The sequence below is a fragment of the Erinaceus europaeus genome, chromosome 3 (assembly GCF_950295315.1).
Source record: "Erinaceus europaeus chromosome 3, mEriEur2.1, whole genome shotgun sequence".
Lineage (NCBI taxonomy): Eukaryota > Metazoa > Chordata > Mammalia > Eulipotyphla > Erinaceidae > Erinaceus > Erinaceus europaeus.
This window is the reverse complement of record NC_080164.1, coordinates 33346236-33634593: the sequence shown is the minus strand read 5'-3', so window position 1 is coordinate 33634593 and position 288358 is coordinate 33346236. Positions and strand designations below refer to the sequence as shown.

Below are 288358 nucleotides of genomic sequence, written 5' to 3'. Positions count from 1 at the left end.
ATTATGGTTTATTTTTCTCTGTGACTATTGGGATTTTTTTTTTCATAAAGCTCTCCTGGAGAAACCGGTGGTCACATCAGACCATAACATGACCTTGAGGGGAGCTTCCCACCACCTTATTGCCCTTGAAGTAACTCTGGGGCAAATAAGGAAAACCTTCAAGCCTATCTTAGAGGACAAGATTGCTGGCTGCAATGCAATAGACATCTGGGTGGCCACAAAGTGGTTGGTGTCCAGACAGCATGTCACCAGGAGCAAGAGGCCCATTCAGCAAAGGAGAAATTTCTGCCCCAATGGATGTAGAAAGAGGAGAGAAAGTTTCCCAAGAGTTGTTCAAGTGGAGACAAGCATTTCAGGGAGGCTAACCCCTGTGAGGACAGGAAACTTGCAGTGAGATAGGGGGTGCAAACTTCCAGAGGAAACTATCACCTTCTCCTCCTCCTCCTCCTCCTCCTCCTCCTCTCCCTCTTCTGCCCCTTCCTCCTCCTCTTCCTCATTTTCCTCCATTTCCCCCTTTCCTCCTTCTCTCCCTTCTTTTTCTCTTTCTCTTGCTCCTTTTTTCCTCTTCCTCCCTTTCCTCCTCCTCCTTTTCATCCTCCTCCTCTCCCTCCTCCTTTTCCTCCTTTTCCTCCTCTTCCTCTTCTTCCTCTTCCCCTTCCTCTTCCACTTCCTCCTTTTCCTTTTCCTCTTCTTCCTCCTCCCCCTCCTCTTCCACTTCCTCCTTTTCCTCTTCTTCCTCTTCCTCCTCTACCTATTCCTCCTCCTATTCCTCCTCTTCCTCCTTTTCCTTTCCTCTTTCTTTTCTTCCTCCTCCTCCTATTCCTCCTCCTCCTTTTCCTTTTGCTTTCCTCTTTCTCTTCTTCCTCCTCCTCCTACCCCTCCTCCTCCTCCTTTTCCTTTCCTCTTCCTCTTCCTCCCTCTTCTTAACTTTATTGAGTGGGGGAAGTAATGGATGATTACAGTACAGTTATTAACACATGGTTACAATTCTCATTTCCCCATGATAGATACCTTTAAAACACTCCTATCCCCAACTTAAGTCCCTTTCCACCATCATACACCAGGACCCCAAAGTCTCCCTAGAAGCCTCCCTTCCCCTCCTTCCTCAGAATCCTTTGCTTTGGTACAATACACCATACCCAGTCCAAGTTTTACTTTGTACTTTCCATTTCTGTTCTTGTTTCTTAAATTCCACCTATGATCATCCAGTATTCATTCTTCTCCTTCAGGCTTATATCACTTAAATTCAAGTTCTATCTAAGATGAGGTGAAGATGTCTTCATCATTTTTAACAGCTGAATGGTATTTCATTGTGTGAATATGTCATAACCTTCTCAGCCATTTATCTGTCATTGGGCATCTGGGTTGCTTCCAAGTGTGGACTACTTTTTCTTTTCCTAGGTTCAACTATTACAAACTGTACTGCTATTAACATAGGTATACAAAAATCTCCTCTTATGGGTGTATTTGCTTCCTCTGGAAATATTCTCAAGATAATAATTACTGGATCATAAGGTAGGTTCAATTATAACATCCTGAGAAATCTCCAGACTGTTTGGATCTGTATGTTGTTAGACCCAAAGATCCCTCTAGAATTTGCAGCACTGGAGAAACTAGGACAACCCTTCAGATCTGGAAGTCAGTAGATGCAGGAGAAGGTGCTGTTGCTAGATTTCAGGGAACTCACAGGACCTTTAAGTGAAGGGAGGGTGCTGAGTGGACCAATGCTCTTGAAAGTAGGCAGGCAGAGTAACAGGAACCCTGGCACTGCCCAGGGCCCAGATTCATAAACCAGTCAGAGGGAAGAACCTAACTACCTGAGTAATTGGTGGAGAGGTACTGTGCTGGTTGCTGGATTCAAGGGCCAAGAAAACAAATTCTGTCCTTGAGGATCACACAGTCATGTAAGCAGACAAATGAGTCACATATGTAGCCAGCAGTTGTTGATAGAGCCTCAGCCTCTTCCACCCTCCCTGGATACCTCCTACAGATGGCAGTGTTTTCAGAAAAAGACTAAGAGGAAGTGCCCCTGGAGATAGATCCCTGAAACACCTTCCCATCCTAGGTCTACAGATCACTTTCTAGGTCAAGGTCATGTTGGCCTGAAGCATGAAGTGGCAAACACCAAGGTCAACTGGACTACAGGGAGAACTCGAAACAGCACAGACTGGTCTTAAAATGCTGGAGCTGGGACACAGGCCCTGGTGTGACTAATTCAAAATCTCTCTGACATCATCAGAGGAGCAGTGACCTGATCATCCTCAAGTGAAATCAGGCAGCCCCTGGCTCCAGGCAACCAAACCTGAACACTGTGAATGATCTTCTGTGTGATGTTGGGGTTCTTATCCCCATATTCACTGTGGCCCTGAACCCTGCAAGATTTCAGGCCCAGTTCTGTGATACTAAGCAAGCCCTTCATTTATCTGTCTCAGTTGCTTCCATTGATCTACTGAGAGGATTTGTGACAGCTTGTTACCAAGTTGTCATCTAGGTCGACAGGTCGAGCCCTCTGTGACTCTGGTTGATCTTTTTTTTTGGGGGGGTGGGGGGAAACAGCAGTGAAGTTTCCTTCAATCCAGGCTTGAACCCAGATTATACATATGGCAAAGCAACCCACCAAACAAGTGAGCTATTTCACTGGCCACCTAGCTAATTATTTCAACACGTTCTCCTCTCCTGGTTTAGATGAAGACCATCAAAAATGCATGACAAGGGTGCATCTTCTTTGCCTTGGTTCCATTACTATCAAGAAATGGGACCCAGGACCCCTGCTATTTCTGACACCAAATTAATTCACTTATTATCAAAATTCACTCATTTGTGAGCACACAAAGTCCCAGATATCAGAGAACCAATGCTCTCCTGCTCTGGTCTTTAAGTCTTTCCCTGCTGAGCAGAATGTGGCCAGAGAGATGTGGAAAGAAGACATCACTGTGTAAGAAGTGCAGAGAGTCAGTCACAGCAGGCAGCAAAGAGCTGGGACCAGGGAAGAGCAACTCAGAGTCTCCACTTAGAGCTTAGCAAAGGGTTCACTCCCAGAGTTCCCCAGGAAGTACCCTAAGACCCTCACTGGTATCCTTGACTTGCCTGGCAGCTTCTAAGCAGGGGCCAGGAAGCTCAGAAAAGACTTGAGAAAGCAGAGGATCCAGAAAAAGTGGGTGGAAAGCTACACTACCCCAGGAACTGAGCCCAGGCAAGCCTTCTTGACATATGGGCCTTCCAGCCAGGAGCCATATAACACTGAACCGACCATTGTCAAATGACCGACCACTCAACACCAGACCAATAGCTGCCCTTCACATGGAAGCTGAGTGACACCCTGTGAAGAGGAAGCCAGCTTATTTCAAGAACCAGATTCTCCTCCTCCTCTTCCAGGAAACTAAAGCCATTTCCTAGAAAGGTTGAGGAAGTCCAGCAAGATGTTTCCTACTTCCTTTGAGACTAACAGAGAGGCATGGCTCCAGTGATAGTTTCCATAGTGACCACTGGGCCTCCTTCTGAGGAATGGGCTGTGTCATCTAAATTAGAAACCAGAGAACTTGGGGCCAGAGTTGTCTGAGGGCCCAGGGAGCAAGGGGCTTCCTTTTAGAAATGGTGTCCCTGCTTCTCCTTCTACCTTATTCCCTTCCCAGCACTGAGACACAGTAAGAACACCTGAGGTGTGGACACTAGGCCACCTGGGGCCTAAAGAGAGAGAAGCAGACCTGCCCTATACTGCAGGAGACTTGAAGAGAGTCCTCTACTAAAGGCTGGCTCTGGACAGAGAAAGGAGAGCCACACATTCATGTACTCATTCTGCCATACTTCTTCTTCTTCTAGCGTTTGCCCTTTTTCCACAGCCAGTCAACAGCGTCAGGTTGAAAGCTGTCAGGAGCTGCTTGTTGCTGGCTTTGAAAGTGACTGGGATCCATGTGGATTCAGTCGGCAAGGAAGGATCGTCAGTTTCCCCAATGAATGGGTACTCACGGGATGCACCACGAGAAGGTCAATCCAATGCATCCCATTCTGCCATACTTATAAAAACTCTCCCAGAAGGGCTAAAGATAGCATAATGGCTATGCATGTACAAACTGTTGTATTCACTGACAAATATAAAACACTAATATCCCCCCAATAAAGGAAAAAAGACATTTCTGTTAAATGCATGAAACTAAAGTTAAAAAAAAAAAAAAAAAGGGTTATTTGGAGAGTCCTGAGATTCCCGAACAGACATGATGGGCCTAGACCTCAAATAAATCCCTCTTGCCTTGTTACTAGTCATCTCTATCAGGAACTACAAAATACCCCTTTGGCCCCCCATAGAACCTTGCCCTCAACTTGGATCAACAATGGTAGAGGGGATGTACAACATACACTATGCTACACCTGAAGAAGATGGGTCCTGATATTGGGGCAGCTTGGAATGTTCCTACTCATGACCACAAAGCTCAGATCTACAGGGATGCAGAGGTCACATAGGCTCCTAAGCTGGATATGGGCCCCAGATCAAATCAAATAGATGGTGTTTATAGTCAACAATATTTATACCCCTTTCCCATATTAGGGAACTACTCTCTTCCCTGATCCAGCTTTCTGTTCCTTTTCCAGCCATGACATCATCTCCCCAGACAATAACTTGGGTCCCCTTGCATATCAGAGTTCAGCCTCAGGGAAAAAAAAAAAAACTATTATAGCCATAGGCCCTTTGGAATACAACTAAATTTGCCTAGTAACTATCTACAAAATAGAGGACCCCCCAACTCTTCATCTGCACTATTACAGCCTTTAAGTTCATGACTGATCAACAATTTGTTTGGCTTTGTATGTTAACTCTATTTTCAGCCACAAGCTTCCAGATGCTAGCAGGATGCCAACCAGACTTCCCTGGACAGACAACCCCACCAATGTGTCCTGGAGCTCGGCTTCCCCAGAGCCCCATCCTACTAAGGAAAGAAAGAGGCAGGCTGGGAGTATGGACTGACTTGCCAACACCCATGTTAAGAGGGGAAGCAATTACAGAAACCAGACTTTCCACCTTCTGCATCGCACAATGACCTTGAGTCCATACACCCAGAGGGTTAAAGAATAAGAAAGCTATCAGGGGAGGGGACGGGATACAGAGTTCTGGTGGTGGGAATTGTGTGGAGTTGTACCCCTCTTATCCTGTGGTTTTGTCAATGTTTCCTTTTTATAAATAAATTAAAAAAAAAAAAAAAAAAAAAAGAGGGAGTTGGGCGATAGCACAGCAGGTTAAGCACACAGGGTATAAAGCATAAAGGCCGATGCAAGGATCCCGGTTCAAGCCCCCAGCTCCCCCCCCCACATGCAGGGGGTTGTTTCACAAGCAGTGAAGCAGGTCTGCAGGTGTCTATCTATCTCTCCTCCTCTCTGTTTTCCCCTCCTCTCTGAATTTCCCTCTGTCCTATCAGCAACAGTAACAACTACAACAAGCAAAACAACAAGGGCAACAAAATGGGAAAAAAATGGCCTCCAGGAGCAGTGGATTCCGTGTGTAGGCACAGAGCCCCATTGATAACCCTGGAGGCAAAAAAAAGATAGTATAATGGTGATGCAAAAGATGTTGATGCCTGAGGCTCTGAGATCCCAGGTTTGCAATCCCTAGTACCACCACAACACCACAAGCCAGAGCTGTTCGAACAGTGCTCTTGTCTTTCTCTCTGAATCTTTCTCATTAAAGTAAACAAACTCCCCACCCCAGAGGTTCCAGGATTGGGAGAAACATAGGGCTCTGTAGAGGAAGCAGGAGATTCCTGTAGTCTTAGGGTTTAAGAAGACAGTAGATAGTTATTTCAATAATCACATTGTTTGGCAATTGGATTAACTTTGAAAAATCCCTTTGTTAGGATTTGCTGTATCATACACACCATCACCATATTTTATGTCCTTTGACATTATTTGCATATAGCTATGCCACCAGTTGCTTTTGTTCTCCATGGAATAAGCTTTTAAGAGAGTCAACATAGCAAAGACTCAGCCTATGTACTAAAAAGACTCAGTCTGTGCTTTAAAAAGTTTGAGACATTCAATCAGTTTTTCCCCTCTATATCACTTAAATAGTGATTTGTATGGTGGGCCTAGAACTCAAACAAATCCCTCTCTCCATTGTTACCGGTCATTTCTATCATGAACAACGGAATAGACCCCTTTGTGGGCCCCCATAGGACCTTGCCCTCAACTTGGATCAACAATGGTAGAAAATGTTCCATCCTCTGAAGGGAGGCCAGACAACATACTCTATGCTGCACCTGAGGAAGATGGGTCGATATTGGGGCAGCATGGAAAGTTCCTACTCATGACCACAGAATGTGAGCTCAGATCTAGAGAGATGCAGAGGTCATACAGGCTCCTAAGCTGACTATGGGCCCCAGAATACATCAGATCAGTGGGGTTTACAGCAACAATATCTATACCCCTTTCCATATTAGGGAGCTACTCTCTTCCCTAATGCACATTTCTGGTCCTTTTCCCAGCCATGATATCATCTCCCCAGACAATAACTTGGATCCACCTTCATATTTGATTTCAGGTTCAGTCAAAAACAAAAAAAAAAAAAACAACTAGTATAGTTAGTTTTCAGGCCCTTTGAAATATAACTAAACTATGCCTACTAGCTATCTACAAAATGGAGGACCCCCCCAACACTTCATCTGCACTATTCTAGCCTTTAGGTCCATGATTGTTCAACAGTTTGTTTGGCTTTGTATGTTAACTCTCTTTTCAGCCACCAGGTTCCAGATGCTAGCAGGATGGAACCAGACTTCCCTGGAGAGACAACCCCACCAATGTGCCTTGGAGCTCCGCTTCCCCAGAACCCTTCCCCACTAGGGAAAGAGGGAGACAGGCTGGGAGTATGGATCAACCTGTCAACGCCCATGTTTAGAGGGGAAGCAATTACATAAGCCAGACCTTCCACCTTCTGCATCCCACAATGATCTTGGGTCCATACTCCCAGAGGGTTAAAGAATAGGAAAGCTGGGAGTCGGGCAGTAGCAGCGGATTAAGCACAGGTGGCACAAAGCTCAAGGACCTGTGTAAGGATCCCCCATTCGAGCCCCCGGCTCCCCACCTGCAAGAGGAGTTGCTTCATAGGCAGTGAAGCAGGTCTGCAGGTGTCTATCTTTCTCTCCCCCTCTCTGTCTACCCCTCCTCTCTCCATTTCTCTCTGTCCTATCCAACAACGATGACATCAATAACAACAATAATAACTTCAATAAAACAAGGGCAACAAAAGGGAATAAATAAATATAAAGAAAATTATTTTTTTTAAAAAAAGAATAGGAAAGCTATCAGGGGAGGGGATGGAATACAGAGGTCTGGTGGTGGGAATTGTGCGAAGTTGTCTCTTATCCTATGTTTTAGTCAATGTTTCCTTTTTATAAATAAAAAATTTAAAAAATAAATAAATAAAGTAAACAAACTCTTTTTCAGTGTACAACCATAAAGCTGAGAGCAGTTTCTGGCCTCAGAACACCCAACAGAGAGGATTCCAGGACTGGATGTAACACTGGAGCAAGGACAGATGAGACTTCTACCTGCCCCCTGTGTGAGAGGCAGAAATGCCATAGGGAAAGGGAGAGAGTGAGACTGTGCATTTGCCCAAGAAACCCCTCATGGGTCCCTGAGAAGCCCCCGTATCCCAGCCTCCAATACTGACACTCCTCTCTAGAGCTTGGATTGAGGAAGATGGGGGTCAGGCCCCCAGACTACAGTCTTGTGCTGAATTCCCCTTCCAAACATAACAAGCTAAGAGGAACACAGAATCAGAGGCTACCAGCAACAGCACTTCGAATGGAAAATCCATACGTCTGGGACCAGGTAGTGGCGCACCTGGTTAAGCACATGTTACAATGCACAAGGACTCAGGTTCGAGCCCCTGGTCCCCACCTGCAGGGGGAAAGCTTTGCAAGTGGTGAAGCAGTATTGCAGGTGTCTCTCTCTCTCCCTCCTTATCACCCTCTTCCTTCTTGATTTCTGGCTGTCTCTATCCAATAAATATATAAAGATAGTTTTTTTTTTATTAAAAAAGAAGAAGATTCCTATGTCCTTTTCTCAGTCTGCTGCCTCCTGCCTCCTGGCTCCTGGCTCCTGGCTCCTTGCAAGTGACCCTGGACTCATGACTCACAGCTGCTCCTAGAAGAAGACCACACCCCTCTGGAGATCAGTGTGAGGCCCCAGCCATCAACCACAGCCCTGGCAAGGCCCCGCCCACAGTTCCAAAACCCAGCTTCCATAGTTTTCCACGCATTGGTTCTTCCTACCCACATTCTCCCTGGCCCTTCCAGCTTATTACCTCCAGTCTTATATCTTCCTGTTCCTGCCTCCCTGCCTGTGAAAATCACCCCTTTTTCTGGGAGCCAGGTGGTGGTGCACCTGGTTGAGTGCACACATTACAGTGTGTAAGGAGCCAGGTTCAAGTCCTTGGCCCCATCTGCAGGGAGAAAGCTTCACAAGTAGTGAAGCAGTGCTGCAAGTCTCTCTGTCTATCTTTCTAATCTCCCTCTCCCCTATCTTCCCCTTCCTATTCAATTTCCCTCTATCTCTATCCAAAATAAACAAATATATAATACTTCAAATTCTTTTTCTTTCTATTTCATTGCTTAAAATATTTTTCTTTGTTTTTTTTAAATATTTTACTTATTTACTTTAGGTAGAGACACAGAGGAACTGAGAAGGAAAGAGAGATGCCCACAGAGCTGCTTCACCAGCTTTGAAGCTTCTTCCCTTCCACTACTTCCCCACCCCCTCCCTATAGTGGGACTTGAGGTCTTGAACCTGAGTCTTTAGCAACTGTAACATGTGCACCTACCAGGTTCACCACCATATGACCCCCCTAAAATATTTTCTGATGAAACTCTGTTTCATTTCTGAGCCCAAACACAAATCTTTCTCTCCCTTTTTTCTCCCTTTTCTCCTTCTTTCTCTCCCATCCCAAAACTGCCACCTAGTCCCTCACAATTTGTGCATACATCTAAGCATCCAATCCAGCTGATGAAACTTTGGTCCTCCCAAAGGTCTTCCCTCTGTGGAGTTCTAGGGAACATTTGAGAACTAACAGAGAGTGATCCGGGAGGTGGTGCATTGGATAAAGCACTAGACTCTCAACCATGAAGTCCCAAATTCAATCCCCGGCAGCACATGTACCAAAGCAAAGTCTGGTTCTTTCTCTCTCCTCCTATGTCTCTCATGAATAAATAGATTCTTTTTAAAAAATAAAAATAAATAAAAATCTAAGAGAGAGTCTCGGGGGTTGGGCAGTAGTGCAGCAGGTTAAGCTCAGGTGGTGCAAAGTGCAAAGGTTGGCATAAGGATCCTGGTTGGAACCCCAGCTCCCCACCTGCAGGAGGATCACTTCACAAGTGGTGAAGCAGGTCTGCAGGTGTCTTTCTTTCTCTCCCCCTGTCTCCCCTCCTCTCTCGATTTTTCTCTGTCCTATCCAACAGCAACGTCAGTGGCAACAATAGCAATAAGGACAACAACAAGGGCAACAAAATAGGGGGGGAAATGCCTCCGGGAGCAGTGGGTTCTTAGTGCAGGCACCAAGCTCCAGCAATAACCCTAGAGGCAAAAGGAAAAAAAAATACTAAGAGAAAGGGACTTACACTTGCAGAGCAAAATTATGCTTAATGTCACCTTCCCCTGCAGACTCCGCTGAGCTACGACCCCATCCCTGGAGCAGCCTTTGGAGATGAATGGTCCCCCTCTCTTTACAGTGTCACTGGGTCCTGGAAGTGCCAGGTTTCTTCCCACACTACAATCCTGCAGAGCCACTCAACTCACCTTTTATGCACCTACTATGTGCTATGTGTATCAGCTAGACACCAAAGAAAGCAGTGAGATCGTGCACAGCAGAGTAGGGTGAGTGACGCTGGGTGTCAGGAAGACCCAGGTTCAGGATGACTCTATCATTTCTGTGGTTGTGATCCTGGGGAAGTTGCCCAGCTCCCTCGTCTCAGTATCTTTAGCTATGAATTGGGGGCAGTGACAGCTATTTTATGGACCTGTTATATGGTGGAATTAATATTGGGCACACAGTAGGGTGTCTATAGACATTAGCTATTCTGGTACACCCAGTTCAGCAGGAGAGTGAGATCATCAGCTGTGAAACCAATGGACCTGACTCCACTGGATACTGGTGGTGTAGAAAAGGCCGTATTTCCTCCCCTTTCTCATCTGTAAAATGAGGTTGATGTGCTTTGGGGCTATACTTTGTTTTGGGAGGGACTGAAAAAACGTTGAGAAAAAAAGATGGCAGTGGTGGCTGCACAACTTTGTGAATGCAATTTCTGTCACTCACATTCAAAGAGCAAATTGCATGAGGCAGACTTCCTCACAATCATTTAAAGGATTAATGTAAAATACGAAGAATCAATGAATTATACAGTTCTCATAGATGAATCACATTATATATGAGTTATGTCTCAATAAATCTGCTTCATAAAAATGTTCTTAATGGAGAGAATAAGCATAAGTCTTGAACAGAGTTGCCAGAGAGGATTATTTGAGTCTACATAGTGCTTGGAAGAGTGTTCAGTAAGTGCTCAGCCCAGGTGGGCTAGCATATTAGCTCGACCTCATCCACCGCTTCATTTAATCTTTACAAGAAGCCTACAAGGTTAAAAAGTGCTTTTCCTCATTTTATGGGTAAGAAAATTAATGATCAGGAAAGCCACGTCATTTTTTTTTTCATGGCAGTTGCAAAGCCAAGGTTCAAACTGCAATACAAAGTTTTTATCAGCCAGCCAAGTCCATGACTATAGTACTAGGGATGACGCAGAGAAGCCAGACTGTCACTGTTAGACCTGAGTTTTCAGGGGGTGACAGTGGCAACTGGTTAGACAGTGGCTAGATCATGGTACCCTGATGTTCAATTAAGCATTATTCTACATGTTTCTATAAACAATGTTTTATTACATTGAGACTAACATTCAAATCATCGGACTTAGAGTAAAGCAGCTGGCCCTCCAGCCAATTGGGCGAAAACAAAGAAAGACTGGCCTCCCTCAAAAAAGAAGGAATTCTGCCAGTGGATGCTTTCAGATTCAAACTGAAATATCATTTCTTCCTGAGCCTCCAGCCTTCTGGCCAACTCTGCAAATTTTGGCTGGGAAAATCTTTTGCTCCAATTCCTTTTTGAAATATTTCTCTCTAATAGTCTGAGGGTATGGATCAACCTGCCAACAGCCATGTCAAGTGGAGAAACAATTATGGAAGCAAGAACTCCCACCTTTTCTGTTCCCCATAAAGAATTTTTGTCCATACTGCCAGAGGGTGAGAAATGATAAGGAGGGGCCAGGCTGTGGTGCACCTGGCTGAACATACACATTACAGTGTGCAAAGACCCAGGTTCAAGTCCCTGGTCCCCACCTGCAGGGGGAAATACTTCATAAGTTGCGAAATACTTCATCTGTTTCCTTCTTTTTTTTCAACCCAGTGTGCTCCCACTCAGCCCCCCTGAGCATTTTTCTTAGAGAGACAGAAAAAAAAAAGAGTGAAAGTGACCTTAGTACTGAATCTTTCTCTTCTTTTCTTTTCTCTTCTTTTCTTTTAAGAGAAATTGAGAGTGGAGGGGGAAATAGAGAGGGAAAGAGACAGATACCCATAGCTCTGCTTCACCTTGCAAGTGAGGACCAGGGGCTTGAACCTGGGCCCTTGAGTACTGTAATGTGTGCATTTAACCAGGTACACCATCACCTACACCCTCTGAAGCTTTCTATTTATTTGTTTGTTTTAAATTTAAAAAATAAATATATATTTTATTTCTTATGTCTTTCCTACATTTGATAGGACAGAGAAATTGAGAGGGAAGGGGGAAATAAAGAGGGAGAGGGCAGAGGGGAGATAGCATAATTGTTATGCAAATAGACTTTCATGCCTGAGGCTCCAAAGTCCCAGGTTCAATCCCCTGCACCACCAGAGCTGAACAGTGCTCTGGTAAAAAAGAAAAAAAGAGAGAGAGGGAGAGAGAAAGACAGCTGCAGCACTGCTTCACCACTTGTGAAGCTTACACCCTGTATGTGGGCACCAGGAGCTCAAACTTGGGTCTTTGCACATGGTAACATGTGTGCTCAACCAAGCATGCCACCTGGCCCCAAACCTACCTACTTGCCATATATATATATATATACCAGAGAACTGTTTAGCTCTGGTTTATGATGCAGGGGATTGAACCTGGGACCTTAGAGCCCAGGCATGAGAGTCTTTTTGCATAACCATTATGCTGTCTACCCTTCTTTATCTATCTGTCTCTTCTTTATCTCCCCCTTCTCTGCATTTCTGGCTGTCTCTACCTAATTAATTAATTAATCAAAAAATGATAGTAAAAGATAACTAGAGGGCTCTGAACCTCAATTCCATCAGGACCCTGAGAAAGAAGGGGAAAATAAAAGGATACTCATACACAGTAAGAGGTGTAGGTATGACTTAGAAAGAAAGAGAAGGCAGGACCATAGAAAAAATGGGCAAAATATATAAATAGATAGATAGATAGATAGATAGATAGATAGATAGATACAGAAGTAATAGTAAACCCATATCTGTGATCTTGGGAGAACTACTGCAGTTTCCAATAGGAGGAATAGGGATGTGGGACTCTGGTGGTGGAAAGGTATGGAATTATACCTCTGTAGTCTTATAATGGTGCAAATCAATGTTAAATCACTAATAAAAAAATTGTCTCTTGAGTTGGGAAGATAGCATAAATAATGCTTATGCAAACAGACTCTCATACCTGAGGCTCCAAGGTCCCCCACACCACCATAAGCCAGAACCAAGAAGTTCTCTGGTTAATATATATATATATATATATATATATATATATATATATATATATATAATTTTATATATATATATAAAATAAAGATTTCTCTTTCCGTCACTTTCATAGATAATATATAATACCTGTTATGGGAGATTTAGCTACTCTACTAAATTCTAGCTACTATAGCTGTGACCCCCGATATGTTTGGGATAGAAGGACTCTTCCTTATTGCCTCCTTGTAGGGCCTTAAGCCAGCACCCCCCCCCCACTCTGCTCCATCCTCCATTGCTGATACTATGGTCTATTTACATAATCATTGTTTTGCCTGAGACCCGCCCAATCCCACTGGTTAAAACCTTCGCAATAGTTTCTATGGAAGCTTTCTACCTTCCTCTCTTTCCTTTTCTCCACCCCCTTTCCTAGCCATTTCCTTTTCTGACTTTCCACTTCTGGTTCAAAATATATAAAAGGGTTGTCTCTGATCAATAAAGACACACTGCATTCCCACTCCACCACGAGTTCCTGGTCTCTCTCCCACATCGCTGAGTAAGCAGCAGCCCAGGTTGGCTCCAGTCGAGTTCTCTCCAACCCAGAGTGCACGTGCCCAGGAAGAAACACCCTCACACCCTCACGCCCGGCACCTCCTGAGCTCCTACCAAGGCCAAACACCCAGATATGTGTCCCCCCCACACACACACACACACACCTCAACAACCAAAGTTTCAAAGGTTAGCACTTAACCTTTAGAAGGAGAAACACAACTGGGTTTAGGGATCTGTGAAAGTATGGGTTTTCTGGGGCCTTTTTCAATCTTATTTTAGGATCCTTTTGTACTATCCTTAGTCAAACCACTCAGAAATGTGTGAACTTTCCACAGTTGAGTTAAGTGGCCAAGTGACAAGGCCATGTGAGAAGTCACCCTAGTGGGCAAGAGAAGCTCTCCCCATAAGAGATTAAACTCTCAGCTACTGAGGAGCTTAGACCCTCCAGAGATGGTATCCAGTCTAATACATATAGGGTCATCTTCTCCTAGACACTGTCCCTTCTGTCACAACAGAAGCATATCTTTTGACTGTTTGGTGGGGGTGGAGAGAGCTGGACAGGGTTGGTCACTACTGCTGGTGGCCACAGAAGCTGCAGTGAGTCCTTCCTCCAGCTGGGCTTTCCTGCCTCCTCTTATTTATTTTATGTATTTATTTTAGACAGAGACGGGGGGAGAAAGAGAGCTATGACAGCACCTGCGAGAGATCATAGCACCTGAGCTTCCTTCAATGTGTCAGGGGCCAGGGCTTGAACCTGTGTCACATACATGGCAAAGCAGTTCACTAGCCAAGTGAGCTACTTCCTCCTGCCTGCTCTTAAAGTTGAACTCACATGAGATGCTAGGGTAGACCAGGGCTGCCACAGAGGTGACAGGGCAAAACTCAGTCCTAGCTCCAGAAGATAAAGCAATAGGAGCAAAGGCAGAGTGGCTTCTACTGCTGGTGAAGTCATTCACCTCTCAGAGATGACAGAGAGGAGGTGAGTGCTACTGAGACTCCAGCCAGAGGGATCAACAAAACCAGAGGGGGAAGGGGTATGTGAACATGCTCAACTCCATCCAGACAGAAGATGGGTGTGGAAGTGCCCAACAAGGGTTAGTTAGTTAGCACCCCTACAGAATCAGCCAGGGAGGGTCCTGCATCAGGAGCCAGAGCAGCTGTTATATATACATATATATGGAGAGAGAGAGAGAGAGAGAAATTAAGAAGACAGGGGAGATAGAGAAATAGCTGCAGCACTGTCTGACTGCTCATGAAGCTTCCCCCTGTGGGTGGGGGCTGGGGTCTTGAACCTAGGTCTTATGCACTGTAAAGTATGTGCTCAACCTGGTGTGCCACTGCCTGACCTCTTTCTGTAATTTAATAAATGTTGGGCGGGGGGAACCAGAACACCCCTCTGGCACATTCGGTGCCAGGAATCAGAGTCAGATGCTGCCCCATGCCAGTCCAGTACTCTACCACCAAGCCACCTCCCCAGCAGCTGGAACACCTCATTTCTAGCCACAACAAGGTATGAATGAACCCAAGATCACACACTTGTGAGTCTCAAACCATCTCCATATCTGGGATTGGTTTGCTGCCCATCCCAAAGACTGGAGTGTAATGGGTCAAAAAAAAAAAAAAAAAAACCAAAAAAATTCCAAGTCTATGTTTGCTTTAAAATGAGGAAAAGTGAGAGTCAAGAGCCAGCTGTGATGCATTATGTGAACAGTGTAGCTCTAAAGGAGAAGGATGAGGTCAGTGGCCTCTCTGCCTCCATAGCCACCCAGCCATTTACAGCACTGTCACCTCCCTGGTCACTGTGAAGAGCTGTGGGCTGAGAAGGCCACAACAGAAGGGGCCCCAGTCCAGCTGGAAAGTTACATCCATCCTCTGAGGCTGTGGGATTTGTTCTGAGCTGTACCTGAGGAGGAGCCCAGGGCCCAAATGTGGGGTGTGCTGAGTGAGTGCAGAGAGAGAGGAAGTGAGCACTTCAACTTCTGTTTCCCCCTCCCCAGCAGGGCTTCCTTGGGGAGTGGATCCCTCCTCCACCCTGTGGAGGATGGGAACCTTGATTTCCCCTAGTTACATATCTGTAACATGAAAATGATACAGGGTATCATTATTACATCACTAATTTTAAAAAGGAGGAGGAGGAGAAGACGACAAAGGAGAAGGATAAACAGAAGAAGAAGGAGAAGGAAAAGGAGAAGGAGAGGAAGAGGAAGAAGAAGAAGGAGGAGGAGGAGGAGGAAGAAGGAAAAAGAAGAAGGAAAAAGAAGAAGGAAAGAAAGAAAGAAAGAAAGAAAGAAAGAAAGAAAGAAAGAAAGAAAGGAAGAAATGGAGAGAGAGAAAGAAAGAAAGGATGGAGGTCAGGAGGAAGGAAGGAAGGAAGGAAGAAAACAGGAGGAAGGGCAGTGATGCAAAATCCCTATGGGCCCTGTGATGCATTTTGGACTCAGAAGCCACATCCATTTCTCCCCTCTGGCGACAGTCTTTGGTAAGCCAGGACTGTTGGCTCTTTAATCTATTGATTCACGCTGCTCTGAGGGATGATGTTGAAATCCACACTAGTTGCAGCCTCCTACTGTCATTATGACACATACCACATCCCATTTCCTACAGATGCTCACATAAAACTGTCAGGCCAGCTGGATGCAGTAGGAGACTCACCTAGAAGTGCTGACAGAGACTCACTTAGCAGCACTCACAACAGAGAGGGCAGGAGGGGAGGTCTAAGGAGCCATTCCCTTCAGGAGAGGTGGTGGGCACTCTGAGCAGACATGGTCTAATGGACTATTTGAGCACTGACAGCATCTTGAATCATCGGCAAGCCAGGAAGTCACAGTAAATATCAGTCAAAGAATTAAAGCGTATAAATGGCACCCAGGAGAAAAGATGTCTGCTTTTGTGCTCTTTAAATGGTCCTGCAAGAGCTTTCTTCTCTCTCCTGCCCTTTCTCTCCCACTTCCCTCCTCTTCCCTCTCTCTTTCCATCTCCTCCCTCCCCTCTTTGCCTCCAGTCAAAGGTCTTATGATATATAACAATCTATCCCAGCTCCTGAAATAACTTCACACCACTTTCTGGCTTTCTGCAAGGATTTGCAGGGAGTTGCTTTGTACACTTTCTTGAAAGCTGAAAGGTTGTAATTCTGCACTGTTAAAATCTAGCACTTAATAAAACAGCAACGGCCTCTTGCTTGCAATGAATCTTGCCATTCTGGAGGGTCTACCCTATAAATGGAAGCTGGCTCTTATAAATATTTGTTTAATTGTACTATCTAAAATAAATTGTTGGCTCTTGTTTTTTGTTGTTGTTTTTTGTTTTGTTTGTTTTTGGTGTTTGTTTCTTTTTTGCCTCCAGGGTTATTGCTGGAGCTCGATGCCTGCACTACAAATCCACTACTCCTGGAGGCTTTTTCCCATTTTGTTGTCCTTGTTGTTTATTGTTATTGTTGTTATTGCTTTCATTGTTGTTGGATAGGACAGAGAGAAATCAAGAGAAGATGGGAAGACAGAAAGGAGGAGAGAAAGATAGACACCTACAGACCTGCTTCACTGCCTATGAAGTGACCCCCCATCCCCCTGGGAGGGGGAGCTGGGAGCTCAATCCAGGATCCTTATACCAGTTCTTGTGCTTCATGGTATGTGCACTTAACCCACTGCACTACCACCCAATCCCCTGGGGGGGGGGGTGTTTGTTTTTTATGGAAGTGAACAGTTTGTGAAGCAGTCTCCACATATGCCAGTGAGTCACTGGACCAGAATCCTGAGCTAAGTAAAAGTTGATTGAAGTGAATTGAGTTACCGGACTTGATTTTCACAGTGGCCTATGAAGAAGGTGTTAGATTTTGGGTGAAGGGTGGGGCTGCCATTTTAAGATGCAAATACCCAATCTGAACAAGGGTTGTACAATCTTAAGGTATTGCTCTGCCCAGTAACTAGTCCCTCATACTCTGCTCTTTGGAGATAACTACTGCCTATGGTAACCTGTGTGTCTATCCAGAAATCTCCCACTTTCACAAGCACATACAATGTCTCCATGCAGAAAGAAAAAAGTGGTGTGTATCATTAGCATGAATGTCTAAATTTAATACTACTTCTCACCTTGATTTCCATGCAAAGGTTACCTTAGTCATTCCAGCGGCAATAAACTATTCCAGTTGGTAGAGATCTCCTGATTTCTGTGTTTCTAGCTTTTTGTTTTGTTTTGCGTTGTGTTTATTTGTTTGTTTGTTTGTTTTCTTGGATAGAGACAGAAAGAGAAGCAGAGAGAGAGTCTCCTTTGAGACCACAGCACCAAAGCTTCCTTTAATGCACTGAGAGTCAGGCTAGAACCTGCATTTTGCACATGGCAAAGCAGCACGCTATCAAAGTCACAAACCTTGTCATAAGTGAATAGGCCTGTTCACATATTTTGACACAGCTTGGATCACATAGCTCAAACTGCCAGCACATACAGAAAGGATAATTCCTACTGTTATAATGGGGAGGGGTCTCAAACTACAAGCAAGTTCATCTTGCTGCACAGGGCAATATTTCCCAGATTTATATGCTACTGCTCAGTGAGTGAGCAGCTCATGCCTGGAATAGTCAAGGATGCAGTCAGAGACATTATAGAAATGGCCACACTTGTCAGGAGAAAGGGTACTTGGTTCCTTCCACTTTCAAAATTCTGTGTTGAAATTCACCTGGTCATTTATGAAAAAAAAAAGAAACACATATAGAGCTTCCTATGTGCCTGGCACTGTGGTAGGAATGACCCTAGAAGCTGAATCTTCAGTACTCCTTGCCTCCCAGGAGCATCTAGTCTGGGAGGCAAATTCTATGAGTCCAGGGCCATCAGGTCCAGTTGTGCAGGTTGTGCAATGCACAAATTTCCCAACTGCACGGCAGACCCCAAGTCAAACAGAGAGCCAACTGGCAGATAAACAGACACAGAAAACACTAGATAGCAGGAAGCATGGGAGGAGGTGGATAGGCAGCTGAATGTCAGAGAGACAGATCCTAGAAAGGAAGGATCTGAGGCCTGACACTGGTGAACCTGGCTGAGTGCACACATTTACCATGTGCAAGTATCCAGGTTCAAACCCCTGATCCCTGCCTGTATGGAGAAAGTTTCATGAAGAATGAAGTAGTGCTGCAAGTGTCTCTCTTTCTCTCTCCCTCTCTTTCACTCCTTCCCTTCTCAATTTCTTTATGTCCTATCAAATAAAAAGAAGGAAAAAAGGGTGAGGGGGGTTGGTCACCAGGAGCAATGGATATGTTGTGCAGGCACTGAGCCCCAGGGATAACTCTGGTGACAGAGAAAGAAAGAGAGAGAGAAAGGAAGGAAGGATGGATGGATGTGGGAGATGGGGAAGGAAGAGGAAGGGAAGGACAGAGGTGGAAGGGAAGGGAGAGGAGGGACAGAGAGGGGAAGGAGGGGAGGGGAGAATGGAAGAGAAGAAAAGGGAAGGGAAGGGAAGGGAAGGGAAGGGAAGGGAAGGGAAGGGAAGGGAAGGAAATAAAGGAAAGGGAAGGAGAGGAGAGGAGAGGAAAGGAGAGGAGAGGAGAGGAGAGGAGAGGAGAGGAGAGGAGAGGAGAGGAAAGGAAAGGAAAGGAAAGGAAAGGAAAGGAAAGGAAAGGAAAGGAAAGGAAAGGAAAGGAAAGGAAAGGAAAGGAAATAAAGGAAAGGGAAGGAGAGGAGAGGAGAGGAGAGGAGAGGAGAGGAGAGGAGAGGAGAGGAGAGGAGAGGAGAGGAGAGGAGAGGAGAGGAGAGGAAAGGAAAGGAAAGGAAAGGAAAGGAAAGGAAAGGAAAGGAAAGGAAAGGAAAGGAAAGGAAAGGAAAGGAAAGGTAATAGATCATGTCTTCTCACTGCCAAGTCTGAGTGGACTCCCACTTTATCAGAGCTCTGTAAGATGAGAGTAGGGGGAGGGGTGCCACAGAGAACAGGGGTGTGATTAGAAATAAAATCAAAAGACCTGGACTGTCAGCATGGAGGCACCCAGTTGGCCTCCCTCTTCCCTCTATCTTCTCTGTCTGCACAATGACAGCCATTCTCTACTCACCTCACCACAAGTATACATACTCTAAAGGCTCCTCAGCTGACAGCCAGAACAAGTAAAAGTAATAATGCTGTGAGCATCTCTCCAAAGAAATGTAAGTGACATTGAGGGCTGGGAGGTGGTGCACCCAGTTGAGCACACACAAAGGCCCAGGTTCTGAGCCCTGCTCCCCACCTGCAGGGGGGACTCTTCACAAGCAGTGAATCAGGTGTGTGGGTATTTCTCTTTCTCTAGCCCTCTTTAGCTCCCCCTCCTCTCTTATTTTTTCTCTGACTTATCAAAACAAAATAGAAAGAGAGAAAAAAAAAAGAAAAAAATGGCCAACAGAAGTGTGAATTCATAGTGTTGACACTGAACCTCAGCAATAATCCTGGCGGCAAATAAATAATAAAAAGAAATGTGATATCATCTCTCTGAGGGTCCTAGAAGTCTTCTGGAGAGACATTCGAAATCACTTTGGAGTTTGTGGTCCATTCAGGCTGGGCCCACATGAGGGTTTATCCTGAGAGGTGGCAGAAAGCACAGGCTGAGGCCTAGGCAGTGGTGCACCCAGGTTACCATGTTACCATGCAAAAGGACGCAGGTTCAAGCCCCTAGTCCCCACCTGCAGGGGAGAAGCTTCATGAGTGGTAAAGGTCCACATGTGTCTCTCTTCCTCTCCCTGTCTTTCCCCTTCCCTCCTTTCTCCATTTCTCTCTGCCTTGTCAAGTAAAAAATAAGAGGGATTGAGGAGATAACTTAATGATCATGTAAAAAGACTTTTATGCCCAAGGCTCTAAAATTCCAAGTTCAATCCCCAGCACCACCCAGAGTCAGAGCTGAGCAGTACTCTGGTAAAAAGGGGTCAAGCACATCTGGTAGAGTACACACATTACAGCACAGGTCCTCACCCAGGTTCAGGCTTCCTGAGCAGCGAAGCATCACAAGTGGTAAAGCAGTGCTAAAGGTCTCACTCTCCCTCTCTCCCTTTCCATCGCAATCTCTATTTTAATCCAAAATAAATAAAATATTCAAGTAAAAATAAAAGGAAAAAAATGGCTGCCAGGGAGTCTAGCGGTAGCGCAGTGGGTTAAGCGCATGTAGCGCAAAGTGCAAGGACTAGCTTAAGGATACTGATCTGAACCCCCGGCTCCCCACCTGCAGGGGAGTCACTTCACAGGTGGTGAAGCAGGTCTGCAGGTGTCTATCATTCTCTCCCCCTCTCTGTATCCCCCTCCTCTCTCCATTTCTCTCTGTCCTATCCAACAACGGTGACATCAATAACAACAGTAATAATAACTACAACAATGAAACAACAAGGGCAACAAAAGGGAATAAATGAATAAATATTTTTTAAATAATGGCTGCCAAGAGCAGTGAATTTGTAATATAGGCATTGAGTCCCAGCAATAGCCCTTCTGGTAAGAATAAGGACAATGGGCAGGAGAAAGAGAAGGAGAAAAGGAAAAGGAGAAGGAAGAAAGGAAGAGGAAGAGGAAAAGGAAGAGGAAGAAGGGGAGGGGAGGGGAGGAGTGAAGCAGAGTTGCAGGTATCTATCTATCTCTGCACTTACATAAACACGTTTTTTAAAAGCAAGTAAATATATCTGAATAAATACATCATGAAATTTAATCTTATGTCATTCTTCTTGGAATTAAGCCGAATATTATTACAAGAATCCGACTAAAATTGCCCTCATTCCCATCCCTTAACAAAAATTAATGTTTCAAGGAGTAGGGCGGTAGGGCAGCGGGTTAAGCGCACGTGGCGCGAAGCACAAGGACCAGCGTAAGGATCCTGGTTCGAGCCCCCGGCTCCCCACCTGCAGGGTAGTTGCTTCACAGGCGGTGAAGCAGGTCTGCAGGTGTCTGTCTTTCTCTCCTCCTCTCTGTCTTCTCCTCCTCTCTCCATTTCTCTCTGTCCTATCTAACAACAACAATAATAACTACAACAATAAAAAACAACAAGGGCAACAAAAGGGAAAATAAATATTTTTTTTAATTAAAAAATTAATGTTTCTATTCATTTCAATAGTACATATAATAAAGTTGGAATGATACAGAGATTAGCATAGCCCCTGAGCAAGGAGATGCAAATCTATGAGGCATTCCACATTTTTAATCAATGCTTCCTTTTATTCAAAATATTCTTGTCCAGAGCTGGTACAATAATTCAATTGCATAGTGTGCTATCTTGCCGTGTGTGCGACCTAGATTGGACCCCCAGCTCCCACCACATTGAAAGAAGCTCTGAAACAGAGACCCCAAACCTTCATCTGCAATACTCTTGCCTTTAGGTTCATGATTAGTCAACGATTTTTTCTGCTTTCTATCTTAACTCTTTTTCAGCCACCATATTCCAGATGCTACCATGATGCCAACCTGACTTCCTTGGGCAGATGACCCCACTAATGTATCCTGGAGCCCAGTCTCCCCAGAGCCCTGCCCCACTAGGGAAAGAGAGAGAAAGGCTGGAAGTATGGATCAACCTGCCAATGCCCATGTTCAGTAGGGAAGCAATTACAGAAGTCAGACCTTCCACCTTTTGCATCCCACAATGACCCTGGGTCCATGCTTCAGAGGGATAAAGAATAGGAAAGCTTTCAAGGGATGGAATGGGATGAGGAACTCTGGTGGTGGGACTTGTGTGGAATTGTACCCCCCTTATCCTATGGTCTTGTCAATATTTCCATTTTATAGATAATTTTTTTTTTAAAATTTATTAACATTCCACTTAGTTGAAAACAGTTTGGGATTATTTTTTTATTTATTTTGGGTAAAGACAGAGAGACATTGAAATGGAAAGAGGATGGAGAGAGATTAAAGGTGAGAGAGAGGGAGGAGAGATAAAGAGAGAGAGAGAATATGACCTGTAGCACTGTTTCACTGCTCTTGAAGCTTCCCTTCTGCAATGGGGACTAGAGGCTTGAACCCTGGTCCTTGAATACTTTAAGGCATGTGCTCAACAAGGTATGCCACTGCCCAATGCCTAGTTTTTATATTTTTTTAATTTAAGCTTTAATGTTAAAATAGCTATAAAACATTGGCAATTTATCCACAAAACCAGTATAGGTATTTCAGAGTGTTAAAAGCAGGTGATTTGACCTTGACAAGTCAAATTTTAAAAATTCAGTTAAAATTTAGTTTCCAAGAGAAGGAAATGTAGAGAGAAAGGGATAGAGGGAAGAAAATTGAAAATAGGAAGCTATTATGAAATTAACAAAATTTAAAAATATTTTTTAAACTAAAATAAAATTAACAACATTTGTGCCATATGACATCTCATTTCTACCCAATAGAAAATAATAAATTAAGTACACAACTAGTAGTGGGATTTTTCTCTTTTGAAGACATGCACTTTTCTTAAAAAGACATGAGGAAAACAAGATGAAAATGAGCAGGAAACACAAAGGATGAGAGCTTTCAAGTCCTCCACCAGCTGTTAGAAGATAACCAAAGGTCTGAAATCAGGGCTCCACCCAGAGCCTGGAGAAAGAGTCCTGGCTATGCCCACCAGATCCAGAAGCTGACCGCCAGTCTGTCTTCTAAGACACTTCTTTTTTTTTTTTTTTAATTTTTTATTTAAGAAAGGATTAGTGAACAAAAGCATAAGGTAGGAGGGGTACAACTCCACACAATTCCCACCACCCAATCCCCATAACCCACTCCCTCCAATAATATTGCATCCACCGATCACAACCTAACCAAAGCAACGATTGCCATCTCAACATGCTTCACCTCAGACTGTATCCAGAGACTTCACGTGTGGAATGACAACCCTTCAGCTTCATTACTCGGGTGAGACCTTTCCTTTAATAGTACACTCTTAAAGACACTTCTACTGGGGAGTCGGGCGGTAGCGCAGCGGGTAAGCTCACGTGGCACAGAGCACAAAGACCGGCTTAAGGATCCCGATTCCGGTTGGAGCCCCAACTCCCCACCTGTAGGGGAGTCGCTTCACAGGCAGTGAAGCAGGTCTGCATGTGTCTCTCTTTCTCTCCCTTGCTCTGTCTTCCCCTCCTCTCTCCATTTCTCTCTGTCCTATCTAACAACGACAGCATCAATAACAACAATAATAACTACAACAATAATAATTAAAAAACAAGGGCAACAAACGGGAAAATAAATAAATATAAATAAAAAAATACTTCTATTGCATTCTCCCAACATGACACACTTCATCTGCTCGGTGTTGTGTCATTTTTTTTTAATTTTTTTAATATTTATTTATTCATTTTCCCTTTTTGTTGCCTTTGTTGTTTTCATTGTTGTAGTTATTATTGTTGTTATTATTGACCACTGCGCTACCACCCGACTCCCAGTGTTGTGTCATTTGAGACAAATTCACATCAGAATCTCCCCCTTGTGGATGTCTCTTTCCTCTTCCACAGCAAGCTATCGAGCACAGATAAGGACGGTGAGTGGTACCCCAAACTGAAGACAGCAAAATTAAAGCTAAAATCAGCTAGGGGGGGCAGGGGGTAGTGCACCCTGTGAAGTGCCCACGTTAACAAGCCCCCACCTACAGGGGGAAGCTTCTGGAGTAATAGAACAGAGGTGTCAATGTCTCTTCTTTACTCTCTCTCCCCATCTCTACCTTCCTCTTTCTCTGACTCTAGCTCTTGATCAAAAATTAAATAAACAAATACAAGCATACATTGGAGGCTCACATGCACTATATATGCATATGAAAGTATACCTGAAATCTGATAATTTTGTAAAACAATGTCAAAACACAAAAAAGTACAATTATTCATAAGAAAAAAAACTGAGAAACAGAAAGGAAGAAAATGGGCAATTGTAATGGAAGAGTCATGTAAGCATCAAAGCCCAGCAATTAAACCCAAGTAGAGAGAAGGAGGAGGAGGAAGGAGGAAGTAGAAGAAAGCTAAACTCAAATGAGACAAAGGCTACACGGAAAATCCAGCTCAAAGCAAAGTGGCCTGGTGAACACAGGCCAGTCAAGGCCAAGCACCGTTATTGGATTAATGAAGGGAAAGAGGACCAATTTGATCCTGCAGTCAAGGACATTGAAACATAACTAGCAGTGATCCCCGGGCAGTCCAGGAGCATAGAGACACTCTGATTCAGGAGGCAGAAGGGCCAGGTCAGATTCCAGGTCACCTTGCTTGAGCTGTGTGACCTTAGTCCTGTCCACCAGCCTCTCAAAAATCTCGGTCTATTCCCTGAGCTACTCCTTCCTCCTTTTTATCCAATAGGGGCCTGGGGCATATTAATAATCAGGAAGCTAAGGGCAAGAGTGTAGCAGATGAAATTTAAGGTCTTCATGTTGGAAGAAGCTAGGGAATCTATTTTAGGTATATTCCAAGGGGCCCATGACTTTACTAATTTTTGCCTGAGCTCAACAGCTAACATTAAAAAAAAAAAAAAAAAAGAATATTATCTGAGAAGATGGTGTCAGAGGTGAGAATAGGATTAGAAAGTTGGTTTTCAAACCCCAGCTCCCCACCTGCAGGGGAGTCACTTCACAGGTGGTGAAGCAGGTCTGCAGGTGTCTATCTTTCTCTCCTCCTCTCTGTCTTCCCCTCCTCTCTCCATTTCTCTCTGTCCTATCCAACAACGATGACAACAACAATAATAACTACAACAATAAAACAACAAGGGCAACAAAAGGGAATAAATAAATAAAATAAATTTTTTTTAAAAAAAATTTTTTTTATATTAAAAAGAAAAAAAGAAAGTTGGTTTAGGGCAGAGAAGGGTTGCCAAATAAGGGAAAATTAGAGAGATACCATTAACTGTAAACCCCATCCATCTTCCTTAAACCCATGTGTATTATATTTAGCATGGAAGACTGTATAACCTCTGCATGCTTGTCAATCTGAGCTTGCATTCCATGGTCACAGCTAGGCTGTAGGAACATTCTAGGCTGCACTTATTTCAGGACCAGTCTTCCTCAAGTGGCAGAATATGTTGACCCAGCCTCCTTTCGAAGAGTGGGGCAATTTCTACTACTGTTGTTCTACATTGCGGCCAATGTCCCATAGATGCCCACATGAAAGTTTATGATGTTGCTCCTGATGGAAATGACCAGTGATGGTGGAGACAGGGGTCTGTTAGAGGTCTAGGCCCATCATATCTAAGTAAGAATCCCAGGTTTCCCTCACTAGAGCCTCAAATGATGGGATGGTCTGGTAATGACCAAAAGGGCCATCATTAAAGTGTGCCAGTCTCTTGCCTTTATCCAGCTTTTGTACTCCTTACTTTATCTAACAAGGTTAGAATTAGAATGATTGAGGGACATGAAATAAGAAGTAGCTGAAAAGAGTATCTAGGTCTAAGTAGATTATTTGACTAAGTACTTTAAGGTGTCTTTTTGTGTCTTTCTACTTGCTTGCTATTGAGTCACTGTAGTCTATTATACCCTTTTACTTTAAACTATATATTTCCTCCCAAACTTATGGATAAATGTGCACATGTGCCCTATCCTATGGGCCCTGGTCTATATCTAGGTTCTGTAACTTTGTTAGGAAGTACGCTACCCAAAATGGAACTAAGGAGACCTATGAGCTAGGAAAGGTCTCAGCAGAGTGTCAGAGCTGGAGGGTTGATATCCCAGGCCTAGTGTCTCTGGACACATAGAGGTGGCATTGCATTTATTTGACTGAGATCAGCAGATGCAATATCAAATGAGAGGGAGTGAGAGAAGCATGCAGCAAAATAAGCAAAGCCCCAGAAGTTTCAGGACTGGGAGAAATACGGGTTTTACAGAGAATGAGGAAGGTTCCTTGCTGTCTTAGAGTTTAAGAAGGCAATAGGTTATTATTATTATTATTATTATCAAGTTATTAGCAAACTTTGAAAATTCCATAGTTAGGATTTACTGTACCATATAAGACCTTACCATGATTTATGTTATTTAGTGCTACTTACAAATGACTATCTTTTTATATACTTTTATTATCTTTATTTATTGGATGGAGACAGCCAGAAATTGAGAGAGAAAAGGGAGATAGAGAGGAAGAGAGACAGAGAGACGCCTGCAGCCCTGCTTCACTACTCGCAAAGCTTTCCCCCTGCAGGTGTGGACTAGGGGCTTGAACCTGGGTCCTTGCTCATTGTAACATGGCCACTCAACCAGGTGCACCACCACCAGCCCCCCCAAATAACTCTATCTTATATACTGACAAGACTAGTTGCTTCTTGTCTCCTTAGTCTAGAATTATAAGTGATTTAATATTTAAAAAAATTATTTTTACTGTCAACTGTAAACCATTAATCCCTCAATAAAAATTTTTTAAAGTTACTATTAGAAATGCATTAACAGGAAGTCAGGCGTTAGCGCAGCGGGTTAAGCGCACATAGCGCAAAGCGCAAGGACTGGCATAAGGATACCCATCGAGCCCCCAGCTCCCCACCTGCAGGGGAGTCTCTTCATAAGCGGTGAAGCAGGTCTGCAGATGTCTATCTTTCTCTTCCCCTCTCTGTCTTCCTCTCCTCGCTCCATTTCTCTCTGTCCTATCCAACAACAACATCAATAACAACAATAATAACTATAACAAAACAAGGGCAACAAAAGGGAATAAATAAATAAATAATATATTTTTAAAAGAAATGCATTAACAATTTAAACTCAATGTTAAAATTCAATCAGTTTACTAGTTTGAAACCTGAAGTACTTAGATTGAAGGAATATATACTCAGAACTGAAGTCTATGCATTAAAAAGCTCAAGACGGGAGTCGGGTGGTAGTGCGGTGTTAAGCACATGTGGCACAAAGTGCAAGGACCCGCGTAAGGATCCTAGTTTGAGCTCCTGACTCCCCACCTACAGGGGAGTCACTTCACAAGCAGTGAGGCAGTGAAGCAGGTCTGCAGGCGCCTTTCTCTCACCCTCTCTGTCTTCCCCTCCTCTCGCCATTTCTCTCTGTCCTATCCAACAATGACAACATCAACAACAACAACAATAATAACTACAACAATAAAGCAACAAGAGCAACAAAAGGGAAAATAAATAAATAAATAAATAAAGCTCAAGACATTCAATCTACTTTTCCCTCTCTCATATTAATTAAATAGTGATTTTTAAGACTATGAGTTAATCGAAGTATATATTAACACCATTCCTGCCATCTGATGTCTGGGTCCCTACCCCCACAGCCCTACAGTGGAGATGAAATCTACCTTCCCCTTCTCCCCCCCAGAGTTTTTTACTTTGTTGTAATACAACAAACTCAGTAAAATTCTGCTTTGTGTTCCCCTTTCTCTTCTTTCTCAACTTCTGTTTATGAGTGGGATCATCCCATACTCCCCTGTCTCTTTCTGGCTTATCTCAACATAATTCTTTCTAGCTCCACCCAAGATGAGTCAAAGAAGGTAGATTCATTATTCTTAATAACTGAGTAGAATTCCGTTGTGTATATATACCACAACTCTCTCAGCCACTCATGGTCCTTGCTTTCTTACACAGCTTCCCCAATAAACTGCGCTCCTGCCAGTTCTCCAGATCTCCCCAGACCTGGACCTTTTCAAGGCCAAGTTTCTTTTTTTTTTTTAATCTTTATTTATTGGACAGAGATAGCCAGAAATGAAGAGGGGAGGGAGAGATAGAGAGGGATATAGACAGACACCTGCAGCACTGCTTCACCACTCGCAAAACTTACCCCCCTGCAGGAGGGGACCAGGGATTCGAACCCGGGTCCTTGCACATTGTAATACATGCACTCAACCAGGTGTGCCACCACCCGGCCCCTGACAGCCTTTTCTTAGACTTGAGTTTTCTCCCCCGTGGGTGTGCACCATTCCTGGAAGTACTGCAATACCAGGTCGATGCATGGAGTGGACGGAACAAGCCCCTATTCTGACTCCCTGCTCCAAAAATCCATTTAATATAGTTTCCTCAGATAGAGGACGTATCAGATATTAAACTGATAATAACAGACACTACACTTGATCTTAGCCAAAAAGCCAAGAAGCGATCAAGGACAAGTTTCCCTCACTCAGCATTAGAGTGCCACAGTGATCATAGAAGACTGGTTTCCAACTTCTGAGGTATAGAGAACAAGCACCCACATGGGCTAAAGTTGCCTTAAGGCTTAACTTGAAATGGTTGACAAGAGCATTCACCAGTAATTTTGAAGACAACAGTTCATTCTCCTCAACCTTCTGGGGCATTGAGTCCTCTAGAGTCAAGGGCACCTCTGCTAAGCTGACCCTGGCACATCCTGTGCCAGTTATCTATCTTCCCCAAGACAATGAAAACCCAGGTCACTTAAGGTCTTTGCAGAGAAAACTAATGAGCTGACACAAAGCTTCACACTTTCCCACAGAAACACATTCTTAGCAGTAATGACCATCAGACACTGCCTGGGGAGGGGAGGAGAGTGCAACCTGACAATGATAAAAATATCTAATGAGAAGGCTCTTTGGCACTGGATAAATGATGCTTAAAGAAAATGGAACAGCCTCTGTTTTTTATTTATTTTGAAATTATTTCATACCGCTCCACGCACATTATACATCTCACAATTCAGAGACCACAAACAACAATCCTTCTGAGTTCATGCACCCTTCTATTGTCTGTTTACTTAAAGGAGACTCCAGAAAATTCACCTTCTGGGAAACAGAATGGAATGGATAGGAAATAAAAAGATTGTATAAAGAACAAAGAACCAGTCTTCACTTTAAATTCAAAAACTAAAAGAAGTGGCCCTGTCAGTATCTGAAAGACAAAGATGCTCAAATACCACTAATGGACACAAAGCACAGTGAGAGCTAGTATATTACCATAGATGCTAATCATTGGATTAGCATAGAAAGCAAACCCCCAACTATCTTGAATTTAATAATAATTATTACTATTCCAAGCTCTTTCTAAGACAATAAGAAACCCCTTACATTCTCTTTAAGATCCTCATTTCTCCTAGTTCTGGAAACTCTAGACTATGCCCATACTTTTTAATATTCCTCTCTGATTCCTTAACGCCATACCACCTATGTTGACATTAACCAAATCACTAGTAGTGCTGTTACCCCACATTATGCTGCTACTAAACTCTTACAGTAGAATATACCCAGAAATACAGAGCCTGAGATGTCAACCTCGCAACTCTTCAAACCAGGTGAGACCTTTCCCAGCACATGGGACTACCTACATCCACCTTAGATGGCACATCATCTCACAAAGTTACACTTACTAGATATGGGGTAGTGTTTAGGGTACTGGGTACAGGTATACATGTATCCATAAGCAAGGGGAAACTATATAACTCAAGTAACAGTATTCAATAGTCCTTGATGATATTATACTTAGACCTAATAACCCTGGAATCCTAGTTGAGGAGCCTAAAGAAGGGATCATAAATTCCCTAATCGACTAGACTTAGACCAAATTAGCTTAGCAATCTAACAGAAATGCCCAAAGAAGACAGATCCCAAAAAACTCATTCTGGTTGGGTTCAACAAATAACACTCAATGTTTAAACAACTGGGTGAAAGCCTAAGGTCATCCTAAGGTTAAGATAAAGAGAGGATGGAGTCGGGTGGTAGCACAGCGGGTTAAGCGCAGGTGGCGCTAAGCACAAGGACCAGTGTAAGGATCCCGGTTCATGCCCCCGGCTCCCCACCTGCAGGGGAATCGCTTCACAAGCGGTGAAACAGGACTGCGGGTGTCTATCTTTCTCTCCCCTTCTTTGTCTTCCCCTCCTCTCTCCATTTCTCTCTGTCCTATCCAACAACAACGAGATCAACAACAACTACAACAATAAAACAACAAGGGCAACAAAAGGGAATAAATTTAAAAAAAAAAAAAGATAAAGAGATGACTATAAAGCTGGATAAGGGAAAGAGACTGGCTCACTTAACAATGGCTCTTTTGGTCAATATCACACTACTACCTCATCATCTGGGGCCCTAGTTAGGGCATCCTTAGATTCTCACACAAATATGATGGGCCTAGACCTTTAATGGATCCCTCTCTGCACCACCACTATTCACTTCTATAAGGAACATCACTAAAACCCCTCTTGTGGGCCCTCTGAGGACCTTGTCCTCACCATAGAGCAGGTATGATAGAGACTACCCCAGTCTCTGAAGGGAGGATGGGTTATCTTGCCCTGCCAGTCAAGGAAGATTGGTCCTGAAATGAGTGCAGCCAGCACTGTTCCCAGCTGTAACCATGAGCTGTGAGCTCAAGCCAGTAGTGACTCAGAGGTTACATAGGCTCTGGTGCTAAATATAAATATATATGGACCCTTGGGATGGAAGTAAATAATTAATTCTATTCACAGAATATTTTCAAAAATGGCAGCTACTCTCTGCCCTGATCCAACTTCCTAGCCCTTTTCTCTACTCTGACATTATTTCCTCAGACAATGTTTTTATCCAACTTCATGCTAGCTATCAAATTCAGGCAGGGACTACCATAGACATGGGCCCCAAAAAACATGTGTAGGATGGACTTCCTAGCTTTCTTCCACACTGGAATCCCTGATCTCATCTGCTCTGTTCTTACTTTTTGGTTCCTGTTCATTAACCGTTTGTCTCACTTTATGTCCTGCCACCTTCCAGGCACCAAATTGCAGATGCTACCATTATTCCATCCTGATTTCTCTGGGCAAACAACCTTGCCAATGTGTCCTTGAACCTCGCTTTTCCAGAGCTCCAACCCACTAGGGAAAGAAAAATATATACAGGGGGTATGGATCAACCTGGGAATGCCCAAGTCCAATGCAGAAGCAATTACAGAAGCCAGAACTCCTACTTTCTGCACTCCAAAAACAACTCTGATCCATACTCTAAGTAGGGGAGAAATGATAGGAGGAAAAAGAAAAAAGGACTCTGAACTCCAGCTCCATCAGGACCCAGAGAGAGGACAAAAAGGGGAGAGATATTTGGATGAAGTAATATGGTTATGTGTGACTTGGAGGGGAAGAGAGGGCTGGACCTGGAAGAAAAAGGAGGCAATTATGTACAAATGTAGACAAAGGGCTAACCCATGTCTGCAACCTTGGGAGAACCATGGTGGACTGCAATGGAGGTATCAGGAACTCAGAACTCTGGTGGTGGTAACAGTGTGAAACTGTACCCCAGTTGGCATGTAATTCTGTAAATTAATACTGAATCACTAATTATAAAAAAACATTAAAAGAAGTAATAAGATAGAAAGCAATTTTACCATTTGCCCCCCCCAACTCCAAATCTGCTCATCTTTATTGAAAGATTTGAAAACATTTGTATCAGTAGCAGAGAGCTTGCCTAGGGACTAGATTTTCTTACACATTATACCACTGAAAGGAGTGAAAATTGCTACAGTCCTTTCCAGAAGTGGCAAAACAATTTGTATGTTCTCAAAATGTTCCAGTCATTTGACCCAGAAATTTACCTGCTAGAAATCTTCCTAAAGAAATCTTTCAATTCATCTACAATATTCTGGCCTTTAGGTTCATGATTAGTCAACAATTTCTTTGGCTTTATTTGTTTAACTCTTTTTTCAGCCACCAGGTTCCAGATGCTAACATGATGCCAACCAGACTTCCTGGGCAGACGAGCCCACCAATGTGTCCTGGAGACTCGCTTCACCAAAGCCCTGTACCTCTAGGGAAAGAGAGAGACAGGCTGGGAGTATGGATCGACCTACCAATGCCTACATTCAGTGGGGAAGCAATAACAGAAGCCAAACCTTCTACCTTCTGTGCCCCATAATGACCCTTGGTCCATACTCCCAGAGGGATAAAGAATAAGAAAGCTATCAGGGGAAGGGATGGGATATGGAGTTCTGGTGGTGGGAATTGTGTGGAGTTGTACCCCTCTTAGCCTATGGTTTTTGTCAGTGTTTCCTTTTTATAAATAAAAATTAAAATTAAAAAAAGAAACCATTCAAAAGAATAAAGGTACTATGTGCACACATCTGCTCAGGGTGGTGTTATTTATAAATTAAATGGTTAATAAAACTTATGTATTCAACATCTGGACATCACAAGTAAATCAAGTCATGTCAAATTAGCATACTATACAGTGGTTAGACTTATAACTGTGACCACAAAGAAAGGACTCTTGATAGTGTTGCATACATGATAATGAAAGAAAACATGAATTTTGGACAAGGTCAAGAGGAAAGTTCCCCAAAATAAAAGCAGTTGTTGAATTCACTTGTCTCCCTGTCTATCTGACTGCATATTTTGCTGCAGAAAATTCTCATGGAACCACTATATACTTGCTTTATTAAGATGCCACAAAAAGCTCGTGCTTTTAAAGTCATCGATAGGAATTCATACTAATTACTACATATCCTTTGCTGAACTACTTCTACTTTCATGGGAACAACCTAAACAATCAATAATAGGTGATTAATTACACAGAAATAAGCAAAGAAATATTGTGACACAAGTCAAAATTATTCTGCAGAATAATAATAATGCAGAGTAATGTTTTCACATGGGAAATGAACAGAAAATAAAATTGACAAAAAATAAAAACAAAAAATAAAATTGACCTGAAGTCGTTTCCCTTTTGGAAAAGTACATTATTTTTCATTTTAATTTTTAAATGATAAAAATCATTTGAAAATGAAATAAGTGGGCGTTCAAGCAGTGGTAAACACAGTTGAGTAAGCACATGACTCCACAAAGACCTGGGTTAAAGCCCCCAGTCCCCACCTGCAGGAAGAAAACTTCACAAACAGTAAAAGCAGTGTTGTAGGAATCTCTCTATGTCTCCCTTTCCCTCTCAATTTCTCTGTCCTATCAAAATTAAAATAACTAGACAAAATAATTTTAAATGTTTTTTAAAAATAAAATAAGTGGGGAGTCGGGCTGTAGCGCAGCGGGTTAAGCGCAGGTGGCGCAAAGCACAAGGACCGGCATAAGGATCCCGGTTCGAACCCCGGCTCCCCACCTGCAGGGGAGTCGCTTCACAGGCGGTGAAGCGGGTCTGCAGGTGTCTATCTTTCTCTCCTCCTCTCTGTCTTCCCCTCCTCTCTCCGTTTCTCTCTGTCCTATCCAACAACGACGACAACAACAATAATAACTACAACAATAAAACAACAAGGGCAACAAAAGGGAATAAATAAATAAAATATTAAAAAATAAAATAAAATAAGTGTTCCTATAGATAAACTTGGTAATTTAAAAATTGAAATAACTAAAAGGAGCCTAAATGATAAAGCCCTTAGAAGAAAACATAGCAGTAAGCCTTCTAGCCTTGGATTAGGCAGTGATTTCTCACATAGCAAAACAAAAGAAGAGAAAACTAAAGAAAAAAAAAAGATAAATCAGACTTTATAGAAATTAAAAACTTTTGTGACAGAAGTTGTCATCAAGAAAATAAAAAGGGACTCACAGAGTGGGAAAAAAATATCCACAAGACATAATTTATCTTATAAGGGTCAAGGACACAGGAAATGTGAAGAGCTCTAACAACTTAACAACAAAAAATTAAGGTAATTCAATTCAAAAGTAGCAAAGAAGAGGGATTTTTCCAAAGAAGATAAACAAACTGTCAATAAACACATTAGAAGATACTCAGCCTCCTGAGTCATTAGGGAGATGCAAAACCAAACCACAATGAACTACCATGTGCAAGGACCTGGGTTCAAGCTTCTGGTCCCCACCTTCAAGGGGAAATTTTATGAATGGTGAAGCAGTGCTGCAAGTGTCTATATTCTCCATCCACCCCTCTCAATTTCCTTCTCTCTATATAAAAATAAAATAAAATAATTTCCCCCACATCTATGGGCATCTAAGTTTTGATAAGGGGACTCAAACTATTAAGTGGAGACAGGAGAGTCATTTCAACAAATGATGTGGGGAAATCTGGGTTGAAACATACAGAAGAATGAAACTGAACCACTACATTTCACCAGACACAAAAGTAAACTCCAAATAGATCAAGGACTTGGATGTTAGACCAGAAACTATCAGATACTTAGAGGAAATATTGGCAGCTCTTTTCCATCCAAATTTGATAGGTATCTTCAATGATACAAATCCAATTGCAAGAAAGACTAAATAAAGCAAAAATAAGCCAATGGGACTACATCAAATTGAAAAGCAAAAGATACCACCACCCAAAGACACTCCTTACAGGATGGGAGATCTTTATATGCCATACATCAGACAAGAGTCTAATATGCAAAATACATAAAAAGTTCACCAAACTCAACAACAAAAAAAAAGCAAATGACACCATCCAAAAATGGGGAGAGGATATGAACAAAATACTTACCATACAAGAGATCTAGAAGGCCATCAGACATGAAAAAATGCTCCAAGTCATTGATTGTCAGAGAAATGCAAATAAAGACAACAATGAGATACCATTTCACTCCTGTAAGACTGTCATACATCAGAAAAGTTAGTAACAACTAACTTTTACTAAAAGTAACAACTAACTAATGCTGGAGAGGTTGTGAGGACAAAGAAATCCTCCTCCACTGCTGGTGTGAATGTCAATTGATCAAACTCCTATGGAGAGCAGTCTGGAGAACTCTCAGAAGGTTAGATAGAAATGGGCCTATCCTATGACCCTGCAATTCATCTTTTGGGGATGTATCCTAAGGAACAAAACAAACCATCCAAAAAGATTTGTGTATATCTATGGTTTGTAGCAGCATAGTTTGTGATAACTAAAACCAAAAGGCAACCCAGGCGCCCAACATCAGACTTATTTTTTTTAAGATTTTATTTATTTATGAGAAAAATAGGAAGAAAGAGAAAGAACCAGACATCACTCTGGCACATGTGCTGCCAGGGATCAAACTTGGAACCTCATGCTTGAGAGTCCAAAGCTTTACCACTGTGCCACTTCCAGGACCACTATTTTTTTTTTTTAAATTGAAGGCACTTAGGTCAGTTCCTTCCAGTCTACATTAGGAAGATAGAGTATAGAGGAGAGGAAGGAAGCCCCTCAACAGGGATCGCAGGCAACTCCTTCTCCTGGAGGAACTGGAGTGCTCACATCTATCACAGGAAAGGACTGGAATCTGAGTCTCCAGAGATTCCATCTGCCCTAATCTAATCTCTTCCACCCAGCCCTGCCAGCTGGTAGTGAATGTCTATACTAGGACTTACTTGGACACACCAAACACTTGGACTTCTAAGTCATCTTAAGTGCACAGAAATGCAGACTTGGCAGGAGACACACATACCATGACAAGTCAATGAGGAGATGCCTGCCCCAATAAACAATGGTGAAAACAGCTTTGTTGATTTTACAAGAGAATCTTTTTCTTGATTTTTCACAAAGTCAAAACGCCAGCCAAGAATCATTGTAGGTTCTGGTGCAGTTTCCTGTAATTAGGTGGGGAATAGGAGGGGTGAGGAATTGTTACTCCTGTTTTTCAGAAAAAAAAGAAAGAAAGAAACTTAGTCTGCAGTAGAATTACTGGCCTATGTGAGATCATCAGTAATAGTGTTGGCCTCCAGCATGACAGATCCATTCCCACTAGGCATTTTGGGCAGTTTCCTTAGTCTCCCCCACACGCTGGAATGGAAAAAAATTGTCTCAAGTGCAATTAAAAAAAAAAAAAAAAAAGCCTAGATGGGGCCCCAGTAAGGGAGTCCATAATTCCCAAACAGACATGATGGGCCTAGATCTCGAATAAATCCCTCTGTCCATTGTTACCAGTCATCTCTATCAGGCACAACACAATAGACACCTTTGTGGGCCCCCATAGGACCTTTCCCTCAACGTAGATCAACAACAGCAGAGAATGTTCCATCCTCTGAAGGACAACATACTCTATCTACCACCTGAGGAAGATGGGTCCTGAAATTGGGCATCTTGGAACATTCCTACTCATGACCACAGAATCTGAGCTCAGATCTACAGGGATGCAGAGATCACATAAGCTCCTAAGCTGAATATGAGACCCAGATCAGATCAAATCGATGGGGTTTACAGTCAACAATATTTATATACCTTTCCCATATTTGGGAGCTACTCTCTTTCTTCCCTGATCCAGCTTTCTGGTCCTTTTTCCAGCCATAACATCATCTCCCCAGACAATAACTTGGATCCACCTGCATATCAGATGTCAGGCTCAGAAAAAAAAAAAAAAAAAAAAAACTAGTATAGCCATGGGCCCTTTGGAATATAACTAAAATAGGTCTACTAACTATCTACAAAACAGAGACCCCCAACTCTTCATCTGGACTATTCCAGCCTTTAGGCTCATGATTAGTCAACAATTTCTTTGGCTTTATTTGTTTAACTCTTTTTCAGCCACCAGGTTCCAGATGCTAACATGATGCCAACCAGACTTCCTGGGCAGACGAGCCCACCAAAGTGTCCTGGAGACTCGCTTCACCAAAGCCCTGTCCCACTAGGGAAAGAGAGAGACAGGCTGGGAGTATGGATCGACCTGCCAATGCCCAAGTTCAGCAGGGAAGCAATTACAGAAGCCAAACCTTCTACCTTCTATACCCCATAACAACCCTTGGTCCATACTCCCAGAGGGATAAAGAATAGGAAAGCTATCAGGGGAAGGGATGGGATATGGAGTTCTGGTGGTGGGAATTGTTTGGAATTGTACCCCTCTTATCCTATGCTTTTTGCCAGTGTTTCCTTTTTATGAATAAAAAAAATTTTTTTTTAAGCCTGAAGAGGCCAGGGGTATAGCTCAGCTCAGTAGTAAAGCACACACCCTCACATGTGAGGCCCAGGATTCAGTTCCCACCACCAATAAACAAACAGATAACTGAACGAAGAGGTCTAGAGCTGATGGAAGGAACATTCTGCTGATGTTGTTGTTGTTGTTCTTGATTTCCCTTAGAAGATGCTGAGCATTTTGGAGCCTAACCAGGCTGGACTGAGTCTACATTTTTGCAGAACCATGATCTGATTCCACCTTAAGGTCTTTTTCAACTTGATATAAATCACTGGGTATACTACAATTGACAAAGCAGCCTCTCCACATTAGCCCATATCCATCCATCCATCCATCCATCCATCTGCCCATCCATCCAATTACTCATTCATTTGTTCAACCACCTCTTACTGAAGACTTTTCTATACTAGACATTGGGGAAGAGAAGTTAACAAAATGTGGCTTTGGCATCAGAGAGAGCTCACTGGGCCAATAAAAGACACCACTGTAACGCATGTACAATGAGCCAGTCATTGTACAGACAGCACCTCACCAAATCCCTTCAAGATCTCCTTGAGTTCAGTGTTATAGTCTTTACTGTAATCCAGAAACACTGAAAAGAGGGATCAAATGATGGTGCACCTGGGAGAGTGCACATGTTCCAGGTTCAAGCCCCCCACCCCCACCTGCAGGGGGGAAGCTTCAGGAGTGGTGAACTAGGACGTCAGGTGTCTCTATCTCTCTCTCCCTCTCTATCTCCCCTGTCCTTCTCAGTTTCTATCTCTATCCAATAGATAAATAAAGTCTTATAAAAGAAAGAAAGAAACATTGAAAGGTTGGCTTGCTTGTCTAAAGTCACTCAGTTTCTAGAGGAAGAATGAAAACCAGACATGTGTGTCTAAAGTCAGTGTTCTCTTGATTCACCAGATGCCAACCACCTTTTCTCCTTTACCATCAAAACATTATACCCCCAGGTCCAGCCCTAGCCCCTCCCCAATAAATAATCTTCAGGAGCATTCTTGGCCTCCAGCCTTGTGCTAGTGCTACCAGTTGTTAGGGGGTACCAAAATCTCAGAGTCTGAGGGCACTCCATCTGTCATGTTGATGAGATTGATGGCCCATTAATGCCCCTCAACTACCCCTAATCATCCCATTCAGCAGGTGCTCAAAGCTGAACATTGCAAGGCTCTGTGTGTTTCAGAGTTTCTATTTACCTGCCCTTTGCCTGAGGGAAAGATCCACCTTGTGAGAAAGATCAAGATGTAAATCCCCCTGATTGCCTCTCCTTGCAACAAAACCACACACATAATTCCCCACCGATATGACAACTGTGGTATGCAATCAAGGAGAGAAAAGTGCCTGCCAAGAAGGGTAGTGTTTCTCCCCGACTAAGGCCCATCCCAGAGGTCATAAACACTTTACATGTTCTAACTAGGATTTAGGAGAATTCCAGGCAAGCCAGCAGTTGAACTCTTTGGCCTATGATTTGGTCAACTCCACATAAGCCAGTATTTTACACATTGTGGTCAATTTGCTGCTACTCACAACAGGAGAAAGCTATTGGTCCTTGGAAATTTTTGACAATGTGCCAAACGTAGCGTGAAATAACTTGACCAGATTGAGTAACTGTCAGTCTCAGTTTTGTAAGGCATGTTTCCTTCAAGGGGATTATGCAAAAAGAAAAAAATGGTCTTAATAATGTGTGAAAGAGAAGACACCTCAGTAAAGTCAAGTTTTTGCTCTAACTCAAAATTCTGCACAATCCCTCCTCCAGATGGATTCACGGCTCAGAGAGACTGAAACCTGCTCAGTTTCCATGTCAGGTGTGGACAGACTCTAGGGCTTCATGTCAGCTCTGTGGGACTAGATGCAGGATTTATACAGGGACTTGGTGAATGCAAAGGCTTTGAAAGGAGTCTGGTCCATGGGATGCAAAGACACAGATCAGCAGGAAGGGGCTTCACCAGAGTGCCCTTCTTACAGCCTGTTGTGAGCTTAGACATATGAATCACAGGAGCCTCTGTTTCTCCAGCACAGTCCTCTTATAAAGTCAGAAAGTAATAGCACTAACTTCACAAGGTAATGGCGGGGGTTGGGGGGCACTAAAGGAGAGACTGCATGTAATATGTGATGTGATTTGCTTTTATTTCTATTTTATTTTAACCACAGCACTACTAAACTCTTACGGTGCTGTTGAGGATTAAACCTAGACCTTTGGTGCCTCAAGCATAAGAATCTTTTTGCATCACCATTATGCTATGTCCTCAGTCCTCTTATAAAGTGTACATCCAGATGATAGTGCTGAGCCAAGAGTAGCTAAACATAGTATTCTAGTCAGAGGATGTCACCCCTCCATTCAGATTCATCCAATCTCACCCAAATCAACAGAAGTTCACACAAAAGAACATAATCCCATGTATTAGACAAAGACTCTAGGCACAAGAAACCTTATTTATCTCTCACAGCAGTTCTTCTAGATAACCATGTTGTGTTTTCATGAATAAGAAAATGAGGAATCTAGGGGCTGGATGGTGACTCACCTGGTAGAGTGCACATGTTACCATACTTGAGGACCTGAATTCAAGCCCTAAGTCCTCATCAGAATGAAGGAAACTGAAGCAGTGCTATAGGCTTCCCTCTGTCTCTCTCTTTCTCCCTCACCTCTGTCTCCCAAACTCAATCAAAAAGAAAAAAAAATGGGTCTTGGGAATGTTTGAGTCATATAGACACTAAGTTCTAGTGATAAACTTGTGGGGGGGTAGGGAAAAGAAAGGGAAAATGAGAACTAGGGACAGTTCAATCATGTGCACAAACTCAGGCAGTTGGTTTTGAAGACAAGCCTTAGGAAGTAAAAAAGCAAACCCTTCAAGGCAAAAGAAGAATGTTTTCCTGTTCAGAAACCCCTATTCCAGCACCTGCTTTTCTCCCTCTTCCATCCTGACTGAAGGATACCAGCCTGATCCTGTCCAACCACAGCCCTGGAGGATACCAAGGCCTTCACACCAGAGCTCAGTAAAGGATGGCTTGAAGCAGTGATTTCAAGTTCATGAAGCACTGCCCATTTCCACTGACTCTGAGGATCCAGGCTGTCATAGATGGGTGCCATGTTAGCTGAAGCTAGCATGTGTTGGGTCTGCCCCCTTACCCACAGTTAGAAGGAGTTTGCTGTCCTGGTTGATGCATTTACATTCCCTACTTGTTCTATTTGGCTTTGATCTTTAGAGGGATATGTATATAGAATGACTTTGAAAAAGAACGTGTGTCCTTGGTCCCTTTAAAAGGTATCTGAAGTATGCTTTCCTTTGGTGTGTTATTAAGGGCTTCCAGCTCTGGGTGGCATACCGAAAAAGGGAACAGATCAGAGAGTGTTGCATTGAGAATCATGCTTCCAAATGAGACCACGCTGCTAATACTGCTGTAGTTTCAGAGCTGAAGAGAATCATTTGGCTTGACAGGAGGGGTTATAAAGTTTGTTAGCAAATATTGACAAACTTCAGACTTCACCAGGGATTGGTGGCCTTGAACACCAAAAGCCTTTGTGTCACTTGTATCACACAAGTAGTATATCATCCTCAAAATTGCTTTTATAGATGATCAAAGAGCTTCAAAGTTGTAAAGACCCCAGGTCATCTAGCATGACACACTGTGCTGGTGATAAGGAAACTGGAGTGCAGGAAGGTGAGGACACGTCCAAGGTCGTGGAGGCTCTGGGTGCAGCGCTGAGAGGAGCTGGTGCCTGTAAGGACTAAACTGAAGAGTTTTCCCCATCTTCAGATGTTAAATCCTTAACTCTCAGCACTGGGAAACAGTTTAACTGGCAAAATACATGTTACCAATGCTCAAAAACCCAGATTTGCACGCCAATCACCACAGGTGAGCACAATGCACAGGTGAAGATTCGTAAGCAGTGGGGCAGTGCTGTGGTGTCTCTCCTCTTTTTATTTCTGTGTGAGATTGAAAAAATGAAGAAGGGAAAGATAGAGAGAGAGACTACCAAGGGCAGTGAAATTGCTCAGGTGCAAAGCCCTGGCAGTAAAGTAGTCTTAGGAAAGACATAACCATCATCAATATATATGTTCCCAAAATTCGTGAACCCAAATATGTAAAAATAAAAGTACTTACTGACTTTAAGGGAGGCATCAACAGCAGCACAGTATTAGTTGAAGATCTCAACTTAACTTCTACTACCTCTGAATATGAATGTATTTGTAAACTTTTTTTTTCTTTTTTTAGATAGAGACAAAGAGAAATTGAGATGGAAGAGGAGGTAGAGAGGAAGAGAGAGAGACACCTGTAGCACTGCTTTACCAGTTGTGAAGCTTTATCCCTGAGGATGGGAATCAGGGCTTAAACCTGGGTCCTTACACACTGTAATGTGTGTCCTTTACTGAACGTGCTGCCATCCAGTCCCTGTGCATGGAGTTTTATTAAGCAACAATTAACTTAAAATGAAGTCATGGGGGGGCAGGTGGTAGAGCATGGGTTAAGCGCACATGGCATGAAGCACAAGGACAGGCTTAAGGATCCTAGTTCGAGCCCCCCAGCTCCCCACCTGCAGGGGGATCGATTCACAAGCAGTGAAGCAGGTCTGCAAATGTCTATCTTTCTCTCCACTCCCCATCTTCCCCTCCTCTCTTGATTTCTCTCTGTCCTATCCAACAACAATGACAGCAATAACAACAACAATAATAATAACAATAACAACAAAGGCAACAAAAAGGAAAAAAATGGCCTCCAGGAGCAGTGGATTCATAGTGCAGGCACTAAGCTGCAGCAATAAACCTGGAGGAGGCAAAAAATAAATGAAGTTATTGGGTGAGTCCTGATCTATTATGACTGAGGGCAGAGGCACCAAATCACTGCAGCCCAGCACTGTGAGGCAGTGTGGCCATCTCTTGAGAGAACCCAGGCCAAGAAGGGAATGGAGGTTGAGAAACTTCCGATTCTAGAGAAGTGACCACTAAATAGAGAGAGATGGAAGACTGATCATAGTTAAGAAATAGCCCAGAAGAAGGGAAGAGTGAGAAAGATATAGCTAAGAGGTAGTACTTGGTGGGAAAGGGTGAATGAATATAAAGGAGTGAAGAGCATCAGGGCAATCAAGAAGGAAGCCAACAGGCCTTGAACTCCCCCAGGCAACTTCTTTTAGGACTTTGGATGCTCAAGACAGCAGCTCACATGGGGCGTGGGGGGCTGGAGCGGTGTCCTCTCAGAGTTTAACAGTGTGCTAGTGTCAGAGAAGCCAGTCAGCTCCATACTTCAGGGACAGCTGTCTGACACCACATGAGCTGGATTTGCCTAAATGATAACCCCAGGGCTCCTTCCCTCTCTATCCAGCCCTTGTGCAAGGACCTGGCTGGGCACCCAGGAAGATAGCAGGTGTTTACGACAGTCTCAGCCCTTGAGGCGCTAGCAATCCCTGAAACTAGATAAGGCAGTTCAGAAATAACTCATTTCAGGCAGACAGTAATAAGTGCCCAGGACAGGAGCAGATAATCCACTGAGGGCATTCAGAAGGGAGATGACTTCCAGCTGGAAACGATAAAAAAAAAAAAATTTAAAAAAAAGCATGTGAAGCAGGACCCTTGGCCTCCATACTTCATATTTGCATGTCAATATCACTTCCAATTTCTGGAATGAGTGGTGTCTGCCCTGGATCTCACCTGAGCTTCTGTCTCAATTTAATTAGCTGCTACTAATTCCACAATGGCAAGCTTTTTTTTTTTCATTCAATACCTTTTGTTCCTTCTGATAAATAATATCTCAAGACTAATACAGTAATGAGAGCAGACTTGGTCTCCATAGCCACCTTCTGGGATTTGAGGAAATGAGGTGTTCAAACAGGACCCCAGGAATGAACCAAAATTTGCAGCTCATGCAGTTGGCCAGGCTAGTCAAGACCATAGTATCTTCTTTGAAAAATATAAGTCTGGTTCCCTATCTTGACCAATCTAGGAAGATATAACAGACAGCCAGAATGAGCTGCTTAAACAACAAACATGTGTTGCTTCTAGTTCTGTGAGTTTGAGTAGAACAGGACACTAGCATGGCTGGGTTCTGCTGCCAGCCCTCTCCCTGGCTTATAAATAAATGGCCACCATCTCACTGTGTCCTCACACGGTGGAGAGAGAATTCATCTCTCCTGTCACTTTTTATAAAACCACTAATCCCTTGAGAGGTATGTGTGTATATGGGGGGGGGGGGGAGGGATCAGAACTCCCAGGATTTAATTAAGAATTGGATCTTCATCACATGAAGTGAGAAAGCAGGGAGAAGACACATATATTCAATTGGTAGCATTCCTTCATACATTCTTTCCTACTGCATAATGACAAATCCAAAATCCAAAAGGTAAACTTAATTTTCCTGATCTTCTGAATAATTAGTAAATGCAGACCACAAAAGACACTAATAGTTTTTTAAAGAGAAAGGGTTGGTCATCTTGAGGACTACCCAAAGTAAACTGAAAATAGCTTATTTTTATTAACAGGTACCTACCCATACAAACTGAAATAAGGCACAAAAGTTGTTTCTTTAAAAAAAAAAAAAAGTGCATCTCTAACTTTGATATCTTTCTCACACCACCCTTTGGAGTCACAAGTGAGGGAAGCAAGACACGTAATATTTAATTTTGACCTAAGGATGCAAAAATCAATGTTAAGAAAGGGAACTATTCCAGAAAAGATGTCATCATCCTCTAGTAGTTCTAGTTGGCCTTGGGGATAGACAAGAAGAAAAAAAAAAAATCTCATACTAGGAGTTGCCTTTTTAGGGGCCAAGTGGTGGCATCTGGTTAAGCCCACACATTATAGTGCATAAGGACCCAGATTCAAGCCCCAGTCCCCATCTGCAGGGGGAAACATTCATGAATGATGAAGCAGTGCCACAGGTGTCTCTCTGTCTCTTTCTCTCACTATCTCCCCCTCTCCTCTCAATTTCTCTCTGTCTATATCCAATAATAAATAAATATTTTTTTAAAGAAGTTGACATTTTTCTGTGTGTGTCTTAGCTTCCCTGGGACAATGACCACCTCTAAGGTCAAATTCTTTAGTCTCCCATTCAAACCTGAGAGCCAGGGTTGGAGAAGGGAAGGGAGGAGATCACAAACTTTCAGACTGCTCCCTTCTGTGGTGACCTTTCCACCTGAGAGCCTGGAGGAGGAATTTCACAAATGGTATGAGACAAGTTCTAGAGGCTTAGACACAAAGAACTTCCTAGAACTGAAGTGCCACCATGTCCAGGAGATTTTGGAGATTCCTCCAGGAAACACAATCCCCAAATAAGCCCATTCTTTCTGCAGGCAGAGTCTTCCTCAGTCAGTCAAGACCCAGCTTACATTCTCTGGGTGCTGGCATTCCCATATCAGCCACAGGCTCTGAACTTCAATCTTAGAGATCTGCTGCTTTCAGACCTAAGAGCATGCTGTTCATGAACCTGTTCATCACAAACCTGCAGGACCAGTTGGCCACTCTCAGCTCCCTCCAGCTTCAGGAGCAGTTTGTATTTGAGATTCATGTTTGGAAGCAGACGTCTTTCATCAGCTAAGGGAAAGAAGCATTTTCCAAGGTCCAATGGGGATAGGACACCTCTACTAGCCACTTGGCAGACATATGGCCTGCTATCCCACCAGCTGGGAAGTGATTACGGGAGCAGCACCACAGATTTTTTTTTTTTGTCAAAATGGAGGTGTGATTTTCTCAGGTTCTACAAGAATACACACACTCATATTTTTACCAACCTGAGCTGTTTCCCAGAAGTCAACTTGCTGCAGGGCCTGAGAGGCCACTTCAAATAAATTTGGGAGTCACAGAGGTGTGCCCAGTGCACTCTCTAGAAGCTTCCAGCATACCTGACCTTCCAGGAAGTTACACTGCTTCTGGCACCAAGGACAAATAAGTGATAAAGACAGGTGAGTTGCAGGAATAAAGCAGACCTAGACACAAAAATCTCAAGCTCATCTAGTAAGACAGAATTCCCCATACCACCTACCCAAGCCCCTCACCTGTGATAGAAGGGACTGAGTAAAAGCCACCTCGCTGTACACAGAACTATTTAACAGAGCTTTGCTACCACCTAGATCCAGAGTGTCTTTATTTATTTTCACTTCTTATGGGTTTAGTTCTAAGGTCAAATGGAAATGAATTTTAAGACTTGCAAGAGTTCACTTTGCCATACAGGCAACCCAGGTTCAAGTCCGGTCCCCACCTCATTTGGAAGAAGCTCTGGTACTATCTGTCTCTCTCTTGTATAGCTAATGAAAAAAGTCATCCCAGAGTAGTGAAAAGCCAGTAATAACAAAAAAAAAAAAAAAAAAAAAAGGCTTGCCAGAGATAGTAGGTTAAAGATGGTGGATGGAACACATTTTTTGACTCTCACTGACACACTAAGTCCCATGCAAACAAAAGCTTAATTCCTTCTACAGTCCAATTCTGCACTTTCCAATATGTAGCCATGAGCCACATGTGCTAAAATTACATTTTCATTCATATATTTTATTCAGAATGTTTTCTTAAATCACTAAATAGAGGGTGGGGGGAGATAACATAATAGTTATGCCAACAGACTCTCTTGGATGAGGCTCCAAAGTCCTAGGTTCAGTCCCCTACACCACCATAAACCAGAGCTGAGCAGTGCTCTGGCTAAAAAAAAAAAAAGAAAAAAAAAGATATTACTGAATAGATTAAACTTACAATTAATGAATTCTAAAAGTCATATTCTAGGTCTCATTGTCTATATCTGAAGTGCTCTTTAACTACAGGTGGCTAGTGGCTGTCATTTTGAACAGTATTAGATAAAGATCACTGCCTGGGACCAGATGGTGGTGTACCTAATTGAATACACAAGTTATCATGCTCAAAGAAGACTTAGGTTCAGTCCCCCAGCCCCCACCTTCAGGAAGGTGGGAGAAGCTTCATAAGCAGTAAAGCACGATTCCACTTCCGGAGGCGGAGCTACGAGCTGCAGATCGCTTTCTCTCCTCTCCTATCCTCTCCCGGATCAACTAGGAATACCAAAGGAGACCACCCGGACCGAAACAAGACAGGACTAGAATGACCACAGGAACCCAGTAAATCACCCGTGAGTACAAACACGCGTGGCTGGTGACAGAGAGGAGAGAGGGGCCTAAGGAGAGATTAAGTGACTGCTCACAGTTCAACAGTTTGTCAGTGGAGACACCACCTCCAGTCTGCTCCACCAACAAGGGGACAGCTGAAGGGAGGAAAGGACTCCCCAGAGACTCACCAAGTGCAACTCTGAGTCTCCATTGCTACTACCCTCAGAATCTGGAGCAGCAACAGGGAGGGACACCAGGGCACAGAGATCTAACTGGGAAACTCAGGAGAAGACCTATACCTCTGTGGCATAGCTGAGGGGCTGTGAAAATCTCTTTGCATAACCACTGGATTATCTCTGCCACACCCTGCTTTATTTCTTGGTCAGGAGTCAGTGATTAAACAAAGAAACCTATTGATAGTTTAAAAGCCCTCAGGCTCCCATAGCCTACAGGGGGAAAAAAAAAGGCTTTTACACCACTGAACTCCAACTCAGGGATTGAAAAAACTGTTAACTTATATAAAATGGTTAAAACAACAAGAAAAAATATTGGAGACTCGAACCAGGACAAGAGTCCAGCTAAAAGTCCTCCAGAGGGTGAAGCACAAAACAACGAGTTCAACATCCAAACATTAGCCAAGGAAATAATAACAGGAGTGAGTAAAGAATTTGAAAAAATTGTAATCAGAAATGCAGGAACAACAAATGAGAATATGGAAGAAAATTCTAATAATCTCATGGTTATTAGAGAGCTGAAAGCTGAAATCGCTGAGCTAAGAAGGCAACTAGCTGAACAAGCTAAAACAGTATCAGAGCAGGGCAACAAAACAGATGAACTCCAGAAAGCAGTAGAGGGCAGAGAGAATAGAATCAATGAGGCTGAAGACAGAATTAGCAAGATTGAGGATGAATTAGAGACAACTAAAAAAGAAGTAAGAGATCTCAAAAAGAGATTAAGAGATGCTGAAAACAACAACAGAGTCCTATGGGATGACTTCAAAAGAAACAATATACGCATTATTGGCTTACCAGAGGAAGAAAGAGAAGGGGAGGAAGAAAGCATTCTCCAGGCCATAATAGCTGAAAATTTCTCTAGTCTAGACAACACCAAAGACATAAAGATTCAAGAAGCCCAGAGGGTCCCAAACAGAATTAACCCAGACCTAAAGACACCAAGACATGTCATACTTAGATTGGAAAGGAATAAGGATAAAGAAAGGATCCTCAAGGCTGCAAGAGAAAAACAAAGAGTCACCTACAAAGGAAAACCCATAAGATTAGCAGCAGACTTCTCCATACAAACACTACAGGCCAGAAGAGAATGGCAAGATATCTATCGAGTGCTCAATGAGAAAGGCTTTCAGCCAAGAATACTATATCCTGCTAGATTGTCATTCAGACTAGATGGAAGCATCAAAACCTTCTCAGACAAGCAACAGTTGAAGGAAGCAACCATCACCAAGCCTGCCTTGAAAGAAGTTCTGAAAGGTTTCCTATAAACAACCAGACCACCACAAATAGAACATATATCAAAACACTCTAAAACTCTACAAGAATGGCGTTCAAATATCTTCAATCTTTGATATCAATAAATGTGAATGGCCTGAATTCACCTATTAAAAGACACAGAGTAGGAAGATGGATCAGAAAACACAACCCAACAATATGTTGTCTACAGGAAACTCACCTAACGTAACAAGACAAACACAGACTTAAAGTGAAAGGATGGAGAACTATCATTCAAGCCAATGGCCCACAAAAAAGGGCAGGAACAGCTATTCTCATATCTGACATGATAGACTTTAAAATACATAAGATTAAAAAAGATAGGAATGGACACTACTTAATACTCAGAGGATCAGTCAATCAAGAGGACTTAACAATTATTAATATCTATGCACCCAATGAGAAGCCATCTAAATACATCAAACTTCTACTGAAAGAGCTACAGCAATATATTAACAGTAACACAATCATAGTAGGGGACTTCAACACCCCACTATCTCAACTTGACAGATCATCCAGGAAGAAAATCAGTAAAGACATAAGGGAGCTAAATGAAGAGATAGATAACCTAGAACTATTGGACATTTTCAGAGTCATTCAGAGCAAGTTGTGGTATATATACACAATGGAATACTACTCAGCTGTAAAAAATGGTGACTTCACCGTTTTCAGCCGATCTTGGATGGACCTTGAAAAAATCATGTTGAGTGAAATAAGTCAGAAACAGAAGGATGAATATGGGATGATCTCACTCTCAGGCCGAAGTTGAAAAACAAGATTAGAAAAGAAAACACAAGTTGAACCTGAAATGGAATTGGAGTATTACACCAAAGCAAAAGACTCTGGGGTGGGTGGGTGGGTGGGGTGAATACAGGTCCACGAAAAATGATGAATGAAATAGTGGGGGTTGTATTGTTAAATGGGAATCTGGGGAATGTTATGCATGTAAAAAAAAAAAGAAGAAGAAGTAGAAACGCAAAGCAGAAATTGACTGAGTTTGGAGTATGGCACCAAAGTAAGAAAGCAGAGGTACAATAGAGTTTGCAGTGAGTACCTCCCTAATACTTCCTCTCCACTTTTCCAAGCTTTGGGTCCATGATTGCTCAACAATTTGTTTGGCTTTGTATGTTAACTCTCTTTTCAGTCACCAGGTTCCAGGTATCATCAGGATGCCGGCCAGACTTCCCTGGATTGAAGACCCCACCAATATGTCCTGGAGCTCAGCTTCCCCAGAGACCCATCCTACTAGGGAAAGAGAGAGGCAGACTGGGAGTATGGACTGACCAGTCAACGCCCATGTTCAGCGAGGAAGCAATTACAGAAGCCAGACCTTCTACCTTCTGCAACCCTCAATGACCCTGGGTCCATGCTCCCAGAGGGATAGAGAATGGGAAAGCTATTGGGGGTGGGATATGGAGATTGGGCGGTGGGAATTGTGTGGAGTTGTACCCCTCCTACCCTATGGTTTTGTTAATTAATCCTTTCTTAAATAAATAAATAAATAAATATTTAAAAAAAAAAAAAGCAGTAAAGCAGTGCTGCAGGTGCCTCTCTCTACCTATCTCCCCTTCCTTCTCAATCTCTCTGTTTATATCCAATAAACAAATAAAATATTTTAAATACATGAAAAATAAAGATCATTGCTATCATCATAGAAAATTCTACAGGATGGTTCTAGCGTAGACCTACAAGGAGCAAGAGTCCTGGGGAGAGGCCAGAGGGAAGACAATGGAAGGCGGCCAGCAGAGGATGTGTGATGATTGGCCAAATTATGGGATAAAGCTGAATCCTAAACCAGAATTAGGAAATGCCGAGAAGCCAGCTAATCCTCAAGACTGCCAGTCCTGATGAGGCATATCAAAGGAAGCCCAAGTAACCTCTCTTGGAAAAAAAAAAGAAAATTCTAAACCAAGAGTCAGAGAGACGGCACAGCAGCCGCATATGGAACTTGCATGCATGAGGTCCCAGATTTCACCCACAGCACAGCACCACCGATAACCAGAACTGAACAGTCCTTGGACTAAAACTAAAGCTGGAACCAAGATAATAATCTCCCTTGAAAGGAATTTTTTTTTTTTTGCAGTGCTGGAGATAGGACCCAGAATCTCAAACATGCATCTTGCCACTCAGTCTTCCCTGGCTCAATTCTTTTCTGTTTTTAGAGTGACAGAGACAGACAGGAAGAGAACAAAGCACCACCCATCATCCATAGGTTCTCCCTGTTCTGGGGTCAAGCCCAGAGCCTCATGTTTATGAAGCAGGTATTCTATCCCTAAGCCACCTCTTGGCCTCTTGAAAGGATTTAAAATATTGTTTTAATATTGTTTTCAATGTATTTATTCAATTTGATAGAAGAGAGAGAAATTGAGAAGAAGAGGGTGATGGAGAGGCAGAAAGACAGGCACCACTTATAAAGCTAGCCCTCTGCAGATGGAAACCAAGGGCTTGAACCCAGGTCCTCATGCACAGTAACATGTGCACTCAACTGGGTACACCACTGGCCAGCCCCAAATTTTTTTATTTTTTTTATTTATCTTTATGCTCTGTAATGCACTGCTTGAAACGTAAAACACAGTTTAAATGCTGAATGTAAATGTAACAATTTGAAAGGGATTTTTAAATATTTTAAATACCTTATTTCTTTCTGTATTGGATAGAAAAAGAGAGAAATTGAGAAAGAACGGGAGAGAGAGATAGAAAGACACCTGCAGCCCTGCTTCACCACTTGCAAAGCTTGCCTCCTGCAGCTGGGGACCAGGGGCTTGAAACCAGGTCCTTGTGCCTTGTAACATGTGCGCTCACTCAAGTACACCACCACTCAGCCCCTGAAAGGATTTCTAATGTCATTTCTCCTCTGCCTTGAGAAGAAGTAGACCTTCTTGATGACGCAGAAGGACAAAGGATGGGTTTGCAGGACTGGCTTCACAAAGCTCCCCACGCTAGAACACTTAAAGCAACGGAAATGTATTTTTCTCACAGTTTTAGAGACTGGAAACTTGAAAGCAAGGTGTCAGCAAGATGGGTTCACTATGAGAACACTAAGGGAAGAATTGCCCCATGTCCCTTTCCCACCATGGTGGCAGCCAGCAATCCGTGTGACCCTTGATCTGAAGATTCATCACTGCCTCTATCTTCACATGTATTTTTCTATGTCTCTGTCTTCACATGACTTCTCCTTATAAGGACACCAGTCAGTTAGATAGAATAAGGGACTTGCCCTACATCAGCATGAACTCTTCTTCACTGATAACAAGGACCCTATTTCCAAATAAAGTCACAATCTGACATACTAGGGCAGGGGGGATGGTTAGGATATTCACATATCTTTTGAGGGGGAGGGGGAAGATATGATTCAACCCCTAAGAGTCAGGTTCAAATTTGGAGTTATCTGTCTTCTCTGAGTTCTGTCCTAGATCAAAATCTGTTTTATCAGCACAAGAAAGGCTCAGGCTCTGGTCCTTCCCTTCTCTCCCTGCCCTCCTCAACACTCTCCCCATCCCTAATCCTTCCATACCTGTGGGGCTTGCCACCACCACTCCCACCCACTCACCTCAAAGCTCCATACACCTCTGTTTCTAGGCCATCCTTCAGCTAGGTATGTACATGCATACACAGTTCACTCAAGGAGACAGACACTAGGGAGAAGCCCACTTAGGTCCTAGAAGCAGGGCTGGGCCATTTGAACAGGGAATTTTAAGTATTTCTAGAAGGAGGAAATGAAGTATAAGCTTGAGTGGACATTTTCCACAAGTCCTTGGAAGGAGGTACAACTAGAAGGAATTAGGGACACTCTAATGCTCATGTCCCAGGTCTAAATGAGTCCTCCCAAGGAAAAAACAAAAAGCAAAGTTATCTGCATGGAATCCACATGGGGCTGAGGATTTGGTGACCTGAATACTTTTGGAAGTGAAAGTAAAACTGGAGCTACGCCTAGAATTATTCGAAAAAGAATTTAAGGATTGGCTAGGTTCTCAAATCATCTTTCACAACAAGCAGAAGACTGAAGGATTGTTCTCCAGAGAAGAGAAGGTTTCTAGCTGCAGGGGTTGGGGGAGGGAGTGATATCTGATATTGGTGGTATCTATCTAGCTTTAATTATTTTTAGGTAGAGATAAAGGCAGAGAGAGAAAAAGAGGTCACAGCACAAAAGCTTCCTTCAATGCAATAGGGGCCAAATTCTTACTAGGGTTGTACACATGGCAAAGCAGCACGTTATCCAAGTGACTATTTTGTCTGCCCTAGTATTGATGATTTCTTTACAGTGAGGACCATAATCAGCAAACTCAAGCCCACATTCAAGATTTCTAATCAATTCCTCATGTTCTTAAATATGAACTAGCATTCATATGAACTAGCAGTAAGGGTCTCAGACATCTGAAAAAAGCTTCCGACATGAGAAACAGAAAAAGGACCTGAAGGAAACAGAGATAGTACAAAAAGATGAAAGCATCAAAATCAAGGAACTAGTATTGACATCCTCAGCTACAGAAGATAGATATGACACCCATAAAAAGATACACTTTAAAAAAAAAAAAAAAGGAAAGGAGCATTTTGAAAACCAAGAAGTCATTGAAAACTGAAAATGCAATATCAGAAATAGAAAATTCATTAGAAAGCTTGGAAGATAAATTTAAAAAACAGAGCAAGAACTGAGAGTTCAAAAAGATCCATATATGAACAGAGAAAGGGAAACCAAGGAAAACAGAAAAGGAAATCAAGGTAATTTTCTGAGAACTGAAAAACAGGAGTTCCTAGCCTAAAAATTTACTGAATTATAAAGCATGAAAACAGTCTCACCACCCTTTAATCATTATGATATTTAAGAATTTTGAAGACAAAAGGGAGATCTTACACACTGTCAGAAAGATCAAACCAAGTTTTGTAGAAAGAATTAGGAATCCATGTGGTCCAGGAGGTGGTGAAGTGGATAAAGCATTGAATTCTCAAGCATGAGGTCCTGAGTTCGATCTCCAGCTGCACATGTACCAGAGTGATGTCTGGTTCTTTCTCTCTCTCTCTATTCCTATCCCTCTCATTGATAAATAAATTATATATGTATATAAAAGAAAGAAAGAATTAGGAATCCAAATTATTTTGATTCTCAAGAACAATGCTAGACTACAGTGCAGCAAGGCCTTCAAAAATCTGGGAGGAAATGATATCCAAAGCATAATTCTGTACAACCCAAACCAAGAGCTAAATGTGAGGGTGTCAGTCCTTCAAAGAGTCAAAATATTTACATGCCTCAGGAAGTTTATGAAAGATTGGCTCACCCCAAACAAGAGTAAAAAGATGTATGATTCCAACCCAACACAAGATCAAGGAGTAAACTCCAGACTTCCATTCCAGCTACATATATAGAGAGTCTGGAAGTTGGCAAATGCACCAAATGCACTGAGAATAAAGACTCAACAAACTAAAAAGTGATTACTTTTTCTGAAACTCATCAGACAACTTATATGTAGGGCAAAGTTCCAACCCTAAATCTGGAGAGACAAGTATATCCAGAGTCATAGCCAAAGTTTTACCTGGAACAAAAGCTGCTGGAGTCAAAAGCCAGTAGACACTTAAATGCTGATTTTGATGAATTGCTGGAGACTGAGTATTGACTGGCCTGAAAGAGAGAAACTCCTAGGCAGCAGGCTTGAAAGACTCTCACACTCTTGGGGATTTTGTCCTCAGTAGCTACACAAATTTCTCATAAAAAAATACCCAAGAATGAGCCCCTCCTGAGTCTGGGAAATGGGAGAAAGTTTAAATACATGAAATAGACACAGAAAATTCTCCATAACAGAAGTCAAATCTCTAAGAGACTTATCTTATCTTTGTTAGGGACTTATCCCAGCTGAGGAAGGCCACTTTTCCCACTATGGGTCTCTCTGTCCCTTACTTCAGTTTCTAGGAAACTGAAGGAGCATAGTCAACAGAGAGCATTGCTTGAAAAAAAAAAAGGATGGGAACACAATAGCTGGGGAAGTAGAAGGCAGGAGACAAAGGCTATACCACTAGAGAATCCTTTGTGAAGGACACAGCCTCAAAAGACGGGTCCAAGGGGCCAGGCAGTAGGGCACTCAGTTGAGCACACACATTGCCATGGTCAAGGACCTGAGTTCAAGCCCCCCAGTCTGCACCTGTAAGGAGGAAACTTCAGGAGAAGTGAAGCAGTCCTATAGATTAGTCTCTCTCTCTCTCTTTCTTTCTGCTGCTCTCTCTCTCTCTATCTCTATCTCCCCTTTCTGTCCCTATCAAAATTAAATAAATAAATAATATTTTAATATTTTACAAAATATTAGAAGACTGAGATTTAATCTCAAGATTATAGAACACTCTCATTTCCCAACATTGTACGATAAACCAGCAAAGGTCAGTTTAAAAACAGGATTACATATACCACAACTTGCTCAGCCACTCATCTGTTGTTGGACACCTGGGTTGCTTCCAGGTTTTCACTATTACAAATTGTGCTGCCAAGAACATATGTGTACACAGATCTTTTTTGGATGGATGTGTTGGGTTCCTTAGGATATATCCCCAGGAGGGGAATTGCAGGGTCATAGGGTAGGTCCATTTCTAGCCTTCTGAGAGTTCTCCAGACTGCTCTCCACAGAGGTTGGACCAATTGACATTCCCACCAGCAGTGCAGGAGGGTTCCTTTGACCCCACACCCTCTCCAGCATTTGCTGCTGTCACCTTTTCTGATGTGTGACATTCTCACAGGAGTGAAGTGATATCTCATTGTTGTCTTGATTTGCATTTCTCTGACAATCAGAGACTTGGAGCATTTTTTCATGTGTTTCTCGGCCTTTTGGATCTCTTCTGTGGTGAATATTCTGTCCAAGTCCTCCCCCCATTTTTGGATGGGGTTATTTGTTGTCTTGTTGTTGAGTCTGGCAAGCTATTTATATATGTTGGTTATTAAACTCTTATCTGATGTATGGCATGTAAAGATCTTCTCCCATTCTGTGAGGGGTCTCTTGATTTGGGTAGTGGTTTCTTTTGCTGTATGTACCAAAGTAAGAAAGCAGAAGTACACTAGAGTTTGCACTGAGTACCTCCCTAATACTTCCTCTCCACTTTTCCAAGCTTTGGGTCCATGATTGCTCAACAATTTGTTTGGCTTTGTATGTTAACTCTCTTTTCAGTCACCAGGTTCCAGGTGTCATCAGGATGCTGGCCAGACTTCCCTGGATTGAAGACCCCACCAATATGTCCTGGAGCTCAGCTTCCCCAGAGACCCACCCTACTAGGGAAAGAGAGAGGCAGACTGGGAGTATGGACTGACCAGTCAACGCCCATGTTCAGCGGGGAAGCAATTACAGAAGCCAGACCTTCTACCTTCTGCAACCCACAATGACCCTGGGTCCATGCTCCCAGAGGGATAGAGAATGGGAAAGCTATCGGGGGAGGGGGTGGGATATGGAGATTGGGCGGTGGGAATTGTGTGGAGTTGTACCCCTCCTACCCTATGGTTTTGTTAATTAATCCTTTCTTAAATAAATAAATAATTTAAAAAAAAAACAGGATTACAACTGGAAAATGTAGCTCATATCTGAAGAAGAGCACAGGGGAACTAATGTGAAGAGATGGTGAGGGAGAGAGAAAGATCATCTGAGGAACTTGAAGGCCTTGGAGCCTACAGTTACAGCAAATATTAAACACAGCCCAACTCCTAACCATATTATGACAAATCTTCACACTGAAGGTCTATTTATCCAAGTTCCTTGTACCTAATACAACATGTCTGATTTTCAACAAAAAATATATATAATATAAAACCATGCCAAAAGGCAAGCAAACCCACATTCTAAAAAAACAAAGCTATCACCAGAACAAGACTCAGATATGATGCAAATGTTGAAATTACCAGACGAGTTTTAGATAACTGTGGTTAACATGTTATGAACTCTAATAGAAAAATTAGACAGAAAAACAAAAGAATTCCCCCAACACAAAATAAATAAATAAATCAAAAGAAGTGCTAGAAATTTAAAACACTGAACTAAAGAATATCTCTGGGAGTCAGTCAGTGGTGCACCCAGTTAAGCACACATATCACTATGTGCAAGGATCCAGGTTCAAGCCTGTGCTCCCGACCTGCAAGATGGACGTTTCATGAGCAGTAAAGCAGGTCTTGCTACCTACCTCTCTATCTTCCCTTCCCCTCTCCATTTTTATTTGTCCTGTCAAATAAAAATAAAACGGAAAAGTAAAAATAAAAAAGGAAAAAAATGGCCACCTGGAGCAGCGGATATGTAGTGCAGGCACAGAGCGCCAGCAATTAAAAAAAGAATACTGCTGATGTATTCCTCAGCAGTCTAGACATAGTCAAGAAAACAATCAATGGAACTTAAATATAGGTTAAAAGAAATTTCCCAAACTGAAATGCAAAGGGAAAAAAATGAGAAAAAAGAACAGGTGTTCAAGAGTGAGAAACAAGTTCAAAAGGTGTAATAGATACACAATTAGAACGTGAGAAGGAATATGTCAAAATCTGTACTGTAATCAATTCACCTCCAATAAAAGAGAGAAGAAAGGAAGGAGGAAGAGAAGGAGGAGAAAGGAAGATCAGAAGGAGAAGAAAGAGAATAGAACAGAAAAATAGGAGGCAGATAGTGGTGTATCTGGTAGTGTACACATATTACAGTGCACAAGGACCCAGATTCAAACCCCGGGTTCCCACCTGCAAGGGGAAGCTTCACAAGTAGTGAAGCAGTACAGCAGCTTTCTCGCCCTCTTTAGATCCCACTTTTCTCTCAATTTCTCTCTGTCTGTATACAAAATATATAAATAAAATAAAATATTTTTTTAAACAAAGAACCAAAAAAAATGTTTGAAGCTAGTGGCCTGAGAGGCAGTGCAGTGGAAGAAAGCATTAGACTTTCAAACAGGAAGTCCTGAATTCAGTCCTTGGCACCGCAAAACTAGGGTGATGTTCTGGTTCTTTCCTCCTGTCTCTCATTAATAAATAAATTTTCCTAATATTTGAAGCTGTAATGGCCATAATTTTCCAAAATTATGACAGACATTAAACCACAGGTCCAGATTAATTCCAGTTGGAATTTACAAAATATTCTATCTAGAAACTATATTCTTCTCAAACAGAACGCTAACCTGCATTAGCAGTAAGAGCAGAGGTTACTTTGAGGGATCAAGAGGGGATAGCAGGGGTGGGGCGGTAGCTGGTGGGTTCAGCACAGGTGGCGAAGCTCAAGGACCAGCTTAAGAATCTGGGTTCCAGCCCCCAGCTCCCCACCTGCAGGGGAGTCGCCTCACAGGTGGTGAAGCAGGTCTGCAGGTGTCTATCTTTCTCTCCCCCTCTATGTCTTCCCTTCCTCTCTTCATTTCTCTCTGTCCTATCCAACAACAGCGACATCAATAATAACAACAATAATAACTACAACAACAAAGGCAAAAAAAAAGGGGGTAAAAGCAAAAAAAAAGAGGGGGTATCAACTTGAAGAGGACCAAGAGATGCTTCTGGAGAATGAGTACAGTTTATTTTTGACACAAGCACATGTACTTTTTTTCAATATATTTTTTTAATTTTCATTATCTCTATTTACTAGATAGAGATAGACAGAAATTGAGAGGAGGGAGGAGGTAGAGAGGGAGAGAGACAGATAGACACCTACAACACAGCTTTAGCACTTGTGAAGCTTTTCCCCTGCAGGTGGGAACTGGGGGCTTGAACCAGTGTCGTTGAACACTGTAACATGTGCACTCAACCAGTTGTGCCACCACCTGGCCCCTCATTATGTACTCTTTTTTTGTAAAAATTTTATGCTTCAAGTAAGTTAACTTTTTCAAAGTCATCAAAGCAAAAGGATCCCAGGAATAGTGGGGTTCCCTGGAGGACAGATAGCCAGAGAGCTGCCAGATCAACGTAGAGCTTCTCAGATGACTCCAATTTATTTTGGGAAATGTGAGATGGGCATGAAAGCAAAGATCCACAAGAAAACCCCCAATACCCCTTCATGTTCTTTTAAAATGGAGCCTGATGGCCCAGGAGAGGGCACAGTGGACGAAGTGCTAGTCTTAGGCATGAGATCCCCAGTACTGCATCACCAGAATGATGTCTGGTTGGTTCTCTTTCTACTTTTCTCACTTTCCCACTAATAAACAGATAGTTAGTAAAAAGAAAATGGATCATGAAAAAGAACGTTTTAACCAGACTTCATGCACAGACAATTTCACCATCCCAAGCCACTTGTTTCATTTAGATAAACAAGAGAGGGAGGCAGAGACACCCACCGTAGGACCAGAACTTCCCTCGTCCCGTGGCACTTTCCCATGTGGTGCTGGAGCTTGAATGTGAGCTCTGTGCCTCACCAGATGAGCTATCCTCCAACTCATTTTTTTTCTTTAATATGCTTACATGAAGATCCACTATATACTGACATGTGGTACAATATTATCTGTTTTATGAGAGAAAACAATGTCCCTATTCAAACTTTTTGAAACCCCTGAGACTGGTGTTGATTCCAATTGTAATTTCAGTACAGAACTAAGAGAATTCATAGCCCAGTGGTTTTTCTCTTTTTCCCCTGGGGGATAATATAAAATGACTTATTTTCCATTTCTATGATTGTGTTTACTTTTTTATGTTTCATTTTATTTTCAAGAGAGAGAGAGAGAGAAACTGCACAGCTATGGTTTATGGTAGTGCCACGAATTGAACCTGGGATCTCAGAGCCTCCAGCGTGAAAGTCTTTTGCATAACCATTATGTTGTCTCCCCACCCCCCATTCCATGACTTTTTATTCTAATAGTTAAGGATCAAGAGAGTAGAGCTAAATTAATAATCTCTGTGCAAAGGTCCTTCTTGCTCCTTCTTGGCCCCAACATCTACTCATTCATTCATTTTTCTATTGGAAGGTGTGCTTATGAATGAAAATGAGTGAAGAAATAATTTCATCAGACCTACTGCAGCATTAAAATGCTGAGCACTTTCACCTTCTTTCTTCACTTTCTACCACCAGCTGATAAGGCCAAAGAATCAAAAAAAAAAAAAAAAAAAAAAAAAGCCTAGTCCAAATCTCAGACAGAAAGGAAGTGGACAAAGAAGCTCAACAACTAGATAAATCAACCATGAAGAATCAGGAAGGGCCCCCCACCCCCCATCTTGATATAGTTTTCATAATTAACCTACAAACCTAAATTCTGTAGAAAAGAGCACAGTACAGAATCCCAAAGCAGTCTTCCAATTCCCACTTCTGAGCTTCTCATTCCAGGCCTGCCATAATACTACCTTCTGAAAATTAATCCTCAATCTTCAACCTGTGACCTTCAGTGTGATTCCAGGTCTCTAGGGACCCTAGTTGCTTTTCTAGTCTGGTTTTCTCATTATGCAGATAAGAAAACCCAGACACCAAGAGACAGCAGTCTGCCCAAGGCCACACAAGGTCAAAGGTGCAGCTGGGATCAGACTAGATGTCCCCCACACACACACATGCATAATAGTACTACCTTTACCTGTGTTGACAAGGGGTAACCCAAGTCCCAAAGACATCTGTGTCCCTGTAGTAGCCTATAGGCTTCAGTGTCCCTGGCCACAGATGGATCTGTGTCCTGGTGCTTCAGCCAGAGTTCCTCATCCACCTCTGCTTTTGACTTCACCTGCAGAGGAAATAGAAGCATGTAGAGACATGCCTGCCACCTTCAGCATCAGTCCTTGACCCTGTGCCAGGTTTATCCTTTTAACTTGGCTCTTGACTTTCCCTTCCAACTTCTCCTGGTTCAGGTCACAGGAATAAGATGTTCCTCCCTTGCCACTAGCTTCTTAGTTTTTATTTTTAAGGTGTCAGGTTCTTATGGATACATGATTCCACTACTCCTAGGTTGACTTTTTTTTTTTTCAGTTAGATAGCAAGAGACAAGAAATATACCACAATGCTCTACCCTTAATGAAGCTTCCACCTGGTACTGTCCATGATGCCCCTTGTGGTACCTTGTGTATGATGAGGTAAGCTGACTCCTGGCACTTACTACAGCTTCTTAGAATTGGCTTTCAATCCCACTGGTGTCTCAGAGGACACATGTACTACTCTGGGGTTTCTGCCCTTGTGTGTGGGTCTTACTGTTAGAGCTGCCTGCCTTGCCTTCCCACTTTCTCACCTCCCACCTGGCCTCCACTCACCTCCCACTCACTGCCTTCCTCAATTCCAAGAGATTCTTCTCAGTTATTTGCCCCTTGAAAGCATCAGCTGAAAAAGAAACTAATACCCAAACAGAGAGACTCCTCACAGAATGGGAGAAGATCTTTGCATGCCATATATCCGACAAGAGACTAATAACCAGAATATGTAAAGAGCTTGCCAAACTCAACAACAAGAAAATAAATAACACCATCCAAAAATGGGGGTAGGACACGGACAGAATATTCACCACAGAAGAGATAGATCCAAAAGGCTGCAAAACACATGAAAAAATGTTCCAAATCTTTGATTGTCAGAGAAATGTAAATCAAGACAACAGTGAGATACCACTTCACTCCTATGAGAATGTCGTACATCAGAAAAGGTAAAAGCAGCAAACGCTGGAGAGGCTGTGAGGTCAAAGGAACCCTCCTGCACTGCTAGTGGGAATGTAAATTGGTCCAACTCCTGTGGAGAGCAGTCTGGAGAACTCTCAAAAGGCTAGAAATGGACATACCCTATGATCCTGCAATTCATCTCCTGGGGATAGATCCTAAGGAACCCAACATACCCATCCAAAAAGATTTGTGTATACCTATGTTCATAGCAGCACAATTTGTAATAGCCAAAACCTGGAAGCAACCCAGGTGTCCAACAACAGATGAGTGGCTGAGAAAGTTGTGGTATATATACACAATGGAATACTACTCAGGTATAAAAAAATGGTGATTTCACCTTCTTAAACCCATCTTTGATGGAGCTTGGAGAAATCATGTTAAGTAAAATAAGTCAGAAACAGAAGGATGAATATGGGATGTACTCACTTCCAGGCAGAAGTTGAAAAATGAGATCAGAGGAGAAAACACAAGTAGAACCTGAACTGGAATTGGCATATTGCACCAAAGTAAAAGACTCTGGGGTGGGGGGTGGGGGAGTACAAGTCCTGGAAAAGGATGACAGAAGACCTAGTGGAGGTTGTATTGTTATGTGGAAAACTGAGAAATGTCTTGCATGTACAAACTATTGTATTTAATGTCAACTGTAAAACATTCATCCCCCAATAAATAAATTTTTTAAAAAGGAAGAAAGAAAGAAAGAAAGGTAGGAAGGAAGAAAGAAAGAAAGAAAGTATCAGCTGAATTCAGTCCTGCACGCTACGCACTCCATGGAGCACCATCGCCACTGTCCAGGAATAGCCTGTTCCTGGGTTTCCTCTATAAGGGGTCACTCTCCCTTGGTTCCCCTAGTAAGTCTGTTCTCTAGGCCTGGCTCCATCTATTAGCTAGGCCCTGGCCATCTACTATCCATGTGCTTCTTCTTTGTGTCCTTTCTTCTGGTTCAGTTACCCTGGAGTCCAATCTCCAATCAGAGGCCACTGCTGAACTCTCAGCACACTGTCCACCTTCTCTTCACTGTCTGTACTTCTCTTCTCTGGCGCAGCTTGTCCCTTGTCCATTTTCCTGGTCATGCACTGCTCCTGCCTGTCCACTCATCTCCAGGAAGCTGAACTGCCTTCAGCTCCCTCATCTGGTCTCAGGGTTTCCCTCAGGCAGGAACTTTCTTCCTCTTCCATTTCCCTCCTTCCACCAACCCCCAACCTTTAAATGACCAAGTCTTAACTCTCAGGACTCAACTTAGCTGTCACTTCTTCATAGGACCTCCTCTGCCTCACCAGGTCAAGCTCTGGGGATGCATTCCACCACTCCACCTCACATTTTCCTGTCCCCACCCCATTAGTGCTAATGTCAAGGGGTACTTAACTACACAGTCATGCAAGCCATTGTCTGTTTGGTTTGCTACTTAAGTCTCAGAATCAGGCAGGTGCCCAGCTCAGAAATGTCCTGATAGAATGTCCTGTGCGCCTGGCACATCCAGTTATGTGCACATGCTGTGATGTTAAAGGATCCAGGTTCAAGCCCACAGTTCCCTCCTACAGGGGAAAAGTTTCACATGCACTGAAGTAGTGCTGCAGTTGTCTTTCTGTCTCTCCTTCCCCTTTCCTCTCAATTTCTATCTGTCTCTATCCAATAGATATTAAATAAATCAATAAGTATTTTTTAAGATGGTTAGTTGAAACATTTATCTGCCTGAAATGCATCCCTCTCTAGACCACAGCATCTGAGCTTCCAAAGCCTGACACCAGTGAGACTTAGTAAATGTTGTTTCTGTTGCTCCTACAGCAAACCAGGGTGCACTAGTCCTGATAGGATCAGGGGAAGGAGAAGCATCTGGCCCAGGTGACAGGGTTTCAGGCTGGTCACACTGGGTGAGTCCACATGGGTCCATATTAGCTATTTCCTACCCTACTTAACCCCAATCTGCCTACTGGACTGGACTTTGGCACTCAGCCTACAACAGGATCTCAACCCACATAGCTCTTTGGGTCCAGTGGTGAATCTTACTGTAGCAGTTCAGGTTCATATACCAGTTTCTCTTCAGATACTGTAGTTAACCAGGTCCTTCAGTTAACCACATGCTACCAACTTTCCCAATCACAACTCACAGCCACTAGGAACCATGGATAGAACTAGAGGCCATAGGGAGTGAGAGGGTAGGGGACTCAGAAGATGAGGAGTAGATGCTGGCTGGATGTGTGGGTAAGTGCACGGGTAAATGAGTGAAGGACAGAGATGACAAAATAGATCACTTGAGGGGTCATGTGATGGCACATCTGGACTGGGCACACATATTACAATGCACAAGGACACAGGTTTGAGGCCCCGACCCCCATCTGCAAGAGGAAAGCTTTGCAAGTGGTGAGGCAGTGCTGCAGGTGTCTCTCTCCCTTCCCTCTGAGTTTCTGATAGTCTATATCTAACAAATAAATTTTTAAAAATTTGTTTTAAAAAATGGCCCACTTTCTGAGAAAGCTGTGGTATATATACACAATGGAATACTATGCAGCTATCAAGAATAATGAACCCACCTTCTCTGACCCATCTTGGACAGAGCTAGAAGGAAGTATGTTAAGTGAACTAAGTCAGAAAGATAAAGATGAGTATGGGATGATCCCACTCATCAACAGAAGTTGACTAAGAAGATCTGAAAGGGAAACTAAAAGCAGGACCTGACCAAATTGTAAGTAGGGCACCAAAGTAAAAACCCTGTGGTGAGGGGTAGACATGCAGCTTCCTGGGCCAGTGGGGGGAGGGAGTGGGTGGGAGGGGTGGGTCACAGTCTTTTGGTGGTGGGAATGGTGTTTATGTACACTCCTAGCAAAATGTAGACATATAAATCACTAGTTAATTAATTTGAGAGGGGTAAAATTAATTGTATGTCTCAAAGTTTTTCAAAACACAAACTGAATCTTTTTAATATATAGGCTGTGTATTTGATATGCGGACTCTCTCAAAAGCCTAGACCAAGTAGATCAGAAGCATCCAATAGCACAGCTATATACAAGATACTGAGTACTGTACAGCAAACCATAACAAAAGGACTTTTCAAAGTTAACCCAATTACCAAATAATGTGATGATAACATTAACTATCCATTGTCTTTTTGAACCCTAAGACAGCAGGAACCTCACATCTCCACTATAGAGCCCCTACTTCCCCCAGTCCTGGAACCCTTGGATAGGGCCCACTTTCCCGTATGCCTCTCCCAATCCATATCAAATAATATTGCATCCACCGATCACAACCTAACCAACGCAACGATTGCCACCTCAACATGCTTCACTTCAGACTATGTCCAGAGACTTCACATGTGGAATGACAACCCTTCAGCTTCATTACTCGGGTGAGACCTTTCCTTTCATAGTATACTCTAATTTCATCTCAGGTGGTTCACTTTCTAACAAAGTCCCAAAACCTAGATATACACCAGTTTCTGTGAGAGAGAGCATATCTTCACACGTATCTATAAACTACTGCAAAATATATACCTGAAAGCAGAAGTACACTAGAGTTTGCAGTGAGTACCTCCTTAACACTTCCTCTCCACTATTCCAAGCTTTGGGTCCATGATTGCTCAACAATTTGTTTGGCTTTGTATGTTAACTCTCTTTTCAGTCACCAGGTTCCAGATGCCATCAGGATGCTGGCCAGGCTTCCCTGGATTGAAGACCCCACCAATATGTCCTGGAGCTCAGCTTCCCCAGAGACCCACCCTACTAGGGAAAGAGAGAGGCAGACTGGGAGTATGGACTGACCAGTCAACGCCCATGTTCAGCGGGGAAGCAATTACAGAAGCCAGACCTTCTACCTTCTGCAACCCACAATGACTCTGGGTCCATGCTCCCAGAGGGATAGAGAATGGGAAAGCTATCAGGGGAGGGGGTGGGATATGGAGATTGGGTGGTGGGAATTGTATGGAGTTGTACCCCTCTTACCCTATGGTTTTGTTAATTAATCCTTTCTTAAATAAAAAATAAATAAATAAATAAAACACTTCTATCAAGAAAAAAAATGGCCCACTTTGATAGTGTAATGCTTTGCCAAGTGCACCCCAGGCTCAAGCCTGGCCCCCACCACACTGAAGAAAGTTGTCTTCTATCTAGAATATATATGTATATAAATATATATATATATTATAGATGTCTTTCAATCTCTCTGACTCTGTTTCTATCTTAAATAAATAAATAAATAAATAAATAAATAAAGGATGAGGGGATGAAGGACAAGTGGATAGGTCACAAATGAATAGTTTCAGGACAGAAAATAGTTCCATTGGGTTGTCAGAAAAGTCACGATGCATTTTTGCATAGAAAAAAATATGCCCTAACTTTTACAACAGCCCAATATATGTTCCCCAAAGCATTCTAAAGAGGAATATCTCCTTGTTCCCTAAGACATAAGTTTCAGCATCCTGCCCCACAAATACAGCCCCTAAAGTTTCCAGCCCTCAGTCCCAAATTCACACCAGAATAGTTCCTCCCACCTCCCCACCCCCCTGGCTGTGGATATTCAGATGTTAATATCCACTCTCTGTATCTGGACAATCATTTTCAAATGGTTTTTGTTGTTGTTGTTGTTTTGTTTTGTTTTGTTTTTTAGCAACAGAATTATTGCTTCAAAGGGAAACTCCTGAAGAGCTCATGTAGACAAAATAGCAAGTAAAGCTAGCTTGGCTGAAGTGTAGGGAAGGAATGTTACTGGAGTGCCCCACAAAACACCACTGACAAGCCACCCAACAGCCCCAACAATCCATAGACCCTCAAAGAGCATGGAGAGAGCCAAGGCCCTCTCCACCTCACAGTCTTAAGCAAAGTTACACACTCGGTTGTGAGGAGGCAGCTAAAGACTGGAGTTGATGAGCTTTATGTGTGTGAGAATGTGTGCATTGTGTACACACGTGGGAGACTGCCTGTGTATGTCACAGTGTGTGAGCATGTGCATGTGTGAGAGAGGAGTGACAAACTTCCCCATTAATATATACATTTAACTCTACCACTAAACATATAGGCCACAATCACTACCATTTCAACACATAGCCATAAAACAAAAAGATAAAGAGGAAATCCCTACATTGCAGAGATTTTTCTGGGTAGGGTGTGGCGTGATAAAGTGCTATCTGCACCAAGACAAACTTGCAGTGAACTGGGTAGGGTGGACAAACAGAAAAAGGACCTATAAAACCTTCTTCAAGGCTGAGGGCCTGGCTCTGAGTTGAGGATGGGTCTCCATGACTGAAGGACACAAAGTCTCATGGGAACTGGGACCCCAGATTAGGGGGAGGAGTGTGCTCCTCAGTGGGATACCCCATGAACCTCACTGGAGGAGCTGGCCCCTGGTTTATTCAGTGTCTAGAAGAGGGACAAACCCAGGACCCTCAGAGATGGTCTCTGGGCGTGCTATCCACCATAAAACCAGACTTTCAGCTATTAAATCTTGTATGGCTTCTCACTTCTCCTCTCAGCACCCTTACTACACAGACCAATAAAAAACAGGTGGGGGGTACGTGTCTTTACAACTTCTTAACTGATAGTCCCTAAAAAGTGTTATGCCTTCAGGAAGTATTCTTTTTATTGTTGTTGTTTGCTTATTTGGGAGTGGAAAGAGAAGTAAGAGAAGTACCTTTTCAGAAATTTTTAGTTAATTGCAGTGGGGGGAGAGATAGCATAATGGTTATGCAAAAAGACTTTCCTGTCTGAGGCTCCAAAGTCCCAGGTTCAATCCCCTGGATTACCATCACTCAGGGCTGAGTAGTACTCTGGTTAAAGAAAAAAAAAATTTAAAGTAAGTTGATCACAGTACAAAATATTCTCATTAATATCTCCTTTACCATATTTCTATCTCTTTTGTCATTTTGTTGGGGTTAGGGATAATAGTTAACAGTTGAGTTGTTAGCACATGGGTGCAATTTTTTATCTCTCCGTGATAGTTATCTGCAAAACATTCTCTGCCAATGTAGGTCCATTTTCACCATCATGCACCAGAACCCTAATGTCCCTGCCCCTAATTTCCTCCCTCCCCTCCTTCCCCAGAGTCCTTTGCTTTGGTGTAATGCACCAAACTTGTTCTGTTTTACTTTGTGTTATCCCTTTCTTTCCTTTTTTCTTAAATTCCAGGAAGTTTTCTTTGTATTATTTATTTATTTATTTATTTATTTACTTATTTTAATGAGAGAGAGAGAGAGGGAGAGACCTAAGCACTGCTCAACTCAGGCTTATGGTGGTGCTAAGGATTGAACTTGGAACCTTAAAGCCTTAGGCATAAATGTATGCTGCATAACCCAGACTCCAGGGAAGTATTCTAAAGCCACCTTTTCCACTGACAGAAAGATTAGCCTGACAGAGACAATCACACAGGTGGCTTCCATCACAGGGCCAGTAGGCCCCAGTAACTGGGCCACAATGTGAGGGTAACCCAAAGCAGATTGCAAGAAGAGTGACAGGCGATTAGGTCTTTCCTACACACACACACACACACACACACACACACCACTTTTTTTTTTTGGCCACTGAGACTCCATGCCTACACAACTTTGCCATTTCTGGCTGCCTTTTTTTGTTATCAAGGGTGAGAGGTAGAGATGGAGAGACATAGGGAAGGAGAGATACCTGTAGCACTGTTCTTTATAGTTCATGAAGCTTCCACACACAAGTGGAGCCCAGAGGCTTGAACTCAAGTCCTCCTACATGGTGATATGAGTGCTGTACCTGAGGAGCCAACATCCGCCCCACACACACTTTTTGATGTCGGCCTTCAATGACTCATTCAGGGACTTATATTTCTCCTACATGACATGTTCCCTAAGTCCAGATCCCAGAGCCCTTCCTCTCTAACCCTCAATCCTCAGTTCCTCAGAGAAACTGGTGTTTACAACTAAGCAGCCACATGAAACACTTTTCCTTTTGTTTTCTCGGGGAGGGAGGGGGAAGGAGAAGAAAGGCCTTAGATTGAAGAGCCTGGGTGTACTGCCAGTGTGAGCTCCAAACAGGGACCTATCAGGCCTCTGCTTCTTCCAGGCCAGCTAGGGAGGGTCCCTGCTGCTTCTCCCCAGGGCTTCTCAGCCCTCTCCCTGGCCCAGGAGAAGGGCCCAATCTGGGGACACCACAAAAAAAAAAAAAAAAAAAAACAGGTGAATCAGAGTGTTTTCAAGGCTGACAGAAAAGTAATGAAGATTTGACATTCTCTTAGATATCTACCAATGCCTAGATACCTACCAATGGCAGGCTTTATATCAGATGCCTAGAGTACTCCATCCATATGCCAGATGAGGAAAGAGAAAATTGAGATTCAGAGAGGGTAAGATACTCTCCCACAGTCACACAATTAAAAAGCACCAGAGCTGGGATTGAAACACTAGAGAGAGAATCGGAGGTGCAGCTGGCATGGGGAGGTAGGGCCAGTACTCCAGGACCCTGGTGTCCTGCTGAGTAGGTGAGGACTTTGACTCCAGGAGGCTGCCTCTGAGCAGCAGAGATGCACAATTTTCTGCTCTGTGAAGAAGCTTGACCTTCCTCTAAGCATGTCCAAGGTCACAGAGCAGGGCAGGCCCAAGGTCATGAGGCACAAAGTCTGTGGCTTCCCCCCTCTCCACACCACCCCCACCCAGGTCACAGTGGCCCTTCACTCTGATAACCCCCCTCCCCCATATTCAAAGAAGTATAGAAACTGCCTCTTGCATTTCTGCCTTCCTTTTCAGACAGTAGACTAAGTCAGCCCGTTTGTGTGCTGCTGCTGCTCAGCCACATCCAGGGGTTTTTCTCCCTCAGTAGCAGGAGTCCCAGCCCTCAGCCTCAACTCAGAAGCTTACCTCCTGTTTGGTTCCTGCCATCTTGAGTCCTCTGGGCAATTGTGAGTCAGTCACTTGGTCCATACAAGAGCTCTTGTTTCAAGGAGCAAAAGGAGCCAGAATGACTCAAGCACTTGCTGGCCTCTGAGAGGCATCCAAGGCACAAGGAAGATGTGGGCAAGAGGCCAGCCACATATCCTTTGAAAGGTTGGCCATTCAGACAACATGAGTTGACCTGCTATCTAAGGCAAGGGGTGACATAAGGGGCACAAGGGCCATGCCCTGCTTTTATAATTCCTGGGGCAGCCTGGGAGGTGGTATAGTGGTTGAGCTCTAGACCTGCAAGCATAAGGTCCTTGTACCACATATGCAGAGTATTGTTCTCTCTCTTCTCTCTTCCCTCTCTCTATCTCATAAAATTAATTCAAAATAAATCTTGGACCAAGGAGATAGCTAAACAACCTTGATGCCTGAGAATGCAAAGCCCCAGGTTCAATCCCCAAAACCACCATAAGCCAGAGATGTGCAGTGCTTTGGTTAATAAATAAATAAACCAGGGGTAGATAGCATAATGGCTATGCTGTTGCTCCAGTGGCGCAATCGGTTAGTGCATTGTACTTACACTGCATAATGACTATGCAAAGAGACTATAATGCCTAAGGCCCCGAGGTCCCTGGTTCAGTCCCTTGCACCACCATAAGCCAGAGCTGAGCAGTGCTCTGGTTAAATAATAATAATATAATAATAATAATAATAAATATCTCTAGCAATATCCCTCACCTGAGAGAGTGCTTGCTTTTTCACTCAAGTAGCCCAGGTTAAACTCCCTGGCAGAAGCTTCAGTGCTGTTCTCTCTCTCTTTTTCCCCAAAGCCTCAATAATCACAAATAAATAAATGAGTAAATAAAATACAATTCCTGGGGGGGGGTGCTTTTCATCTGATTTAATAGAAAGGCATTTTCCCAAAGGAAAAAACTTAAATTTCTGAAGAGAAGTATCTTGGTTTTGCTCTCTGTGTCTTTCAAATATGCCCAGTTAATGAGCACATACCTTGAGAGGTTAGGAAGTGTTGCCTGCCACCTCTAGAATTTTTTTAGGTGTGTGAACCTTTAGAAATCAGCATGGTTCTAATTTCTGCTTCACAAGTCAGTGCTGCAAAATTTCAAAGAAAAAAAGGTGTCAATTTCAAATCCCTTTCTCCCTCCCGCAATGCCAGCAGTGGGAGGCTGAGTGACCCATCCCCCACACACACACACACACACACAAACTCCCCGCTCTCTAGGTTTAAATTGGGAGGTGCCAGACTGGCACTGACAGCCTGGTCCCCCAGGCCAGTATTAAAGCCAATGGCAGTGGTTAGGCAGGGGGCCGTAAGGTCATGAAGCCTGTTCTGCCCCTTGAGCACTCTGCAGAGAGGAAGACTTTGCCCTGGCACAGCTCAGATTCAGTTTCACCCTGCTGCCCACCAGCTGTGTGACTCTCAGCACAATTTTCTGTGCCTCAGCGTCCCCATCTCTGGACTGGGGATCATGACAGAAGCCACCAAATGAAGTCCTTGTGAAGATGAAGTGTGGGGAAATGACACACCATGCATGTCACTGGACTTAGTGAATCCTCCCTAAGCTCTGGTTCATCAAAAAAGTATGCATGGTACTCAATGAAGTCTTGTCAATGGCTCAAAGTAGTTAGCAAGAAATTGAATGGAGGAAATAATCCCACCAATCATAAAATCTGGCCTTATTTGTACCATTCATTTTAAAGAAACTACAAAGAAAATTATCATGGTTATGAAACGTCACTAATAGCATAGTATCTACTCCCCACCTTTTGTTTTTGTATTTGATGAGCCAGGGCCTCATGTATGCAGGTCATTATTTCATTCTGATAGAGAGACAGAGGAAGAGAAAGAATGGAAGGGAGAGACATCACAACACTAGACACTCCCATGCAGTGCTGGGACTTGAGCCTGGACCATACACACCACAAGGCAAGTGCCCTACCCAGTGAACTATTCCTCTGGCCCATCTTATCCTTCTACTTAAGCTTTGTTTTAGCTGCTCAGTTGATTGTGTGCAGGATTTGCATACCTCATGGTATGGTTTGATGTTCAGCACCCCATGTCCTGAAGAAGTATTTCGACTTTTCTCTCTCTCTCATTTTCTCTCTCTCTCTCTCTCTCTTTCTGTCTCTCTCCCTCTCTGTCTGTCTCTCTTCCTCTCTCTCTGTATATTTCCCTCTCTCTCTCTCTCTCTCACACACACACACACACACACACACACACACAATGCTCTGTCATATATGTAACAAATAAAACTTATTTAAATGGCCTTGCAAAGAGTCATAGACTCAGTTTTAAGGATTCCAAGAATGAAATCTTCACTTATAAAATAACAGCATACATATCATGGATATGCTTTAAAGAGGATACTCAAATGGGTTTCAGAGAGTTCTCAACTAAAAAGCTTCAAAAGTCTATTTTCCAAAAATATTGACTTTCCAAAGGTCCTACTCTGACTGTGCCTAACTATGACCACTTTCATCTAAATAACACAGTAACCATCATTCTAGACCCAGCAGATGCTGGGGACCTCCGTAGAAGCTTAGAGTAAGGTCCCCAGGAAAACAGAACACAGACTTTTGGATTTTTTTTATCTTGGACTCAAGATGTGCAAAGCTTTCTCTCAAAGTGGCCTTTGCCCTTTGTGGCCTCTGCTCATCCCCCAGGGCCACCACTTCAGGGTCCTAGTCACACCCTACAACTGTCTCCCTATGTCCCAGCCTTCCATAAATATTAACTCACTTTACTTGTTTCCAACCCCACACACATGCCCTTCACAAAATAATAGGCTCTTTCTAAACCCAGTTAATCCTTGAAGATAAGCTGGGTCAGGATAAGAAGTTAACTCAGTTATCTCCCAAACCAGGGTCAGGCCTTTCTCACAAAACACTAAGTCTGCACAGGCTGAGGGACTGGGGCTCACAGAGGAGCCCCATCTTGGGACCCAACTGCAGCAGAGAGAAAAGAGAATATGGGACACATATAAGAGTTACTCACTGACCTGGGTTCCCCGAGGAACTGGAAACTTCCTAAGCACCCAGAAAAAAAAAAAAAAGACAGAACCAAACATTTGGTCACATGAGCCTGCCTCATCAGATCTGTGACCCTTGGCTTAGAGGCCTCCATCACCTTCCCAAGTTCCCATCATAAACCTCACCCCCACCCCACATAGGCCACCCAAGTGCCCTAAGTACAGCTTCCCTAGCCAGAGGCTCCCACTCTCAGTGGGCTCACTTCCCAAAGGCTCTTCCAGGTGCCCAGTGGCCACACCCCTGGCACTGCCTGGTATACAAATGCTCTCTGCGCCCCCAACTCCGGTTGAGCTCTCTGGTCAGGGACAAAGACTCCTTCCTCTTTCCTTGGCCACATGCTCTTTTCCCGGAGGCTCAGATCCATTGAGCCAAGCTAAATGGAGCCACTTCCAGAATCCAGAGAACAGACAGCTGCTTGTTCCAAACCAAAAGGTCACAGGTTAAATAAGATACATCAGAGGAAGCATGACGGCATGGGCAGTGCAGAGCTGGAACACACCATGAAACTACTAGAGTCTGCCAGCTCAGATTCTTCCTCCCCATGGCCCAGTTCCTACTACCTAGACACATGCACACAGACCACTAGCTGTTCTTGAGACATATCACAAAAAGAAGCATCAACTGGAGAGCACTTAGTTCTTTAAATTATTTATTTATTGTAGAGACAGAAATTGATAGGGAAGAGGGATATACAGAGGGAGAGAGAGATAGAAAGACACCTTCAGCGCTGCTTCAAGGCTGATGAAGCTTCATCCCTGCAGCCAGGCCAGATGCCTGAACCAGCTCCTTGTTCATGGTAACATGTACACTCACCCAGACATACCACTGCCCAGCCACTGAGAATTCACTTTTTTATTGGAATATTAATTAATTAATGTATTTATTTTCCCTTTTGTTGCCCTTGTTTTTATTGTGGTTGTAGTTATGGTTGTTGTTATTGATGTCATCATTGTTAGGACAGAGAGAAATGGAGAGAGGAGTGGAAGACAGAGAAAGGGGAGAGAAAGAGAGACCCCACCTGCAGACCTGCTTCACCTCCTGCGAAGTGACTCCCCTGCAGGTGGAGAGCCCAGGGCTCAAACCGGGATCCTTAAGCCAGTCCTTGAGCCTTGCGCCACCAGCACTTAACCCGCTGTGCTACCGTCCAACTCCTGAATTCACTTTTCTAATTCTGACAAGCTAGCACAAACTTGGTAGCTTCAAATAAATAAGTTATCTTATACTAATGGAAGTCAGAAGTCCATAATATGTCACTGGGCTAAAATCAAAGTGCTCCTGATTCTAGGACTGTATTCTTTTTTGAGTACCTGATTTCATTTGTTTTAACCATTACTAGAGACTACTCTTATTTCTTGGTTGTGGGGTCCCTTCCTCCTTCAAAGTCAGTAATAGCTGGTAGAGTCTTTCTCAAGAGCATTATTTGAAAGATGACCTTTATGATGGCTTTGGAACTCTTTGGAAAATTCCAGAACACTCTCCCTACCTCAATAGCTTTGATTTATTCCTATCTGTAAAGGTACTTCATCAAATAAAGTGCCATAGTTATAAGTTCTAGGGCATATGATGTGAATAACTTGGGGGGAAGGATATTATTCTACCTCCCCCCACCCCCTCAACACATACACTCACACACACACACACACACACACACACATACACACACAGACAAAGAAAAGTGCTTCTCTCAGGACATTCTGTGACTAAACAAGTACATGTGGCTCCAGGCAAGGGCTTGGGAGAAGCTACATAGATTCTGGGACCTCAGTCATGTGTCATCTTTGCAATTAATAAGCAACACCAACTATGGGTTCATGGAGGTCAGAAAAGATGACAAGTGGACAGGGGATATGTCTGCTTTTGTAGGAAATGTTGTCCAGAAGGAAACATTTCTTCTGCTTTGTAAGTCACAAAAAGGAAACTCAAAGGAAGGGCTGGATTAGGACTACGGCCACAGTCCTAGGGAAACAAAGACCCAGAAGCTCCTAGCGGGGAATCCTCAGGCAGTGAGAACACCCTGGGCCCTGTAATGAGGAACTTTGAAGCAGAAAGGATATTCAAAATATTAAATTCTAAGCCAGGGGGTGAGGCCATGGTTCACCTGGTTGAGTGAACATATTACCATACACAAGGACCAAGGCTCCAGCCCCAGCTCCCCACCTGCAGAAGGAAAACTTCATGATCAGTGAAGCAGATGTTTGAGTGTCTGTCTTTCTCTCTCTGTCTCTATCTTCCTGCCCAACCCTCTAAATTTCTCTTTGTCCTATCAAATACAATAGAAAAATAGCAGAACAAAATGACCACCAGGAATATTGGATTCATAGTGCTGGCACCAAGCCCCACTGATAACCCTAGTAGAAGAAAGAAGGAGAGAAAGGAAGGAAGGAAGGAAGGAAGGAAGGAAGGAAGGAAGGAAGGAAGGAAGGAAGGAAAGAATGGAGGGAGGGAGGGAGAGAGGGAGAGAGGGAGGGAGGGAAGGAGGGAGGGAGGGAGGGAGGGAGGGAGGGAGGGAGGGAGGAAGAAGAAAGGAGGAAGGACAAGCTTTGAGGAGCATAGGAAGGCCTCTAATAGAAAGTGTCTTGGTCAGATTCATAGAAGAAGAACAAATTTTTTATAAACCTTAGAGAGAAGGGGACTGAGCACTTGGGGCAAGAAGAAAAAAAATGCCCAGTCAGGAAAATCATAGTCCTGGCTGGCAGCTGTTCCCTTCATGGGAGACTTGGAAAAGGAATGAACTGGGAAACAGTGTCTGGTGGCCAAGAGCAAAGGCAATTTGCAGAGTTTGGGTGGAGGATGTTAGTGTTCAACCAGCAGCAGTGACCCTCTGTTCCACCACCCTGCACATTTGAATACAAAGGAATTCTTTATCATTACAAATCCCCAGAAATCAAGAGTCATGTAATCCTAGCACAGCATAGCAGCCTAAAATGTCATCTGGTTTACCACAATTGCCAAAGAAATGCACTGTCAACCCCATTACAGAAGCCACAAGGCAGCCAGGGTTACTGGGCAAGTGATGGTAGGGTGGGACTTGAAGGCTTGCACCTGCTGCTCCCCCATAACCATCTGAAGGTCACAGGGCTGTCTGCTTCCTGTGTCCTGTGGGTGCCTACAACTTCCCCCACCAGCTGCTTTAGGGACAAATAAGCCCTGCATTCTAATTCCCAGTTCTGTCACCCTTTGCGGTACCTTCTGCCAACTACTTGAGCTCTCTAAGCCTCAGTTTCTCCATTAGAAAAAAGGGATGAAGAACCCTGACATCATGAGGGAGTCCAAGAAGTACCCTTGTGCCACCCCGCCTCCCATTAAATGCTAGCTTCCTTTTCCCTCATTTTTCTCCTCCTCCTTCCCAAATTCAAGTCAAGCCAAATTGATTTTCCTAATCAGCCTCACTAATTTCCTGTCCTGGCAGCTACCAAAACTCAAATGCCTTGCTGTTCCGGGCCTGTGGTCTGAGCTTCCTGTGGTCTTCCCATGTGGCCCACATACCAACGGAGCGGGTGAGGCCTGGGTCAGCCCCAGGACCCTGGTCCATTGTAGTGGTGCAAAGGGTTTAATCATTAACTCTTTCTCCAATGCCGGCCGACTCCCACACACATTCATGAGATACTAACCCTTCATCTCATTCAACATAACTTGGCCGCCCACATTACAAGAGTACCAACATACTTGGGTTCTGAGTCACTCGCCAACAAGATATTTAATGCCTTTCCCGGGCTATTTATCATCAAAAATCACGTATGCTTGATGTGTCAACAAACTCGTGTGCCAGCCAATCCCTAGGATTCTTCAGGCTGCACTTCATCTCTCAGCTGTCTTTCTGTTCCTCTTTCTCCAGCCCTTGCCTGTCTTTGTCAGTCAGTTCTTCCCAGACACCTTACCCTTTCCTTTACCTTCCCAGTCTTCAACCACCACACTAACCATCTCCGCATGACTTTGCCTTCCTCCTCACTTCTTTTCTGTTAAGCACCTCCATGTCTTAAGGAAATTCAAGATTTTTTTCTTTCCAGGAACACTGCTGGTATAACAGGGAAAGGCCACTTCATTCATGAGAAGCCATTATTTTAAACATTCTCATGTTTTTATCTACCTTCAGAGCAACCTATCCTATGGGACTGTATGTTTTTGAGACTTCCTGGCATCTGACTCCATCTGTGAACTAGGTCACGGTCACTCCCTGGGGCCAGTATGCAATGACCTCTCCTCTTGCCCCTACATCAATGAGCTCACACCCCTTTCCTCAGAGGCCAAATTGGTCCCACTCCTAATCTCTTTCACTAGTATAATGGAATAAACTAGCTTCTCAGCTGGATACAGGCAGAATCTCACCCCTTTCTGGCATCCTAACACACAATCTCTAAAGTGCACAATGAGTTGAGGTCTTGGTGTATTCATTTCTTGTGGCTACCATGACAAATTACTATAACCCAAGTGACTTAAAGCAATAGAAATGGGTTTTTCTCATAGCTCTAAAGGCTCAAAGTTCAGAATCAAATGATGAGCAGGGCCATAATTCCTCTGAAGACTTTAGAGCATGATCCTTCCTTATTCCTCCTAAACTGCTGGTGATATTCAGCTATTTTTGGTACATGTTTTACTCCACTCTCTTCCATTCACCTGGAGACCTTCTTCTCTACAGGTCAACTTCAAGTCTCCTTCTTTGTGCAAAGACCCCAGTCATTGGATTAGGTTTGCCCATATCTCCTGATACTAATTTTATCCTCTCTACAAAAACCCTCTGTCCAAGTAAAGTCACACTCACAGGATTTGGACTTAAACTCAGTTTTCTGGAGAATACGGTTCTACCCACTGCACTAGTTATGAAAACAAGTCTAGGTTTTCAAGTCTTCAGTACATGTGCATGCCGCCACCCCCCCCCCCATACACACACAAGGAGTTTGGGAAGGTGTGGTGAAATAAAGCAAGCAGAACCCAGCCATTTCCTGGCACAGATTTCTCAACTTTCTTTCTGTCAAGTTCCACAAGACATTCTTGCAAGTATTACTTCAAATCTACCAGATAGCCTGACTCGCTCTCTCTCTCTCTCTCTCTCTCCACCCTTTTTCTCCTGAAAATATATTAGAGAGAATAACAGTATCATATACAAGACCAGGAATATACTAATATACTTTTAAGGAATTATTTGGCAAAACTGGCCATTTTGGAATGAACAACAAGCTTCTAGAATCTACACAATTGCTCTCACAAATGGTCTCACACAATTGAGAAGCATCAGCTAAAGCACAAAGTCCCCTCAGCATTCCATCTAGCCTAAGGCAGCAGAGGGGGATCCTTGACAACTTAGGTCTGGGGTTGACTTTGTAGCCTGAACCTCAGCTCACTAGCTGTATAGCCATAGATGGGTTCTGCACCTCACTTTCTTAACCATGAAATACTAGAATCCACCTCCTGATGGATTGAGGATGGAATAGTGGGGGGGTGAAAGTGCAGGTGCTTGTGGTACAGAATCCACCAGCTAGGCACTCAGCACTCAGTACCAATTAGCTCTGATGCTTATTGTGCTAGGCTTCCTCTAGGCAGAAGAGACTCCAGCTGGCATCCGATGTCAGTCCAGACCATTCATGTCAGAGCTTGGAGGCCCTATTTGTTGAATGTCCTAAGCCACTTCAGCTCCCCATCTTTTCTTAGAACCTGGAGGGAGACAGGAGACTCCTAGAGGATGCATAGTTCTGAAGACCCTGATGAGGGCACAGAGAAAATAACCACTACTTTCTGCTTCCCTCCTCTCTCAGACCTCTCCCCAACTCAGAGTTGCTGAGAACTTCTTCAGCAGGACTTAACCTGGAAGTCCCAGGTTGTTGCCCCTAGGAACAACCATATTTCCAACTTATGATAATTCAAACTCATTTTATTGGGGTCTAGTGATGGCCCACCCAGTAGAACACACACATCACCATGCACAAGGACCAGGGTTCAAGTTCCTTGGTCCCCATCTGAAGGGGAAATACTTCATAAGGACAGAGCAATGCTACAGGTGTTTCTTTTTCTCTCTCACTATTACCCCTGCCTTCAACTTCTCTGTCTCTTCCAAAAAAAAAAAAAAAAAGCAACCTTATTTTGTTCTGAATGAATGAACCCTAGAGCCTCAGAGAATTCAGAGACTCCTGGGTGCTTGAGACATCTGTGCTCAGGAATGTGGGCTGTGTCCCATCTTCTAATCACGGAATCCACCACTTCACTAGCAGACTCTTCATCCTCCCTCTGCAAGAGTCTCTCCCTGCACAAAAGTCAGCTTCAAATCATCCCCAGTGGTCCACTGCCCAGAAGCTCTGTCTTTAAAGCATGAGAGACAACACTGTTCCAAACCCCCCCCCACTTCACTGTGCTTCCCTCCCTTGCATTCCTAAAATGCTCTCCCCTCCAGCTCTGTAGTCTATAAGTGGCCAGCCTCCATTACTTCTGTTTACATTGCATAAAATTGGAGACTTTCAGAAGAATTGATAAGAATGAAATACTGGGAAGAAAGAGAAGCTAACACCCTAATTAGATGTTAATGCCTGGCCAGTGAGAAATGGTATGGACTCACGACACAGATTTCCCCAGAAATGCTACTGCATGATTATTTACAGTTTTTTGTTCATTAACATTCATTCAGCATCATTCATGTTATAATTTTTCATGCTTGTTCCTAGTTCACTTTAATAGCAGGGTGTAATTTTCCCCTGAATGGGCAAGGCTGGGTCTATTTGGTTTGATTTGGGAGACAGGCTTTTCCGGCTCTTCCGAAAAAAAATGTTTCTCTTCCCGCATGGATGGGAAGTGAAGAGACAAAATAAAAGATTTCCTAATATGAGTGACTATAGAGCAGTTTGAAGAGAGATATTGTTTTGAGTAACACCTGATTAGAACACTTCAGAGAAAGTGAAAACTGAAAATACCAGCTGAAAGCCCTTGTCAGTGACAAGGATGACAATGCTGGAGTCCCCCAGACACACAGGAAGGGCCTGACCCTCAGAAGATCTAGGTGCCCCTTCAGTGGGATATGAGAACAGGGAGGGGGACCTGAAAGCCCTGTCTCCTTAGCAGTCATGGGACACTTCCTAGAGGCCAAGACAGGTTCTGGAAACATCCCCTTCTACTGTGACTTGCTGAATGATCAGTGCTAAATTAGAGCATCTGACTTTGAGGGCACTAGTCATAGATTTAGAAACAGAATTAAGGCTGCACAGTGGCATACCCAGATGAGCACAAGGTTAAAAGCCTCAGTTCCTACTCACAGGGGGAAAGTTTTATGAGTGGTGACAACAGATCTCTCTCTCTCTTTCTATCTCTTTTTTATTTTATTTTTACTAGTGATTTAACATTGATTTTCAAAATTGTAAGGTAATAGGGATGTAATTCCATACAATTCCCACCCCCCCCCCCATTGGAAACTGCAATAGCTCTCCCAAGATCAATACAGGTAGGTTCTATAGCTATCTATCCATACCAATGTATATGTTTTTCCCCATTTTTTCAGTAGTTCTATTGTCACTTCCTTTCTAGTTCACCCCTATAACTATTACTACTTTCAAGTGTCTTTACTTTTTTTTTTTTTTGTCATCTCTCTCAGATAAGCAAAACCATACCTGGCTTCCTCTGGTATTTTCCAGATTTGCTTCCCTTGCATTGATGCTATGAAAACAAGATTCTGGGGAGTCAGGTGGTAGCACAGCGGGTTAAGCATATGTGGCACCAAGTGCAAGGACTGGCATAAGGATCCCAGTTCAAGCCCCCAGCTCCCCACCTGCAGGGAAGTTGCTTCACAGGCAGTGAAGCAGGTCTCAGGTATCTATCTTTCTCTCTACCTCTCTGTCTTCCCCTTCTCTCTCCATTTCTCTCTGTCCTATCCAACAACAATGACATCAATGACAAGAACAATAATAACTATAACAACAATAAAAGCAACAAGGTCAACAAAAGGGAAAATAAATAAATACTTTAAAAAACCAAGATTCCTGGTGAACTTCACTTTGCATCCTGGTAGAATGGAGGTGCAGAACCCTCTGGTTATCTTCCTCTGTTGTTTACCCCTCTTTATTTTATTTATTAATTTAATGACTGACAAGACCATAGGATAAGAGGGGTACAGCTCCACACAATTCTCACCACCAGAGTTCCATATCCCATCACCTTCATTGAAAACTTCCCTATTCTTTATCTCTCTGGGAATATGAACCAAAGATCTTTATGGGGTTCAGAAGGTGGAAGTTCTGGATTCTGTAATAGCTTCTCCATGAGGTAGAGCTGTAACCCTAACCCTAACCCTAAACCTACTTGTGGGGAGGTGGGGTTCCAGGACATATTGATGAGGTCATCTGTCCAGGGAAGTCAAGTAGGCATCATGGTAATATTTGCAGCTAGGTGACTGAAAAGCATTATGAAATAAAGCAGAACAAATTGCTTATTAATCAGGTACCTAAAGGTAAGAACAGAGCAGATGAGATTTGAGGTCTCTTTTTGGAAAAGGCTTCCTAGTCTACTTTAGGAATATTCCAAGGGGCCCATAACTTTACTAATTTTTGTCTGAGCCTGACAGCTAACATGCAGGTGAGTTAAAGGTATTTAGACAAAATTCTTTTAGGGGTGCAGATGGTAGACCGTCTGGCTTCCGTAATTACTTCTCTGCTGGACATGAACATTGGCAGGTCTACCCCTACCCCCCCCCCCCCGCCTGTTTCTATCTTTCCCTTGTGGGGTAGGACTCTGGAGTCTCTCCATCTCCCTCTCCTTTTCCCTCCTCTTAATTTCTCTCTGTCCTATCAAATTAAAAATAATAAATAATAAAAAGAGGGAACAGAATCAAAGAATTAGTAAGATTTCATCCTGAGTTCCATCAGAAAAAAAGCATCCTTTTGTTAGACCAGGAACTATCAAATACTTAGAGAAAAATATTGGCAGAACTTTTTTCCATATAAATTTTAAAGACATCTTCAATTAAATAAATCCAATTACAAAAAAGACTAAAACAAAAATAAACCAGCGGGACTACATCAAATTAAAAAGCTTCTGCACAGCAAAAGAAACCACTACTCAACAAAGAGACCCCCTCAAAGGATAGTAGAAGATCTTTATATGCCATACATCAGACAAGAGGCTAATAACCAAAATATATAAAGATTTTACCATACTCAACAACAAGAAAACAAATGACCCCATCCAAAAATGGGGAGAGGATATGAACAGAATATTCACCATACAAGAGATCTGAAAGTCTGACAAACATAAAAAAAATTCCAAGTCACTGATTGTCAGAGAAATTCAAATAAAGAAAACAATGAGATACCATTTCACTTTTGTGAGAATGTCATACATCATAAAAGATAGCAAATGCTGGAGAGGCTGTGGGGTCAAAGGAACCCTCCTGCACTCTTGATGGGAATGTCAATTGATCCAGCTCCTGTGAAGAGCAGTCTGGAGAACTCTCAAAAGGCTAGAAATGGACATACCCTATCACCCAGCAAGTCCTCTCCGGGGATATATCCTAAGGAACCCAACACACCCATCCAAAAATATTTATGTATACCTATGCTCATAGCAGCACAATTTGTAATAACCAAAACCTGGAAGCAACCCAGGTTGCTTGTTCAACAATAGATGAATGGTTGAGCAAGTTGTGATATATATATAATGGAATACTACTCAGCTATTAAAAATTATGATTTCTTTGTTTTCAGCCCATCTTGAATGAAGCTTGAAGGAATCATGTTAAGTGAGATAAGTCAGAAACAGAAGGATGAATATGGGATGATCTCACTCACAGGCAGAAGTTGAAAAAACAAGATCAGAAAGGAAAACACTAAGCAGAACTTGGACTGAAGTTGGTGTATTGCACCAAAGTAAAAGACTCTGAGGTGGATGGGAAGGAGGGTTCAGGTCCTGGAACGTGATGGCAGAACATCTAGTGTGGGTTGTATTGTTATGTGGAAAACTGGGAAATGCTATATATGTACAAACTGTCAACTGTAAAACATTAATCCCCCAATAAAGAAATTTTTTAAAAAGAAGATGTTGGGTGGTAGCACAGTGGGTTAAGCACACATGGCATGAAGTGCATGAAGGACCAGCGTAAGGATTCCAAGCCCCCAGCCCCCTACCTGCAGGGGGTTTGCTTCACAGTAAGTGAAGCAGGTCTGCAAGTGTCTGTCATTCTCTCCCCCTCTCTGTCTTCCCCTCCTCTCTTGATTTCTCTCTGTCCTATCTAACAACAACAAAAGCCGTGGCAACAATAACAACAACACAAGAGCAACAAAAAGTGGGAAGGATGGCCTCCAGGAGCAGTGGATTCGTAGTGCCTGTGCCGAGCCTCAGCAATAACCCTGGAGGCAAAAAAGAAAAAAAAAAGGAAGGAAGGAAGGAAGAAAAGAAAGAAAAATTTTTTTAAAAAAAGCATTCTTAGCTCTCAGTTTCTCCACTAATTCAGGAGAATTCTAGAGATCACCTCCATTCCCTACAATCTCTCTGACCCATGCCATACCCCCAAAATAAACCAAGAAGTTAGCTCGTTAATATAGATTTCTGAGGACTGGAACAATCACCTAGGTAATTTTGCCCCCACCCTCCACCGCCTACCTTCCCCTCTAGTGTCTTTGCTGAAGACACAGACCGCCCCGCCTATCCTGGTGAGATGAGATACCAGATACGAGGAACCACCTGAAGAGGCACCCTCAGAAGGAGGAGATCCCAGGAAGCAACAATTTGGCAGCATGAAAGGCCTCAAGGCTGCCTTTAAAACCTCCCCTAGAAACCTCACACTCCTTTCTGATCACTCCCTGTGCTGTCTTTTGCCCAAATACAATGACACCCCCCACCCCACCCCACCCCAACCCCACCATTAGCTTTCACTGGGGCTTTGAGCCCACACAAAACCCCGCCCTCCCCTCTCTGCCCACAGGAGAGGCCCCTACACTTAGGGGCCTTTGGTCCTCTATTTCTTTTTTATCTTTATTTATTTATTGGATAGAGACAGTCAGAAATTGGGAGGGAAGGGGGTGAGAGGAAGGGAGAGAGACAGAGAGAAACTTGCCCTGCTTCACCACTCTCAAAGCTTTCCCCTTGCAGGTGGGGACTGGGGCTCAAACTCAGGTCCTTGAGCACTGTAACATGTTCACTCAACCAGGTGTGCCACCACCCAGCCCCGGTCCTCTATTTTTAAAGTGTTTATAATAAAGCCTTTTCTTCACTCTACATTTACCCAGTAGGTAAAATTCATCTCTTGGGCTATTTTCCAAACACATACATACACACACACACACACACACACACACACACACACACACACACACACACACACACACACACACGCTCACTCCTGAGAATAAATTTGTTTTTGAGCAATATAGGTGTTTAGATATTTGGGGGAGATAAGTAAATCGGGTAAGTGAAAGGGGTCAGAGGGACTGGATAATGGTGCACCCAGTGCACACATTATCATGCACAGGGACCTGGCTTCAAGCCCCTGATCTCTACCTGCAGGGGGGAAGCCTCACTAGTAGTAAAAGCATGTAGCAGGCATCTCTCTCTCTCTCTCTCTCTCTCTCACTCTCTTTCTCTCCCTCCCTCAGTGTGTGTGTGTCCTCTACCCCTCTCGATTTCTTTCTGTCCTATAAAATTTTAAAAAGGGGGGGGGGGGTATCCAGGAATAGTGGACTTGTGCAGGCATTGAGTCCCAATAATAACGCTGGTGGAAAATAAATAAATATTACTATGCTTTTTTTCTCATACTAATTGGTGATTTATATAACTAAAAATTAATACGAGTATCCATAAACACCATTCCCATCCCAAAAGACTGTGTCCCACCTATCCTCCCCACCCCCTGCCCCATGATGCCGAACATCCACCCTCTTCTTTTTTTTCAAACTATTTTTATTACTTATTTATAAAAAGGAAACACTGACAAAACCAAACGATAAGAGAGGTACAACTCCACACAGTTCCCACCACCAGAACTCTGTATCCCATCACCTCTCCTGATAGCTTTCCTATTCTTTATCCCTCTGGAAGTACGGACCCAAGGTCACTGTGGGATGCAGAAGGTGGAAGGTCTGGCTTCTGTAATTGCTTCCACGCTGAACATGGGTATTTACAGGTTGATCCATACTCACAGCCTGCTTCTCTTCCCCTAGTGGGGCAGGGTTCTGAGGAGCTCCAGGACACACTGGTAAGGTCGTCTGTCTAGGGAAGTCTGGTTGGCATCCTGCTAGCATCTGGAACCTGGTGGCTGAAAAGAGAGTTAACATATAAAGCCAAACAAGTTGTTGGCTAATCATGAACGTAAAGGCTGGAGTAGTAGTGCAGATGAAGAGTTGGGGGGGTATCCATTCTGTAGATAGCTAGTAGGCATATTTTAGTTATATTCCAAAGGAATGTGGCTATACCTGTGGCTATACTAGTGGCTATCTTCTTAATGATAAAGTAGAGGGTGAGTAGGAACAAGGTTAAGATGAAAGCATTGCTGGTGTTCCCTTCTCTCTCTGACCCCATTCCACCTACAGCCTATTTTCAATAAATCAATACTAAGAAGTTAAGTAAGTCAGATGTAAATTGGTTTTGGCACTAAGAAGCAATGATTTAGCAGCCCCATGGATCCAGTACCCGATAGCATTCGATATTGCCCTTATCCCACTGATGATGACGACACACTGCAGACTGAACCTTGAGTCCCAGAAGGAAGACATTTCCAGAAGAACACAGGAAACGGACTGGAATTGCCTTCTCTCCCTCCAGACTAGGTGAGCACAGGGAAGGGGAGGGGATATCAATATTCAGTAATTGTTTGGGGCCAGGCAATAGTGCAGGGGGTTAATCGCACATGGTAGGAAGTGCAAGGATCTGGGTTCGAGCCCCAGGCTCCCCACCTGCAGGGGGTCACTCCACAAGTGGTGAAGCAGGTCTGCAGGTGTCTGTTTCTCTCCCCGGCTCTGTCTTCCCCTTCTCTCTCGATTTCTCTCTGTCCTATCCAATAACAACAACAGCAATAACAACAATAATAACAACAAGGGTAACAAAAATGAGGAAAAAATGGCCTCCAGGAACAATGGATTCATATTGCAGGTGCTGAGCCCCAGTGATAGATAACCCTCAAGGCAAAATAATTTTTTAAAAAATTTAATTATTGAGTGCTCTTCTCCTTCCCCTCTGTGATCTTTTCCCTTGGTGCCAGATCCTGAACTCTGACCTCACACATTACAGTCAGACTTTCCCCGTCATCAAACTGACCCCTCCCTCCACACCAATCTCTGCCCTCTATGCACAGGCTCTAGACTTGTGTGGGCTGTGCAGGCCAGGAAGCAAGTCCCTGTTGAAAAGCATCAGGTTTCAGGGCCCAAAGCCCTGCTACACACAACAGATTGGGCACTGGACCCTAGACCATCTTATCTAGCTTCCTGTGTGGGCATGCACACCAAGGGAAAGTACCAATGAGCCCAAATGACTATCAATACGTTTTCAGGCTGTGTCACCATGAAAATACAGTTTCAAGGAAGTTGCTTTGAAATCAGCTGTCCCCAGTTTTTACTCTCTTCTCTTCCCAACTCCTCACATTCTGAAAGCCCCCAGCTTTCCCTGCTAGCTCACAGGTCAATGGCACTGTGGCATCCTCAGGAAATGAGGGACAATCGGAGTGGTCACTTATGGATCCATGTGTTGGGGAATCAGTGGTTTTCAGTGCTCTGGGAGTGCTTCCCCTTGTACCCCCACCAAGTCACTGAGCAAACACACTGCCCTGTGACCCATCTGTGCCAAAGCCCACCTGTTTGATCAGGACCAAACTACAGGGTCTAGAAATTTTATGTGTGACATAGATCAGTCACTGCCTGTGAAAGCACTTCAACTCCCTGGTTAGAATATTATCTCACGGGGCCAGGTGGTGGTGCATGTGGTTGAATGCACACATTACAATATGTAAGGACCTAGGTTCAAAGCCCTGGTCCCCATCTGCTGGGGGGGAAGCTTTATAAGTGATGAAATAGTGCTGTCGGTCTCTCTCTCTTTCTCCCTCCCTCCCTCCTCTTTCCCTCTTGATTCCCCTGTCTCTATCTAAGGTAAATCAAATAGATAAATAAATAATTTAAAAAGAAGACTATCTCACTTCTCTCATTGGGCTCCTATTAAAGTAAATAAACTATCTAAAAAAAGTGTCTGCAACACCTCCCAGAGGACCTGGAGAACTCTCAGCATGTCCTGTAGAGCTGCACTCCCTTTACCTTGCTTTTTGTACTTAATCATAGTCAAAAGGTTAAGAGGTGATAGGCTAATTGGTTACTGAAATGTGGCATTCACTTACAAAATTATAAAATGTAAATTGAACATACATTATGTACAGCTTTCTTTTAAAAATATTTATTTATTAACCTGAAAGAGGGAGAGAGAATCAGAGCATCAGCAGTCTTGCACATACAGTACTGGGGATCAAACTTGGGATCTCATGCACTTAGGTCCAAGACTCTAGTGACTTTTTCATATGATTAAGTACAAAAAGCAAGGTAAAGGGAGCATAATTTAAAGAATAAAGACTTCACTCAAAAATCTAGTTAGAGAATCAGCCCCGTACCTCTCACTAGGCCTGAACTACACAAAGGAGTTAGGCTATTTCTAGTACGGTCTGTATCATACCAAGGAAGGTGATCTACCTAGTTCAGTGGTTTTCAACCAGGGTGGTCCCACTTTGGGGTACATGGGCACCTAGTAGGTCAGAAGCAAAGAAGGCTGCTAAACTTCCTACAAGACAGAGGGCAAAGTCCTCCAACAAAGAATTCCCTGCTCTAATTGAAGAAGTCAAGCACTCTGTTCTGTGATTCTGAGAGTCACAGAGGCTGGGGTACATAAAGCAGGGGGCTGCTGCAACTTCTGTTCCCACTTCTCTAAAAAATAAAAAATAATGGCACTAGGTTGTGACAACTCCAGTTGAGCATACATATGATCATGCACAAGGACCCAAGTTCAAGCCCACAGTCCTCACCTGCATGGGAAAGATTTAGAAGCGGTGAAACAGTGTTACAGGTATCTCTCTCTCCCTCTCTCCCTTCCCATTCATCTCAACTTCTCTCTGTCCCAGCAAATTAAAATAAATAAATAAATAAATAAATAAATAAATAAATAAAAGGGGCCAGGTGGTGGTGAACCTGGTTGAGTGCACATGTTACAATGTTCAAGAACCCAGGTTCAAGCCCCTGGTACCCACCTGCAGGGGGAAAGCTTTGCAAGTGGTGAAGCAGGGATGCAGGTGTCTTTCTTTCTCCCTCTCTATCTCCCCTTACCCTCTCGATTTCTGGCTGTCTCTATCCAATAAATAAAGATAATAAAAAATAAATAAATTTTAAAGAAAATCTAAAAATAAAATTAAATTTTAAAAAAAGGCTTAGAGGTTGTGTTTATGAAAACTCTGGCATGGCCGTTTCTACCCCCCTTTCCACTCTTAGTCACAAAATCTTTTTCTCCTCTCAGTTTTAAATTAGGACTATTTGGTGGTGTGATCATGTATGTTTAAAACCAAACAGAAATTTCCTGTTCTCCAGCACAAAATAAAATTCAAGTTTATAAAAGGGCCTGTGAAATCTCATAATCAAGCCCATTAGCCAGGCAAAATGCTCCACTCTGATTCTGTGGTGTTTAGCTTTCTTTTCTTAGCACTACTTCATTAGCACGCTTTTAATGGATGTTCTCCCAGCCTGCTTCTTGAAATTGCTGAAAAAGAAAACACACGGCTTGAAAGTAGAAGATACAAGAGAAATATTCCTCCCCCATTTAAGTGTGGAGGCTCCAAGAGCACGGAGAATATTGGGGGCGGGGCTGGGGGTGCACAGGCACACCTCATGTGGCCCCAGATAATGTCTTACTGGAGCTCTGGAATCTTCTATTGGTTTTCTGCTCCCTGGCCTCCTTGCCCAGGGCCTCGCTAATTTCCAGCCCTTTGCTGCTTCAGAAGACCAGATTTTCTTGATTAATAACAAAAGGTTTTGTTGGGATCAGAGCTGTTTCCCACCATCTCTATGCAAACCCCAGCAACACGAACTGTGTACATTAGCATTTCAAGGCACTTCCTATTAGGAATGGCAAGAAAAGCCCCTCTTGGTGGGTAAAATCCATTTTGTCCTCTCTTGTGACATCTGTTCTAACTTTTAAAGCCAGAAAGGAAACCAGATAATGCCACAGTCCTTTGATTTACAGCACTTGTCCTTTGGACACTGCCCTCTCTCAAAGAGAGAAAAAGCTTAGTGGACAGAAGGGAGATTCCATAAATTCCCTTCGCACGGGAGAACTCCAGAGGGATTCTGAATGTGTCATTCAAGTGTTTTAATTGCCATTTGCATGATTTCTTCGCTACAGTTTCAACTTCTTTCTACACCACTCCAAGTCGAGCATCTTAACATTTCAATTTCAAAAGAAAAAAAGCAAGAAATATACATTTCAAGGCAGCATATGCTATTGTGTTTCAGCTCTAATTTGCCCCCAAGCTAAATTTGCTTAAGTAAAGTGAGAAAAATCTTGAAGCAAATTTGGTTCAAGCAACTGAAATGTCTGGAGGACACCAATCCACAGCCCCCAACCGCACCCCCAACCCCAAGCGCGGCAAAAAAAGGAAAAGAGCCGGTCTAGCAGATCCCTGCCTCCCATTGCCATCTGCCCGCAGTGCTGGGGTCCCTAACACTGGTCAGCCCTGAAACAAAGCTGAAGGCAGATTCCAGCCGGTTTCCCATTCACTATTCATTCAGGGGGTCCATCCTCTCCATATGCATTCAGCCCACTGCTGTGTTCAATCAGGGCCTTCTCTGGGGATTGACATGGTAATGAAGTCATGGGCTGCTCGATGAAAAGACCGCCCTAGGTATGCCCCGCTCTGACAAATCCACCCTTTTCACCCCATTGAAGCCCGAAAATTATCTCATAACATTACAACATCTGTGCACAGGGCTCCTGCCTTTGGGAGCTGGGCATGTTTATCATGCAGCCATGCCTCCCACGCTGGCATGTCTTGGACAGGCGACTGTAGCCGCAATGCTCCCTTGCCCCTCCCTTCCCAGGCTCGGCTCCTTCTCACAGGCTGGGTGCTCTGTGCCTGAGAAGCACAGAGGCCTTAGGTTGAGTACCAGGAATTTCTGTTTGATCATATTCAGGTGTGAAAGGTGGCCCACAGAGTTAAAACTATTTCACGTGAACTTGTTTTCAGAGAAACTTATAATTAGTCCAATAAGAAAAACCAGATGGAAAGAGAGAGAGAGAGTTGGTGAGCTGGGGCTGGGAGGGAAGAGAAGTTAGCTAATGAATTTTGCTCAGATTTTAGCAAATGATATTTTCTCAACTAATAAGTGTATTTGAACTTTATTTAAACTGGCCCAGGTCAATAAAATCTAAGGGAAGCAGTAAGGTTGGGGGCGGGGGGGGGGGAGTTTATGGAGAGGCTACACCATCTGCAACTTCTATGTGTTCTGGCCTGACACAATGATTTCATTTAATTTGATTTGACATTTAAGAGCCCTTTTTGGAAGGAGAAATGAATATTTCTATATTCTATTTGCAGTAACCTCACCTGACTCTGCACAGAGCCAAGAAGAATAAATGTCACATTCATTGCAAACAGTTGTGGGCCATCCCCGGGGGAAGTAGGAGAAAGGGACAGTGGGGGCTCATGGGTGCCTGCAGTGAACACTCCCAGGGCCCGGCTCAGGGCCCTTTTGGGCTCTGAGCACTCCAGCTTGTTTTGGTTTGTTTCCTCACATTCAAATGCAAGTGATGGTTTGGATAAAATGTTCTTGACCAAGTATGAGATAGACTTTTTGGACGCACAGAGCAGTTCGTTCAGACAGGCAGCAGGAAGCCGTGCCTTCATCAACAATAGCACACATGCAGACCCACATGACCCCAGCTCTTTGAGAGGACCCCATTCCCCCTTTTGACATCTTTCCAAAGCTTTGCTATCAGGATGGAATTATTCTGACAGGCTGGCTGTGGCAATGCATCCCAGGCAGATACTTTTCCTTGAATGATCTTTGGAAAAACAAAACAAAAAAACTATGGGCCTGCCAACCTCCAGAATCTGCAGATTCAGGAGACAAGAAAGGTACATGTCCACATGGACTATGGTGCTTACACCATGCATCTGCAGTCTTCACTCAGGTTATGGAGGCCAACAGCCATATTCTGAGGATATATACCCCAGAAATGACTCCTACGTGGGTCTCCTCTCATCCCCTCATTACCACCAGGGCTCAGGACCTGGGCAAGGCTCACCTGGAATACTGCAGGAGCTTTCTAACTAGATCCCCTGATCCCAGTACCCCAACTCAGCCTCCCTCAGGAGCTCAGGCAATCTTCTAAAGCAACGGTGTGCAGACTCACTGAGCAGCCCACAGGCTACACTTTGCCTATGAGGTCCCTCAAGGGTTTGATGTCACCGGCATGGGGAGGGAGCAGCCCTTGCCAAGAACCAGAGTTCTGGAGCATAAATCTGGTCCCTGTACATCCCATCAGTGACCTTTCACTGATCACAACCTCCATAAGCAGAATCCACCTGCCTCTCTGGGTTCATCTCCCCATTTCCCCAAACCCCAAGGTTAGAACCATATCCCTGCCCTGGACTCTGACCACTTGTTAAAGATGAATGTATTTACGTGTGTATGTGATAAAGAACGAGGTATAGAGACACCAGAGCACCACTCAGCTCTGATATCTGCCCTTTCAAGAGTTCCTGTCTCTGTCCCATTTGACTGGACTCTTCTGCATGGGCTTGCAGGTCTGTTAGAGTTTTGTTCTTCATTTGTTTTTCCTCCAAACATTCAAGTCTTAGAGACAAGAGACTCCTGGTAACTCAGAGTGGGACCTTATTTAGAGACGGAGATTTTACAAATGATTCAAGTTAAGGTGAGGTCATAGGGGAGCTGGGAAGGGGGTTCCCTCATCCAGTGTGACTGATGCCCTTATAAAAGGGGGAAATTTGGACACAGACACACACTCACACACAGAGAGACACACACTCACTTGTGCAGGTTGCCATGAGTGTATGAGGCCATCTATAAACCAAAGAGAAGTTCTCCCTCAAGACACCTGGGAGGAACCAGCCTTGTAACACCATGGACTTAGACTTCAGAATGGTAAATGCCAGGCTCCAGCCAATAGAGAGAAAAAAAGAAAAAGAAGAAGGAAAGAAAGAGAAAAGAAAAAAGACTGGCAAATTAATAAAGGGGTCTGCCCATGGAAATCTTGGGCTCCAACTCTTAAACCAAACCACTTCCCACAGTCTAAGTAGACGTGTCCTCCCAGGGAAACCTCACCATGGAGAACCAAGGCCTGAGGGCCAGAGTTTAGTGGGATGTGGGGAAGAAACTCAAGTTTGAGGACTCAAGTGTCCACAGGCCACTGATAAGACCCTTCAGATCCAGAGATTGATAAAGAGGCAACTGGACCAGAAACCCCTTCCTTCTCCATGCCCTGGGTTCCAACAGTATCAGGAATGACCCCTTATACCCATCCTCCCACCAAGAGCTCCCAGTCTCCTCAGAGCAGGCAGCAGAAGTGACACCAGAAGATTGACCCTTGTCCTAGGCCTCAGAGAGCCTTCCCAAAATGACAGGAAGCTGTGGCTATAGGATTTTTCCCCCAACAATCTCTCCCTGGGTTTATTACCTAATCAAGACTTAACTGCACCCTCAGGCAAACAGCTCTTTCAAACAGTTCAGTGCTGGTCATGGACAGGCATGTCTGTTCAGGCAGTCAGTCAGCAAATTGGGGGCTGAGCTACCCCTTCAGCATGTGACCCGGGCAGTGAGCCTCAGGGGACCAACCTCACAGCCTTCAACACAGCACTTTCCTTGAAGACCTGCCTTTGTAGTCCAGGTGCCTCTAGCACCTGCTGGGGCCTCCACAGGCAAAAAGAGCTGAGAGACTTCTCACCAGGCTCCACCTCAGCCCAGACTCCACCCACAAAGCAGGCTGAGCACAGGCCACACCAGGCAGGCCAAGTCCTCCTCTGAGGTCATGAAGGCTGTTGGGTTTTAGCCAACATGTGAGTAACTTGGAGTAGAACCCCTTACCTCTAGGCCACCCTGCCTTCTGCCTTCCTTCTCTGGCCCCACCCATCCACCCCCAACATGCTTCAGCTCCACCTAGCAGGAGCGAGAAAAACAAAATGCCCAGAATTGCATGATGTTTCCAGACTTGATGTGAGTCCCAGGATCCCACAGGCATGTCTCCTCTGGACTCACTCCAGAGCAAACACCTCACTTCAGCATGAAATTCACCGGGCCTTGGTGACAGGGTCAAACTCTCTCTCTCTCTCTCTCTCTCTCTCTCTCTCTCTCTCTCTCTCTCTCACTGTCTCTCTCCCCTTACCTCAGTACCTCAGACACCTATGCCCATTCCAGCCCCTTCCTTTACCCCTGTCCCTGGGAAATCTCATCTCACAACTCACGTTTCTACAGCAGAAACCTCACCCATACCTCAGTCTCTTTCACTAGTGGAAATAACAGGGGAGCATCCTACCACAGACAGCCCCAGACATGCAAATGCTCCTGCTTACTCAGAGCCCAATCAATAGTCCAAAGGTTTCAATTGTAGCTCACAGTCTTTGAAAGGCACACATTTAAAAAGCAGACACAACCAGCCTCAGCCCTGTGTGGACCTGGGCTTCAGCCACTGCTTCTGAGTTTCTTAGGACACAGGTGACTCCCACAGAGTCAACAGTCCTCCTCAGCTTTCTCAGGCCCTTTCTCTCATGTACCCTGCTTCTGTGTCTCCCTCCCTCTTTCCTTTCTCTCCTCTCCCTCTCTTTCTCTCTCTCCCTCTGTGTGTGTGTGTGTGTGTGTGTGTGTGTGTGTGCAGGTGTGAGCATCATCTCTGTCCTGATCATCTGTCACAGCCAGTCCATTCTTCTTCCCAAAAGTCAAGGCAGTTTTATCCCCCTAAGTAGAAGTCATTTGTAAATGGTGGCACCTAACTATTGCAGTAATGGGTTTGTTTAGGATCCCCCACCCACTACCCTGTGTTATGTCACCGCTCATCTGATTGCAAAGGAAAATGATATTCCCTCCACCTCAGCTATTCCCTTTGCCCTTCCAAATCATTCACTTTGTTCCCTTCCCAGAAAAACCCTCAGATTCCTTCCTTTAGTTTGTTTCTTCCTTTCTCTCTCTCTTTCCTTCTTCCTTCCTTCCTTTCTTCCTCCCTTCTTTCCTTCCTTTCTTTCTTTCTTGTTTTCCTTCCTAACTTTCTTTCCTTCTTTATTGGGTGGAATTAATGGATTACAGTAAAATTGTTGACACAGTCTCTCATCTCCCTATAATAGGTGTCTGCAAAATACTCTCACTTCAAACTTAGATCTCTTTGCACTATCATGCACCAAGACCCCAAAGTCCACCCCCCCAGCCCCCTCCCTCCCTAGAGTCCTTTGCTTTGGTGCAATACATCAAATACAATCCAAGTTTCACTTTGTGTTTTCTTAAATTTCTTGTTTCTTAAATTCCACCTGTAAGGCCATCATCCAGTATTTATCTTTCTATTTTTGGTTTATCTCACTTAACATGATTCCTTCAAGGTTCATCCAAGACAAGGCAAAGGAGATGACTTTGCCATTTTTAACAGATTATTATCATTCCAATATATATGCCACAGCTTTCTTAGCCACTCCTCTGTCATTGGGTATCTGGATTCATTCCAAGTCTTGGCTGTTACAAATAGTGCTGCTATGGATATAGGTATGCATAGGTCTCTTCCAATGAGCGAATTTGTTCCCTTTGTTTATATCCATAAAAGAAGAATTCCCGGGGCCAGGTGGTGGCGCACCTGATTAAGTGCACACATTACAGTGCATAAGAATCCAGATTCAAGCCCCTGGTCCCCAACTGCATGGGGAAAGCTTCATAAGTGTGAAGCAGTGTTGCAGGTGTCTCTCTGTCTCTCTCCCTCTCTAGCTTCCCCTCCCTTCTTAATTTCTCACTGTCTCAATAAATAAATAAATACATTTTTAAAAAAAGAGAAGAAGAATTCCCCTTTCTAGTGAAATAGTCCTCCCACCCTCTGGGTCAAAGGCTTTGTCACCTTCTCTCACAAAAAGGCCCCTCCCCTCCTGAATCTGAGCTGACTTGTGAATTTTTTGACCAACATATGAGGGCATGACACTGCTTCATGACCTCCTGCAACTTCTGTCTGTTCCCTCTTGGAAGGCATGTCAAATAAGAAACCCTGTGTAGACTCCAGGGTGAAGTGCTCCATCAAGCAGAGAGGCCACATTTGAGAGTCAAGTGCCCAGGTCCACAGCCAGAGCAGTGCCTCACATGTGGTCTCCATCCAACTGCCCCCCCACTCCAGACCCACAGAACCATACCCAATAACTTGGTTGCTATGTTAGATCATTCTATTGGGATACTTTCATACATAGTCCTAGGAAACTAAACCATCTTTACCCAAGGCTGACTCATTTCTTGGATTCTTGTCTGCTAATGTTTGTGTAGGATTTTTTTCATTTGCTTGCTTTTTTGTTTTTGTTTTCCCTATTTTATGACCTGAAATCACCACACTCTCTGCTTCTCCAGAAATCCAACTTACAACAGTCTGTGTATTCTAGTTTTATTGCAAAATCTACTTATCTTCCTTAAATATCTCTGAGCTGTAAAAACTAAAAATATTATCAAGTCATTTTGACTGGAGTTACCAGTAGCCTTTCCTCAGCATTGAACTCTTTACTGAAAGAACATAGTACGTGCCAGATCCCTCTTCAGATCTACTCTGTGGAAATGTCATATATTCATCACTTTCCTTCATTCCAGCAGGGACACACACACACACAAAAAAAAAAAAAAAACCAACAATAACAACAAACAACAACAACTTTTCTGGGAGATTCTGTGTGCTGGAATGCCTCCTCATTCCCCTAGGTTCACTCTGAAGACTTCCTTGCCTTTCTCGATGATCCAAGAATGGCTGTAGTTTGAGAGTACAACTCATTATCTCTTATTCAGTCAACCCCTATAGCTGGTCAGCAAACAGCTGGTGTATGGATTCTGGGAAATGGGTACTCCCTCAACAAAACCTCCCCTAGTCTTTGTCCCCACCCCCTCCATCCAGCCACAAGACTTCCTGTTATGACATTCCACATGGCCAGCTACTTTTTCAAATTCATGGACTATTAACACTTGGCAAAACCATGTTAGCTCTCAATAGTTCCACTGTAATCGTTCAGTGGGTGTCCTCCAACCACATGCTAAAATATAAATACATGTGTAGCATAAATAAATGCAAAGCAGAAAAAGAGAAAGAAAGCAAATGGAGAAGGGAAAAAGGAAGGAAGGGAAAAAGGAAAAGTCCAAAACCTTGAATAATAGCACTCCATCTGGTGAAAAAGAAAGATGCAGATGTGGAGGGAATTGCCATAGAAAGATGTCATGGGTAGAGTACAGGTGAGAGCAGGTGCTATGAAGTACAGGTAGAAGTGCTTCTCCAAGACTAGTCACTAAAAGGGCTGAAAAGTGAATATCCCTTTAGTGAATGGGGCAGGCCTTTAAAGAATGAAAGGTTTTGCCATACAGAGAAAGGTGAAGGAACATCCAGGCAGAGAGGCCAAAGGAGACCTGAATGAGTCTAATTTTTTTTTCCTCCATCAATTATTATGTACAAAGGCAATACCCATAGCTAACAGGGGGTGGGGTGTGGGGACTTGGCAATCAGGGTTAGGACCACAGGAAAGGTTTGAGAGTGGCTAAGGATTTTAGTGTAGAACTGAAGGTAATGTCAAAAGTAAATTTTAAAAAGTAACAGTGATCAATATAAATCTTATTTACCTTGTAATATTTATGAATTCGAATTTAATGCATGCCCAGAAAGACATCAAAATGGCTATACAAAAGACTTCCACACTTGAGGCTCCAAAGTCCCAGTTTCAATCCCCACCACCACTACAAGCAGTTCTCTGGTCTCTCTCTATAAATCTTTCTCTATGCACCTCTTTCTCCCATTAAGATAAAATGACATATTAAAAAAAAAAAAATTCTAATTTTTTTAAAATCAATGTAAAAATCCACAATAGACAAAATATTAATTTTTTAAGTAAAAACAGACTCAATACTGCTGGATTCTTTTGTTTCTGGCTCATATTTAACTGTTAAAATGTAAAATTTTAGGAGTTCACAGTTGTGGGTATTTGTTTACTTATTTTTACCAATAACTCCCTTTACTTCTGGGGAAAAGGACACACAAATATAATTTGACACATAAGTTTATTCATTCCAGTCTTGGTCGCCAGCAAACGTTTCTCTCTATAAACTCCCTCCACCTTTTAGAAAAGAAAAACATCCTAAACTAAATAGTTCAGTTCGGAAGCTGAATGTTGTCCCTCCCATTCAACACCTTTTTCCTCTATTACCCAAGGAACAAATCAAATGTACTTGCCAAAGACTTAAGGAGGGTCTGGGACTTGGCGGAAGTGTGTGCATCCTGCTGGAAGCTGCAGAACTGTGCAGGAAGTTGCAATTAACAACTGAAAAGGGCTGACCTGAGTAAACCCTGACTTATCAAAAGAAGGTGTAAAGGGGTGAGTCTAGTAATTAGCTGAGTTCTAAGTTTTAAAGGAACAGAGAGGAGACTATGCCAACTTTGTTGGCACCCTGGGATTCCCGTTAAAAGTACAGATAAAAGATCAACATTGACTAGGCATGGCTGACACCAGGGCCCATCCTGTGATGGCAGCCTTGAGCCCCCAGAGCCCCTCTGTCTAGAATAGAGTGCTCCCCACTGAGAGCATAGCTTCTTCCTGTGAAGTTCTCCTTTCGGTCCTCCCCACATTAACCTGTCACAAGCCACGGTCAAACCCTTTCTCTACTTTCATTACAGAAGATTCTTCTTAAATCAACTTTTCAAGTTAGTTACCACTGTTCATGACATGTCTTTCTCTTGGGTTCTAGCCAATAAGTTAATATATTTTCAGAGTTTAAGAAAGATTTTCAAGTGCCTCTTATAGGTGCCAATTTCAATGAATTGAAAACTGTCCATAGCCCATTAAATGTCCTCAATGTCTATTTCAGTAAATAGGAACCAAGTCAGTTGAGCTGGCCTAGCAGGACAAAATAGAAAAGAATTAGAACACGTGGGGTGCAGTGGGGGGACACACTGCACCCAAATATTCCACAGTGAGAACGACACTCTCCTGAGTACTATTGACTCCAAAAAATAGCCATAGTGGCTGACCATATTCCTGAGCTTTCAGAACCACCCAATAACCTATGTGAGCTAGGAGTCTGGGCTCTCCACTCAAAGTCTACCAAAGTTTACTGATTTCTTTTGAAATCATTTTATGGGAGTGGAGGATAATGGCTTATAGTACAGTTTTTGACATGTGGATACAGTTTCTCATCTCCCTGTGATAAGGGTCTGCAAAACACTCTAAGCACCCCCCACTTAGGTCTCTTCCCACAGTCATGTATCCCAGCACCCTCTCTACTCCCTGCCATCTCGTCCTCTCCCAGAATCTTTTGCTTCGGTGTAATACACCACCACACTCAGTCCAAGTTTCATCTGGTTTTTTCTCTTTCTTTCCTTTTTTCTTTAATTCCACCTGTAAATGAGATCATCTCATATTTGTCCTGTTCATGTTGGCTTATCTCATATAACATGATTCCTTCAAACTGCATCCCAAGATGAGGCAAAGGAGTAGACTTCATCATTTTTAACAGCTGAGTAGCATCCCATTGTGTGTGTGTGTGTGTGTGTGTGTGTGTGTGTGTGTATGTATCACATCTTTTTTCATTTCCTTGAACAGAGACTCATAATTTTCAGTGTACAAGCCTTTTATCTCGTTTGTTAAGTTTATTCCTCGATTCTTGATTGTTTCTGTTGAGACAGTAAATGGGATCAATTTTTGGATTTCTTCCTGTAGTTTGCACACCCGGTTTCTGAAGTATGGTAAAAAGTCTGCTCCACTAAGAGTCAAAAAAGCTTCTGTATTTCTGAGGTTCTCCTTAAGTCTCAGAGTCCTCCTTGAAACAAGGCCTGGGTGTGATGGGATGCTGTGACATGCCTTTCCCTATTCCTTGAGATCATCAAGTCAGTCCTGGTGTCACACTTCCTTCCTTGGATTGATGCTGGGAAGTGTTGTGCAGAAGAGATTTCATAATCCTTGATACCTACTGAAGATTCGTTAATCACATTGAACCTTCCCTCCAAGAAAGGGCAGTTGCAGCTAGCTTCATGGTAGGGGTACATTCTGCAAAATACATCACTAGGTGATATCACTGGATCAACTTCACTCTGGATGAACACAAGCCTAGATGGTAGAACCTACTATACATCTAAGCTTTGTAGTCTAGTGTATTGGGGCCAGCATCATCTATGTGGCCCAAGGGTGAGTGAATGACTAACAAACTCTACTTCTTAAATTATCTTCAGAAGGACCAACTCATCTAAAGGAGAAAAGTAAGTGTTCAGAGTAATTGTTGCTCTCCTAACTAGAAAAAGATCCAGTAGAATGATCCAGAGTTGCTTTTTAAGAGAAAAGAGAAGTTTAACGCTAAGATTTTCATTGTGGTACAAATGTCATTGGCATTTCTCTCCTGAGGCAAACCTCCTACTTCCTGATTGGTTTAGGACTAGCTCTGACCATGTTCAGTTTTCATTAGGTGATAAATTAGAATGTGATAGGCATGCTCCCTGGGACTAAACTTCCTTTTTTATGTTTTTTTAAATTTCTTTATTGGGGAATTAAAGTTCTACAGTCAACAGTAAATACAATAGTTTGTACATGCATAACATTTCTCAGTTTTCCATATAACAATACATGCCCCACTAGGTCCTCTGTCATCCTTTTTGGACCTGTATTCCACCCCCCCCACCAACCCACCCCAGAGTCTTTTACTTCGGTGCAATATGCCAATTCCAGTTCAGGTTCTACTTGTGTTTTCTCTTCTGATCTTGTTTTTCAAATTCTGCCTGAGAGTTAGATCATCCCATATTCATCTTTCTGTTTCTGACTTATTTCACTTAATAAGAATCTTTCAAAGTCCATCCAAGATTGGCTGAAATTTTTTATACCTGAGTAGTATTCCATTGTGTATATATACCACAACTTGTTCAGCTACTCATCTATTGTTGGACACCTGGGTTGCTTCCAGGTTTTGGCTATCACAAATTGTGCTGCTAAGAATATATGTGTACACAGATCTTTTTGGATGGGTGTGTTAGGTTCTTTAGGATATATCCCCAGGAGAGGAATTGCAGGACCATAAGGTAGGCTCATTTCTAGCCTTCTGAGAGTTCTCCAGACTGTTCTCCACAGAGGTTGGACCAAACTACATTCCTACCTACATTCCTGCAGGAGGGTTCCTTTGACCTCACAACCTCTCCAGCATTTGCTGCTGTTACCTTTTCTGATGTATGACATTCTCACAGGAGTGAAGTGGTATCTCATTGTCTTTATTTGCATTTCTCTGACAGTCAGAGACTTGGAGCATTATTCTGTCCATGTCCTCTCCCTATTTTTCGGTGGGGCTACTTGTTTTCTTGTTGTTGAGTTTGGCAAGTTCTTTACATATTCTGGTTATTAGCATTTTTTCATGTGTTTCTCGATCCTTTGGATCTCTTCTGTGGAGAATATTCTGTCCATGTCCTATCCTTATTTTTGGGTGGGGTTATTTGTTTTCTTGTTGAGTTTGGCAAGCTCTTTATATATTCTAGTTATTAGCCTCTTGTCCAATGTATAGGATGCAAAGATCTTCTCCCATTCTTACATATACTGGTTATTAGCCTCTTGTCTGATGTATAGAATGTAAAGATCTTCTCTCATTCTATGAGGGGTCTCTTGGTTTGGGTAGTGGTTTCTTTTGCTGTGAAGAAGCTTTTTAATTTTATGTAGTCCAAAGGATTATGTCTTCTTTGTAATTGGATTCATTTCATTGAAGATGTCTTTAAAATTTATGTGGAAAAGAGTTCTGCCAATATTTTCTTCTACGTATCTGATAGCTTCTGGTCTAACATCCAAGTCCTTGATACACTTGGATTTTACTTTTGTATTTGTTGAAATATAGTGGTTCAATTTCATTCTTCTGCATGTTGCCACCCATTTTTTTTTCATCCACTTGTTGAAGAGACTCTGCTTTCCCCCATTTAATAGTCTGGGCACCTTTGTCAAAGATCAGATGTCCATACATGTGGGGGCTTACTTCTAGGCTCTCAATTCTATTCCACAGGTCAGTTTGTCTCTTCATGTTCCAGTACCAAGCAGTTTTGATGACAATGGCCCTATAATACAATTTGAGATCTGGGAGTGTGATGCTTCCAGTTCTGTTCTTTCTTCTCAAGATTCTTTTAGAAATTCTAGGTCTTTTCCCACCAATGTGTCCCGAGTTCTGCTTCCCCAGAGACACACCCTACTAGGGAAAGAGAGAGGCAGACTGGGAGTAAGGACCGACCAGTCAATGCCCATGTTCAGCGGGGAAGCAATTACAGAAGCCAGACCTTCTACCTTCTGCAACCCACAATGACCCTGAGTTCATGCTCCCAGAGGGATAGAGAATGGGAAAGCTATCCGGTGAGGGGGTGTGATATGGAGATTTGGTGGTGGGAATTGTGTGGAGTTGTACCCCTCCTACCCTATGGTTTTGTTAATTAATCCTTTCTTAAATAAAAAATAAATAATAATAATAATAAATAAATACAATTAAAATTCAAAAAAAAAAAAAGAAATTCTAGGTCTTTTATGGTTCCAGATAAGCATTTGTAGCATTTTTTCTAGTCTCCTAAAAACTGTGGTTGGGATCTTGATGGGGATAACATTAAATTTGTAGATAGCTCTGGGTAGTATATTCATTTTGATGGTGTTAATTCTTCCAATCCATGAACATGGAATATCTTTCCACTTCTATGTGTCTTTTTCAATTTCCTTGAGTAGTGACACATAATTTTCAGTATACAAGTCTTTCACTTCTTTGGTTAGGTTTATTGCAAGATATTTTATTGTTTTTGCTGCTATAGTAAAGGGAATTGATTTCTGGATTTCAATTTCTTCTAACTTAGTGTTTGCATAGAGGAATGTCACTGACTTTTGAATGTTAATTTTGTAGCCTGACACCTTACTGTATTGCCTGATGATTTCTAAGAGCTTCTTGCTGGATTCCTTAGGATTTTCTGTGTATACTATCATGTCATCTGCAAATAGGGAGAGTTTGACTTCTTCTCTTCCAATCTGTATGCCTATAATTCCTTGCTCCTGCCTGATTGCTATGGCCAGAACTTCCAACACTATGTTGAATAGTAATGGTGATAGTGGGCATCCCTGTCTAGTACCTGATCTGAGTGGAAATGCTTCCAGTTTTTCACCATTGAGTATGATGTTGGCTGTAGGTTTGCTATATATAGACTCCACTATCTTGAGGAATTTTCCATCTATTCCTATTTTTTGTAGTGTTTTGACCGTAAAGGGATGTTGTATTTTGTCAAGTTTTGTCAAAACTTGTCAGTTTTGTTCACACTTTCGAACAACCAACATTTACTTTCATTGATCTTTTGTATGGTTTTCTTATTTTCTATGTTATTTATTAACTTTAGTTACTTCTGTCCTTCTGGTTTCTTTAGGGTTCCTTTGTTCTTCTTCCTATAGGTCTTTAAGATGTGCAATCAGGCTGTTTCTCTGCATCTATTGATAGGACCATGTGGTTTTTGTTCTTGCTTTTGTTGATGTGGTGAATCACGTTGATTGATGTACGTATATTAAACCAAACTTGCATGCCTGGATAAACCCCACTTGGTCATGATGAACAATCTTTTTAATATACTGCTATATCCAGTTGCCTAGAATTTTGTTCAATATTTTAGCATCTATGTTCATCAGAGATATTGGTCTGTAGTTTTCTTTTTTGGTTGTGTCCCTGTCTGCTTTAGGTATCAAAGTGATGTTGGCTTCATAGAAGCTAGAAGGGAGTATTCCAGTGTATTCAATCTTATAGAAGATTTTTAAAAGTAGAGGTATTCGGAGTTGGGTGGTAGCGCAGTGAGTTAAGAGCACATGGTGCAAAGCCCAAGGACCAGTGAAAGGATCCCAGTTCGAGCCCCTGGCTTCCCACCTGCAGGGGAATCGCTTCACAAGTGGTTGAAGCAGGTCTGCAGGTGTCTATCTTCCTCTTTCCCTCTCTATCTTCCCCTCCTCTCTCCATTTCTCTCTGTCCTATCCAACAATGACAACATTGATAACAACTATAACAATAAAACAACAAGGGTAACAAAAGGGAATAAATAAATAAATAAATACATAAATAAATAAATGTAGAGATATTAGTTCTTCTTTGAATGTTTTTAGAATTCATTTATAAAACCATCTGCTTTTATTTTGGGGACTTTTATTTTTGGGAAGGTTTTTGATAACTATTTCAATTTCACTAGCTGTGATGGGCCTGTTCATGTTACCTAGTTCTTCTTTACTTAATTTTGGAAGTTCCTAGGTGTCTAGGAAATCGTCCACTTCTTCCAGGTTCTCAGCTTGGTGGCATTTAGTTGTTCATACAAGTCTCACATGAGATGCTGAATTTCTACAGTGTCTGTTGTTATAATTCCTCTTTCATTTATGATTTGATTTATTTGGGTCTTCTCCCTTTTTTGTTTTGTGAGTCTGGCTAAAGACTTGTCAGTTTTCTTCACTCTTTCGAACAACCAACATTTACTTTCGTTGATCTTTTGTATGGTTTTCTTATTTTTGATGTTATTTATTAACTATAGTTATTTTTGTCCTGGTTTATTTAGGGTTCCTTTGTTCTTCTTCTTGTAGGTCTTTAAGATGTGCAATCAGGCTGTTTATTTGTGTTTTTTCTTGTTTCCTAATGTGTGTTTGTATGGCTATGAATTTCCCTCTCAGTACTTCCTTAGCTGTGTCCCAAATATTTTGATAGCTTGTGTCTTCATTTTCATTGAACTCTTGTAACATTTTGATTTCTTCCTTTATTTCTTCTTTAACCCAGTAGTTGTAGTGTACTGTTGAGCTTCCACATTTTGGGACTATTAATAATCTTTTGTTTATTTTTAAGTGTTAGTTTAATTCCACTGTGGTCTGAGAAGATGTTTGGGATGATTTCAATGCTCTTGAATTTGCTGATGCTGTCTTTGTGGCCTAACATAATGGTCTATCCATGAGAATGACTCATGTGGACTTGAATAAAAGGTGTATTCCAGTTTCTTGGGATGAATGACTCTGAAAAATGTCCAATAGTTCTAGTTTCTCTATCTCCTCATTTAGCTTCCTCATGTCTTTGTTGATTTTCAACCTGGATGATCTGTCAAGTTGAGAGAGTGGAGTGTTGAAGTCCCCTACTATGACTGTGTTGCTGTTAATATATTGCTGTAGCTCTTTCAGTAGATGTTTGATGTATTTAGATGTCTTATAGATTTCTAGAGTGTTCTGATATATGGCCTTTTTATGGTGGTCTGACTCTAGAAATCTACAAGAGTGGGGTTAAAATATCTTCAATATTTGTTATCAATAAATGTCAATGGCCTGAATTCACCTATTAAAAGGCACAGAGTATGAAGATGGATCAGAAAACACAACCCAATAATATGCTGTCTACAGGAAACCCACCGGACTCAACAAGACAAACACAGATTCAAAGTGAAAGGATGGAAAACTATCGTACATGCCAATGGCCCACAAAAAGGGGCAGGAACAGCTAGTCTCATATCTGACACATTAGGCTTTAAAATAAATAAGATTTAGAAAGATAGAGATGGACACTACTTACTGCCTAATGGATCAGTCAATCAAGATGACTTAACAATTATTAACACCTCTGCACCCAATGAGAAGACATCATCTAAATACATCAAATATCTACTGATTTTCTGCCTGGATGATCTGTCAAGTTGAGAGAGTGGGGTGTTGAAGTCCCCTACTACGACTGTGTTGCTGTTAATATATTGCTGTAGCTCTTTCAGTATTTAGATGGCTTCTCAATGGGTGCGGGATGTTAATTATTAAGTCCTGTTGTTTGACTGATCCTCTGAGCATTAAGTAGTGTCCATCCCTATTTTAAAGTCTATTGTGTCCGATATGAGACTAGCTGTTCCTGCCCTTTTTGGGGGGCCATTGGCTTATATGATTGTTTTCCATCCTTTCACTTTGAGTCTGTGTTTGTCTTGTTGAGTCAGGTGGGTTTCCTGTAGACAGCATACTGTTGGGTTGTGTTTTCTGATCCATCTTCCTACTCTGTGCCTTTTAATAGGTGAATTCAGGCCATTGACATTTATTGATATCAAAGATTGAAGATATTTTAATGCCATTCTTGTAGAGGTTTAGAGTGTTCTGATATATGGCCTGTTTATAGGAGACCTTTCAGAACTTCTTTCAGGGAAGGCTTGGTGATAGTTGATTTCTTCAACTGTTCTTTGTCTGAGAAGACTTTTATGCCTCTATCTAGTCTGAATGACAGTCTAGCAGGATACAGTAGTCTTAGTTGAAAGCCTTTCTCATTGAGCATTTAATAGATGTCTTGCCATTCTCTTCTGGCCTGTAGTGTTTGTGTGGAGAACTCTGCTGCTAATCTTATGGGTTTTCTTCTGCAGGTGACTCTTTGTTTTTCTCTTGCAGCCTTCAGGATCCTTTCTTTATCCTTATTCCTTTCCATTCTAAATATGATGTGTCTTGGTGTCTTTAAGTCTGGGTTAATTCTGTTTGGGACCCTCTAGGCTTCTTGAACCTTTATGTCTTTTATGTCATCTAGAATAGAGAAATTCTCAGCTATTATGTCCAAGAATGCTTTCTTCCCCTCCCTCTCTTTCTTCCTCTGGTAAACCAAGAATGCGTATATTATTTCTTTTGAAGTTATCCCATAGGTCTATGTTGTTGTTTTCAGTACCTCTTAATCTCTTTTTGAGATCTCTTACTTCTTTTTTAGTTGTCTCTGCTTCATGCTCCTTCTTGCTAATTCTGTCTGAAGCCTCATTTATTCTGTTCACTCTCCCCTTTACTGTTTTCTGGAGTTCATCTCTTTTGTTACCCTGTTCTGATATTTTTTTAGCTTGTTCAGCTAGTTGTGCTCTTAGCTCAGCTATTGTAGCTTTCAGCTATCTAATAACCGTGAGATAATTAGTGTTTTCTTCCAGAGTCTTATTGGTTTCTTTTGCATTTCTGATGACAATTCTTTCAAACTCTTTATGCACTCCTGTGATTATTTCCTTAACTAGTGTTTGGATATTGACCTCATTATTTTGTGTTTCAACCTTTGGGGGGCTTTTAGCTGGACTATTGTCCTGGTTCATTTCTTCAATATTTCTTCTTGTTGGTTTAACCACTCTACATAGTATGTTATGAGGTCCCTCTCTCAGTACTTTTCAAATTACTTATCAATCTTGCCTGGATTGACTTGTGTCTAAGTAAGGTAACTAAAGGGTTCACAGCTGTGGAAATTGACGGTTGTTTCAATATTATTTTAATCCCAGAGTTGGAGTTCAGTGGCTTAAAAGCCTCTTTTCTTTTTTTTTTTTTCTTCTTCCCTGTAGGCTATGGGAGCCTGAAGTCTTTTAAATTATAAGTAGGCTTCTTAGCTTAATCCCTGACTCCTGACCAAGAGATACAGCAGGGTGAGGCAGAGATAATCCAGTGGTTATGTAAAGAGACTCTCATAGCCACAGTGCTAGGCCACCGAGGTATAGATCTTCTCCTGAGTTTCCTTGTTAGTTCTCTGTCCCCTCGTGTCAGCACAGGGCCTCCCTGCCACTGCTCCAGATTCTGAGGCAAGTAGCAATGGAGACTCACGGTTGCCTTTGGTGAGTTTCAGGGGAGTCCTCTCCTCCCTTTAGCCATCTTTTTGTTGGTGAAAGAGACTGGAGGTGGTGTCTCAACTGGAAAACTGTCGGACTTTTACCAGCCACTTAATCTCTCCTTAGGCTCCTCTCTGTCCATGAGCCATAGGTGTTTGCACTCACCGGTGATTTGGTGGGTTCCTGAAGTCGTTCCAGTCCTGTCTTATTGTGGTCCCAGGTGTTCTTCTTTGGTATTCCTAGTTGACCTGGGAGAGGAGAGGAGAGAAACACAGCTGCTGCTGCTCTGTAGCCCCACCTGTGGAAGTCAAAAAGGGAGTAAACTTCTAAAGGAGTGAAAACAGGAGATATGAGGTATTCCTCTCTTTTGAAATGACAGCAAGAAAACTCCAACATTAAAGAGAATTTGAGTTGATCACTTAGCCAGGGTGAACATTCTGTCCCCAATTTCCTTTTGACTCAAATTCCTTTACATCACTGTACTGAGTCTCTAGAAGATGATGGGAGATGACAAGGGGTAAAGGGAAGGATCTCTCCCTCCCAGATGTTGAATGGGAACAAAAAGATCAAGAAAATGTATCTGACATCATCCAAGGCATCACTGCAATGTGTTCCATGGACAGAGTCCTCAAGGGGAAACACAAAGGAGCCTGAGGGTTGAGAAAGTTCCAAGGAGAAGGACCAGCAGAAGCAAATCCTCATCCATGTCAAGAAGTCTGGGGAGCAGCAGCAAGTGTGAAAGGAGAAGGTGTTGACAGCTCAGACTGAACAAAGCAGCCTTCAGTGCATCAGTGCATCCCCACATGAGGGCCAAGGGGTTCAAGGGGCACTAATCCTGATCATCTCTCCAAGACTCCAAATCTTGTCCCATTGTGAGGGAAGGGCTTCAACATAAGAACTTTGCAAGGGGTAGGGGTGTCAAAATTTATACATAACCCAGAGCAGGAGGGAACAGGAAAAGAAGGAAGAAAGATACAAGAAAGAAAGAAAGAAAGAAAGAAAGAGAGAGAGAAAAAAGAAAGAAAGAAAGAGAGGGAGGGAGGGAGCCATGTGGTAGCATAGCGGGTTGAGAGCACATGCTCAAAGCATGTAAGGACCCACGTAAGGATCCCGGTTCAAGTCCCCAGCCCCCCACCTGCAGGGGAGTTGTTTCACTGGTGGTGAAGCAGGTCTGCAGGTGTCTATCTTACTCTCACCCTCTCTGTCTTCCCCTCCTTTCTCCATTTCTCTCTGTCCTATCCAACAACAACGATAATAACTACAATAAGAAGACAACAAGGGCAACAAAATGGAATAAATATTTTGAAAGAAAGAAAGTAGGAAAGGTAGGAGAAAAAAAAGAAAAGCAGAGCTGGCACTTACATTTCCAAGGAGCTTTACTGCTGACAGGGAGGTGGCTCAGCAGGTGAGCACATTCCTTGCATTTACAAGACCCCAGGTGTAACTCCCTGCACTACACACACACACACACACACACACAGGGGGTGGGGGGAGAAATAAGAGAAGCAATCCTTTTAAATTGAAAAACAGTAACAAAGGACTTTAGTGAGGAAACCCAACACTACTACTTAAGAAAACTTATGGCACCTTTGAGATAGCCTGTGCTCTCTCCCCTCTCCCCCACAAGGGTGATATTTCTAGTAAGCAGCAAGTCAACTTGAAGTGCATTTGTCCTCAAAACTAAATGTGATGTCAGTTTATGAGTTAAACTACAACACAAGTCTTTTGTCACACTTTATAAAAAGTCTTTTGTCACACTTTATCAAGCCCTGGTTTTCACTTTTAATGTTCTGGACGTATTATACTTCCAGGTGGGCATCCCATGCCTCAACCTTTCCTTTTTGGAGTCTGTTGTTCAGTTAAAGACTTTTCAACACATCTGTGCAGATAGACTGATTAACTCTCCATTTCAGAAGGTTCCAGAAACTCCCTCTCCCTTACCCAGTGTACGCCCCCCTCCCAAATAAAAAACTTCTCTATTTGCAAATCTCTAGTTCTTACTCCTACTTCCAAATCCTTCAAACCACACACAGACTGGGCACTAAAACAAAACGAAACCTTTTTAGTCCTCAAGTTCCACTTCATGATGCCCCCGACACACACACACACACACCAAAAAAAAAAGAAAAAGAAAAAGAAAGAAAGAGAAAGAAAGAAAGAAAGAAAGAAAGAAAGAAAGAAAGAAAGAAAGAAAGAGAACAACTTTCTAAAGCAGAACAAACCACTTCAGCCTGGTGAACAAAACAAACTACAAACTCTAAAAGGCGAGGAATCCAGTGTATGTTCTTTATCACGTGGACACCAAATACCAAGAAACCATCCTGGGACCAGGAGGGGGAAGCCAGCCCAAACCAGCTGCTTCAAAGAGGCTGTTCTTTAACTGAGGGCTTAACACAATGACCCTGGGAAGGAGGGACAGAGTCAGTGAGCTGTGCCCACTGCACCCTGGAAGGGAGAAGGTCAGGCTGTCCCTCACTAAGGACTCAGCGTTAGAATCCCATCTATAGAGGCTGCCAAGTGTCAACGTCTGTGCTGTCCTTTGGAAAGAGCTGTACTTTCAACCCATTGAGAGAGAGAGAGAGAGGGAGAGGGAGACGGAGACGGGGAGGGGAGGAGGAGAGGGAGAGAGGGAGAGAGGGAGAGGGAGAGGGAGAGGGAGAGGGAGAGGGAGAGGGAGAGGGAGAGGGAGAGGGAGAGGGAGAGGGAGAGGGAAACCAGAGGATCACTAAGCTTAAAAACTGAGAATATAGGGGCCAGGTGGTGGCACACCTGGTTGAGTGCACATGTTACAGTGCTCAGGGACCCAGGTTCGACCCCCCAGGCCCCACCTGCAGGGAGAAAGCTTTGCAAGTGGTGAAGCAGTGCTGCAGGTATCTCTCTGTCTTTCTCCCTCTCTATCACTCCCCTCCCTCTTGATTTCTGGATGTCTCTGTCCAATAAATAAAGATAATGCAAAAAAAAATTTTTTTAAAGAAAACTGAGAATAAAGTGAAACAACCCACCCCAAAATATCTATATAATGTAGAGAGAGAGCTGTCTCTCTCTTGGCTGGCTGTTTTATTTCTCCAACCCAGAGGAGACACCCCAATCCACATGGAAGCCTGCATATTATGGCTTCTTCCTTCTCACTGGCCACCTCTGAGCAACCACATCACCTCTACTTTAGCCTTTGGAAGAAACAGCTTTGTTCAGCCTGCTCTCTACAAACTCTGAGCTCATCCCTCTTATTTGGATATGAGCAAACTTGGGCCATCTTTTTTTTTTTTTTCTGGCATGTTTAATTTACAATGGCTTTGCTCAACAGTGTGAATGTTTACCATATGTCAGTTATGTGGCAGAATCTCCTGGCTCCCCTCAAAAGTCAGGTTGCTGAGTCATGCTGAATCACTCAGCCAGAGAAATCCTGGAGGAGGTCATCTGAACAGCTGGGGCAGATCCGTGCCATGCCTGCCTTACCCGGGGTGGGTGGTGGAAGGTGCAAGGCAGAGATGAAGAAGCAGGCCAAGATTCCACAAATGACTGATACATCAGCTCTAGCAGGACTGCAAGGTCAGGATAACATTGTGTGTCCTAGAATTTTACCTCCAGAGAAGAATATGCATCGAACAGCTCCAAAGATGCAGGTACATAAAATGGTGCCAAGTAAAATATGGAATTGAGCTTGGCCACTATCAAAACAAAAAGAATGCTTGACTTTTCTTATTTGCACTTTTTATTTTTTATATTTATTTATTTATTTTCCCTTTTGTTGCCCTTGTTTTTTTTTATTGCTGTAATTATTGTTGTTGTTGTAATTGATGTTGTCGTCGTTAAATAGGACAGAGAGAAATGGAGAGAGAAGGGGAAGACAGAGGGAGGAGAGAAAGATAGACACTTGCAGACCTGCTTCACTGCCTATGAAGCGACTCCCCTGAAGGTGGAGAGCCGGGGGCTCGAACCAGGATCCTTACACTGGTCCTTGTGCTTGGCACCACGTGCGCTTAACCCACTGTGCTACCGCCCGACTCCCCCTTATTTGCATTTTATTCTCTTTGGTACTGCATGATTTAGACTCAAAATTTTTAAAAAGTATCTATCTTTCAACTTATTTATTATTTGATAGTAGAGAGAGAACTTGAGACAGGAAGGGGAGATAGAGAAGGATAGAGAAAGAGAGACACCAGGCAGGGGTAGATAGCACAATGGTTATAGAAAGAGACTCTTATACCCGAGGCTCTGATGTCCCAGGTTGAATCCCTCGCACTACCATAAGCCAGAGCTGATCAGTGATCTGAGAGAGAGAGAGAGAGAGAGAGAGAGGAAGTGACCTGCAGCATTGCTTTGAGCCCCTATTCCCCATCGGTGTAGAGTTGGGGTGGGGGGGAGAGGAAGAGGGAGCAGAGCTTCACTAGCAGGTCTGCAGGTATATTTCTGTCTCTCTTCTTCTATATCTTCTCCTCCCCTCTGAATTTCTTTTTTTTTTTAATTTATAAAATGGAAATATTGGCAAGACTATAGGCTAAGAGGGGTACATTTCCACACAATGCCCACCCCCAGAGCTCCATATCCAATCCCTTCCCTTGATAGCTTCCCTAGTCTTTATCCCTCTGGGAACACGGACCTAGGATCATCGTGGGGTACAGAAGGTGGGAGGTCTGGCTTCTGTAATTGCTTCTCTGCTGAGCATGGGCGTTGACAGGTCAATCCATAGTCTCAGTCTGTCTCTCGCTTTCCCTAGTAGGGCAGGGATCTGAGAGGCAGGGTTCCAAGACACATGATACGGTCTTCTGTCCAAGGAAGTCAGATTGACACTATGGTATCATCTGGAACCTGGTGGCTTTTTGAAAAAGAGTTAATGTGGAATTTTACCCCTCCTACCCTATGGTTTTGTTAATTAATACTTTCTTAAATAAAAAATAATAATAATAATAACAAAAAATAGAAAAACAAATTGAAAAAAAAGAAAAAGAGTTAAAATATAATGCAGAGCAAATTGTTGATTAATCATGAACCTAAAGGCAAGAATATTGCAGGTGAAGATTTGGGGTCTCCATTTTGGAAAAATGGTCTAGTAGGTCTATTTTCGATATATTCCAGAGGGTCCATGGCTTTACTAGTTTTTGCCTTCACTTGACATCTAATATGCAGGTGGACCCAAGTTATTGTCTGGGGAGATGGTGTCATAGTTGGAAAAAGAACTAGAAAGTTGGATCAAGGAAGAGAGTAGCTCCCAAATATGGGGAAAGTATATAAATATTGTTAACTGTAAACCCCACCTGTTTGATCTGGGGCCCATATTCAGCACAAGAGCCTATGTAACCTTTGCATCCCTGTAGGTCTGAGCTCCCATTCTGTGGTCACTAGCCACATTCCAAGCTGCACTAATCTCGGGACCCATCTTCCTCCGGTAGTAGGTAGAGTATGTTGTCCAACCTCCCTTCAGAGAATGGAACATTCCATACCATTATTGATCCACAGTGAAGTCAAGGTCTTATGGGGGCCCACAAAGGAGTCCATTGCATTGTTCCTGGTGGAGACAGCCAGTGACAGTGGTCTAGCAAATAAAAAGGAAAAGAAAAAAGAAAGGAAAACTGGCTGCCAAGAATAGTGGATTCCTTGTGCAGGCACTGAGCCCCAGCAATAACCCTGGTGACAAGAGAGAGACAGAGAGACAAAGGAAGAAAGAGAAAGATACTACAGCAACAAAGCTGCCACTGCCACCCCCACCCCACTGCAATAGGCACCAGGCTCAAACCTAAGTCACATGCATGATAAAGCAGGCATTTCACCACTTGCCAACCCTGGAAGTATTTCCCATACCATCATTGTCCAGGAGTCTGGGGGGGGGGGGGGATCTTTGGCTCTACTCCTCACCCCATCTCAAGATGGCTAAGGGATAGGTAGTGTCAAGGGTCTATGAATCCAGATGTTCCAAAAACTTCCAAATCATTCTAGTTGGGTTTATCCTAGCAGCAGCTTTTTCAAGAGCAAAGGAGTAACCCAAAAGGTGGCACAGCAGATAGAACGTTTGATTTGTGGGTGTGTGAGGTCCCAAGTATGAGCTCCCCAGGCACCATATATACCAGGCTTATGCTTGAGTTTTCTCTCATTAATAAATAAAAAGACTTCTTACAAAAGAAGAAAACAGAAGTCCCATCCCTACCTGGATGAATCTCAGCTCTTAGGTTCATATGGAAATAGTGCCTGTGGATTCTCCTCTTTCTTTCTTTCTTTCTTTCTTTCTTTCTTTCTTTCTTTCTTTCTTTCTTTCTTTCTTTTTTTATTTTTAAAATTGCCACCAGGGTTATCACAGAGCCACCCTCTCATTTTATTTTATTTGATATGACGGAAGTTTCAAGGACAGAGGGAGATAGAAAGGAAGAGAGATACTACTACTTCACTACTCATGAAGCTGCCCCCTGTGCTTGAGGCTGGGTCCTTGTACATGTTAACATGCACTCAGCCAGATGTAGCACAATGAGGCCCCTACCTGTGGATCTGTGTAACTCTGTTCTACTTAAGACTAATTGTCCCTGTCGCCCTGTTGTGCCCCCCTCCTCCAGGTTCCTGACTTGACTGAAAGAAGCAAAGAAAACAGGAACCCCCTCTACACCCATTATCCCTGACTTGGCTCTCTGATCCCAACACTTAGTGACTCAGTGAACTCAGACTCATTGCCAAACCCAAGCCACAACTTTCTCCCTCACCCTAGATGGAGTCCCTGAAGCTTCAGTTGCCTCCCCTGGGTTGCCATTAGCATTAAGTGCATACCCTCCCTAGGGCTTCAAACAGACCTCATCTCCTTAGTTTCCCTTGCCAAAACCCAAACAATCTGAGTGAGGAGATTGTTTTGTGTTTTTTTTTTCCCCTTACTTTATTTTATTTATCTTGGGTATAAACAGAGAGAAATCGAGAAAGGAATGGGGAGGGAGAGAGAAAGACACCTGCAGTCCTGTTTCCTACTTGTGAAGCTTCCCCCTGCAGGTGGGGACTCGGGACTGGGGTCCTTATGCATTGTAACTTATGTGTTCTACCAGGTGCACCACCATCTGACCCCAGGAGATTTCTTTTACAAGTTTCCACTCAAACAGCTGCTTCTCAGTACAGCTCACCAGGACCACCCTACTCCAAACCACTCCTCCATCCTAGCTCCCAGCATGCTCATTCCCCACCCTACCTTACTGCCACAGCCATTACTAATATTCGCATGTGCAATTTACTCCCTAATGTTGGTTTCTTTGTCTATACCAGCTAGAATACAACATCACAGTGGTTAGCAATTCTTGTCACAGATGATCCTTAAAGAATATATGGCAGGTAGTAGGTATTCAGCAGATGCACTTATTAGGTGGGTGGATGGATGGATGGATGGATGGATGGATGGATGGATGGATGGATGGATGGACATCGCTCTCCGAGCTCTATTTTATCTGTGTTCACACTGGCTGCAATTTCTGAACTTGTAAAGCCTGCCTTCTTTTCCAGCCTAGGACAAGATCAGACTGTTCTTAAGTTTGTGACTTCGCTCTCAAAGCCAACTTCATTGTTTTACTACTAACATGTTTTCAGCAGGTCTGTTTGTGTGTTCATTAATTCCTGTAAACATTAATAAGAGGACTGTGAAAACAGCTTCCGACATGTTTCCTCTTGCTTCCCTTCAGGTCTAATTAGATGAGCACACAGTAGACCACATATGCTAATGGAACAAACCCTTCTACTTGGCTGTCCAATGACTATTTTTCCCTGTGATAATTTTTATATTCCCCCTCCTACTCTGAATCCACTCTACTTTCTGCTTGATTCAAGGGTCCTAAGCTCAAATAAAGATATCTAAGGCCTCTCCCTCCCTGTGGCATGGCTACTGACCATATCCAACCCCACCCCAAGGCTGCCTAGGTGCCCACTCTCATCTTTATAAGGACCTTGTAAACTGGAAGGAAATATTCAAAAGTGGTTGTTTCCTCTTTTTTTACATCCTTCTCACAACAACTTGTCTATATATAAATACTGAGTGTTGCCAACTTGAGGGTGGCCTCTAGATTCAATTAGTCCTAACCAAGTCCACTGCCCCACCTCTCAAATCCCCATAACCCAGAGAAAACACTCCTTCTATAGATTTTTCTGTCCCCACAGTAGTGGAGGGATTGGAATGCTGAAGATAACCATCAAGAAAACAGGCACCAGGCTCAAAATTATTATGATTTTTCTCCTGATGCTCAGACTCAACTGAATTTCCCAACCTCCCTACAATTGGCTGTGGCTCCATCTCCTTAGTTCTCAGCCAGGGTGGGTTTGCCCTCCCACGTGTGTGTGTGTGTGTGCACGCACACACACCTATCTGAAGGTATCTTTCTTTGACTGTCATGATTGAGGCAGACTGAGTTAGAATCCAGTCAACAAAAGCCAGGATAGTCTATTACCCCTCAAAAAGAAAAGAGGAAAAAAAAAAAGTCACATGTGTGAAAGCATCAGAAATGCCAAGGTCAAAATACCTTGCTCTAGTGAATAACTGTGATGTGAACCAGCTCCAAGTCTGACCTGTGAAAGCCACCCTAAGGTTCTCCATGGGGCCCTCTAAGCTCTACTCCCCATCTTCACGCCTCACGGAGGTGAAACCAGATCCTTGGAAGCACACGTGTATGTTGCAGAGCACTGAAAACAGAAGTGCCTGCATCCCTGAGTCACCTTTAGGAGAGCTGCCTGCCTGTCACTGGTACTTATTTTGTACCTCGAATGAGAAGCAAACTTCTAGCACATAGACATGATTCTATAATTCAGAATATGCTTATTTCAGTCACTGTCTCAGCTAACTGAACCACAGATCTTTTTTATTTTTTTCCTTTTAGATAGAACAGAGAGAAATTGAGAGAGGAGGGGGAGATAGAGAAAAGGAGAGAAAGACACCTGCAGGCCTGTTCATGAAATGCCCCCCCTGCAGGTGGGGAATAGGGGCTCAAAACCAGGTCCTTGCGCTTGGTAATATGTGCACTTAGCCCAGTTCGCCACTGCCTGGCCCCCTCCACAGATACTTTTTCACCCATCCATTCCCCAACTGCTCCTACCTGGGAATTTTCCAAGTAATTCGTTTTCTACTTCACATAAAAGAACAATTTCCAGGGGTACTTCTAGGGGTGCTTCCCGGAAACAGCCATACAAGGAGCGAGGGTGTAAGGAGAGGCAGAAGGGGCTTGTGGGGCTGTTGGCGTCCACCAGGAAATTCTGAAATGCTTACTTTTTAATAGTTTTTTTATTTTTATTAGTGATCTGAAAAATTATAAGATAATAAGGGTGTAATGTCTAATTTTTAAATAAGTCTACATGTGTAATTTTTAAAATTAGTCCTCAAAAACTAAGTAACTCCTCAACTATTTACTTCTTGCCTCTCTAGTCCTAAAGGAAGGCCTCTGAATTAGAATTTTTTATCCTCTGAAGTCTGAAAACTTAGTTAGAAATGTCTTCACATCACGTTACTTGCCCAACTTTCTTAGCTAACCAAGCTTAGGAAAAGTAAATGCAAGTTCCAACTTATTTACTTTTTAAGTATATTCTATTTTATTTTTTTACCAGAGCACTCCTTAGCTCTGGCTTATGATGGTACAGGGAATTAAACCTGAGACTTTGGAGCTTCAGGCATAAAACCATTATGCTATCTTTTCATGCTTATTTATTTATTTTTAATGAGAGAGATAGAGAGAGTAAGGAGAGGGAGAGAGAGAGAGAGAGAGAGACATTGCTCAGATCTGGTTTATGGTAGTGCTAAGAATTGAAACTCGGACCTCAGAGCCTCAGATATGAAATAGTTTTGCATAATTATTATGCTACCTCTCCAGCCCCTAAGTTACAATTTCTTTTTTTTTTTAATATTTATTCCCTTTTGTTGCCCTTGTTATTTTATTGTTGTAGTTCTATTATTGTTGTCATTGTTGGATAGGACAGTGAGAAAGGAAGAGAAGAGGGGAAGACAGAGAGGGGGAGAGAAAGATAGGCACCTGCAGACCTGCTTCACCACTTGTGAAGCGACTCCCCTGCAGGTAGGGAGCCAGAGGCTCGAAGCCGGATCCTTAGGCGGGTTCTTGCACTTTGCACCACCTGCGCTTAACCAGCTGTGCTACCACCCAACACCCAGTTACAAGTTCTTTACAAATTTAATAGTTCTGTCACAAATAGTGGTAGCTACTGTCACAAGATCATTTACTAAGGAGGCTGTTAGATTCAACAGATAAAATACAGTGATTTCTAATTTTAAAAAGTTATTTATTTTTATCTGAAATTTAAATAGGTGTCCTGTATTTTTTCTGGCAATCCTATTTACTGGCCTCTTATCATCCTTTAGGTATTGCAAGTGAACATTCAAAATAACATTCAGGGGGAGAAGCTACTAGCAGTCACATTTTCCTTTTTTTAAAAAAAGGTTTTATTTATTTATTTGAAAAGACAGAAAGAAAGCAAGAGGAAAAGAGATAGAAATGGAGAGAGAAAAAGAGACACTGCAACACCGCTTCACTGCTGATGAAGCTTTCTCCCTTGAGGTGGGGACTAGGGGCTTGAACCTGGGTCCTTGCACATTGTAACATGCACCCAGCCATATACGTATCCATCATCTGGACCCAGCAGTCACATTTTCTTTTTTTTTTAATTTATTATTTATTTATTTATTCCCTTTTGTTGCCCTTGTTGTTTTATTGTTGTAGTTATTATTGTTGTCGTCATTGTTGGATAGGACAGAGAGAAATGGAGAGAGGGGAAGACACAGAGGAGGAGAGAAAGATAGACAACTGCAGACCTGCTTCACCGCCTGTGAAGCAACTCCCTTGCAGGTGGGGAGCCGGGGTTCGAACCGGGATTCTTATGCCAGTCCTTGTGCTTTGTGCCACCTGCTCGTAACCCGCTGCGCTACAGCCCGACTCCCACAGCAGTCACATTTTCAAACAGAATCAAAATGGGACTGTGTTGGTATGCTTCTAATTCTGCTTTTAAAAACCCCTTCTGTTTCATTTGGTTTAATCCCCCCTACATTCTATTTACATAACACTGTATTCTATTTACATAACCTCTGTTAACAAGCACCACCCTCCCTCCAGGGCATTGGTGGTTCAGTGGTAGAATTCTTGCCTGCTCCGCCCCCTCTCCTTGTCATACCCTGATTTTCACCAGTCACTTTTCTCTCCACCCTCTCTGCGGTCGCATCCTGTTCCCACCCTACTGGGCTAGTATATTTATAAGGACAAGATTGTTTGTAGTTTTTAGTTTAGCTTAGCTTGGTAGAGATTGCGCTGCGTCCTGCATGAATAAAGAGATACTGCGTACAACCCAGCCATGAGTCCCGGGTCGTCTGTTACCCACCCGTGAAGCCAGCCAGGCGAAAACAACAGGACTGAAAGGTAGTCCTGAAATTAGTGCAGCCTAGAATGTTCTCAGCCGTGAGCAAAGAATGTGAGCTCAGACCTCCAGAGATGCAGAGGTTGCACAGGCTCCTGTGCTGAATATGGGCCTCAGATGAAGTCTGTGGGGTTTATAGTTAACAATATTTATATACTTTTTCCATATTTGGGAGCTATTCTCTTCCCTGACCCAGCTTTTTAGTTCTTTTTTCCAATTATGACACCATCTCCCCAGACAATAACTTAGGCCACCTACAATATTAGATGTCAAGCTAAGACAAAAACTTGTAAGGTCATGGGCCCCTTGGAATATATCTAAAATAGACCTACTAGCTTCTTCCAAAATGGAGACTCCAAATCTTCACCAGCAATATCCTTTCCTTTAGGTTCATGATTAGTCAACAATTTGTTCTTCCTTATATCTTAACTCTTTTTTCAGACACCAGGTTCCAGATACTATCATGATGCCAACCTGACTTCCTTGGGCAGATGACCCCACCAATGTGTCCTTGGGCCCCACCTCTCCAGATCCCTACCCACTAAGGAAAGAGAAAGGCAGGCTGGGAGTATGGCTCGACCTGTCAATGCCCATGTTCAGCATGGAAGCAATTACAGAAGCCAGACCTTCCACCTTCTGCACCCCATAGTGATCCTGGGCCCATACTCCCAGAGGGTTAAAGAATAGGAAAGCTTTCAAAGGAGGGGGTTGGATATGGAGTTCTAGTGGTAGGAATTACATGGAATTGTACCCCTCTTATCCTATTGGTCTTGTCCATACTTCCATTTTATAAATAAATAAATAAATAATAAAAAGGAAAAAGATATATATTATTTCATAGTTTTTAAAATCCCAAATGACCCAGATTCATGCTGAGCCCCCACTGTGTTGAACAAAGCTCTGGTGCTGTGGTCTCTCTCATTCTCACTCTCGCTTTTGCTCTCATGCTCTCTCTCTCTGTCTCTATCTTAATTTTTTTTCACTTGTTATTTATTTATTTATTTATTTATTTTGCTGCCAGGGTTATTGCTGGGGCTCGGTGCCTGCACCACGAACCCACTGCTCCTGGAGGCTATTTTTTCCTTTTTGTTGCCCTTGTTTTTTATTGTTGTTGTTGTTGTTATTGATGTCAGCATTGTTGGATAGGACAGAGAGAAATGGAGAGGGGGGGGAAGACAGAGAATGGGAGAGAAAGATAGACACCCACAGACCTGCTTCAGCACTCATGAAGCGACCCCCACGGGTGGGGAGCTGGGGGACATTTTTTAAATTCAAATATCTGGCCTATATTCCTCAAAAATGTCAATGTCATGAAATATAAAGACTCGGAACAATGAGGAAAATCAGCACCAAAATCTTCCATAAAATATTGACTGAGTGCACATTAAAATAGTATATCATATTAAAGTAAAGTTGACTCTAGAAAGGCAGAGATGTCAGGAATTCTCTTGCTTATTCATATTTGATGATCTAAGAAAGAGATTCATTCTGATTCCTTAGAAGCACATGACAAACTTCAACCTCTATTTTTGATCTCCCATTCCCCCACCCCCAGAGTCCACACCATCTGCCAGCACTTCAGCACTGGGGTCCAAGGCTGCTTTCTTTCTTCCTTTCTCTCCTTCCCCCCCTTCCTCCCTCCCTCCCTCCTCACTTTCCTCCCTCCTTTCCCTACTGTCTTTCTAAAACAGCAGTGGACAGGCAGAAAGAGAGAGTGAAAGCTTATAGCACCAAGATTTCCTTCGTGATAGGAGCTGGGCTCGAACCTATATAATGCACATGGCAAAGCAGTACACTACCCAAGTGAGCTATTTCACCTGCCCAACTGGCCATTTCTAGTCTCAGGCTCTACCCATATGTATACACAACTCCGAAGACATGTTCAGCCATGTACCACCACACAAACCAATCGTCAGAACATGCTATGTCCACTAGGAATATGAAGGTTTGCTTGAAGAGATCACAGCAAGAATCTTTTATATTTCAAACTGTCCCATTTGGGGGGCTGAGCAGTGGTATACATGTTACTGTACACAAGGATCTGGGTTCAAGCCCCTGGTCCTACCTGCAGGGAGGGAAGTTTCATGAGTAATAAAGCAGGTCTGCTGGTGTCTCTTATACCGTCTCTCTCTCTCTTTCTCCCTCTTTTTCTCCCACTCCTCAATATCTCTCATCTATCAAATAAAAGGAAAGAAAAAGTAAAAAAAAAAAAAAATGGCCATAGAGCAGTGGATTTATCCTGCAGACACTAAGCTCCAGCAATAACACTGGTATAATGAAAGGGGGAACCGTAACCTGTGCACTTAACCAGGTGTGCCATCACCCAGCCCCAAGGGAAAAAAACTGTAAAAAAAAAAAAAAAAAAGTGTCATTTCAAGCTATTCTAAATTATTCAAGGAAAACTATTCTTGTTTGTTCGTTTATCTACTTTGGATAGAGTTAAAGAGAAATGAGAGGGAAAGGAGAGAGAGATGTTGAGTGGGAAGGGGGTCATAGAAAAGGGGAGAAAGAGACCTGCAGCATTAAGGGCTCATGAAGCACTCGCCCTGCAGGTGGGAACTGGGTCCTTGCACACTATAATGTGTGCGCTCAACCAGGTGCGCTACCACTTAGCCCCTTAGAAATCTAGTTCTTTTTTTATTCTTTTTTTATTATCTTTATTTATTGGATATAGACAGCCAGAAATCAAGAGAGAAGGGGGCTATAGAGAGGGAGAGAGACAGACAGACACCTGCAGCCCTGCTTCACCACTTGCAAAGCTTTCCCCCTGCAGGTCTCTCAAACCCAGGTCCTTGCGCACTGAAATGGGTACACTTAACCAGGTGCGCCACCACCCAGCCCCATCTATTCCTTTTTAAAGGCAAACATTTCTTTTTCATTTTTTGTTGTTTTTTTTTTTTTTTGTTCAGTGGGTCTGATGTGCTGTCAAGTCTTAATCTTAGGGCTTGGGGTGGGGAGACTGGAAGCGGTGACACACAGATTACCATGTGTGAGCACCAGAGTTCCAGCCACTGTTCCTCTTCCTCCACCTGCCAGGGGGGCAGCTTCATGAGCAGTGAAGCTTGTCTGCGGGTGACTGTCTTTATCTCTACTTCTCTATCTCCCCCATTCCCTCTCACTTTCTGTCAGATAAAATTTAAAAAAAAAAAACAAAAAAAAAAGGAAAAACGGCCACCAGGAGTGGTGGATTTGTTGTACAGGCACCTAATCTCAGCGATAGCCCTGGTAGCAGGAAGGAAAGAAGGAAGGAAGGAAAGAAGGAAGGAAGGAAGGAAGGAAGGAAGGAAGGAAGGAAGGGAGGAAGGGAGGAAGGAAGGAGGAAGGGAGTATGAAAGGAGGGAAAGAGAAAAGAAGGAGAAAGAAAGTCTTAGATTATTTGTGGGTGTGGATTCCAGATGCCCTGCCTTCCAGAAGTACTAACATAAGCTGCCTCCTTGGGTGGGTGACAGGAAGCCAAGCAGCCCTGCCTTATTGATTGAGTGAGATCAGACCAATGGAGAGAGCATGGCTGGCCTATGCTGGATGGAGTGAGGAGGCTCTCCAAAATGGTGACCATGAGTGGGGCCCAGAGTTTGGCTGATAATTCTAACCCAGCAATTCCCAGGCCTGGCGTCCTTGGCCAGTGCTGTTGTGGAAACCTGTTTGGGGTGTTAGATTAAGAGACTCTGAGGTCTCATTTAGCTCTTCTATGAAAGCAGCTCACTGCTCACATCAACTCAGGCTCGGAAGGGGAGAGATGCTTCCTTGTCATTTCTTGTGTGGCTTCACTGACACTGGGGTGGAGGCCTTGCAAGGCTGCTGTTGTCACATGTGTATTGTTCCTTCTCTCCTCAGCACAGCACAGCACAGCACACCTTCCACTGATTTGTCATCCTTCTCTACCACAAAATACTAGGTCTTCAACCCTTTCAATCCTTCCTCACCTCCCCCCTTTAGAATCCTTGAATCTGATGCAATGAGCATAACTACTTAAAGTTTCACCCTGTGTTTTCCTTATCTTTGGGGTTTTGTTTGTTTTGTTTTGTTTTGTTTGTTTGTTTGTTTATTTGTAATTTTTCCATCAGGGTCATTGCTGGAGTACCATGCAGTATGGCAACACTATTCCCAGTAGCAATTTCTTTTTTTCTTTATCTTTCTTTCTGATAGAGGATGAGAGATCAACAGATAAAGTGATAGAGAGAGAGATAGAGAGAAGGAAAAATGCCTACAGCACTGTTCTGCAGCTCATGAAGCTTCCCCCCAGCAGGTGGGAACCAAGGACTTGAACCACAGTCCTCATGCATGGGAGCTTGTTTGACCTGCCAGCTGTACCAACACCTGACCTCCTTCTTTTCTTCCTAAGTCCCACTTACGAGTGAGGTCATCCAGTATTCAGGAATGCAGGTTATTAATGCCACTTACGAGTGAGATCATCCAGTATTCAGGAATGCAGGTTATTAATGCCAAGTATGCTTTTCCCCTTTACCAACCCTAGCAAAACTGTCCAAAATAGCAGAGTTGACCACAGAATGATGGCTTGAATCATATTCCCAGTGAGACAAAGCTACCCCCTCCCCCTCCACACACACACACACACACACACACACACACACACACTCTACATCACCTATCCCTCCAAAGCCTGAGGGTCAGGAGAAAGTGTCATCTGTGAAATCCACAATCTGCCACATGGTGCTTACAGTTCCCAATAAGCAGGGTGAGCAGAATAATCTGACTTTCTGAAAATATGGAAAGCAATGGCACCAGCTTTCTCATTTCTCTTCACCGGACACAGAGGCACAATGACCTGCTTTGAGTCACCTGTCATGGGTTAGTCCCAACAGAACAAACAATACTGACAATCTCAGCTAGGAGAATGAATCCAGCTTGGTAAAAAGAACTCTGACCAGCCCTTCCAACCAAGAGTGAGGACAACTTGAGTGTAGAACCCCAGGTTCTACAAACATCATACTACCAGACTTACCACCACTTCTACACCTTCAGGTTGGGCCTGAACAACACTGAAATAATATTTCTTTTTTTAAAAAAAATATTTTATTTATTTATTTTAATGAAAGACAGACACACAGAGAAGTAGAGAGGAAGGAGGCCCCAGAGCACACTGATCAACTCGGGCTTACAGTGGTGCTGGGGACTGAACTCTGGACCTCAGAGCCTCAAGCATGTAAATCTTTTGCAGAACCATTATGCTATCTTCTCAAAACAAAGAACACTTCTTAAAACCCAGGACTCAGGGCTGAGGAGATTATGCCCAGGGCTTGTACAGGAGAGCTCCCGAGTTCAATTCCCATCATCACATATGCCAGAGCCATATAGTACTCCTGCCTATCCTCTCCCTTATTTGTTTGTTTGTTTGTTTATTACAAGAGCACTGCTCAGCTGTAGCTTACAGAGGTGCAGAGGACTGAACCTGGGACTTCAGAGCCTCAGGCATAAGAGTCTCTTTGCATAACCATTATGCTATCCACCCCCACCCTTGTACCTCTACCCCCTCCTTCTCATGAAAACAAATCAATTTTCAAATAATAAAATAATATTTTAAAGTTATAGACTAATGAAAATAAGCTATGTGTGAAAGTGCTTGGGAGTCGGGTGGTAGCGCAGCAGGTTAAGCGCAGGTGGTGCAAAGCACAAGGACCAGCAGAAAGATCCTGGTTCCAGCCCCCCCCCCCCCCCCGGGCTCCCCACCTACAGAGGAGTCACTTCACAGGCAGTGAAGCAGGTCTGCAGGTGTCTTTCCCCCTCTCTGTCTTCCCCTCCTCTCTCCATTTCTCTCTGTCCTATCCAACAACAACGGCATCTCTCTGTCTTCCCCTCCTCTCTCCATTTCTCTCTGTCCTATCCAACAACAACGACATCAATAACAACAACAATAATAACTACAACAATAAAAAATAACAAGGGCAACAAAAGGGAATAAATAAATTAATTAATTTTAAAAAAGAAAGAAAGTGCTTTGCAAAGTCAAGATGGGAATATGAATCACTTTCTTTAAATAGATTCAACAGCTCTTTGCTCCTTTATTTATTGTAGAGTGAATGTATTGGGACTTCCAGTTTCAGACAAGATTGAGCAGATGGAGCTCTCCCTTTGTCCAGTAATAAACAGAACTAAAAATCCATGGACTTTAGATGTAAGACTTACATCAGAAGGTCCTGAAAGAGAGAGAGAGAGATGTAGACAGGCTAGCTTCCTGGAGTGACATGGTGATTTTTCCTTGGTGCCTCACCTTGTGGAGAAGCCAGAACCTCAGAACACCAATGCCTGTGGACACAATGAAAATATGAAAAGTCTGCTCTCTCAAGTGAAACGAAAAGACAAAAGGCAATCTGGTGAGACAGAAAAAAGGGTCTGGAAAGGGGCCAGTTGGTGGCATACCTGGTTGAATACAAATGTTACAAGGTCCTGGGGTTCAAGACCCCAGTCCCCACCTGCAGACGGAAAGTTCTATGAGTGGTGAAGCAGTGCCTCAGGTGTCTGTTTCTCACTTTCTCTACCTCCCCCTTCCTTCTAATTTATGGCTGTCTCTATCCAATAAATAAATAAAGATAATAAAAACATTTGAAAGGAAATGTCAGGAAGAACCATACACTCTATACAAACACCACAGAGAAACCTGGGTTTCAATCTCACCCCCATCAGCAAAGGCCAACCAGAGTCCAGACCTACACTCTCCCCGTACTGACATGAAGTGCCTAGTCCCAGCCTCCCTCAACCATGGGATAGTATCAGGGGAGACAGAGTGGGGAGCATTTCACTCTTGTTAGCAATGAGCTCTCTCAAGGGCTTCAATAGAAACCACTTGGGAGCCTGCACTTCCACTGCAACCCAGAGGTAGCTAGGCACTGCCCCTCCTCCCCACTGGTGTTCTTCAAGAAGACTGAGTAAGCAGTTTGAGTAGCTTTTCTCTTCCAGAGGGAAGAGGCCTCCACCCCCCACCCCACCCCAACCCCACCCCGTGTCAGTGAAGCCACAGGAGGAATGACAAGGAAGCATCTCTCCCCTTTCAAGCCTAGGTTGGTGTGAGTAGTAAGCTGTTTTCATAGGAGAGCTAAATGAGACCCCAGAGTCTCTTAATCTAACACCCAAAACATCCAGGTTTCCACAACAGCTGATCACTCACTATCCCAAAATCCAGTAAAAGTTCAATTTGAATGAGAAAAGAAAATTAACAGTTGCCAATGTCAAACAAACCCAGGTTCAAAACCCCAGTCCCTACCTGCAGGAGGAAAAGCTTCACAAGAGGTAAAGCAGTGCTGCAACGGTCTCTCCAATACGTAAATAAAGTTTTGTTTTGTTTTTTATTTTTTGTTATCTTTATTTATTTATTGGATAGAGACAGCCAGAAATCGAAGGAGGGGATAGAGAGGAAGAAAGACTGAGAGACACTTGCAGAAGTGCTTCACCACTTGTGAAGCTTTCCCCCTGCAGGTGGGGACCATGGACTCAAACCTGGGTTCTTGCATATTGTAATATGTGTGCTCAACCAGGTGTGCCACCACCTGACCCCAAAGGTTGTTTTTTGTTGTTGTTTATTTGTTTATTTTTAAGTCCACAGGATAGTCTTGGAAAAGAAATGGTAAAAGAGAGAAATATTGACTTATAGGGAAAAGAAGAAGGCTGTGGTCTGGGAGGTGGCGCAGTGGATAAAGCATTGGGTTCTCAACCATGAGGTCCTGAGTTCAGTCCCTGGCAGCACACGTACCAGAGTGATTTCTGGTTCTTTCTCTCCTCCTATCTTTCTCATGAATAAATAATTTCATTTTTAAAAAAAGAAAAAGAAAAAGGAACAAAAGACAAACATAGTAAAGATGTGGGTTGCTGGGAAATTGTGCAGATGCAGTCACATCTGCCATGTTGTCCCCTCAGGCTACTGCTAGTTCTGCGAGAGTTGGGACATTCTCGGAGTGCCTGTTCAGCCATCTTATGCCCTCAGGACATTGTCTATATCCCCGTGATATCTGGAGTGCTTTGGTCACTCCTCCCCCCTCCCATTCTCACGAGAATTATCATCCTATCCTGGAGTGCTATGGTTACTCCTCCCCCTTCCCATTCTCATGAAAGCTACTCCTAAACCCTTCTTTTTCCGCACCTCGTCTCTCTTGCCAGCACTTCACTCTGGTGTTCAGACACAGGAAAGGTTACAGCATGAGGCGGCCATTTTCGCTACCTCCACGTAGCCCAACCTGCTTCTCTAGAACCCAACTCTGAGGTGCCAACGCAAATAAAGATTTGTGTTCCCGCTTCGCTCCAGACCTCCTCTCTCTCATCTCCGCGGCCAGCGCTCAACAACATCTGGCTCAACAACAGTGGGTGAATGTAACAGACTTTCCCTTGACCCTTTGAGTTTTTGAAAAACAAAAGTACAGATCCTCACAGGGTTCAAGAAAGCTCATTCTTCCCATAACACAAGACGCCTACTGCAAGTTAATTTTTTTTTAACTGTTGGAAGCATCTTTTTTAATTTCTCTTTTGAGAGATTGTACATGCATAACATTTCCACATAACAATACAGCCCCCACTTGCCATCATGTTCCAGGACCTGAACCCTCCCCCCCACACCCCAGAGTCTCTTACTTTGGTGCAATACACCAACTCCAGTCCAAGAAGATCTGCTTAGTCTTTTCCCTTCTGATCTTGTTTTTCAACTTCTGCCTGAGAGTGATATCATCCCATAGTCATCCTTCTGTTTCTAACTTATCTCACTTAACATGATTCCTTCAAGCTCCATCCAAGATGGAGTAAAGAAGGTGAAATCACCATTTTTAATAGCTGAGTAGTATTCCATTGTGTATACAGACCACCACTGGCTCAGCCACTGATCTGTTCTTGGACACCTGAGTTGCTTCCAGGTTTTGGCTATTACAAATTGTGCTGCTATGAACATAGGTAAACACAAATCTTTTTGGATGGGTGTGTTGGGTTCCTTAGGATGTATCTCCAGGAGAGAAATGGCAGGGTCATAGGGTAGGTCCACTTCTATCTAGCCTTTTGAGAGATCTCCAGACTGCTCTCCACAGGGTTGGACCCATTGACATTGCCACCAGCAGTGCAGAAGGGTTCCTTTGTCCCCTGCAGGTTAATTTAAAAGGCTGTTATTACTTGAAGCTTCTTAAAGTATGGTCCCTAAACCATATGTACCCGCATCTCCTCAAGATGCTTGTGCAGAGGGCTGTTTCTTGGACTTCTAACCACAACTGCTGAGTCAGAATTTCTTAAGAGATAGCCTCTTCACTTCTCATGTAAAGGTGACTCTTACACGCACAGCAGTATCTGCCAGTTGCTAATTCAGGGTGTCAAGACTAAGAGTAAATCAGGTGAACATGCTTGTAAAAGATTATTCTTACCCGATGTGAATGTCAGGTGTTAATCACACTGACTCCAAGAAATGCAGGCATGGTTAAAATAAAGTGGAAGATCCAATTTCACTTGGCCTTTCCTCCAGGGTTCCACTATTGGGCAGCAAGGCACTGAAACAAATGAGGTTGTGGGCATCAGTGGGTCACAGGGCACTGGAAAGATCTCAGCTGCCCTCCCATCACCACAACAGAAATGACCACAGGTGTCCAAGGGTCACAGTAGGCTTCAGATGGCCCCTGCCCACTACTAACCTCAATGTGGATGCAGCCTTAGGTCCTGCTCTCAGCCTTGAATCTGTGACAGGGGTGCATGATAGTGGTGGTGGTGGTGGTTTTGTGTGGTGGAGGGGGGCCGTGTGGAGGCTTTCAAAACCTTCAATGCTTTCCCTCCAACAAGATCTGCAAATGGTCATTCTTCTGTGTGAGTGTAGAGAGCAGAATCTGTGAGTGAAGTGCTCAAATCCTCCAAGATGGAAATGGGGTTGGGGGCAGTGTCAAACTATTTTTTTAAAAAGGGGGGCTGGGCAGTGGCTGCTTGGTTAAGAGCATGTTACCATGTGCAAGGACCTGGGTTCGAACCCCCACTTCCCACCAGCTGGGAGGAAGCTTCACGAATGATGAAGCAAGTACTGCAGGCATCCCTCCCCTCTCTTCTCCTCCTTCTCCCTTTCCTTCTTTTTCCTCTTCTCCTCCTTCTCCTCCTCCTTCTTCTTCTCTCACTCTTTGTTTTTTATTGCCACCAGGGTTATTGTTGGGTTTCAGTGCCAGAACTTCGAATGCTAATGCACTGTCCTCAGGGCCGGAGCTCGAACTGGAGTCCTTGAGCACTGTGATTTGTGCACTTAACCAGGTGCGCCACCTTCCCCAACCCAACCTCCCGGGGCCTATCTCCTCCTCTCTCAACTTCTCTGTCCTATAAAAAATTTACAATAAATAAGTAAATCTTAAAAAAAAAAAAAAAAAAAAAAGCAAGAAAAGCCAGAGAGAAAGCTGTGATTTTATGATTCCCCGTCTTGGCTCCGCTGAGCCGGGGGGCTGCAGCGCCAGCTTCCCGAACAGGGTCGCGGTGGGGCAGTGCCACGAGCGCCCCGAGCGCAGAGCGCTCACCCGCCGCCCCGAGCGCACGTGATGCGGTCCCGCGCCGCTTCCTCCCCACTGAAGTCATGGACTTGGCGCGCTGCGTGGCGGCCGGCGCGCAAACGTGGTTTCGTGTGTGTGTGTGTGTGTGTGTGTGTGTGTGTGTGTGTGTGTGTGTGTGTGTGTGTGTGTGTGTGTGTGTGTGTGTGTGTGTGTGTGTGTGTGTGTGTGTGTGTGTGTGTGTGTGTGTGTGTGTGTGTGTGTGTGTGTATGTTTTGGTGGGGGGTGGGGGGTAGTGCACAATGTAGGTTCTTGTTAAGGACTCGCTGGACCTTGGGTTTTGCTTTTGGTGCCGCGTTCTGATATTAAGATGCAGCTTGACTCCGGGCAAGCCCGCCCTGGTGGTCTGCTGGAGAGGGTTTTGTGGCGGATTCCCACAGGCGCCGGTGGGCAGAGCCGGAGACCCGGGCGCTGCGCTGCAGCGCCGGGGCTGGGGGTCTCGCGGAGGGTGGCGACCCGGGGTCCCAAGGTCACCCGAGGTCCCCGACCGGCTGGACCCCGGCGACGCGAGCCTGGGGCGGTGCAGACTCAGCGACGCCAGCCCCGCGCCCGCCAGCTAGCGGGCGGCGCGGGGTTGTTTTCCAAGACCTTAAAATCACGCTCTTAATTTTCTTTTTTTAATTTTCTTTTCTATTCTTTTTTCTTTCCTTTTCTATTCTCTTTTCCTTTCCTTCTACCTTCCTTTTTTCTTTCTTTCTCTTTTTCTTTTTTTTGGTGACCGGAACCAAACTTACAGGAAAATCCTTTGTGAACGCCAAAGGCGGCCACCGATCCGGGTTCTTCACCGCATCTGTAACTAAATATTTGCTGTGTTGGAAGTTAAATCACTCCCCACCCCCCCACCCCTTCCATCAAACTTCCCAAACTTTGCTTTCTTTGAGCGGAGCTGAAAGGTGATCTCCCTACCGGGAGATCAGACAGTTGAAAGCAATTGGATTTAGCACGGCGTTTACCCCGGTTCACAGTGATCTCCTGGCTGGCAGAATTTCCAGTGAATCCTAGAAGGAATTATGGGCTAGATTGTGGCACAGGAGATGGGGGGGGGGCGGCAATGACTGCTAAGCCACAGCAGTAGCTGCGGCGCTAGGTTAAGACAATTTATTAGCTATGAGCGACAAGAAGTAGAAGAGGTTAGGCAGGTCTTCAAAAAAAAAAAAAAAAAAAAAAACCCAAGGGAGAAAAAATAAACAACCTCCTTGTTTGCTTTTTGCGGCTTTGTTCATTTTCTCTCCCCCCCCCCCCCGCCTTTGCCCCTCATCTAAGGCCATTCTAAACCCAAATTCGGTTATCTGGTTTCAGAGTAAGGGCTCCCTCTTGCCAAGGTATTAAATAGACAAGGAAAGAAAGGAAGAAAGGAAGAAAGAAAGAAAGAAAGAAAGAAAACTTGAACCCTTATGTAATCCAGATGCTGTTTCCTCGAAAACCACACCAGCTAGGCTGAAGCAGATAACAGGATGGGAAACAGTCGCACCGCCTCCCAACAGCCCCCCCCCACCCCCCCAGGGCCAACAGAGGACATCCATGCTCAGGAACTCCTCTCCAGGACAGGCGATAAATAATTGCAGCTAACACTCTAAACTGCAGATGGGCACCCTCCAGGGACCCGGATGCCATAAACTGTCCGGGAATGTTGGCATCTGGTTCTTAACATGGAACTTTCCCTAGAGATAAAGCCAGGAAAGCAGGCGGCATAGCGTCCGCGGGCTGCCTTGGAAGTTTCTGGCCTCTTGATGTTCTCATTTGAAAACGCAGCTTTAGGAGTCTCAGTCCGTCTGGCTTTGTAGTGGTAATGAGAACCCAGACATGGCTCTGCGGGCGGGTGCGCAAGGCTCAGAGAAGCCTGGCCTGGCCCTACAGCCCCTAGCCTTGCAGGGGTGGGAGATTCTGGGAAAACCTGATGGTCCAATTTCCAAGGGTTCTTAGGAGAAAAGAGGAGAGTGGTGTGGGTGGGTGGGTGAGTTGCGCGGGAGGGGTGAGGGGGGTGAGGAAGGGATGTCCTTCAGAGATATTTCTAGGAGTCTGGCATCAAAGCCATCCCCATGAGGCTCTCCGGGATCCAAAGAAATAAATCTCGCTATCCGCTAAGACAGTGACCTTCTCCCCCACCCGTTCTTGCTTCTCGCCAACCCCACCCAGAAGGCCTCAGTTGCAAAAACAAAATAAAGCAAAACCTTTTGCTTTGGCAACCTCTAAGCCATATTGTGCCTCTTTCTGCAAAAGGGAGATGTCTTTCTTTTCCCTCTCCCGGCTTTATTATTTTTTTCTCCCCCCTCCCTTTTCTTCTTGGTCCTCTCCCCCCCCCCCCCCCCGCATACCCCCCATCACTCGAAACTTAAGACGTGCTGCGGCTGCAGGTGCGCGCGGGCCGGGCGGCCGGGCCCGGCCAGCCTGGGACTGCCCGGCCTCGCAGGCATTGATCAGCTGGGCGCGCGCGCTGAGTGACGGCGCGGTTGCCATGGCAGCCGCCTGAGCGGCGCCGGGAGGACAAGGCTGCAGGGCGGCGTGAATGGGCGGCGTCACGCGCCTGGCGCCAGAGAGTCTGCTCCGGGGCTCCGGCTCCGGCCCCGCCGTGGCCTGGCCCGCGCGCCGCCGCCGCCGCCGCCGCTGCCAATTCATCACCTGTCAGGGATCACTCGGGGGGTCACGGGAGGAATGGACACAGCTGTGAGAACAAAACCGGGGGGAAGAAAAGCGAGCGTTCCCAATTGCTCCAGATGTGCAAGGGAGGACCTTGAGCGCACCCCCGCCCCCCAACACACACACACACACACACACACACACACACACACACACACACACACACACGTTGAATCACGCGGGCAAGGGAGGACCTTGAGCGCACCCCCGCCCCCCCAACACACACACACACACACACACACACACGTTGAATCACGCGGGGACTGCAAAGGCTGCCCAGGCCGGCCTAGCGCGCCCTGCCTGGAGCTGCTTCTGATTACAGCTGGCGGGCAGGGGGTGTGGGGGGGGGTGCGGGGGTTTGGAGGCAATGGGAGTCGCTGGCCTGGCCTGGGATAGACACCCAGCGAGCTAGAGAGTCCTGGAACCAGGGTCTGGGAACTTCCAAGCCAGACGTGTTGCTTTAAATGAGGAGGGGGTAGGCTTCTCTGTGGGTAAGGCAAGCCATTCTCCGCTCCCCAACACACACCGGAAACCCTTCACACCTTCTACCACCCACGGGTGTACAAATCCTAGGCCTTTTCTGCAGCTGGGACCATGTGAACTTTAGCAGCCTCAAATGCAAAACCAATGAAGACATTTGGCAGCTTTTTTTTTTTTTTTTTGGTAAGCTTTGGAACCCATCCCCAGAAAAAATGTTCCAACTCCATCCCTTTCTTCCCCCCATCCCCAGGAAAACGTGATTTTAGAGATAATTTCATACAGGACTTGAAAGAGGCATACTAATAAGTCAGGCCTCCTTTTTAATCATTAATTTATACAGCCTCATAATCCCCTTAAAATGATCTTTAAATGAATGTACAAACTCGGTAGCGAGCCAACTCCAATTCAACATAATCAGACAAACTGGACTCTTGACATGGCATCTAAAGAAAGAAGCACTAGAAAACTTTCACCATATTTATCATTTTTACTACATCAGGGTACAAGAATGATCATGGGAGAAGGCACTGCCTTAATCAGCTTTGCAAGTGTGTAAAGTAATACTGCACAACGCTCATTATGAACCAGCGCAGAGCCTGGCTGTGGGATAATGAGGCTGGCACGGATGTTAACATACGGTGTCCTTGGAAAAAGCTAGGAATGCGTCAGTATCACAGAGCAGTAATGTCCAAGAATCACAAGTAATAATTTGAGAATCCCAAAGATGTTTGTTTACATTGGCTATTATTGTAAAATAGTCAAAGTATAACATCATGAACCAAAATAGTGTCAAAACAAAATCTGTTCCACTGTGGCACGTATGTGACAGAAACACATGCACACAAAGTACATCAAAAGGCTCGAACTGTGCAGGGACTAGGGTATTAAATCATTTCCAGATTTAATATCAGAGGAGAGGTTGCTAATTGAAAATTGTCAGGAACAAAGTTGCAGGCGGCATTGCAGGGCTTGAAGGCCCTGGGCAGATTTCTCTACTGGGCAGGAAAACCATCCGCCTCCATCCTCCTAACTGAAGTGACTGCATTTCCTGAAAGTGACACCCACCTCCTGCAACCACCTCTGCTTCCCTATGAGGAGCCCCGAGGCAGGCACCTGGCAGTAACCAGACAGAGATCAGGCTGGCCCACCAGCTGAGAAGTTAATCATTTATTGAAGGAAAAAATATATTTACTGGCTCTCCATTATTGAACTTTGCTTTTTCCCCCTTCAGTTCAGCATGCCCCTTCCTTTCTTAAAAGAAAAGGAGATGAAGATCAAGACAAAAAGTGAGCAAGATACTTGCAAAGATCACGCTTCTAGTTGACTTGTGTTCTACAGAAATATGGTTAGCACAGCACAAAACTAATTTTACTGTGGCCTTTAGTTAAAACCAGAGCATGCAAATTAACTTAAAAGTATTTAAGTAAATCATTACCAACTTTTAACAATTTTGACTGCAGAAATGAGTTCCTAAAGATTTAAGGGGGAGACAAAATGGGGCTGGGGGGCTCATTCATGACAGATTAAAAATAGCGTGAAGATGTTGATCAATGGTTAGGGCCACCTACCTGTCACAAAGATTTATAAATGCTTTAAGTGCTGGAATGTGACACCGGGAATCGCGATTTGTGCATAATTAATGATATTACTTTGCCACCTACACCGGAAGGACACACACCCGCAAGCTTCTCAAGGGCAATGCATGGAAATACAATTTCAAATGCAAATTCTCCTAATGGTTTCTGATTAATAGATCCTTTTAATAGCCCTGCTATTACATATAGTTCTAGAAAGGGAACCGTGAAGTTGTTCTGTTTCTCCGTGCTCCTTAGCAATCAGCGACCAGGTAGGACTTGGTTTCCAAGTATTCGTTTTATAGAGTGCACAGTAAAGTCTCCTGCATCTCTCGGGTTACAAGCTCCCACACTAAACCTGCTGTAGAATGCACGCGGTGGTGTGGTGTGGTGTGGTGTGGTGTGGTGTGGTGTGGTGTGGTGTGGTGTGGTGTGGTGTGGTGTGGTGTGGTGTGGTGTGGTGTGGTGTGGTGTGGTGTGGAGTGGAGTGGAGTGGAGTGGTGTGGTGTGGTGTGGTGTATGTATAGCCTTTCCTTATTTTAGGAGACCAAACTCACTCTACAAATATCAATTTTCAAAGCCAGTTGAGGCGTTTTCACTCCCCTCTTTCTTGATGACTGAGGGTCCGAATGTTGAACGCTGGCTTTACCCCTGCCGCGCAGAATCTGCCCTCCCTGCCTTTGCGATGACAGTTGCTGTGTCCCAAAGTGTGCAAGGCTCCTGCAGGACACACCCTAGGGCGAGGGACCTGTCCGGCCAGAGGAATTAGACAGTGATAAGCATATTTTGATTCCAGGAATCTCTCCTTCCCCACCCAGATCCCTGAACGTCTTCTCTCTTCTATCCTGCTCACCCATTCCTGCTCTACCTCCCCGCAGTTCCCCTGCACCCATCTCCCGGGTCCCGCCCCCGCCCGCCCGACACTTACTGTACTCTATTTACCTCCCCAGCTGGGCTCGCGCCCGTCCCGCCCACTCCGCGAAGATTGGCTGCGAACGCGGAAGGACTGAGCGCTAGCCCCGCGCCAGCACTGGCCAATAGGGGCGCCCTTTCGGCCTGATGGACGTGCCACCTTTCACCAATGGGAAGGCAAGAAAGCTGGATCTTGGGGCCCCGGCGAGTGTGGATAAAAGCCGCCCGGCCAGGTTCCCGGCTTCATTCTGAGCTTACCCGGTAGCAGAGTGCTGTAAGCTTCGCAGGCGGCGGCCTGAGCTCTAAGGCAGCCTGCTCCCTCCCGGTCTTCCTCCTCCTCCTTCTCCGCGGTCAGCATGAAAGCCTTCAGTCCAGTGAGGTCCGTGAGGAAAAACAGCCTTTCGGACCACAGCCTGGGGATCTCCCGGAGCAAGACCCCTGTGGACGACCCGATGAGCCTATTGTACAATATGAACGACTGCTACTCCAAGCTCAAGGAGCTGGTGCCCAGCATCCCTCAGAACAAGAAGGTGAGCAAGATGGAAATCCTGCAGCACGTCATCGACTACATCTTGGACCTGCAGATCGCCCTGGACTCGCACCCCACTATTGTCAGCCTGCACCACCAGCGACCCGGGCAGAGCCAGGCGTCCAGGACGCCGCTGACCACCCTAAACACGGACATCAGCATCCTGTCTTTACAGGTAAGCCCAGCTCCCCTCGGGGCCCCTCGAGCTGCCGCGCACTCCAGCGATCACCGGGGCTGCCACAAGCACATCCATTGTGGAGCCGGCTGTAGTGGGTGACAAAACAGATGAGCTAATTAACTTTATTTCCTTACAAATCTGCTGAAGAATGAGCCGTGCGTGAAATTGCAGTTAAGTTCTGACACGTCAATGCATATGTCTTTGAGACTTAATTGTAGCACGGAACTTGCTGTTGTAGGGACTACCAGAAAAAAAAAATTTTTTTTTTAATAAAGAGGCTTTTTCTCCTTAAGATAGTCTAACATCGTGCCTTTCTTTTATCCTTGTTCTCTCGCAGGCTTCCGAATTCCCTTCTGAGTTAATGTCAAATGACAGCAAAGCACTCTGTGGCTGAATAAATGGTGAGTGTTTGCTCATTCCTCATGAAGTGCGTGCGTGTCCGTGTGTGTGTTTTCATCTGTGTGGTGTACTTGGGTCTCGCTTTTTTTGGGGGGGGATTAGTAAATGAATGTGTACTTTGTTGAAATACACATAATATACATTGCCTACCTGTAGTAGACATGAAGGGACTTCTTGCTCTAGTTATCCAACATCACAGGGCATTTTCCTTAAAAACAAACAGAAAAAGTCAATAACTTACTACAAAGCTGGCCTTGGAAAATGTATTGACTCCCCTGCACAAGTAAGGCCCAGCGACTTTCTGACTATTGCTCTGGTACTATGAGGTACTAACCTCTGTGTAATTAATCTTATCGCTCCAAATTCCTTAAGGATCCTCCTTCCTTAAAACTAGCCCTGTAGGGTTGGGCTCCCCAAGCATTGCTACCCTATGCCTCAGATCCTGTGATGTGGGATTCTAACTTCCCTATCTGTTAACTAAAGGGCTGTTTTCAATCAAATAATTGTTACAAGAAGCAGACTGGCGCCTCTGAGTACTGCCGCTGGAGATACAACTAAGAGATTGCACTGAGAAGTTTTTTCCCTGGAGTCTCTGCCGTTTTAATGTTTAATTTGTGTGTGTGTGTGTGTGTGTGTGTGTGTGTGTGTGTGTTGTATCTGGACACCCAGGGTTTGCCCAATCTTTTGGAGTGTTTGGTTAAAATATTCAAGCCACGGCTGCCTCAGGGTGCCATCAAGCTCTCCTGTGCCCTTAGGTTACATTCTCCTAAACATGCCTCTCTCAATCTTTTGCAGGTGTTCATGACTTTTTTTCCCCCTCTTTGCACAACAACAAATCCACAGGATCTTTTGAATCGCTGAACTTATTTTTCAACCATTTCATAAGGAGGACAACAACCAGTTGAATGGACCTTTTTTCAAAAGATGGAAGGAAAACTCAGAATGACCATCTTCCCTAGAGTTTGTCCTCTGACCTGGACTCTGATATTAGTTATTTATGGAAAAAAGAAAAAAAGACTTTTAAATGCCCTTTCTGCAGTTGGAAGGTTTTCTTTATATACTATTCCCACCATGGGGAGCGAAAACATTAAAATCACAAGGAACTGCCCAATTTAAGCAGACTTTGCCTTTTTTTCAAAGGTGGAGCGTGAATACCAGAAGGATCCAGTATTCAGTTGCTTAAATGAAGTCTTTTGGTCAGAAATTGCCTTTTTGACTCAAGTCTACTGAATGCTGTGTATATATTTATATATAAATATATATATATATATATATTGAGTGAGACCTTGTGAACTCTTTAATTAGAGTTTTCTTGTATAGTGGCAGGGATGTAGGTCTCTGCATACAAAGTGTAATGATGTACTTATTCATGCTAAACTTTTTATAAAAGTTTAGTTGTAAACTTAACCCTTTTATACAAAAATAAATCAAGTGTGTTTATTGAATGGTGATTGCCTGCTTTATTTCAGAGGACCAGTGCTTTTGATTTTTATTATGCCCTGTTATCACTGAACCCAAATAAATTACTAGTTCAAAATTTATGTAGACTGTATATGATTATAATAAAAACATGTCTGAAGTCAACATACAGATTCTGAATGATTTTTTAGGTCTCTGATATTTTTTTCCTCCTGCCCTACCATACCCTTCTCCTTTATTTAACCCTTTACCCCCCCCCCACCTATATGCAGAGAATCTCCATTGTCAGATGTGTAGTCAGTTGTACCACTTAGGGCCAAACTGGTCCTGCTTTTTAGGAGTGTTGCAGGGGATGTAAAGGCTTATAAACAGGTACTTTGGGGGGGGGCTGAATTTTAAACTAGAGTAGCTACCATCTGTCTCTTAGATGTTTCATCTTTTGGTATAAAAGTGGAGGCTGCATAAGGATCCAGGTTCGAGCCCCCAGCTCCCCACCTGCAGGGGAGTTGCTTCACAGGCAGTGAAGTAGGTCTGCAGGTGTCTATCTTTCTCTCCCTGTCTGTCTCTGTCTTCCCCTTCTCTCCCCATTTCTCTTTGTCCTATCCAGTGACAACATCAATAATAACTACAACAATAAAAAACAATAAGGGCAACAAAAGGGGAAAAAAATGGAGTCTGGAAGGACTAAAGTGTTGGGCATTTCTCTGGAATCAGTGAAACTTGATTGTAAGAAAAGACTCCTTAGAGTATAGGACACGACTGAAGGTTTAGGGAGATAGGTCAAAAGACCCCTTGTGTTGCTTGCTATCTGTCCCCAGTGACTTATCTGGCGGCAATGAAGCTGTAACTGAGGCAGAGTTCTCCCAGCCTGTTAGACTTGTACTTCCTTCACCTGTAGCTAACCTACTAGCGCACACAGGGCTGGGCCCACTTTCCTAGACCTGTGGCAATTGAAGTGACCTTCACCCATGACTGCACCCCTGGACTGGCCAGCAAAGGAGAAGGGAGGGGAGGGGAAAAAAAAAACCCTTTCAAGTCACAATAGAATTACCAGTGTGCTATTTCCACTGCAGTGACATTTGGGCACTGCTATAAAGAAGGCAGCTAATATAAAGTCTGTGTCAAGTATGTATAATACATTCTCACCCTGAAAGACACTTTCCTAGTTGTAAGGGTGGAGTTGGGAGATGGCTCTAGAAGGCTGCTCCTAGGCGGGTGGGAACCAGAGCAGGAAGAGGGGAGGATAGGTGGGTGGGGTAGGTGTCTCACCTGAGGCCACTTTCTCAGGCCTGGCCCCAGCAGGTGTTTGGGTGGCGTCTTGGAGTCTGGCCCTGCAGCGGCTTCCGCGGGCCCGAAGATTCCACAGGCGCCCAATGCGGGCCAGGGGGGTGGAGGGAGAGGCGACCCAAGGCTCCCGCAGCACCCCACCCCCCACAGCCCCGGGCGGTCTCCGCCCAGGACCCTCCCTACTCCCAGGTCAGGGTCAGAGCAGCAGCCCAGGCCTGCAGGAACCGCATCCTCCCTCCCCCTGCTAGTCCTCCACGCCCTGGACGCCACCCACATCCAGAACATCCCATCCCCCAACACCACCAGCACCTCGCCCCTGTAGACAGACATGTGCTTCTCTGTGGGTGCAGTACCCAGGGGGACCTGGTGATAGTCATCGGATTCCAGCTGCTGTATAGACTGGGAGGGGTTGGGGATAGGAGGGAAGTAAGGGGCTACGGGGAGGAGTGTACTCCAACTCCAGCCGCCCTTAAGACCTATCACGTGGCATCTTGGTACCCTGTCTTTACATTCGGTTTGGGACCAGGTCCCGCGAAACGAGTGGTAGCAGCACGGGAACAGGTGGCTGCCCCCTCTGGGCACACGGAGCGGGAAGGCAGAGGCCATGTCCCAGGGCCGCCAATCTCAGTGGCATGCCTCCCGCCGCCCCTCCAATGGACTTGGAGATTTTGACCCCCGACCGAGGGTCCACTCCGAGCGCCTCTTGGCTTTCCACATGAAGCCCTGTGGGTGAGGCAGGGTCCTTTCGAGCACCTGCACGGTCACTGAAAGCTGGGGACCGTTTGCAAGGAGACTTGCAGACTCCTCGAGGAAAAGCCGCTCCATCTGCAGCCAACTTTTCTCAGCAGAACCCTGCCGGCCCTTCTCTGGTCAGGCTGGTGGAGGCCGAGCGCCACCTGCTGGCGCGCTGGAGGACGACGGCTCCGGAGCTGGAGTCCTGGTGGACCAGAGAGCTTGAGCGCTTAGAACCCAAAGGGATAGTCAGAAGGCAAAATAGGAGAAAAGACGACAGAGATATCAGTTTTAAAATAATAAAATTAATAATTAATAATAATTATTGGGGACAGGGCTGTGGCACACTCAGTGAAGGCAAGTATCACCATGGTTCAAACCCCCACTCCTCACGTGCAGGGGGGACGCTTCACCAGCGGTGAAGCAGGTCTGCAGGTGTCTTTCTCTCTTCTCTATTTCCCCTTCCCTCTCAATTTCTCTCTGTCCTGTCAAATAAAATAGAAAGAAAAAATGGCCTTCGGAAGCACTGAGCCCCAGCAGTAAGCCTGGTGACAATAAAATAAAATAAAATAAAATAAAATAAAATAAAATAAAATAAAATAAAATAAAATAAAGTGTTGAATGACTGATATGCAGCTCGGTGGTAGAGTAAATGCTTTACCTGTGTGAAACCCTGGGCTTCATCCCTTGCACCAAAAAAGGAAGTAAGATCATGAAAAATGATCTCTCCACCACATGCACAGTTGTTCCCATCTAATAATCTGATTCATCTTTATACCTTCATAATTTGGGCTCCACTTTTGGAAACTAGTATTTAACTCTACCTTTACATTAGATGTTGTTTTGGATTTTAATGAAGTATCAGGCATGATCCCTGACCTCACAGATACTGCAATTGGATTGTGGAGACAAATATTGCAGAGTCAAATGTCAGAAGGGTTTCCTTTCTCTTTCCTTAATTTTGTTTAATTTTTTTCCCAAAGTGCATTATAATATTAACTGATGTTATATTAATGGAACAAGGGTGAGAGTGGTTATTATCATTATGACTAAGAAGAGAACAGGTCAACCCACTATGCATATTCTACCTCTGGGCTTTTGTTTTAATATACACTCTTTATCAAGTTTTGGCAAAAGTCCTTCAATAGTTATAGGCTTTGCTTTTAAGATTTTTTTTTTTTTTTGCCTCCAGGGTTATTGCTGGGGCTCTGTGCCTGCATTACGAATCCACTGCTCCTGAAGCCATTTTTTCCCCTTTTGTGGCCCTTATTGTTTAGCGTTGTTATTATTATTGCTGTCGTTGTTGGATAGGACAGAGAAAAATCGAGAAAGAAAGGGAAAACAGAGAGGTAGAGAGAAAAATAGACACCTGCAGACCTACTTCACCACTTCTGAAGCGACCCTCCTGCAGGTGGGGAGCCGAGGACTCCATCTGGGATCACTACAACGGTCCTTGAGCTTTGTGCCATGTGCGCTTAACCCGTTGCGCTACCGCCAGCCTTTTGTTTTTAAGAATTTTAAATCATAATGGGGGGTATGTTGGTAAAATGTTTTCACTCATTTATTGACTTTTTTCCTTTTTTTCTCTAATTTTTTTTTTGCCTCCAGGGTTATTGCTGGGGCTCGGTGCCTGCATCATCAATCCACTGCTCCTGGTGACCTTTTTTTCCCCCTTTTGTTGCCCTTGTTGTTGTAGCCTTGTTGTGGTTATTATTGTTGTTGTTGATGTCATTTGTTGTTGGATAGGACAGAGAGAAATGGAGAGAGGAGGGGAAGACAGAAAGGGGGAGAGAAAGAGAGACACCTGAAGACCTGCTTCACCGCCTGTGAAGTGACTACCCTGCAGGTGGGGAGGGGGGGAGGCTCGAACCGGGAACCTTACCCATCCTTGCGCATTGCATCACGTGCGTTTAACTCGCTACGCTACCACCCGACCCCCTTTTTCTCTAATTTTTAAGAATTAGATAGGATAGAGAGAAACTGAGAGAACATGGGGTGATAGAGAGGAGGAGAGACAGAGACACCTGCTTCACGGCTCATGAAGCAGACTCACCAGGTCTTTGTCCTTGGTGATATGTGTGTTTAATCAGGTACACCTCTGCCCAGCCTCTTTAACATTATTTTTCCCTAGCAGGTTATTTTTGAGATTTAATTAATTATAAATTATACTGAAGTGTCATTCATACACACACACATACACACGTACATATACAGAAGTCGAGAGATAAGGAGGAGCTAGGGAGTGAGAGAGAAAGAGAGACACCTGCAGCCCTGCTTCACCACTCATGAAGCTACCCCCGTAGGTGGGGAACAGGCACTTGAACCCAGCTCCTTGAGCACTGTAACATGTAGTTCAACCAGGTTTACTACCACCTGGCCCTAACACTGAGTTTTCTTTTAAAAATTAAATTATCATTGTTGTTGTTTTAACCAGAGCTCTGCTCAGCTCCATCAGGGTTTGATCCTGGGACTTTGCAACCTTGGCATGAAGGTGTTTTGCATAATCACAATACTGTCTCCCCAACCCTACACTAATTCTCCTGATGCCTTGCATGTCTACAATAAATTTTACTAAAACAAAAAAAGATATATTTGTTTACTTGCTTGTAGAAGAGGCAGAAAGAGAACCAGAGCGTTGCTCTGGCGCATGTGGTGCTGGAGATAAAAACTGGGACCTCATGGTTTCAAGTCCAGTGCCTTATTCACTGTGCTACTTCTCAGCCACTGCATTAAATCCTACTGAACACGGTGTTTTCATATATACTGGTGGGATTCTGTCAGTCAACATTTTAATTGGAATGTCTGAGTTTTAAGTGGAGCTGTGGTTTCTTTTCTTGTGCTGTTTTTATCTGGTTTGGGAACCAAAACCATACGAACTAAATACTAAGTGTGTGGGGTCAGCTTACATTTCTTCATGGTTCTTAATACCAAGAATGAATCCTCAGTAGTAAACAGATGCATGTCCTCTCATTTTACTTACTTATTTTTATTAGTGACTTAATAGTGAGTACAAGATTATAAGATAATAAGGATACGATTCCATATCGATCCCACCATCAAAGTTCTGATTCCTCCCACTGCAATGGTAACCACAAGATCATAGTTATGGATTCACTATATATATTCAAGTTCATGCAGTTCAATTCTTTATATTTCTATATATTCTTTGTATTTTTCAATTCTCCACTTAGGAGTGAAATCATCCCATAATTGTTTTTCCTTTTTTCCTCTTCCATCTCAGATGAGTGAAACAGTACTTGAATTTCTCAAGTGTTCTCCGGAATCTCTTTCCTCTCAGTAATGGTGCAAAACCAAAGTTTCTTGTCATTAAAGTTCTGGATTCCAGTGGAACTGGGGTTCAGAGCCCTCTGGTCAACCCCCTCTGGGAGTATGGACTAAAAGTCTTTTGGGAGTGCAGAAGAGTTCTGGTTTCTGTTATTGCTTATCTGCTGGACATAAATGTTAGCAGGACGATCCATATCCCCAGCCTGTCTCTATCTTTCCTTTGTAGGGTAGGACTCTGGAGAGTTAATAAGGCCTGGGACATGTTGGCAAGGTTATCTGTATAAGGAAGTCAAGATGGGATTGTAGTAGCATCTGAAATTTGGTAGCATAAAGACAGTAAGATATAAAGCATGTCATCTCCATTTTACAGAAATGAGATGCAGAAATGTTAAGTGAATAACTAAGAGCACACAGCAGTGAATGGACATCCTAACCGTGATGTTTTTCTGAGGTGGAGAGGTTTCTGGGTAAGTGCAAATATCTATAGAGTCTAATAGGAAGTAGCATTCTTTTTAAAAAAATATTTTATTTATTTATTTGGGATAGAGACAGAAAAAAATGAGAAAGGAATATCATAGAGAGAGGGAGAAAGAGATGCCTGTAACATGGCTTTACCACTTGTGAAGTCCCATTCTACCTTCCCACCCCCATACCTGCAAGTGGAGACTGGGGACTTGAACCTGGATCCTTGAGCACTGTAACATGTACTACCCACTACTGGTGCACTACTTCCCAGCCCCCTGGAAGTGGCATTCATCAATGGATTGACAGATATTGAGGCCAGATTGCCCTCACATCCAGGAATTAGCATCTTTTAAAAAATATTTATTTATTTATTCCCTTTTGTTGCCCTTGTTTTTATTGTTGTAGTTATTGTTGTTGCCATTGTTGGATAGGACAGAGAGAAACAGAGAGAAGAGAGGAAGACAGAGAGGAGGAGAGAAAGATAGACACCTACAGACCTGCTTCACCACGTGTGAAGGGACTCTCCTGAAGGTGGGGAGCCAGGGGCTTGAACCGGGATCCTTACGCAGGTCCTTGCGCTTAACCCACTGCACCACCGCCCTGACTCCAAGGAATTAGCATCTTAACAACAGAAAATTGCTTCCTTTTTTTTTTTTTTTGTAGCCCAAGGATAGATTGTTAATGAGGCTCTGCATAGCACAGTTACACAGTTCCAAGACCATCCAAATCCCTGTTAGCCTTCCTCATCCACTCAAATTTCTGTTCCCTTTGGTACTGCAGAGAGACTCCAAGTGTCTTTCTGGAGAATGTTTCTGCAAAGCCTGTGATCATAAAGATAATTTCTGACAGAGGCAATAAATTTGTTGAAAAGTGTGTATGGTTACACACACACACACACACACACACACACACACACACACACCATGTATGAGATTGTAAGAATGCCCAGGAACGTTGCAGAAAAACTTGGGGTGAGAACTCAAGAGCAGTCATTATTATCATGTGCGCCTCTGGTGTGAGCCCTGGTGAGGGTGCCAGTATCAGCAATCCAAGACCTTTGGCCCAGCAGGCAGTGGAGACCAGGGCTCTGCAAGCATGTTAAATAGGGCATTAGAAATGAGACCACCGGGCAGGTGGGCAATGGAGCACCTGGCTAAGTGCATACATACATGCACAAGGACCCAGGTTTGAGCCCCTCTCCCCACCTGCAAGGGGGCAAGCTTCACAAGCGGTGAAGCAGATCTGAAGGTCCCTGTCTCTCTCCCTCTCTGTCTCCTTTCCCTTCTCAATTTCTCTCTGCCCTATCAAATAAAGAAAAATGAAAATAAATTAATTAAATAAATAAATGGAGAACATGTCCACCTGGAGTGATGGATTCATCATGCAGGCACCTAGTCCCAGCGATAACTCTGGTGGGAATAAAGAAAAAAAAAAAAAAAAAGCAATGAGACTACTATGCAGGACCCTGCAAGACGGTAGTCTAGTGACAGCTAAAAAAAAATAACAACAACAAAAAGAAAAACTACTCATCTGCAACCTTCATACAGAAGCTTGACTATCAATGTGAGCTTAGAATGGGAGAGAAACTTCTCTTGTGGACTAGCAAGACAGCTTTGTCAAGCTCAAAAACCAGATCCAACTAACCCCAACCCCCACCCCCAAACACCTTATGGAAGTGCTCAAGTACTAAAGAACTATGGCCCTGTGGGATGTTTCAGTGCTCTAGTATCTCTCTCTCTCTCTCTCTCTCTCTCCCTCCCTCCCTCTCTCTCTGTTTTTCTATATATCTGAAAAAACTTGGTCACGGCAGTAAAGCCCCAATGACAACAAAAAGGAAAAAAATAAGAAACTCCTCCTTCGAAAATGCAGTCACAGATTTGTCCTCCCGAAGAACAAAGGTTAACTGTTTTTATATACTAGCCACTTAGTATAAAGAAGCCCTAGTACTGATACATTAATACCTAAGTGGATGGATGCCTGACTGGTGAAACCTCCTGGGGTTTCTGGCTGTGGCAAGTACAAAAACCCTCGAGTAAGATAAGTCTTGGGTGTAGGGCTTCCAGAATTCTCGACTTAATGGCTTCCTGAAAGTAAGTTTGCAATAAAAAATAAAATTAAGCCACTGAAAAACAATTTACTGTGTGAAAAAAAAAGAAAAGATAGAGCAAAGAAACAGTTTAGAAGCAAAAGAACTATAAAAGGCTATAAAGTAAGAATCCTAAAATGATTAGAGAAATTAAAGAACTAATTGGAAATGCAAGAAAACCATAAGACACAGTTATTGCAATGGAAAACTCAATGAAAAGCCTGAAACTCAGATTAAAAACTGCCAGCACATTTCTATACACTAACAGTGGACAACCTGAAGAGGAAATTATGAAAATAATTCCATTTACAATTGCATCAGAAATAATAAAACATCTGGAAATTAACCAAGGAGATGAAAGTCTTGTACAATGAAAACTACAAAACATTGCTGAAAGAAATTTAAAAAGACATGCGTAAGTAGAAAGATACCCATGCTGTGGTCTAGGAGTGGCACAGTGGATAAAGCATTGGAGTCTCCAGTATGAGGTCCTGAGTTCAATATGAGGTCCTGAGTTCCCTCCTTCCATCTTTCTCACATAAATAAATAAAATATCAAAAGAAAAAGAAGTGAGGAAGGTGTGCATTGAATAACTTTTGAAGAAAAAAAAGAAAGATACCCATGCTCATGAGTTTCGTACTGCTGAAATAGTTTATCCATCTAAGGTGATCAGCAAATTTAATGCAATTCCTATCAAAATTCCTATGATTTTTTTTTCAGAAACAGAAAAAAATCAATCCTTAAATTTATTTCTGTGAAATGTTAAGGGATTCTGAATGGCTAACCAATCTTGAAGAAAAGCCAAGATTTGTCTTGATGTCAAAACTTACTACAAAGCTACACTAAGTAAAATGGTGTAGCAGTGGTATAAACATGGACATGCTGGCTGACGGAGTATACGAGAGAACCCAGAAATAAATTTTCACGTGTGTTCAAATGATTTTCAACAAGAATGCTAGAACTACTTAATAATAAAAGAACAGTATTTTCAACAAATGGTGCTGAGAAAAATTGTATATCCACATGCAATGAAGTTGGAGCAGGGCCAGGTGGTGGTGCACCAGGTTAAGTGCACACATTACAGTGCACAAGGATGTAGGTTCAAGTCCCTGGTCCCCACCTTCAAGGGGAAAGCTTCACAAGTGGTGAAGTAGGTCTGTAGGTGTCTCTCTGTCTCTCTCTCCCATTCTATCACCCTCTCCCCTCTCAATTTTTCTCTATCCCTATACAATAAGAAATAAATAATATTAAAAATGTAATTGGACTCTTACCTATTACCACATATAAAAATTAATTCATCAACAGTTTGTTCTGCTTTATATCTTAACTATTTTTCAGCCACCAGGTTCCAAATGCTATCATGATGCCAATCTGACTTGTCTGGGCAGATGATCCCACCAATGTGTTCTGGAGCCCCACTCCCCAGATCCTTGCCCCTCAAGGAAAAGAGAGACAGGCTGGGAGTATGGATTGATCTGTCAATGTCCATGTTCAGCGAAGAAGCAATTACAGAAGCCAGACCTTCCACCTTCTGCATCCCACAATGACCTTGGGTCCATACTCCCAGAAGGTTAAAGAATAGGAAAGCTATCAGGGGAGGGGATGGGATACAGAGTTTTAAAAGGTGGTGGAAATTGTGTGGAATTGTACCCCTCTTATCCTATGGTCTTGTCAATATTTATATTTTATAAATAAAAATTTAAAAATTAATTCAAAATGCATCAGATACCTAAATGTAAGAGCTAAAATTGCAGAACTCATAGAAGAAAATATAAGGCATAATCTTTTTTTTTATTATTTAAGAAAGGATAAATTAACAAAACCATAGGGTAGGAGGGGTACAACTCCACACAATTCCCACCACCCAATCTCCATATCCCACCCCTTCCCCTGATAGCTTTCCCATTCTCTATCCCTCTGGGAGCATGGACCCAGGGTCATTGTGGGTTGCAGAAGGTGGAAGGTCTGGCTTCTGTAATTGTTTCCCTGCTGAACATAGGCGTTGACTGGTCGGTTCATACTCCCAGTTTGCCTCTCTCTTTCCCTAGTAGGGTGGGTCTCTGGGGAAGCGGAGCTCCAGGACATATTGGTGGGGTCTTCAGTCCAGGGAAGCCTGGCCGGCATCCTGATGACATCTGGAACTTGGTGACTGAAAAGAGAGTTAACATACAAAGCCAAACAAATTGTTGAGCAATCATGGACCCAAAGGTTGGAATAGTGGAGAGGAAGTGTTAGGGGGGTACTCACTGCAAACTCTAGTGTACTTCTGCTTTCAGGTATATATTTTGCACTAGTTTATGGATACGTGTGAACATATGCTCTCTCTCACAGAAACTGGTGTATATCTAGGTTTTGGGACTTTGTTAGAAAGTGAATCACCTGGGATGGAATTAGAGTATACTATGAAAGGAAAGGTCTCACCCAAGTAATGAAGCTGAAGGGTTGTCATTCCACACGTGAAGTCTCTGGACACAGTCTGAAGTGAAGCATGTTGAGGTGGCAATCATTGTGTTGATTAGGTTGCGATCGGCAGATGCAATATTATTTGATATGGATTGGGAGAGTCATACGGGAAAGTGGGCCCTATCCAAGGGTTCCAGGACTGGGGGAAGTAGAGGCTCTATAGTGGAGATGTGAGGTTCCTGCTGTCTTAGGGTTCAAAAAGACAATTGATAGTTAATGTTATCATCACATTATTTGGTAATTGGGTTAACTTTGAAAAGTCCTTTTGTTAGGGTTTGCTGTACAGTACCCAGTATCTTGTATATAGCTGTGCTATTGGTTGCTTCTGAAGGCATAATCTTTAAGACAACCAACTTAATGATGATTTACAAAAAAAAAAAAAATCCACCAATATTACAGGTAGCACAAATTAAAATAGAAAAACTGGGCTTCATCAAAATTTGACAGTTTGTAGGTGGAATAGTGAAGAGGCAACCTAAGGAATAGGAAAGAGTACCCACAAATGATTTGTCTGACAAGGGACAAGTACCCCCGAATATAATGGCATACTCCTAAACCTCAACAACAACAAAGAAGTCTTCAAAAAATGGACAAAACACTTAAATAGATATTTCTCTAGAGAATGACCAACGAAACATGATGATCACCATCCCTAATCAATAGGAAAATCCAAATCACGACCACAACTAAATAGCACTTTAACTGCTGGCCAGTAGAGGGCAGGAGGGGGCAAGTGTCAGATGGGGCAGCAGGACTAGGGTTGTGGGTCTTTTGTGGGTTCTTGCTGATACCAGAAATCTCACCTCAACACCTCACCCTGGATTTCATCAGTACCCAAATCCACTTTACAGTTTTCCAAAAAGCCAAGAAGCTCCATGCTCCTCCCCACCCTCCTCCCTTGGCACAGAAGACTAGACCACAGTTAAGTAGCACTGACTCTCACAGAACATAGATCCCATGCCCAGGGGACCCTCCTCCATTTCAAAGACCCTCACCCTGCACCAGTAAATGTAAGCCATTCTCCAAGTTACTATATTAATAGTTCTAGTCTCTTCTTTGTGTCCTCTACCCCTGGGCCTGTATACGCTCTAGATAACATGCACTTATTAACAGTTTCTGAGAGAAGGGAGTTCAAGAGTGTCTTAGTTGAGTTGTTCTGACTCAGCACCCTCTCACCTCCAGGATCAACTCTGCTGGAATGTGGGCGTTTCATTCATATGGCAGCTGATTGCCTTTGTTCCTCTCCAGCTATTGGCCAAAAGTCTTAGGCTCCTTTACACGTGAAGCTCTCACAATATGACTTCCCCAGAGGAAGGCAAAGAATGACAAAGGCAATCACTGCCATCTTTTAAAACCAAATCTCAGAAATGACCTACCACCACCACCATCAGTCACACAGATCAATCCTAGGACAATGGAAGGAGTCACAAAGGCATGAGATGTGAGCACCAAGAGGCAGAACCACTGAGGTCGACTTAGATGCTGGGTATGCAAGGTTGTTTGATAAGAACTTTGGGTAGTGGGATAGAAGGAACCAGGGATGCCCCAGGTATTCTGTCTGATTCCTTCTCTGCTGGTGAAATTCAAGAGACTCCATAATCAATCAGGAACAGGAGTTGTTATCCAGTGGTCCAACAGGTAGTGCAGTGGCTAAAGCATTAGACTCTCAAGCTTGAGGTTCTGAGTTCTATCCATCATAGTACACGTACCAGAGTAATGTCTGTTTGTTTTTTTTTTCCTCTCTCTCTCTCCTCCTATCTTTCTCATTAGTAAAAGAAGAAGAAGAAGAAGAAGAAGAAGAAGAAGAAGAAGAAGAAGAAGAAGAAGAAGAAGAAGAAGAAGAAGAAGGAGAAGGAGAAGGAGAAGGAGAAGGAGAAGGAGAAGGAGAAGGAGAAGGAGAAGAAGAAGAAGAAGTTGCAGTCCATAGGCCGTCCAAGTCAAAAAATGCCTCTTTAGAAATGGCTAACTTTCAACCACGGACACCATTTTAGAAGGTCTAGAGAAACATTTGGTGGAAATGGCAGGGATAAATTTGGTCATGTAACTCCTCCGAGCATCTCTTGTTTTGTCACTAAAACTCTCAATCTCAGAATGATGCTGCCATTTCCTCCAGCTGCTGAGAGGTCTAGAGGCCAGTGGTATCTTTCTTTTTTAGTTAAAGATGATGTATCTCAACCACAGTGAACTTGGGGCTCTTGCCCCCCACCCCCACCCCTCGAGAGCCTATTCAGCAACCACACATCATAGAAAGTGAATCATCGACATTTTACTTTCCCCCAATATTATCCCTAGCTGATTAAAATGCCTAATGGCAGAAATGTGTACTAGAATAAATAATAGTTCCACTTCTACAATGGCAGGTATATCTGAGTGAAAGATAGAAATAGGGGAGGGGGAGAGATATCAGATGAATGTAAAGGCATACTAATAAGCAGTTTGAACTTGAAATGATTGTCCTAGTAATATATGGAAAGGCAAGATGAAACGAGCTTCCAGATATAACAGCAAAGGAGAAAGTGTTTCTTCCCTGTTCTATTCCTCTCCATCCCCAGTCAAAGCTGTAGTGTGTATTCAGCACATATAAACTTTCTCATTACTAGCAACATAGTATTCACAATTGTTTTCTTCAAGTCTCGCCTGTTGAAAGTGACACCCTTCAAGTCCAAGTGACTTAAGGGTCAAAGTCTTAAAAATGTTGAGAATGGCCCAGGGGTCATCTCCACACATTTATAAAAGATGGCAGCTTTTTTTTCTTTTTGTAGGATCTAAAGACAAGAGTCTCAAATCCTAAGTCTTATGTTGATATGCAATCTGAAAATAGCATATATTGAAGATTTTTATACACTTCAACATTTTCTATGTGAGGCCTTTATATTCTTAGTTACAGGCAAGAGCCCAAGTTTTCTGAGATGCCATAGCCAAATCATCAAATAGAAGGGGGGGGAGAAGAAAAAAAAAACACCTCTCATTGGAAGCCATATGCAAGAGAGAGATGGTGACAGTGTCTGCAGAGAAAGCCATTTCTATTTTCTACACCATTTTTTCACTATAGTAAGGGTGTAAATTTTAACTGACATTTTCCAACTAAGTGAAATCAGGAGGGTGGGGAGGGGGAGTGGAGGCGACTGCATATCAGAAGCTCCTGCTTGCTTTGATAGTGTGGTGGAGAAGGTCAACTTGATTCCAACTACTTTATTTCTTTTACAGTATTTTTAATTTATTTACTCTGGATCAAAATAGAGCATGTTGGAGAGGGGAGGGGATGATAGAGATGGAGTGAGAAAGATAGACACCTGCAGACCTGCTTCCCTGCTCATGATGCATCCCAATTGGGATGCTACAGTTGGGGTACTGGGGTCTTGAACCGGATCCTTGTAGACTATAATGTGTGCGCTCAGATATTTTCAATCAAGTCAGTTTTCTACCACCACTTCCCCCACAACACACACACACACACACACACACACACACACACACACTGACCTCCCAGGAGCAGCAGAAACTAAACCTTTGTGGAAAAGGAAGGAGGCTGCAGAATTTTACACTAGGTAGTGACACTTCCTGCAGTACTCCAAGGGCTCCTACTAACCAGCCTCAGTCTCAGAAGCAAATCGAAGGACACTTTTGGCCCCACTGTGATTTCTATAACTTGTGCCCACCACCACCTCCTCACCCACAGGAAGATGAATACTTTTCCCAGATTCCACTGGGGCACATCCAGCATGTAGCAAAACCATTTTTCTACCCATTTCTTGCTGAGATGACATCAGCTCCCTAGCAGTGTCTTCCATAGCCTTACAGGGATCTGTGGCAGTCTGTACTAAGAAAGGGAGGGTGGGTGGGGCACTACAAAAATATTTCTGGTCCCATATGCTCTTCTAGAACCTTGTCACTCTGGCAGCAAGAGACGGGGCATCTGTTGCCCTTGAGCCGGGACTAGATTTTTATAAATGCAATGGAAGCAACACTGAAAATCAAAGCTAGGTCATAAAAGGTTGTACAGCTTCTACCTGGTGTTTCTCCCTTTCTCTCTCTCCCATATCCCCAAGACAGTTGCTCTTTACATGTAGCTGCCATGTTATGAAGAAACTCAAATTGCATACAAAGATAATGTGTTGTGCTGTTTCCAACTGAGATTGCCATTGCAGCTGACAGCCTATTCACACATGTGAGTGAGGATGACTTGGAAATGCCCTCAGGTCCTACCAGCATCTGACTACAACCACATACAAGGCCCTGAGCAGGAACACCTGGTGGAATCCAGTCAACCCTAGAGCTGTAAGAAAAATATTTACACTGGGCCTGGAGGAGGGGATCAGAGATAGCGTGATAGTTACGCAATAGCTATGAAAAAAAAAAAAAAAAACAACTTGTCATGAAAAGGCTCCAAGTTTCCAGATTCAATCTAAGTATCACTTTAAGTCAGAACTGAGCAGAGTTCTGGTAAAAAAAAAAAAAAAAAAAAAAAAAAGAACAGAAGGAAGGAAGGAGGGAAGGAGGGAAGGAGGGAGAGAGAAAATGTGGGTGGGGGGAGAAGGGAAGGAAATTACTATAGCCAGGAAGGTGGCTCAACAGTGTGTGTAGGGTTTCGGATTCAATGCCTGGCACCTCTCCTCTCTCTCTCTCTCTCTCTCTCTCTCTCATTAACCGGACGTAATGGTAGTGCATCCATTTGCTGTCGCTATCATGTAAAGGAGTTTTACCCCTGCAGGGTGTAAAGCAGGTCTGCAGGTGTCTTTCTCTCTCCCTATCGCCCTCTACCCTCTCAATTTCTCTCCATCCCATCAAAGAAAAAGAAAAGGAAAAAATGACCACCAGGGGTGGTGGATTCAGCATGTACTCTAATCACTGAGCCCCAACAATAACCCTGGTGAAAAACAAAAAAATTGTAGACACACACACAGACACACACTCACGTGCAATCACACACACACATACACACATGATTACAATTGTAATTCTTATGCAGACATACCTGAATACATAGTTTGAAAAGACACCATACAGTTTAAGAATACTATCTTTGGGCCAGCTATCTAGCTCACCTGGACAATGTGCTGCTTTGTCATGCACACTACCCATCTTTGAGCCTGGCCCCACTGTACTGAAGGTAGCTTTGTTGCTATGGTGTCTTTTCTTTCTACCTGTCAGTCATGTGCCTTCTACCAAAAAAAAAAAAGTTCTGATTGAAAAAGTTCGTAGACTTCAGACTGGTGGATCTTACTGGTGGATCTGGGAAGAACCTCTCTGAATTCCAAGAACTGGGCTTGCTTGCTTCTGAAACAGTTCCATTTCTCTAGGGTAGAATCCCTCAGTTTTCTGCCTGAGGCAGGTAAGCCTGGCTGTGTATTTCCTGAATACCAGGAGACTATGGGACTCTCATATCCTCAGTCTTGTAGAATTTGTTGCTCAGTTTCTTTGCTTTAGAGCCTGCAATTTTTTTTTTTTCCACCAGAGTTATCAATGGGGCTCAGTGCTGGCACTACAAACCCACTGTTCCCAGTGGCCATTTTTTCCTTTTGTCTATATTATTTGACGGGACAGAGAGAAATTAAGAGGGTGGGCCGGGGAGATAGAGGGATAGAGAAAGACACCTACAGAGCTGCTTCACTGTTTACGAAGCATCCCTGCAGCAGGTGAGGAGCAGGGGCTTGAACCTAGGTCATTGCTTAGGTCCTTATACTTAACCAGATGTGACACTGCCTGGCACTCCCTGAGGTTCATTCTCCACACTACCTAGTTAGTAGTCTCTTTAGACCAGTTTCTCCAAAGAGTGTTTCTTCTCCTCCTTGCAGTGGGAGCAGGAAGAGATCAGAGGACAGCAGTCACCTTGCATGTGATATATCTGTCCCCACAGCCTTCCTTCATCATTCTGATGTGGTCCTTTGCCTCTAGGCTGAGTTCCAAGGCCCCTGAGGACCACACCCATAAGCACTTTCTGTTTAGGGACCCCGGGGCAAACATATGGCACCTTTCTCTGTTGAGTTACTACACCTCCCTCTACTCTTCAGGCTACCATACTAGGTGAGTCCTCTCACTTGCTGTTTTTTGTCCTTACACAAGAAAGGATGTAAAGGAGAGAGAGGTATATGGTCATTACCCATCACTAACTAGTAGCAGAGTAACTTGTTAGCAGAAAGTACATGTACTTACTTGACTAAATGTTATGTCCTACACTCTAAAGACAATCCTTGGGTGACTCTCCTTATTAGGAAATCTTTGACGCTTACTTTTAAACCACTTAAACTCCTTTTTGAAAATGTGCTTATTTGTTTGATTGAAATTTTGTAGTCATTTGGAGGAAAGGTCTTAAGTAAGCAAGACCCTTTATAGGATGCTCTAAGGAATGCTGTCCTACATACCACTCCAGAGAAAATGAACTTGGGGTAGGAAATTTGGGGAAAGATTTCATACCATTTACTCTTCCTGGAGTTTTGAAACATGCATTGAAAGTTCTATTAAATTGTGTACCAAAGAGATCCATTTGATTGGATTTTCTAAGTTCATTGGACCACAAATTGTTTTATAATTTAACAGCTGCTAACATCCTCAACTAACCAGCCTCTGCAGAACACGGGGAATGAACATAGGCCAGTGTGGTAAATCTGATAGCAAGTTTTGGGTAGAAACTATTTTTAAATAGTTTTTTATTTACTAATTTATTTTGACAGAAATTGAAAGGGAAGGAGAATAGAGAGGGACACACACAACACACACACACACACACACACACACACACACACACACCTGCAGCACTACTCCACTACTCGTGAAGCTTATCCCTTGCAGGTAGAGATGGTAGTACATGTGCTATATGGGTACCACCACCACCGCCTGGCTCCAGATAGAAGCAATTTCTAAGAAAGTTTCCATTCAACTGAGCCCTGGATGTGGTGAGACCAGAATCCAGCAGACCCTCATCAACTCTCCGTTTTGTGAAGCACCTTTTGTACCTTCAGAATGTGTGCACCACACAATGGGCATTTGCTTCTTGGGTTTGAACTGTTCCTCAGATGACCAAGGAACAAAAGCAACATGTACTTTGTGATTTTGACATGTGCAAAATTTGGGGGAATGTCATAATTTGCTAGTACAAACTTTGTTTCTATATCACAGAGAAAACACCATCTCGTGTCCCTGGTATCTATAATTTTATATATTCTGTTATTATGTTGATAAAACTAAAAGGGATTTCAAAATACACTGGACATTTTAAAAGTCAGGTGCTTTGATCAGGGGGTAGTGGAAGCTATACAATATGAAAAGTTCACCAAAGAGTATACCCAAATGCCTTGTACCAACCATAGGGATTTCCTCAAACTCAAACATAGTTCTCCCAAAGGTCATGGATATGGGATATATATTCAATATATATATATATATATATTCTTTTTCCACTCAGAGTACAGCTCTGTTCTGGTTTATGGTGGTGCAGGGGATTGAACCTGGGACCTCAGAGCCTCAAGCATGAATCTATTTGCATAACCATTATGCTATCTCTTTTTTTTTTCACATTTGTTAAACCTTACTGCCCAGAGGTACAGAGAATTCTAGAGTTGATTAAAGAGGAAAGAGAGAGAAAACACACCACCTTCCATTGTCACCATTTTCCTCAAATTCACACTATTTATGTCCACTTTACTTCGAAAGATCAGAGGAAATGCTAAGCTTTTGTCTTTCGGATTCACAATGCAGATTTTAAAGTCGTACCTCATCTGAAAAGTCTTCCTCAGAATACATGTTTCACTTTCAAAAGTTAATGCTCCTACGACTTTTTGTCACTGTGCTAGAATCACAGAACTTTTTTGTGATCATTTAAGTGACTGTTTACTTGAGTAGTCGTTGTAATTTTCAATGGCATACTCTCACTTCTAGGTCAAATTCCAGTTTGTTTGTTTTTTACCAAAGAAACTTATACCCCCCCCACCCCATCAGAATTTACCAGACTAATAGAGAAGTAAAATTTCAAAGAATATTTTAGGAATGAAAAGTTGTTAATTTTTTATTGCCACAAAAAGGATATACTAAAACACAAATACGCAGATACATACTCACATGCAATATACCAGACTGCCATCTCCTACATTGTATTAAAAATAATTAAAGACCTAGCTGTGGGAATTAAAATTAAAGGACAATTTTAGAATAAAAAAGTACTTTTCTCCCCATGGAAAGAAGTAGATAATATACAATAACAAAGCAATCTATATACAGACATTGTCTTTTTTTCACTTCATTATATAATAAATGAATGTTTACTTTAAAAATATTTGTTTTTCTTTGCTGGGGTTTCATTGTTCCAGATTTTTTTCAGAGAAAGAGAAAGACAGGGAAGAGAAAATATCACAGTATTGAAGTTTCCTCAGCTGTGGTAGGAGGCAGTCTCACCCAGTACATGTGCACAGCAAAACAGGCTCCCTATTCAAACATGAATATATTAAATGGAATTTTAACTGCACATACTCTTAGTATTCTGGTCACTTCCTTTTAATTCAATGCATAGTATTTCGTCCCCTCTCCCTCGTCCTCTTTCCTTATTATTTACTTTTTTTTTTTTTTTTTTTTTTTTAAACCAGAGCACTGCTAAACTTTGGCTGATATTGGTTGGGAGGGGGACTGAACCTGAGGCATCTAGTGCCTCAGGCATGCAAGTCTTTTGCACAACCATTAAGCTATCTCCCCACCGTATAATCTTCTATTATAGGACTAAGATTAATTTAGAAAACTTCTCTGCACTATAGATAAGATGCAACATGCTGAAAAATAATACAGTATTTCAATTTACAAATTAAACATGTGAACCTTTAGTATTTTTTTTGTGGTTTTTCTTTTTTAATTTTTATTTATAAAATGGAAATGCTGACAAGATGAATCTTTAGTTTTTAAGGTCTTTTTAGAGAACTTAATGTTGATGTTGCTAAGATCAAGACTCCTCTATTTCCATATCATCTAATAATCCTTAATCACTTAGCATTCATTAAATGTATCTAAAAATGTGAACTTTGTTTTGCAGCTTATTGCAGTTCTTCCAATAATAAATTCTATATTCTGTTAACTTGCGATATGCCAAGTTTGGTCCTTGAATTTCATGGTTTCAGCCACTGCCAATATGGGGTGGGGGGGGGGGAGTAGATAGCATAATGGTTATGCAAAGAGAATAAATTCACATGCCTGAGGCTCTAAAGTCCCAGGTTCAATTCATTCTCTGCACTACCATAAACCAGAGCTGAGCAGTGCTCTGGTTATTTAAAAAAAGTTTTTTAAAAGCACAAATGAACTTTTGTGATGTTTGTAAGCTTTAAGGGCTACCTTAGACAGTTGCATTTCAGTAAAAGATACTATTCCAAGAAGGTTCAGCATGAAAAGAAGGAAAGAACATGAGCTAGGGTAAGAAAAAGTAAAGACCAGCTGAAAAACTGTCTATTGAGGAAAGTCCAGATGAATGGGTAACTTTAGCTTAGAAATCAGCTTACATGGGAGTAAACTGAAGTCATAATTTATAGTGTCCTGAACGTCCAAGGCAGGTCACTAGAATTGGATATTTCAAGTGATGGGAGTTACTGACACTGTTGAATAGGAAGTGACAAATTCTGCATTTGGGGGGGGCTCTCTCAGCATTTATGTGCAGACTACACTAACGAGGGCAAGAGGAGAAAGTCAAGTGACGGTGGTGGCTGAATTTAAAGTGGAGGGAAACAAAAGATGCATTCTGGAGAGATGCTGCACAGAGGACTAACGGTCAGTGACTGATGGGTTGAGGGAATGAGAGTATGTTAGCAAAGATGACTTGATTTTGTTATTTTTCATATTTTAATTTTTATCATATTTATTGGATACAGTCAGAAATCGAGAGGGAAGGGAAAGATAGAGAGATACCATGGGCCCTGCAAAGTGGGAACTGGGGGTTCACAAAGCCCTGAAGGTGGGGACTGGGGGCTTGAAGCCAGGTGCTTGTGTATTATAATGTGCACTCAACCAGGTGCACTACTTTCCAGCACCTATAACTTGATTTCTGAGTTAAGTAACAGATAACTGTGGTACCACTGACAAGGATGAAAACAGTAGGGAGAGTTGGGTTGAGGGGAAGTTTTGAGTTATTTTTTACACATGCTGCACACGAGCTAATTAATGGTCAATATCTGAGTGGAACTGTCCAGCTAGTATCAGAGGAAAGTGAGATAAGATGGCTCTGGAATACTAGGACTTGCTGAGCAGACACATACTTGCCCTGTCATCATGCCCATCACAATGTAAATGCTTTGGACCACAACTGTTTTCTCCTTGTGTTGTTTCAAATTAAAAGGTGCTGGTTTTAGTGGTTTTGAATGGGGCAAAGGGATGCATTGGATCGACCTTCTCGCGGTGCATCCCGTGAGTACCCATTTATTGGGGAAACTGACGATCCTTCCTAGCCGACTGAATCCACATGGATCCCAGTCACTTTCAAAGCCAGCAACAAGCAGACATCAGGCTCAACCTGACGCTGTTGACTGGCTACAGAAGAAGAGCAAGCGCTAGAAGAAGAAGAATGGGGCAATCTCACCAGTTATCATTCAACTCCCTATTCCTAGCGCGCGTGCGCACACACACACATACACACACACACACACACACACAATTTTTTTTTTTTTCACAACAGTATTGCTCAGCTCTGGTTTTTGGTCATTCTAGGGATTAAATCTGGGACCTTTGGTGCCTCAGGCATGAAAGTCTTTTGCATAATCTTTATGCTATCTCACTTGCCTCTTGGATGGTACTTGAAGGAATCATGCTAAGTGAGATAAGCCAGAAAGAGAAAGATGAATGTGGGATGATCTCACTTGCAGGTGGTACTTAAGAAGCTAGGAGGAGGACATATTCACTCCTATGTTCATAGCTGCATTATTCAAAATAACCAAAGAGTGGAAACAGCCTAAATGCCTATCAACAGATGACTGGCTAAAGAAGTTATGGGATATATATTCCACAGAATGTTACTCAGCAATCGAAAGAAATGCTATTGTGTCCTTTGGGATAAAATGGATGTAACTGGAGGTGATTATGCTGAATAAAATATAAAGAAATGAAAGACAACTACCATATGGTTTCACTCATATGCAATCTAGAGATCTACTTTACATGAACTTAACAAAATCCAAACAAAACACCAGTAAGCAAGCTGTAAGACTTGTGAGAGCTCTGGTGGTTATCTTTGGGAAGTAGGAGGGTGGGAATACAGAACTTTGGTGGTGGGTGTGGTACTTACTATACATTGTAATCTTACAACTTGTAACAAACTATTAATAACAAATTAAAAAATTATATATAAAAAAGCAAGGAGGGCTGAGGAGACAGTGTAATAATTATGCAAAAGACTTTCATGCCTAAAGCTCTGAGGTCCCAAGTTCAACCCCCAGGATCACCATATACCAGAGCTGATCAGTGCTCTGGTCTCTCTCTCTCTCTCTCTTCTATATATATATATATAGAGAGCACTGATACATATGTATATATGTTTGCATTACATATACAATTTTCTCTGCATATTTTATTAAAAATAAATAAAATATTGGGGGCTAGGCAATAGTGCGCTGGGTTAAGCGCACATAGTGCAAAGTGCACTGGCTCAAGGATCTCAGTTCAAGCCCCCAGCTCCCCACCTATAGGAGGTCACTTCACAAGCGGTGAAGCAGGTCTGTAGGTGTCTATCTTCTCTCCCCCTTTCTGTCTTCCCCTCCTTTCTCAATTTCTCTGTTCTATCCAACAACAATAATAGCACAGCAACAACAATAAAACAATGGGGAAAAGATGGTCACCAGGAGCAGTGGATTTGTAGGGCAGGCACCGAGCCCCAGCAATAACCCTGGAGACAATAAATAAAATAATAGAAAAAAAGAAGGAAATAAAAAGGACCCATAGAGTGAAACTTGAACGGGGTGCCATGTACTAGAGCAAAACAAAGGACTCTGAACTAAGGGGAAATCAGTGGGGGTGGGTGGTGGTGGTGGTGTAAAGTCATAGGTAGCCACTACATGATGGTGAAGAAGGATGTGGGTTAGAGGTGACGGTGGTCTGTAAACACTCATCACAGGGAAATAAGAAACATTCATGTATTTGAGACTGTCCCATAAATCATTATTTCCCCAATACAATGATTTGGAAAGTAAAAAAAAAAAAAAAAAAAGCTAGGATTTGATCTAAAAGTTATCTAGAAGGTCTTTCTCATTCTATTGTTCTAAGGAATGGTTCAATGCAAAATAGGATGAGTACATAACAGCATAAAGAAAACACCAAAGGAGTGAAAAGAACTCAAGGGAGAGGAATAACAATTACAAAAGAAAACGACCTCTTTTAAAATTAAGAGTTTAATTTGCATCAAATATAACAGTAAGTAGCTTATAAATTCTCAGAAATACAGTTAAAAACTACAAATGCAAAGATGGTATAAAATGTCAATGTTTAACTATGTAGAATTAGTCATTAACATGCCCTTTACTATACATTTTTTGGCTTCTATCCTTAATACTTCATAAAGAGAACATTTCATTGAAAGTCATTCAAATTAAACAACTACCAGAAACAAAGAAAACTAATAGAGGTAAACACATTGCTCTTCTCCAATCAACTGGGTAGCAGTGCTACCGAATGGCAGGCCGTGTCTTCTTTATGCTATGTTTACGGTGATGAGACCAATTGTGTGAGAAGTTAACCGAATTGTCAGGCAGATTGGTCTCTGGGCAGGGTACTAAGATCTAGAGCCCTATTGCCTTCAAAGAAAATGAGGTAAGTTTAAAATACATTAAAATTAGAAAAGAGTAGCGGGTATTCTAATCTTAATTCAAACAGCTTTTGAATCTAAAGATAAGAGTGTATAGTTCTTTATCCTTTTTTAAGTTAAATATTTATCCAAATTCTAACAATTCACTTTGATATTTTATTTCATGTCTTGCTACATTTCAGCAAAATAAAGGATTCCTAATACATAATCACTAGTGCAAGTAGCACAAAACATACATAAACCCAGAAAAATCAAGGACCTAAGTATATTCTTTGGGAATAGATGATTGCTGATTATATCCCACAAGCAGGCTCACAATATTTTATGCATTTTAAAATAGCAACACTGTCATTATTGTACACTATGATGCAATGTATATTTTTGCCTATTGTGACTGCCTTTCACTTCAGTCAAATAGCTAGGTTTTCTTATTTTTAATGAATCATCCTATTAGTACTCTCTTTAGAGTGAGGTTTTCATTATTATGTATTATTACTTATTACAGAACTCATTCTGGCTTATGGTGGTGCCCATACTGAGCCTGTGAACTCAGAGCCTCAGACCTTTGAAAGTCTGGTTCATAAACCGCTATGCCACCTCCCCAGCCCAAATTTTTATTCTTTTAAATTCTTTGTGCCTCACTGTGATTGGAAATTCAGCATTCACTCTACAGGCACTATTCAAAACATTTTTCTGCTTCTACTTCTAAGAAGCCTTGGTAATGAAATCTTTCATCCACCACACAGGCCTGGGCACATGATAATGTTAATGAACTTTATTAGCTATTGCAGTTTAAAAGGATTAAAATCTTTTAATGGTTTTTAATGTTTTACAGTCAACAGTAAGTACAATTGTTGGAACATATATAAAATCTCTTAGTTTTCTGAAAAACACTCTAACCCCTCCCCCACCACCACCTAGGTCCTCCCCCATCATCACACACCAGGACCTGAAAACCCTTCCCCCCGCCCCCAAGTCCTTTACCTTGGTACAATATACCAAAAGTTGAACATTTTTTGACCATGTAGGTGACAGTGATGAATTTCTAGCAATCCTTTCTTACCTAATCATTTCTTGATGTGATGAGAACATATATTCTCTAATGGGCAAGATCTGTTCTTCAACAGCTAGTTTGAAATGACTTTGAAAATTAATTTTTACATACCTTCATTTAAACTGGATCCTCTGAAGGTCTATCTATCTCAAGGGCAGCATTTTCTTCCTAGGCATGAAAGGGTTTAAAATTATGTAAGATTTTAAATTCTCCCTCTAGTCAAATGGCCTCAACCAAGGATTCTCAACCTTTCTGATGTGATGAGCTGTTATAAGAGTGTAGGGTCTAACTCACGTTACATGTACATTTTTCTATTTTTCATTTACATAATTATAGTCTATAACTAGGATTCTGAGGTAGGAAAGGGGACACCATAACCTAGAGGTAAAACATAAAATCATTTGAGATAGCCAGCTAACCTCCATCTACTGCAAGTCTCCCCAACTGTTTCTTCCTTTTGGCTAAGTGGTAATCAAACACTGGAAGGGCAGGTATGGGATGAAGGAGGCTTGGTGTTCAGACTCAACTGTTTGCCTAAAAAGTTAATTTCATTAAATGTTTCATTTTATCAGCTTATTCACTCAATGCCACTCATCCGTAGAGGGGAATGGTGCCTTTTAGTTCTCTTTACAGGTGCTTATGTTGATTTATTCATGACTGGGCCAGGAACTCCAGATTTCTTTCTTTTCCTTTTTTTTTTTTTTTTTTTTAACTGTAGGGTACTTCTAAATAGGCTGAGAATTCCTGGTATGACCAAAAAAATTACATGGTCTTAAAATTTTTAAATTTAGTATGTTAGCTAGGAGGATTTAATTTTATTCCCAAGTATTTTCTAATGGTTAGTATTTGTAAGAATAAAAACAAAATTACAACTACTATAGTACTGTAACATGCAAATGATCTAAAGCATACTCAACTTAAGTACTTTAAGCAAATCAAGTTTCTATGATTATTATCTAGGAAATTTAAATTATTCTGATTACTATATGCATCAAAATAAGTAAATATAATGCAAAACAAATTTTCCTTTAATATTGAGAAACTATAGACTCAGTTATAACTGTGTTTTTTCCCCAGAATTTGAAAGTGAATACTTTTAACTTCCAGCAATGTGGAAGTTGTATCAGTTGAGAGATACTAACAATTTCTTCTCATTTCTAATCTACAGAAAGGTTTTACTTGCCATTCCATGTCTAAGGTGAGTGGCTCTGGCTTAATATTATGCTACATGAATAAAACTATCAGTGGCCTTACATGAAGATATAATAATTTATAAAATATGCTAAGACTGTTAATGATAAGAATCTAAAGGACTAGCAATTTAGAGTATCGATTTTTCTTTTCTATCATTTTTTAGCTAGCTTAGTTTTGCTAAATGTGAAAATCAGACTGAGCTAAGTATTATATATATAGATACATGTACATATACACAGATTCAAAAGAATGATGGTATGACTCAATAATCCATATGGTTTATCAACTTTTGTAACAGTATGAAAAAAATATACTTTTCTAGAATGTTCATGTAATAGTCACATTAATATCCTCCCAGGATCTGAATAACTACTTCTCATAGCTATAGAAATACATGCTGAGTTGTGTTAGTGGGCACCGACTCAGGCACTATGACCTGCGTGTCAAATCTCTCAATTGACTTGGGGGAATCTCCAGTTCTGTAACAGCTAGATGAACCTGAAAGTCTCCAACAAACTTTAGACATTTAATAAAACACAAAGTATTTTTAATCTTTAATCAAAATATGAGTCACCACTTTAGTGAATAAAAATTCATGAGTCAGAGTAACATGCCATTTGTTTATTGTTTTCTAAATCTATTGGTACACTTAATACACTAGAGTTAACTTCACAGATAGTATAAATAACATATTACAATGATATTAAGCTGTCTCTACTCACCTGAAAAGAAACAAAACATTGCCTCTGAAATAATGACTAATCGTACAATATTACAAACTAATAAACACTCTATCAAAATGTTAGCATCTTAATTTATGTCAATATCATCCTTTCTTTTTTAAAAACTAGTTGAAACATTTGCTTAAGTCATGCAAAATGAATACATGATGAAAATGTTAGAGTACATTCAAAGAGCAAGGCAATGAAACCCAAAGGAACAACTATTAAGTGCAATGGCTAGTCAAGTAAATAATTATTTGGCAGATTAATGAAAATTCATTAGTGATAAGCATCACAAATAGAACACTAAATTCAGGTAACTGCACAGCTACAATCTCAATCTACAACCTTATCTGTTGGCTGAAGCTATGCTGCCAACATTAAGTCTACAGAATCAAGCTATGTTAAGACCACAACACAATTTTCAGTGTATCATGATTGAGTACAGGAGTACATCTAGTTGACTATAATAAATGAGAAGTGAAGCCAATTTTTTCTTTTTACTCTTTTTAAATTCTGTTTTACAACTTTTCTTGAAGTATTTCCTTTCTGAAGATCCTCCCCCAGAATCAACACATTGATTTTGGAACAAAGTTAAAATAAACTCTGCCCTGCAAGAGAGGGCAATGCTTTAGCTTCCCCTAATTAAATACTTCCTTGTCAGCTGTCAATTGTCACTGACCTTTTTAGATGCAGTTATTTCCCCATTCATTTCCCAACGATTTCTTAGTGTCTAGTATTACTGATGGCACCCTGATTCACCAAAGAACTCATTTTCCCCCTTCTTATAGCCAAGCTCGTTAAGAAAAATAGAGCACAGTGGGCCGGGCGGTGGCACACCTGGTTAAGCACACATATTACAGTGCACATGCAGCAGGGTTCAAGCCCCAGTTCCCACCTGCAGGGGGAAGCTTCACAAGTGGTGAAGTAGTGCTACAGGTGTCTCTCTGTATCTCTCCCTCTCTATCTCCCTTCCCCCTCTCAATTTCTCTCTGTCTCTAGTCAATAATAGATGAATAAATGTTAAATTCTTTTTAAAAGAAAGAAACATTGAGCACATAAGAATTATAGAGTAGACCAGGGCAGGTCTTTGTAATTCTTAATTTGTGTGCCCAGCCTATGTGTGCAGGTGGATGGTGCCTGAAGCCAGGTCTGGGATTTGGAAAGAAGAGCATCCAGGTCATAGGGAGGTCATCAGCCCTCACAGATCATGATGACCAGTTACTGGAGCTCACTTTGGACATTGTTAACTTAGATCTTGTTGATTTTAAAGCTCTCTTTATTATATATTTTCTACTTAAAAATTAGTAACTCTTTAATAAGCAATTTGCTGATTAAATAGATGACCATTTCTCAATTTAAAGAACATTTACCCTTTAACCTCTGAGTTTCTCTGTAACCCATAATTCTTATTTTTAACTCTAAAAAAGAAAATATGCTTCCAGTTTCTCTAACATTATGGAACCCTTCAACTACCTGATAAGCTCTACAAAAATGTCACTAGCCTTTCATTTTCTTTGGCAAATTAAACCCTCTGTGTCTAATGAAATATCTCTGACCTATCTTTATCCTCAAGTCTAATTACAAAAAATTTTGTCAGATGGTTTTGCCAATGAAAGTGATCTTAAGAATAGTAAATCTCAGGCAGGGAGATAGCACAATGGTTATGCAAAGTGACTCTCATGCTTAAGGCTTTTAAGTCCCAGGTTCAGTCCCCTGCACCACCAAATGCCAGAGCTGAGCAGTGCTCTGGTATAAAGAAAAAAAATATGAATTTCTGTTTCTAATTACAAAGACCGGCAACTAACTGAACCATCCTTCCTTATGGTTTCCTGTGTTAATACCATTTGTCTCTTTCATCAAAGGCTTTTCATTTTCATTCATTAGTGACTTATGGAAGATGACCTGTATGATCTGATTCACTATAAAGCTCAGGTCAATTGTGTCACAGTGGTACAGGAACATTACTCTACTTTTGCTTGCTTTTCTTACAGAATGCTTTCTCTTTCTTCTCCAAAACCTGTACTATCAGAAGGGGCTACTGCATGAAGCTCTGGAGAATCTTTTGAGAGTCTCGTGTAACTTGGACGTTGGCTTCGCTTATGTGCCATACTTTTAAGATTCTCATTCTGAATAGCAGTTGGGTTAGAACTGGTACTGGGTCTCAAAATGACTTGGGAAGTCTCCCTCACTCCCTCCATTTCATCAAAATTCTGATTGGCTCTATTGGTTGGAGCACTGTTGTTGTTTAGGGTCATAGTACTGGGTGTTCGATTCAGATTATAGGTTTTTTGGCATGTCGGCCAGTTTTCTTCAGGGCTGCTAGCTATCAAGCTACATTCAGATGGGCTTTTCTTATCTTCTGAACAAATGGACATCCGAGCTATGATTGGGTCTTGTAGGCCACTCAAGCTATGTGGTATTATTCCACGTTTTCCACTGTGGCTGTCATCTTCGAGTTCTATGAGATTTGTCTTTTCAAGCTGGGAATCATCAGCTGCTTCATTGTGAAGAGAGTGATTAGGGGAACTTTCATTAGATCTCACTCCTGAATCAGATGAGTCCTTTTTGTCAAGGAGAGCATCTGATAAGTACTCCTTTGCCTTAATGAAGGTTCTGATGGGCTCAGCACTGTGTTCTGGAGACTTGGACACTTTCTCCACTTTGCCTTCAGCTTTTTTATCTTTATCATCTTTGAGTAGGGGAGTATTATCTGATTCTTCTGTTCCAGATTCATCTTCATCACTTGGAAGTTTTTGATATCGCAGTCCACTCCCCTTAAGTTTCAGGTCTGTCTGGAATAGACTGGACCTTTCTAAGGACTTCTTGCCAGGGAGAAGCTTACTCCCAGACTGATCAGATTTTTCATCTTCTTCAGTGATAGGATCCAGGGGTGAGGCCTCGTTAGTGGAAACTCCTGATGATGAATAATCTATAACATCTCCCCTCTTCATTAGAAATGATTTTCTTCCATCATCTTGTTTTGGTTCACCATCTTTCCCTTTCTCTGGTTCTAGATTAGAATGAATGGAGCCCCCTGATGAACTCTGACCCATATAATATGTGCTATGTGGGGAAGATCTACCACTGATTGTTGCAGAACCTGTACCCCCTTCTAACTGAGACATTTGAGCAATATATTCTCTATATGCATCCCTGTACTCAGCCTGCACCTTATCAGTAAGCTTTGAAATTTCAATACTGGAATCTTGGGAATTGAGACTCGAAAGACTTGGAGTTCTGCGAGTTTGTGACTGTAAAAACAGAAAGGGAAAAAAAAGTTAAGAATTTAAATAAATAAATCACAACATGCAACAGCTTAAGAAATACAAATGTATATACTAAGAATGTTCAAGTTCTCAAAATACAAAATTCTTTTCAGAAAATTCTTCAACACACAGTTTAGCAAAAGCTGTGAACCTTGTATAGTTTTTACTGTTATTAGAAGATATTAAGGCAAAAGTCACCATCATAGATAAAATATTTAAGAGCAGAATAGTTAACATAGTACTTCTTAGAAAAGGAAAGCAGATGAACATTAAGATATATTCAGTAACAAATGTTCCAAGTCTTCAATGTATGTTACAAAAGGCTCTCAACTTCTTAGAATTTCTTTTTTTCTTTTTTGGTAGAGCTGGGGTCTCATGCATGCATGATTTGACCACTCCAAGCCAACTTTTAATTCTCATAAAGAGACAAAGAGAGGAGAGACACCACAGCACTGAAGCGTCCTCTGGTACCTTAGAACTTCCCTGTGTTGTTGAGGGTTTAAAATCATCACCTACATGGCAATGCAGGCACCCTGCTCAAGGACCTATTGTTCTGGTCCAACAAAGAGTTTCTATCCAATTTCAATTTGTAGTAATATACTAAAAAAAACTATTGAGGTAACAGTATATACTGTACTAGAAAAAGATACACAGGAATCAAATGAATAAGGCAGAGTCCTTGAACAATGTTACACTGAGCTAATACATGACCATTTATGTTTGCCTGAATAAAAATTTAAAAAAGTAGAAAGATAAAGTGTGAGATAATCTGAATAATTATTGATTATAAAGTACATTTAATTTTATGGAATTCACTAGAAAATGTTACTTAAAATGATCATAGTTCCCTGTATCAATATAATAATAAAGATGAATTTGAACAACATAAACTATAATATTTCATGAAACAAAGACATTTTTATCAACTATCTTAAGCTCTCAAAGCAAACAACTCTTCAGAAACCAACTCAGGAGCTAACCCTTTCAATTATTTCTAAAACTAACTACTTTGTCACAAGCAATAACAAAACTATTGTTTCTCCTCTAGTGGACATGTATGTAAACTGTTGAGGTCTTCATAAGTTAGTTGGTCACTGAGGAAGATCTAAGTGAAGCTCTGACAAACTTGCTTATCAGACTTTCTCCACAAGAAATGTCCATTCACCACTTTCCCTGTCTATTAAACACACACACACACACACACACACACACACACACACACACACACACACACACACACACACTGTAATCCTATCAGGCTGAGAAATGACTAACTCAGTTAGGCTCATCAACAAGTTCTTTACTCAACTACTGAACTATTTCCCCTGCCAGAGGATTGCTTATTTTAGGGAAAATTAGATTACCAAGCTCCAGTAGTGATACTGGTGTATTTGTTTTTTCATGTTCTAGGGCCTTGGGTGTGTGTAATTTCACCATCTCCAAACTGAATATTTAGTTGTTTTTGTTTTTTTTTTTTAACTTTTCAGCTAGAAAGACACAGAGGAAGAGACAGAAAGGGGAGAGAGACACAGCTCTACCACCCATGGAACTTTCCTTGGCGCTGTGTTGCTCTCATGTAGTGTTGGGGCTCAAAACTGGGACTTGTGAATGGTGAAGCTTTAAAAAAATATTGGGCGGTAGTGCAGGTGATGCAAAGTGCAAGGACTGGTGTAAGGATCCTGGTTCGAGCCCCCGGCTCCCCACTTGCAGGGGAGTTGCTTCACAAGTGGTGAAGCAGGTCTGCAGGTGTCTTTCTCTCTCCCTCTCTGTCTTCCCATCCTCTCTCCATTTCTCTCTGTCCTATCCAACAACATCATTAATAATAAGAACAGTAATAACTACAAAAACAATAAAACAAGAGCAGCAAAAGGGAATAAATAAATATTTTTTTAAAAATACTTTACACTAAGTTTGTCTATTTTTATTTATAACAGGAAATACTGGAAGATAAAATTTATACAAACAAAAACTCTTTGAGGTTTTCAGTAACTTTTAAGAAAGTACAGGAATTTCAAGATTTGTTAAAGTATTATGAGACTGCTTCAGTAAGAAGAAAGCTGAGATCAAGGAAGGGGACTGGATATGGAGCTCTGAGGGTGGGCATTACGTGGAAATGTACCCCTCTTATCCTATAGTCTTGTCAATATTTCCATTTTATAAATAAAAATTAAAAAAGAATAAAACTGAGTTTCCAGGCCCTAGATTCCAAGTGTATGGAAAAGCAGAGGATGAGGATTTTAAGAAATGTTAAAAGGAATCGCTGTTAAACGGGCAAAGAAATAGATTAGTGTTAATGAAACAAACACAAAAGGATCAAGTATGGAATCATCCCACTATAAAATAAGAGAATGTTTTTTATCTTAGTCAATGCCCAATAATAAAATGGTACCCCAACTTAAGTAAGGTGGATAATATGTAGAGAATGATAATAAAAGAACACTTTTTTTACTGTCAACACCAATAGAACTATCAGTCTCATTTTATATATATATTTGGTGTTTCTTTGCATCTACCTACTATTTTTTCTTCCCTCACTTAACTTCTCCCTCATCTGTAAACTGCTTTGTATTTTCCCTAGTTTAGTTTTCTACCTATTTTCCTTTTACTCCTTTATTTTTCATCCTCACCTGTTGTCCTCCTAAATTTATCCAAAGACATGCTCACCCATAGCCAATATCAAATCATGAAAACAAATATCCATAAACAGTATGTCAATATACTGAAAACCCACATAACGGTTCTTAGAAAGCTTATGTAAAGCTAGATTCCCAAAAAGATATGATGGACCTAGACCTCAAATAGATCCCTCTCTCCGTTGTTACCGGTCATCTCTATCAGGAACAACAAAATAGACACCTTTGTGGGCCCCCATAGGACCTTGACCTTAATGTGGATCAATAATGGTAGAGAATGTTCCATCCTCTGAAGGCAGGCTGGACAACATACTCTATCTACCACCTGAGGAAGATGGGTCCTGAAATTGGGCATCTTGGAACATTCCTACTCATGACCACAGAATGTGAGCTCAGATCTAAAGGGATGCAGAGATCACATAGGCTCCTAAGCTGAATATGAGACCCAGATCAGATCAAATCGATGGGGTTTACAGTCAACAATATTTATACACTTTTCCCATATTTGGGAGCTACTTTCTTCCCTGATCCAGCCTTCTGGTTCTTTTCCTAGCCATGACATCATCTCCCCAGATAATAACTTGGATCCACCTGCATATTAGATGTCAGGCTCAGGAAAAAAAAAAAAAAACTAGTGTAGTCATGGTCTCTTTGGAATATAACTAAAATAGGCCTACTAACTATCTACAAAATAGAAACTCCCCAACTCTTCATATGAACTATTCCAGCCTTTAGGTTCATGATTAGTCAACAATTTGTTTGGCTCTATATGTTAACTCTTTTTTCAGCCACCAGGTTCCAGATGCTAACATGATGCCAACCGGACGTCCCTGGACAGACAACCCCACCAATGTGTCCTGGAACCCAGCTTCCCCAGAGCCCTGCCCCACTAGGGAAAGAGAGAGACAGGCTGGGAGTATGGATCAACCTGTCAATGCCCATATTCAGCAGGGAAGCAATTACAGAAGCCACACCTCCATCTTCTGCATTCCACAATGACCTTGGGTCCATACTCCCAGAGGGATAAAGAATAGGAAAGCTATCAGGGATATGAAGTTCTGGTGGTGGAAATTGTGTGGAGCTGTACCCTCTTATCCTATGTTTTTTATCAGTGTTTCTTTTTTTTTCTTTTACCAGAGCACTGCTCAGCTCTGGCTTATGGTGGTGTGGGGAATTGAACCTGGGACCTGACAGAGCCTCAGGCATGAGAGTCTGTTTGCATAACCATTATGCTATCTACCCCCGCCCCAGTGTTTCCTTTTTTTACATAATTTTTTTTTTAATTATTTAGTCAATGATTAGTAGTTTCAGTAAGAAAACAGCAAGTGAAAGACTGAACTATGCTAACCCCCTAACTAAAGTAGTCCAGGATCTATTTGCCCTATGCCATTACTCTTTTTTTGATTGCTTTATGAAATAATTTAATTTGTATTTAATTTTACTGACTGTCCTTTTCAGAAGTATATAGTTCCCTGAGAATAGGGAGTCCTCCATTCCAGTCTATTGAGCTCACTTAGGTACAAATGAACTATTTTCTGCATGACAATGTCATTGCTCCAATACAACATCTATGAATTCAAAATTGCTCTTATCCTTAATATGAAAGATGACATTGAATAAATACCTGCCAACTTAGATTGCTATGACGTGGGGCGCCTTCATCTAGGCCAAGGGTGTTCAGTTCTTCAAAGCTGAAATTTAGTGTGTAGGGAGTCTGATTGGAAAGCTCGGTGTGAGGCAATTCATTATGTGAAGAGTGACGAACAGATTCCCCATGGGGAGCCGAGCCACTGTTGTTTTCATTAATCAAACGTGGGTCTTCAGGGACCACTTGGTTTTCTGCATTTCTCATCTCTAATACCTGAACAGCAGATTAAAATATCATTAACACTCACACTGACAAAATCATTCAGGAGCCTCAACACTATTTAAAAAGTAAAGCATTAGAAAGTTATCCTAATATCAGTGAGCAAACATATTATTGGTGTTTCAGTTAATACTAAAAGTGAATGCCAACAATGGTCATATATATTTGACTCTAATTCGATCATTATATTACTACTTGAGTTAAAAATCTAATTTTAGAACAAAACAGAATGCAACAGAAGCGTCTGAAAAAGCTAGCTGGACAATGGTAAAACCAAGTTTTAAGTAGGGATTATTACAATAACAGAAAAAAGACCTCTGGACATAGGTGGGGGTTCAATTTTCAGCACAGCATAGATAAACGGGTATTTATAGCAAAGGGGCAGGTGGAAGTCAGTGAACAGAAAGTTGCTAAGAAGAAGCACTGAGAGCAAGGGAAGACTGACTGACCCAATTTGATACAATTCTCATTGGAGGTAGGAGTAGTGATCAGAGATTGGGGATTAGAGGGAAGGATGAAGAATCTGATCAGATACAAAGGATTTTTCTAAACTGATTTAAGTCTTACTACAACTGAGCAATTAGAGTGACAAAAACACTAAGGTGAAGATCTGAAGAGTTAGAAGAGCTTGGTAGTGGCAAAGCATGGGACATAGGCAGGTGGCCTCTTTGCCATTTTCCAACTAAAATACTCTAAACAGAAAAGGTTGCCAAGCACAGCTACATAGAGTATGCACAATAGACTCTACAATAAGTGAGAGCAGATAAGTGTAGAATGCCATTTTTACATGCTTCCTTAATATATAAAAGTCTTAGTTTAGACTAATGTTGATTGGTACTAAATTTTATAGTGTTGTAAACAATTCTACAAAGTATCTTACTGTGCTTCTAAAAAGGTGCCAGTCTCCAAAGTTCATATTCATCTCTTTCTTCAGTTCATCAATGTTACACTGAGCTAACACACGACCATTTATGTTTGCCTGAATAAAAATTTAAAAAAGTAGAAAGATAAAGTATGAGATAATCTGAATAATTATTGATTATAAAGTACATTTAATTTTATGGAATTCACTAGAAAATGTTACTTAAAATGATCATAGTTCCCTGTATCAATATAATAATAAAGATGAATTTGAACAACATAAACTATAATATTTCATGAAACAAAGACATTTTTATCAACTATCTTAAGCTCTCAAAGCAAACAACTCTTCAGAAACCAACTCAGGAGCTAACCCTTTCAATTATTTCTAAAACTAACTACTTTGTCACAAGCAATAACAAAACTATTGTTTCTCCTCTAGTGGACATGTATGTAAACTGTTGAGGTCTTCATAAGTTAGTTGGTCACTGAGGAAGATCTAAGTGAAGCTCTGACAAACTTGCTTATCAGACTTTCTCCACAAGAAATGTCCATTCACTACTTTCCCTGTCTATTAAACACACACACACACACACACACACACACACACACACACACACACACACACACACACACACTGTAATCCTATCTGGCTGAGAAATGACTAACTCAGTTAGCCTCACCATTCGCAAGTCCCAGTTTTGAGCCCCAACACTACATGAGAGCAACACAGCGCCAAGGAAAGTTCCATGGGTGGTAGAGCTGTGTCTCTCTCCCCTTTCTGTCTCTTCCTCTGTGTTTTTCTAGCTGAAAAGTTAAAAAAAAAAAAAAAAAACTAAACTAAATATTCAGTTTGGAGATGGTGGAATTACACACACCCAAGGCCCTAGAACATGAAAAAACAAATACACGAGTATCACTACTGGAGCTTGGTAATCTAATTTTCCCTAAAAATAAGCAATCCTCTGGCAGGGGAAATAGTTCAGTAGTTGAGTAAAGAACTTGTTGATGAGCCTAAAGCCTTAGGTTCAGTATCACATATACAGTGCTCTGGTTTCTCTCTTTTTCTTTCATTCACTTTTCTCCCCATAAAAATAAATGGCTAGAAGCTGAGTGAATTCATCAACTGGTAGAACACTAGACTTGCATGCTTGAGGTTCCCAGTTAGATACCTGGCAATACAGATAACTTGAGTGATGCTCTGGCTTCTTCTCTCTCTCCCTCTCTCCTTCCTTTCTTCCTTCCCTTCCTCCTTCTCTCATATGTAATCAATAAATCTTTAGACAAACAAAATTAATCAAAAGACTGGAATTTTCTTTACTGGTAAATAGGTATAAATAGGTAGCTTACTGATTTTATACAAAACAAAACCTGACTTTATTATTAACTTTTGTAACACGGGAATAGAGTTTATCTAAATGTGAAATCCCTTAGAGTTTTGTATTTCTTATCGAGGCATTTTAAAGCTTTTATTAGGTTATTTTTCAAATAATGTTATAATATAGCTACTTTATTTTCTTTTACCCATGTAAAAACCAAGAGGTATTAGAGCAATTTTAGGATAAAAAATAGTGAGAAAAGACAAAGTGAAACTTGGACTGGGTGTGGTGTACTACCACAAAGCAAAGGGCTCTTGGAAAGGTGGGAGAGACAGGGGGGCAAGAGGCCCGTGGGGTCCTGGTACATGATGGTTGAAAAGAACCAATGGTTGGGGGTGAGAGTGTTCTGCAGGCATCAATCACAGAGAGATCAGAAATTGTACACATACGTCAACAACCATACTGTAAACTATTAACTTCCCAATAAAATTACTTAAAAAAAAAGACTTAGAGCCTGTCTCATCTGATGAAACTTCCTAAATTTGAGTTTGCAAATCTCACACATGAGGAAGTTTTATTATTTTTTTTCCCCCTAGATCTTATTCTTACAGCTATTGTATCTTCCATGAAGTTGGATAATGGTGCTTGGAACTAGGAGGAATGCTTTGCAATCTCATACACAAAACTCAAGTCTCATTTAGGCTATCTCTACTACTATGCTTTTTTTTTTTTGATCAGAGAACTTTAATAACACGGAACTGTAATAATATGCCTCTAATGTTTATATACTTTAAAGAATAACATCTTAGGTTAGAATAAGGTTTTGGAAGGAGTTAGGAGCCAATATAGGTACCATTTTCTTAATCTACACTTGGCTACATTATATTTTTGTTGTTATTTATAATTTAATAATCATCAAACCACACTTGCTTCATTTGCCCTAAAATACCATTTTTCATGTTTTATAAGACTTAGAGCTTGTGTTTTCTCGTTTCCACAGAGAGCCCATCTGTGAGTAGCTAAGAGTGAAGTGCTGACTATTCAGAGAGCCCTTTCTGCCATATTCTCAGCCCTGCCTCGAACCAGCAGGTAAGTGTGTACATCACCTTTCTGATTGTTGCACAATACTGAGGCAGCATATTCTGGTCCAGTCCTTCTATCTGCTTCATTTTCTCACATACTGCATCCACACTCATTGAAATCAATGATGCTGATACTGGGCCTCCTCCCTAGATAAGTCATGGAGAAACTATTATATGGACAGCCTTAGATGTCAATAGATACAATCAAGTGATACAGCAACATTCATGAAGTTACACTATAAAATACTCTGATTAACCTGGAAGTTTTCAAACTCAGTAAAAGTAAAGAGTGCGTATGATGTGAGGAAATGCCAAGGAGGAACAGACTTAGCTACAACCATACCTTAGGGATCAGCTGTTATAGCAAATACAGCCTGATAAAAGTCACTTTTCTGAGAGCATTTAACAACTTTAATCAACATTTAATCAAATGAGTTTAGGCCAGTTTCTGAAATGTGTACAGTTCAACCTCAGGAGAAAAGAATGCAGGCCTAATGACAGGAAGGAAAAGAGATTGAAAAAAACGTAGCTTGTGAGGTGGCTCAGTGGTAGGTATGGCTCCATGTGTGGATTCTCAGGTTTGATCCCATTTATCAGAGTGGTGTTCTGGCCCTCTCCTCACCCCCGACTCACCCCTCTCTCAAAAATATCACATATTTTCTAAAAATGAAGAGAAACAATGGGAATATTACTGATGCCTATAACATAAAATTAGGAAAGGCAAATCCATGACATAATTTTAGAAGTCCTTATGCTAAACAGCTGGAATACTTCTACAGTCTACCTAAATAGTCAACAACTGAAGCTTTTCACTTCTTGATTACACTTTATTTCTAAGGAATTTAGAATTACCCCTTAAGAATATATACGGTAATCATGTAACTATAAAAACAATAGTATTACTTCCCAACATATGCAAAAGTAAATAAAATATATTAAAATTGCATTTCTCTAAAAGAAAAGTCAAAATAATAAATGATGTCAGTGTTTACTCAGAAGAAAGATATTGGGAGTAGCACAGCGGGTTAAGTGCAGGTGGCGCAAAGCACAAGGACCTGCACAAGGATCCCGGTTCGAGACCCCAGCTTCCCACCTGCAGGGGAGTTGCTTCACAAGCAGTGAAGCAGTTCTGCAAGTGTCTGTCTTTCTCTTCCCCTCTCTGTCTTCCCCTCCTCTCTCCATTTCTCTGTCCTGTCTAACAAGGCGACATCAATAACAACAACAATAATAACTACAACAATAAAACAAGGGCAACAAAAGGGAATAAATAAATATTTAAAAGAAGAAGAAGAAGAATATTTTCTGAATGTAGTAGGTGACAGAAGTAGTTGCCTGTGGTCCATTTTATATTAATCTCTGCAGTTACAGATGTGGGTGATATGGTCATGAGAGGCTAAGTTATGACTGTGTAGCAATAGCTATTTGGTGACAGATTTGGACCAGAACCCTAATGAAAGTCTTACAACTTCCTATTTTACTTCCTATTTTCCTTTCTGAACCATTTATAGAAACTATAAGCACAAAGAAGAGGAGATAAACCAATTAATAAAGAGGATGATATTCAAGTCATCTGTCCTTTTCACCACTTAGACTAATCTTAAAATGATAAATAAAGGCTATCCTATCCTCAGGGATATTGTATTTGAAATGGTTTCTTTTGTAATTATCAGGACAAAAGCAGATTACACCACAACCAAAACTGCCTGCTAGCCAGATGCTAGCTGTTATTTGTAACATGAGTGTATAACATAATACTGAATTGTAAACTGCTAAATAACCACACACATAGTACATGTAAAGCACGTATCTACATTATATGTAAATATAAATACAGTAAAGGATTAAACAAACATTAGGCAGTTGGGGAACTAACTTTATGAGAGTTATAAGTAGGCTACAGGCTCATAAATACCAGAAAGAATGCACTGTGCCCAGCACATTTAATCCTTTTGTTTTAAATTAAATACAGATTTAAAATATGCCATGTAGCACATGGCTCAAGGTACAACTACTTCAAATCTACAAAATGGAAGACCCCCCCCCCCAACTCTTCATCTGCACTATTCCAGCCCTTAGGTTCATGATTGGTCAACAATTTGGCTTTGTATGTTAACTCTTTTGTCAACCACCAGGTTCCAGATGCTAGCATGATGCCGACCAGACTTCCCTGGACAGACAACCCCACCAATGTGTCCTACAGCTCCGCTTCCCCAGAGCCCTTCCCCAGTAGGGAAAGAGAGAGAGGCTGGGATTATGGATCAACCAGTCAATGCCCACGTTCAGCTGGGAAGCAATTACAGAAGCCCGAACTTCCACCTCCTGCATGCCACAATGACCTTGGGTCCATACTCCCGAGGGTTAAAGAATAGGAAAGCTATCAGGGGAGGGGATGGGATACAGAGTTCTGGTGGCGGGAATTGTGTAAAGTTGTACCCCTCTTATTCTATGGTTTTGTCAATGTTTCCTTTTTATAAATAAAAATTAAAAAAATACTATCAGCAAAATACTATCAGCAAAATACTATCAGCAAAATACTTTCCGTAATTTAATTTTCATGTCACTATATGGAATTCTATGTTCTGCTTGGATGAATGTTGCCAGTATTCAAAATGTCAGTTATATACTATGGAATTTGAAAATATTTTCTATGAATTTTTAAGAGCCACACTTGATTCATCTTATTTTCTTTTTTTAAACAACTGTGCTGAGATATAATCATATACCATAAAATTATTTAAAGTGTACAGTTCACTAATGTTTAATATATTTGCAGAGGTGCAAGACCACCACCACCATTTTTAGGGCATGTTTACATACCTAAAGTGAACTCTCTATATCCTAGCTGCAGCCATTCTCTGTTCCCTGCAACGTCTATTCCCAAGCCCAGGCAACAACTCATCTACTTATGCTTCTATCATTTGGCCTCTTTTGAACACCTCATGTAATTTAAACTACATAACTTTTGTAACCAGATGGTGAAAGCACCTAGCATAAAATTTTCAAGGTTCATTCATGTAGTCCATTCAGTAGTCCATTGTTTTTATTGCTAATCTTTATCTTTCAAATGATCTTTAACATTGTATTGTTTCAAATATTTTATTCCTTGACCTGATTTTTCTCTCTGGATATGTTTAAATATGTTTAAATTCTCTTGGTTCAAATATCAGAAATGAACATTTCATAAATAATGATCATACTGGATTATAACTCAGAATGAATTATCTATGAATCCAGAGTAATAATTCGTAAGTAAAAGAAGAAGAGAAAAGGCAGCTTTTCTTTATAGTAATTCAATAAATAAATAACACATGAAAGAAAGAGAAGTAGAAAGTGACAATCAGGGGGGAAAAAAACCCTACAATAACAGAGATTGCACATAAAATTATAAAGGCTGAATGCTAAAATTAGTGGGTAAAAGTATAAGCAGAAATGGGAAGTTCACATAGTTTCAAAGGATCTCCACCCCAGCTATTTATTCAATATAAAGGGGAAAAGTAAAACTCATGATACTGAAACCTCACAGGTACCAACTTATCAAGGAATTGAGGTTAGCATTACCAGTACTGAGACTTGGGAGCCTCTGATATGATGGCCTTATAGGGCAGAGCATCACTCCAGTGGCTTTCTTACCAAAGATGTTTAACCCCCTTAAAATCATGAGGAAAAAAAAAAAAAAACACAAATGACCCCATCCAAAAATGGGCAGAGGATAGGAACAGAATATTTACTACAGAAGAGATCCAAAAGGCTAACAAACACATGACCAATTGCTCCAGGTCACTGATTGTCAGAACAATGCAAATAAAGACAACACTGAGATACCACCTTACCCCTGTGAGAATGACATTCATCAAAAAGGACAGCAGCAAGCATTACCAGTACTGAGACTTGAGAGTCTCTGATATGATGTCCTTGCAGGGTACAGCACCACTCCGGTGGTTTTCTTACCAAAGATGTTTAACCCCCTTAAATCATGAGGCAACGTCAGACAAACCCAAAAAGAGAAATAGTCTACCCAAAACTTGACTGGTATTCTCCAAAAGTTTTCACTAAGGTCATGAAGACAAGAAAAGAATGAGAAATCACCACCGATCAAAGAACTCTTTAAGGAGTGGAAGAATGCCTTAAAGAGAAATAAACAGGGTCTGTGTGGCGGTAAACCTGATTGAGTACACACATTAGTGTGCAAGGACCTAGGTTCAAGGCCCCTCCCCCTCCCTTTCCCCTGTGAAACAGTGCTGCAGGTATCTCTTTTATCTCTCTCCCTCTCTGTCTTCCCCTTCTCTCTCAATTTCTCTGTTTCTGTTAAAAAGAAATAAAAATACATATTTTAAAAAAGAAATTGACAAGCAAAAGAAAAAAAAAATGACTGAATTCTAGACCAAAACAGTAACACTATTCAATAAAATCTATAGTTAACAGTATTGTAGCAATTTTAATTTTAGCTCCTGAGAATTATGCTGTGGTTACAAAACACTGTTAACATTAATGGAATACTATTTTTATACCTTCAAGCTTAAAATTGTTTGAGAGTAAAAGGACATTTTTTCTTTTCATTACTAAAGCACTCTATTCTGATTTCCTGCTGACAAGAATAAGAGTTAAGAGTTAATAGATGGGAAAAAAATTAACTGTCAACTTAGGAGGAGAAATGTAGAACGTTAAAAGTATCTTTATTTTTCTACAGAGGGTCTTAAAATTCAGCACAAGGTATGTTTACTAAGGTACTACCTCTCCTTAAAAAAAATAAACTCCACATAATTTTATTTTCCTTATCCTTTAAAACTTTCCTACTTTAGTGGGCAGGTGTTGTGAACTTAGTTGAGTGCACGCATTACAGTGTGCAAGGACCTGGATTCAAGCCCCTAGTTCTCTCTTGCAGGGGGGGGTAGAGCTTTACAAGTGATGAAGCTGTGTTGTAGGTGTCACTCTTTCTTCTCTATCTCCCCCTGCCATTTCAGTTTCTGTCTCTATCCAATAAATTAAATAAATTGGAAAAAAAAAAAGGTTCACTTTAAAAAAAGTGGTGGCACTGGTGGCATGCTTGGTAGAACACATATGTTATAATGCACAAGGACCCAGATTCAAGCCCCTGGCCCCCACCTGCAGGGGGAAGCTTCATGAGCAGGGCTGCAGGTGTCTCTCCGTCTCTCTTCCTCTCTATTTCCTCCCTCTTGGATTCTCTCTGTCTCTAATAAATAAATAAATAACTTTCATGTTTTATTAATTATTCTAATACATATCCCCCATTTGGGATATGTGAATGACTTTTAGAAAGCTGTGAATGACTTTTAGAAGCTTTCAAAGAAAATCTAATACAATTCACACACAAACTGACATAGAACCCTATAATTCCATCACAGCTGTAGTCTGAGTCTTGACCTTTAGTAAGGTGGACTTTGTCAATATAAGAGTAAAGTTATCAACACAATGAAATGTTATACTATGCTTTAAATAAAAAGGAAATGGTATTTATTTTCAGGTCTTTTCTAAAATAATATTTTGTAAAAAATCATTGAGACAAAATGACCTTAGTAAGCAAAATAATAACTGTTGATGGAAATCTCATAAGAATAAGGAAAAAGAATATAAATGCAATAAGGAAAAAGTAGATGCAACCATCAGGCAGGTAAATTCCTAATAAAAAACTAATCATATTACTTTAACAAAACACAGACTAGTACTTTAAAGTGTATCATGAACTCATACTTGAAATTTGCCTGTTACAAATCAAGAGTAAATGATTTAGCATACACCTCAATTTTTGAAACATTTTGTAATATGGAAAACTGAATATAGCAAGTGTTATTTAAACTGTAAACTTTAAACCAGAACTGTAGATAAAAGGAAAAATAAACTGAAATTACCTTGATGTACATCATTTTATATTGTAAGTAGGTTAATAATACTCTGCAACATGATATCTCTGATAAATGTATTAAGTAAGCTTAGAATTGGTTAGCCAGGAATGAGTGCCATGCAAAGGCTGAAAGCAGCTAGTAAAAGAAAACTTAAGAAATTGAAATGAGCACAGATTTATCAACAGCCCAGCAGGAGTTGCCAATGATTGCTTCTATCAGTCTAATGAGAAAAAAAGAGGAAGATTTCACTGAAAGTTTCTGTACCTTTCTCTGTTTGTTAAACCCAGAGTCACACGGCTTTAAGGAAGGAATAAAACAGAATGAAGGGCATGAGCTTAAATGAAACATCAAATATACATGTAACCAATACAAGGAGCTGAGATCCCTCTTTCTCATATTTGAACAAATCATCTCTGTAAAAACATGTCAAAGAACACTCACAAATATGCACAAAGTAGATTAATTTCATTAATATGTATTTGGTAATTTTAAATTTATACACTCAAAATTTATATTATTTCTGCTTAAAAAAAACATGTTGACCATACATTCAACAAGAAAACCGGGAATGAAGCTTGCTAGAAAAAGCCAATATTCCTACTACATCAAGTTTAAAACCAATTTTTAAATAGTCTGACTAAAAACACAGTGAAGGTTAAATTATTTAACAATAACGTTTAAATACTCATAATTCATATTATCTACCCCCAAGATGAATATTATCTACTGCATCAAGTATGTGAGATAAGACCTTAAGAGCCTTATAGCTTAAAAAATCATAAGTAAAATGGAGAAAAATGGCTGTACACTATGATTAGTATTCCTGTATAGTCACTTAATTTTTAAAGCCCTAATTAAAAGCCGCTATTACCACTATTATTTTTCTTTACTTACTAGAGTGATGATAAATATTCTTAAAATAGTTAAAATACTGACTCAAAGTCAATATATAATACTCTTATAGTATAACTATGAGTAAGCCTTTGGCAGATGTTTTTCTTCTAGCATATCCAATATCTAGAATACTGCACAGAAACCTAGTTTTCTAGTTTATGTCAACATTATTATAAATAGATTTTTTTAATTACTCTATTTGTGGAGTCTCAAAAAAAGTTAAGCAAGGGTACTAATGAAATTTGCACCTTACTACAAGATACCCAAAGCGCGCATGCACACACACACACACATACACACACACACACACACACACACACACACACACACACACACACACACACACACACACACACACACACCTAGTATTAACCTAATTGGAAAACTGAAAAACACTCCTTATAATCTAAAAACAAAACAAAACAAAGCCAAAAGGCCCAAATAATAAGCAACTGCAGTTAATATTTTGTTGTTACTTTTTCAACTTTTAACTATACTTTAGGATTTCAATGCTATCATTACTATACTATATCTCTATGAAAATGTCTCAATTTTGTTTTAATTTTTATATATCTAAGAAAAAAGTTTTCTTGAGTTGAAGTCTGGCACAGACTTTCAATTTAGGAGTGAATACAATTCTTCACTACAATATTAAAGGAAAAATAAGCTAGTAAAAGCTGAGTCAGAATGGCCAAAATGCACTTCTAAAATATATTATAAGATGTAAATGAACCTACTGAGAGTTGACAGGGAAAGCCTGTCCTGAGTCTGCAGTCTAAAGGTAAGCTAAGCCTCTCCCCCCACTCCTTACCCAGGGCATCTTTAACTTTCGCATCCAAGTCTGCTCCTGAACGATGAGAGATAGCTTGATTTGGACATATATTTATTTGAAAGCAAGTTATAAGTTCTAAGCCAGTGGTGGAAATATAATTATCTACAATTTAGCTTCATCTTTTTTTTTTTCTTAAAGTGGTCATTACAGATCAGATCTGTTGATAGTTTAATGAAAACCATAATCTTCATTTCTTTAAAAAAAAAGGGTGAGAGATAGAGACTATCAGAGCCTCACTCTGGCACATGCTATGCCAGGGATTGAACCCAGAACTTTATGCTTTAATCACTGAACTACTTCACAGGTCATGAAGACCTTTATTTTAACTACCCATTATTATTTAAAAACCTATTTATAATAATGTAGCATTTTCATCTATCTCTAAACATGGTAACAGCAAAACACCAAAAATACTGACAGTGTATTAATACTTCCTTTAAAATTATTAATTTCTTTAAGATTAAACTTTCTGGTAATTATTCTTACACCTGTTCAATGAGGTATAAAAGTGATCTAAATAAAGCTATGTAGAAGAATTAAATAACCCATATGCTGAAGAAGATAATAAAAGAATGACTTAAAAGTATTGACAATTTCCTTGGCAGTAATGAAATCCATAGACTAAACTTCTGAGAGAAAAAAAAAAAAAGAAAAATATGGAGGTATCATGCTCCCCAACTTCAGTTTAGACTACAAAGTAGTAGTGATAAAACAACCCGATACTGGAATAAAAATGGACACTTGGATCAACGGGGCAGAATAGAAAGCCCAGAAATGAGCCAACACATATACAACCTCCTAATATGTGACAAAGGGGTCAAAAACATACAATAGGATAAAGAATCAAAATGACACAGATACCATTTCACACCTGAGAGGATGGTTCATATCAACACAACAGGAGAAGGTGTTGGAGAGGTTGTGGAGAAGAATGCATTGCACTACACTGCTGGTGGGAATGCAAACTGGTGCAGCCTCTTTGTAAGACTACATGGAGAGTCCTTAAACAAATGCAAATGAACTTCCCAGTGATACAACACTTTTAGGCATTTATCCAAAGGACATGCAAACACTAGTTCGAAAAGACATATGCATCCTTATGTTCATAGCCGCATTATTCTTTTCTTAGCCCAAGAGTGGAAGCAGCCTAAACAGCTAAAGAAGTTATGGGATATATATTCCATGGAATACTATTCTGCAATAACAAAGATGAGGTTGTGGCCTCTGGGACAAAATTTATAGAACTAGAGGTGATTATGTTTAATAAAATAAGTAAAGACATGAAAGACAACTACCAGATGGCTTCGCTCATGTGTGTAATCTAGAGATTTCATGGACATGGGGGGGTGGCAGGAAATAGAAGTAAGCCAACTGTAAAACTTGTGAGAAATTTCCACAGGCTAGATAAAAATCCACAAGCAAGAAAATCCACAAACAAGATTGTCATCTGTTTTGTTTACAGCCTCACTCCACTAGAGCATGTCCTGGGAAACTTGCTGAATCAATGAGTGATCATATACACATCTATAGCACTCTATATGATGCGATTCACCAAAGAACAGAAGATTAAAGAAACACTGCATCACATCTTCCTCTAAAGAAATACTTTTGGGTGGGGGTAAATAGCATAATGGTTATGCAAAGAGATTCTCAAGCCTGAGGCTCCAAGGTCCCAGGTTCAATCCCCTGCCCCACCATAAACCATAGCCGAGCAGTGCTCTGGTAAAAAAAAAAAAGAAAAAAGAAAGAAAGAAAGAAAGAAAGAAAATGCTTTTCACTGAGACACCATGAGCAGCATACCTTAAATTAAAAAGGCTACAGGCTACAACAATGTTATAAACAACTCTTAGGAATATTATCACAAAATACTGTTGAGGAGTCCTGTCTTGAGACAAAGTCCACAGGTCTCCATGATGAAGTCTTCCTTGCATAATCATAGAATGCTCTTAATGCCTTTATTTTTTTAGTGTGAGTGGGCTGAAAGAAAGTAAAGACACCAAGTAAAAATTCCCTGGAAAGCTCTCTAAGTTTTAAAGTACAGTAGATTCAGAAGAATTTGCTTTGTAAAGATTAGATAATCCTTGTGTTATTTATTTTTTTTAAAAGATGGAACCACCTATATTGAAAAGACTAATTCATTTAACTATGGTCTGGCTTTTTGGGTGATCTTTGTTCTTTTATTTGTTGTTTACTCATTATCCTATGTCTTTAATAAAAAGACAAAAATATTTGTATAGCAACTGACTATAAGCAGTTCTTATTAAGTCGCAGATAGTACAAGTGAATGAGAGGACCTGAATTTATAGATTTATTTCTCAGAAGCAGTTTTCTAGTTTAAGAGTAGAGAGCAATGAAGGGCTAAATAAAATTTTAAATTATCTGCTTCTCTGTTGGCTCAGCTTTAAGACTCCAGACAATGTCCCCACACACAGATACCTTTCCATATTTCCACCACTGTTTTTAATTTAGCTTTGAACTAAGTATCTACTCTTTGTAAATTAGTCTGTTACAAAACAAACTTTACATGCTATTGTCCTTGTTAATTCCTTAAGAGCAAAGAAAGCTTGGTAAGAATTTATTATTCGTTAAGCATAACAAAGAACTACCTTTTACTATTAAAAACAGAAGATAATTCAGTTATTTATCAATGAAAGTTACTAATATTTGCAGGGCACCTTTATTCTGTTATTGAGCTTCTAAACACACTAAGAATTAATTTTACTATTTCCCCTTTCCCAAAAACTCATTTCAAAATTTGCCTAATAGTTCTTCCTTCGCTAGTTCCTAAAAAAGAAACTACAAACATTTCTTAAGTGTCCATATTCTAAAGCATGGAAATAGCTTCTGTTTCAACATGTCTCTCTTAAGGCCATCAGATTCTTCAAGTTACTGATTTCCATAAAAAGTTTACAAAGGAATCTTAACTCAGAGAGCTGCACAAGAATGCATGAAATCAGTGCGCTAAAAGCTCCCTGACTAAATTTAATTCTTGCATATTGTAACAATGATCCATGAATCAAATCTTTCCCCAATATCCAAAGAGATTTATTAGAATTTATTGTGCCTATCATCCCTGAATCACTAAAGTCACTCAAACAGTTCAACTGATATGTTAATGACTTTAAAATAATCATCAGCTCCTCAAAAAAAAAAAAAAAAAAACCACCAGAATAGTTCTCTTATCTTATCTAATTAACACTAATTCAAAGAAAATTGAATTTATTAAGGTACTGTCTACTCATATGCATGTTTTAGGAAATATTATGGGTAAATTTAGGATGCAGGTGCTTTACCACACTAATCTGAACTATGTCACATTTCAGCTTAACTTTACATTAAATTGATCATGAGCATTATGTTCTATAAATAAGTCAATATAAGCTAAAGTACAAATCAAATCTTAAATTCTCCATTGATTAAGTAGATGAAGATACATAGACCTTATTAAGTATAAAATCTTGAATAGTAGCTTCACAAAGTGATTCCTAGCTAAAATTTATATTTTTAAGATGCCCATGTTAAAGCATTATAAGTAAAAATAAATAAATACATAAAACACATTTTAAAGTAACTCTATACTGAACTAGTTCTGTGTTTATCTGAAATTTTTGATTTAATCAAATACACAGATAAAGAGAAGTATTGCATTTACATTATGATTTCATACAGGATGGACCAGCAAAATAGCCAAATAGCCAACCTGCTTGGCCACGTCATATGCATGATCCCGGTTCAGGTCTGTCCATCTCACTGGACCAAAGCTTCAGTGCTGTGGGGCATCTCTCTCTCTCTCTCCTCCCCTCCCTCCCACCCTCCCTGAAAAAGTTGGCCAAAAGCAGTGAAGCACCAGTGACAACAAAAATTAATTCCTTATAAAAAAAAGATGTCATGAATTGTGGTCACAGATTAAGAATGTCACTAAAAATCCTCTCTAGTCTGTGAAGTATAATTCATAATGGTTTCTTTTTGTAATCTCATGCACTCATGAAATATTTTCAAAAAGTTTCTACACTACATGTATAGAAACTACTGCAGGTTTAAGAAAAACAGTCATGTCTGGCCCTCGCCACACTGAAGGAATCTTTGGTGTTGTGGTATCTCTCTCTCTCTTCAACTCTCTGCTTCTATCTTAAAATTCAAAAATTTAAAAAAAAAAGTCAAAGGCAGAAATAGAGCACAGCACTAAGAAAAACACAGCACTGTGGTCCAGGAGGTGGCGCAGTGGCTAAGGCACTAGACTCTCAAGCATGAGGTACTGAGTTCAATCCCTGGCAGCACATGTACCAGAGTGATGTCTGGTTCTTTCTCTCTCTCTCCCCTATCTTTCTCATTAATAAATAAATAAAATCTTAAAAAAAAAAAAAAAACAGCACTGCCTAAATGCACCTGATAGTGACCGGAGGGGAAAACACCTGTTTCTTATTGGGCAACTAAATAAACAAAATGTATCCCATGTCATTAAAAAAGGGGAAAAGAAGGTAGGGGAAAAAAAGTAAAGTTAAATATTAGCTTTTCAAGTAAACCATAAACTATAATATTAGTATTCAGCTACTCTGCACTAGCGGTCCATCAAGCCACAGACGCAGAGTTAGTAAACTGCTGTCATCACAATTAAGGCAATTGTTAACTGCTGCAAAAGCAATGAGCTGCTTGCGTTCCACACCACAAGACTACTCCATTACCCTTGAGGAGTCTGTGGGTGAAGAAAGCCCCTCAGCAGCATCCTCCTTGATAACCTCCTAACAACACAAAACAAGAGGGTAGGTGTAAGGGAAGGGGATAAGTCAAACTAGGGTGGATGAATGAACATGATTTCAAAAAAAGTAATAAAACACATATATAACAAGTCTGTATGTGGTTAGTTTTCCTTTGTGCCCTCTCTCTCACTCTCTCACTCTCTCTCTCTCTCTCTCTCTCTATATATATATATATACCACTTAAGATCTACAGATTATGTCTCATAATTTATCAGCATAAACTAACAGAATTTCTTTTGTTTTTAATTGTCAAATTAAGTTTATCATCAGGTACACCTCACATTTTAGGTTCAAAAGTATTGCTTTGAATTAGACTCAGTCTAATGCGTCTGAATAATTTTCCTTTTCCTATTTAACTTCTGCCATTAAATTCAATGTTCTTTCATTTTATTTTATATTTTTTGTGCCATTAGGCTCACACACACACATATATATATATATATATATATATAGCTACCATGTATTAATACCATTTAAACATATTAGAAATTAGTAGGTGTGAAAGTTTAGTTTTAAAAATTTTGATAACAAACACTACTTTATAAGAAAAAAAAAATCTGGTTGCGAACAACTCAACATTTATTCACTGAAGCCACTAGTAATTTTCTTTCATAAATAGCAGAAATGAAAACAAAACACATTTTATGTTAGTAATAGCTTATGTTTCTTAAAACTATTTATGAAATAAATTGTACTCTTTTACTACAGAAAGGAAATAAGCAACTTCTTGTACTATCTATGTTTCTTATTAGACTAATATTTTAGTTACCCTTTTTTATACTTACTAGGCCATTGTTCTGATCTCTGGGCATATTCGATTTTACTGATGGACGTGAGATGAGATGGTGGGAAGTGCCAGGGTAATACCTTGGCGTGTAAAAGTATGGGGCAAAGAATGGCTATGGAAAAAACACGTAACAAAAGAAGGGGATAAACAATTATAGAAATCAAAATGTAATGATATTTATCAAATGAAACCAACCAACAAAATACAACTTTGAATTTGTAATGCAAATGACAAAACAAATGAAAAAAAACTCACATTCAGATATCAAACACAAACTTCAGAAATACTAAATTTTTATATCACTCACTTAAAGGTTTTCACCTTCAATTTGTATAAGAATTTCTCTTTTCATTTAACATGTTTATAGGCTAACCATGTATCAGATGCTAAGTGATTTACAAATACTAACCAGTAATATTTTTTTTTGAAAAGCATAATGACGTAGACTTACTAGAATATTATTCTTTACAAATTTTTTTTTTTTAAAGAAGAAATAAAGATGAAAAAAGCATTAAGTAAGACCAAAAAGAGGTCTCAATTACTTGAGAAAATCTTGGCATGGAATTCAGTAATACTGTCACTCCAAAGTCTTAGAATCCACTGTATATCCTATACCCTAGAGCTTATCTCTTAAATAAATAGACATTTCATTAAAAAAAGAAAAGAAAAAGAAAAAGGTGAGGAATCCACTTAGGTGAGATCTATAATCATAGATTTACTTGTAACCAGCACTAAGCAGGAGCTATGATTAAACATAAAGATGACAATTTATTCAACTTCATAACTCTGAAGTTTCTCTTACCTTTTTTATTCCTGCCATTTTAAGAAAATTATTCTACTTATGCAATTAAGACTAAAAATGCCAAATAACTAAAGCAAAAACAAACAACAAAAACGAAATCTAAAAGACACAAGATCATTAAATGTTCTAGAAGCAACCAAATACTACTAAAGCATCACATGATTTGTATTCATGTAAAGTCAATAAAAGCAAGGTCTTAGTCTAGATGGGATATTTATTTTTCTTTTAAATAAACTTTCTAACCTCCGAATTGGCATCAACTGATCAACTGAAAATTACAGTAGATTTTAAGAGTTGCAAAGAAACAACATAGCATTTCATATTGCTTAACAGTTAAGTTTTAAATTTTACAAATGCTATTGGTTTCATCTCCTTGTCTGAGATAAAGAATGGAATAGCATTCATAGAATGTCTAAGTATGGCATAACTTACATTTTACTTAGATGGCCAACGTCTGTCAAAATCTGAAAACTTAACATAAATCCTAAAAATTTGACTTTTGCCATTAATCTCTAAACTTCTCTTTCTTCCTAACTCTTATGAAACTTATTTTGTCATGGAGTTAGTTTCCATAAATACCAGTCTATATATTTCCTTGAATTAAACTAAAGAACAAGACAAAGTAAGAAATTACAATGGATATGTGATTCCAAAAAGTATAATTAATAATAAAGTCATGCTCCACTTTCCCATTGGAAATATCAGTGTTTGAGATCACTAAATTGAGGGTAGCATAGGTCATAGGGAGGGTCTGAGTACCAATAATATTGGTTGTGTTTCTTTGGGTTCATGATTCTTCAACAATTTGTTTGGCTTTGTATGTTAACTCTCTTTTCAGCCACCAGGTTCCAGATGCCATCAGGATGCCGGCCAGGCTTCCCTGGACTGAAGACCCCACCAGTGTGTCCTGGAGCTCAGCTTCCCCAGAGACCCACCCTACTAGGGAAAGAGAGAGGCAGACTGGGAGTATGGAGCGACCAGTCAATGCCCATGTTCAACGGGGAAGCAATTACAGAAGCCAGACCTTCTACCTTCTGCAACCCACAAAGACCCTGAGTTCATGCTCCCAGAGGGACAGAGAATGGGAAAGCTATTGGGGAGGGGGTGGGATATGGAGATTGGGTGGTGGGAATTGTGTGGAGTTGTACTCCCCCTACCCTATGATTTTGTTAATGTCTCCTTTCCTAAATTAAAAAAAAAAATCTTTTTAAAAAAGAAAAAAAATATATTGGTGTGTTTTCATTTTTTTCAAGAAAAATGTCTTACTCATACTATAGAATCATACCTCACTGAAGACAACTAGAAATAAACTTTAAACATGAGCTATGGCGCTAATATTTGACATCAATACCTGAGTACTATAAACTATTTTCTATTATCCTCACACATTTTAAAGCTATAAAACATACTAAGTATAGGTTTGCTAAACTGATAGCTATTTAAGTTGATCGTTGTATTAAATGCCAATATAAATTATTATAGAAGAGATGACACATGAAACATCTGAACATAAAAAGAAAAGCAGGTCCCTTTAAAGCATAGATCAGTCGCTGCTGAACCTGAAAAATTTCTTTTTTTTCCCAAACTATTATTTTTCATTATTAGCCAGATATTTTCCTGAAACAAATCCTTAAAATGAAATATGCACAGTACCTCCTTACCCTATTATAGAATGGATGCTGAGGTCCTGTCATACCACTGTAGTAGCTGCTGTGAGGCTGTGGAGATACAACCCCACCTCCAAAGGGCCCATTGAAGGAAGTGGAAGATGAACAGACAGAGGGAGGCTGACTATAGGCAGATGCTGGTCTGGGAGGAGCTTCATGTAAAGGTAGTGGGGGATATGCCAACCCTCCGATATTAATCTGGTCTCTTGCAGCACGGACATCTAAAAGATAAAATTATATCCCAGGAGACAAAAGAAAAAATGGCATTAATAATTAGTCTAATTAGTATTTCTTCCAGATACCAGGAGAAATATGATTTTATCACTCTTGTTAGGGATTCCAAACATCTTTAAAAAGTAGTAAAGTGGAACATTATATTGGCAGTCTAATAAGAAAAGTCCAACTACTGTGCATGAAGCTTTTTTCACCATTTTGAAAAGTCCTTAAAAAAAAAAAAAAGGCCTCAACATCTGGACTCTTCTTTCTGGTTATAAGGATATATATTATCTTTTATGGTGCTTGTGCAAAAACTGCACCCACTATTAATAACTCACACTTATCTAACATTATACATACAATGTTAGATACAACAGTGAACTCAGTGAGACTCATTCACTTCTGAAAAATAACCACAAATAATTGCCTAACCACAAAATATGCCCTTGGCACCACTGTTACCATTAGTATCTGAGCAGAAGAAGAATAGCTAAAACTATAATTCATGGAAAGCTGAAGGTGGGCTAACAGTACCAGTACCAAATAAAAGTTCTGTGTATATATGCATGAGCTAAAAGTGGTGTGTTGAGAGCAGTTTGTGTATTCTAAACCATTAGTGTCACTATCATCGAGTACTAATTTACAAGTTTATGGTAAAAATTAAAAAGTAGTAAGTACTTTCTTACTCCTCTGGCTAGACAGATCCCACTAAAAACAGAAAAGTTGGTGACAGAAAAATCACTGACACTTGAAAGTTGTACTTGTCCAAAAAAATCGAATTCCGAAGTTCAGATTTAAATCCAAATGGGTTATGAACTCTAGTAAAGTTTAACAAATAGCATAATCTAATGTTCCCAAAAGGATGCCAAGATTTCTAGCCATCTGTTTCATTAACTGTCCTGTGTAGAGACTGATTTACTATTTCTTAGTTTTTGTGTGTGTGTGTGTGTGTATCAGGAAAAAATGAAATAACTAAGTCAAACACATGAAAAAATTTGAAGACTTCAGGGAAGAAAACTTAAATTTACTTCTCATACTTACCAGCAATAATTTCCCGTAGTTTGGGGTCTAGGTTGACAGTGCATGGTAAAAAGGTTTTTACATCTCGAGCCACAAGAACTGGAGTCCTTGAAGACAAAAACACTTCAAAATTTCTTATGTCTCCATCTATTTCAAGCAGTGGCTCTACATCTTTAGTTGTTGGGATATTCTTTGATATTCTTTAAATAAGAAAAAAATGAATGAATAAAAAGTTCATTCATGTGACTATAAGAAAGGCAAACTTAGCATCAACTTAAAATTTATAAAAATAAATTATACAGCTACTCTTACTTTAAATTTAAAGGAGAAAAAGGAACAATGGTATAATCACAAAATTACTAAGGCAACAAGTGTGTAAAGTCAGATTTGGACTAGGAAAATAACATACATGCCAGATACTTTGCAAACTAAAAATTACCTCTAAGCAAAGACAATGTATCATCATTTTACAAAGGATGATAGTAGAACTAAGCAAATTAATTAGCTTACCTAAAATTATAGGATTAGGACAAATAACTGACTGACCCTAAAAATTTATGTTTATTATAGAATACCATGGTTCTTTCCTTGGCAGAATCAACCATAAGAAATCAATTTTTGGGAGCCAGGCGGTAGTGCAGTGGGTTAAGCGCAGGTGGCGCTAAACGCAAGGACCGGCATGAGGATCCCGGTTCGAGCTCCCGGCTCCCCACCTGCAGGGGAGTCGCTTCACAGGCGGTGAAGCAGATCTGCAGGTGTCTGTCTTTCTCTCCTCCTCTCTGTCTTCCCCTCCTCTCTCCATTTCTCTCTGTCCTATCCAACAATGACGACATCAACTACAACAACAATAAAAAGACAACAAGGGCAACAAAAGGGAAGATAAATAAATAAAATTACAAAAAAAATAATAAATCAATTTTCTTTTTATAAAAAGGAAACATTGACAAAACCATAGGGTAAGAGGGATACAACTCCACACAATTCCCACCACCAGATCTCCTCCAGATCTCCTCCAGATCTCCTCCGTATCCCCTCCCCTCCCGATAGCTTTCCTATTCTTTATCCCTCTGGAAGTATGGACCCAAGGTCCATATTGTAGGATGCAGAAGGTGGAAGGTCTGGCTTCTGTAATTGCTTCCCGCTGAACATGGGCGTTGACAGGTCGATCTGATCCATACTCCCATACTGTCTCTCTCTTTCTCTAGTGGGGTAGGGTTCTAGGGAAGCAGAGCTCCAGGACACACTGGTGGGGCTGTCTGTCCAGGGATGTCTGGTTGGCATAAGAAATTGATTTTTTAATATTTATTCATTTGACAGGACAGAGAGAAACTGAGTGAGAGAGGGCAAACAGAGAGAGAGATATGTGAAGATCTGCTTCAACACTCGTGAAGAACCCTCCTACAGGTGGGGACCAGGGGTTTGAACCTGTGTCCTTGGGCATGGTGATGTGTGCTCAACTGGGCATGCCACTGCCCAGCCTCCAAGAAGTAATTTTTAAATAAACTGTATAAACTAGAAAAATGTGAGCATATGATATTTTCTTTTGTAAAAAGGTTTTATTTTCTATTATAAAATATAGGCTTATATATGCATACACAGAATATATACATATATATTTTGATATATGCATATGGATCAAAAAATAGGAGAGGGGAAAATACAATTTTATCCACCAGATGTAATAACTGTTAATGTGGTGTGTCACTCAGTCTTCAGTCTTTTTGTTGTTGGTGGTGGTGTTTCATGACTCTGGCCCAACTTTTTCAGAAAGAGACTGAGATAGTTTCTCCCAGTTCAGGGAGGCCAGGCTCAAACTTGGGCTGCATGCACAGAAAAGCAGATGCACTATCCAGGTGAGTTATTTTGCTACCCCTCATTTAATCTTCTTATTTTTTTCTTAACTTTCTACAAATGTAAACAATTTTGTATCAGACAGCTGTTCTGAATGTAAAAATATTCATTTAAAATATTAAGGAAACACAATTGTGTTAAACTACATGAAATTGCCCCTTTTGTAGGTCAAATGTTGGCAATTCTATGTAGTCAATCCTTGCCAGGCAAAGTGATTTTCTGAAGCAAAAATTAAAAATACAGCACAGATATTAAATATAAAGAAGAGCATAAGAGATAATGGTATAGATGAGAAAATTAGAAATAACTCAAATGTACTCTAATAAATGGATAACTAACTCACGGTATAGCCATATGGACTATGTTATGGACTACACCATAACAGAATATAATGAAAATCTACTTTACAATAAAAAAGAATAAAATTTCATAATTACAGTAAGTAAAAGAATAAAATCAACAAAGAGTACATAGCTGTAGGTCTTCAATTATGTAAAACTAGAAAAACGTAAACCAATATATAGCAACAGAAAGTTGACAAGGGCATCCCTGTGAAGTTAGGGATATAAGAAAGAAAGGAGACAGAGCCAATGTGACCTCTACATCCCTGTAGATCTGAGTTCACATTCTGTGGTCGTAAGTAGGAACGTTCCAAGCTAACCCAGTATCAGGACCCATCTTCCTCAGGTGTAGCATAGAGTATGTTGTCCAGCCTCCCTTTGGAGGATGTAACATTCTCTACCATTGTTGATCCAAGTTGAGGGCAAGGTCCTATGGGGGCCCACAAAGGGGTCTCTTGTGTTGTTCCTGATAGAGATGACCGGTAATAATGGAGAGAAGATTTATTCGAGGTCTAGGCCCATCATGTCTGTTTGGGAATCTCAGGACTACCCGATTAGGGACCCAGCTGATGGGGTGGCCTGATAGTGACTAAAGAGTCATCCTTAAAGTATGTCAGTCTCTTGCCCTTATTCAGCTTTTGCAGTCCTTGTTTTGATGAGTTTAGCTTTGGAGTGAGTGAGAGAACTATAATACGAAGTAGGTGACTATGGGTCCCAGATCACATCAAATCCATGGGGTTTACAATCAACAAGATTTATACACCTTTCCCATATTTGGGAGCACTCTCTTCCCTAACTCAGCTTTCTGATCCTTCTGCCAGCCATGATATCATCTCCCCAGATAATAATTAGGATCCACCTGCATATCAGATTTCCGGCTTGGGCAAAAATAAATAAATAAATAAATAAAACACTAGTATAGCCACAGGCCCTTTGGAATATAACTAAAATATGCCTACTAGCTATCTACAAAACAGAGCTCCACCCCGCCCCCCAACTCTTCACCTGCACTATCCCAGCCTTTAGGTCCATGACTGCTCAACAATTAGTTTGGTTTTGTATGTTAACTCTCTTTTCAACCACCAGGTTCCAGATGCTAGCAGGATGCCATCCAGACTTCCCTAGACAGACCCATTGATGTGTCCTGGAGCTCTGCTTTCCCAGAGCCCTTCCCCACTAGGGAAAGAGAGAGACGGGCTGGGAGTATGGATCGACCTGTCAACACCCATGTTCAGCGGGGAAGCAATTACAGAAGCCAGACCTTCCACCTTCTGCCTCCCAGAGTGTTAAAGAATAGGAAAGCTATTAGGGAACAGGATGGGATACAGAGTTCTGGTGGTGGGAATTGTGTAAAGTTGTACCCCTCTTATCCTATGGTTTAGTCAATGTTTCCTTTTTATAAATAAATTTTTTTTAAAAAGGTAACAGAAAGGGATTCCAAAATAACAGGGGGAAATCACTGGAAGTGGTAGACTGGTCTGTTTACTTGATTGTGGCTATGATTTTTTTAAAATTTTTTTTTAGTTCTTTTAATTCTCTTTTGTTGCCCTTGTTGTTTTATTATTGTAGTTATTATTGCTATTGTTCTTGATGCTATCGTTGTTGGATAGGACAGAGAGAAGTGGAGAGAGGAGGGAAAGACAGAGAGGGGGAGAGAAAGATAGACACTTGCAGACCTGCTTCACCATCTGTGAAGCGACTCCCCTACAGGTGGGGAGCCAGGGGCTTGAACCAGGATCCTTACGCCCGCCGGTCCTTGCACTGCGTCTATGATTCTATGAGTTTCTACACAGCAAATCTGTGAACCTGCCCATAAACACAGTAGCTCATTGTTTGCCGTCATCTCACACAAAGCTCTTTAAACTTTGCTATGCAATTACAAATCTCTTCAAAACACTGAATTCCCTAGTAGTCAAGAATATTAACTACTAAACTATGTTGAGCATAGTTTTGGAGAAGCAGCAAGATTCTCAGGCCCTTCAAAAAGAGGAATGGGATATTATTCTAATTTTAGTTACAGTTACATTATTTCTTTGAGAATAGCACTTCACTGCTTAGGCCCGATGCTTGGCTAGTAGTCAAACATTAAAAGCCATCTAAGGGAAAATCTAAAGAATTAAACTTAGCAAACTAGCAAAGAATAAGGGTACTGGTGAGAAAAATAAGAATAGCAATTTTGTCTTGATGAACTTCAGGAAGTCTCTTTTACAGAATAGCACCCATGAAAGAAAGAGTTATAAGATTACTTGTTAATAAGTTAAAACTGGATTGAAACTGATTATAAGATATTTTCAATGAATGGAAAACAACTACAGAGATTCAGTTGCAGAAGCAGCTAAGCCAACAGAGCTTCAATAGTTAAAAAGGTAATTCCTCTATCGCAGGCATTTTACATAAAATACTAAGAGAAGCTAGAGAGATTTAGATAAAAACACACAGCTGACAAGTCACATGAAACAAATTAACTGAATTTTAATGCCAACTCTGCTTAAACTTGAATGTGAACAGTGTTCTCAATATGATGAACAATACTGCTGTTCACAAGCCAACAGTCTACTGCTGGTTTCCAGATTGAAGTTTCTATTCTAACCTTTTGAGCTCAAATACATTAAACTCCTCTACTGAAAGAGATATTTATGTAAATGATAATATGTTGGCAGTGGGCCACCAAAATCATATGTGCCTTTATTTTTCAGATATTTTTCCAAAGGTTAGTATTTAAAGAATTTAAGTAACTTCACTTTTCAATTAAGAGTGAATTTAAATTTTCAGTATTATGAATCACATGAATCAAAGTTGCCAGCAGTTAAATGGCCCACAGAAAGCATTCTAAAACCCCAAGCAGCAATGAGCTCCTAGGAAGTTTAAATGAAATTTCTTTCTATGCAACCAATCTAGCAGTACTTGTTAATGCCAGCATCAATGTAAGTTAAAAGCAATTTGATTATAAATGAGAGTGGTTGCACAAATTACACAAGCTTTTAAATTACATGAGATCTTTTTCTATTTAAAAACAAAATATAAACAGGTTCTGAGAGCACAATTTATTATGAAGGCATTACTGTCATATTTTATCAAAATGTAGCTGTCTAATGATGTTATTATTTAACCATGAGGTTAAGTATTAAGATCATTTTCTTTGAAGTTTTTAAAGGGAAAACTCCTCTACCTCAGAATTTTATTTACCTTGAAGCAAGTTTAACTTTTAATAGACTTTCAGATTCTTCCTATAAATTAATGCCCATTTATTAAATATTCTGTGCATTTGAGATTCTCAGGATTTATGGAACACAGAGATAGAAATAGCCACTTAGCACTGCAGTCCAATGGCAAGAAACAAAAAATAAAACTGAAATTACTTTTTAAGTTTACAACCATTTACAAAAAGATAGCCAAGAATCTTAGATACCTTAAGAGCTAACTATATTCCCTCCTTTTGTTTTAATTTAGCTAATTCCCATGTTTACCTCAATTTGTTTCTCCCCTCTGCATTAGGTCTTTCCGAAGACTAAACTGTATTTCAAGCTCTCATAGCACATATACTTGATTACAGATAATATATCACAATTAGAATCACTCATAGTATTTTATTAATGTGTATGCCTCCTCTTTGAGACTACAAATTCCATTAAAGCTGGGGACAAGTTGTTCCCTGCTCCCCACGATGTATCCCTGGTGTCCAGCGCAAAATACTGCTACTTTACTTTTGTCTACTATTTGCAAAGTGAACAGACTACTTAATATTTCACTTTTCTCTTTGTGATATTAAAAATATTGTTTGACAAAGGGTAGGCTGACACATGTTGTGTTAATTTCTGTACAGTGTGAGAGATGAGTTCAACTTCATACTTCTGCATATGAAAATCTAATTGTCCCAAAACCGTCTGTTATAAGGTTTTTTTCATTCTTCAAGTGACTCCATGAAAATGGTCTATCTTCCCATTTGCTCAGCTCTTCCATTAGCAACATTTGTAGCTTTCAGTGTCTTTGTAATATCACTGCTTAAATATATTCCCAGATATCTTACTCTTCTTTTAGCATCTATAATAAATAGAATTGTGGTCTTACTTCCCTTTAAGATTGCTTATTGCCAGTATATAGAATAGAAATATAACTGATATTCCTGTGTTGATCTCTACCCTGAAGCACTGTTGAATACATTTGCTAGCTCCTTTGGAATTTTCTATATACAGAATCATGTCATTTCTAATTAGAGATAGTCTTACTTTTTCCTTTCCAAGCAGTTTCTTTTTACTTCTGCTTCTTAAATAAGTGCATTGGCTGGAATATTCTGAATGATATTGACTAGGAGTGGGAGTCTCTTAGTCAACTCAGGCTGGTAACAGATTATAGAGTGGGTGGCTTAAACAATATTTTTTATAGTTTTTTAGAATCTGAAAGTCTGAGGTAAGGGTGTCAACACAGTCACACTCTGATAAGAACCCTTCCCTTGGTTTATACTTAAAAGCTAAATGGTCAATATTAATGGGTGCACTCAACTGAGTATACCAACATCTGGGCCATTAAATGGTTATTCTAATCAGAAGACTATAATGTTATCAAGCCTTACCCCCATAACCTCATCTAAATCTACTTACTTCTCAGTGACCCTACTTCCAAATGCCATCATTTTGGGGGTTGGGTAGGAGTTTTTTTGTTTTGTTTTTTGTTTGTTTTTGTGCGAAGGAGTTGGGGACCTTGCACATATGTCATCTCACTTCTCTAGATTGCTTTTTAATTCACCTTAAGAGACTGAGGGGGAGAAAGATACTACATTGTAAGACAAGAGCTTTTTTTTTTTTTTTTTTTTTTAAGAGCTCCCTCCCATGTGGTACCACCATTCAATTTGGATTATACACATGGCAAGGCATGTGCCCTACTTGCTAAATTCTCTCCAGGGAGGAAGAAGGGAGGTAGACATTAACTTATGACTTTTGGGGGGGCACAAAGTATCAGACATTCTTATATTGTTCTGAACTTAGGGAGGAGGTTGTAGTCTGACATCACTGAGAATAATGTTAGTCAAGGGTTCTCCATAAATACTCTACATCATGCATAGTAACTTCCCTTTCACTTAAAGTTTTTTTGAGTGTTTTTAATCATGAGAGGGTATTGAATTTTGTCAATCACCTTTTCTGCATCTATTAAGCATTTTTCAGTCTTTATTTTCAAAGGCTGGTGTTAATGCATCCACTTCCTAAATTCAGTTATTTGTGCGTTTAATTTTTCTGTGACTCTGATAAAAATGTTGATCAATTTTGTTGCTGTTTACAAAGAAACAACCTTTGGCTCCATCAATTCTCACTATTATTCTATTTTCTAGTTTACTTATATCACTCTATTATTTTCTTCTTTGTGCTAACTTTGAAATTTTCTAAGTGTGTTATTTTTCTAGTTCCTCAAATGCAGGCTTAGGCTACCAGTTTAAGACACTCCCTTTAATATATATGAATTTGTCTTAAAAACTTCCTTTTGATCCCACCTTTGATATATTATACAACTTTTAACTACAACTAATATTCTTATTAAAGTACCTGATAATGGTTCTATGTTACCTCCAAGAACATTAGCCTAAGGAGTCAGAAAAATAGAAAAAATTTTCCTTGCTACAGCTAAAGCAAAAGAAGGAAATATTAAAGGCTACGAAATGAACCAGGACAAAAGTTCAGCTAAAAGCCCCACAAAGGGTGAAACACAAAATAATGAGGTCAGCATCCAAACACTAGTTAAGGAAATAATCACAGGAGTGAGGAAAGAGTTTGAAAGAATTGTCATCAGAAATGTAGAAACAATAAATGAGACTCTGAAAGAAAACACTAATTATCTCAAGTTTAAAAAAGCTTCAAGCTGAAAGCAGAAATAACTGAGCTAAGAACACAACTAGCTGAAGAAGCTAAAACAGTATCAGAACAGGGTAACCAAATAGATGAACTCCAGAAAACAGTAGAGGGGAGAGAGAATAGAATCAATGAGGCTGAAGACAGAATTAGCAAGATCAAGGACGAATTAGAGACAACTAAAAATGAAGAGATCTCAAAAAGAGATTAGGGAGATATTGAAAAGAACAACAGAGACCTATGGGATGACTTCAAAAGAAACAATATATGCATTATTGGCTTACCAGAGGAAGAAAGAGAGGGAGGGGAAGAAAGCATTCTTTAAGACATAATAGCTGAGAACTTCTCTAGTCTAGACAACATCAAAGACATAAAGGTTCAAGAAGCCCAGAGGGTCACAAACAGAATTAACCCAGACTTAAAGACACCAAGGCACATCATATTTAGAATGGAAAGGAATAAAGATAAAGAAAGGATCCTGAAGGCTGCAAGAGAAAAACAAAGAGTCACCTACAGAGGAAAATCCATAAGTCTACCAGCAGACTTCTCCACACAAGCACTACAGGCCAGAAGAGAATGGCAAGATATCTATCGAGTGCTCAAGGAGAAAGGCTTTCAGCCAAGAATACTATATCCTGCTAGACTGTCATTCAGACTAGATGGAGGCATCAAAACCTTCTCAGACAAGCAACAGTTGAAGGAATCCACTATCACCAAGCCTGCCCTGAAAGAAGTTCTGAAAGGTCTCCTATAAACAACCAGACCACCACAAATAGGACATATATCAAAACACTCTAAAACTCTACAAGAATGGCGTTAAAATATCTTTAATCTTTGATATCAATAAATTTCAATGGCCTGAATTCACCTATTAAAAGACACAGAGTAGGAAGATGGATCAGAAAACACAACCCAACAATATGCTGTCTACAGGAAACCCACCTCTAACTCAACAAGACAAACACAGACTTAAAGTTAAAGGATGGAAAACTATCATATAAGCCAATGGCCCGCAAAAAAGGGCAGGAACAGCTATTCTCATATCTGACATGATAGACTTTAAAATAGATAAGATTAAAAAAGATAAGAATGGACACTACTTAATGCTCAGAGGATCAGTCAATCAAGAGGACTTAACAATTATTAACATCTATGCACCCAATGAGAAGCCATCTAAATACATCAAACTTCTACTGAAGGAGCTACAGCAATATATTAACAGTAACACAATCATAGTAGGGGACTTCAACACCCCACTCTCTCAACTTGACAGATCATCCAGGCAGAAAATCAATAAAGACATAATGGAGCTAAATGAGGAGATAGATAAACTAGAACTATTGGACATTTTCAGAGTCATTCATCCCAAGAAACTGGAATAGACATTTTACTCAAATCCACATGGGTCATTCTCAAGGATAGACCATATGTTAGACCACAAAGACAGCATCAGCCAATTCAAGAGCACTGAAATCATCCCAAGCATCTTCTCAGACCACAGTGGAATGAAACTAACACTTAACAATCAACAAAAGATTAGTAACAGTCTCAAAATGTGGAAGCTCAACAGTACACTTCTTAACAACCTCTGGGTCAAAGAGGAAATCAAGGAAGAAATAAAAATGTTTCGAGAGTTCAATGAAAATGAAGACACAAGCTATCAAAGTATTTGGGACACAGCTAAGGCAGTACTGAGAGGGAAGTTCATAGCCATACAAGCACACATTAGGAAACAAGAAAAAGCACAAATAAACAGCCTGATTGCACATCTTGAAGAAGAACAAGGAGGAGGAGGAGGGGAAGGGGAAGGGGAAAAAGAAGAAGAATAAGAAGAAATAGAAGAAGAAGAAGAAGAAGAAGAAGAAGAAGAAGAAGAATTAGAAGAAGAAAGATGGAACCCTAAAGCAACCAGAAGGACAGAAATCACTAAAGTTAGGGCAGAAACAAATAATATTGAAAATAAAACCATTCAAAAGATCAACAAAAGTAAATGTTGGTTCTTCGAAAGAGTGAACAAAATCGGCAAACCTTTAGCCAGAGTCACAAACAAAAAAGGGAGAAGACCCAAATAAATTGGATTGTAAATGAAAGAGGCAATATCACAAGAAACACCACAGAAATTTAACAGATCATGTGAGACTTATATGAACAACTATATGCCACCAAGCTAGAGAACCTGAACAAAATGGATTTCCTAGAACTTCCAAAATTAAGTAAAGGGGAACTAGATAACATGAACAGGCCCATCACAGCTAGTGAAATTGAAATGGTTATCAAACACTTTCCCAAAAATAAAAGTCCTGGACCAAATAGTTGTACAAATGAATTCTACAAAACCTTTAAAGAAGAACTAATACCTCTACTTTTAAAAGTCTTCCAGAAGATTGAAGACACTGGAATACTCCCCCCAATATCACTTTGATACCAAAAGCAGACAGGGACACAACCAAAAAAGAAAGCTGCAGCCTAATATCCCTGATGAACATAGATGCTAAAATACTGAACAAAATTCTAACCAACCGGATACAGCAGTATATTAAAAAGATTGTTCATCATGACCAAGTGGCATTTATCCCAGGAATGCAAGGTTGGCTTTATATACATAAATCAATCAGCATGATACACTACATCAATAAAAGCAAGATCAAAAACCACATGGTCCTATCAATAGATATAGAGAAATCCTTTGACAAAATACAACATCCCTTTATGAACAAAACACCACAAAAATGGGAATAGATGGGAAATTCCTAAAGATAGTGGAGTCTATATATAGCAAACCTACAGCCAACATCATACTCAATGGTGACAAACTGGAAGCATTTCTCCTCAGATCAGGTACTAGACAGGGCTGCCCACTATCACCATTACTATTCAACACAGTGTTGGAAGTTCTTGCCATAGCAATCAGGCAGGAGCAAGGAATTAAAGGCATACAGAATGGAAGAGAAGAAAGCAAACTCTCCCTATTTGCAGATGACATGATAGTATACATAGAAAAACCTAAGGAATCCAGCAAGAAGCTCTTAGAAATCATCAGGCAATACAGTAAGGTGTCAGGCTACAAAATTAACATTCAAAAGTCAGTGGCATTCCTCTATGTAAACACTAGGTTAGAAGAAACTGAAATCCAAAAATCAATTCCCTTTACTATAGCAGCAAAAACAATAAAATATCTAGGAATAAACCAAAGAAGTGAAAGACTTGTATACTGTAAATTATGAGTCACTACTCAAGGAAATTGATAAAGACATAAAGAAGTGAAAAGATCTTCCATGTTCATGGGTTGGAAGAATTAACATCATCAAAATGAATATACTACACAGAGCTATATACAAATTTAATGCTATCCCCATCAAGATCCCAACCACATTTTTTAGGAGAATAGGACAAATACTACAAATGTTTATCTGTAAACAGAAAAGACCTAGAATTGCCAAAACAATCTTGAGAAGAAAGAACAGAATTGGAGGCATCATACTCCCAGATCTCAAATTGTATTACAGGGTCATTGTCATTAAAACTGCTTGGTACTGGAACATGAAAAGACATACCGACCAGTGGTATAGAATTGAGAGCCCAGAAGTAAGCCCCCACACCTATGGACATCTAATCTTCGACAAAGGTGCCCACACTATTAAATGGGGAAAGCAAAGTCTCTTCAACAAATGGTATTGGAAAACATGGGTTGAAACATGCAGAAGAATGAAACTGAACCACTGTATTTCACCAAATACAAAAGTAAATTCCAAGTGGATCAAGGACTTGGATGTTAGACCATAAATGTTCAGATACTTAGAGGAAAATATTGACAGAACTCTTTTCCACATAAATTTTAAAGATATCTTCAATGAAATGAATCCAATTACAAAGAAGACTAAGGCAAACATAAACCTATGGGACTACATCAAATTAAAAAGCTTCTACACAGCAAAAGAAACCACTACCCAAACAAAGAGACACCTCACAGAATGGGAGATGATCTTTACATGCCATACATCAGACAAGAGGCTAATAACCAGTATATATATATATATAAATAACTTGTAAATCTCAACAAGAAAACAAATAACCCCATCCAAAAATGGGGAGAGCACATGGACAGAATATTCACCACAGAAGAGATCCAAAAGGCTGAGAAACACATGAAAAAATGCTCCAAGTCTTTGATTGTCAGAGAAATGCAAATAAAGACAACAGTGAGATACCACATCATGCCTGTGAGACTGTAATACATTAGTAAGGTATCAGCAGCAAATTCTGGAAAGGTTGTCAGGTCAAAGGAACCCTCTTGCACTGCTGGTGGTAATGTAAATTGGTCCAACCCTTTGAAGAACAATCTGGAGAACTCTCAGAAGGCTAGAAATGGACCTACCCTATGATCCTGCAATTCCTCTCTGGGGCTATATACTAAGGAATCCAACACACCCATCCAAAAAGATCTGTGTACACATATGTTTTTAGCAGCACAATTTGTAATAGCCAAAACCTGGAAGCAACCCAGGTGTCCAACAACAGATGAGTGGCTGAGCAAGTTGTGGTATATATAATCCCCCACCCATGTTAATTTGAAGTAATTTTTGGAGAAAAATTACCAGTAAATTTAAAATACATATGGTATTACTGACTCAACACCAGTGCTGTAAACTATTAACTTTTCCCTCCCAACAAAACGATCAAAAACATGTTCTATGAAACTACTTGTTTTAAAAAAAAATAGAAATGGAAATTGAACTTTAGTGTTTAGAATACTCTACTCAGTGTTTTCTCTCATGGGTTTTTCTTTTTCCCCTGCTATGAAAATGGGAATGCAAAATGATTTCTTGGCTGAAATTGTTAATGTTTCTAGTGAAATACTCCCATCTTGTGGGCCTGCTGGATATTGCAACCTGAAGGCACTCAACACTGCTTTTCAACAGCAACTGACTTTATCTGAGCACTTCAACTAGCTGGCAATTTGTTGTATATTGCAGTCTTTTTACATCACTATATTTATTGTGCATATATACACTGCCATATAAAGTCCTTATTCTTACATTTTGAAGAACCTTAAAAATATTTTAATTGGGAATCGGGTGGTAGAGCAGCCGGTTAAGCGCACATGGCACAAAGTGCAAGTACCTGAGTAAGGATCCTGGTTGGAGCCCCTGGCTCCCCTCCTGCAGGGGAGTCATTTCACAAGAGGTGAAGCAGGTGTGCGGTGTCTACCTTTCTCTCCCAGCTCTGTCTTCCCCTCCTCTCTCCATTTCTATTGGTCCTATCCAACAACGACAACATCAATAACAACAACAAAACCACAACGGCAACAAAAGGGAATAAATAAATAAATAAATACTTTAGTTTTAAATTCTGAAATCACAAACTTCTGTTGAAAATAAAGAATAAAAACCCTCTACCTATACTCTAAAGCCTTACTGAATATTATTTATCTTTGAAAATCTGAATCCTCAAATATCAGATTAATTTCTTAATGTAAACAGAAATATTACTCATTGTATTTATAAAATAACTTTAGCCTTGCATAATAATCTTTTATATTTTATATTTTTTAATTTTTATCTTTATTATTTGATAGAGACAGCCAGAAATCGAGAGGGGAGGGGTGGCAGAGAGGGAGAGAGAAAGAGAAACACATACAGCACTGCTTTGCCACTCACAAAGCTTTCCTCCTGCAGGTGGGGACTGGGGGCTCAAACCCAGGTCCTTGTGCATTGTAACGTGCACTTAACCAGGTATGCCACCACCCAGCTCCTTTTTTTTTTACATTTTAAAAACACATTGCAGAGAAACTAATTTTGCTATTTCTATTTTCAAATAACCTTAACTACCATACTTTTTAATGTAGAAATTAAAAGTACACAATTTAAAACATTTAAATTCCTTCTTTGTTCTATATTAACATAAAGTATTAAAAATAGCACCATCAGTGTAAATGACTCAGCAGACAGAAGTCAGTATAATACATGAGACCTTGGGTTTGATCCTCAGCACTGCATTTCAGTGTGGTGCTCTTGCCTCTCTCATGAAATAAATAAATACTAAAATTAATTTTATTCCATTAAAACAAAAGTTACAAAAAAGTTACCTAAAAAATTAAATCCACTCAGTGTAAATAAAAATGTGAAAGCTTAAATGGTGCATTATTTGGAGTTTCACATAACTTGGTAAGAAGTTTTTTGTTTTTTTTTTTTGGTTTCTTTTGAGTAGAGAAGATAAATTCAGTACTCTGGAAAAATTCCCATTAATACATGAGATAATACTAAATATTCATTTGAAACTAAATGAACTATATATGGGAATATAAAGTTGTCTAGTTCTACATGTCTAATGTTTCAGACCTATTGCCCAGCTGTTTGGCTATGTAGTTATAGATAGGCTCCTTTCTATCCCAGAAATAAAGCTGGGGAAGCTCCCAACAATTACAGCTGTGTGTTCTCAAATAACTCTGACTCCTTACTTCCTAGAGTAATAAGTATTTTGTGAAATTATCTAGGTAAAGGGCCTCATTTCCATGTGGATAGCACGTTGAGGGCCCATGTCATATTAGCTGTTACTATTAGTATGTACCCAGCATATAATAAACTTCATGAATATTTTTCATAATGAGCACAATCAAAATGTTTATTTAATATACCAAAAATGGAGTCAGCTAACACATACAATATTTAAAAAACAATAGTGACCACAGTCTATAAGTAGATACTGAAGTGGGAAGGACCTGTGTAAAAGGTGTTGATATGAAGTAACTCAACCAAACCAAGGCATTCATAAAAGGATTATAAATGTGAAAATATTTATCTTAGAAATGTAGCTGAGCTTAAAGTTGCAGTGAGAAGTCTCTGAGCCTACTGCTTTAATTTTAGTATCACCTGATGAAAGACAGAAACCACTAGGTAGGTGAGGAGGGTATCTATGTCTAAGTAGACACTATTTCACTATGAACTTTATACTGACTCACTGCAGACTATTGTGCACTTTTGCTTTCAGGTATATATTTTGCCCTAATTTATGGATACATGCGAACATATGCTCTATCTCACACGGGACCTGGTCTATATCTAGGTTTTGGGACTGTGTTAGGAAGTGAACCATCAGGGGAGGGGATGGGATACAGAGTTCTGGTGGTGGGAATTGTGTGGAGTTGTACCCCTCTTAACCTATGTTTTTGTCAATGTTTCCTTTTTTATAAATAAAATAAAAAACTAAAAAGAAACAAAAAGAAACCACTAGATATTGACTGATTAAAAAAAAACACCACCATTTAATCTGTATAGACTGAGAATTTTTATCATATGTCTGACTCAGGGATAGACTGGCATGTGAACATTTAATCCGCTGTTAGAACCAAAGAACAGTGCCTGTGTAGACAGCATGCTCTTCAAGATAAAATGTGGCTTTCTTGTTTATCACCTTCCTTAATCCAAATGTCATCAGCATATTTTCTTTCAGAAATACCCACTACTACTTACTCTGTACCAACAATGTTTAGATGCAATGACTTCATCAAGGTTTAAAGAAGTTACAGTTCATGGGGTTTATGATCTAGTTCAAGAAACAAATATATATAACAGTGCACATATTAATTAAAAGGGAAACTAAGGTTATGAAGAACTATACCAGTATGTAATGGACACATCTAATAATATTGGAGAATGGGGTATACCTGGTTACAAGGCTTCCTGAGTGACATTTAAATGAATGACATTTAAGGTCAATGAGACCAGAAGAATGAAATGGAGGAAGGTAGGATGGAACAGAATAGAATACAGGTGTAATCACTGGCCACTCCCATCAGGAATGTCATCATAAGTTCTCTCATGGGCCACTAAAGAAACTTGTCCTCCCTATAAAGTATAATGGTCGGGTCTACCCTACTCTCCGAAGGGAGGCTGGGTCATCCTGCCCTGCCACTGGAGGAAGACTGGTCCTGAAATAAGTGCAGCCTAGAATGTTCCCAACTGTGACCGTGAACTGCGAGCTCAGATTGAGCAGGACTTAAAGGTTACACAGGCTCCTGTATGAAATATATTCATATTTATATATGAATATATACGGGCCCTGGGTCAGGTGGATGGGGTAAACAGTTAATTTAATTCATAGATTTTCTTTAAGTTTGTGAGCTACTCTTGGACCTAATCCAGCTTTCTAGCCCTAGTCTCAACTTTGACACCATTTTCCCAGACAATATTTTTGTATGCCTCCATGTTAGCTATCAAACTCAAGCAAAAACAACATAAGTCAAGGGCCCCTAGGAACATACCTAAGATAAACTTCTTCTTACCACCCTAAGATCTCTATTCTCATCTGCTCTATTCCTACTTTTTGGTTCCTGTTCATTAATCATTTTGTCATGCTTTATATCTTACTACCTTTTATCCACCAAGTTGCAGATATGATCCCATCCTGACTTCCCTGGGCAGATGACCTCACCAATGTATCCCTCACCTCTCTAGAACACTACCCCATTAGGGAAGATAGAAACAGGCTGGGGTGGAACCCTTGGATAGGGCCCACTTTCCCGTATGCATCTCCCAATCCAAACCAAATAATATTGCATCCGCCGACCACAATCTAACCAACGCAACGATTGCCACCTCAACATGCTTCACCTCAGACTGTGTCCAGAGACTTCACGTGTGGAATGACAACCCTTCAGCTTCATTACTCGGGTGAGACCTTTCCTTTTATAGTACACTCTAATTTCATCTCAGGTAGTTCACTTTCTAACAAAGTCCCATAACCTAGATATACACCAGTTTCTGTGAGAGAGAGCTTATGTTCACACGTACCCATAAACCACTGCAAAATATATACCTGAAAGCAGAAGTACACTAGAGTTTGCAGTGAGTACCTCCCTAACACTTCCTCTCCACTATTCCAAGCTTGGGATCCATGATTGCTCAACAAATTGTTTGGCTTCGTATGTTAACTCTCTTTTCAATCACCAGGTTCCAGATGCCACCAGGATGCTGGCCAGGCTTCCCTGGATTGAGACCCCACCAATGTGTCCTGGAGCTCAGCTTCCCCAGAGACACACCTGACTAGGGAAAGAAAGAGGCAGACTGGGAGTATGGACCGACCAGTCAACGCCCATGTTCAGCGGGGAAGCAATTACAGAAGCCAGACCTTCTACCTTCTGCAACTCTCAACGACCCTGGGTCCATGCTCCCAGAGGGCTAGAGAATGGGAAAGCTATCATGGGAGGGGGTGGGTTATGGAGATTGGGTGGTGGGAATTGTGTGGAGTTGTACCCCCCTACCTTATGTTTTTGTTAATTAATCCTTTCTTAAATAAAAAATTTTAAAAAAAAAGAAAGAAACAGGCTGGGGGTATGGATCAACCTGCCAACATCCATACCAGCAGAGAAGCAATTACAGAAACCACACCTCCCACCTTCTGCACCCTAAAAAGAATTTTGATCCATACTCCCAGAGGGGAAGAAATGATGGGGAAAGGTGACCACAGGGCTCTGAACTCCAACTCCATCTGGACCCAGAGAGAAAATAGGAAGAAAGGAGGACCATTCAGAAGTAATGGTACAGGAGTGACTTAGAAAGGAGGCAAAGGCGGGATCATATAAGGAAAAAAAGGGGGGGGGGGAGCAAATATAGTCAGCTAGTTGTGGAAAAGGTAATCAACCTATGTCTGCATCCTTGAGAGAACTGCTGTAGCTTCCAATGGAGAAAGTGAGGGTATGGAACTCTGGTGGTGGGAATGGTACAGAATGATACCCCTGGTATCTTAGAATTCTGTAAATCAGTACTAAGTCACTAATAAAATTTAAAAAAAAAAAAAGGTGGAAAAGGTAAAAATCAAAAAAAGAGAAGAAGGAATTAGAAGGTCAAGTTAATATTATTTGGAACTCCAGTATAAATCTGACTCCTATTTAAGAGAATTTTTATCGATTATTTCTTTTTATTCTGAGAGATCAATATTATATGCAATAACCATCATTTCTATTTTATATTATTCACAAATCAATTTCAGTAGTATTCTATAAGCAACTCATTAGTTGCTCTCTACACCTATCAGTCCTTTCTCTCTCTCTCTCTCTCTCTGTTTGATAAGGCAGAGAGAAATTGAAAAGGAAGGAGGAGATAGACAGGGAGAGAGAATGGTAGATACCTGCAGACCTGCCTCACCATTCATGAGAAGTTCCCACTGCAAGTGGGGAGTAAGGGAATCAACCCAGGTCCTTGTAATGTTTGCATGGTAATGTCTGCACTCAACTGAATGAGCCACTGCCCTGTCCCTTTTCGTTTAAATTAAGGATTTAAATATGAGTTGGGGGTAAGGGGAGGGCTATGTAGAAAGCAAGTCCAAAAAAGGATACATTTTTAAATGACTTCATAAGTAGGCAAGTCAATTCATCACTTTACTAGAAAAGAGAGTAAAATGACCATAAAAAGCAAGAAACTATTACAATAGGAGACAGGATGAAATGAACTGTATACATTCTTAAAGATTTTAGAATATCTAGCTACTTTCAGTACACTACGAAAAGCTATAGAGCATGATATTCATTCCTTAGTTCTCTCATATTCATGGAGTGTCACTCCTATTTTCTAAACAATGCTCATCCTATGACCTTCTCAATACTGAATTCTCAAAATATGAGAATTCATAGCCCTTTTATCAACAGTATTACTAAGTTAAAACCAATTCGCACTGATACAACCCAATAATAGGTACTTCAGGACATGTATATATGCCATTTCTTCAATGGATCTTCATTTTACCCAGGGTCAAAGTTAAAGTCCTTGCAATGTTCTTCCAAAACCCCGCTATACTTTATCTCCTTCATGCCCTGGACCCCCAGCTGGCCCCTTCAAAGTATACAACTTCCCTGTTTGGTGGTCTTCAAACACTCCAGGTACTCTTTGGCCTTAGGACCTTTGAACAAACTGTTTATTCTACACAGAAAAGTTTTTCCTAGCTATATGTTTGGTGAGTCCTTTCATTTGCTTTAATTCCTCACCCAGCATTCCACTTAGCCTATCCTTAACCTCCTATGAAACCTGCACTCCTCCAGTTGTTAACTCTGTTCTACTTTATATTTTTTCCCACAGCATTTGCTACCTCTTAACCTGCTGCACAGCTAGTATTATAGAATCTGTTTAAGACTGTCATTTCTTGCTTGAGTAAATCACTCTGAGCAAAGATCTGTATGTTTTGCCCATAAGTATGTTGACACTCGTAGGGCAGTGCCTCGCCAATAATAGGTATTAAAATATATGCTTGTTTGTTTGTTTACTTATTTTTTACCAGAGCACTGTTCAGCCTGGCTTATGATGGTGCAGGGGATTGAACCTGGGACTTCAGAGCATCAGGCATGAGAGTCTCTTTGCACAACCGTTAAACCATTTACACCCGTCCTATTTGTATTTTTTTTACAGCTCTCCATTTATTTTTTTATTAGTGATTCAATATGAATTTACAAAATTACATGTCAACAGGGTACAACAGGGTCAACACCTTTTCCACCACCAGAGTTCTGAACCCCTGATCCCTCCATTACAGCCCACTACAGTTCTCCCAAGGTTGCAGACATGGGTTAACCATCATCTCTATTTGCCTACATTTGTGTCCATTCCTCTCTTTCCCTCCAAGCCATACATGCCCTTATTACTTCATCCAAACATGTCTCCCCTTATCTCTCTCTCTCTGGGACTGGAGCACTGCTTATCTCTGGCTTATGGTAGTGCAGGGGACTGAACTTGGAACTTTGGAGTCTCAGGCATGAGAGTCTCTTTGCTTAACCATTATACTATCTATCCCTACCCAAAAATATTTTCTGAATAAAAAAATGAACTTAAACTTTTTCCCATTAATTTCTCTCATAATTTTTGGCTTTGTCATTTTATTATTGCTACATGCCTGATAAAAATAAATAATAAAAAAACAAACTGTTAGCAAAATATATAAATAATATATAAGTAAGATCAACTGTCAAACATGTCTAATTTAATAAAATTTCATGTTTTCTCAAAACAAGGAAAAGTAGACATGATTTATAGATATATCAAAGTGAACTAAAATTTTTACTTCTCACCTTTATTTACCTTTCGGAATCTAGATTTTCAAATTAATTTCCTCAAAGATAGAAATAATGCACAACCAGAAATTCATGTTCAATTATCAACATTACATCAGGTTATAGGCATCTCTGTTCATCATTTGAGGCACCCATCTTTAGTTAAGTCTGGCATATCTATTAGTGGTATTTATTTTGAACTGTGTTAACACATGACTTTGGTTTTAGATTTTTTTTTTTAACACAAACCTGCCTAGTTTCTTCTATGAGAATTATCTCATGATTTTGCAAACAAGATTATTTTAATAAAAGAATAAAATTGTTGGTAAAATAGAGCAATACTGTCACAGGCAGGAAGTTGAAAAACAAGATCAGAAGAGAAAACTAAGCAGAACTTGGACTGGAGTTGGTGTATTGCACCAAAGTAAAAGATTCTGTGGTGGGGTTTGAGGGGAGTTCAGGTCCTGGAACAGGATGGCAAAGGACCAAGTGGGGGTTGTACTGTTGTGTGGAAAAATGAGAAATGTTATACATGTACAAACTATTGTATTTATTGTCAACTGTAAAACATGAATCCCCCAGTAAAGAAAAAAAAATAAAAAAAACAAAGTTGAGCAGTACTTTGGGAATTAAAATAAATAAATAAATAATAAATAAATCAATAGGACAACATAAAACTGAAAACAGCAAACGGTACCCCCACCTGAACAGAAAGACACCCTACAATATATGAGACTTCTCAGGAGACTAGAAATGGACTTACTCTACGACCCAGTAACTTCTCTCCTGAGGATTTACTAAAACAATAATAATACCTATCAAAAGAGATCTGTGTATACCTATGTTCATAACTGCACAGTTTTTAATAACCAAAACCTGGAATCAACCCAGATGTCTAAAGATATACACACAACGGAATACTATTCATCTGTAAAAAAAAAAAATGAAGTCATCTTCTTTACATCATCTAGGACAAAAAGTGAAGACATTTTGTTAAGTGAGATAAGCCAAAAGAAGAAGGACAATACCAAATGATGTCACCTAGAAGCAGAACTTAATAAATAGGTGCAGGGAGGGAGAGCACAAAGTGAAACTTAGACTGGGCATGGTATATTGCACCAAAGTCTGGGGCAGGAAGGGGGACAAAAGGGTGGAAAATAACTTTTGGGTCCTAGTGTTTAATAAAATTGTACTCGTGTGTCAATGACTATACTGTAAGCTATCAACTCCCTCGATGAAAATGATATTAAAAAGAAAAAAAATAATAATAAAGCAACACTGAACAAAGTATATTACATATACATTAAGGACCAGTGGTTTGGGGAATAAAGATAGAGAAAATAATTAAAGATAAGAGAGTAATGGAAGGTAGATAGCATAATGGTTATGCAAACAGACTCTTATGCCTGAGGCTCCAAAGTCCCAGGTTCAATCCCCCGCACCACCATAAGCCAGAGCTGAACAGTGCTCTGGTTAAAAAAAAAAAAAAAAGAGAGAGAGAGAGAGAGTAATTTAATAAATACTGAATGGTAAAAATGCCAGTAGCAACAGAAAAGTCACATCATGTCAAAAAGATATATTTTCATAAAGATTCAAGTGTGTGTGTGTACACGTGTGTGTGTGTGTGTGTGTGTGTGTGTGTGTGTGTATGTATGTAGCCAAAGCTGTATACATGAATAGTGCCTGCAAAATATTTATAGGATCTCAAAACCTAAAGGAAGATGATAGGGGGTATGCTTCACACTATAAAGAAGATGAAACAACTTCACAAAGCTAAAGTAATTAGTGTCCAACTTTTCAAGCCAAATTCACAACTTTAGTACGAAAGAATCAAGCCTATATGTAATCTCTACCATATAACGAGGAGGGGCACTAATAACCACCAAAAAACGAGAGAATGAGGAAGGAGGTTAGTGACAGCTGAGAGAACTGAGATTATTAGAAATGATAAAATTAAACTTATGAAAGCATTGAATATCGAGATAGCATAAAGGCTATGCAAAGAGACTCTTATGCCTGAGGCTCCAAAGTTCCAGGTTCAATGCCCTGCACCACCATAAACCAGAGCTGAGCAGTGCTCTGGTAAAAAAACAAAACCAAAACAAAACAAAACAAAAAACCCACAGAAACACCACCACTTGAATAATTTAAAGATACTGAATTTAGGATTTCATAAATTAGAAATTTATAGCATCCATACAGGAACAGCTATTCTTTTTTAAATTTTTTTATATTTATTTATTGATTGGAAAGAGACAGCCAGAAATTGAGAGGGAAGGTTGTGATAGAGAGAGAGAAAGAAAGGCAGAGAGGCACATGCAACACTGCTTTACCACTTCCAAAGCTTTCTTCCTGCTTTCTTCCTACAGGGGGCAGCCGGAGGCTCGAACTTGGGTCCCTGTGCATTGTAACGTGTTCAACCAGGTGCACAACCACCCGACCTGGCCCCCTAACTATTCTATTTCAATGAACTATAAAATAGTTACCATTCTGAGGTTCAATCAAAATGAATCCATGTGCTTTTAAAAATCAAAATATAGTACCAGGATAAAATATGGCAGTAGCATTATCATGAAACTACTCTGACCGTATACATCCTGAATAATAGATTACTTGAACAGTGTCAAAATAGATTTTAAAATATTTTCATGAAAACTATTTAAATTAATCCTTTAAAAATCTTGATCACTGCTTTAAATGCTGACTGAAAATGCCAGAAATACAGTTTCTACTAACATACTTCAAAGGTTGTCTAAAATGCTGTAATAAAAAGTAGACAGAAAATCTTTATCTACAGTGTTTTATTTTATTCCCTTTTTTCTTACTAAATGTATGTTAACAAAAAACTCTCAAATGATCTAGACAAAAGCTTTCAGCTCAACACATAATTGCAAGAAAATTACAATAATTGTACCAATTAAAATAATCTTGAATGAACAGTATGTCATCTTAATGTTCCAATGGTTTATAGAGGGATCTACTTAATTAGCTGAAATTGATTTCCAGTATTAGTATCAAATGTCATTTGTTAAAAGTTGAACAATTTAGAAAATAATTTAACAAAGCAATTTCATCAAACACCAAGAACCAACACTTTCTTTTTCAGCTGAATAAAGCAAGCAGATGTGTCATCAAATCTCTATAAAAATAAATGAGGCTTTTTATGGATTAAAAATATAAATTTTACTACAAGTTAAAATACAATTTTCTGATTGTTTTTACCAAATTAGATTTCTTTAATAAAATAAATGATTATCAATTATAGACTGCTGCTTTTTATCTGCTGTGGATAATTTTTTTATTTCCTTCAAATAAGAAGCAATAGTCTCAAAGAACTCAACTACTATTAAAAAGAAACAGTCATCTAAATTATTCAAAACTATTTCAATATAAGGTTTTTCATTATGTTGTTTAAATTGACTTCCCATAACTTATTTCAAACTGTCTTACTGAATTTTAAGTCATGATCTTAATGAATTTCCAAAGACACTACAATGACTTTTCCTCTTCCTCAGAATATAAAATATTCTTTGTATAACTTCTATGCCTACAGGACAAAGTTAAAAAAAAATCTCAATACAACCCTAAAAAAAACCCATCATAAATGGCAGGTACACCAAGTGCTGAAGTCTAAAATATTATACTAGTTTAGGGGACACTTCCAGAGGCAGGGCTATGGAGCAGCAGTAGCAGTGTTTCTCTCCTCTCCTCTCTGGGGTCAACTAGGAATACCAAAGGAGATCATCTGGAACCTAAACAAAATAGGACTAGAATGAGTTTAGGAACTCACCAAATCACCAGTGCAAATATGTGTGGCTCCTGGACAGAGAGGAACCTAGGGAGACATTAGGTGGCTGGTAACAGTCAGGCAGTTGACCAGTTGAATACCACCTCCAGTCTCTTTCACCAACAAAAAGACAGCTGAAGAGAGGAGATGATTCCACTGAGACTCACCAAATGTAACTGTGAGTCTCCATTGCTACTGCCCTCAGAAGCTGGAACAGCAGGGGGGAGGCCCTGTGCTGACATCAAGGGACAGAAAACTAACCAGGAAACTCAGGAGAAGATCTATAACTCAGTGGCCTAGTGGTGGGACTCTGAGAGTCTCTTTGCATTAACCACTGGATTATCTCTGCCTAACCTTGCTTTATCTCTTGGTCAGGAGTGAGGGATTAAGCTAAGAAGCCTACTTATAGTTTAAAAGCCCTCAGGCTCCCATAGCCTACAGGGAAGAAAAAGAACAAAAGAGGATTTTAAGGCACTATGCTCCAACTCAGGGGTTAAAATAATATTGAAACAACTGTCAATTTCCACAACTGTGAACCTTTAATTACCCTACTTAAACACTAGTCAATCCAGGCAAGACCTGATCAGTAATTTGAAAAGTACTGAGAGACGGAACTCATAACATAGTATATAAAATGGTTAAACCAACAAGAAATATTGGAAAAATGAACTAGAACAAGAGTCCAGCTAAAAGCGCCCCAAAGGTTGAAGCACAAATAATGAGGTCAACATCCAAACACTAGTTAAGGAAATAGTCACAGGAGTGAGGAAAGAGTTTGAAAGAATTGTCATCAGAAATGCAGAAACAACAAATGAGACTCTGGAAGAAAACACTAATTATCTCAAGGTTATTAGAGAGCTGAAAGCTGAAATAGCTGAGCTAAGAACACAACTAGTTGAATGAGCTAAAACAGTATCAGGACAGGGTAACAAAATAGATGAACTCCACAAAACAGTAGAGGGGAGAGAGAATAGAATAAATGAGGCTGAAGACAGAGTTAGCAAGATCAGGTATGAGACATGGCTGCCCACTATCACCATTACTATTCAACAGTGTTGGAAGTTCTTGCCATAGCAATCAGGCAGGAGCAAAGAATTAAAGGCATACAGACTGGAAGAGAAGAAGTCAACTCTCCCTATTTGCAGATGACATAGTATCCATAAAAATACCTAAGGAATCCAGCAAGAAGCTCTTAGAAATCATCAGGCAATACAGTAAGGTGTCAGGCTACAAAATTAACATTCAAAAGTCAGTGGCATTCCTCTATGCAAACACTAAATTAGAAGAAACTGAAATCCAGAAATCAATTCCTTTTACTATAGCAACAAAAACATAACATATCTAGGAATAATCCTAACCAAAGAAGTGAAAGACTTGTATACTGAAAATTATGAGTCACTACTCAAAGAAATTGAAAAAGACACAAAGAAGTGGAAAGATAGTCCATGTTCATGGGTTGGGAGAATTATCATCATCAAAATGAATATACTACCCAGAGCCATCTACAAATTTAGTGCTATCCCCATCAAGATCCCAACCATATTTTTAGGAAAATAGGACAAATGTTACAAATGTTTATCTGGAACGAGAAAAGACCTATAATTGCCAAAACAATCTTGAGAAGAAAGAACAGAACTGGAGGCATCACACTCCCAGATCTCAAATTGTATTACAGGGCCACTGTAATCAAAACTGCTTGGCACTGAAACATGAATAGACACACTGACCAGTGGAATAGAATTGAAAGCCCAGAAGTAAGCCTCCACACCTATGGACATCTAATCTTTGACAAAGGTGCCCAGACTATTTAATGGGGAAAGCAGAGTCTTTTCAACAAACGGTGTTGGAAAAAATGGGTTTTAACATGTAGTGTTGGTCATTACGCCAGGTCCCCTGCACTGCTTGATGCTGTGGTCTATTTACATAATCATTGTTTTGCCTGAGACCCGCCCTGCCTGCAGGCTATTGGTTTAATCCCCACTGGTTAGATGGAAGCTTGCTACCTTCTCGCTCTTTCCTTCTCTCCCCCCACCCCAGCCATTTCCTTTTCCGTACTACCACCTCCATTTCAGAAGATATTAAGGCACTTTCTCTGATCAATAAAGGCACTGCATTGCGTTCCCGCTCAGCTGCTCAGTTCCTGGTTCCTCTCCTGCATCGCTGAGTAAGCAGCAGGCCAGGTTGGCTCTGGTCAAGTTCTCTCCCCCAAGACACAACCCGACAATGTAGAAGAATGAAACTGGACCACTATATTTCACCAAATACAAAAGTAAATTCCAAGTGGATCAGGGACTTGGATGCTAGACCACAAACTATCAAATACTTAGAGGAAAATATTGGCAGAACTCTTTTCCACAATTTTAAAGACATCTTCAATGAAATGAATCCAACTACAAAAAAGACTAAGGCAAGCATAAATCTATGGGACTACATCAAATTAAAAAGCTTCTACACAGCAAAAGAAACCACTACCTAAACAAAGAGACACCTCACAGAATGGGAGAAGATCTTTACATGCCATACATCAGACAAGAGGCTAATAACCAGTATATATAAGAGGTTGACAAACTCAACAACAAGAAATCAAATAACCCCATCCAAAAATGGGGAGAGGACATGGACAGAATATTCACCACAGAAGAGATCCAAAAGGCTGAGAAACACATGAAAAAATGCTCCAAGTCTTTGGTTGTCAGAGAAATGCAAATCAAGACAACAATGAAATACCCCTTCACTCCTGTAAGAATGTCACACATCAGAAAAGGTAACACCAGCAAATGCTGGAAAGGTTGTGGGGTCAAAGGAACCCTCTTGCACTGCTGGTGGGAATGTAAATTGGTCCAACCCTTTGGAGAACTCTCAGAAGGCTAGAAATAGACCTACCCTATGATTCTGCAATTTCTCTCCTGGGGATATATCCTAAGGGACTCAACACACCCATCCAAAAAGATCTGTGTACACATATATTCTTAGCAGCACAATTTGTGATAGCCAAAACCTGGAAGCAACCCAGGTGTCCAACAACAGATGTGTGGCTGCCCAAGTTGTGGTATATATACACAACAGAATACTACTCAGCTATTAAAAATGGCGACTTCACCATTGTTAGCAGATCTTGGATGGACCTTGAAAAAAATCATGTTAAGTAAAATAAGTCAGAAACAGAAGGATGAATATGGGATGATCTCACCCTCTGGTAGAAATTGAAAAACAAGATCAGAAGAGAAAACACAAATAGAACCTGAACTGGAATTGATGTATTGCACTTAAAGTAAAAGACTCTGGGGTGGGTGGGAGGGAGAGTACAGGTCCAAAAAGGATGACAGAAGACCTAGTGGGGGTTGTATTGTTATATGGAAAACTGGGAAATGTTATGCATGTACAAATTCCCCAATAAAGAAATTTAAAAAAAGAGAAAGAAAGAGAGAGAGGCAGAAAGAAAGAGTGGCTACTAGGAGCAAAAGCAGTGTTGAACTAGTCATGTAAGTCTCAAGCCCCAGCAATAATCCATGTGGCAAAAAAGAAATTAAGACACTGGGCATTTAAAAAACATATGTGATTTCACCTGAATAACTCACTAACTCGAGAGCTACAAATTCTAATGACACTTAGTTTCACTGATGGACTACCTTCATTCTTCTAAGAACCTGAAATGAAGTATCTTTACTTCTAGATTCCAATTATTAAAACACTAATGAACAGTGCATCCTGATAAGCCAACCTAGTATCCTGTTGCCAAGTTTTCAGATTTCCTGAAACCAACTCAATTACTCTAGAATAACAATATAGACAGACTGAAATAATTCATTCAGGTTACAATTCATAAAGCTGCTTTCTCTGACATAGTATATTTATATACAAATAATGATAATTTCTCATGAATAAAAAGTATTAAAGGACTACCTGTATATTAGAACTTTATGTAAAAACATTACACATGAAAAATAAGCCTCATCATATTGTGTGAGTTATTCATCAAGCAGCTACCACTTGTAAAAAGTTAAATTTTAACTATTTAATAAAACGAGGCCCATCTTACAAACATTCATGATTACATAGCACCTACAGTGATAAAAATATTTATTCATGAAATGAAACAATATTTCACCATACAACCAAGGGAAAAGCCCATTGAGGGTCTCAAAATAAGACTTCTAAAATATCAAAGTGCAATTTAGTGCCACTACTCCACATACCTAAGAGTAATTATGTATCACTGCCACCTACTGGAACAACTACTTAACAGAGAACACAGTTTAAACAACTGATTTGGTTTAGAATAAATTAAACAGCAAAGTATAGAAGAGCATATATCTGTAGGCTAATTAATTCAACCAACTACAATTCTAAAACTAGTAAGGAAATATTAAGTAATATATGCTTATCAAACTGGGAATGGAAAAATATAGATTGATACATCTTTTAAGAAAAAATTACTCAAGATTTACAAAATTTGATGTAAACATTTTATGCACGATATAAACTATAGCATAATTACCAAAGCACTTAGGTCATTCAGAAAAAAAGAAATATATACTCTTTTCTACAAATAAAGCTGTAGGTTCTACATGATGGCATATATACCTGTGTTAATACAACTCCAAAATCATAATAAAATTCATGAAAATGACTAATTCCCAAAGTGTATATTTCACACATGCTATCTTATATTATTTTGCTTTGTGTGCATTAACTTTTTTCTGAAATGTCAACTGAATTTAAGAAAATGTTAAGTATAAAGATGTGACACAAAGTACCTTTCATAGATGGTTTTCAATGTCATCTGATCTGGAATACCTTCAGTCTCTTCCAAATACAATATGAGCCATGAAGTACGGTAAGGCCACTGCTCAGTCAAGTTGATCCAGCTGGCAAGCCTGTCCCAGTTGAAACTAATCTGATTGGCTCTCAGTAATCTCCCTTTAAGGAGTAGAAAAACAATTTTTGAATTAACAGAAGTGTGATAATACATTAAGCAAAACACTCAGGATAGTCACGAACAGTGTGACTTTAAATCTTTAAAATTTCCCATTCAATGTACAACACGGATTCAAACCTAACATCTATAATATATATTATCATATAATATAATCTATCTATAATCCAGAAAAAGTGATGTACTACAAAGCATCTAGGTATTAATCATAATCCTATTTAATTCTAAAGTAAGTTTTGGTGTGTAGCATTGACCACACACATGCAGGAAGAAGTCATTCAGACTGTGTGTCAGACAGTTTAAATGCTGCTAACAATCATAAAGAAGAATATTAATGCCTCCATAATGGGGTGCTAAGTCTATTGGTAAACTTTAAATAAATCTAACTATGTCAGTCCATTCTTATTTTTTTGTTAAGTATTTATTTATTTATTCCCTTTTGTTACCCTAGTTGTAGTTGTTGTTGCTATTGCTGTCATCGTCGTTGGATAGGACAGAGAGAAATGGAGAGAGGAGGAGACAAAGAGAGACACCTGCAGACCTGCTTCACCGCTTGTGAAGCAATTCCCCTGCAGGTGGGGAGTCAGGGGCTCGAACCGGGATCTTTACAGCGGTCCTTGCGCTTTGAGCCACTTGCGCTTAACCGGCTGCAGTACCGCCCAAGTCCCCATTCTTGTTTTATTAAGGTGAAATGGACAATCCTGTATACTTTCACTTTTATGTATACTTACGTATCCACGGGTATCCTGTGTAAATAATTATGCATTTTTTAAATTTTTATTTTACTGTACATTTTGTAGATAGTGAGAGAAAAAATCTGAGGGGGGGGAGACAGAAGGGAACAAAGAGAAACACCAGTAGCACTGCTTCACCATTTGTGAAATATAGCCCCTGCAAGTGGGGATGGGGGCTTAAACCTGAGTCTTTGTGAATTATAACATGTACATTCTACCAGGTGCAACACTGCCCAGTCCTTCAATTATATGTATTTTGAAACTATCACTGGGATCTTCTAAGGACTCTAATTCAGTGTTTTACCACTGGGCATGGGCATGCTTACATGTAGATAGTTTTAATCCTCAATCTTAAGAATAAATTGTGTTTCATTATTTCATCAATTTTTTTTGCTTCCAGGGTTATCACTGGGGCTCAGTGCTGGCACTATGAATCCACAGCTCCTGGAAGCCATTTTTCCAACTTTATTGGATAGGACAGAAACTGAGAGAGGAGAGAGAGATAGGGAGGGAGTGAGTAAGACAGACACTTGCAGACCTGCTTCACTGCTCACAAAGCAAACACCCTGCAGGTAGAGAGCCGGGGGATCGAACAGAGATCCTTGAATGGTCATAATTTTTTTCTTATTCCCTCTTTATTTCAGATGGAGACAGAAAGGGGAAAGAGAGAGGGTAAGTCAGCACAGCACTGTTTCATAATTCCTTGTGGTGACGCAGTATACTGGCAACCATGGATGGAAGTCCCCACAGAGTGCTAACGTCAGCCTTGGCAACAGAGTATGCAGTGATCTGTGCAGGTGCATGGTGGACTATGGGCAGATCCAGTCTGTGCTGGTGTACAAAGCATTGTGGGTGGGCAGGATAGAATTAAAAGTACAGCCAGCCAGAAGTCTCTCTCTCTTTTTGGCTGCTGCTTCTTCTCCTGGCCAGAAGCATCTCGACGGGAGGTACTCCAGGCATCCATCCGCCATGGCTACTTCTCCTGGGAATTGAACACGTGTGACTCTGCTAGCTGGTAAACTATAGACCCCTCTACAGCCATGAGCAACCTTTACCAGAGCTGATAATTGTTTATCTTCTGGGGGACTAAACTTTTGATAACTATACTCAGACTTTATGGACCTAGCGTACTCTTGCTTGAAAGTCCAATGCTTTATCCACTGCACCACCTCCCAGACCACCCTAGCGTACTCTTAACTGCTTATTTTGCCTTTTACCTGTTTCACCCTAATAAACCTTGTATTGCTTAAACCAGTTCTTAGCTCCCCACTGTGAATTCTTGTATACGCAGCAGCAGCCCTAACCAACCAACCCCTTTTTAAGTTAAATTACAACAATTCCTCACCTCCTGTATGGTGTCAAGGCTCAAAGCACTTTGTGCATGGTACTATACACACCCTAACAGATGAGCCACCTCCAATTTTTTCTTGATTTCATGGGAATTCTGAACGCTGACATCATTCTTTTTAATTTTAGGCATCATCTACTTCATCATCATCAGTTTAGTTTATACTTAGATTATTCTATCTAGTTGTTATGGTTCAAATATGAGTTAACTCTTCACCTACATCAAGAGGTATATATATTACCCCGTACACACAACCCAGTTCTTCCCATATTAACAGGAAAATCTCGGCAACTCTCAGCAAATATGTTCGTTCATATGCACAAATTATGCTATCATGACTAGATTTTCTTTGTCTCTGAAAAGTGGGACAAAATATATAGACTCCTATATAAGAGAATTTTTTAAAAGTAAACATTTTGAAAACAAATGGCATAGTAACACAAATTATCCTGTTATGCAAATCAGAATAAATGTATTATCTTTATACAAGTAAAAAAATTAACTGAGATAATATAAAGTGTTTTTATATTGTCATATTTTAAAATAGTAATGTATAGATGATAGCTAACTTTTGTTATCAAAATTAAGACTGGTTTCACTTGATAAAATTAGAGCAAATAAAACTGGTATTCTGGGCTGGAAGATCATGTACCTAGATAGTGTACCTGTTTTGGCATGTCTGCAACACAGCTTTGAGTCTAGTCCTTACCACTGGAGGAAGCTTTGGTGCTGTAGTATCTTTCCCTCTCTCCCTCTGTCTCTTTCTACCTGGAAAAAGTCCACTTGAAGTGGTGAAGCCCAGCAACGTAAGAAGAAACAAAACAGGTATTCACCAGTACAAGCCATAATAGATTCTTTCTGTTGTTTTAATTTATCTTTATATGTATGAGCGAGACAGAGGGACCAGAGCACCATACAGCTCAGCATGAGGCACTGCTAGAAATTGAACTAGGGACCTCTGGGAGCTCCAGTAAGTTCTGTGCTTTAATATTGAGCTATCTCCTGGCCCTTCATTGCCACCATTAAAGTTTATTTTCTACCACAATACAGTGAGAAACAAAAGTCACCTGTCACAGAAACAATATTAAGTAATCTTCTCATGGTCTGAGGGCTTATGTCACTGAACCAGTCCTCTGTCACCAGCAGTTTTGTAAGATCAAAGGACATCTGCCGAGTAATTGTCCTCTGCATCTGTCTCCGTCGGTAAGTATCCTAAAACACGAAGATAAATCCTATTTCAGGTCTGAGTATATAAGGCTTTCTGAGAAGTTTATACATTTTTATGATAATACCACACAACCCCCCCAAACTTTTAGCCAGAAGGTTATAATGTAATGAAAAGTATTATTTTCTAAGATAGAATTGTTATACAATTACATAAAGTTATAGTTTAGCTTCATATGCATCTGCATTTATAACTATACACTCAAGGAATTCTCACTATCTTGAAGATTATAAATGAGCAGAACCATGTAAAGAGCATTATATTCAAATTTTTATAGATCATTGTTTATAGAAACCCTGGAATGTAAAAGCATTAAATAACCCCTTGTCTACTTTTAAGGATCCAGTATTTTGATTTTTAAGTTATTTAAAAATGTATGATAACTATCAAAAGAGTACAGCTTCTCCAATTATACTGATAAACGCATAAAATGAAATACCCCCCCATTATACATAACGGAGTGGTGAATCCCTTCTAAGTAGAGGGGAACAAGCATAGCTAAAGTGGGGTCTTATCTAAAGTCAGAAATTAAGGGGATGGTAATGGTGATGAGATTCCCAAGAAAGAAATCAGAAATGGCAAATCATTCCTCTTACTTAGGGCTATTGATTGTCATTTGTAATGTTAATTCATTGACGTTGTACCCTTACATGCAAACTTCAAATGTAATGGTAAACAACCAAAAAAAAAAGGGAAGAAATCTGCCTGTCAATCCCAGCCATCTTCAATTGGCACTATTATTCAAGTGGACATGTTCCTGTCCTGTAATTTCTTAGTTCTGTACAGAAGAAAGTTTCTAGAAGGATAAAGATCAATAGTGTACATATTTTTTAAAAATACCCAAGGTAACTTAGAAAGTGCACAAAATAACCACATAAGTAAGAAAACAAGAGTACACACCTCACAAACATTAGGAAAGAAGGAAGGTCAATAAATAAAGCAAGTTTTTTTTATTTGTTTCTTTAATACTCTTATTTATTTATGGGATAGTGACAGAAATTGAGGGGTGGGAGATAAAAAGACAAAGAGAGAGACCTACAACACTGCTTTATCGCTCATGAAACTTTCCCGCTGCAGGTGGGGACTGGGGGGGGGGTTGAACCTGAGTGCTTGAACACTGTAACGTGTACTCTAGCAAATGTGCCACCACTGGCCTCAGTTTTATAATAGAGACAAAGAGAAACTGAGAGGAAGGTGGATAGATCAAGAAAGACAACTGGAGCACTGCTTCACTACTCATGAAGCTTAGCAACTTCAGGTGGAAAGGAAGGTTTAAATCTGGGTCTTTGCACACAGTAATATGCATTTGACCAGGTATACCACCACCTGGCCTCAAAAGCATGTGGTTTTTGCTCTTATATTACTTGTCTCCATTCTCTGTTATAGTTATGGTGAATACTTCTTCTCAGCCTGGAGAAAATTACTCGAAGAACCTTAAGATCTTACTTGTTTTATTAATATATACACTGCCACCAGGATGATTGCTGGGGATTGGTGCTGGCACTATTAATCCACTGCTCTCTGGGGTCATTTGTTTTTTTCCTTTCTATTTTTATTTGATTGAAGTTGTGAGGGGAAAGGGAGATAAAAAGATAAGACATCTGGGGGCCAGTCAGTGGCACACATGGTTAAATGCACATTACAATGTTCAAGGACCTGGGTTCAAACCACTGGTCCCTCCCTACCTGCAGGGGGTGGGGGGAGCTTCACAAGTGGTGAAGTAAGACTGCAGGTATCTGTCTCTTTCCCTATTTCCTCTTCCCTTCTCAATTTATTTTTATTATTTATCTAATAAATAAATCAAAATTAAAAATGGAGAGAGAATTTAAAGTAATGAAAATTAAAGCTCCAGACATTCCCTGAAAAACCACCAGAAGGTAAAAGGAAATTCAATGATAACAGTTATTTGATGAACTTACTACAGTCTAAACAAAAGACTATCTGAGGGACATTATCTTAGTTTTATTTGAATGTCACTGCAAACATATCATTCAAAATAAATGTGACCTTGAGTGAGGGAGATGGCAAAATGAATATGCAAGCAGATTCCCAGGTTCAATCCCCTGCACCACCATAAACCAAAAGGAAAAAAAAAAAAAAGAAGCATCTTACCCTTCTATTGAGGGCTGTCTTGCTACCAAGTTTTGTCATCTCTCCAAGGCTGTTTTGTGACACTCTTCTGTCAGCATCTTCTGGCATTCCTTAGAGAGTTTATCAAGAGAGCATAATTTATACTTAAATTCTGTTGAGACTTTTTAAAAAAATCACTGTTATACTGGGGAACTAGAAGCTTACACATGTACAACTTCACTGTTCTGGGTCACTTTTCTTTCAGATAGAGAGACAGATGTGGGGGTGGGGTGGGAGGGGAGTTGGCAGGGGGACACCGTAACCTGAAACTTCCTCTGAAGCTCCATAGCCATAGCATCTCCCATATAATGCTGGGCTTCAAACTTGCCCTGCATGATTTGGCAATACAAGTGGTTTATCCAGTAACCTATCTCTCCTGCCTGTAAGAGATATTTAAAGAGAAGAAAAACACCAACAAGACTTTTCAAGGTAAAAAGAAAGGTCACAACACAAGACAACTTCAAAGCCCGAGTAGCTTAGGAATTTGACCTTTACCTGGAGCATCTGCACATGTAATTTCTCCATTCGTTGTGGAAGTGACGAGAAATTTTCTTGCATTACTTAGTCCACGACTATTAAGGAAAACAGGTAAATGAACTATATTGCGCATGTAATCATGCCCATTTATATTTGAGTCACGAAGTACACTGTTGAGGTTCTGGTTGATTGCTTTTATAATGATATGTGGATCACTTGCAAAAATGGCAATGAATGGGCCTTTTGAAAACAAAACTCGGACCTGTGATAGAACACACACACACACACACACACACACACAATACCTTTTAAATTATCCAAAGTAAAAAAAACACCTCTTCACTGTAAAACATTAATCCCCCAATAAAGAAATTTTTTAAAAAAACAGCTCTTCAAAATCTTTGTTATCCTTTGGAAATGTTATTTTTTAGATACTTTTTTTTCATCAAAATACTATTCTATATGAAAGCAATGGATGTTTCAATCATTTTAAAAATTTTCTTGAGAGGTTAATGATTTCCAGTATAGGTACAACCTCTCATCTCCCCTTGATTAGTGCCTAGGAGATACAACAGGACTCCAATGGACCCCTCTTCCCCCAGTCCTTCATTCTAGTACAACATTCCACACTCAGTCCAAGTTTCACCTCATGTTTTCCCTTACTCCTCTTTCTTCTTATGTTCTACCTATAAGTCCGACCATTTGATACTGGTTTTTCTCTTTCTGGCTTGTCTCACACAACAAGATAATTCCCAGTTCTGACCATGCTTCAAAATGGTTTTTTACCATGTGACTGTAATTAAACCTCCAAAAAGCTAATGCCCCTATATTGAGATCAGGAGAACTCAGGGAGGTTTGGTCATAGACACCAGCACCATCGCTGACTTAAGAAACTTGTGATCTACATAAGTGATAAGATCAACACAAGCAAAATATTCATGAACATGCACAAGGTACCAGGCATTCTGGTCTCTGCCCAGTTACACAATGTTGCCTAAGGTGTAATCACTGAGTCCCTTATATACCCTACTTTAATAGAAACAACTCACAAATTCTGTGAATTCCCTACACTCACAGTATCAGAGAAAAGTTGAAATCGCACAATAAACTTCAGATATTCTACTCATTTATATTTTCATAGTAACAGTAATCTGAAGAAGTTTCCTGACCCCAGACTTCTTGATATTTGCTGTCAGAAATTCTATTGATTTTATCTATACCTCCACGTTTATAAACCATGCCTGACTGATAGCCATCAGGAACATTCCTTTGTCTAAAAATACCAGGAGACCTTCCCAGTAAGAAAGGTTTCAGGCACTCATTTTCACAACTCCCTCCCCCTTCAGGCAGAGGTATGGAGAGTGTCAAAGAGATCTCAGCCACAGGCCTAGAGATAATGCAAAAATCTATTTATCTGTAACTGACAATTGGCCCCTTCCCTGAAAGATTTGGGGGTTGTGCATAGAGTGACCTGAAAAGAAACCAGTATTTCTTGGGGCATCAAAGAAGTGCACCTGACCTAATGACATTCAGACAAAGACTACTGTAAATAAGGATTAATACACTCTTGATGCCTCCCCCACCTTGAAAGTGATTTGTGCTTTGGTAATTGCTCCTGAAGTATGTTAACTTAAAAACATCTTTGATCTTTATAGTTCCTTTTGATGTGATGCATGATCTTACCAACAAATACTCTGCCTGGAGTTCTGATCAGTGTTGTCCACCTGACACTCTCCCATCTCAGAATGTTTGGAGGGTCCCCTCCAGACCTCTTTAGATTTGGTGATTAACTACTATATGATGCAAAAATTATTTTCTCTCAACCCTGAGATGCATTGGCTCTCAGGGTCCTGGCATCTGGCTAAGGTACTCCACCCACATATCAGCTATAGTAATCCAAAATTTAGGAGTAGGAGCTGGAACACCTGGTAGAGTGCACATGTTACAATGTATATGGACCCAAGTTCAAGCCCTTGGATCCTACCTGCAGGGGGAAAGCTTCATGAGCCGTGAAGCAATACTGCCAGTGTCTCTTTCTCTCCCTTTCTATTACCCCTTACATCTCAGTTTCTCACTATCTCTATCCAATGAATAAATAAATAAAAATTTAAACCTTTTTTTTTTAGATTTTTTAAAAAATCTTTATTTGCTGGATAGAGACAGCCAGAAGGAAGGGGGTGGTAGGAAGGAAGGGGGAGAGACAGAGAGACACCTGCAACCCTGCTTCACCACTCGCAAAGTTTTCCCCTTGCAGGTGGGAACCAGGGGCTCAAACCTGGGTCCCAGTGCACTGTAACATGTGCGCTCAACCACGTGCACCACCACCCAGCCCCAAAATTTAAAACTTTTAAAAGTGTTTAAATCTGTTGTGCTTAAACTTTTGCTGGTTTGGCATTTCAAAAATGGTGTTTTTACAGAAGAATCACCAAAGAAACAGATACTATGTAATTCCACTTGAGCTATTCTTAAAGTCATTCCTCTCGGCTATCATAAATGAGACCATTCTAGTTTCCAAGTGGTTAGTGGTTATGACGTACAGTGTCCAGCATCTGAAGTACTTTGTCCTGTTCACAGGCATCTAGCCCATCAATGATGACCACCAGCCTTGTCTGATTCTGAGTAAAGCTGTCAATGGTTTTTGCCATCCTGGCCATCAATTCCACTTCACACTTAAGAACCTGTGCAAAAGACAGGATAAAACGCAAGGAAGATATAAGGATGTTTCTTTAGAAGCATGACAGAAAGTCATCAGTGAGAGGAAAAAAATACGAATTTCTCATTTGCCAGTTGGTGTTCCAATTAATATGTAGTGAGGGAATCACAATTTACAAATGTCGTCATTTAAACTAGAATGCTATAGAACAGTGTAAGGTAGACACTATTGTTGTTAAAATTTCTGATGCTCTTGCCGGCCGGGTTGGCTTGCTTCACGGTGGTGAACAGAGACGCGGAGACAACGGCTGGGCAGGGCAGCTGTATTTCTTTATTCAGGAACAACGATTCACAAACTAAGACAAACTAATCACCAAACAGAACTCTGCTGTCTCTTTGCGGCGGCGCAAGCACTCTCTCTTTTACTCTGGAACTCAGGAACCCTCTCCCTTACTCTCGAACTCAGAAACTCTCGCACTCTCGCACTCTCGAACTCCGGAACTCAGGAACTCTGTCACTCGGGAACTCAGGAACTCTCGGACTCCGGAACCCTCTCCCAGGGTCCCTTGGGGTGGGGCCAAGCAGGCCCGCGAAATTAACAGGACTCATCCAATTCTCTTGGAGGGGGAGGGCTAGAACAAGCCAATGTAAAGCATACGACAATTCCCCCTTTTCTTTTTAACTAAATGACTATAGTATCAAGGGTGTGGGGTGAACAGAAACATATATAACCAAAACCAGCATGTTGCCAAGGGAAGGCCTGAGGGGGCCATATCTGAAAAAAAAAACTTTTCTTGCCTCTGGGGGGCTACTTGCCTCGACGGGCAATTGCATGGGGGCGGGGAACGGCCTAGGGTCCCACAGGCAGCTGGCTGCAACTTACTTACTATGAAACAAAACTTGTTATTAGCATATCTACTGCAGGATCTAACGTTTTTAATAGAGAAGGAATTTGAGACTTTTACATATCAACAACGTCTTTTAACCTTTTGTTACACCCATTCAAGATGGAGACACACCTTAGGTGTGGGCCGGAGAGGAAACCTCAGGCATGAGAATAATTAGCATAGCCATTGTGCGATCTACCATTTCTAATAGAGAAGGTAGTGTTTTACATATCAACAAGTCTATTTAACCTTTTGTTTAGACCAACTTAGTTGAAATATATTGATTGTTAACTAATTTTTACCTCAGACTTTAAATGTAAGTTAATTTTTATCTTTATGAGAATTACGTTGAAAACCTTTTTCATTTATCTTTGACTAGTAAGAATTTAGCCTTAAAGCTACTGTTTACCAAACTTTAAACATACACATAAACATAGTCATTAATACACGAGGAGAGAAACCTTTGTTACGAAGACATGTCATTTTAAACACGAATTTAAATCTATATTGTCTTAGTTGTTGGGGGGGGGGGTTCACCATCCGGAGGTGGCTTCCCGTGTAGCTCCACTTCTAGGAATTGCAGGTTGCGATCTCTGCACAAATCTCTGCATACTCCAGCTTGTCTGCCTTCAGACCGGACCGGCGGCTGGAGATCTCGTGTGCCCAGTTTTGGCAGGGAGCCCGGGGGTCCGGGAGGCCCGGGATGGTTCCAGAATTCATAGAAAGAGGGCAGGCAGGCCATCTTTGTAGAAGGCGTGGGCCTAGGTGCCCAGGGGTGGCGGCCATGATGGGCCGCCGCGGCCCTGCCCCATGGCCCTGCCATGTCTGCTGCCCTGTTCGCAGTGGCCGAGCAGCGTGGAGGGATCACGCGTCCAGTGCCCTGCGCCACGCGGTGGAGAGCCGGCTCCTGTGGGCTGGCCTCAGGCTCCAGCATGTTGGCATCGGGCTCCAGCATGTTGGCCTCAGGCTCCAGCATGTTGGCATCGGGCTCCAGCATGTTGGCATCGGGCTCTAGCGTGCTGGCATCAGGCTCTTGCATGGTGGCGTAGGCCTCCTGCAGGCTGCGGGGCTGCGGGGTTGCTGGCGCGGTGCGCGGGGTTGTCTGGGCGCAGCCGGCTGGCTGGCTGTTTGACCAGGTGGAAACAGCAGCTCCGCGCCTTGCCTCCCGCCCGCTGGCTCTTCCCGCTGGCTGTTCTGAGTTCGCTCGAGCGAGTGGAAACCACAGAGTGGTCCAGAGATAAATGTTCCAGAAACAGCAAAACAGTCTCGTGAAGAAAGAGCAGAGGCCTTTGGAGATCTCTTCACAAGCAGAAGAGAAGGCCATCGTGCATAGGTAGCCAAATTGTCTTTACTTATCTGAGAGATGCGCAGGTCAGGTCCACGTGGGCGCCATTTGTTGTTAAAATTTCTGATGCTCTTGCCGGGCGGGTTGGCTTGCTTCACGGTGGTGAACAGAGACGCGGAGACAACGGCTGAGCAGGGCAGCTGTATTTCTTTATTCAGGAACAACGATTCACAAACTAAGACAAACTAATCACCAAACAGAACTCTGCTGTCTCTTTGCGGCGGCGCAAGCACTCTCTCTTTTACTCTGGAACTCAGGAACCCTCTCCCTTACTCTCGAACTCAGAAACTCTCGCACTCTTGCACTCTCGACCTTGAGGACTATACAATGCCAAATAGCCCCTCTGTTTGGTGGGTCATGCCTCCTGCCGCCCCCTCATTATGTACCCTTGCCCTTTTCCCCACTCAAGCAGGGAATGTTCCTTTACACACCAATCCTTCCCTTCACACCCCACTGACTTTTACTTCTCCCCTTCGTGTCCCTTCCTATTTTGTTATGTCATTTAGGCTTATGTCCAAAAGGTTTCTGCCCCATGATAGTCTTTTATAGACTTTGTACATCTTATGCAATTACTAGATAGAAAGATAGAAAAGATGTAGAGATACTGTGAAGAGATGGTTGAGCAGGCTGCGCTTAAACCTATGAGATGAGTCTCTCCAGGTAAGTCTCTCTCTCTGAAGAGGGGTTGAGCACAGGAGGACATTTAAATCTCACAAGGTTGGCAGCCATTTAAGCCTTCCCTCCTCCACAGAAAGTCCTACATCTTCCCACCTGAGCATGGCATTCCTCTAAAACATTTAAGCATGCTCCATTTTTCTTTACTGTGTCCATTTAGATATAAAGGGATAGGAGGAGATGTTGCTGAGGACTTATTCTGATGCAGTCTCCGCCCCCAGGTTTTTCTATGCCCCGCTAAATCCTAGAGTGCCCCCTTTCAACCAATCCTGGCTCCGCCCCCAGGTTTTCCTATGCCTCGCTAAATCCTAGAGTGCCCCCTTTCAACCAATCCTGGCCCTACACGTCACCCCTGGTTGTCGCCCAATAAAAAGCCCCCTCACCCCTCCCCTCGCTCTCTCTGGGCTCTCGGCTCTCCCTCTCTGAGGTCTCGCTCCCTGCTCTCCCCCCGTGGTCGGCCATTGCTGGCTGGCTCCACGTGGTCTGAACCAAACCTCCCCCCCATCCTATAATAAAGATCTGTGTACCCCTTTGCTCTGGACGTCCGCTCTCTTCTCCGCGGTGCAGCCCGACACCAGACCACCTCAACAACACACTATAATATCGACTCTAAAAAGATAATGGTTTAGGGACTTGGTGGTGGAGCACTAACATGTTGCAATGCACAAGGACCCAGGTTCAAACCCTCAGCCTCCACCTGTAGGAAGCAGCTTCATGAGCAGTGAAGTAGTGCTACAAGTATCTCTTTTTCTCTCTCCCCCTTCCCTTTCAATTTCTGTCTCTATCCAAAATAAATAAAAATTCAATTAAATTAAGTCAGAACCTGGGTTGAATGACTTACTAGGTAAAATCAAATGCTCTACATGTCTAAAGACTGAGATATAATGCAAATCTAAATGTTCTAAACACATTACAGTGACTCCTGACAGCATATGACATCTTGATTAAAAGGGCTGCAAAAACTGCATAAAATTCTTTTAATTCTTTTTTTAATTTTTAAATTAATTTATTATTGGATACAGACAGAAATTGAGAGGGAGAGAGACAGAGAGACATCTGAAGCCCTGCTTCACCACTCATGAAGCCTTCCCCCTGCAGATGAGGCCCAGGGGCTTGAACCTGGGTCCTTGTGCACTGCAGTGTGTGTGCTTAACCAGGTGCGCCACCACCTGGCCCCCAAATTCTTTTAATTCTAGGACTATGATCCTGTTTCATATATTTTGATGGTTCAATCTGCTTATTCTAGCAAGTTCTAGTCAAACCTATATAACTAGGTAGCAATTACTAGCTGTAGAATAATTGACAAACTCTTTCAAATTTCTCTGTAAAAGCCCATTTTATAAAAACGTTATTGCTACTTTTTTTTTCACTTCAAATACATATTTACGGGGGAGAAATATGGAATAAAGCTAGAAATAAATGCAATATTACATTTATAGAGTATTCACACTAAAGTTCAAATGATAGAAATTCACAATACACAATTCACAATACAAATTCACAATTGTTTACAAAATACCAGTGAGTACTTACCTTCATGAACCCTTCACTCTTCAATTTGTGCAGTCTGGAGGCAGCACTGTGGAGGCGTTTCCTTTGAGAATTGAGAAGAGAGTCCAGGACCTGCCACCATGTACGACAGTTCAGCAAAAAGGCCAACCCCACTACAGAGGCAATTGATATGAGCACGGCGTTCACCGTCAGATGTTTTGGGTCAACTCTGAATATGGCCAGAAGAGTAATTCCCGCAATAATGCAGCCAAAGATAAAAAGGAAGATGACAAAAGATGGGAGGCAGCATGTCTTTTTCCATTTCTTTTTACCTGTAAAAAAAAAAAATTGGTCTAAGCAGTTACTACATTCACAGCATATGGCAGATGTTCAGCTGGTCTTTCCATAAACATACATGAACATTCATTACAAACTCAACCAATTGGCAAAGAAGGAAGGAAGGCCTACCTTGTGAATCTTCAGTCTTGAACACCCTAAAAAGTCTGGTTGCCAAAAAGCCAAACTCTCGTTCACATGCATCTGAGAGGGTAGCAATCATTTCAGCCATGGATGTTTCTCCACCTACACTGGACAGTCTATTGTAATCTGTAAACAAAAACCTAGGAGAAAAGGAAGATAAAGCATTATGCAGACAGCTAAAGAAAGAAATAATCTTAACATACGTTACCACTATATGGTTTTCCTAGATTTGTTTTACATCTCTCTCTTTTCTTTTTTATCATCTTTATTTATTGGATAGAGACTGCCAGAAACCAAGAGGAAGGGGAGATAGAGACAGAGAGACACCTGCAGCCCTGCTTCAACACTCACAAAGCTTTCCACTGTAGATGGGGACTGGGGCTCGAACCTGGGTCCTAGAGCACTGTAACATGTGTGCTCAATCAGCTGCACCACCACCTGGCCTCTACATCTCTTTCCACATTATTTTTTAAAATATTCTGGGAAGGGGGGACAGGCAGTGGCATACCTGGTTAAGTGCATATATCACCATATGCTGAACATGGGCCCTGGATCAGATCAATGGGGTTTACAGTTAACAATATTTACATACTTTTCCCATATTTGGGAGCTACTCTATTCCCTTATTCTCTGATCCAGCTTTCTAGTCCTTTTTCCAACTATGACACCATGCCCCCAGACAATAGCTTAGGTCACCTGCACATCAGATGTCAGGTGCAGGCAAAAACTAGTTGGGTCATGAGCCCCTTGGAATATACCTAACATAGACCTACTAGCTTTTTCCAAAATGGAGACCCCCACATTTCCATCTGCAATATTCTTGCCTTTAGGTTCATAATTAGTCAACAATTTGCTCTTCTTTCTATCTTAACTCTTTTTCAGTCACCAGGTTCCAGATGCTACCATGATGCCAACCGGACTTCCCAGGGGAGTCCTGGAGCCCCACCTCCCCAGAGCCCTGCCCCACTAGGGAGAGAGACAGACAGGCTGGGAGTATGGATCGACCTGTCAATGCCCATGTTCAGCAGGGAAGCAATTAAAAAAGCCAGACCTTCCACCTTCTGCACCCCATAATGATCCTGGGCCCATGCTCCCAGAGGCTTAAAGAACAGGAAAGCTATCAGGAGAGGGGATGGGATATGGAGTTCCAGTGGTGGGAATTGTACCCCTCTTATCCTATCGTCTTGTCAGTGTTTCCATTTTATAAATAAAAACTAAAAAAAAAAAAAATTCTGGGGGGGTCAGGCAGTGGCATACCTGGTTAATTGCATATATCACCATAAGCAAGGACCCTGGTTCAAGCCCTCACCACCCAGCTGAAGGAGGGAAGCTTCAGGGGCAATGAAGCAGGTCTGCAAGTCTCTCTCTCTGTCCCTACCACCTCTCCATTTTTCTCTGTCCTATCAAATAAAATAAAAAGAAAAATTAAAAAGAAAAAAAAAAAGGAAAAATTGGTCACTGGGAGCAGAGGAGTCATAGTACCAGCACTGAGCTTCAGCCATAACCCTGTGGTAATAAAAATAAAATTTGAGAAGGAAATAATAAAGAATATATGACATTATGTGCTTCTTCTTAGAAAAAGACAGTAATAATAGTTACATGTAACAGTTATATGAGTTCTGATCAAAGACAAAAGGGTAAGATGTTATGAACAAGGGGGGGCTGAGAAGGTATCTTAGTGGTAAAGCATTGACCTAGTATATATGCATAAGGCTCTGAATTCAATGCCTGGCACAGCATATGATGCAATAATGCTCTAGTCACTCTCTAGATCATAAAACACATACACATTTTTATTAGAGCTTCAACATTTTTTCAAATATTTATATTTATTTTCAAATACACTTGTATGTATATTTCTTATATATCATATGAATTTACAAATATTTCAAATACATTTATTTGAAAAAATATTTTCAAATATATATATATTCCAAAATGTGTTTGACCAGGGTATATTTGTCTATTTTATTACTCAAATAAAAAGTTCAAGGGACTAATGATTTTTAAAATATATACTAGTAAATTATGCATTATAAAAAATTTTTGCTTCATCTTATTAAATGTTCCTTCTGTAAAGGAGACTAACTCACCTTACAGGTAAAGCTTTAGTGGTTTGTTCTGGCAGTTCAGGTGGATTCACAAACATCAGTTTAAGGAGGAGTTGCAAATATCCAATATGTCTTGCCAATCTAGTACTGAGGACCCAGGCCCAATTCCAACTCTCTCCTTCTCTTCGTCCACCAAAGTAAATGACAACTGAAAATCACAGTTAGAAAAAAGTCATTATGCAAGCAGTCTTTTCCCTTTAAATAGTCAAATATTAAATAATTATAGGATTACATAAATTTGTTTTTAATTTTTTTAAGAATTTATTCATTTATTCATGAGAAAGATAGGAGGAGAGAAAGAACCTGCCATCACTCTGGTACATGTGCTGCCAGGGATTGAACTCGGAACCTAATGCTTGAGAGTCTAGTGGCTTAGCCACTGCACCACCTCCCGGACCACATGGAAGGATTACATAAATTTTTATGACCACTTAGTATTTCGTAAGTACCCCTCTAATAACTCCTTAACCCTCCTCCACTAACAGAAGTGATGTGAAAATGGAATGTAATCTAACATAGGTATTAGAAACAACCAGACAGATAAATGCCTTAAACAAAAACCTACACTTAGGTAAACCCAAGGTAAGTGACTTTGGATGCATCACCATTTGCAACTGTTAGAGCTACCAGTTATTCACAAAATAAACGCTATTTCCTTCCTATAATTGGGGAAAGAAAAAAAAAAACGGGAACAGGGATTTTATATTTTTCACTTGTTTCTTTTTTTTAACTTGTTAATTTTCTCATATTCAGTTTTGATTTTGATAATTAATTTTTTAGTTTATAATTTTTCATGGTTTAAGGGCTTTTATTATCTTTAGTTATTGGATAGAGATAGCCAGAAACCGAGAGAGAAGGGAGTGACAGAGAGGAAGAGAGGGGAAGAGATAGAAAGACAGGAGTCGGGCGGTAGTACGGTGGGTAAAGCGCACATGGTGCAGAGCGCAAGGACCAGCATGAGGATCCCGGTTCGAGCCTCCGGTTCCCCACCTGCAGGGGAGTCGCTTCACAGTTGGTGAATCAGGTCAGGCAGGTGTCTGTCTTTCTCTCCCCCTCTGTCTTCCCCTCCTCTCTCCATTTCTCTCTGTCCTATCCAACAACAACGACATCAATAAGAACAACAATAATAACTACAACAATAAAGCAACAACAAGGGCAACAAAAGAGAAAATAAATAAATGAAAAAAAGAGAGAGAGACACCTGTAACAGTTTCACCACTTGCAAAGCTTTCCCCCTGCAGGTGGGGACTGGGGACTCAAACCTGGATGCTTGAACATTGTGACGTGCACTCAACCAAGTGTGCCACCACCTGGCCCCAGTTTAATGACTTTAAAAAGTTAATCTCTTAGTGTTTGTTTTTCTAATTCAATTTAATTACATTTGTTTATAAATAAAATTATAGTCACGATCACAATGCTCAAGAGCATATCAATGATGGCTTTGAATTCATTTTTCAAAAAAGACTTAAATATAAATAATTAGGGTACATAGTAGAAATCACAGTATATTTCAATATTAACTAGTACAGTAGTTTTAAAGTGTTTCTGGGAGTGGAGCAGTGGAGCACCTGGTTGAGCACACACATTACCACACACAAGAACCCAGGTTCTAGCCACCCCCCAGTCCTTATCTGCAGGAGGGAAGCTTCACAAGCAGTGAAGCAGGTCTGCAGCTGTCTCTATCTCTCCCTCTCTATCTCCTCCTCTCCTCCCAATTTCTCTCTATCAAATACAAAAGAAGAAGAAAAAAAAAAGGGAAAAAATGGCTGCCTGAAGTAGTGGGTTCATAGTGCTGGCACTGAGCCCCAGCAATAACCCTAGTGGCAATATAAATAAATAAACAGTGTTTCTGGATAGTTACGGACCATGTTCCTTGGGCTAAATTATAAAAGATCAATTCTCTCATTTAATTATGAAAATCATTTATAGGAGTTAAGAGACAGATATAGATCATAAATTAAACAAACAAAATCAGTCAACATTTTCTCTATTTTTAAGAAAAGATAAAAAGCTTACTTACTAAAGAAAATATATAGGAGAGCCAAGAAGCTCAGTGACACTGCTACCCCAAGATTTAGGTCAACTGTAAAAACAAACACTAATCCAATTCCTCCACAAAGTAGCAGAGTTAGAAATACAATTAGCCATGAAAATTGAAAAAGAGGTTCAATCTGTTGTCCTGCAAAAGTCTTCATCTCATCTGAAAGACAAAAATCCCCACATGAATGAATCCTTAATTCTGTATTAAGAAATACAACTTTTAACATTATGTGAACTTTCATTTTCAATAGATGCATTTAATAGGAACAAAGTCCTCAGTCTGTTGCTACTTACCCAAACTGATCAATGCTGTCTCTTGAAAAACATAAAAATCTCATCTCTAAGTGTACATAAGCCCTATCATACCCACTCTCCTACTTGACATACTGAGGATACATAAAATCTTTTTTTCCATGTGTTTTTATCTATATGTGGTCTGTGACATATAAGATATTGTTCATATATAGAACTAAAGATCACAACTTGGCTGTGTCTTCAAACTATAAATCTATATTCCTTTTGATCAGCACCATTCCCCATCTTTTGCTCTCTAAACACATTTGAGAGTCACTGCTCCTAAAGGTATGTGTTGAGCACAGATGAGTCCCAAAGAACATTCTCGATACAAATTCGGTAAAACTTTACAGGCACACTGAAGCCTGTTTTTGAAGAATGAGTAAGATTTTAGCAATAGGTGTACACGGGTGCGTGGCCAGGAGGAAACAACTGACTAGGAAGCTCCTAATAGCAGACGCACACCAGGTAAACTATCTAATCTGTTCTTGGGAGAGTGAACAGTTCTCTGTGACTGCAGCATGGAACATATGAGAGGTTATGCTGGCAGGTGTGGCAAGGCAAACTGCCAAGTTTGTGAAGGATGTTGAAAATGACGATTATAAGAAACACCGACAATGTGCTACCATAGGGTTTTGAGTATACTGTATCCTAACTGAATTTAAGTGATTATATGCAGGGCCAGTAACAGGGATGTAAAACCCTAAGAAAACTCAATTTAACTATTGCAAATAATGCAGTCATGAACATGGGGGTACATGTATACTTTTGAATTTGTGCTTCCACTTCCTAGGAGTGATACTGGTTCAACACAGGGCATTTCCATGTTTTTTTTTTTTAATTATTATTATTAATTTATTCCCTTTTGTTGCCCTTGCTGTTTTATTGTTGTAGTCATCATTGATGTCATTGTTGTTGGATAGGACAGAGAGAAATGGAGAGGGGAGGGGAAGACAGAGAGAGGGAGAGAAAGAGAGACACCTGCAGACCTGCTTCACCGCTTGTGAAGCGACTCCCCTACAGGTGGGGAGCTGGGGGCTTTAACTGGGATCCTTACACAGGTCCTTGCACTTTGCGCCACCTGAGCTTAACCCGCTGCGCTACAGCCCGACTCCCGGCATTTCCATGTTTATTTAAGTGTTCTCCAAACTGGTTTCCATAGGAGTTGTACCAGGTTGCAGTCCCACCAACAGTATAACAAGTTTCCTTTCTCTCCACCTCTTTACTAACAATTGATATGGAAGCAACTTAAATACCCAACAACTTGTTTCTTTATCCAGACAAGTGGATAAAGAAGTTGTAGGAAAATTATGTAAAAGATCACAACTCTGCAATCAGAAAGGGTGAAACTGTAACACTGTAACATCTGGAACAAAATGAATGGAATTGGAGGTGATTATGCTGAGCAGAAAAAGAGGTAAAAAAAAATACTGACTGGATCGTTTCACTAATATGTGGACTACTGATGAGCTTACAAAAAAGGGGGATGAGAAGGGTTGGGATACAGAACCTTGTAGGGGGCTTTGGTGACTTACACGCATCATGTATAGAGTATGAATTACACCTGAAATTTGATAATTTTGCTAAATAATTTTAAATCACACACACAAAATTTAATTCAACTTAGTAAACTGTAACATATATATCCCCCACAAAAAAAGAAGAAAAGACATCTTACATTATTTCAGGAAAAAAAAAATGGCACTAGAGAAAACAAAGTTATGCATAAATTTTCTGCAAACACGTCCTTTACCTTCTAGTTTCTTGAGTAAGAAAGATTTACCACTTCCCCACTGTGCATACAGTCCCACACAAATAGGTGGCTGCATGGTTGGTTCACTGAGAATGTCTGCCAGGGCACTGCTATATAAATCATAACCAAGCATGTCACCATCTGTTTCAGTAGGAGACAGGTGTCCTGTAATTACAAGCACACACCAACAACATTAACATTACAAAGGCACATCAATCCTCGTTTATTAATTATACTAGAAATATAATTATTTCAAATAGATCTGTGTAAAAAATAGATTTAGATTCTTAGCATATATTTTGTGTTGAGGATGGAGTTCCTATTTTAATTTCATAGAATTTAAGATTGCAGGATAGGATAATAGTTTGTACAGGGAAGGGGAAAAATGCTGCCAAAGTAACACAACAAGTCAATAAGGCACATTTCAATTTCAGAGATGAAATTCAAGTGTGAAACAATATGCATTTTAAACCAATAAACAGGGTAGTTAAAGTATAAACTAGTTTATAGGAATAAACTTAAAACATGTAATAATAACTTCATAAAGAGAGCTGGAAAATATTATTAAAGAAGATGATCAAATATCAGAGAAAAAGATACATTCCAAGGTCCCAGGAAGATAGAAAGAGGTTCAATGACATAAACATAGTCATCTCCAGAAATTAGTCTATCATTTGAGGGTAATAACATTTACAACCCGAGAAAACTCTGAAAATTTGAGAAGCGATAAGAAAATGCAAGAGGGGACCTGATTAAGCACACACATTACCATGTGCAAGGATTTGGGTTCCAGCCCCAGCTCCTCGCCTGGAGGTAGGACACTTTACCAGCTGTGAAGCAGGTATTGCAGGTATCTCTCTGTTTCTGTCTCCCTCTCTAACTCCTCTCCCCCTCTCAATTTCTCTGTCCTATTAAATTAAAAAGAAAGAAAGAAAGAAAGAAAGAAAGAAAGAAAGAAAGAAAGAAAGAAAGAAAGAAAGAAATGCTGTTGGAGTAGTGGAATTGTAGTATAGGCACCAAGCCCCAACAGTAACTCTGGAGGTAAAAAAAAAAAAAAAAAAAAGACTAGTTGAAAGGTATTCAGGTACTGAGGTAGCTCAGCTGCCAAAGAACATGCCTTACAAACCTGAAGCCCCAGGACCACATATGGCCTGAGTGGTCCTCTGTTCGGTGTCCCTCTTTCTCTCCTTCTCCCTCTCTCACACACACACACACAAGAAATCTTTCAAAAAGAAGTATAGCGATTCTAAAGGATAGTTGCCTTTGAGAAGCATCAAAATATACTATAACTACAAAAATCAGATCATTGCAGAACTCACAAAGATTAACATTAGGCAGCATTTCAAATCAGTGGGTGTTAGATGAACTGAATTAGTAAGTGGTACTGGGAGTTTGGTCATTCATTCGATAAAAAAGTGAAATTAGAACTCTTCACATCTCATACTTTAACAAAAATAAGGTCCTGAAACATTAAAAATTAAATGTAATAAGTAAAACCACAAATACTAGACAAACATAAGAGAAATAAAAAAAACTTTGTAAATCTTTGCATAGGAAAAACCTTTCTCTCTCAATATAATACTAGGGCCAGAACTATAGGAAATGACTGATGAGTGATCTATAACAATGTACAAATTTTTAAAATCTTTTGGATGAGGTATTAAAAAGCTATCACCGGGGAGTCAGGCTATAGTGCAGCGGGTTAAGCGCAGGTGGCACAAAGCGCAGGGACTGGCATAAGGATCCCGGTTCGAGCCCTGGCTCCCCACCTGCAGGGGAGTCGCTTCACAAGTGGTGAAGCTGGTCTGCAGGTGTCTATCTTTCTCTCCCCATCTCTGTCTTCCCCCTCCTCTCTCCATTTCTCTGTCTTATCCAGCAAGACAACAATAATAACTACAACAATGTTAAACAATAAGGGCAACAAAAGGGAATAAATAAATAGATAATTTAAAAAAAAGCTATCACCACAAAGAATATAATGAATAGAAGGGAAATGCCCATGACATCTAGTGATATTTACTGTCAATTTTAAGATTTTTTTAATAAGAGATAAGTGTACTGCTCTATCAAAATAAATAAATGAATAAACATTTTTAAAAATCAATTCTCCTTTAAAAAAATAGGACTTAATGAGGAAAGGCTATTCTTAGGAAGGAAGAGGGTGCCAAGTATAGTTGGCACTACACATATGAAGGTAGATAAGTCTACATGCTTGAGTCACAGAGCACATGTTGATCAATGCATGAAATATCTACTTACAAAACTATTGGGCAAGAGGTCTTAAAAGCTGACTCAATGTCGTTAATCTAGAATTCTATCAATACAGCACAGAAAACCTTTAATTGGGGAGAAGCATTTTTCCACAGCAGAATACTAACTTCTTCAACTTAACAGTCTTTAGTTATGTGACAGATACAAATGTAAAACTGTTGTTGGCCTCTTAATTTTCTCACTATAGTATTCTTTTTGTTTTAAAGCTTAGTCAGGAAGAGTGATCCGGGAGGTAGCGCAATAGATAAAAGATGAGGTCCCGAGTTCGGGCCCCCGGCAGCACATGTACCAGTGTGATGTCTGGTTCTTTCTCTCTCTCTCCTCCTATCATTCTCATTAATAAATAAATAAAATATTTAAAAAAGAAAAAAAGTTTAGTCAGGAAGAGAATCCAATACTTACTGGCTCCAAATATTTGAGTTAAAATACTTTTCTGATGGCTACAGTCAATGTTGTAGGGTGTCTCGCCTGCTTTGTTGGGTCTGTAAAGCAGCCGTCCATCTTTGGGGTTTCTTAAAAGAAGTTCTGCCAGTTTCCGACTCCTCCCACGGATAGCAATATGCAAAGGAGTATCACCCTTCTGTGAAACAACAAACAGTAAGGAAGTTGAACTTTTTTTTTGTAAACAAGGAATATAGGGAGAGCAACATTTTCATATTTTTATAAAATAATAGAAAATCTTAAATGTTCACATAGATTACTTTTTTATATTTATTTGTTCCCTTTTGTTGCCCTTGCTGTTTTATTATTGTTGTAATTATTGTTGTTGTCACTGATATCATTGTTAGATAGGACAGAGAGAAATGGAGAGAGGAATCATTCAAATATGTATTGTGCGAGGACATCAATTCTTTTTCTCAACTAACTTGGGAATTTGGAGGCTCAGTACTCTGGGATGGAGGGGTGATAATCTGGTTGTTGTGAGGTATGATCACATATATACTGAGGAAATGTGAAACTGTACCCTATGGCAACAGTCTTGTAAATTAACACTTTTTCAATAAAGCACTAATAAGTAAAGGGAAAGCAACTCTATGAAGTATGAAGCGATTTAACCTTATTATGGAAAATATAAAGATTCATTCCTCTAAGAGGCTTATGATAAGGACACACAGCAGAACATTTTCTCTCCTATTAGTAGACATTAAAAGCTCATCTGGAGTGGTGGTACGTAGTATAATGGCTATGCAAAAAGACTCTCATGCTTGAGGCTCCAAAGTTCCAGATTCAATTCCCCACACCACCATAAACCAAAGCTGAGCAGTACTCTGGGGAAAAAAAATAAATAAATAAAAATAAACATTTTTTAAATCTCATCTGCTTTGAAATTCTGTGCTCCCCATCCCAAGTGGATGCTTTTGTCCTATTTAACTGCAAAGAGCTCTATGCCTGAGGATGTCCTCCTTGATGGTCAATGGCAGCTCCTATTAACTTGTATGAGCAACATATGGGACATCTGAAGCTACTTCAAAATGTTTATTTATTTATTCCCTTTTGTTGCCCTTGTTTTATTGTTGTAGTTATTATTGTTGTTTTTATTATTATTGATATTATCGTTGTTGGATAGGACAGAAATGGAGAGAGGAGTGGAAGACAGAAAGGGAGAGAGAAAGACAGACACCTGAAGACCTGCTTCACCACCTGTGAAGCAACTCCCCTGCAGGTGAGAAGCCAGGGGCTCTAACCGGGATCCTTAGGCTTGTCCTTGCGCTTTGTGCCACCTGCATTTAACCCGCTGTGCTATTGCCTGACTCCAGAAGCTACTTCTTTAATAGGGTACTCAAAGTGCTCAGCCCTCACTATGCAATGGAAACAAGTCAAGAAAATATCACTGCGGGGGGCGGGGGAGGGGCTGGCAATGCAGTAGCACAGCAGGTTGAATGCACATAGTACATGCGCCAAGATCCCAGTTCCCACCTGCAGGGAGGTCGCTCTCCCTCTTTATCTCCCCGCCCCCCCAATTTCTCTCTGTCCTAAATGGCCACCAGGAGCAATGGATTCATTGTGCACTGAGCCCCAGCAATTACCCTGGAGGCAGAAAAAAACCACCTCAAAAATCCCACACTTAACAAAATCTCTCCCTTCACAAATATCAAAGATCCCTAGTGAGTCCAACCAAATATATACAGAAAATTCTGAGATAGACAGAGGAGTATGCTTTAAGAGTCTGGACCAGTGCTCACAAGATAGGCCTTACATAATGGAAGAGAGTTTACAAAATAAAACTTTCATGAAATTAAAAGTCACACAAAAGAGAAAGAACTGAGGCTAGAACCTGCTGCTCTGAAATATGGTCTGTAAATTTCCCAACAGTCACAGTTCATTCTTCCCTTTAGTAAAAAGTGACAAAAGGATTAGTGTCACTGAATGACACACTTCTTAAAATGCAGGATCTGTGACATTGAGCAAAGCTCAATTATATATATATATATAATCTCCAGTCTACCAACAGTCTCCCCAAAAGTCTGGTTGTTGATATCTTCCCAGAGTTGCTTTACCTTATCTATAGCGGAGACTTTTGCTCCTTTATCCAGCAGCAGCTCAACTACTTCAATATTTCTCATCTTGGTAGCCTTTATAAGTGGTGTTTCACCATCCTGTGGGCAGATAAGAAAGTTTGCCAGCTTAACCACTTTTTTTTTCTCTAAACATTTATAGACATCAAAATGCATGTCAAGTATTTAAATATCTTTTTTTTAATTGGTAGGTGATTAATGGCTTATAGTAAATAGAGCTATTAGTACATGTGTAAAATTTCTCACTTTCTGAAGGACATTTTCACCCCCAACTTCGGTCCTCCTCCTCCACTGGAGAAAAGTCTGGAGAACTCTCAGAAGGCTAGAAATGGACCTAGCTTATTACCTGGCAATTCTTCTCCTTAGGATATAGCTTAAGGAATCAAATACACCCATCCAAAAAGATCTGTGTATTTAAATGTCTCAACACTAGTACCAGACTATATTGAAAATGTTCTCAAGAACACATAGTTTTAAAAACAAGAAAAATGCCCTTATCAACCAAGCATTTGCATCAAAATAAATCTATATCATTCGGCCAAAGAAGTGCCCAGCTACATATTAGCAGTTTCTGACCTCTGGGGTAGTACCTCCAGAGGCTCCTTCCCAATTCTCACTATCTCCCACCAAACCACCCATAGCCAATGTCCAGACCACCCTGTGTCTAGGTTCCTCAGCACTCAATATATAATATATACATATATACAGATATACATATATATATCTCTTAAGTTATGTATATGTAAGACTTGTGTAAACTGGAAAAAATAAGTTGATACAAGCAAATATGCCATTGGAAAACCCCAAAAAACTTTATGCTTGCATTCAAAATGAAAGTAAAGAGATAAAAAGAGGCTACAGTTCAGCCTGAATTAGGAAAGAGATAAACATGGTCAGAGGTCACAGGTGAATCCATATGTCCAAAAGGAAAAAGGATTATCAAGGAGTTACCTGCAAATCTGTGGGGACTACAAAGATGCTGATTCAGGTCTCAACAACTGAAATAGGACTGCCTAGTGAGGGACTCTGTACATTTGATGTATTCATTATGAATTTCTGTCACTTTAACCCAGAATAACAAACATACTTCATGACAGAAAGTTACAAGATGCAAGGTCAAACAAAACGTAGCCTCTCAAGTCTTATAAAAGTTTCTATTTTTCATGTGTTTTGAGTAAATAAAGTGGTTGATCTGCTGAACCAATAACTACTCATATTGGTCTTTTTAAAGGAAAGGAAGGATTCCAAACAACAGAAATATAAAAGAATTCTGAGGAAATTTTCTGTCCACAATTTATGAATAGCTGATATTGTATTTTCTGAAAGGATTTAACTGGGGCTGGGCAGTGGTGCACCTGGTTGAGTGCACACGCTACCATGCACAAGGACTCAGATTCAAACCCCTAGTTCCCACCTGCAGGGGGGATGTTTCATAAGCAGTGAAATAGTACTGCAGGTTTCTCTCTCTCTCTCTCTTCCCCCAAAGCCCCCCTTTTATCCACCTTTCTTCTTAATTTCTCTCTGTCCTCTCAAATTAAAAAATAATAAATATATTTTTAAAATTATATAACTGTAGTTACAAATTACAAAGCTGTATTTTGATTGTGGATATACAACTCCTGAAGAATTCAAAGCTGCTTTTCAATTTAACTCAATTAACAGTAAAAAAAAAAAAATCACCTATTACCAATATAATTCAGGATCACCAGTATATCTATACAATGGTTTTGTTAAAAGTAACCAATACTAGTATTCAGCACTAGATATTATGAAGAAATTAGGAATGTCAGGGATTGGGGAGTGGCACATCTAGTTAAGCATACACATTATCATGTGTAAGGACCTGGGTTCAAGTCTCTGCTCCCCACCTTCAGAGGGGAAGCTACACAAGTGGTAAAGCAAGTACTGCAGGTATCTCTCTGTCTCCCTTCCTCTCTATCTCTACCTCCCCTCTCAATTTTTCTGTGCCCTACCAAACAAAGGGGAGGCAGGGTGGAGAAAATGGCCCCAAGAAGCAGTCAATTCAATGTGCAGGCACTGAGCCTCAACAATAACCTTAGTGGCAACAACAACAAACAGAAATGTCATTTGTACCTTTGTGCATATTTCAGTGTCCGGATTACACTGTAAGATGTCTCTCACCATTGTTGCATTTCCTTTCTCAACTGCCCAATATAAAGCAGTTTTATTGTCCTGTAGAGGGGGAAAAATAGCAATCATTTTATTTAATACAAAATAAAATATAAAAAGCTGCTACTTGTAAATACAAAATATCAGTGTTAAATGTCTACTCAAAAGCATTAATAGATCTTACCAAAGGGCTCATGGTGGGAAAAGATACTAATCTTTATCCTGTATAAGTACCGCACGCTAACCGATTAGCGCCACTGGAGCTCCACTAATCCTTATCCTACCTCAGATTTACTTTAGAAAAATGATTTATGAATGAAGTTCAGGAGAACTTCTAACTTGGCTTGGAAAGTAGCAAGCACACATAGTTGAAAAGGAAGCTATGTGCCTGTAATGCAATCAGATTTCAGAGGGGAGCACTGATCTAGAAGTCATTAGTACCTTAACTCTGTGTCCTTTGACAAGTCACACATTCTGATCCTTGACTTTTCATATGCCCAATCTTTTCAAAAGATTGTACATGAGATTATACTATACAGAAGTTATGTGAATAGCCTTGATCAATGTTAGTTTTCTTCATCTCTAGCCCACAGAAAGTGATCTAGATCAGACCCTATAAACTCGTACTGAGCTCAAGACACACAGACAACTCGCCAGGTGTCAGGTATCTACATTGCCATGCATGAGGTCCAGTTTCCAACCTTGGTACCACATGGGAGGTGCTATGGCAACAGAGGAAGCTATAGTCTCTCTCCTTTCCTGTGCCTCTCTATTGAGTGACAAGGTGGCCCAGAGCAGTGAAACTGTGCATGCCTGGGACCCTGGTTCAACAAAATTAAATTTAATTGAAATTAAGATTTAAGAATTAAGAATAAAAAAAATCTTGTCTAATTCAAAACCCAAAAATAGATGCACATTGATCTTGAAAGCAGAGCTAGGGGAAAAAACTGATTAAAAGAGGAGAAAATAAGTACAAAGGAATAAAAGTCTAAACAGGCCATTCAGTGGTCTTTTAGCTGAAATACTTTAGAACAAAAAGTAACAAATATATTTCTACTACTGTCATATTAAGTTTCCTATACCAAAACTTCCTCAATTCTCAATCTCAAAAATGCTAGTGTCTCAACTGCCGTAGCTGGCACGCAAACGTTTTCACATTAATCTCCCATCCTATCCTCCCACAAGCCTTACTTCTCCACTAACAAGTTATTTCTTTCATTTCCCTGCTTTTAAAAAATTTTTTTTCATTCCACTGTTGTACTATCTTTGCCTAAAATATCCAGTACTCTTATATTCTACCTATCTATATTCAACTCATCTTTCAAGCTTAGTTTAAATTGCCCCTTCTGGGGCCAGGCGGTGGTGAACCTGGGTAAGTGCACACACTACAGTGTGCAAGGACCCATTTCAAGTCCCTGGTCCCACCTGCAGGGGGAAAGCTTCACAAGTGGTGAAGCAGGGCTGTAGGTGTCTCTCTGTCTCTCTCCATCTCTATCTTCCCTTCCCCTCAATTTCTCTCTGTCTCTATCCAATAATAAATAAAGTTTAAAAAAAAAGAATAAAAAATATTTTTTAAAAAAATAAATAAATTTCCCCTTCTCTCAAAATCTTCCATAGTGTTTTTCATTCCCACCTTAAGGTGAGCATTTAATATTGAATTGTATATTATCTTTTACCAAAAGTAGCAACACTTTTTAAAACATGAAAGAAAATGTTAACAAAACAAACACTGCCCTACTAAAATATGTATTGCTTAGGACCCCTCATAGCATTTTGCATAGTATCAATCACCTTGATATTTTGAATGGATTTGGATATAAACTAAATATAAGAAAAAGTGAGTAGAAATGTAAACTGTTAAAAAATAAGATGGGCTGGGGCAGGGGTAGATAGCATAATGGTTATGCAAACAGACTGTCATGCCTGAGGATTCGAAGTCCCAGGTTCAATCCCCTGCACCACCGTAAACCAGAGCTGATCAGTGCTCTGGTAAAAAAATAAAATAAAATAAAATGGGCTGTGGTACAGGAGGTGGAACACTGGATAAAGGACTAGATTCTCAACCATGAGGTCCTGAATTCAATCCCCGGCAGCACAAATACCAGAGTGATATCTGCTTCTTTCTCTCTTATCTTTCTCATGAATAAATTAATAAATTATTTTTTAAAAATGAAAAAAAGATGTATTTTTAAAAATACAGATTCTTTTAAGTCTAATGTTCATGAAGTATTGGATAAATTCATAACTTTAGGGAGTTACTTTTACTCAAAATTAAGTCTTATAGGTCTGTGAGCCATTGCCTTAAGCAAAGCCTTTATAATAAGTAAGGGTCCTAGTAAAGCCAAACAGAATGGAGAAAAAGTTTAAAAGAATATAAGAGTGGAGGAACACTCTTATATTCTTTTAAATATATGTGAATGAAGAAGGCAAAACAGAATGAAGGGAGGGAAGTAGGAAGGAAGGTCACCTACACTCAAAGTGCCATCATCTTCTCAGTGACACAAGCTACTCATTTTAGGATTGAATATAGTTATACATTAGTGAGGGAAGTGTATTTGAAAAAATTAATTTTTTTATTTACTTCTATGTAAGTTTGACTTAACATAATGCAGAAAATTTAAATGGTTAAATGGCAATGAGACTTAATAATACAAGCAGCCATTAAATAAATCTCAAAAAAAAAGACATTCAGATCAGTTCATATACAGAAGGATTATACTCAAAGATAACAATGGCACTACAATCATACATACCTGTCCTCTAATGTCTATATCAGCATATTTTTGAAGAAGTGCTCGAACAATTTCCACGTGACCTCCTCTGACAGCACCAATCAATACGGTATCACCACTCTAGAAAGACAAAAACAAAAGACAAATTGATGATGAGAACGAATATACAATTTTGGGGTCAGATGGTAGTGTGCCTGGTTGAGCACACAATGTTACAATGCTCAAGGATGCAGGTTCAAGCCCCAGTCCCCACCTCCAGGGGAGGAAGCTTCATGAGTGGTTAGTGCTGCAGGTCTCTCTCTATCTACCTATCTCTATCTCACCCTTCCTTTTCAATTTCTGTCTCTATCCAATAGATAATAAATTAATAAAGTACTTTTTTAAAAAGTATATGCTGCTTTGAAGTTATGTCAATCATTTTTTAACATCATAAACTTTATTTTGAAATTTTCTTATAAAAAGAGTGTTTTTTAATAAGAGCACATTTTTAGTAAACTAATATGAAAACATGTTATTACTATCCTTGAGAATAAGAGAAACAGGAGTTTACATCTCAAAAGGAAAACTCTGAAATTTCACAACAAAGGTTTAAAAGGACATTTCACCCAGGATCAGAAGTCATTCTCTTTGGAGCTACCCTCTTATTAAGTAAAATGACACAGAAGCTGTTAAATGGACCAGAAGAACATTTGGAGATTACACAATATAGTCCCTAGGAGTGTATAAGGAAAGTCATGAACTCCAAAACAGAGAGTTAAATTCAAAGTCATAAGTATATATAAAACAGTACTTCAGAGAGACAGATGATTTTCAGAACAATATCAATATTCAAGTGACATTACAAGTCAAGAGTAAAGAATGCTAATCACTCCCTAGGCCAAGACTACTTTAAAGTTCACTACCTCATAAGATATGTCTTTACCTGACATTATACTGACCAAGCAAGAATCATTATTAATTATATCTTCTCATTACTTCAAATACTAGAAATGGCTATTTTAACAATGGCTACAAATATTTTTATAATTTACAACTAAGTTATGAATCACTTCATTATATTTGGGTTGGGTAAATCCAGGAGCTGTGGCTCATTTCAATCTTAAATTAGCACAAGGGACTACAAAGCAAGATGCAGGTCCTTAAGGATTGTTATGTTTAGCCCTAAGATACTGTATCTTAACTACTACATTAAAAGTAGAAACTAAAATTCATTTTATTTATTATATTTTATTAGTGATTATAAGACTATTCAGGGTATAATTCTATACCACTTCCACCACTTACTTCACTAAGCATAATCACCATAGTTCCAACCATTTTGTCCCAAAGGACACAATCTAATCTTTTTAACTGCTAAGTAGTACTTCACAGAGTGTATGTCTCATGACTTCTTCTTCATCCTCCTCCTCCTCTTATTCTTTTGTATTTATAAGATTCAAATAAGTTATTTTTATTCCATTGTTAAAGGCCTAATTCCATCTAATTATTCCTCACAGGGTTTTTAGTTACTCTGATATTTTAAAGTCTTGTTCAGGAAAATGAAAAGGTACTCATAAGAAAAGCATGTAGGCCATCTGGGCAAAGGTGGATGACCGCATGTGGAAGCTGATGTTGATTTTTATTTACTTTTAGGATTCCACTTTAATTTTCTTTCTAAGTCACACCTACACTTATTATAACTTTTAGGTGTACTCCCTTTTTCCTCTTCCCTCTCAAATAAGGGAAACAGGGCCAAGTCAAATTTCAGTTGAGAATATTAGCATTCATGTGGGCTCAGACTAGTAAATCAATAAAATACTGTAACCATTCTACTGCTTACTATGTTTTAGGCACCGAGAAACAAGATGAGGGAATTTATATGCTAAAAGAGACTAAGTAATACATGATAAACACATTAGAATTAGACAAATGTGGCATGATAGAAAGTAACAACGTAACTACTCTTGAGTAGTTAGAGAAAATCTTTCAGCAGAATAAGATTTAAGTTGAGATTAGAATGGCAAGAAGAAGCCATCACATGAAGATCTGCATTCCAAACAGAGCATAGCTGGTACACAGGTCCCAAGATAGTACGACTGCTGTAGTCATGAAAGAAAGGGAAAGAAAGTTATAAGGCTCATGGATCGGAAGAATAAATATCATCAAAATGAATATTCTCCCCAGAACAATATACCCATTTAATGTGGTACCCATCAAAGTTCCACCAAACTTCTTTAAGAGAATAGAACAAAAACTACATTCATTTATCTGGAACCAGAAAACACCTAGAATTGCCAAAACCATCTTGAGGAAAAGAAACAGAAAAGGAGGCATCACACTCCCAGACCTCAAACTTTACTATAAAGCCATCATAATCAAAACAGCATGGTACTGAACAAAAATAGGCACACAGACCAGTGGAACAGAATTGAAAGCCCAGATCTAAACCCCCACGCCCAGAACTAAACCTCCACACCTATGGACATCTAATCTTTGATAAGGGGGCCCAAAGTATTAAATGGAAGAAGGAGGCTATCTTCAATAAATGGTGCTGGGAAAACTGGGTTGTAACATGCAGAAGAATGAAACTGAACCACTTTATCTCACCAGAAACAAAAAATCAACTCCAAATGGATTAAAGACCTGGATGTTAGACCAGAAACAATCAAGTACTTAGAGGAAAACATTGGTAAAACACTTTCCCACCTAAACCTCAAGGACATCGTTGATGAAACAAACCCAAATGCAAGGAAGACTAAAGCAGAAACAAACAAATGGGACTATATCAAATTGAAAAGCTTCTGCACAGCCAAAGAAACTATCACACAAACAAAGAGACCCCTCACAGAATGGGAGAAGATCTTTACATGCCATACATCAGACAAGAGACTAATCACCAAAATATACAAAGAGCTCAGCAAACTTAGCACCAAAAAAAGCAAATGACCCCATCCATAAACGGGCCGAGGATATGAAAAGAACATTCACTCCAGAAGAGATCCAAAAGGCTAACAAACATATGAAAAACTGCTCTAGGTCACTGATTGTCAGAGAAATGCAAATTAAGACAACATTGAAATACCACCTCACTCCTGTAAGAATGACATACATCAAAAAGGACAGCAGCAACAAATGCTGGAGAGGCTGTGGCGACAGCCTTTTGCACTGCTGGTGGGAATGTAAATTGGTACAGCCTCTGTGGAGAGCAGTCTGGAGAACTCTCACAAGGCTAGACATGGACCTTCCATATGATCCAGTAATTCCTCTCCTGGGGATCTACCCCAAGGACTCCATAACACCCAACCAAAAAGAAGTGTGTACTCCTATGTTCATAGCAGCACAATTCATAATAGCTAAAACCTGAAAGCAACCCAGGTGCCCAACAACAGATGAATGGCTGAGAAAGCTGTGTTATATATACACAATGGAATACTATGCAGCTACTAAGAACAATGAACTCAACTTCTCTGACCCATCTTGGTCAGAGCTAGAAGGAATTATGTTAAGTGAGCTAAGTCAGAAAGATAAACATGAGTATGGGATGATCCCACTCATCAACAGAAGTTGAGAAAGATCAGAAAGGGAAACTAAAGGCAGGATCTGACTAAATTGAAAGTAGGGCATCAAAGTAAAAACCCTGTGGTGAGCGGGAGGTGGACATGCGGCTTCCTGGGCCAGCAGGGGGTGGGGTGGGGTGGTGGGTGGGATGGGACACAATCTTTTGGTGATGGGAATGGTGTTTATGTACACACCTATTAAATTGTAGTAATATAAATCACTATTTAATTAATATGAGAGGGGGAAAAATTGTATGTCTAACAAAGGGACTTTTCAAAGCTAACCCAATCACCAAATAATGTGATGATAACAGTAACTATCCACTGTCTTCTCGAACCTTAAGACAGTAGGAACCTCACATTTCCACTATAGAGCCTAAACTTCCCCCAGTCCTGGGACCCTAGGGTAGGGCCCACTTTCCCGTATGCTTCTCCCAATTCTTATCAAATAATATTGCATCCGCTGATTGCAACCTAATCAATGCAACGAGTGCCACCCCAGCGTGCTTCACTTCAGACTGTGTCCAGAGACTTCAGGTGTGGAACGACAACCCTTCAGCTTCATCACTTGGGTGAGACCTTTCCTTTCATAGTATTCTCTAATTCCCTCCCAGGTGGTTCACTTCCTAACAAAGTCCCAAAACCTAGATATAGATCAGGTTCCAGGAGATAGAGCATATGTTCACAGGTATCCACAAACTAGGGCAAATATATACCTGAAAGCAGTAGTACACTAGAGTTTGCAGTAAGTACCCCCCAACACTTCATCTCCACTATTCCAACCTTTGGGTCCATGACTCTTCAACAATTTGTTTGGCTTTGTATGTTAACTCTCTTTTCAGCCACCAGGTTCCAGATGCCATCAGGATGCTAGCCAGGCTTCCCTGGACTGAAGACCCCACCAATGTGTCCTGGAGCTCAGCTTCCCCAGAGACTTACCTTTCTAGGGAAAGAGAGAAGCAGACTGGGAGTATGGATCAATCAGTCAACGCCCATGTTCAGCGGGGAAGCAATTACAGAAGCCAGACCTCCCACCTTCTGCAACCCTCAATGACCCTGGGCCCATGCTCTCAGAGGGATAGAGAATGGGAAAGCTATTGGGGAGGGGATGGGATATGGAGATTGGGTGGCAGGAATTGTGTGGATTTGTACCACCCCCATCCTATGATTTTGTTAATGTCTCCTTTCTTAAATAAATAAATTGATTAATTAAAAAAAATAAATAAGGCTAGAACCTATTCAGTCAGGGAGGAAAGTAGTACAAAAATGAGAACGGTTAATCAAGAACAGGATCACATAGTGTTTATAAACTAGAAAGTAACATGCTAAAAGGATTCAAAGCATAGTGAAGTCAAGTATATTAATATAGATACTAACCCCCCCAACTAACTTGGCTATAATAACTAATTATTGATATTTTAACTCTAAGACTATAAGAAAACCCTCGCATTCTCTTTAAAACCCACATTTCTCCTAGTCCTGGTACCTCTAGGATATGCCCATACTTCTTGAAATTCCTTCTCTATGATTCCTTACTGCCATACCAACTTTGTCGACTTCAACAAAATCGCTACTGGTGCTGCCATCCCACATTCTGCTGCTATCAAAATCTTACTCGGGACTGTAACCAGAGATACCAGCCTGAGAAGTCAACCTTTTAACTCTTCAAATCTGGTGAGACCTTTCCTAATAAATGGGACTACTTACATCCAAGTTAGATGGCATGTCATTTAACTAAGCAACAGACACCAGATTAGGCTAGGGTTTAGGGTACTGGATACAGGTGTACAGGTATCCATAAACAAGGGGCAATTATATAACTCAAAGTGCTCAATAATGGTTAAAGTGCCTAAAGAAGGCATCATAAATTCTGTAAGTGACTGGATTTAGACCAAATTAGCAGGACAGCCTAGCAGAAAGGCCCAAAGAAGACAGATCCCTAAAACCTAACTCTGGCAGGGCTGAACAAATGATACTCCATGCCTAAACAACTGAGAGAAAAATCTAAGATAATCAGATAAAGGAAGGACTACAAAAGTTGGTTAAGGGCAAGTGACAGGCCCACTTAATAATGGTCTGTTTGGTCAATACCACACCACCTGATCATCTGGGGCCCTAGTTAGGGAATCCTTGGATTCCCATACATATATGATGGGCCTGGACCTCTAAAGGGTCCCTCTCCACTACCACTGATTGCTTCCCTAAGGAACAGCATCTTGTGGACCCTCCCAGGACCTTGGCTCTACCATAACGCAATGATGGTAGGGATAGGTTTCTGAAGGGATGCTGGGGGTATCCTGCCCTGCCACTAGAAAATGACTGGTCCTGAAATGAGTGCAGCCTGCAATGTTCCTCATATGTGACCAAGATAGGACCAATGGGGGGGGGCAGGGGGAAGAATACAGGTCCAAAAAGGATGACAGAGGACCTAGTGGAGGTTGTATTATATGGTTGCTATATGGAAAACTGGGAAAAGTTATGCATGTACAAACTATTGTATTTACTGTGGAATGTAAAACATTAATTCCCCAATAAAGAAATTAAAAAAAAAGGGGGGGGGAAGATCAGACCTACAGGACTTGGAGGTTACACAGGCTCTGGTGCTAACAATAAATATGCATTTATGTGATTTACATATAGGCCCTGAAGCAGGTGGATAAAGGTAAATAGGTAATTTTAGCCACAGATTTTTTTTTTGGTAAGAATGAGAGCTACTCCCTAATTCAAATTTCTAGCCCTTTTATCTACTCTGACACCATTCTCTCAGACAATATTCTCATCTAACCTCAGGCTAGCTACCAAACTCAAGCAAAACTATTATAGTTGTATACCCCCAGGAACATGCCTAAAATGGTTCTCTTAGCTTTCTTCTACCCTAAAATTCCCAATCTCATCTGCTCTGATCCTACTTTCTGGTTCCTGTTCATTAACCATCTTGTCTCAACTTAGGTCATGCCACCTTCCAGACACCATGTTATAGATGCAACCATGACTCCACCCCGACTTCTCTGGGCAGACGACCTCACCAATGTGTCCTGGACCCCCACCTCTCCAGAGCTCTGGTCCACTAGGGAGAGACAGAAACAGGCTGGGGGTATGGATCAACCTGTTAATGCCCATGCTCACCAGAGAAGCAGCTACAGAAGCCACCTTCTGCTCCCTATAAACAACCTTGATCCATCTTCCCAGCAGGGGAGAAGTGATAGAATGAAGATTAGAGAACTCTGCACTCCAGTTCCATCAGCACCCAGAGAGAGAGAAGGACAAGGAGAGGGACATATGGAGATAGCTATGAGGTTATGAGTGGCTTAGAGGGGAAGAGAGGACTGAATCAGAAAAAGAAGGGGCAACTAAGTGTAAATGTGGACAGATAGTTGTAGAGAAGATGGTTGGCCCATGTCTAAAACTTTAGGGGGAACTGTGGTGGACTGCAGTGGGGAGAGTGAAGATTCAGAACTCTGGTGGTGGAATGGTGTGGATTCAAATCCCTGTTGACATGTAATTCTGTAATATTAAAATTAAAAAAAAATTTTAAAAAGTAAGTAACATGCTATGTGCAAGAGGAATCCTCAGATGACTTTAAAGAAAAAATATGCATGAAATGTAAGGTTTTAAAGCTCATTCAGAGAAAAATATGGATAATAAATTATAAACAGGAGAACCTTTTAGTTACAAGCTACAGCTATAACAATAAGGATGGTGGCTTGAACTAGAGAGTTTGTAGTAAAAATGAAAAGATATGGACAAATAAAGATGTTTTGAGGGGCTGAGTGGAGGCACATATGGTTGAGTGCATATGATATGTCACAAAGAACCAGGTTCAAGCCCTCAGTCCCCATCTGCTGAGGGAAGGTTTCACAAAGAGTGAAGTAGTGCTGCAGAGGGTGTGTGTGTGTGTGTGTGTGTGTGTGTGTGTGTGTGTGTGTGTGTGTGTCCCCTTTATTTCTTTCCCTCTCGATTTCTCTCTTCACTAAATAAATAATTAAAATTTAAAAATAAGGGTGTGTTTTGGAGGTGGCGTGAATGGAATAATCTAAAGAAATATGATAGGTCAGAAAAAAAGAGCCACTGTGGTAACACGTAGGATTTGAAGCTTCAACCACTGGGTGAATTGTGCTCACTGTGATGAAGAAGACTGAAGAGCAAGTAGTTCTGAGATGAAGCAAAGAAGCAACTGCTTTGTATTATTTGAAATGCCTATTGGACATTCATACAGAGATTTCAAGTACAGTTGGAAACAAATGAGAAGATAAGAGAGTAACTCTTCTAAGAAAGAGATACAACTTAGAAAATTTAAAGTATAAAGTTGGCATATAAAGTCCTGGGGCAATGGATATTACCAGTCTTGAATATAAAAGAGATATATATCAAGGACTATAACAGATTAGTAGTACATGCGAGATCTTTCTTTTTCTTTCTTTTCTTTCTTTCTTTCTCTCTTTCTTTCTTTCAGAGCACTGTTCAGCTCTGGCTCATGGTGGTGTGGGGGATTGAACCTGGGATGAGAGTCATGCTTCAGGCATGAGAGTCTGTTTGCATAACCATGCTATCTACCTTCTGCCCCATGTGACATTTTTCAATAACAATACTATGTGACAAAATAAATAAAATGGCCCTTCATAAGGAGTGGATGTGTTTTTAACTTATTCATTCAAAAGACAGAAATAAAAGTTATTTTAAAATAAATTCCATCATGAATGAGGAATCTTGAAAGGTAATAAGCTAACCTTCTATTAATGTAACGACTAGGAGACAAATTTTAGATAGGCAACTTACCCTATCAGGTATATTCACATATGTTCCAGCATCAAGAAGATCCTGCACAATTTCTGTATGTCCCTCCTTTGATGCAATCATCAAAGCTGTATTTCCATCCTTATCTGTTAAATTCACATTTGGATTCCTCTTCAGAATTTCTTTCACTGACTGTGTATAGCCTCCTTTTACTGCCACAATAAGAGCCGTCATTGAATTCTAAAAAAACAAAACCCAAGAAAGTAATAATTCTGGAAGCATTTTCATAAAGCTGATGTTTTCAAACAGGTAGAATGATATTGGCAGCAATTTCTGGTAATAAGTGTCAATATAAATAATCAGTTTTCAAACAAATTTTTATAATACAATCTATAGGAAAAACTGAAGTAAACAGATCAGATATTTCAGTGAAAGTATATACTCTTCTCTTTCACAATGATCTACAAACCAACCATATCTTCACTTATTTTCTTCTTTTTTTTAACCAGAGCACTGTTTAGCTGTGGCTTATGGTGGTGCAGGGGGTGGGGGGGGCCTGGGGGCTATTGTGTTTGAACCTAGGACTTAGGAGCCTCAGGCATGAGAGTCTGTTTGCATAACCATTATGCTATCTACAGTCCGCCTATTTTCATAGTTTCTTTAATGGTGAAAAACTGGAAGCATTTCCCCTCAGATCAGGTACTAGACAGGGCTGCCCACTATCACCATTACTATTCAACATAGTGTTGGAAGTTCTTGCCATAGCAGTCAGGCAGGAGCAAGGAATAAAGGCATACAGATTGGAAGAGAAGAAGTCAAACTCTCCTTATTTGCAGATGACATGATAGTATGGAAAAACCTAAGGAATCCAGCAAGAAGCTTTTGGAAATCATCAGGCAATACAGTAATGTGTCAGGCTATAAAATTAACATTCAAAAGTCAGTGGCATAAGGTAGAAGAAATTGAAATCCAGAAATCAGTTCCTTTTTCTATAGCAACAAAAACAATATCTAGGAGTAAACCTAACCAAAGAAGTGAAAGACTTGTATACTGAAAATTATGAGTCACTACTCAAAGAAATTGAAAAAGACACAAAGAAGTGGAAAGATATTCCATGCTCATGGGTTGGAAGAATTAACATCATCAAAATGAATATATTACCCAGAGCCATCTACAAATTTAATGCTATCCCCATCAAGATCCCAAGCACATTTTTTAGGAGAATAGAACAAATGCTACAAATGTTTATCTGGAACCAGAAAAGACCTATAATTGCCAAAACAATCTTGAGAAAAAAGAACAGAACCGGAGGCATCACACTCCCAGATCTCAAACTGTATTATAGGGCCATTGTCATCAAAACTGTTTGGTACTGGAACATGAACAGACACACTGACCAGTGGAATAGAATTGAGAGCCCAGAAATGAGGCCCCACACGTATGGACATCTAATCTTTGACAAAGGGGCCCAGACTATTACATGGGGAAAGCAGAGTCTCTTCAACAAATGGTGTTGGAAACAATGGGTTGAAACATGCAGAAGAATGAAACTGAATCACTGTATTTCACCAAATACAAAAGTAAATTCCAAGTGGATCAAGGACTTGGATGTTAGACCACAAACTATCAGATACTTAGAGGAAAATATTGGCAGAACTTTTTTCCGCATAAATTTTAAAGACATTTTCAATGAAACGAATCCAATTACAAGGAAGACTAAGGCAAGTATAAACCTATGGGACTACATCAAATTAAAAAGCTTCTTCACAGCAAAAGAAACCACTACCCAAACCAAGAGACCCCTCACAGAATGGGAGAAGATCTTTACATGCCATACATCAGACAAGAGGCTAATAACCAGAATATATAAAGAACTTGCAAATCTCAACAAGACAACAAATAACCCCATCCAAAAATGGGGGGAGGACTTGGACAGAATATTCACCACAGAAGAGATCCAAAAGGCCGAGAAACACATGAAAAAATGCTCCAAGTCTCTGATTGTCAGAGAAATGCAAATCAAGACAACAATGAGATATCACTTCACTCCTGTGAGAATGTCATACATCAGAAAAGGTAACAGCAGCAAATGCTGGAGAGGGTGTGGGGTCAAAGGAACCCTCCTGCACTGCTGGTGGGAATGTAAATTGGTCTAACCTCTGTGGAGAACAGTCTGGAGAACTCTCAGAAGGCTAGAAATGGAGTTACACTATGACCCTGCAATTCCCCTCCTGGGGATATATCCTAAGGAACCCAACACACCCATCCAAAAAGATCTGTGTACACATATGTTCTTGGCAGCACAATTTGTAATAGCCAAAACCTGGAAGCAACCCAGGTGTCCAACAACAGATGAGTGGCTGAGCAAGTTGTGGTATATACACAATGGAATACTACTCAGCTGTAAAAAATGGTGACTTCACCATTTTCAGCCAATCTTGGATGGACCTTGAAAAAATCATGTTGAGTGAAATAAGTCAGAAACAGAAGGATGAATATGGGATGATCTCACTCTCAGGCCAAAGTTGAAAAACTAGATTAGAAAAGAAAACACAAGTCGAACCTGAAATGGAATTGGAGTATTACACCAAAGTAAAAGACTCTGGGGTGGGTGGGTGGGTGGGGAGAATACAGGTCCATGAAAAATGATGAATGACATAGTGGGGGTTGTATTGTTAAATGGAAATCTGGGGAATGTTATGCATGTACAAACTATTGTATTTACTGTTAAATGTAAAGCATTAATTCCCCAATAAAGAAATAAATTATTTAAAAAATTTAAATAAATAAAAATAAAAAATACAGATCTGTGAGTGGTCCAGGAGATGGCACAGTGATTAAGGCACTAGACTTTCAAGCATGAGGTCCTGAGTTCAATCTCCAGCAGCACATGTACCAGAGTGATGGCTGATTCTTTCTCTCCTCCTTTCTAATGAATAAATAAATTATTTAAATAAAAAAAATACAGATCTGTGATCCAGGAGGTGGCGCAGTGATAAAGCTTTGAACTCTCAAGCATGAGGTCCCAAGTTTGATCACCAGCAGCATATGTGCCAGAGTGATGTCTGGTTCTTTCTCTCTCCCCCATATTTCTCATAAAATAAATAAAATCTTTAAAAAAAATACAGATCTACTTTATAATTGCAAATCACCAATTAGAAGAATGTGATTCATTGCCAAAAGCAATAAAGTTGCGTCTTAAGATTTTGATTTACTTTTACATGTACAAGTTCTTTATAAAAATATTTTGGTTAGGTCATTCCCTAAACCTAAGTCATAATTCTCTCACATACTAAAGTAACAGGCGGTCAATAATCACAGAAGGAAGCCACCATCTACTTGTGCTGTCTAGCATAGAGAGGCAAGTGACCTCCACGGCTATCTAAGAATCACACTGTATCTCTACGCAGCACTAAAATATTAAGTACTCTTTGAAAATTAGCAATTGGCAGCTACTTCCACATGAAAAATCGATAGAACTGGTTGATAATGTACCAAGAAGTTACGTACAATTTGGAGTTCACTTTCATTGCACTGTAACTATAGATTTGATAATACTGTCTATATTGACTGTTTCTCATATAGATGTCATTTAAGCCAAGAGGAAAAGAATAAGTTTTGCCAGTTTTTCCCACACATCTGGCATAGGATCAGGTACATACATAGCAGGTGCTCAGTAAGGAATTAATAATCATTGGTCAGTAAGATGTATTAAAACAAATCTTTTTTTCTTTCTTTCCTTTTTCCAGCAACATTAATCACTGGGGCTTGATGCATGACAAATCCACTGTTCCTGGTGACCATTCATTCTCTTTCTTTTTCTCTCTTTCTTTCATTCTTTCATTTTTATTTGACAAAACAGAACTTGAGAAGGGGAAAATAGAGTGCAGGGGAAAAAAAAGTCACCTGCAACACTGCTTGCATTCTAATTTCTTTTAAGTTTTGATCATGGATTTCTAATTTTTAAAATCTATTAGGGAAGAAAAATAGTCAAAACTAAAAAATATTCCCCAAATTACATTATCTTTAGTTTAGTTTTGTTTTTTTGGGGTTTTTTTTGCCTCCAGGATAGTGCCTATCCACGAATCCATTGCTCCTGGAGGCTATTTTTTCCCTTTTGTTGCCTTTGTTATTTATCATTGTTGTTATTATCACTGTTGTCATTATTGTTAGATAGGACAGAGAAATCAAGAGAGGAGGGAAGACAGAAAGGGGGAGAGAAAGATAGACACCTGCAGACTTGCTTCACCACCTGCAGTGATGAAGCGACCCCACTGCAGGTGGGGAGCCAGGGGCTCAAACCGGGATCCGTGCACCTGTCCTTGGACTTTGCTAACCCACTGCGCTACCGGCCAGCCGCCTATCTTTAGATTTTTAAGAAAAAGCATTTTAATAAAGTGTAACTTTTCCCCATAATTAATAGTATTTCAAATTATCTAATTTGGAGATTATCTTAATATATAGGAATGTAACAGAAAGATATTCATTATAGCCTCCTCAAATTTGTTAGCAAGAGACCCTTAAATGTATATGCTTATAGTACATATTATCAAAAATATACTTTCAAGAAAATGCATGTTTTTCTAATTATTATTTAAGAACTATAGAGAAATGTTTCTAGGCACATACTATTCTCTCTCTCTGAAAACTGAAAAGACATCTCTAATTACAGAAGCCTGGACTTCCCTGGACAGACAACCCCACCAATATGTCCTGGAGCTCCGCTTCCCCAGAGCCCTTCCCCACTAGGGAAAGAGAGAGACAGGCTGGAAGTATGGATTGACCTAACAACGCCCATGTTCAGCGGGGAAGCAATTACAGAAGCCAGACCTTCCACCTTCTGCACCCCACAGTAACCCTGGGTCCATAGTCCTAGAGGGATAAAGAATAGGAAATCTATCAGAGGAGGGGATGGGATACGGAGTTCTGGTGGTAGGAATTGTGTGGAGTTGTACCCCTCTTATTCTATGGTTTTTGTCAGTGTTTTCTTTTTTATAAATAAAAATTAAAAAATAAATAATAAAAAAGATACTTACAGCTCCTTCTTGGTCAACGTCAGCTCCCATGGCCAATAAATGTTTTACACATTCCAAGTGACCCTTTCGTGCAGCCCAAACCAAAGGGGTTGTTCCATACTATTAAGATAAACAATAAATTAAAATATTGTTATTAGAGATGCATTTAAAGAAATTAGGTCTCGAATGTTGGTAAAGTATCATACTTTGAATATTCTTTTATTATTATATATACCGGTCGTGATTTTAACCCTCTATAAGTCGAATTTCTCCATTTCCCCCAAATAGATAATTAAGTATTGTATTAAATAACTTTTAACCTTTATAATAAAAAACAAGTTTTCAACCACAAGTAAGACTGTGATGTTCAACAAGCTTTCACTGTTTCTTTTTCCCTCTCCACTAGCCTAGCCATTTACTCATTTATATATTTTAAATACCTAATTTATTTCACTTTAATGAGAGAGATACAGATAGAAAGACACAGAGAAAAATACCAGAGCACTGTTGCTTTCTTATGTCTTTTGAAATAGAATTTAAAATTCATTTGTAGACAAAAATAGTAACAACCAAATGCCAAACATAGTTCTAACTCCTTTTTGGGTTAAATCATGTAATCATTAACATATAAGTGTACATGAATAGCTCACATTTTCACAGGCTCCACAGCAAGTGCTACAAATCAAAACATAAACATCCTAAAGGATAATACACATAGTCTTTGCTCAAAAGACTGTTTATATATAATGGGTTGTCAAAAAAACATATTTTTTTCTGCATAAAAATGTACCATGACATTTCCAACCACCCAATAGATGAGCATTCATCCTTTGCATTATCTTTCACCCTTTTTATAAACTATACTACACAGGTTCATATGCTATACATTCAACTCTCCTGGCATCCCATCATCTGACATTACTCAGCTGCTTCTCATTCCACATTCAGTAGAAATCTCTCTTATATCACAATGAAGAATTGACATCTGGCAAGGACTTCTTTCTATTACTTATCTCTATTTAAAACATCTGTAAGGTCAGAAGTGAGAATCACCCAGTCTCTTTCCTCTTTTTCTCAAGTCCTGTCTCTATTCCTAACAGATTTAATCCCTGAGGAGAAATTATAGGGGAAGATGACTGAAGGGCTCTGAAACCCAATTCCAACAGGATCCAGAGAGTGAAGAGGAAAAAGAAAGGACATTTGGAAGTAGTAATAGGTGTAGCTGTGACTTAAAATGGAAGAGAAGGCAGGGCCATAGAAAAACAAGGGGAAAAATAGTTACAGAATAATAGTCAACCCATATCTGTGACCTTAGGAGAATCACTGAACTTTCCAGTGGAGGGAATGGGGACACAGAACTTTGGTGGTTGAGAATGATGTGGAATTGTACCTGTTATTTTGTAATTTTGTAAATCATCAATAAAAAATTTAAAATATCTAATCCCTTTATATATTTATTCTTTTTAAAGTATTCATTTTATTTAATACATTCCTATTCCACTCCCAACCTTACTCAATAAGGTCACCAGACTTTTCTGCTTTATTTTCTCTTCCTATAAACTGGTTTAGGTTTCTCATGCCCTTGAAGAAATAAAATTAAAATAACCTCTCCCAATATGTTGTCCTCTTTAAGAAATTTATTACTGTATCTTCCAAATTTGTGAAATATTTTATAATGGCACTTCAAATTATTTAGAAATCCCCCCTTGAAAACTAGTTTGCTTTTCTACAAAAGTTACAAAAACCACTGTCTCCAATAGTCAGATAAACACATAGCGTATGCTTTTTTTTTTTTTCCTTAGAGAGAGGGATAGAAGCAGAGGGAGAAAGTGAAAAAGACCACAGTATTGAAGCTCCATTCAGTGCCATGGGGCCTGGTCTTGAACCTGGGTTTCACATACGGCAAAGGAGCACACTAGCCCGTAGACGTCCTATGTACCTTTTTCTCACTTTTCTTCCTGAAAACTCTGTTGTATTCTGAATTGTTCACTGTCTCTTCCACCTTGAACTTTCAACTCAGCAGTCATCTCTGACACTGCACTAGTCAAATTCACCTACTTAGGGAGACACTAATAATTATTTCCTTGTTCTTTTTATTCCATTACTACTGATCTCAATTATCAAATTCACTCTCACATAACTTCATGAATTACCTCTATGCAAACAGTCCTTTTATCACATCCAGTCAAAAATATCTCTATCTGCTATCGAATAGGACCCATCTATCTATAAAGACTACCATCATGGGAGTCAGGCAGTCTGCACAGCGGGTTAAGCACAGGTGGCGCAAAGCATGCAAAGACCAGCGTAAGGATCTGGGTTCAAGGCCCCAGCTCCCCACGTGCAGGGGAGTCACTTCAAAAGTGGTGAAGCAGGTCTACAGGTATCTATCTTTCTCTCACCCTCTCTGTTTCCCTTCCTCTCTCCATTTCTCTCTGTCCTATCCAACAATGACAACAATAACTACAACAATAAAACAACAAAGGCAACAAAAGGGAATAAATATTAAAAAAAACTACCATCACTTTAAAAGTCCATAAATCTAGGACACAGCCCAGAAAGAGAGCACATTTTTTAATATATGTGAGGCCCAGGGCTGCATCCCTGATAATCACCACCACTTCACACCCTACCAAAAAAAAAAGAAAAAAAAATCAAGTCTAAAACTGGCTGCATTTCCCTTTGCTAAAAATTAGTTCCCATAGAAATCTTTCTGTTCTCATTGGCAATAAATGATTTTCTTTATCTAAAATCCATCACATGGTGTGATATTCTGTAATGTTTTTTCTAAAACACCATTTAATGTGTCAATCTATCAAATCTCCCAGTTCTTCTTCTTCTTCTAGTGTTTGCCCTTCTTCCGTAGCCAGTCAAATCTCCCAGTGAGTTTCAGTGACTACAGGGCTATTACCCAATCTCTTCAATCGGGTAAACAAGGTCCACCTAAGGGGACTGCATCTATACCCAGTGCCTCTTTCCTCATCATATCATTTATACTGAAGCAAGAAAGAGTTAACTTTCAAAGAAAAAAGTAAGGATTCACTTCTCAGTTGAAGAAAAATGCAGTTGGCAGCTACCTCCCCTCTCCTCCCAGCATAAACAAGGATTTCTATTTCATGAAAAGTGGTAGCCTTTGAATATGCTACTTTTGCCCAAGAGTCTGCTAATAACCCAAACAAGTTGAACTCCCTGTATACATAAAAGAAAAAGTAAGCTGTTAAGATTGTTGCTATGAGTTACTATGGGAAAGTTGATAACTGTATCAAAGGACAAGCACCTTGAACTCAGGGTCCAGTCTTTTGTGGACAGAAGTCTGGCTGGGTCTGCTGGCATAATAAAAAGTACTTCCCAGAACATGGGTCCTGAAATTGGTGCAACCTGGAATGTTCCTACTGATAACCACTGAATGCAAGTTCAGACCTATAGGGATGTAGAGGTTACATAGGTTCCTCTGCTAAATATGGGCCCCACATCAAATCGATGGAGGTTACAGTCAACAATATTTATACACTTTTCCCATATTTGGGAGCTACTCTCTCCCTGACCTAGCTTTCTAAACCTTTTTCCAGCCATGGCATATAATTCGGATCCACCTGCATATCAGATGTCAGGCTCAGGCAAAAACTAATGAAGTCATGGGCCCTTTGGAACTTACCTAAAATAGACCTATTTGCTATTTCCAAAACGGAGACCCCAAATCTTCATCTGCAATATTCTATCCTTTAGGTTCATGATTAATCAACAACTTGTATGGCTTTATATGTTAACTCTTTTTCAGCCACCAGGTTCCACATGCTACCATGATGCCAACCAGACTTCCCTGGACAGATGACCCCACCAAGGTGTCCTGGAGCCTGCTTCCTCAGAGCCCTGTCCAACTAGGGAGAGAGACAGGCTGGGAGTATGGATTGACCTGTCAACACCCATGTTCAACGGGGAAGCAATTACAGAAGCCAGACTTTCCACCTTCTGTACTGCATAGTGATCCTGGGTCCATACTCCCACAGGGTTAAAGAATAGGAAAGCTATCATGAAAGGGTATGGGACCCAGAGCTCTGGTGGTGAGAAATGTACCCCTTTTATCATATGGTCTTATCAGTGTTTCCATTTTATAAATAAATAAATTTTAAAAAATAGGAAGGCTATCAGGGGAGGGGATGGGATGCAGAGCTCTGGTGGTGGGAATTGTACCCCTCTTATATCCTATGGTCTTGTCAGTGTTTCCATTTTATAAATAAATTAAAATGAAATACATTAAATTAATTTAAAAAAACACTTCCTACATTAAAGCCTCCATGTGTCCGGTCTCTATACCTGAGAATCAGATAACAGTATCTACACACAAGACTCTATTCAACAACCCCTCAAGCATGCCAAATAACCACAATGTGGTGCAATTTGCTCTCTGCACCTCTCCTATTAAAATATACTCTATACTTTTTTGAAGGTCTAAGTTAAGTCTCAGTTCTATCAACTTGTAACTGACTATTCAGTCACCAAAGAATCCCCCTTCTCTAAAATCTGATGTAATTTGATGCTTGGTCTCTGCATGTTCTGTGTTCCATTTATCTTCCTTCTTCTCTAAGCAGGAATCCTTTGCTTTTATATCATCTATGTTTAGTAAAGATAAACACCTACCTGTACCACCATAAGCCAGACCTGAGCAGTGCTCTGATAAAAACAAACAAACCAAGCATAATACTTAATTCTAAAAAGCTTTGAATTTTAGATTATATATAAATATTTTTAAACACAGCAGAAGAAATTAAAGGTTTATCCATTATAAATGGTTCTTTGGAATATACCTAAAATAGATCTACTAGCTTTTTCCAAAACAGAGACCCCAAATTTTCACCTGCAATATTTTTGCCTTTAGGTTCATGATAAGTCAACAATTAGTTCTGCGGGATGCATTGGATCGACCTTCCCGTGGTGCATCCCGTGAGTACCCATTCATTGGGGAAACTGACGATCCTTCCTAGCCGACTGAATCCACATGGATCCCAGTCACTTTCAAAGCCATTAACTGGCTATGGAAGAAGGGCAAACGCTAGAAGAAGAAAGTTCTGCTTTATATCTTAACTCTTTTCCACCCACCAGGTTCCACCCATACATCTCCCAGTCCTGGAACCTCTAGGGCAGGGCTCACTTTCCTGCATGCTTCCCTCAAGTCAAACCAACTGACACTGCATTTGCTGATCCCAACCTAATCAATGTAACCAGTACCACCTCAGAATGCTTCATTTCAGACTGTGTCCAGAGACTTCAGGCATGGAATTTCAACCCTTTGGCTTCATTACTCTACCACCAGGCTCCAGATAATACCATGATTCCAATTTGACTTACCTGGGCAGACAACTCCACTGTGTGTCTACCTCCTCAGATCCCTGCCCCACCAGGGAAAGAGTGTGACAGGCTGGGAGTATGGATCAACCTGCCAACGCCCATGTTCAGTGGAGGAGCAATTACAGAAGCCAGACCTTCCACCTTCTGCACCCCATAATATCCTGGGTCCATACTTCCAGAGGGATAAAGAATAGGGAAGCTATCAAGGGAGGGGGTAGGATATGGAGCTCTGGGAGTGGGCATTGTGTGGAAATGTAACCATCTTATCCTATGGTCTTATCAATATTTCCATTGTATAAGTAAAATTTTAAAAAATGTAACAAATCATAAACATCAATAGAAAGACCTTTACACATATAATAAGTCAACTAATCTAAATTAGAAGATAGCCAATCTGAATTAGTAAATAGTCATAAATGAATATTTTTGAAAAGATTTATTTTATGAGAAAGAGAGAGATACTTAATTGTCTACTCTGGTATATACAGTGTCAGGGATCAAATTTGGGGCCTCACACAAGCTAGTCCTCAGTTCTTAACACTGAACAAACTCTTCAGCCACATAAACATAGTATTTTAACTGTCATATTATAAGTATCTGCTATAATCTTATTACAATATTTGTTATTAATTTATGCAATACATCTTATAATGTGAGGCATAACTGATACTGCAACACTGAAGTGTACTACCTGCTACTCTTTTATTTGTTTATTTATTTTATTTTATAAAATTACATGTCAACAGGGGTTTAAATCCATACCATTCCCACCACCAGAGTTCTGAATTTTCAGTCTCCCCACTACAATCCACCACAGTTTCCCTAAGGTTATAGACATGGGCCAACCATCATCTTTACAACTATCTGTCCACATTTACACATAATTGTCCCCCTTTTTTTTCTGATTCAATCCTTTCCCCTCTAAGCCACTCATGACAACATAACTAACTCCAAATGTCCCTCTCCTTTTCTCTCTCTGAATGCTTCTGGAACCAGAGTTCAGAGACCTCTTATCTTCATCCTATCACTTTTCCCCTGCTGGGAATATGGACCAAGGTTGTTTTGGGAGTTAAAATGTAGAAGTTCTGGCTTCTGTAATTGTTTTTCCACTGAACACAGGCGTTGACAGGTTGATCCATACCCCCAGTCTGTTTCTATCTTTCCCTCGTGGACAAGAGCTCTGGAGGTGCAAGGATCCAGGATACACTGGTAAGGTGGTCCTCCTACCTGCTATTCTTTGTATACATATAGAGCTCTCCATACATACTACACAGATCAAGCTGGGAATGATTTCTGACATTCCCATAAGATTAAGCAACACTACTTACTGAAATTTGTGCTAAGTATAAACTCCAGCTATTAAAATACATCAAATGAACAGCGGTTTTTCTAAGGCCATAAAGGTATGTAATCAAGAGCCTGCCTTGCATGTGTGAGGTCCTGAATTTGATTCCAAACACCACAAAAGAGCAACAAAAACAAACAAAAAAAATGGTGAAACCCCTTGGATGCTGAAGTGGTGCTTTATATATCCTCTCTCAACTCATTCCCTCTCTCTCTTCCTCTTTCTCTCTTATAAGGAGATAAGATAAATAACTAGGTCAAGGTAGTTCAGCAGCAGAACATATACACAAATGATTACCAATTTGTATATCTCACACCACACTTTTTTAAATTAGTGATTTAATATTGATTTACAAAATTATGAGATAACAGGGTATAATTCCATGCTATTCCCACCACCAGAATTGGGTGTCCCCACTCCCTCCATTAGAAATTACAGTAGTTCTCCCAAAGTCACAGATGAGTTGACTATTGTTTCTTTATATTTGTATGTACTTGCCCATTTTTTTCCTATGGTCCTGCCTTCTCTTCCTTTCTAAGTCACACCTATACCTATTAATACTTTCAAGTGTCCTTCCTTTTTTCTTCTTCTTTCTCAGGGTTCTGATGGAATTGGACTTCAGAGTCCTCTAGTCATATTCCCCTAGCATTTCTCCCCCTCTGGGAGTATGGACCAAAACTCTTTTTGGGATAACACCAAATCTTTTAAATTGTTTCTTTTCCTAAGTTTTGTTAAGACTATTAATTTGAAAAGAGTATAATTATGCATATGTATCAAGATCTAAAATAGGTAACAGAAATAACAAAGGTACAAAAACAAAACCTTGATAGAAATTTACAAAAGCTTACAGACTACGAACCAATCTTTTGTAGCCAAAAGGATAGTGTATACAGAAAGTAATAGCAAGAAACAAACCTAAAAAAGTAGGCTTTATCTAGGACAGCAGAAACCAATAAAACTCTCCAAAAGCAAAAAGGAATTATGTGATTAAATACTTATTAAACCATGATTGGACATTAATATGAACTAAACTTAGAAAACTCTTGTGACCTACCTTATCAGAGCAGTTGACTTTGGCACCATTTTGCAGCAAAAGATGCACTATATCTGCATGGCCCCTCCCTGCTGCCCAAATGATTGGATAAACACTGTACTGCTGGGAGATAGGGAGGTTGAGTAGTTTAGGAAGAAGGGAGGGATAAACAGAAACAACAGAGGAAAAAAAAAAAGAAATCAGCAAAGGAAAGAAAACACATTTTTAGGTGGATACTTATACATTTGCTATCATACATTTGCTATACATAATGAATTAACACAAAAGTTATAAAATATAAAGCAGTGTTATTAAAAATTGAGTTCACACTAGCTCTACTTAAAAAAAAAAAAAGCACATAATGGCATCCAAAACCAGGGGCCAGGTGGTGGTGCACCTGTTTAAGTGTACTCATTACAGTAAACAAGGACCCTGGGTCAAGACCTTGGTCCCCACCTGCAGGGGGAAGCTTTACAAATGGTGAAGCAGGGCTGCAGGAGTCTCTCTGTCTCTCTCCCTTACTACCTTCCCCTCTCTCAATTTCTCTCTGTCTCTAGCCAATAAATAAATACAGATAATTTAAAAAAGGCATCTAAAAACCATCATCTTAGTCACAAATATTTTGATCCATTATACTCAGTTATTCTCTTACAAATTTCCTTATAAACAGTATATAATTATAAACAAATGCATTGTTTTGGAGTCCGTACTAATTAACATGATAAATTCAACATTTTATCATATTATTAAATGTTTTTCTCCAGTTGAATCAATGGATACCTAGTCTAAGTAAACTGACTTTTAAAATAAGAAAGGGAATCCACCTAAAGTATTTAGAGAATTCTCATCATTCTTAAACATACCGGTACTGAATACTTCATTAATTTCTTTTTGTTCAGAAAATTTATAGACTATCTTTCTTTTGCATTACACAGCTCTGCCCTTTGTATGGAGAGGAATAATGGACAGTTTGTTTCTCACTGGCTAAAAAGATCTACTATCTGCAAGAGAATAATAAACATGATTCTGTCATTTATGGTTAAAAAAAAAGAAAGCCAAACATAATACTCATATCACATGGATGGCAAATAAAATGCACTCAGCCTTAAATAATATACATATTATGAACACTATATATATATATTAGTTGCCACCAGGGTTATCTTGGGCACTTGGTGCTGGCACTACAAAACCACAGCTCCCATGACATTTTTTTCTTTCTATTTTTATCAGATAGGACAGAAATTGAGAGGGATGGGTGAGGTATAGAGAGAGAGAAAGAGAAACACCTGTGTACCTGCTTCAGTACTCATGAACTGTCCCCTCTGCAGGTGGGGAGCAAGGGCTTGAACCAACGTTCCCCCACGTGGTGATGTGTGAACTTAACCAGGTATGCCACTGCCCAGCCCCCCTGTACACACAGGTTTAACATATTTAATATGATTATTTAGTTAAAATGGAAAGCTACTAAAAGGAATGTGAAATCTTTATTATATAAGCCTTCCATTAGGTAAAATAAAAGCACTTGGTTTCTGCTTTATTGAGGTGTAACTGACAAATAAGATAATAAGATATTCAAGTGCACAACATAATTATTTGATACATATATACATTATGAAACAATTCCTCCTTCCCATTGGTAAGTAGTTTTTTAATATGTAGCCAGCCAATTTTGAAACCAAGTAGCTATGCATGAACCACCATCTATTACACTTCACAAGAATATATAGAAAAACAATATGCATATTTGGTAAATGTCTCTGTTTTAAAAGAAGCTTAGACTAAGAATGCAGACTTACAGAAAACAGGAAAGATGACATAAGGATTTCAAAATTTCTTTGAAATGGTTATAGTTATTGACATTAAAGCTCTAAAATCCATACTTCACTGATAAAAATTGAGATGATCTTGAAAAAAATGTTATATAATTACATTCTGCATTACTATCTTCAATAAAATCTACATCCTTTCTCTTTATTATGAAGTTCAAAGTATAATCAGTCTTGACTATTCCCTAAGAGAAGTTACTACATATATTACAGAAGGAGAATTTTGTTAATGCTTACCAAACCAGTGACATTTGGGTTGGCTCCATGAGAAAGAAGCATCTCTACTATCTCAGTACGGCCTTTATAACTTGCCCACATAAGAGCTGTCCATCCTCCCTAAAGAAAAAAAGTTGGGGGAAGAGAGAGCTTTATCATCTACAAACATAGGAGTCTAATAACAAAGTTCTTTCTGAGGGTATTCTTCAAGAAACCATTGTTTTATGAAGGTATCACTGTAATTATGAATCCTCAAACTTCCCAGTGAATTATACAATAATATCTGAAATAAGTAAAATTTTCTACATCCACAAATGATTACTTCAAGATATTTATTTTAACCAGAGGCCACAAATTTAATCCCCAACACCACTTATGTCAGAGCTGAATAGTTCTCTGATCCTCTCATTCACACTAAACAAATACATAAATAAATAAATAAATCTTAAAGGGGGTGGGAATGGCACACTTGGTTGAGCACAAGGACCATGCACAAGGAGTCAGGTTCAAACATTTGGTCCCAATCTGAAGGGGGGAAGCTTCAGGAACAGTGAATCAAGTATTAATCTCTCTCTATCTCTATCTCCCTCTCCCCTCTCAATTTCTCTGTTCTATCAGTAATGGGAAGGGGAGGGTGGCCACCAGGAGCTATGGACTCAAATGCAGGCACTAAGCCCCAACAATAATTCTGATGGCAATGGGGAGCCAGGGGAGACAGCTATCAGCAGTTATACAACTGAGCTTCATGCCTTAGGCTTTAATGTCCCAAATTCAATCCCTAGCACCACCATATACCAGAACTAAACAGTGCTCCAGTCAAAAGAACAAAACAAACAAACAAAAAAAGACACAAGAGGAAGTTTTTGGAGTAAGGCAAACCTAAGTTCAAAAGTCAAGTCCTCTTGACTTAGTACTTTAGGCAAAGAGCACTGCTTCTAGTTACAATTTCCTGAGCTATATGCACTGCAAACAAAATTAACTTTTATTCCATAGAATTTTCTGAGAAGTCAAATAATAGTAGAGAACACATAAAGCAGATAACAGGCCCAGACACTGAATAGACACTGAATTGTCACACAGTATACTGGCCAACCACAGGAAGTTAGACAAGGCACACGGCTGACGTCAGCCTACGACAGAGCTTACTTATCACAATCAGCATAAATGCACAATGGATTGTGAGTGGACTGAACAGACCTAAAAGCACAGGCAGCCAGAAGTCAAGACTTTTCAGTCCCTGATTTTTCTCCTGATCAGAGGGATCTTGAATGAGGTGTTCGAGGCATACACCATGGCAACCTCTGCTGGGAACTGAACACGTGTGACTCAGCTAGCCAGTAAACTTTTTTTTAAAAAAAAATATTTATTTATTTATTCCCTTTTTGTTGCCCATGTTGTTTTTTTATTGTTGTAGTTATTATTGTTGTCGTCATTGTTGGATAGGACAGAGAGAAATGGAGAGAGAAGGGGAAGACAGACAGGGGGAGAGAAAGATAGACACCTGCAGACCTGCTTCACCGCCTGTGAAGCGACTTCCCTGCAGGTGGGGAGCCAGGGCTCGAACACGGATCCTTACACCGGTCCTGGAGCTTTGCGCCACCTATGCTTAACCCACTGCGCTACAGCCCGACTCCCACCAGTAAACTCTTAAGACTCTTCTACAGCCATATGAGAAGCCTATATCTCTCTTTATCTTGTGGGGCTGAACTTCGTGGACTTTATGGGCCTAGTGTATGCTTAACCACTGCTGACAACTGCTTATTTTGCAGTGCCTAAAATATGTGTCCCATACCTCTGTACCTTCCTAGTAAAACCTTGATTTGTTTAAACCTGCTCCCAGCCACCCCGCAGCCAAAGCCCTTTTATTTTAACTACAACACCTAATGTTTCTTACTGATCTGATAATTTGATGTGGGTGAATTTAACCTGAAAACTAGACTACTTACTCATACCTTTCTTTTCTACTTTATAAGTAAATAAGAACAGCACATTTTACTCTCACCAGTTATATACTTACTCTTCCTTGCTTAAGTTAATGAAATTATTATATTCTTTATAATTTTTTAACACTGTATTTCAATTTTTCCTGCATTCACTTCACTATGTTTTAGGAATAAGTCTAAGATTATGGATGTAAAAAAAAAAAAAAAAAAAAAACCACTGTGAGTTACAATATGCAGAATAATGTCAAGTGTAAAATAGTTTCTTAAAAACTCAGACCAACTATACTGCTTCAAAAAAATAATAATACGTTTTCTATAACAATGCAGATCAAATCCTTCCTTTCCCCAATATTAAAATTAAGTTTTGAGGTGGCAAAACAATTTAAAGTATAAACAAGAAAAACTGATTTTTTCTTCACCTTTATGCCTTAAGCATATGTAAACATCAAATAAAAGCTATGGTAACTACATCTATATCCTAACTTGTAATATACAGGTATCTGAATACAATTATACTATAAAAATGAAATTATAAATATTAATCTGGAGGTTGTAACTTTAAAAAAACTAAAAATATTTTTTAAATATGCTGTGTCCCTCTTAAAGTTCCTTTTAAAGAAAAAAGATCTCACGTAAGATATAAGACATTGACGCATTAAAAGGCAGAGTTGTTTTTTGAAACTCTGAAACTGAAAAATGACTATTATATACATTATCTGTGTTTGAATACATTCTTGAGAGTCCTTTCAGTGTCCAACCCAAAATTCTAAAAACATTATTATATCACCTTACACAACAAGTGCAAAATTTCCTACTTATCTGTTACTACTACTAAGATTGCATTTGATTGACCACATAATATAAGGAAGGTACATACCATATCACGGTGCTCCAGGTTGACCCCACATTTAAGCAGTTCTTCCACAATGTGAAAATGTCCTTCTTTAGATGCCGAGATAAGTGCTGTCCAGTTATCCTTAAACGTACAGACACAAATGTTACTACTTCAAAACCAAAATATATATTCAAAGGGGAAGAAAACTGAATTCAAATGTACATACCAAATAATCATACCAAACTGACATAATTTTCCCCACTCTGAACTATGTAACAGTAAAGCACAAGCTTGTCAAAGAATGTATCAGTCTACCTACAGTGAATTATTACTTGATGTAAAAATAAGTTCCACAACTGCTTGTTCAGCCTTTTCACCAGACTTTTAATCATACACTCTAGTTTTTAAAAAGGAGGAAAGATAAGTAACAAAACCTCAAAGCTAATCCTTCTTGCGAGCAACCATTACTAAAAAATTAAAGAGGCTGTAATTAAATTTAAGAACACATTCACAGGCTATTAAACAGAACTGATACCATATGTTAAGTTTAGAAACTCTATGATAAAGACTGCAAATATTCTATCCTAACATCTATTCATAGTTTGATGCAATGACCATTCAATTAAAATCATAAATGTAGAGTGAGAGAGATGGTACAGGGGTAGTTCACAGGATTTTCTTGTGAAAAGTCCCAAGTTAAATCCCTGGCACAACTAATAGCCAGAGATGAGCAGAGCACTCATTTAAAAAAAAAAAAAAAAAAAAAAGGAGTTGTGCAATAGCGCAGCGGGTTAACCACACGTAGTGCAAAGCGCAAGGACCTGCATCAGGATCCCAGTTCGAGCCCCCAGCTCCCCACCTCCAGGGGAGTCACTTCACAGGCAGTGAAGCAGGTCTGCAGATGTCTTTCTCTGTACCCCTGTCTTCCCCCTCCTTTCCATTTCTCTCTCTCCTATCTAACAATGACATCAATAACAGCAATAATAATTACAACAACAATAAAAAACAAGGGCAACAAAAAGGAAAAATTAATTTTAAAAAATTTTTAAATTAAAAAAAAAGAAAACAGGGTGCACCTGGTAGATCACACACATCACAGTGCACAAAGACCCAGGTTCAAGCCCCTGGTCTGCACCTGCACAGTGTTAGGAGGGGGCAGACACTTTATGAGAGGCGGAGTAGGGATGCAGGTGTCACTCTCTCCCTCTCTATCTTCCCCTTTCTTCTCAATGTTTCTCTTCCTCTCACCAAAAAAAAAAATAAATAAGATATCTTTAAAAGAAAAAAAATACACACAGTCACCAGTTTTAAAAACCAAATGTATGGCTCTAAAACAAAACAGAGGAAAAGAGAAAATGTGAGCCTTTGGGAACAATGGTATTAGAAGGGGCTGCCTCACCAGTGGTACCAGAAGGAACCACATCGTTCTGGCTATTATCCTAGGTAATGTTACTTCAGATAATAAGGAAGCATTATGGAGAGTTAATAGTATTACTCATACTTGGACATACTCTAACAGGCATTTACTCAACCAGTGACAGCTACCCATAAAAAAGCATCATGACCTGAGGCCTATCACTGAAAGTAAAAACGTCTCCCCTATATTATCATCCTTTAAAAAAAATGACTTAGTGTACATTTAGGCAAAGTTGAGATATATCTGGAAGTACAATTTGTAGCCTATCATTTGGAATCACTTCTTATAAAAACAAGAAAACAGTGGTCCGGGAGGTGGTGCAGTAGATAAAGCATTGGACTCTGAAGAATGAGGTCTTAAGTTCAGTCCCTGGCAGCACATGTACCAGAGTGATGATGTCTGGTTCTTTCTCTCTCTCCTATCCCTCTCATTAATAAATAAATAAATAAATAAATATATAAATAAATAAAATAAATTTTAAAAAAAAGAAAACAGCAAGGCTGAGGAAATGAAAAAGAAAGAAATGAGTAAATTATTTCTATATATACCAGATCCTCAAGGTTGCAATTGGCTCCATTCTTAATTAATTCTTTCACTATTTCCAGATTGCCTTGTTCAGCAGCTATCATCAGTGGAGTCTGGCCACACTAGAGAATGGAGGAAACAAGGAGAACTTGTCAAGATGTTGTATTTTCACTGAAACACCGCATTTACAATTTCATGTTAGTGTATTAAGCATTGCTTACAGTGTTCAGTTTAAAAGTATTTGAATTCCTGTGTATTCAGTTTACTATTATTATAAAAGTCAAACAGAAAGTGGAATATTTTTTTAAGAAAACATTATTAATCCTTTTCAGTCCTATAATGTCATTCAAAATAAGGAAACAAAAATTACTAGAACCTGAAAAAAGAAGAAACAATTACAATTTATATAAAAGTCTCATGATATCTAGATTGATCACATTTTCAAACACCACAGGTAAAAATGTGATATAGACTGTGGCTTCAGATATATATATATAATGAATAAGGCAATAAAGTAAAACAGTAAATAATAAATACTACAGATACTGTATGTAATATGTAATATATATTTTTATTTGGTTTTTTTTTTGTTTGTTTTTACCAGAACACTGTTCAGTTCTGGCTTATGCTGGTACAGGGGATTGAACCTGGGATGTTGGAGCCTCAGGCATGAGAGTCTGTTTGCATAACCATTACGTTATCTACCCTCCGCCCAATATGTAATATTTTAAACCTGTACTTAGGACCTTAATTCATGGGCAGGGTGGTGGCATACCCAGTTGAACACACATGTTACCATGCACAAGGACCCAGGTTCAAGGCCCCAGTCTCTACCTGCAGAGGAGAGGGGATGTTTTGTAAGTGGTAAAGCAGTGCTGTAGGTGTCTTCCTTTCTGTCTCCCTCTCAATATCCCCCTTCCCTCTTAATTTATCTGTTTCTACCCAACAAATAAATCAATAAATTTTTAAAGTACTCAGGGCCTTAATTCAGTAAAGTCTCTTATATCAGAGTTCCCCAGCCTATGTGCCTAGAATGAGCCCCGACAAGGAGAGGGAGGCTAACTCAGCCCTAAAACAGCCACATAGTTGGATCTGGGGACAGGTCCCCTTTAGCAACAGGCCTCATCTACTACAACTGCCATTCATATATGGTCATTTTCCTGTTACCATGACAGAAAACAAGTTAGAAGCCCTGGGTTACAGCTGAGCACACACATTACCATGGCCAACAATCCAGGTTCAAGCTCTCACTCCCAATCTATAGGGCAGTGAAGTGGGTCTGTAAATTATCTGTCTCTCTCCCTCTCTCTATCACCCTCCCTCCCCTTTCAAATTTTCTCTGCACTATAAAAATGGTCACCAGGAAACAACAGTTAAAGGAGGCAACCATCACCAAGACGGCCCTGAAAGAGGTTCTAAAAGACCTCTTATAAACAAGAACGTCATTATAATACTTGCAATATATCAGAGCAAACAAAAAAAATTTTTTTGAACAATGGAACTACAATACATTAAATCCATAATATCAATAAACATCAATGGCTTAAACTCACCCATCTAAAGGCACAGGGTGGGGGGATGGATCAGAAAACATAACCCAACCATATGCTGCTTGCAAGAATCCCATCTGTCACAACAAGATAAACACAGACTTAAAAGTGAAGGGATGGAAAACTATCATACAGGCTAACGGACCACAAAAAAGGGCAGGAACAGCCATTCTCATCTCAGACACGATAGATTTTAAATTAAATAAAGTAATAAAAGATAGGCAAAGACATTACATAATGATTAGAGGATCAATCAGCCAAGAAGACTTAACAGTTATTAACATCTATGCACCCAATGAGGGACCATCTAAATACATTAAGCACCTACTGAAAGAATTTCAAAAATACATCAATAGTAATACAATAATAGTGGAAAACTTCAATACCCCACTCTCACACTTAGACAGATCAACAAAGCAGAGAACCAATAAAGACACAAGAGAACTGAATGAAGAGATTGACAGACTAGACCTCTTGGACATTTTCAGAGTCCTTCACCCCAAAAAAACTGGAATACACCTTCTATTCAAATCCACATAACACATACTCAAGGATAGACCACATGTTAGGCTACAAAGACAGCATCAATAAATTCAAGAGCACTGAAATCATCCCAAGTATCTTCTCAGACCACAGTGGAGTAAAACTAACATTTAACAACAAACAGAAAATTATTAAAAGTCACAGAATTTGGAAACTAAACAACATACTCCTTAAGAACCACTGGGTCAGAGACTCACTCAAGCAGGAAATTCAAATGTTCCTGGAAACAAATGAAAACGAAGACACAACCTATCAAAATATTTGGGACACAGCTAAAGCAGTACTGAGAGGGAAACTTATAGCCATACAATCACATATTAAACACCAAGAAGAAGCTCAAATGAACGACCTTACTGCACACCTCAAGGACTTAGAGGAAGAGGAACAAAGGAACCCTAAAGCAACCAGAAGGACAGAAATCACTAAAGTTAGAGCAGAAATAAACAGCATCGAAAATAAATGAACCATACAAAAGATCAATGAAGCCAAATGTTGGTTCTTTGAAAGATTAAACAAAATTGACAAACCCCTAGACAGACTCACCAAACAAAAAAGAGAGAAGACTCAAATTAATAGAATTGTAAACAATGGAGAAGATATCACAACTGACACCACAGAAATCCAGAAAATCCTGCGAAACTTCTATAAAGAACTATATGCCACCAAGCTAGAGAATCTGGAGGAAATGGAACAATTCCTAGAAGCATATGCCCCTCCAAAACTGAACCACAAAGAACTACAAAATCTAAATGCACCAATCACAGACAAAGAAATTGAAACCGTTAAGAATCTCCACAACAACAAAAGTCCTGGACCAGATGGCTTCACCAACAAATTCTACAAAACTTTCAGGAAACAGTTAGTACCCATACATCTTAAGCTTTTCCATAAGACTGAAGAAACAGGAATACTCCCTTCCACTTTCTATGAAGCCAACATCACCCTGATACCAAAAGCTGGTAGGGACAGAACAAAAAAGGAAAACTACAGACCAATATCGCTGATGAACATAGATGCCAAAATATTAAACAAGATCTTGGCCAACCGGATACAGCAACATATCAAAAAGATTGTTCATCATGACCAAGTAGGATTCATCCCAGGAATGCAAGGATGGTTCAATATCCGTAAGTCATTATCATTCACCACATCAATAAAAGCAAAGCAAAAAACCACATGATTATCTCAATAGATGCAGAGAAAGCCTTTGACAAAATCCAACACCCATTCATGCTCAAAACTCTACAAAAAATGGGAATAGATGAGAAATTTCTCAAGATAGTGGAGTCTATATATAGCAAACCTACAGCCAACGTCATACTCAATGGACAGAAGCTGAAAGCATTCCCCCTCAGATCGGGGACTAGACAGGGCTTTCCACTGTCACTGTTACTCTTCAACATAGTATTGGAAGTTCTTGCCATAGCAATCAGGCAAGAGAAAGAAATCAAAGGAATACAGATTGGAAGGGAAGAAGTCAAGCTCTCACTATTTGCAGATGATATGATAGTATACATAGAAAAACCTAAAGAATCCAGCAGAAAACTACTGGAAGTTATTAGGCAATATAGCAAGGTATCAGGCTACAAAATCACTGTACAAAAATCAGTGGCATTTCTTTATGCAAACACTAAATCTGAAGAAGAAGACATCCAGAAATCACTCCCATTTACTGTCTCAGTAAAATCAATCAAATACCTAGGAATAAAGTTGACCAAAGAAGTGAAAGACTTGTATGCTGAAAATTATGAGTCGCTACTCAAGGAAATAGAAACTGATACTAAGAAATGGAAAGATATCCCATGCTCATGGATTGGAGGAATAAATATCATCAAAATGAATATTCTCCCCAGAGCCATATACAAATTTAATGCAATACCCATCAAAGTTCCACCAAGCTTCTTTAAGAGAATAGAACAAAAACTACAATCATTTATCTGGAACCTGAAAACACCTAGAATTGCCAAAACCATCTTGAGGAAAAGAAACAGAAATGGAGGCATCACACTCCCAGACCTTAAACTATATTATAAAGCCATCATCATCAAAACAGCATGGTACTGGAACAAAAATAGGCACACAGACCACTGAACAGAACTGAAAGCCCAGAAATAAATCCCCACACCTATGGACATCTAATCTTTGATAAGGGGCCCAAAGCACTAAATGGAAAAAGGAGGCTCTCTTCAATAAATGGGTGCTGGGAAAACTGGGTTGTAACATGCAGAAGAATGAAATTGAACCACTTTATCTCACCAGAAACAAAAATAAACTCCAAATGGATCAAAGACCTGGATGTCAAACCAGAAACAATCAAATACTTAGAGGAAAACACTGGTAAAACACTTTCCCACCTACACCTCAAGGACATCTTTGATGAATCAAACCCAATTGCAAGGAAGACTAAAGCAGAAACAAACCAATGGGACTACATCAAATTGAAAAGCTTCTGCACAGCCAAAGAAACTATTAAACAAACAGAGAGACCCCTCACAGAATGGGAGAAGATCTTCACATGCCAGACATCAGACAAGAAACTAATCACCAAAATATATAAAGAGCTCAGCAAACTTAGCACCAAAAAAGCAAATGACCCCATCCAAAAATGGGCAGAGGATATGAACAAAACATTCACTACAGAGGAGATTCAAAAGGCTAACAAACATATGAAAAACTGCTCTAGGTCACTGATTGTCAGAGAAATGCAAATTAAGACAACACTAAGATACCACCTCACTCCTGTAAGAATGGCATACATCAAAAAGGACAGCAGCAACAAATGCTGGAGAGGATGTGGGGACAGAGGAACCCTTTTACATTGCTGGTGGGAATGTAAATTGGTACAGCCTCTGTGGAGAGCAGTCTGAAAAACTCTCAGAAGGCTAGACATGGACCTTCCAATATGATCCAGTAATTCCTCTCCTGGGATTATACCCCAAGGATTCTATAACTCCCAACCAAAAAGAAGTGTGTACTCCTATGTTCATAGCAGCACAATTCATAATAGCTAAAACCTGGAAGCAACCCAGGTGCCCAACAACAGATGAGTGGCTGAGAAAGCTGTGGTATATATACACAATGGAATACTATGCAGCTATCAAGAACAATGAACCCACCTTCTCTGACCCATCTTGGACAGAGCTAGAAGGAATTATGTTAAGTGAGCTAAGTCAGAAAGATAAAGATGAGTATGGGATGATCCCACTCAACAACAGAAGTTGAGGAAGAAGATCTGAAAGGGAAACTAAAAGCAGGACCTGACCAAATTGTAAGTAGGGAACCAAAGTAAAAACCCTGTGGTGAGGGGTAGACATGCAGCTTCCTGGGCCAGTGGGGGGTGGGAGTGGGTAGGAGGGATGGGTCACAGTCGTTTGGTGGTGGGAATGGTGTTTATGTACACTCCTAGCAAAATGTAGACATATAAATCACTAGTTAATTAATATGAAAGGGGGAAAATCAATTGTATGTCTCAAAGTTTTTCAAAACACAAACTGAATCTTTTTAATATATAGGCTGTGTATTTGATATGCGGACTCTCTCAAAAGCCTAGACCAAGTAGATCAGAAGCATCCAATAGCACAGCTATATACAAGATACTGGGTACTGTACAGCAAACCATAACAAAAGGACTTTTCAAAGTTAACCCAATTACCAAATAATGTGATGATAACATTAACTATCAATTGTCTTTTTGAACCCTAAGACAGCAAGAACCTCACATCTCCACTATAGAGCCCCTACTTCCCCCAGTCCTGGAACCCTTGGATATGGCCCACTTTCCCGTATGCCTCTCCCAATCCATATCAAATAATATTGCATCGGCCGATCACAACCTAACCAACGCAACGATTGCCACCTCAACATGCTTCACTTCAGACTGTGTCCAGAGACTTCACGTGTGGAATGACAACCCTTCAGCTTCATTACTCGGGTGAGACCTTTCCTTTCATAGTATTCTCTAATTTCATCTCAGGTGGTTCACTTTCTAACAAAGTCCCAAAACCTAGATATACACCAGTTTCTGTGAGAGAGAACACATGTTCACATGTATCTATAAACTACTGCAAAATATATACCTGAAAGCAGAAGTACACTAGAGTTTGCAGTGAATACCTCCCTAACACTTCCTCTCCACTATTCCAACCTTTGGGTCCATGATTGCTCAACCATTTGTTTGGCTTTGTATGTTAACTCTCTTTTCAGTCACCAGGTTCCAGATGCCATCAGGATGCTGGCCAGGCTTCCCTAGACTGAAGACCCCACCAATGTGTCCTGGAGCTCAGCTTCCCCAGAGACCCACCCTACTAGGGAAAGAGAGAGGCAGACTGGGAGTATGGATCAACCAGTCAACGCCCATGTTCAGCGGGGAAGTAATTACAGAAGCCAGACCTTCTACCTTCTGCAACCCACAATGACCCTGGGTCCATGCTCCCAGAGGGATAGAGAATGGGAAAGCTATCAGGGGAGGGGGTGGGATATGGAGATTGGGTGGTGGGAATTGTGTGGAGTTGTACCCCTCCTGCCCTATGGTTTTGTTAATTAATCCTTTCTTAAATAAAAAACAAAAAAAATGGTCACCAGGAGCAGTGGATTTGTCGTAGGCAAGGAGTCCCAATGATAGCCCCCTATTTATTTATTAAGTAAATAAATAATCACTGTGTTAATCCAGTGTTGCCACTAGTGGTGCTAAGAGGTAATAAAGTATAAGAGAAAAATTATACTAAAAATTAAGTTCAATTAGACAGATATTTCTCTTTAATTTCCTATTTACTATGTGTAGCTCAGTACTGAGGAAAATAGCCAGGATTTTTTAAATGTTAATTTGACATCATTCCCCTGCTTAAAGCCCTCAGTGGTTTTACTTTACTCACATGTTTAGGAACCAAAATCCTCACTGTGACTTAGAAAACTCTGGATGATGGAGAGACACCAGCAAGCCCACACTGAGACCTAGTCTGTGCTATGCCCTCTGTTCAAGCTTTTGCCCAGCTCTGCATCCTCAGATAACTGAGTGCCTCACTCAACTGCCATCCACCTTTCAGCTCTTTGGGAACCCTTACTAGCCCCCCTCTAGTTTTCCTTTATTATCCTAATCTATGTTTGCAACTACCCTTTTACTTATGTGCTTATTTTCTGTTTCCCTTAAAAGGCTTTCAACTCCATGAAGGTGGGAAACATACCCATTTTTGTTTGTTTAAAACTTTCCCCAGTGTGAGGAACAGTAACTGCCACAAACTACTCAAATATATGACGAATAGAAGAATGAGCAGTCTAAAAGAATTTTAGAATCTTGGGGCTGGGGTGGGTAGATAGCATAATGGTTATGCAAAGAGACTCTCATTCCTGAGGCTTCGAAGTCCCAGGTTCAATCCCCTGTACCACCATAAGCCAGATCTGAGCAGTGCTCTGGTATTTCTCTCTGTGTCTTTCTCTCAAAAATAAATAAATAAAATACTTAAAAAAAAAAAAAAAAAGAATCTTGGGACTGGCCAGTAGAGCACCAGGTTGAATGCACACATTATAATGCACAAGGACCTAGGTTCAAGCCCCTAGTCCCCACCTGCAAAGGAGAAGCTTCACTGAAGAAACACAAGTGTGTTTCTTTCTATCTCCCTTTCTGCTCTCAATTTCTCTGTTATATCAAATTAATTAATTAAAAATAAACATTTCATCCTAAAAATATTTTTTAATTTGATAGTGGCAGTACACAAACAGGCATATAATTATAATAATGGAGGGGACAGAAGATCTATCAGAATAATGCAAATAAAGAGTTAAACATGAAAACTGATTTAAACAGAGCACTAAGTAAACTGCCTTAAGTACAGACATTCTTTTATAATGATGGGTACTAAATTACATGTGGTATTCAGGTAGCTTTCAAGCAAGATCATTAAAGAATGAGGCACTATGCATAAATAGGTTTTCCAGGTAGAAAACTTTATCCTTTAAACTCTAACTGTGATTATGACTTTTATGATAGCAATGTTTCTAAAATGCAGTGCACACATTACTACTTGTTGAACAGATTACCTGATTATGTTTATGATTCAGAGTCATAACTGTAGACATGAAATATTACAGCATGTGTGCCTCTGTTATGAAGTTCTACCCTTTGAAGTACTTTCTACAGCATCTTTCTCCTTTCTAATTAACTCAAAAAGTGAAATATCAAAGTCATTGCTATAATATATAAACTAAAACCAACGGACTCAAGAGTCCATGATCCTCAAGGTACATGTTTATAAGAAGCAACTAAAGGTGACCACCATTCAGGCCAAACCAATTAATCACAAGTGACCCTGCTGGCACACATTTGAATCAACCACTCACAAACAAAAGTAAAGAGGGGTTATCGAGAGGAAAACCTATAAAAACCCGAAGGTCTCCAGACACTGATGGAGAGCCTCTCTTCCCCTGGCCTATATACTCTCAGCCCTTCTAGGCTTTGCTTCTCCTATTAAGGTGACCCCCTCCCACACACACATTTTTTTTTTCTTCCTGCTTCTTTCCAGCCAATCTTTGCTTGCTTTACTGACAAAAGTTTGTGTCTTAAAATTCTCTTCTGAATAAGAATTACCAGTTTTTCTGAGACCACTCCCCAGCAACACTAGGATAACAGCCATATTTCAAACAGTTCACAAAGGTGCTTCTAGTGTATGAGAGAAAAAAAATAATGCAGATGTATATAAATGCCTATAGCACAAATTGAAGAGACAATGTAAACTTCATTTATATGAAACAAGCCAGCAACTGAGGAAATAGCTTAACTAGTAGAGCATGGGCCTTGTGTGCCTGAAAGTCTGGGTTTGATCCCCCGAGCAGCATTTGCTGGGATGGTGCTCTGATTTTTTTTTTTTCCTCTTTATCTCTCTGTGGGAAAGGGAGGGAGGGAGGAAGTAAGGAGGGAAAGAAAGAAAGAAAGGAAGAAAGGAAGAAAGAAAGAAAGAAAGAGAAAAGAAAGAATCAAGCAAAATTAAAGATACCAGTGCATTGGGGAGAAGTGACCAGTGGTTTGTTTCCCCAACATTTAATCTCAACACATAATCTCAACAAAAATTGAGAGGGAATGATTTTTAAACTTTATTCAGGAAAACTGAGACCATTTACATGCTAGACTGAGAGGGAGAGGGGGAAGTGAGAGAGATGGAAGAAGGGAGGGAGGGAGGGAGAGAAAGGGAGACAGAGAAGGAGAGGGAGAGCAAGTGAAGCCCCTCAGAGGTCTTAATCACATGCTTGCCTAGTCAGAGAGCGAAGCCACGCCCACAGGCCTAGTTTCTAACACCAAGCCCCACTTTCACCTTTCCAAGTCACACCTGTCACCACTTCCATTTTCTGGGCAGCAGTTTCCTTCCTCCAGGCTCACAGGTGTTCTCTCCAGGTACTTACTGTCCCTTAACATTAGTAGGCTTGTCTTTCTTTCTTTTTTTTTTAATATTTATTTACTTTCCCTTTTGTTGCCCTTGTTATTTTTTATTGTTGTAGCTATAGTTATTGATGTCGTCGTTGTTAGATAGGAGAGAGAGAAATGGAGAGAGGAGGGCAAGACAGAGAGGAGAGAAACAGACACCTGCAGACCTGCTTCATTGCCAGTGAAGTGACCTCGGGGGCTCGAACCGGGATCCTTAACCCACTGTGCTACCGCCGGACTCTGGGCTTATCTTTCTTTTATAGAAACTATTATCCACAGCAAGGATTTTGCTGGGGGATGGTAGTGTTCAAGCTAAACGAAAACACGGTTCAGCCTCACTTACAGCTGGAATCAATCCTATGACACTGCTCTGGCTCAGCCTCCCAGAAAGCTCTGTAATTAAACTAACTCAGCTGATCTGATACACTTTTTGTAGTTCCACAATCTGAAAAAATAAATGATTCTCAGGATAGGTTTCCATTAAATTTTATTAGTTCCCCAAAGATCCAAGAATAGCTGCATTACAATTAAGCATACCTTACTGAGACTGGGTCCCAGGTAGCTCACCTGGTAGAACGCATATTTTACCATGCATGAGGACCCAGGTTCAAGCCCCCAGCCTCCCACCAGCAGGGGGGAAGCCTCATGAGTAGTGGAGCCCATGAAGCTCCATGAAGCAGTACTGCAAGTATCTCTCTGTTTCTCCAACCCTCTCTTCCTCTCTCTATGTCTCTTTGTCGCTCACCATTATCAAAAAGAACGAAGTAAGGGGAAATGTCCACCAGCAACAGTGAAGCCGCAGGGATAACCCTGGGGGAAAAGCAAAGCCTTATTTACTCTACTGATTCTTGCTTAAACAGTTTTGTAACTACAGTTATGAAGGTACAAAGTAACTTAGAAGAAATCAAAAAAAACTTTACTTTTCCACTTCACAATGAATCACTAGATAGGAATAATTTCCAACCTCACTATTATTCCCTTTATCAAGAAGAACTGAGAGTAACTTTTTGTTTTTTTAATGTAAAATGAAAACTCATTATTTTACAAAGAGCTGTGATCACTGAGAAGTCAGAAGTTAAGACTTACTGGTAGTTTACAAATAAGTTAAGAAAACAGTAAGAAAATTAGCTTTTACTTATTGTAGGCATCCTATGCTAAGCACAGGAGTCAATTTCCCCACAATATTTTATCTTGTTTTATTGGTACAATATTTAAGAGACCTTTTCAAAACTGACAACCAATGGACACTGATAATGCAATAAATACTCGACTTTCAGAGGCAAGAAGAAAAACCAAACAACTTTCTATAATTCTATAAAAATTAAACTTTAGCAGAAATTGTAGAAGCAAAGTGCTAAAGAAAAAAAAAAGCCCTAGAAGTTTTTTTAGGGAGTCAGGCGGTAGCGCAGCGGGTTAAGCGCAGGTGGCGCAAAGCACAAGGACCGGCTTAAGGATCCCGGTTTGTGCCCTTTGCTTCCACCTGCAGGGAAGTCGCTTTACAAGCATTGAAGCAGGTCTTCAGGTGTCTTTCTCTCCCCCTCTCTGTCTTCCCCTCATCTCTCGATTTCTCTCTGTCCTATCCAACAACAATGACATCAATAGCAATAATAAATACAACAATAAAACAAGGGCAACAAAAGGGAATGAGTAAATATTTTAAAAAAGTATTTTTAGGCAACCTTCACAATGAGCAATACAAAGTTTTTTCAAGTTATTATTTTAAAACTTCAACTTAAATTGATATAATATTAACAGTTAAATATAAACATTAATATCGCTTTAATGCTACCTGCAAGTGTCTCTCCCTTTTTGTCTCCTTTATTTCTGCAGGTGCTGCAGGTTTGTCTCTTTCTCTTGTATTTCCCCACCTCTCTGTCTTTATCCAATAAGTAAATCAATACAATAAGTTAATAATTATATTAAAAGTAAATAAGAGAGGAGAAGAAATGGCACAGCAGGCAGAGCACGGAACTTGCATGTCTGAGGTCCTGCAATACATATACATATATGTATGAGGTCTGGCATCCTCTGTGCCAGAGTATTACCCTGGTTCTGGTCTTTTTCTCTCTCATTAATAAAAAAGCCAATTCATGTGAAAACTTTACACTCCTAAAAATGTTACAGCTGAGCAGGATATCTGTTTATCTCTAGGAAGATTGAGTCAAAAGCTTTCTGAAGCTTCCTAGGAAAACTCTAGATTTCAGTAATCAAGCTTCATGAATACTGATTATTCCGTCCTGGGAAAACAGTCAACCATAAATCTAAATTCAATATTTAATCATTTTATACTTTCAAATGCATTAGAAAATAGGATTTTGAAGTACTTTTAACAATAATAAGAAGTATTTTCTCAGAAGACTATTACCATGGCTAGAACTACATTTTTTTAAAAGTTTACTTTTATCTTTAACACAGTGTATATTTTACATAATGTATTATATTATACATAATAGGAAAGAATTTAATTTTAAAAACTTGGTCTTACCTCATTTCTCTCATCTACATCTTTGCATTTTTCAAGAAGTGCTTTCAGAGCAGGAATGTTTTCTTCTTCTACATAATTTATTACACTCTGTGATATCAGAACTGACATTTTTGCAGAAAACCGCAGATATCTTTATTCCAGTACCTGTTAAAAGTGACTAAAGACACATAATTCATTATTAGAAAAAAAAAACACCCACATTATGCTAACTATATTATCATCATTCTTAAGCTTAAATTTGTATTTCACTGGCAGGAGTGAAGACAGTCTCATAACTCAGCTTCAAAAACCCCTCCCTCCTTTAGAAAATTCACACTCATCTCAGTATGAGTTCACCTGAACCCAAAATCCCCGATTCATTCTTCCCTATCCTCACCCCCCAAATAAAGTGTCTTGCTGCTCCTCCTGCAGGTTTCTCCATTTAAGCAAATAGCAACTCCAACTCTTTCTCCCAAGGCCAAAATCTTAGAATGCTCTATGATTTATCCAATTCTCTTACACTCTACATTCAGTCTACTAGCCAATCCTTTGGCTTATTGAGATCTCACAATTACTCACCACCTCCATCACTAGCACCTGATTAACATTACGAGGAGCTTCTACCTAACTCCCAATTGCCTTCATACTTTCATTTTGCCATCTCCATTATCTCTCATCCACCACAAGGTAAGGACAGTGATGTTATGAGAACATAATTAAGACCACAGATTCATAAACTGTAACATACATCAGAATCACTTAAGGGGTCAAGTGATAGATCACTGGTTAAGGCGCATGTCTTCTCCTTATATATCTGAATGGAAATGTGGCCTGGCAAAATGAAATCACACATGTGCAAGGATCCAGCTCTGAAAAAGAAACAAAAACCTTTTGCTATTAAGAGAATGAAATTTCTTGGAATAGTAACTTCTTTTCTCGATGACACCTTCTTAAATAGGAATGTGTGTAGCTGGTATATGTCTGTCCTGCTCATTGTATTTTTTTTTTTTTTAACCAGAGCACTGATCAGGTCTGGTTTATGGTGGTGCAAGGGAAAGAAACTGGGACTTCGGAGCCTCAGGTAAGACAGTCTGTTTGCATAACTATTATGCTATCTACTCCCCCCCCCCCCATTGTATTTTATAGCACATAATTTGTTTCCTAAACTTTGCTGTTTTATCCGGGCTGGCTTCACGGGGTGGGGGGGGGGGGTAACAGAAACGACCAGAGACACGCGGCTGGGCCAGGACGCTGTATTTCTTTATTCATGAACAACTATTCATAAACTAACCCAAACTAATCACCAAACAGAACTCTCCTGCATCCTTCTCACATGGTGGCGCCAAGAAGTCTTGAACTCTGTCGGGGTTCTTTGGGGCGGGGACAAGCGGGCCACAAAACTAGCAGGACTAAACCAATTTTCCTGGCAGGGGGAGAGCTAGACCAAACCAATGTAAAGCATACAACAAACTTCACAGATGGATAGGAAATGTGCCCCAAGGAAGACCTATATCCAACCTCATTATATGCAATTTAGGTGATGAGATTCAAAACTTTTAGCTGGTTAGATGGAAATGAGACTTTGGACTCTTGAAGCAATGCTGTAATGAATTGCAATCTTGGGAGGGGTATTGGCATGGGGTGAGTATGTTTTATTTTTTTATATTTATTTATTTTTTCTTTTGTTGTCCTTGTTGGGGGTGAATATGTTTTATATGTGAAACAGAAATCAGTTTGTCAGGATTAGAAAGCAAACATAATTGTTCGTATCATTCCTTTTCTACAATATAATAGAAAAGAAAAGCTACACCGACAGAAAAGAGATCAGAGGCTGTCAGAGTCTGTGGTAACAGGATGAGGGAACTCCGGTGAGATGTCAGAGAACCTGGGGAATCATGAACTATTTTATAATATACTGTTGTGGTAGGTGTACAATTATAAAATAAACATGCTATATTTAAAAATCTTTGAAAAATGGTATTTGATCAGGTAACTTCACTTCTAGGAGTCAATTTGAAAAGGACAAGAAACATAAAGAGTTTAAATAAACAAAATTTTATTTATAAAAAAAGTAGAGATAGGGATATATATATATATATATATATATATATATAGA

General features: G+C 40.6%; 2 protein-coding genes, 1 long non-coding RNA gene, 1 other non-coding gene and 1 pseudogene across 12 annotated transcripts; 2 read left to right on the top strand and 3 right to left on the bottom strand.

Moving 5' to 3' along the window:
* Positions 1-21322: 21322 nt before the first annotated feature.
* On the top strand, positions 21323-21423 carry LOC132537877 (U6 spliceosomal RNA; annotated as a pseudogene).
* Positions 21424-28051: 6628 nt separating this feature from the next.
* LOC132537765 (U2 spliceosomal RNA) lies at positions 28052-28242 on the bottom strand. Its single transcript, XR_009549217.1, has one exon. It is a non-coding gene; the product is annotated as a U2 spliceosomal RNA (small nuclear RNA).
* Positions 28243-124474: 96232 nt separating this feature from the next.
* Positions 124475-128527, bottom strand: LOC132537652 (uncharacterized). Its single transcript, XR_009549112.1, has 3 exons — positions 127118-128527; positions 125235-125357; positions 124475-124959 (listed from the first exon to the last, which is right to left on the bottom strand). It is a non-coding gene; the product is annotated as an uncharacterized LOC132537652 (long non-coding RNA).
* Positions 128528-132224: 3697 nt separating this feature from the next.
* Positions 132225-134676, top strand: ID2 (inhibitor of DNA binding 2). Its single transcript, XM_007522250.2, has 3 exons — positions 132225-132690; positions 133031-133094; positions 133888-134676. The coding sequence occupies exons 1-2, from the start codon at positions 132343-132345 to the stop codon at positions 133085-133087; spliced, it is 405 nt and encodes a 134-aa protein (XP_007522312.1). The 5' UTR covers positions 132225-132342; the 3' UTR covers positions 133088-133094; positions 133888-134676.
* Positions 134677-157154: 22478 nt separating this feature from the next.
* On the bottom strand, positions 157155-286410 carry KIDINS220 (kinase D interacting substrate 220). 9 transcript variants are annotated; one of them, XM_060187026.1, is made up of 32 exons: positions 286264-286410; positions 274298-274396; positions 272375-272473; positions 269576-269674; positions 267531-267632; positions 259807-259905; positions 254813-255010; positions 246522-246620; positions 243733-243831; positions 241621-241719; positions 239525-239702; positions 236852-237016; positions 234785-234964; positions 232747-232912; positions 230642-230793; positions 230216-230505; positions 225661-225801; positions 223142-223385; positions 222629-222717; positions 220359-220503; positions 217031-217193; positions 188445-188623; positions 187182-187408; positions 184717-184830; positions 183857-183913; positions 179154-179189; positions 177713-177745; positions 171612-171734; positions 169206-169304; positions 168083-168319; positions 163730-163810; positions 157155-158808 (listed from the first exon to the last, which is right to left on the bottom strand). In XM_060187026.1, exons 1-32 carry the CDS (start codon positions 286369-286371, stop codon positions 158758-158760), a joined length of 4251 nt encoding a protein of 1416 aa, XP_060043009.1. In that variant the 5' UTR covers positions 286372-286410; the 3' UTR covers positions 157155-158757. The 9 variants fall into 9 exon arrangements, with proteins under 9 accessions (XP_060043009.1, XP_016043252.1, XP_016043253.1 ...); XM_016187766.2 differs by lacking the exon at positions 157155-158808 and having other exon boundaries at positions 160441-163810; XM_016187767.2 differs by lacking the exon at positions 157155-158808 and having other exon boundaries at positions 160441-163810; positions 267531-267629.
* Positions 286411-288358: the final 1948 nt, after the last annotated feature.

Coding starts and splice junctions, on each gene's coding strand:
- KIDINS220 (XM_016187766.2), bottom strand. CDS start 286,371: ATGTCAGTTCTGATATCACAGAGTGTAATAAATTATGTAGAAGAAGAA. Junction 246,621..254,812: donor ATGTGAATATACCTGATAGG/GTAAGTTGCCTA, acceptor TTGTCTTTCTAG/AGTGGTGATACCGTATTGAT. Junction 168,320..169,205: donor GGCACCTTTTTAGAAGCACA/GTAAGATACTTT, acceptor TCTGCTGTTCAG/GTATTAGAGATGAGAAATGC.
- ID2 (XM_007522250.2), top strand. CDS start 132,343: ATGAAAGCCTTCAGTCCAGTGAGGTCCGTGAGGAAAAACAGCCTTTCG. Junction 132,691..133,030: donor TCAGCATCCTGTCTTTACAG/GTAAGCCCAGCT, acceptor GTTCTCTCGCAG/GCTTCCGAATTCCCTTCTGA.